Below are 217,248 nucleotides of genomic sequence, written 5' to 3'. Positions count from 1 at the left end.
AAAAGCAACAGTTTGTTTAGAAATAAATCATGCAGTTAATGTCATAAAATTCAAATAAACATCAAGCGAAAATTCTCAGTTTTAGACATTTCGATTTAAACGAAGTAAAGTAGCAGACGATAAAACGCCGGAGGTAAAAATTGACTCTTAAAATTTACTCTTATTTTTTTATAAAAGGAAGATAGAGAGAAATTTAAAAAAAAATAGTTAAAAATTTGAATAATATCATCTATAATTTAAAAAAGTTAGCTTTTCATATAGTATTAATAAAGATTTTTTACGCATCATTGAGGGAAGAAATTTCATATAATTAATTCTCCGTAAAATTTGGCTTGAAATTTAAGGTTAAAAATAGCTGTGGTAATTCACTGTAACAAGAATCCATAGACCACATTTGGCGTTATTATCGCTCAAAAAAAGATGCCAAATTTCAAAACGCGAAAATATGTAAATTCGTGTATATCTTAGAAAATTTTGAATAAAAAAGTATAATTTTTTGCAGATATGCTTAAGAATACACCTACTTTAAGATGATAGTAAAACTTTTATAGGTTATAATTCAAAATTTTTTTCGAAAAATTTATAAAAATTATTTAAAAATAGAAATTTAAAAAACAAAACACAAAAAATGGGTAAATTTTATTTGGAATGAACCTAAATTTCGAAATAAGAAAGGAAAAATAATAAAAGTTTAATAAAAAAAGAGATATTAATAAACATTTACAAAATTCAATTAACATTGAGGAGCTAAAATTTTGAGAGCTAATATTTTAAAAACTACTCGTACGATTTTTACAAAACTTGGTATTCTGGCATAATTTGAGTCGTAAAATCGAAATATGGAAAAATATTGATATGTTATTTCAGAAAAAGTCCAATTTTGTGTCAAAATACCTATGTTAGAATAGTGCTATATATAAATCTAATATATAACCTAAATCGCGCTTTCGAGACATGATAAACGCAGTTTGAATTTTGTCAATCGGCCCAGTAGAACGGGAGATATAGCACTGTCCCCCCCCTTTTTTTTTTTTTTTTTTTTTTGCTGCGCTGTGTACATCCAAAGTTATAAACATTCAAAGTCGCATAGGAACGTTACACACATCTTCCACTTTTTCTCGAGAATTTTAAGAAGCTCTCAGCGAATGTTTTTAAAACTTTTTATTTAATCTCAGTACTTTTCTTTTTTGCGTTGCTTACCACTCCAAGAGTTGTAAATATTCCAATGTGTATATATATTTATTATATATATATATATATATACTATATATGTATAGATAATATATATCTAAAATCTTTAACATATAATGAAATGGAGCTCCTAAAGAATCCGTACAGTTTTTGATTTCTTGGTAGATGATTCTGTCTTTATCCTAGTAGAAATCTACGGAAAGTTCCTCGCACCCCATAGAAAGCGGATATCCATTTCGTACAGTTTGCAAGGCGTTGAAAAAAGGTACAATATATAAATTATAAACATAGTTAAGTTTGCACTATTAACGGAACCACAAAGTTCTTTAAAACTTTTTTTTATTTTTATTTATTTTTTTTTTTTTTGTATTTGAATTTTTGACATTTACCCCTTCTCTGCATAGTATATCAAATCTGATAGAGAAATAATATTTGGTATTCTTATTTCGTTGCAAACTTTTCTTCCATTTGTACCTGTATCCACTTTAATGCATATATAAAAAGGTAATGGAAACTATATTTGCTGATGAATAACAGCATAAATCGTAGTACTATTAATTTTGTAGGAATCACTTCTTTAATTCGAATCAGTTCTCAGTGGTAAAGTGAATATCATCATTTAGTGACAGTCTTCTAGAACCCAGTGATCTTAACTGGCTGCCTCTATGGTGTTTTCCTCATCTGTAATGTGAATAAACACCAGGCCTTTTTTATGAAATCTGCTACGAGGGCATCACCTTTAAGGCAGATAGCCGTTGAGAATTTTCCACAATACAGTAAAACAGAGCTGGCTAAGACTTTACTCAATTTGTAGTATTTTCAAGCAGTTTTAAAGTTCTGATAGTTTTACATCTTTCTTCTACATCTATGTAAAAATTTGAATAAAAATTATAATGCGCAGTTTAGCTTTATTAAAACTTAAAATTCAATTTAAAACTGAAAATTTAACTTACAAAACTTCTACTAAATGTGATATATTTACTTTCAGTATTTTTCTGCCAGCATTTCTTTGATGTTTTAAATGAATTTATCATACTAAAAATGGTTTTGACATTTAGGAAACCACCAATAGAAGATTTATTTAATTCTTTAATACAGTTACTTGAAGTGCAGATAAAAGGAAAATGCATAATACATTAAGCATTAGATATGACCTCCATTAGTTCTGTCTGCAAAGGAAACTAGATTCAAATACTTTGAAATTAATTTCTTGAAAAGACACCTTTTTTAGCTTAAAGGAACATTTCCACATAATATTTTTTGTTTTATATGCAACTGGCAATAATTTCAAGACTCTGTTTCTGGTGAATTTACATTAATGTTTGAGTTATGCATCCAACTTTTCTAACGGGCATGCGAGAAACTTTTACAGTGATTCTAAAAAAAATCTATTTTTCTATGGAGATTTTTCCTCGCCTTTATGCAGTCCTGAGGTTCGACGACATATATTTCTGTCCAGCAGATTCTGCCTACTGATTACTTTTGTCCATTGTCGTGACGTCAAAAGTTCTGAACAGAAATGCTTGCAATCACAAAAAAATATTCCATAAAAGCGAGTAAAATATATCAGGTTCTGTTGAGTTCTTGAGGCTTGCTATTTGCTCGAGCAAACACCACGCGCAAAGCAGTTTTGTTTTAATGTTAATGAAGTTCTACAGCAGCTGCTATTGAACGTATTATGCCTTTTGTGCGCATGCGTGCTTTGTAGTAAGCCGCAAAAATATTGGTGACTTTAGTCCTAAATATCCGACAGGCATTTCTTCGTTTTTCTAAAGGACAGAGATGATGAGAATCTCTCAAAGTACCTGACGCAGAAAAAGTGCTTGTATTAGATAATCAAATCGTAGTTATTTCCGAATCACAGATTTTTATCCTAGTGTATTTGAAATCACGCACTTTTGCTAACTTTTGGAGGAATTTGGACTGGTGTATTACAATTTCCAGATATTTAAAATAATAATAATATTATAGTCTTTTTGCAAAGCAACTGTGGTATAAGGTAATAAGATTTTCGAGCATTTGTCTTAATCCTTTAAGAATACTGTGCCAGTTATTAAATTTTCGAACATTTAGATGAATGCCAATATTCTGTCTTTTTTGACTAAATCACATTAGTGAAATAAGATTTCGAAACATATTGTTGAAGTTAGTTTAAAGGAAACTATGCCGGTGTAATGAACTTCAGGCATCTGAAGAATTTTATACGCCTTAGTTATTTTGGAAAGACATTATATTGGTATAATAAGACTATCTAGCATTTTGTTTTTGCCATTTCCGGCGGAAAGTATGCCAGTGTACTATGATTTCGAGAGTTCTGAAAAAGAACTACGTTATTACAATATGACTTTTAATCATTCTGTCCAACTACTTTCAGGTAAAATCAGAAACAGAGTAAATCAGGAACAGCGTAACACTTTTAAGCATATAGTAGAGATTTTCTTATGTTTTAATGTTCTTTTTTCTGGTTCTGGTCTTTTTTTAAAGTTTTATTTTATGCTAGTATAAGTTTGTGTGTTTTGTTTTTAGTCCTATTCGGATATCCCCTCCCTCCTAAAAGAAGTCGTTATAATATCAAATAGAAATTTTTAAGGCGAAGTCTATGACAATTGCAAGAATATGCCAAGCAATTTGGAATAAATAAATAAACTAGTTTAACAGCAAAAATTTAAAAAGGAAATGAGTTTCCAATTGGTTAAATTTTTGAATCTATTCTTTCATTTTAATAAACTGTTTGGATGTGCTTGCTAATGTATAAGAAACGAATTTTAGATACAAATCTAAAGCAGAGCTAAGCAACAAGCTCGCGCGTGAATGCTCTTTCCTTAATATGTATCCTAGCATTTTAAAAGCGTTAGACCAAATATGCAGAATTGCAGCATTCCCTATTAACAATTGCTGCAAGTTTTGCATCACTCGAACAGCATGAAATCGCGTGACTAATTATTGGAGTTGGAGTTAAAGAGAATGGTTTTCGACTATAATTGTGTCTTCTAATAAACATGACAAATTGACTTTCATTTGGAAGTCTGATTCGGAATTTCAATTACTCGACGATATCCTTAAAATATTGGTGACTTTTCCGCTTTGCTATGAGAGATTTTGCTGGAATCATTTAACACATAGGGAGCGACAATGTTTTTTATGAGGTGGAAGCAAGTATTAGGAGAAGGAATGCTATGTGCCTTTTAAACTGGAATGTCAAAGGTTTCTTTTGGTTGGTTGCCTCGCGGACTGTAAGGTATCCTTCCACCTCTCATCCGGACTGCAGGGCTTGCAACGGGCGGTGGAATGGGTGGTGGCTCCCGCATCCGAACTGCAGGACTCGAAGCAGGGGGCGGTGGAGGCGGTGGAAGGTGCTGAATATCCGTGTCGATGTCCGGGGTTCGGATAGCCTCCAGTTCCATGGGCTGTCCTAGTCTCATGCGAGGGGCTGGTCTGTTGCGGTCGGGAGCCCCTTGGCTGCTCGGTTGAGCCATGAGTCCTAGCATTCCCTGCTCGATGGTGTAGGGTGCATCCATACCGTTGGCTCGAAGTCGCTTCTGGGCTTGCAGAGTGGCGCGTAAGGTTTTCTTCTTCTGGAAGAAAGTTCCAACATCAAGTTTATGATGAGCATATTTTTGCAAATTGCAGATAAGTATACATGTATAATAACTCATCACACGCGACTGCCAGTGAAAAAAAGACCTTCGCAAGTATCTTGAAAAGTTTCAATTTAAATAAGTAGTACTGGTTTAGAGATTTTTTACCCGTTCTCTTACTTCATTTCACTCTTTTTTAGAAGATGAAAAATTTTAAGGTGTTTACATAACGTAAAAATGAAGAAGGAATGTAAAAAAAAAAAAAAAAATAAAAAATAAAAAAATAAAAATAAAAATAAAAAAAAAAATAAGAATTAGGTCGAAGAGTGAGCTTGATGTTAACGGTGAGTGAATATAAATTTCTAATAACATGGGGAAGTCGATAAGGATACCAGAGAAAAGATAACCCTTGAACTTGGATCAGATTAGAAATTTGGAATATTTAGATTAAGATTCTTAAGTTTATTTAAATTGATAGCGAAGGATCAGTGATTAGTAGCTTCTGTTTAGGCTGTATCTTATGTATTGTAGATATGACTTAATATTTTAAATTTGAGCAACAGTAGTGGCTCTTTCTGGTGAAGGTGAAAATTGCTGAGTAAGTTTACATTTTTAGTGATCGCTAAAGATTAAGATTAAGTTATTAAAAGTTTGAGTGAGAAGATCTGCTAGAATGTGGGAGATATTGAAATGAAAAAAAAAATTGCTACATTTCTTTCAATCAAATTACCCAAATGTTTGCTTGAAAGTTTATTATAATTTTTTCAATTCAAGCCGACAGCCAGTTAACATACGTAACTAACAAAGCAGTAAAATATTGTGGAATTTTAAACGACTGGCAAATTTTTATCAATTTTTCTGTAACTGAATTCCAACTTAAAACAAACTTTTATTATGGTAAAAAGCGTTCCCTGCGTTTCGGTACTCTTAACACCTAACCAATTTATTTTTCTTTGGTAATAGTGCAAAATCGGCATCAACCTTAACTTTAGATCAAAGGAGATAAATGTGGTTCATGGAGCTTGTATGGTATCCAAAGAACATCAAGTATTTATAAAGATGTCAGGAGCTTTCAGAATGCCTTTCCTAGATTTCAGCAACTTTAAATTAATTAAATTTTTACTGTAATATTGTAAGGATTATATTAATTTATCTAACAGTTAAATTTTGAGTTAAGCTTCCTTTCCTATCATTTCTGAATTTCAGCTTACAACTTCCGGCTAGAGCGCAGTTTTAGAATGACTTTTGAATTCATATTGAGGAAGAGCAGTATTTAATGGCGAAGTTCGACTGTCTTAGTCAGAGATAACCAGAGATTCTGGCTAGCACACGTCCGCCTTTTTAAGCTACTCTCTCTTAAGCTATTATTACGCTTGGCCGTACTTTAGGCCCTTAATAGCTTCGCAGTTCAGCGTTAAGGGGGCAACTCTGTTATACTTTTGATAGCTTCGGCTATATCTTTTTAGTTAAGATTAGTTAAGTTTGTAGTTCTTAAGTTTAAGCCCGAGTGTCGGCTTTATTGTAAAACTCCAAGACGGAGTTCTGTTAAACCTTATTTGAATAATAAAAGGTCTTTAACTCTTTTCAAGTTTTGGTTACTGTCTCACGAACTCAAACGATTATTCGCTTACTAGCTTTTAAGATTCTTCACATTCAACTGTAATTTAAAGTGCTCAGTAAAGAATCTTACAATATTTTTTTAAAATTTTTCAATCTAATTTTTATTGTTTTATTGTATCAGACTTTTTAAAAATTTTCAATTAAATTTTTATTGTATTAGATTTTTTAAAATTTTTATACTTGTAAATACTATTTACTTGTATGTTTGTAAATCTTTTTTCAAATGGATGAAAGTTTAGCGATTCGCTGATATGAGTATATACAAATCTGTCAATAATTTCAAATTATTTAATATAAGAGCTACCATCTTTTATTGAAAAGTAAAGAAATAACTTCTAAAACTAAATTATGTATAAAATAAAAAGTAAGTTTAAAAATTGTGAATAATCTCAAAACATCTTACAATATCCAAACATCATATAATAAATAAAAGCAGCATAATATTATTTGTACAAGATTCTATACTCGGAACATAGCTAATCTAGAAACTGTGTATAACGTCAACAAAATACTATACCCTGTAAACATGCCATACAGCAAAGCTTCGATTAACTGAGTTTGCTTCACAAACTATTAATAGAGGAAGACAATGAAAAAAGGATCTTTGAAATTCATATTTGTTCAGTATTTTGCCTTTTTTTATTAACTCGCAGTTCGACCGTCACAGCATAGAGCTATAATGCTCTTATTTCCCTTCAATTATTTCATTTAGCGGTAATTATTTATACAAACCCTACGAAAAACATTTTTTTTTTCATAGTATGAATTTGAATTACAATATCTCTAGTGATAAATTCTCTCTTAAGAGTGGTCATGTAAAACAGAATTTTTCTTACTCATTTTTGATTGCTTACAAAATTTATTTAATATCTAAAGAATATATTTTTAATATTGTAAACTAAAATTGGAGCCTTATATTATCCGCGGAGTCTTCAAAGTGATGCACTCCGAAAGGCACCGATTGCAGGTACACCAGCGCGCGCGGAAACACTTTACCTTTCAGCAGAGCAGAAAAGCACATTATATGGACCTGCCATTACAGATTATGCTTCTATAGTGGTATGTCCACTTAATCATTACTCGAATACTAATTTTTCCTATCAAAAACATGAAGTGCGGTTTTCTCAAGATACATTTTTTTCGCGCGTGATCATAGATCAAAAATTAATTGAACGTTCGACTTCAGATTTCACGCAGATATTCTGTAACTTATTTACCATATCCTGAATCTAAAACAACATAAAATGTTTCTTAATTTATTTTCTCTAAAAATTTCTTAATTAATCAATTTTCTTAAGGTCCTTGAATTTTTAATTTTCGAGTTCTTTTTTCTTAAATTTAGGTTCAACATCTTCGCAAGATCGTATTTTAAAGAAACATTTTTGGATTTTTGACTTCAGATAATTAGAATGACCTGCACTACGACTGAAAAAAAGAGTCAACTTTGAACAACTGCAGCACAGGTATTTTGAATTTTTATGACAGACACAAAAAATTGTTTTCCTGTAGCATTTATTGTCAATATTACGATATTCTTTACCAAAACTTGATAAGCGTCTTCATTTTTCTATAAATGAATTCATGCACAAAAGGCCCGTTTACATGACCCTCCCTTCTTTAATAGTCATAAAAATTCTATTTCATTCCTTTTTTAAATCGAAGTAAAGTCAAACCAATCAAGAATCAGATTAGGGTTGAATAAAATTCCTTCATATCTGTAAAGTCTTTGCATAGCTCATTGAAGTTTATTTAAATGATTTTGCAAAAACTATGGATAAATATCCGCATTGACAAACAGAGAAAAAGAAAGATTATCTTTCAACTCCAAATCCGATCCATGTTGAGAGGAAATTTTACGCTGAAGTGAATAAAACCGTAACAGATATTTACATGTGGTACAAGGATTTTTAACATTAACTGCTGCAAAACAAATACACGGGGAGCATATAATCATTCCGTACCTCGCTACGCGCATATGGAAAAATCCGCCCTTGTGATTCGCCATACTTTCCGAAGATATCATTTTCTCTGTTCTTGGGAACGCCTTAACGCAGGGTTTCTTAAACTGTGGGTCGCGAAACTTGTAGCAGGATGTCGCCAAAAATTTCAGCAGTTTTGTATTTTATCTTATTATAATAATTTTACAATTACCAAATATTTTTACACAATGTATCTGAAAATAGATAAAGATAAGACAATACAGACAAAGGAAAAAACGAAAACGTTTCGACGCATTTTTTTTTTATAATATAAACTTTCGTTTCCCTTGCTTTGCATGTGACGCTGTCATTTCGTCTGTTACTTACTTAAAATTTTCACATTGTTCTGCGTCTTAAAATTAGAAATTAAAGTTAATGACCTAAAACTGCAGTAGTATATTACAATACAAGTGAAAAAATTAACAGTTTCATTGACGTGTGTGTCGGATCTGCGCAATATTTATGGGTGTCCCACAGATTTTTTTGGAAATATTATGTTGTCCTGGGGGTCGCGAATGAAAAAGTTTAAGAACCCTGCCTTAGCGTAATGATGTTTAGGCTGGAATCTTACGCATTGGTTTCGCTGAATGATGCGCATAAGTGACACTATCGCGTGAAAATTATGGTTTGTTTCCGTTGAATAATGATGCCAGGCGAAAAAATTTACATGTAGCTTTCTACAGATTGTCTTCCTGTTTCATGGAATAATAAAATTATAAAATCCTCCAAATATGCCGTTAATATTAGAAAAACTCTTAAATGCTTAGATTATATGCTGAGTTCATGAATTTCGTGCAAAAAACGAAACACGTAGGAATACACGACGATCTCGACCCAACTATAAAGAAACTCTCTGCCATGCCAGTCGTAAGGATATTATTATTGTATTGCATTCTGTTCCTTTCAGATTACAAAAAGTATTTCCTTTGCAACTGCATGTTATTTCCATGTCAATGCCCGTGTTTTTCACATTTCTGATACCTTAAATTAAAAGTAAAAAGTGCATTCAATGTTATCACTGAATTTAATACGCATGTATAAAAAAAAAAGAAACTTCTTTTTGTGATTAACACTAAGTACAAGACATGCTTCACGTTAAATAATGGGCAATATCCATAGTTAATTCAAACATACGTTTCTCTAGTTCTTTGTTTAAAATGTATAGTAGTCTAACTTCAGAAATAAATTTTGTTTTCAGACTGAAAATTAAATCAAAAATAAATTTTACTTTTTCGGATTTTTTAATCTTTTAAAATATCGTGAATTTACTGTATAGTATGTTAGCTCCCAACGTTTCTGCTATTTGTGAAAACTAATTTATTTCATACTTTCGGAAACTGCATCTGCACAGAATCCATACATAATAAACATGAAGTAATGAATTACTAATCACAACACCTTTAATATGAGCGGTTTTAAATTAAGAATATATTTATTAAAGACCTCTGCAACCAGTATTAATATACATTTACGGAGTTAGCACACTGAAAGAAATAGCACTTTTTCTTTCTTTTCACTTTTTTTTTCTAGGAGGGAAAGAATAAAATATTACATCTTTTAAATTAAATTCACCACACCATAGTGTCGTAATCTCATGGCAAGAAGACGACAACGCACTTCATTAGCAGTAATAGTCTTTTTGGTACTGCTATCGAAATGTAAAGAAACGCCATGAAGGTGTAGGCTCGAGGCCAAACAGAGTTACCGTCCTAAGCGTACAGGAAATGATGCCATCGAAAGCCATATCCAAACATTTTAAGGAAGGATTTTTCCCTATGCGCCGCAGCGCGGTACGGAATGCTTATATACACACGGGAAGAAAGAGCAAACGGTGAACCAAGTTCTGCCACTGTTCTCACGTTAGCTTTGTCCCGGGTATAGTAGCCTAATTGCTAATAAAATAAAACTTTAAAATGCTTTTATGCAATCCCTAGTAACTTTTAAAAGTAGTTCGAGAACTCTTGATATGTAACACAGATTTTTCTGCGAAATATTTGCACGCTAAGGAAATATTCATTTAGAGTCCAACAACTTGAGAAAACTTTCGACCTGCACAGGAAAGTAATTTTTAAAACATGAGTTCATATACAATTTTTTATTACTAATCATTTATAAAGTTTTTTTGTTGGTATTTGGAATTACTAAAGTTTATTGTGAGTGAATTTGCGACTGCTCATTTCGCGAAAATTCAGTGTCGTTAATGAATAAAGAACACATACTGTTCCACAAAGGTTAACACTGTTACCTAAGGTATTCAAGACATACTCTTCACCACAGTTCACTTCTTTCTGAAGTTTTGTGCAAGTCGAAGTTTTTCCTAAGTTATCGTACTACAAAACGTCTAGAATTTTAATAGAAGTTCATTTTAAATACTAGAAATTTGAGAGGAAAACAAGCATCATAGCTTTTATTATTTAATAAGGCATATCATTCAAATCAAATCAGTGCAGTGTCTTTTTACAATCAAGAAACATGCTTAAAGCATACACAAGTTATGCTTCTTTGAAATCCGTAAAAAGTATATATTTTATAGAAACAATGGAATTTTCCAAGGGGGTCTGCCTGGCGCCACCCTTACCATGCATTCTGCTCGAGCCCTTCTCAATGCCCCAGTAACCACGCTTTTTCGTTTTGGTGATGTAACTGTCCTGAAAATTTTGAAATATATCGTTTGAGGTTTCATTTAGATTACCTTGAGACTCTTTAACCGGCTTACTTTCTTAATTAACGATTAAAACTTCAAGCTTTTGTTTTAAAGAAGTTAAAGCTTCCTCTCTTCTTTTATTAAATAGCTTTATGTATCAAAGCTGATATTTTGAGCTATATGAACTCCATGCATGCGCCTTTCTTGCTCATCGACATCATTAGCTTAACATTAGAACTAAAGCTCAATTCTTGGACAAAGACACCTAATTTTGCCTAGCATAATAATTTTGAAAGTAATAGCTTTATTTTTATTAATTATACATACTAATAAGGTTCTGCATAAATTACGCAAATCTGTTACTTTTATAAGTGTCTGTTAATTCGTTCAAACAAGAATTCTGCTTTTTTCCTTCGCGCAAGCAAGGCGTACTTTGTCTTCGCAATCACTCACTTTCTTTTCGAATTTCATTTGGAAAACGTTGCGTTAGAGAATAAAAGCTAATATAAAAGTTATCTCAGTTCAGGGTAGTCACATCTCACAAATTCTCCTTCACCATAATGCAGCTCGTTATGAGAAATTATGTTATCTTGGACGCTTTTGTTGACCACATCGCAGTCAGGTAATGCTTTATTAGGTAGTTAAATAGCTCTGTGCAGGTTCACTTGCCAAATTGAAAAGGATGGTTCTTTATTCTAATTAGCATTCGAACCTTGCGTGGCTACTGGGGTCTGAGTGTTGGCAGACAGACACCATGCAAGAATAACGAATTTCCGGATCCTTCTAAAGATAAGAAAAGAACATGAGGTACCTTTTGTAACATGCTTGCTAGTACGGCCAATGTCGTCTTCCAATAATAGAATGCGATGACGGAGTTACCCAAAACCCCAGCGCAGCCACGGAAGGCTGAATGTCCCTATATCCTTTTGTGGTTTAAGGAGGATTGCTTTTTCTTTTACTAAAATGACAGTAACCTAAAGAGGACTTAGATAATGCAACGTAGTTAAGTTTGTAAAACATTGGAAAATGCCTTGTTAGAACGGTATTTAAAATATTTTGATCCGATTCTTGGGACGTGTGTTTTCATTTAATTTGTCAGCACGGATTTGTGGATTATTGATTACAAAGTAGCTTCAACTATGAATTTTCTGTCTTTCAATCTAACTGATTTAGATAAGCATATATATAGTCACTTCAGGAACATCCAGTACGAATGTTATATTGCCAAATTTTTTAAGATGAAAATGTTTTCGACACAACCACTTTCAATCTCCCATTCCGCAGTCACACACGGTTGAAGTTGCTCAAACAGCGTTCTTGAATACATGTACGTAATGCTTCTTATTGACCGTAGCATATTTATGAAGTGAACTCGTAATGAACATTTCTATTCCAATTAAAAGTGATTTCATCATTAACGTAAACTTATCATCATTAACAGTCAATTCGCCTCCGCGAGAAGGTAGAGACATCTATATGGTAGAGTGGACAAGATTGATGTTCAGTTTCGGTATTTTATCTTTCACGAATACTTAATGTAGGGTTTCCTGTTCTTTGCAAAAGCATCAAGTAACTGTGAAGAAAAGTGATGTCGTCATAAATAATCGTCTTCTCTGAGAATAGATGAATGCACGAATAATTTGAAGGAAGTCAAGGAACATGTCGCTAACAAAAGTTTCCAAAAATCTTTTGAACACTTTTATAAGCTTGTGTGACTGCAGAAGAGTAGTATTTTCAAGCATGGTTATGTTTGAAACGTTTTCATGCCAAAAATTTCAACAAATAGCACTAATCCTTGGAGTTACACTATCGTTACTACAGATATCTCATGGTGTGCTATCTTTATTTAGTTAATTATTTATTTATAAAATACTTAATAATTATATCATTGATCAAAAGTACAAAATCTACCTCAAAATCAATGTGAAACTTTTATTATGCATATTTAAATGCTTGGTAACCACTGTAAATACCCCCAGCCATCCATGGAGAAGGCCTGCATAACTAAATTGCTAGTGGGCTGAAGAAAATTTGAAGATTTTAAAGCCGGTTTCCAACGACATTGACCGCTTTCTTTGAAGTTCAGGCAATTTAATCTCCGTACGGGCACAGAGCAAGAGATAGAGAAAGAGAGAGGAAAGGACATGCACAGAGAGAGATAGAGATAATAAGAGTGCAAGCTGCAGCCACATGCTAAAGACTTTGGAAGGGCAGCTTACCTCCTCTTTGTTCACGCCTTTGGAAAAGAGGGATTTGGGAACAGTGCCCAACGGCGATTTCTGTGGAACGAGGTAGGGCTCAGTCCATACATCAGTAAAGATCACGATTAGGGCTTCCAAAACGATACTTAACTATTACTCAGTTAATTGGTTAATACCAGGTGAGTCAGCGAATCGGGCAGTGCCATGGACAGTAACTTCTTTAGCTTATTTACGAGCAAAAAATGCACATAAAACATTTCGGTTACAATTAGATTCAAATAAAATTATAGTGCAAATGGTTATACTACAGATAATCTTTGAAAGTGACTTTCGAGGGGCCATTTTCTGGTATGAAATTCGGCACAAGGGGCGGTGTATTGGTAACTAATGTAGTCACATGCCATTTGTTTCTTGCACAGTGCATGCGACTTGCATATTAGTGCACTTGACGTTTACGTTTTTAGTTGTCGGAGTTCTTAATTTCTTTTCTTCATATTGTATTGTTTTGATTAATACCTACCTTCAATGCAAAAGTCATATATTTTAAGGATTCATTCTAAAATTCTTTCCTCTGACAGTATTCGAGTGTAGTATATCACATATTTTGCCCATTACTTTTTGATGTATCCATGGTAATTTCGAAAACTCACTGCTAAAATCAGTGGTTTAAATAGTGATTTGTAGGCTGACCAGAGACTTCAAATTTCATAATTCTAGAGAAAGACTGGTGCACTTATGTAGGAATAACGAGATCATGATCTCGATAGCATGGGTTCGCGAAACGGGGAATTCCGATGAATTCCGAAATTTCTTCTGCTATAATCATGTAATTTAGATAGTTTTTATGAAGGTATATTACATAATGGTAATTAAAATTTTGAAATTAGCAGCAAGGCAGAATAATGTAAATGTTTTCTGCGCGAAGCAAACTATCTTATACAGCACTGCAAAATGCCCGATTTACTGAATCACCCCGTATTTAATTATTTTGATTCCACTAATCAAGATTTTTGCTAAAACAGTTGTTACGTTTGATTTCACTGTAAAAAAAAGAAAATTTTGCTGAAAATATGTAAGAGCAATGCAAGTTTAATGCAGATTTCTTTTATATCATCGTTAACACAGTCATGAGCCAAACATAAAGGAAATTTTATGGCAGCTTTTGATAATGTTTGTAACAAATAAAAATCATTCATCGACTTGCTTATTCTTATTAAGCTTTAAAGCTTTAAATTGATCTTAAACTAAAGCTGGAAAATGTTAGAGTGAATCTTATTTTGCTAAACATTTTAAAATGACTTTTGAAGAACTGATAGAATAATTTTAGCTTCTAAGAGGGAACATTATTACGGAGAAAGAACATTTACCTTATGGTTACTACACAGAACTTAGCCATCTTTATAGCTCAATATCTGTCAAAAGCAATTGCAAAATATATGTTGTTTTATTTCCCGATCAAGAAGGTTTATTATTTGAGGGGGTCGAAAAGGTAATCAGTAAAGAGTACCAAATTATGCCGGGTTGTAAATGCCTACATTACTGGACGAGATTAAGCGTAGTTGGCCAGCAGGAATTGAATGATGCACCTGATAATGGTGGGCTCTACGTATCTATCACAGCATTGGAAGAGCTGTTTCGAAGCAATATAACTCTGCTATTTATATTCCTTCTTAATATCCTGATGTGGACGTCTATGAGTCTTTCAGCTTTCCTACATTGAAGGTAAAATTTCAAAAAATAGGCAATTTAAACGCACGTTTGAAAAGATGAGAAATATATTATAAACTTTAAGGAAAGAAGAATTTCAGACTTCCCAACAACGGCTGAATTTACGACCATTGCAGCAGTTTCCAAAAGAGACTATTTTGAAGAGCAAGAGTTTCACTTTAGCCTGCCACGCATTTATGAATAAGTTCAGAGACCTTTTATGCTAGAGGGCTTTTATATTTATTCCGCTACATTTACAGAATACTAAGTGTTGTGTAATCTGACCAGTTTGAAAAGCCCCACCAATTATTTTCTTTTCTTACGAAATTATAAAGTTTATCACTTTCTGAAATACTAGATAGCACATATTTGCACGACCTTTGCTGCCAGTAACCATATTGTCAAAAATCAGCAACAGTTTCATAAAATGTATATAAACCATTTAACTCTGAGATGTATTCTTTTTTAAACTGAATAAATCATATAAGGCGTCCATTTAATTAAATTAACGCTGTTTAAATTCTTGTTGAACAAAATTTAGACATTTAAATTTCACGAAAATTGCAAGAAATGTTCAGCTGAGATTTATGTGTATAAAAAGGATGATTCATGGAGGAAATTTAGAGAACTTCCAGATACTGCTTTTTGTCCTCAGTCAGTTAAATGTTAGAGAGACAGTACACGATTTAGTAACTAGTTATAGTAGTTCAAGTAGAGACTGCGAAATAGGTAAGTTATGGAACTGGCACAGGAATACTTGACAGAGTAACATGCCATATAACTCGAGTTTCACTTTCAAGAGCACGGGAATTTAAAGACTGGCACAATTCCCAGGAGTCTGCAGCTACCGAGACAGCCGCGCTTGACCGACCCTTACCTTGGTTTGCAAATATCTTAAGCAAAATGATATTCCATGTGGTGTTGTAGAAAAAAGCAACCCAATTTGAATAATAAAAATTAATTTTTAATTACTTAAAATGGATTGCCTTTATCGGCAACAACACCGTGTGGAATTTAAGACATTTTTATTAAGACACATTTAAATTTTACAATCCAAATTGAAGAAGACAAATATAAATCTTAAGAAATTATTGCAAGTGTTCGAACTGATAACCATTCTTTTTCAGGTACTACTGATCACGTAGATCAGTGTCATTGCAAAGTTCATGTACAACTTCATTTGGTATTGAGCACTCTCTATGTAATGCCTACTTTCAGTTCGCTATTGTTGGTTTCATGCGATAAACCTAATTCTTGATATTTATAATGTTGAAGGTTAAGGCAAAAATGCTATAATGGCAGTCCGTGAATAATCCCATAGACAAATGTTTCGCAATTTTCTCACTTTTCGAAAAAATTTCAGTTACAATATGAAGAACAATACTTCACAATTTGTGCAAGGAATTAACTGTCATTATAGGAATGCTAATGGAATTTAAATATTTTTCGGCTACATACCTTTCATTATCGCCTGGTTAAAACTTTTCACAACAGTCAACACCCTATTCGTAATGAAGCAATGAAATTTGCAACTATGATGTCGATGACGCTGTTAAAAGCGTAACACACAAATATATTCGTGTGCAAAATTACGAGAATTTGCATACTATGTAGAAGTCCTAAAACGTAATGAACATATTTTGATGAAATTTGATATGACTATACAAAAATAACAAACAAACAAAAAAAACAAAAAAAAGAGAGAGAGAAGTACGATTCAGAAGCCATTTTATATACGCATGATTATCAGTAAAGCTCATAATGCAGGGATGTGCAAAATCCAAGTTGTGATATCGAACTGAAAATGAGTCTAAAATGGGGTATAGTCTCCTGGGGTTATAGCCAGACAAGTCACGCAGCGTGACGGCATACTGGACAGAAGTCAGTTGGGGAGTCCCTATGGCAGTCCTGCAGCAAAACAGTTTTCAACTCCAGAATGTTTATCAGAGGGGAATGGCGAGATGAAATTGCCCTTCCAATAACATTCTAAACATGTTCTGTATGGTTAAGGTCAGGAGATCTGGCTGTCAATCCATGCGGCGAATATTCTCACTTTCCAGGTAATCGTCGACCAGCTGAGCTCTATATGGACGAGCGTTGTCGTCCATTAACAGGAACCCAGGACCAATTGCGCCCTTGAAAAGTCGAACATGGGACTATAAAATCTCTCTGTACCTAACAGTACAAAAGAGTACCAATGAGTAACAAAGAGCCTCTGTCAAATATACACACGAGCGTGCGGTTATTCAATACACACGAGCGTGTCTGTCCAAACCATTACACCTCCAATCACTGTAAAGAAATTTTTTCCTGGAGAGGGAGGGACGGTATCATGTTCCAGGCTCTCTAAAAATACACGAACTCCGAGAATCAGTGTCTTGGCTGAATCTCTTGCCTCATCTGCAAAAACCAACTAAAGTCTGATCTCTACTGAAGTCTGACAAGGCGCATATTGTTTGTACCATGCAAAACAGGTTCATTTGTTTGCTGCAGTGAGTGGAACGCAAACAGCGAGTCTTTTGCCATACAGTTTTATCTCATGAATTCATGAATCATTCGGGAAACTACAAATCATGAATGCCAGCATATAACTCACGGGAGAGTTCTGAAATTGTAGCAATCCTGTATCGCCGAGCTGAAGGTGACAAATAACAATCCTCATTCTTCGTTGTGGATCTCAGTCGACCTTCTCCAAGCCTTTTCGATATGCATCTAGTGTCCTGAAACTGTTTCAACAAATTGCAGGCGACAGGACGTTAAATTGAGCTCTGTAGCCACCTGTGCTTGTGATTGTTCTGCCTTCAATCTACCGATAATTCTCCATCTCTTTCTGTCATCCATACATTTGCGGCTTCTCATCAATCCACTGACAATTTTCCATCTCATTCTGTCATCCATACATTCGTGGCCACTCATTTTACCTGGTATCTTATAAGATACACCCAGTTCTTGCGAGAAACATGCTGAATGTCATGAAGGAATACGATCACGAAATTTGCCGATATTGATTATGTGCTCAAAGTTGCTTATGTGGCCCCAGAAGGGACATTATTAAGCTAGGTAAGAAAAAAAACTAACCCAATGAGAGCACATTATTTGATGTGCTAGCAGGTGAAACTCGAGGAACGGTTCAGAAACTGAGGTAAAAGGGGGAAGGTCATTGTGTCCTTTACTGCATGTGTGTTATTCCAATGGAAACCGACGAGAGACAAATGTCATGCAGCGCAAGAAAACAAGTCAACATTGATAGTCAAAGCTAGATTACGAAGTTGTGATCTCTGAGAATGTGAGTAGCAAATGGTCTGATCAAATTATTTTCTGGAATGATTTGGTAACTAAGAACTTATGAAAAATTTTCAGCATCACAGCTAAGTCCAGTTTTGAAGAAACCCTGATTAAGTTCAGTAATGTAGTCCACTATAGAGTCGAATTTCAAGTCATTGTGGATCAGTTTGTTTCTAATGAGGTAATGTGTATTTACTATTCTTTTTAGAATCTTATTATGTCCTACCTGAAATTTATGGAAGTCTGCCTTTGCGTCTGACGCCTAGGATTCAGATACGTAGCATGGAATTGCGCAATTCATAACATCTTATAACGCATGCGTAAATCCTTCTCTTTTTGTTGATAGACAGTAAAGAGTAATTTCCAAGGAACACAAAAAATTGGTTGGTAATATTACAGGTTTTTCCTGTGACGCGCTTAATATGCCAAGTCCATGTGATCCTTTGGTTAACGATAATTCCTAGATAACTTACATTATTTACGCGGTTCACAACGTCCCCGAATAAAAGTAATCATAAGTAGACGTTGTTCAATGTTATATTTCGAACCTTGCGTATCCTTACCAATCGGAGCTTTGAGCCATTTGTACTGGTTTTCCATATTTTGCACCAATCATCAATATCTAAAAAAAATCTTGGAGTTTGGAGGTGGCATTATAGGATTCGATAGAACCCAATGCTACCGCCGTATCGTCGGCATAAAGAGCTAATATAATTATGATCCAGTTTATCTCTGAGGAAATCGATTACGTAAAAACGATAGAGGATGAGCCCAAGACAGGGACCCTGGGGAACTCCTACAATGATGCTTTAGAAGGCTAATAGACATTGCCTTGACTGACACTAAACGTTTGGTCGGTAAGGAAGGAATTGAGAAGAAGAAGAATTTCTCGACTAAAGTTCATCTTAATTAGTTTGTAGATCAACCCTTTCTGCAAGACGCAGTCCAATGCTTTCGCCATGTCTAACATAAGGAGTGACGTGCATTTCTTATGGTGCAGAGCTCCCGTGATAATTTCAACGAACCTGAATAATTGTTTTGAAGTATACAGTTGCTTCCTGAATCCGTACTAATCTGGGGAAGTAGCTAAGGTATGGATTCATCCTTTTTTACGTTCGTGAATTTTGCTGAGATTGGAAAGCAAACTTGCAGGGCAAAAATTTCCACTTTGGTACTTTCCTTCTCAGGATTGGCAAGAACAAAAACGTTGACACTCTTCCAAGGATTGGGAAAATAGCCTATAGTCAGGCAGGCATTGATAATTCCAGTGAATTTGGAGATAGGTGTCGAAAGCTATATTGTGTAACATATTGTTGGTGATTCTATTAAGGACCGATGCCTTTTTAATGTCCAACTTACGTATTATATTTTGAATTTCACAAGGATGTCAAAGTGATTTAAGAGACCTTTTAGATGGTTTTTCCTTGAGGATATTATGAAAAAGCAGCAATCTGTATGGGCTTTGACCTTGGGCGATTTGATTTTTGAGATACCCAAAGCAGCTGTGTTCGGGATGTGGTCCGAAGTGGATGCTACCCTATTAGCTATTACGATAGGGATACCAGAGTTACTAAGTATAAGTCAAGAATGTTAGGTTGTCTTCCTGGGTAAAATGGTCTGCACTCAGGCGCATAGAATGAGATGGGATTATCGAGCATGAACTTGTGTAAGGCCTTTTCTATGACCAAATTAGTGTGCTTTGCATTTAGATCTCCGCCAACAATGATAGGCATGTATACAAATAAATATATGTAGTAGAATAAATGTTGTCGGAAATTTATCCTCGGCTATAAGGCGAATAAAATAAAATTATGAAATACTTAAATTATAACTAAGGCTGAAAATATTTAAGTATGAATAATCTTATTAATTTTCTGCGCTACTGCCGCAATAATTCAAATGAAAGAAAATTAAGATAATATTCTTGCGGACCTTAATAATCTAATATTAAGAGAAATACAATTGACGTACCCATTACCTTACCCACTGAGATACACCAAAATACATTCAACACATATTTTACCTGTGAACCACGTTTATTTCGACCCCGGAACTGTAGCAGAAATATTGACATATATTTGGTACAAGGAACCTACCTAACACCAGTTACAATCACATTCGCGAGTTCTTCCTAGAACTTCACGAAAAGGATAAAAAAATGAAAATCTTGAAACATCCCAAAAATCCTTAGCACAATTTCGATGTCATGCTAAAAGGAGAATTTAGTACTCTATATGAATAAAAATGTCCTATTAATTTTGAAAAACTGCCATTCTCATACAGTGTATGAAGGATAGAAACAACATGAAGAAGCACGAGATGAACTTCAAACCGGTCTGTTTATAGTCTCTTTAGCGAACGTCTGTAGCCACTGTCGAAATGGAATTCGGAGTGGAAAAAGTGAGCATGCTGTCGAGGAAACTGGAGGACAGAAATTTTCAGTAACTCTGTTGTCCGGATGATTGTACACTGCAGCAAAGAAAACGTCTCCATAGCTTGGAAGAGAGATTGAGACAACCCCAATCTAAAAACCTTTGCTGCTGTCCTGGGGGACTAAACAAAAGGAAGTTTATTGTTTAAATAAATCAAGACTTCACCTCCTCTGTGCCAGAATCTGTCACAATGATAGAAATGGTGCCTCATGATTTTTTAATTTGTCACTACGCGTGGCGTGGTTTTCAGTAAATTTACAAATGCCATTGTCATTTTCCAGAATAAAATCGTGGAGTTCCACAAGCTTTTTTTCTTAAACTACATGCGTTCAAAACTGCCATTGAAACGGAGACGTACAATTTGGAGTATCATCCATAATGAAATGGTGGTTGCACAGCGAAATCTTTGACTTTGAAGCCAGGCTTATCTTGGATGCTTTTTGCGAAGTTTCAAATTCCAGAATTCTTGATATATTTCACACGGGTTATCAAATCTTCCAGAACTTTATTGGCGTCGCTGACCAGACTACTTGTAGGGGAGACAAGAGACTTGGCGTAGACTATAGGTTTCTTATATCTGATGCTCTAGATTATACTAGATAGTTCTCGCTTTGTGCCTATTGGGGAGAGCAACCAAGAATAAGGGCAGCTTTATGCGTTGTCAGTTTCTTCTTCAAATCAGTTGCTCAGTCTTTAACAGTGGTTTCCCAAGGAAATTATCTCCTGTTGGATGACTCTGATTGGGTGTTAAAAGCTCGGGTAATTACTTTAAGACACTGCGCAGACACTGTCCGTGATGGCGTCCTCGATCATTTTTATAAAGTCTTCCCACTTTCATGCAAAGTCCTTTACTACAATAGAAGGTACTCTGGCAGTCTGTTTTGGGTACTGAAATTCTGCATTATCTGCAATATTCCCGATTTGTATTCGTTGGAGGATATGAAGCATTCTCATTAACATTTGCATTATCATTGGAATTGTTTAGCGTGAGAGCTTCCTCCATTTGTTGTGATAGGAGCACAGGCTTGGATCTCAGCCAAGTGCCGATTTCCACTTTTAAGACTGCTAGAATAGTTATCATTTTTTTTTCGTATTTTGTTCTTTAAAGTCTTCTTAATCTATCGAGATGTCATAGTACGGATTTGATACAGAAACGCTGTAATCAGGCATCAAGCTTCTTGGACAATTATTGTTGGAGCACCTTGCATCATCTTCAATGAGCACAGATTCGACGCTTGCTTTTGATCATCAGATTAAAGAAGTGGTGAAGTAGCGCTGGGAATTCAGCAAGCATTGATTCGTTGTAGGAAGGAACAATTGACTGTTCAGTATACATTCTAGGAAATATAGCAGGCTGTCGGCTTAATTTAAGGTTGATTTTTTTTTCATTTTAATCAGTATGTACAGTCGGCAGATTCTTTTAAGCAGGGGTTCCATTTTCTTCCTATCCTTACTGGAGTCTGTAAACTTCCTCTACGTTAAAGTCCAAACTTCATTCCATAACAAAAATCCAGGTTCAAATCCCTGAGATTTCAATAGCAGATAGTAAAATGATACAAGTGCCGAAGCACTTCGTAAGAACGTTTTGCACCACGCTTGAACCAAAGTTTCCGTGCCAAAATTTTATGAGCAATCAATATAAATATGCAGTGCAGAAATGAACTCTAGAATCACGTTTAAGATTCTCAGGTACACGCTAACTCTCCGACAGCGAGGAAGGACGCCAAAAAAACTAAGCCCTCAAGGTTCCCCCACAATTCGCCGAAAACCCCTGTGCGCTCATATAACTTCCACAATCACAGCGCCGCAGAATTTTGCATAATTCTTTGGCGGCATATAGTACCTTAAATTCAATACTTTTCGTAAAAGTAAACATAATTTGCAAATTCTGATTGTTTTGCACACAAATTTGTATTTTAAGTGCTAATGTCTCCACCTAATTACTATATTACTAAAATAATTATATATATTCAAAGATTAAAAGTTCGGTTGAATATGGGATGGATTTTAAATAAATTATTTACTTTATTTTGCATTATATATATATATATATATATATGGAATTTTTAATCCATAGCTTAATATTTTTCCTCGCGCGCTGTTTAATTTTTAGCTGTTGACTGCACGAGGGAAATTGATAGAACTCTCGCCACTTTATTTTATGAGAGAAGATGCAAGATGATATAGATGTTGTATTAATAAATGTAAGACGTTATAGTTGTCATGTTAATAGATATAAGATGTTATAAATATCGCTGTAATAGATAAACGATGTTATAGATGTTGTATTAATAGATGAACTATATTATAGATGTATTAATGTTTTATTAAATGAGTTTTGTTTGAATATGAATTGTGATTTCGAAATTAAAGAACCCACAAAATTGGTGTCAGAATCGAGATCAAATTACAAGCAACAAATAGAGGAATATGAAGCAATATTGGATGAAAGAAGAAATACTTCTGTTAATAGTGAAATCGATGCATCAACTGCTCGAATTTTCAACGACTCTTCTTTTGCTGCTGTTGATGAAGATCATGAGCTAAAACAAAATATTAGTAAGTCATCAGTTCAATTTCCATTTTCACAGTTTTCAAATGCGTATATAAATTTTAGTGATAATGAAAGCTTGATTTCTAAATTTGATGGTAATCCGTATAATTCGGTTGACAAATGTATTGAAAACTTTGAGGATGTATCTAATTTGTTAAAACTAAATGAATTACAGAAATTGATATTTGCCAAAAGATCTTTAACTGGCAAAGCAAAATTATTTATTGAAAGCGAAACGAAAATTAATTCGTGGAATGCACTTAAAGCTTTATTAATAAATGAATATGGTGTTCAGTATAACTCTGCTCAGTTACATGAATTATTATCAAAACGTAAAATGCAGGAAAAAGAATCGCTATATGAATATTTTTTAGTAATTAAAAATCTATGTTCCAAAGGTAATATTGAAAACGCCGCTTTATTTGAATATGTTATTAATGGTATAAATGATTCTACATTTAATAAAGCTATTCTTTATGGTTGTAAAACTTTGACTGAATTTCAGGAAAAGCTTAAGATATATGAAAAAATTAAATTAGATAATGATGAAAATAAATCCGTTAAGCCTAATTCTAAAACCAGAAGCGACCATTTTGAAAGCAAAATAAAAACAAATTTTCGTTGCTATAACTGCGGAAATCTTGGTCACTCGGAGAATTTTTGCAAAAATAAGCTCAAGGGAAAAATGCTTTCGTTGTAATTTATTTGGACACGTAGCTGCAGAATGTATAAAAATTAAGAGAAAAATAAATGATCTTGCCAGAGTGAATCATATATTTGTAAACAAGCAGTTGAATGATATGCATAAAACTGTACGATAGATAATGTAGAAGTAAAAGCTCTCATTGATACAGGAAGTGATATAAATATAGTATCGGAAAATATTTATAAAGTAATTGGTTCACCTAGTATTAATTCTTCCGATTTGATTCTGGTAGGCTTTGGAAACAATAAAGTAAAACCTATTGGTTATTTTAAAGGTTCCATAGAAATTGATGACATAGAAATTAAATCAAATATTTATGTTGTGCCTGAAGGAACAATGAAAGAAAATGCTGTTATTGGAAATGAATTGCTTTCTCGAATGGAAATTATTATAAACAATAGCGGGATATCTATGAAAGTAGTAGAAGATGAAATTGAATCGAATTTATTGTTTGTAAATATAGATCAAGAAGATGCGTTAGATAATTGTTTGGATATTAATAAAGCGCATAGCTCTGAATTAAAACACTTAATTGAAAGTCATATTTCTAATAGAATTGATAACCCTATAGAGGAAACAGATGCTGTTGAATTAAAGAAAGAAGAGTCTCAGGAAGAAAAATGTGATGTTAAACGTAGAAAATGAAAACTGCAAAATGTAGAGGAAGGGAAGAATTACATTCCTAAAGGAAGAAGAAAAAAATCCACCTAAGAAAGTTCAGGAAATCAAAGAGAGTAATAGAAAAATTAATGATTCCAAAAAACCCACTTCAGGACCAAAATGTTCTAGAAAAAGAAAGAATGCAGAATCTGAGAAATTAGTTAAATATAATGCTGGTGAAATAGAAATATCAATATTAAGAAAGAGTAAACAGCAAGAAAAACTTCCACCTAAAGAACTGGATACTGATACATCTGAATATCTTAAAGGAGTCAAGCCAAAAGAAAATCTACTAATACTGAAATGCATATTGTTTTAAAAGATGACCTACCTATTTCTTTGAGACCCAGACGTTTACCAATTATAGGTAAAGAACAACTAAAACAGGAAAAAACTGTTTTACAAATGGATTTGGATGCTCCTGGACAACAAGTTAGATCTTTGAAAGAAAACTTACCGTATCAGAACCGACTGTAGAAATGTTACAGAAACAACTATCAGAAGCAAAGAAGGAAGTAGAAGCAAAATTTCAGATGAGAACCGAAGATAAAATCCTGTCTGAGAAAGAAAAAGAAGTTCAACATATTAAACTGAAAATGCAAGAAAAGCTACCTTTTGAAAAGGATCGCATGAGAAAAATTTTGGAGAAGAGATTATTTGCTAAACAAGCAGAATTGGAAAGAAAAATGTGCATCACTCATGAAGAATTTCGTCAGTTGCGAGAAATTCTTATTGCTGATGATTGGGAACATTATGGAGACCTGTGGGATGCTGCTGCTGTTCCAACACCATCTAGTGTGACTTCGATTTATAAATCAACTAAACCTAATAAAAGGTTATTAAAAGGCGTAAATCTTTCCTTGAAGAACCTTCTGTCCCAAAAGGAAGATTTCCTAAAGCAATATCAGCTTTTAATTTTATATCTGGAGTAAGCAAACAGAATGCTTCTAATTTTCAAGCAGATACTGATTATACTTCTGGAAAAGAAAGCATTAAAGAAATAATTGACGCAGAAATTCAAAATAGTTTTGAAACTTACCGAGAAGAACTTCGAAAAGATACAAAGAAACAAATATTTAAGGTAGAGGAACGAAATAAGCAAACACATAAAATATATAACCTTCGGAAACGTTCTCTAAAATTTTATAAAATTAATGACTTAGTAGCAATCAAAAGAACGCTATTTGGATCAAATGTTAAGTTAAAATCATTGTATTTAGGCTCATCTAAGATTGTCAAAATAAAGAATAATGACTCCTATGATGTTGTAAAAAAGATCATGAAGGACCCACAAAAACAACTACATGCGCTGAGTACATAAAACAATGGACCCAAGCAGAAGAAGATGTATAAAATAATACTGACTATGACGTTTTAACCTGGAGTGATACAACTAATAATCGAACTGTGATTTTTCACCTAATGATGACTTTTATTTCAGTTAATGTTATTTTTAAGATGAAATGAACTTTTCCAAAAATGTTAAAGATTGAAGATAATTTTCGATTTAGATGAAATTTCTGAAAAATAGAAGGGACTGTTGACGATGTTATTGTTGCAAAGATGAAGGACAATTAAGATGTTTCCTTTCAATATTGTCCTTAGCACACAATCTTCCCCTCTCCCTTCGTACTTCTTTTCAGGTTTCGGCTTATCTTGATGATGGTTTTCTTTTACCGAAGACAACGATCATGTAAGATGACCAATGATTTATGATGTCAAGAGTAGAATATTGTCTAGCAGGAAAGCCGAATGTGGGATTTTAAATCCATAGCTTAATATTTTTCCTCGCGCGCTGTTTAATTTTTAGCTGTTGACTGCACGAGTGAAATTGATAGAACTCTCGCCACTTTGTTTTATGAGAGGAGATGCAAGATGATATAGATGTTGTATTAATAAATGTAAGACGTTATATTTGTCATGTTAATAGATATAAGATGTTATAGATATCGCGGTAATAGATAAACGATGTTATAGGTGTTGTATTAATAGATGAACTATATTATAGATGTATTAATATTTTATTAAATGTGTTTTGTTTGAATATGAATTGTGATTTCAAAACTAAAGAACCCACACACACACATATATATATATATATATGTGTGTGTGTGTGTGTGTAATATTTTTTATGTGTAGTCGTGATAGTAAAACGGCAAGACGGAACGAAGATGTTTATAGCAAACCAAGTTCAGCTAATTACCATCTTTATTTCCAGGCACATTAGAATAAGTCTTCGTAGACAATATATTTTTTAATCATAAACAATTACAATAATTTCTTATATACACAGATTAACGGAGCGATATCATTTTAGCAAAGCAGCGTGGGTCTTGGCGTGGCGAAGGCTGGGAGAAGAAGATGACGGAGTTTATTTGCGAGCGGTATTTATAATAAGTCTGATGTAATTGTAGAGATAAGCTATGATTGATTAATTTTGAGGTTGTTTTATAATCATGGAAGGATTTCGAATTTGGGAGAGCAGATGAATTAAGGGGAAGAGCACCAAATCGTTAATTTTGAGGTCGCCATTTATTTTTAAAGCAGCTTTCGTATTTTGTTATATCTTACATATATACTATATGTATATATATATTTAGTTAAGTACCATATAATCACCTTTTCTATATAGTTATTTACCTTTTAAATATAGTGAAGAATTGCTTAAAGTTAGTTAGTTTAGTTAGTTTGCTGTAAACATTTCAAGAGAATATTTATTCGATAGAGGTAGCACTTGCTGCACTAGTACCCTGGTGCTATACTGTTCGACCTGGTTTTAATAATCCTTGATATTTTTCTGTGTTGTTGGATTTTTCTATTATTAGATTTACTATTAGAATTACAAGTAAAACTTGCATCATTTCTTGCAAAAGCCTGTGTGTCACAGGAAAATTTTAATAATGTAATTACAAACACGGATGGTGTGACATCGTACCTAGTTATCAAAGACAAGCAACAGATCATCAACATAACTCACTTTCAGAGCACTGAAGTAATGCAAGTTGAAGGCAAGATTCCGGAAGTTATGAACAATTTTCACGCTTTCAGTTCCGATCTACAGCACATATTTAAAGTTTTATGCTTGAGTAACCTCATTTTATAAATTAACAATTTTTTTGGTTTCTAAATCAAATGAGATTTTTATTAGCTGTCGTTTACCATATTATCCTGTAATCCAAAAATTAGTGCATAAAAATACGGTTGATTGGAAGCCCTAATCAAAACATAGCAAAACTAATAAATAAACTGAAATCTCTGACGCATGTTACATTCAGTGGCACTAAATATGAATTTCAAAATACATTTTCCTTTCTGGGTGTTATCGAAAGCTGATATTTCATCCGAAATATTCACCCCAAATAATTATCACAATACATCGAATAAGTTGGTGATTTCAGTTTTGAAAGGATTCAAGTTGTTGTTTTAATTTCCTTTTATATGAGAAGCTCACTTTTCTACAATAATCTATTTAATGATAAATGCAAGATTTAAAAAAAAAATTGCCTTCTAACCTTTGGGAGATTTTCGAAGTACGTAAAACTGTCGTTTTCCGTGGTTACAGAAAGACGCCCTCTGTGATGAACTACTCTTTATTAAAAGCGTATTATTTAATCAAGAAATTCTGTGTATGTGCGATATAATCTATGATAACGATGTCCCATTAAGTGATAATCTTGTTCTAAAACAAGCATTGTTGGATATGCTTCTAGAGTATGATTGGTTAATAAATGTAAATTTCAAAGTGTACAGTTTTTATTTAATTACGTACTAGTTTTTGTGTGATTGCTGCGTTTCTGATATACAGTCTCGCCTCCGCCAAAAAAGTTAATGTAAATCTTTCTTTGTAAAATTATTATTATTTATTATTATGTAAATCCCAAGCCACGAAATTTCCACGAGCTTCTACTACTTACTCCACGAACACCTCGCGAATTTTGCATTTCAGGGGTAAATTACTCAAAATGTGTTGACAGGAATGGCTTAAACTTGGCTATTTAGAAAGGTATTATGGACAATGAAGAGTTATAATATTGGTTAAAAAATACTTATTCAAAAATGTTGCATCAAAAATAATACGTGAAATTTTGGCTATATAAAAATATATCAGGCGAAATACAGTCTTATTTATCATGTGTATGCAACACGGATTCAAGCGCTGCTTGTTGAAAAATATTTCATATGCAATAAAGGCTTCGTTTTATAGTGGATAATAGTCAAACGTACCTCAACGGCTCCCCTCCACTTGTCTGCGGCATGTCGAGCCACTTCTAGTCTTCTCTGTTTTCTCGTTTGATGCTTCTTGTAAATGATCTCGATAATGATGAGGCCGACGCCACCCACGATGCCGGCCCCGACCAGAATGAAGACCCCTATGAGAGTACAAAAGTTTTAATTTTATGAAATAAAAAATAACTCATGAATGATGAGTCAGTTAACTAAATGTTAATTAACTTACGTAGTTTACACAAATGTTAAAGCTGACTAGTTTTCAAACACGAATTTCCCTGAAGCCATAGACTTAACAATAGCATTTGAATGTAAAGAACTACAGTATAAGAGCCATCGTATTCTATGAAGAAACACCGAATTTATGCCTCTTAAACATAAAGTACTACAATATGGAAACCAGTGCCCTGTATGAAGTGATATCTAATTAAACCCTGAATGTAAAAAGACGAAGGGACAAACATCAGGTTAAGGCACTTTGAACGCATGTAACTACTATATGAGATTCCTCGCACTGTACAGAAAAACATAAGTTTAAAACTTTAAATGTAAGGGACTTTTGCAAGTCATCGCACTGCACGAAGAGACATCGGTTTAATTACAGCACTAACGGATTGCGATCTTTAATTGTTATCTGTATTATTCTTTTTCAGCGGCAGGCACTTAGCCTACTTAGGCTTGGCTGCAAGTGGTGCCCACTTTATTGTGGAAGCACCTATTTGGTGGGCCACCGTTACCTTCTATGAAGGGAAGAACACTTCAGCCATGCCTTCTCCAAGATTCGAAGTCCCTTAGTCCGGGCCCTTCAGTACCTCAGTAGGCTCCCTTAACTACTATACCTGGGCGACAAATCTTTCAGTATGATCTGAAATAACTTTTGTTCTCACTTTAAAATTTTGTATATGTAGTAGTTCAATCACAGTTCACGTCCCGACGAACGGACTTGGTGAATGGGTGTTTTTCCGTTTATGTAGTACTTGTAACTTGAATCCAATCCAGTTCCCTTAAAAATTATTTTACTGAGACATCTGTCTCATTAGGCAAATAGCTCTTGCGTGCTTTCCTGCAATTAAAATAAATTAAGATATTCGTATAAGTAATTTTATTAAGCTTCTGTTTAGTGAACGCATGGTGTTTCACTATAAGTGGAATTTTGTCCCCGATTTTCAGGCTACTTCCTGATCAGCTATCGAATTCAAATTTTGTATACACACAGTTTCTCGAGGATAATGCAATGTGGCGAAGAAAAGTTTTCAAAATTCAGTTAATTTTTTTTTAACTTAGCGTTTAAACGATTTTAATGTTTCCGATGATACAGTCATATCATCGGCTGAATGACTAACTCCAGTTCCGTCCAAGAGTTTCCCGGGGAAAAAGGTTCAAGGGTCTACCATCTCTACCATCAACCTACTCGAGAGCCCTTTCGCTTGCTGAGGATTTGTGTCCCTGCTGCAATTATACTATACTTTTACGATATAAAGCCGTCACCGGAATTCAAAACCCGATCAGGTTCGAACTCCTAAGTCCATTATTAATAATGTTTATAAAAGAAAGCTAGTTAGCCGACTTGAAATAAATAAACAAGAATGCATTCTCATCGTGCATATCTTGCGAAATTAGTGCGATTTATTTTCACCAAGGCAATTAACTCCACACCTCTAAAAATAAGTTTGCTTTTATTTCGTATCTAAAGTTGTAGAGACATTAAGCATTTTTTAAAAGCAGGAGAAATGAAAAGTGTGCTATGCCCTCGTCGGGACTCGAACCACGGACCTATCGAATACACGCAGAGTGTGCTGACCACTAAACTACGAAGGCATGCTAAGAAAGCGGAAGAAATACTTTATAATTCATGAATTCCCTGCAGCATAACGATCGAAATGAAATATTTGACTCCATAAGGCACCAATAGCTTATGCAAAATAAAAAATGCAATAAACCGCATATATTATTTCTAAAACATTGTGAAATAGAATTGTAACAAGTACATGGAATTATTTATAATTTTAGACTTTCGCACAGCTCTGATATAAGTGTGAACTAATGTTGAGCTATTTAGATAAATTATTCAAACACCGAGCTGGTGAATTTACATTTAAAATCTCTTACATTAATTTAGATTACATTAAGAGGAACGACAAAGAGAAAAATGATACTAAATCGCTGAACACTAGTAGTCCGACCCGTGTTCTACTTCCGGCAAACGTACTGGCTTCATGCGAGTGTTTCATAATTTTTTCCATGTGTAACGTGAATAGGAGCCAGCTTGTCTTAAAATCCCTCTGGTAAGACAATTCTTCTCTTAATGGATACACTAGTGTGCGTTGCTCAAAAGAATATGGTTATATTAATTAATTAGTTTTTTATTTATGAAATTTTTAAGTTACTTAATTTTACTTTTTATTCGGAAATTTATGATAGAATTTCTTATGCAATTTATAGCTGCCTTCCGATTGTAAAATTAAACACCAAGCTAACCCTCATGTAGCCAGTCAGTTCTCGGAAACTGGAGCACAAGACGTTTAATTTGGTTTGTTTTCATTATGGCAAAGCATGCTAGGCTTGTATCCTGAGGGGAAGGATACCATTGTAAAGAAATTTCTAAGGAAAACTGATTCGTATCCTCGTTACACATAGGGAAAAGTACGAAAACGATCATGCACCCAGATCATTCCCGTGAATCCATCTCGAACTAATAGCATTTAGCAACTACACTACCCGCTTGCTGGCGATCCAAAACGACCGTGGGGTGAACTACCATATTCAACGACCTCTGCCATTTGCCTGCTGCTAAGCTACTTTGTTATTGAGAAACTCATCCCCTTTTTGTAAGCATAAAATTCATATTGTACACCGCCATACATACTCTCAAAAATTAAGAGATGAGGCTAGTTACTTAAAGCTTTTTTACCCATTTACGTTCGTTAATCAATTTCATAATTTTAATGCAGCTACATAAGTGGCAAATAAAAGCTGTGATACTGTAGCATAGGTTAATGACTGTATGACATTCTTACTGCATGACTTCAGTTATGCAGTAAGAATTTAATGACTGAATGTCATTTAATCATAACCTCTCTGTCATTTTAATGACTGAGTGAGAAAAATTTGAAAATTGTTTTGGCTTCATACATAAAACGTATATATACATTTACACTGCGTAAAATAACATTTTAAATTTCATAGCGATGTTTTCAATTTTCTTTTAGAAATTGCATTTTTTAAACAAACTTTCATTAATTTTTAATATTTTTATTTTATAACCCTCGTGAAATTAAGTATACTAAATGTAAACAAAATGTAACAAGTTAACTATAATATTAATAAACTTAAATCTCAATTTTAATACGAGAATTAACGCATGCAGGATTTAATTCTGTTACTATTCAAGGTATTCTTTAAATAAAAGATGCCTAAATTTTAATAGACAGCAATAAAAAAATATTTAAGTATATCACTTTATTACTATATTTATAATAAATAATTCTTAATTTAAATAAAGATGAAAAGGTAAAAATTTTAAATTTTAAGTTATATAAAGGACAAATATGATATTGAGGATAGAGAATTGCAAACATTTTAAAAAGTAATTTCATTTCTTCTATCTGAGTATTTTAGGTTAAATTTATTTTTTATATTTTTCATTGATTTTCCAAATTGCAACATTCTAGAAATGGTGTGCTTCCTGTGAAGCGTGAATAATAAATAAAAGTCTTTCGTCTTGTGCATTGTCGATATTTGCCATATTGTGTCAGTATTAAATGGTTTATTAGCTTAGTACAAGTATAATGTAACGGTCCACAGTAGTTGAAATGATGCCATTACAAAGGCTTGAACATAAAAGTCTATTAATGACTACAAATATGTTGACAGCATTTGCTACAATATATCAGATTCGACATTTAACTGTGCTAGTCTTCAAAGCAGAAGTTTTGCTAGATTTCGTACAGCGTTTGCTGTGCCCAGCAATAAATACAACTTGATTATGATCAGGTAAGTCAAAGTCTTGCATTCACAAAACAATCCTAACCTTTTATAACAACGCCTTGGAATTATCTGCATGCTAATGAAGGCATTGCTGCTATCTCCCAAGTACCTTTTTATAGAATACCCGGGGTAAAATTTGCAATCTCCTGATGAATTCCATTTTAAGGCTGTTAGACAGGTTGTGAGAGGAAACTTTTAATACTCCACATAAAAAGTATGCTACAGTAGAATTCGAGGGAAGGAATGAGAGCCACTTTATCTCACCAAACCGAAGAAGAAGTATCTCGGAGAAGACTATGCAATTTTTTTAATGAAAGCTCAAAATGTTTCTCACGTTTTACGACAGTTCATCAGGATATATTAAATGTTACATGAAACACTTAGTCTCGCATGTTGGCACATGACAAATGTACTTGGGAGATGGCAGCCAGGGCGTAGACATAAGTAACATATACCCAAAGTAGCCAGAGTCACCTTAAAAGTCGAGTTTCAGAGACTTTTATTTGTACCTGGTGTCTCTTGAATTATAAATATGCTTTCATTTACAAGGAGCGCCAAATGAACTAATCGACTAGGACGCCATAAACGCTATAGCCGGGTTTGATGGTAGCAATGTCTTAGTTGTCAATGAATACATATCCAAGACATCGTACAGAAAAAATGAGACCTATTTCATGAAACCCAAAGCACTTAGCTGACTATTTTCAGTTGTATTTATTACTATGTACAATAAAAGCGTTATCCTACTTTGAAAAAAGGTAATGTTAAATATCAAACTTTCTAATTCGCATTTGAAAAATACGTCCTGTAGGACGTATTTATGTATAAATGAATGCCAACTATTTACTGGTAGCTAATAGAATCAATCGTTCCTTACCTGCCATATTCTTCAAGCCCAGAGTAGCGGGAAATTTTTCGTTTTTTTCGCACGTCTCACTGCCTTGTAAAATCCAGCGATTATCCAGTTCTTCCATGTAACCACCTATGTGGGAAAAGTAAAAGAGGAATCTGAAAAAGGGCAGATTTTTTTGGTTAATTTAAAATATAATTTGGCTTTCATTATCTATGCTTGAAATGTCCGGAATTTAAGTTATTCGGATTACTATATTCATTCCCAGAGGGTACAAATAGAGCATTGGTCTTTCCTGGACTTAAACTGACTGTGGAAACAACAGACAAACAAAATCTAACTTTATTCCCCCCATTTGTTGGTTAACTTAGAATAATACAAACCCAAAATCTAAGTCTCCTTGACCTCCAACTGCTGGCTGAAACGTGCAACAAATTAACAGGCTATAGCACTATTGCTCCCATTCGGAGATACAAGATTTAACTGAGTTGGGCAACCTAACGTTAGTCACGGTTATACCAAATGCGACTTTACATTTGGCATAAACGTTCCTAATATCTAAAGCAAAAATGAGGTCATTTGCAACAACCAGAGTCTCTACCACAAGTCCTTTCAGTTTCCTTTCTATTTAAACTACACTGCTTGCCAGAAAATTTGCATAAACCTCTGGACTGAGAGAGCATGTCGGAATGCGAGGCAAAAAGGAAAGATGAGAAAATCTTAATTGTTAGTTAAACGTAAATGAAACGGCACAAAGTTGGTCGAGGGAAAAAATGGGAATCACTGAGCACATTCTCTGGAAAATCAGTATAAAGCATTATTTCTGATACTTACTCTCGTGCATTCCCAGCAGCGCCAGGGTGACCTGGTCTGCCCATAGGCTATGCTTCTGCAGCCCGATGCCATAGCCGGAGCGGCCGAACTGCTCGCCGGCAGTCACCAGGTTGCAGTCCTGGGCGGCCTCGTACTCCAGGCGGGACGAGTCCCAAATGAACGCGCTCAGAGCACTGTAAGGAAAATACACACACATAAAACACTAGGTAGGTTATTTTGATTCGAAATGTGAGTTATAAAATTTCAAAACAAAACTACTTAGATTTCGGATTCTCAGGTTTAAAGGTGATTTGCGGAAGAAATCGAAAACTGAGCAATCAAACATGACTTAATAATGATAGTGGCTGCGTTAAAAATATCTAAAGTAAGTAGCCAGGTAGTTAGTAAAAGATTCGAATCCAAAGACTGCCAAGAAAGCAATCACAATCATAGCGAAAAATATGAGCGCATGTTTTCGCTCCTAAAAGAAGCAGGTGAAGCATCACATGATCGGGAATAAAGATGATTTACCATCATGCAGTCAATCATTTTGGAACTGAGATATTGAAATTTCTGAAAAAGAACTATAATTTTAATTTCTTTTGTCGCCAAAAGCCCTTCTTTTTCTATACATGAATTTCAGTAACTGCGCTTCAGTAAACCTCCTAAAATTGATTCGTCCTTTTTACAGTTCTAGTATGCAATCCAAATACAAATTCATTCTTGGATGCATGTTTATTCTTGGATGAAGCAAAACTTTCCGTATTACTGAACTTGCAGAAACTTTCTGTATTCAGTTTATTATATCACAATGAATATCATAACAAAAGATTTCTGCAGGTGCTTCACAACCTCCCGCCCCCAATACTGTTTTCACGAAATTTTCTACTTTCTTTGAAAATTTTTGAAAATGGAATTACATATCTAGGATCATTAACTTATGAATAAAATTTTCAATCATTTTATTGATCGCAAAAAATACACTAATACTCACTCTGACTTGACAGCTGCTATGGCTTCTTCTGCACTGTCATAATTCTTTCCCTCCATCGTCCGGTACATGTTTGATAGTTCCACTTGCCGTCGAAAATACATATCCACCGAGCTTCCTTTTACCGTTGCATACTTAAAGTTGTCCATTGGGTTTCTCAGCTAGAAAAAAATAGCCAAACCATCAATAACTTGTAGGGGCAAATTTTGGTATCACCATGATTTTCGCAAATTTTTAATCCTTTGCGCTCGTGAGATTTATTTTAGATTGAGAAACCCTTAAATGTGAGATATTTTTATGCCTTGACTCTAGTCTTAATTTACTGAATATTCATTTAGACTCTAACCTTACGCAGATAGCCCTACGTGTCATTTGCAGTATTTAAGTCATTCAAAGCACAGCCTCGAAGGTTTTTTTAGCAAAGTCTTTAAAAAATGCGTCAATTCTAGAGTATGCAAAAAACATGTACATGCTGCTAATGGAATAATCTAATCCTCTCCTGAAAATAATCATCGATAAGTTCTTCGATAGGCGTGATGGATACTTTCTTCCAAACAGCAGCATACTATTGATGAATAAGTATGAATTATTCATTCTTCCAAATGGTATGAAAAAATTGACAAAAATTCTTCGAATGATAAAATCTATCTGATGACAGACGTAACGAGTCCTATCTTTCAAATGGTAAGATTAGCCTAATGTGAGGGATTATATCTTCTACGCAGTAGGATATATATAACAGGGAGAGACTCAGTACCTTTTCCAGGGTAGAATTCATCTGAAAAAAGACGTGACGAATATTTCTTTGAAATGTTAAAACCAGTCTGAGAGCACTTGGAAAAAATCTTTTTCAGATGTTGAAGATTAGTAATTGTGTTAACTTAGACTAAGATTTTCAAAAAATCCATAAATGTAAAAGTCCGATGGGGACTTCGTGATGACTACATAAGTACTCTTTAAAGTCGCCTAATAAAAAGTAAATAAGTAATGAGCTATAACACAACTATATGTGTGACAGTTTAACCGTAAATGGACTTTTGAACTATTATTTACTTTCCAATTGTTTATGTAACTGTTTCTCAGTGGGAAGTGTAGTTCCGCTTGATATCGCTTGCAGACTCGCGGTCCTTATAGCTTGTTTTTGTTAAATATAATAATCGTAATGTTTTGAAGATTATTAGTGATTAAATTTTATTAAACAAATTAATCTTTATAATCAGTTAGTTCTCTTCCAGTATAACGACTTCCATAAATGAAATACCGAACTCATCGTTCATCAAAAGCATACATGTGTATCCAGAGGATAAGTCGCCAATTTATTAATTTTTTTGGCAATGCTTAATTTTTACTGTCGTTTCATCCCAAAAGCTGCCAAAACCCAGACTCACATTAACTGCTGAAACACTCCAAGAAAAACAACAAATGTTTGGTTCCGTGTGACGATACTTTAACGCAAGTATTCGAAGCGTGTAAACAGAACCTTGTGAAATCGGCAAATCTAAATGTTCCAATAGCTATTCCTGACGGCCAATGTTTCTAACATTGAACTTGGCGTTGTATTAAATGTGTTAAATGATTGCAACTTCTAGCATTATTTTCTCATAAAGTGATAAAGTTATTTTACAATACACAGAGACCATAATTCCTTGACATTCGCTTTTTCAGAAGGATCTGATTCATATTTCCCTCGCCAATTTAGGCACCTTGACTACAAACTACAATTCAGTACGGATATCGGGCATGTTATTGGATCCTATAATATTGAGGCTGATATCTTATGTACTGTATATATGAGACCCATCTAGCTTTAAATGAGTTTTCTATTAAAGCTGAGGAGAAGGCTAAGGATACCCAGTTATCTGACCTAATTTCCAAGAGTGAAACATGACTTCCATTCCAGTTTTCGCAAATGTATCCTAATTTAAAACTTTATTGTTCCGTTAGCATTGGAAAAGGCCAATCACATGTTTCAGAGAAATCATTCTTAATCTTTAGACCTCCACTGTTTGTCCAAATATCCTCCCGATAACTTATTCAACAATGATTCGTGAGCCCAAGTATATTCAAAGACATATCGAATTGGAAACGGTCTTACATAGGTTTAGTGATCGAAATTCATCGGTAAACTCTCAATTGTTTACAGTAGTTTCTAATTGTTTCTCAGAGATTCGAGCACGTTCTTGGGACCTTTTCCTCCATCTGAGGGATATTACGTATGTACATTGTCGCCTTTATATATCGTTTTTATCTTTGGCTTGAGGCGATACTAATCCCTAGTGAAACAGTCGCTCGCATATCCATTACACACTGGACCGCAAGATTCGAAGTCCCAAAACTATAGACAAGGGAAACAATTTTCCTCTTTCAACAAGATTACAGGAATTCGCTGCACTTGAATCCCTCCATAAAGCAGTGGACTATTTGAAAGATTTCATAGACCCTTAAGCAAGCGTTCAAGTGTCGTAATAATACATACTGGACAGAATCTTTAACAATTATTCTTCTTGGCCTCCACTCCATTCAAACAGAACCTTGGTGATACTTATTATTAGTTACTTAGATGCTCTACGGAACAACATTGACCTCTTACAGTCCTCTAATCACTCGTTGCAAACGGATCCTCCAATTTTCCTACAGTATCTACGCAACACCGTATGGGAATAATCTCAAGTTTCTAGTTCTTCACACATTATATCCTTCTGTTTTGTGCTTCCCTTCTTAGACACTTGCTCTCATATTTTTACGCACAAGACACAGTAAAAACACCACTCGTACAGCAGGATAATAGTCCCTATCTCATTATAAAATTGACTGGTAAACACTTTACCATTCTTGATAAATGGAAAAGAAACCGCTACAGTGGTTCCTATCACATTATAAAATGGATTGGTAAAAACTTCACCATTCTGATAAATGGAAAAGAAACCGTTATAGGAATTCGTAGTTTGAAACCAGCCTGCATTACTCAGAACAACGTACCGCCAACGACTCTAGTTATTCCTCGTGACAGTTCCACATCGATTCTAGTTATCCCTAGTGATAAATCTCCAACAACAGTTATTCCTAGTGGTAGTTCAAAAACCACCACCACTAGCTCAGTGGATTCATCAAGAGAAGTAACATATCCCCTCAAAAAAACTACTCTTTCGCGTAGAGTAGTGAGGTTTAATCGTCGCTACATATGATGTGTCAATACCTACACTATTTACAAGGGGGCGGTATACTGTAGCAGAACTGGACGTTTAATCTACTATTTACTTTCTAACTGTTTATAAAACCATGTCTGTGTGAGTACTGTAGTTCCGCTAGGTATCGTGTGCAGACGCATACTCCATGTTCCTTTTTAGTCCAAACGAGCGTTAGTTCAGAAAGGCTGTTTAGTCAAAACAGCATTTGGTTCACTATAAATCACTTTTTAAACTGTTGACACCAAATATTAGATCCCTGTATTATATTTAAAGGAATTAAATAATGAAGAATCTGCGTTGATGTGTGTATGTTTCTCGCATTCTGAAAAAAAAAAAAAAAAGACTGTACCTAGAGCCATCAAATTTTGAATAACGTACTCCTCCACCCGAACATGGGAACCTGGGCGACCGAATTTTGAATTTCGAATTTATTTTATGATCTATATCATATTTTGTAAAAGTTCAACGAATTTTTGATTAACCAACACAACGGTTTCAAAGCGAGCAATGGCAACACTGTATGGAAAAAAAAAACAATTTTATCTCCAGCGAGTGAGACTGTGTATCGGAAATTCTAAAGATATGCTGTTATTAATATTTCGCGATATTGCTGATAAGTGTTCTGTGGTTTAAGTTCGAAGGACATTACATTTAATAAATAATGATAACACACAAAACGTTTAAAAATGTCCCTTTGGGCATAATATAAAATCTGAAAGCTTTCAGATTTTTATTTTTTATTTTTTTATTTATTTATTCATTTATTATTAAATAAATGTTGCTATGTTGAAAAGATGACGGGAGATTTTATTTTATGAAAGGAATTCCTCTTTATAACCAATTAATTCCCTTTCAGCATAAGCGATGGCGTGCCATTACAAAATGGCTGTCACAAAATACGATTATTACGCAACTAGCATGCAGTACGAATGACACTGCATATCTTTCTTGCTCATCTGCCTTTTACTCACTGATATGCTCTAATGTATTCATATTGATGTTGTAGAGATATTAGGTTTTTTTTTTTTTTTTTTTTTTTTTTTTTTTTTTTTTGAAGCTGGAGAGATGAAAAATTAACAACGCCTTCGCCGGCAATCGAACCACGGACCTCTGGAATATCGGCCCAGCGTGCATAACCACTACGCCACGAAAGCACGCTAGGAAGGCGGGAGAAATACCTTATATACTCCCCCTTTTAAAGGGAGACTGGGGTTTTTAGGGGACCCAATCGCCAAATCCTGGGTATGGAGAATCCTCTTCCAACACCCTTTTAGTTCGGGCTCCACTGTAGAGACATTAGGTATTTTTTGAAAGCAGGCAAGATGTAAAATTAGGAACGCCTTCGCCGGGAATCGAACCACTGACCTCTGGAATAACGGCCCAGCGTGCAAAACCACTAAACCACGAAAGCACGCTAGGAAGGCGGGAGAAGTACCTTATAATCTATGCTGTTACATCTTACACATTATGAAGCACTCATTGTTTCCCAGGTGAACTAACCATAGTCTTGCGAATTAGAGGTTAAAGCCTAAGAGGCTGGAATAATGCAATATTCTACTTTTATTTCTCAAATATCTGCATTTTTCTTAAGAATATCATCCGTAGTTTTAGCGAATTTAGAGTTAAAAATTTCATTTGAACCACAATATTACCATTTCAAACAACTGACGTAAATAATTATGTCAGTTGATAAGATATTCAGCCGGTTTTTCCCTGTTGCCTCCATTTCTCAATTAAACTTTCTAAAGAAAAGCACCCTACGATTTTAAACGATTTTTGGTCAACCTCGAAAGTGATCATCTTGCACAATATGACTTTTCATGATATTCAATGCCAGTAACCATTTATGTTCTGGAATTTACTTAGCAGATTCACTCGTGCGCGCTTTCCAAGGCAAGTTTAACACCAGTTTCTATCGAAATACACAATGCGTTCTAGGAAATGCAGTTCAATTATTGATGTTATAGACTTAACAGAAATGTGACTGCTCTAAAAATGGGGAAAATTTCCTTCCATTTCCATCAGCTTCAGTTTTATATTAAGGCAATCCTTTAATTCTTATAATTGTTACACATCTTTCCAAGAACAATACTCCACTGAAAAATTCTTTGTCTGAAAATTGTCAAATTTGTCATAATATTTTCTTTCTGAAGTTTTGCATTTTTTACGCATTCCACCTTCTCCTTTTTCCAATCTTTTCCAAATATGATCTATTTAAATTTTCTATAAATTGTAGAATTTTATTCTGCAGTTTTCCTAATATATAATGCAATTGGAATAGCAGTACCAGGTGCGGCAGGGAAACTTCCTCATTTGAAACGCGCGCCATCTAGCGACATTTATTCCGAGAAGGGTGGAGCGGCGCTCCATGAAAAGAGCGGTATCTAAAGTTTTATGTCATGTAGGTTTAGTAGCGATCATGCAGTGGACAAGAGAGGAGCGTACGTTCTCCGTGGAGTCGTGCCTTTCAACATACTGCATTTTCATCGATATAAATTGGCAGTGGTGCAAAAACTTAATCCACGCGATTTTCTCTCACGAAAAAATGCATGCAAAGCCATTTTTGACAATACGCCTCATGATGTCCGTGTGTTTTTTAGCGATGAGGCTCATTTTCATCTTTCCGGCTGCAACATGCATTAAGCAACACGTGCGATAATGGAGTGGCACGAATTCCCGAGAATTTCATGAGCAGCCCCTCCATACAGAAGTGTGACTGTTTGGTGTGCATTGTCCAGAATAGGCATCATTCGACCACGATTTTTTGCAGAACACTTCCCTGGGCGCCTTATCTCTTTAGGAGGCGATTGTCAGTGGCCAGCGCGCTCGCCTGATTTAGCCCCGTGTGATTCCTTTTTGTGGGGCTATCTGAAATCTCTAACGCCCAAAGACCCTGGCTCAACTGAAGAACAATATTCAAGCTGCTATCGACAACATAATATTTGCTGGTAACCCATTGATATGCTGTTAAAAGTGGAAAGAAACTTCAAAACTCGACTATCTCAATGCATTGACCAGAACGGAGACCACCTTAATGGTATTATTTTTAAACCGTAATATAAAAAAACTTTAATTGTCTCTTGGAAAAGAATTAAATTGATATCGCTTATACTATTTGTGTTATTCATTTTAAAAATAATGTAGTTTTCCTGCCGCACCCTGTATCTATATTATATTACAAGCTTACAAGCTATTCTTTTTAGGACATAGCAGATTCCCTATAATGTATATCTAGAGCGCACAATTATTTGATAATAAAACCTATTTCTGATCCAAAGAAAATTCTCTGTGACCATAAAGATAAATATTAACTAAATTCATTTCGACTATTTTCATAATTCGGTTGCAAACATTTACAGAGCCTGAAATACTTTTCAAAATATATCTCAAAACGGAACTCAGAACTTAAATACAGGACTATGCCTCACAGTCTGGTAGATCTGGTCGATTTAGAGTAACATCTCTACCTTTCTAGCTAACTTTGACTGAGTTAAAAATATTGGTCATTTAAGTTAGAGTGCTTAACATCTGTCTGTTGGTAGAGTGGTAAAATTTGCAAAGTTTTAATGTTTTAGAGAATAAAAGGGGCCATCTTACTTACCCTCGCGTCGTTGATGCCTGTGAGGGACGTTTCTGGTCGGTCCAAAACGAGGAAAGCTGCCAAATTGGCAGTGTAAGATGCTACAACTATCATGGCGAATCCTGCCCACACCATACCCAAGACGCGGGCGCTGAAACTGCGAGGTGTACCTGCAGATACAAAGTGAACATTTCAGGTCACATGATATGTTGCTTTAACACAATGGGTTAATTAACACAGCATTTACTCTATTTCTCCCCATGCTGAAAACATTATGGAGAAATAATACGCGAGGTGAAGAAATATGTCAGTAAATATGGTGCTTGATATCGGTAATATGTATTCATAGTTAGATTATTATAGAATTCAGATGAAACCAGATCATAGTTATGAATAATTATCGAATTCTTCCATACGTGCTCTCTGTAAGTGCACACCCGACTAGCAGTTGCAAGATCAGTGGTTCTAGTCCCGACGAAAACATACTGATTTTTCACGTTACCTAATCTAAAAAACTTAATGCATCTCCAGTGGTTCCCAGATAAAATGTGGTGGAAAATAAATTCATCATCACTTGGAATTGGTTGAGTGGGCCTCGCAGCTCTCCCCAGTCGCCGTTTAGTAGAGAAGACTATAAGAAATCATCGGATTTCCGTGTTTTTTTTCTGGCTTAAACTGTAATAATTCCACCTAATAACCCTGTAGAAGCATTAGGTTATTTCGAAACAGGAGACATGAAAAATGAGCAACGTGCTCGCTGGACTGAAAAATACCTTACATACTCCCCCTTTTAAAAGGATACTGGGGATTAGAGGACCTAATCGCCAAATCCTGGTGGTGAAGAATCATCATCCACCACCGTTTTTAGTTCGGGCGCCACTGGAGCACATTAGGTTATTTCGAAGCAGGAGACATGAAAAATGAGCAATGCCTTTGCCGGGATTCGAACCTCGGATCTCTTGAATACGCGTCGAGTGTGCTGACCATTACACCACGAAGGCGGGAGAAATACCTTATAACCTGGATATCCGTTTTCAAATCCCGGGGATTACATACTTGATTTTTCACGTTTCATGCTCCGAAAATTTAATAGTCCCTACAGGGAAAAGAAATAAAATTTAAATATAAGCTGGTCTACAAATCAACACATTTTATCGCCAAGTTATAGACATCGAGCGATTTCTCTCCAACTTAGACACATTCTGGAAGTTTCCGGTAATATTTTCCCTCTTTGGCAGTATAAATAGAATATGCTGAATATGCTGCACCGGAGCTCGAATCAGTTGCAGTTAATTCTTAGTCTACTGCAGATTCTTATGCTGCAGACCGAGTCATAATTCAATCAAAGATTTTATTCTTTGCTGTATGATCGATTTTGTAATTTGCGATATTCATTGTGTAATAAAAAGAATTCTAATTTATTTCTATTTTCTTCTTGGGCTGTTTCTAGGTTTTATTCCTTTATATGTAAAAGGTGTTACTGTTTCAAACTCAGATAAAATATAATTTTTTTTCCTTTGACTTTATTCTTGAAGAGCCTGTAGTATGAAATAGTATATGCATAAATAAATATTTTTTTAATAAATTGTAATTGCGACTTTTGTAGAAGTCTCTTATGCTGTTCCAAGTCATTATGCTATGCATTGCCATGTACATTGCTTATCTGATTGTAATATCGATATGGAAAAGCACCATCTATATGTCATGTAAGGATCTTAAGTTTTACTAACGTTTATTTTATTTTAAATCTTTACTATCACTTCTTATTTTCTACTTCCGGCCAGAATTATAAGCGTGAAGGAGTTTATGCAAAGTTGTCTGGCGAACGCCAAGTATTTAAGTGTGGCCTTTTTGCCAAGCAGAAGAGAGGAAGCCGTGAGTTCGAAGCAGGCCGCTTACCTTAGAAGTTACGCAGTTGCTACTTTGCCTTCCAGGCCAGAGGTTTTAATCCTCTTGATAAATTAAACGTATTGTAGTGTTCACAGTCTCTGTGCTACATACGCTTCCTGTTATTATAAGGCCAATCTTATTCTAAAGTTAAATTAGAGTTTAGTTTTATTTTGATATCTTTTAAGTTAGACCCCGAGTGGAGGGTCATTGTATTCCGAAGTACGGAAGTCATTGTATATAAAGAAAAAATAAAGGGTTTTGTATACCCTTCGTCTGTATCCTGTCTACTTACTACAATTAGTGAACATAGCTTTAGTAAGCTCTCTGTTCTAGTCAGGTCATTGTATGTTTCCGAAGAAGGTAAGAAGAAACATTGAACCTGATAGTGGCGCCCGACGAAGAATAACCATGGCCGAGTTTCAAGAAGAACCTGTGCTGCCTGCAGAAACAGCTCAGAATCCAGAAATGCCAGCTGCCGCCCTGGAAGGATTTGGGTATATTGTCCAGACCATGCGCGCTTCGATGAAACCAGAAGCAACGTTTAATGGACACTCACAGGTAACCAGTTTTTTGGAAAAATTGGATGACCACTTCATGCTCTACCCCGTGCACGAGTTTCAAAAAGTTACCTTAGCTACCAGCGCTTTGAGGGGCCAAGCGCTTAACTGGTTCAAATGTATCGGCAGAAGTCTCTTGGGTCAAGCAGGAAGTCCCACCTATACCTACGAAAATTTCAAGACTGCCCTACTAAAAGCCTTCCCTGTTGTAAGGGATCGTGCGAAATTAGAAACAGAACTTTTCAGTATATATCAACAAAGAATGGAAAACCTCTCCAGGTTTATTTTAAGAAAAATTCACGTTTTCAAGCTCTTGTATGGAAACCGTCCGGATCCTGAAATAATTCAAGTGATTTTGCCGAGGTTACTACCCCAAGTGCAAGACTTTATTGAATTGAGAAATCCAACTACACTGGAAAAATTATTTGAGCTAGCAATCCAGTTTGAAAGTAGAAGAACGGCGGACGTCGAAAGAAGACGCCAATATCAACAGCGAAACCAATTTGGTACGCCAAGACTACAGCAAACTCAAGCACATGGCTACGGAGAAAAAGCGAATCAGTGGGCAAGGAAACCCGAGCATTCAAAAACAGCCGGCGAACGTCGACAGTTCAATAGCAACCCAGGAAAAAAGTCTCAAGGCCAGTGGAGAAAGAAGGAAAGCACCGAAAGAAAAAATAATTTAAACTAAAACGGATTTCTGCTGACGAGAGGGTGCGGAAATCCGAAGGCCACGAAAACCCCTCTTCCTACAAGTTAAATACAGTAATGGTGAAAAATTTAACTCTTCCGAAGATTGAAGTCTTGGTAAATAATATCCCGGCCACCGCACTCCTGGATACCGGCGCGCAGTGTTCCTGTGTGGCAGAAGTCTTTTTTAGAAAGTATTTTCGCAAATACCGCATATATAATGCGGATAATACAACAGTATTAGCGGCGCAAGGAGAACAATGTAAGTGCGTAGGTAAAGTACCTTTGTACATCCGTATCAAGGACGAACAAGTAAAGGTGATGTTTTTTATAGTAAAGAATTTGCAAGCACACTTAATACTAGGAATAGACTTTCTTTCAGACGCACAAGCTACACTGGATTTTAATGAAGCGTCTCTTAAGCTGACGATGAAGCCAGTGCGTGTAGAAAAGGTTGAACCGCCAAGGGTAAATCTCGACCACCTGCCTAATGACGAGCAAGATAGAATCCGACAAGTGGTAAGTGAATTTGCTTCCTTATTTAGTGATATTCCAGGATTTACCCAGGTTACTAACCATAGTATTGACACCGGAGATGCATTGCCGGTTCGTCAAAAACCATACCGGTATGATAAGAATAAGGAAAAAATTATAGAATGGCATATTACCGATATGCTACGTAAAAAGATCGTAACGCCTATCTCAAGTAGTTATGCTAGTCCGGTGGTTTTATGTAAGAAAAATAATGATTATCCTTTGGAGCATCCAAAAAGGTGGAGATTCGCTATTGATTACCGTAAATTAAATTCCATAACGAAATATCCGGTATATCCGTTACCGATTATAGAAGAAATTTTAAGGAACATAAAATCAACCAAATTTATGACAACTTTAGACTTAACGAATGGTTATTTTCAAATAGGGATCAGGCCTGAGGACGTGCCTAAGACTGCTTTTATAACCAAGTCTGGCACTTATGCATTTTTGCGAATGCCGTTTGGCCTTTCAGGCGCCCCAGCAACATTTCAGCGATGCATGGACATTGTGTTAAGACCTGTTCTCGGAAAGTCCACATTTATCTATTTAGACGATATCATTATTACTAGTGATAATCTAGACCAACATGTACAGGATTTAAGACAGGTGTTTTCTTTATTAAATGAGGCCGGTCTAAAAGTTAATGTCGAAAAATGCAAATTTGCAGCCCCTGAATTAAAATATTTAGGTTACAAAATATCGCAAAAAGGGATCGAGACAGATGAATCAAAAATAATCGCGGTACAAAAGTATCCCACTCCAAACACGGCAAAGAAGCTCTCTTCTTTTCTAGGACTTTGTTCATATTATAGGTCCTTTATAAAAGATTTTGCGGCTATCGCTGAGCCATTGTTAAAATTAAAAAGGAAAAAGGCAAGATTCTCGTGGACGGCCGAAGCCAATAGTGCTTTCGAAAAATTAAAACAAGCATTAACGCAAGCCCCTGTGTTGAAATTTCCTGAAAAGGATGAAAATTTAGAAATTTCAGCGGATGCTTCGGATTATGCGGTAGGAGCGGTACTTTCGCAAAATCAGCAGCCAGTAGCATTTTTTAGCCGAACTTTAAATCAAACACAAAGAAACTATTCCGCGACCGAGAGAGAGGCACTTGCAGTTCTGTTAGCAGTGCAAAAGTTCCGAGTCTATTTTGGAAAGGCGCCGATAACAGTATATTCTGATCATGCGGCGGTAACTAGATTGTACTCTGGAAAAAATTTATCCCCAAGGTTAATAAGATGGGCACTCAAGCTGCAAGAATATAATCTGGTAATCAAGCATACCCCCGGAAAGGAAAATATCGTAGCAGATGCCCTGTCACGAATTAAATTAGACGAACAGGGTAATACCGTAAAAGTTGCAATGCTGACAGCGTGTACAATAAATTCCCGAGAAACTGTAATAACCGAACTGGGTAAGGATCCTGAGTTTGGAAGTATTTATGAGTATTTGAAGGATCCTGAAAATTTTAGCCACCAAGATATTGTGGCGATAAGAAATAGGGCGGCCCATTACGAACTAATAGATGGTCTATTATTTTATACAAAAACTACGAATTCCAACAACGAATTTCGACCTGTTATCCCAGCTAGTCTTAGATTAAATATCCTGCAAGAGCTCCATGACAGCCCTTTAGCTTCTCATGCTGGTATTCGAAAAACTACTCAACGCGTACGCGAGGCAGTCTACTTTCCTGAACTGCAAAAGTTAACAAGGGCGTATGTCCAGTCCTGCCCAACATGTCAAGCCGTTAATTATATTAATTTCCGCCCGGCCGGGTTTCTAAATAGTATTAAATCCGAATTTCCAAATGAAATAATCGGTATCGATTTATTGGGCCCTTTCCCAAAAAGTCAGTTAAACAAAAGTCGCTATCTCCTTGTTATAGTTGATCATTTTAGTAAATGGACCGAAATTGTTCCCTTAAAACGAGCCTCCGCGAAATTAGTTACCGATTCTATTTTAAATAAATATATTTTAAAATACGGGGCGCCCCTAAAAGTTATATCGGATAATGGTCCTCAATTTGTAAGTAATATATTTGAAGACATGTGCCAAAAACTGGGCATACGTCATTTAAAAATGGTCCCGTATCGGCCGCAATCAAATATAGCGGAACGGGTCAACAGAAATATAGTGAAAATTATCCGTAGTTATGTTAAAAATTTTCATAAAAGCTGGGATAACTATGTCAATGAATTTGCTTTCGCCCTTAGGACCGCAAAACATGATACAACGGGCAAAACTCCTGCTGAGTTATTTCTAGGCAGAAAGATTATAACACCGTTAGATAAATTATTTTATGTGCAACAAAGAGCCCCAGAATTTAAAATGGGTGATATAGAAAAACTAATTAAGGAAGCAAAGAAGAATACGGAAGTAGCACAAAGAAAACAGAAGCTCTATTATGATATGAAACGACGGGGAGTAACTTATAAAGTAGGGGATGAAGTACTAAAAATTAAGCATTCACTTTCTTCAGCACCAGAAGATAAAACTGCCAAATTTTTCCCACGCTTTGAAGGACCATATGTTATAGAAAAAATAACTCACGCTGTTGTAGTATTAAAGGCAAGAAATGGCGAAACCTGTTCCGCAAACATTGACCAGATAAAACCATTCTATGACCGTAATAAAATGCAAATCTTTTCAGATCTTTTGCAGGATCCGGTACGGCAGACACCGCAGGTACAAGTTCCAGAGGTGGGAAAACGACAAGTACAAGGGCAAGCCAATGAGAGACAGAAGCAAGTGAAAAGAAAATTGCCCCGCGGAAAAATTGAAGGTACAAAGAAAAAGAAGTCGTTCCACCGTCCAAAAAACAGAGTTCACGAACACCCCCAGAATGAAGAAGGGAGAAGGACGACGTATGTGGAAAAGACCGGGAGAAAGGACGGCAACTATAACCCGGCTGTGAAACGGAAGATTGACTCATCCGACAGAACTCTCCGCAGCAAAAGTCGCCGAACTGCGGAAGGGCCATCAGCGGCGGAGGAAAAAGTACAAGAAAAATTTGAACGGCCAACAACGAGGTCCAAGCAGGATCACGACAGAAGTTTCCCGGTTCCACCAAGACCAGCTGCCTTCAAACGGCCAAGACCACAAGCAGAGGACAGAAGGAAGATGTTCAAGGGTGGCCGTAGTGGTGAAAAACGGAAGCTTCCAGAGGAAAGCACTGAAGGGCGAGCCCGTACAAGAAGGAGGATCAACCAAGCAACGGTCTGCAGCACCTTTAAAGACTGGGCCCAGAAAAGGATGTCTGAATATTACAAAGATAAGTAAAATTTTGTGTTACTTTACAAACTTAAGTTAATCTTTCATTCTTACTGCAAGTGGCAGATTTGAAGAAGTTTTACCTCATGCGAGGTCTACCTTTATCGCCAAAAGGGCGAGAAATGAGTTGTGACCGATTTTCTTATTATGTTTTTCAATTACTCGCGCGTAAAACTAAAGTTGATGTATAATAGCGTTGTATAAAGACTTAAATATTGTAAAAAGTTATTATATAAATTTTATTTAAAACATTCTAACAAGAAAGAAGTTTTAGTCTGAAAGACTTTTTGAAATGTAGTATTATTTCAATGTAGAAAGAATTGACACTTGCTTTGAAAAGAATAGAAGTTAACAATGTACTACTAATGTATGTTTTCAAATGTGTAAAATTAACGGCATCTTGATATGTTCTTGTATACATGTGAACTGTTATTTTGAATGTTTAGAAATAACGTGATATGGTAAAAGTGAAAGTAATGTTAAAAAATTTGTTATTCGTGTGACTGTAAAGATTAAATCATGCTGAATATGTGTTAAAGGTTGAATGATGTAGTTAGGCTCTCTGACGCTACACTTTAGAGTTAGCCACTTTCAGAATAGTACCTCAGGGTCTAGAGTTGAAATTAGGGTGTGTTAAGAGGTCTCGTATGTTGAATTTTAACACGTTAGTGTTTTGATTGTAGGAGGAAGTGTTGAACACATAGACAGAAACACATTCGTGTTTGGTGTTTTTACAACACATGTCAGAGAGCACGGGGAGAGATAATTAAAATAGTCATGAATGAAATAAGAATGTTAAGAAAAGTATATTCTATATGTTATTTACAATGTCATTCTGTAACATTTCATTAAACTAGTTTTCCTTCCAGATCTCTGGAAGGAACCAGAATTGAATAAAGCTCCTGTTTTGATGCAGTACAGATGAAAAAGAAAAAAGATTGTTGTATATTCCGGGAGCTGCTATTGTAACAAATTTCTTTCTTTTAAAATTTTCTAGTTTCTAGCTAAGTTATGTTTGTAAAAGTTTGGCCTCGCGTTAGTTTCTAGAGCTAAAAGTTTTCAACAAGGTCGTTTTAGACCTCAGTTTCAAACTAATTAACTCTGGCGGGAAGTATGTAAGGATCTTAAGTTTTACTAACGTTTATTTTATTTTAAATCTTTACTATCACTTCTTATTTTCTACTTCCGGCCAGAATTATAAGCGTGAAGGAGTTTATGCAAAGTTGTCTGGCGAACGCCAAGTATTTAAGTGTGGCCTTTTTGCCAAGCAGAAGAGAGGAAGCCGTGAGTTCGAAGCAGGCCGCTTACCTTAGAAGTTACGCAGTTGCTACTTTGCCTTCCAGGCCAGAGGTTTTAATCCTCTTGATAAATTAAACGTATTGTAGTGTTCACAGTCTCTGTGCTACATACGCTTCCTGTTATTATAAGGCCAATCTTATTCTAAAGTTAAATTAGAGTTTAGTTTTATTTTGATATCTTTTAAGTTAGACCCCGAGTGGAGGGTCATTGTATTCCGAAGTACGGAAGTCATTGTATATAAAGAAAAAATAAAGGGTTTTGTATACCCTTCGTCTGTATCCTGTCTACTTACTACAATTAGTGAACATAGCTTTAGTAAGCTCTCTGTTCTAGTCAGGTCATTGTATGTTTCCGAAGAAGGTAAGAAGAAACATTGAACCTGATAGTCAGACTTTAAAGTTTGTAAAATCTTTCCATGGAGAAAGGGTTCCTACCTTTATGCAAAATAGCCCTTTACTCTAAATAACCTAGATAAAGTATTTTTAAGAAAGGAAGTTATAAATTTTAATTTGTTCAGTTAAAAAGATTTGGATAATTTTACGGAATTTTGTAAGTTTTTGATTCTGTCTCCGTAGTAAAAGTTACAGAATCATCCATGTTCCATATGGTGGTTGGCAGAGCCTGTTGTCAAGTCAAAGGACATTTAACGACATGTCGACGGCTAACTGATCTCGAATCTCCTAAAGACATATATTTGCAATGTATAATGTCCTTGTAGTAGGCAGGCTCTTAAAAATCAAGCTGAATGTTCCCTCGAGATGTCGATGCTAATAGAAGATGGGAACGAGACCCTTGGATTCCATATAAATCGTGAACTGATCTGGATTCTACTCAAATCAGGAAGATACGTAACCGCAGCAAAAGCTACAAGTCTAGGTCATGGGGATCATTATGTATCTGAATAAACACAGACAGTGGATAAGAATGGTTTAGTTTATTACTCGAAGAAATGAAATTAATATTTTTGTTTAACATATTTTTGACCAGAGATTTCAAACGCGAAGAAATAAAGAAGTGATATGATAAGCACAATGTCATGCTATCATATCCTTTCTTACAACTAAAAGTCAGGACTGTATGGAATAAATGGAGAGGACACCAGAACTTCAGTTTTGGATATACAGATATAGTACTACTGTAGTAGATAAAGTATTTTTTAGAAAGAAAGTTTCAAATTCTACATGAAAGTTTTACATTTAAATAATAAAAAAAATATTTACGAAATTATTATAATTTTCTGAAATGTAAATCAGATGACAAGATTCAAAATGTGCGAAATGAGCTGTTCTGTCTGCATAAGAGAACATTATATAAAAAAGTTTTATTCAACTTGTGGTTAGAAGTATATAATACAGAGCTAAGAACCTACAATGCATGTTTGATGTTAATGCGTATTTAAAGATACAATCATCGGAATCCTCCCTTTCACCCCATGCGCAGAGTCTGCTGAAAGCCAGTGCCGTTTTGTATATGTTTTATATATTGCTATATCGTTTTATGTATTGGAAACGAACAATGCCCAGTAATGAGAAGGTTTAAAGAAAGCAAAATTTCACTTACCCTCCCCGATTCCGCTGTTGAGTAATACTCCCCATGCGAACCAAATGGCGCTGGAGAGATTGAGGGCATCCTCTTCGGTGGCATCGCTACTGGGGAGCTTGTAGCGGCCGAAGGGACTGAACCGGTCTAAGAGGTAGAGTGCCAATGCCACCACGTGAACGGAAACCATAACCAATATCCACAGAGTCTTCTGAAAAGGTTGTAAGAAGGACGCTAGCGTTGAACTTTTCGGATGCTGTAGGGATGAGATAGAAAAACATCATGCCATTAAATGTGATATTGCATTAAGTAAAGCACAATGCACCATAACATTCTTACACACTTAGAGTTTTCTCAACAAATAATGCTTCAAAGCATAATTTCACAACAAAAGCGTTATCATCCACTGATGGGAGTAGAGGAGATCTGAAGGGATGTTGAGAAATAAAGGAGCAATAAGAATATACTTGAAAAATCTGGTTGCTTCGATATCTTTAAAATAAACTTTAAAATAATCTTAATTAATCATAGCTTGGGTGCTTCCTATACGTTATCCAAGCTGTGTAAAAGTATTATACGTTTTTTCCACTCCTCCGCCCAGAGAAAAGAAACGTACAAAATGCAAGTTAGAACTTCTGAATAAAACAGTATAAAACTACAGAATTTTACATAAACTTTTTTTTAAACTTCAACTTAACAAGCAGGACTTCACAGTTCTTAATGATCGGCTTTTAGCACGGCTTTACGTATATTTACCCAGGTTGATTACTATAAATTTGGGAGAAGTTTTTAAACGTTGCCGGTATATTTCCTGACAAGTTCCAATTAATAATTTGGTTCTGTGAAACTGATATAGATATTTGAAGGTTTCAATCTGTAATCTATAGTCACTGAATATTTCAATGTCCATCTAGCCTTATCATCGTTACAAGGATGGGAGAACATTGAAAAGGTCCGAAAGGAAAGAGATGCTGATCAAAGACACCTTTCAAACATGCTGGAAAACTATGCTTTGAAATAACAAAACGGAATAAAATTACTCCATATGGAAATGCAGGAAACGACTCCAAGCCAAAGCACGAGTTACTGAGTGAGAAATATTTCTAAAAAGAGTCTCTAATCCTGTTCGTGGCATTCCTTAGATACTGGTTTGCCCGCAGCTGCACTGCTTCATCCCTATGTCCTTTATAGAGATCTGATGTCCCGTTTCGGATATCACGTTGTGGGATGATGTTAAAAGTTAGGTTTCTAATTGTTGCTTCACTGTTAAAGGCTAACGAAGAGCATGCGCTACGTGGGCCACTGCTCTATTTCATCGAAAATGTTGCATTTGATTTGGAGGCGCATAATTTACGTATACAACAGAAACATGCAAGCAGACACGAGCCTCTTGGAAAATTATCCAGATGAATTGATTATCTTGAATTACTATTGTATAAATGAACAGAGTTTATGATGGAAGTTATGGGTACTTTCAGGATGCACTGTACCACAAAACAATAAGCATCATAATGATAAATCGCTAGTTTCAATGATGGACGCATCGTAAAGAGAATGTTAACTGTCTTCTACGTAACTCAAATCTGACATCGTTTGCTTGATATTTAGCAACATCTAGATATGACTTCTTGAAGTATGACGCAAGAGATGCATAATTTGTACCAATTTTGTATCTGAACACCCCTTTCGATGTAAAACTCTCATCTAGTCTCCTTTAGGTTTCTAAGAATTCTCTCCTTTAAACCCTGCAGTCTGTGATACAACATGAAATATTTTTTTGTCTCTTTAGAATCTGAAAGAGTATTCATAAGAAGTCCGTGTGTATGACCAGAATGGTAAAGGATATTCATCCTCCGAATAGAATTTTATTTATTTTTATGTCATTTTATGTATCTGAATTCTTAAACCAGTCATACAATTACAGCTATCATGTTTCGTAACAAGATTTTCAACAATTCTTCTCAGCAATTTAAAATTTGAGAAGCCTGTGTTATTTAAGTTCTTCATATCATTTAAAACAGCTATAATATGTACATGCTTAATTTATGGTATTTTAAACTATTTTTTTAGCCTTTTAATGTGACTATAACATGTCTAATTAGATAGATTAAATTTCTATGAAATTACACTAGCTGGACTCATTAAAATATTTTTTAATTTTTTATGACAACTCTTCTAGGCGGCTGGCCGCTTGAACTGCTAGTTTTCAAAGAAATAATGTAGCGAATATAAAATTATGAACAGCAAACTCTTAACACACTATTGAAAATTCTAAACATATGTTATTTTTTAAGTATTTTGTGATTTTGCTTTTTAATTTTACTTGGCATAAGTGCGAAGAAAGTGATGTTTAATAATAAAGTTACTAAAACAAAACAAAACTGCATTAGCAGGAGTGAATCTAAGAAAGGATTGATACCTGTATGTGCTTAGATAGAGCATAAAAAAAACCTTAACAAATCCTCTTGTGCTGAGATTTGAATTTCATATTTTCTTTTTTCTTTATTTTTTTCATTTTATTATGAACTTACCACTTGTGCCATCTGCCACCTAAAATAGCTGTTCTAAATAAGAAAAAAATACGAGTATATGATGATTTTAATGCATCCAGTCAGTGTAATTTCACGGGTACAGCTAGTAATTAATAATAATAGAGAGACGAAGAACTGCTTTTATTAATTTTAACTCGCTTGGTTCGTTAATCAATACGGCAAATTAAATTTCAAAAGGAAAATTAAATATCTTACGCTTTTTCAAATGGCAACACATTGGCGCATGGAAGGTAAAACATTTTATACCAAGCATTAGTAACACATTTCATTCGAATAGTTGTGTTCTTTTTATCAAATTTGAAAGATAAAATAACTAATAATAACGTTTTGTCAAGTGGTAATACATTTTTATTAACGCCGAATTTTCTGTATATATTTGAAATATCTTATACTTTGCCAAGAAGCAACATACTGCTCTTAAATCATCGAATTTAATTAAAGTGTCATTAAATTAAACCAAAATATGAAAATAAATAAAAATAATAATAATAAAAATTTGAAATTCAAAAGTCGGGCTTCTAGTTGGACAGACGCTGTTCCAGTTTGATTGGGGACGAAGGACTATATGTATTCAAAATCTGGTGATTGTAGGTGCCGTCTTTTCTTACATCGCTAGAATAGCCGTCCATTCATCTATCCATCCACCCATTCCATCCATCCATCCCATCCCATCCCAACACATTTCCATCAACGCACCATTTCTGAAAAGAAAAGAAGAAAAAAAAAAAAAAAAAGAAAAATTCATTACAAAATCTGCTTATATCGTTACCTTCTACTTCTCTTCGTTATCGAATACCATTGTAATTTAAACGTCTGCCTGGTAATCGAAAAATCAAGACTTCGAATCCCATCTAGAATACTACTGATTGTTGATGTTTTCCTGCTTTAAAAAATCCTAAATTGCTGAACAGTGACACCCAAGTGGTGGTATCCCTTCTCTTTCTCAGTCGCCCTTATTTTCTCCCTCCTTACCGCATGCATGTTGTCATGTATCTAACTGCGGTAAGCCAATCAGCTGTCTGGCAGAGCCCAGCAAGGGAGAGAGACAACAGTTGCATGTTAGCCTCAGAGGAGGCAGGTGGTAGATTAACTATGTTGTAGGAGCGAGGTAGTGCTCCGAGTTTACCATTATTCTGTGAACGTTAATTTTTTTACCATTATTCTTTGAACGTTAATTTTTAATAAATGTTTGTTTTGTTTTCCTTATGGTGCCTTATTCATCCGTGAGGTCATTACAACACGCTCTCTTCCGAGAACCAGAGCGAACGAAGCCGACTGAATTTTGAGAAAAGGTGAGAAATTTTTGTTGTAATTTTAAGGAAAATTTCTTCTAAATATGTTTAAGGGAGTAGTTAAAAGTGATTTGATTTCGGTGTTGAAAGAACTCGGTGAAGAAGCCGATTCTAGTTTAAAAGTTGTAGAATTAAAAGATAAGCTTTTAAGTTCTAAAGAATATTTGAAAGATAAAGATTTTGCTATTGAATTTCATACTACGGATGAAGAAAGGAAAAAGTCAGAAGAAATTCTGAAATTGCGTTTGATGCAAATCGAAAGTAGCAACGAATCTAGTAACAACGTAGAAAATACACTTTCATTAGATAAGCTTTTGAAAGCTGTACAGGCATTATCGATTTCTGTACCAAAAAAGGGTGAAGCATGGAACTTATTTTTTGATTTCATAGAAAGGGCTTTTAAAGCATAAGAACGTGCCAAATGAGTTTAAGTCTGAAATTTTACTTAAACTGATAGGTGATAAATCTTCTAATATTCTAGTATATATTAAAGATGATGATTTGAAAGATTATGAAAAAATTAAATCTTTAATCCTTAAGGAATATGAACCATCGCCAATTATATGTTTAGAAAATTTTCACCAAGCTCAAAGGTTGATGGAGGAAACTCATTTGCAGTTCGCCTCTCGTTTCAGATCATGTTGGATTCATTATTGTAAAAATAGAAACGTCAATGATTTTGAGTCTTTAATTAATAATTTCTGACAATTTTTTTCAAACGTTGGATAGTGATTTAGCGTGCCATGTTGCAGTTCGACAAGGTGAAAGTTGGCTACGTCCAGAAGAACTAGCGAAGGAATGCGACACTTATTTCATCGCAAAAGGTAAATCTTTTGATGACATAAGAGGTGAAAAACGCGCTAATTTTCGTGATTCATACAACAAAACTCTAACTATATTCCACCAGCGCTGTAGTAGCAGTTTACATTTGGCTAAGGATTGCCCGAACAGGCGAAATAAATTTGAGAGGTCCAATAAACAGAGCGATAATTTCCCGGTCAAACCGAAAGTTAACACTTTAAGTAAGCCGAAGGACAATGCGGTTGTTACAAATGTAAATTCTAAACATTTACAAAAACGCGAGTGTTCCGACGGAAAACTTAATTTTTATTCCTTGGAAAAGATTACTTTTTTTTACCAATATACCAATTTTGAACACTACCATTGGTATTTACATTGCAGGGAAGCAAGTAGAAGCTATAAAAGATTCAGGTACGGAAATACCAATTTTGAACACTACATTAATTCCTGACTTAAAAATAGAAAGTAAGGGTAAAATCATTTTAAGTTCTGCATTTGGGGACGTCATAGAAGCAACGTTAGCAACTATTCCCATTTATTACAAAAGACCGAACAGTTGTCTATATTCGCGCGTAGAAGCTCTTTTCGCGTTGACAGATAAGCTCAGTGTTCAATGTTTAATTACATCAGATGTTATGGGATCGCATATTTGAAGACGAGAATGAATCAATAGTCTACCCCGAGACGAAACGGGAAACTCATAAACAAAAACAACCTAAGGTTGGCGTCGTTGAACTGTCAAATGTAAATCTTTTTTTATAGCTCAGTTGCGAATCAGAATGATGAAAGACTAAACAGTTATTCGGAATCGAATAAATTTAAGGTCGATTAGAGAAACTGCCAAACATTAATAAATTCTTTTAAGGACGCAGAATTAGGGAAGAATGATTTCTTTTTACAAGATGAATTATTATTTCATAAAGAAAAAAATTGTGGGGAAAACGTACAACAGTCAGTTTTGCCCGAGAATTATCGAAATAAAGTCCTTCAATTAGCTCATGATTCCATATTCGGAAATCATTTAGGTATGAGGAAAACTAAAGAAAGAATTAAGCTTTCATTTTATTGGCTGAACATATCCAAAGATGTAGAAAATTATTGTAGAACATGCGAAAGATGTCAATTAAAAAGTCCGGAAAGACAATCGGATAAAATTCTGATTACTCCTATTGTTCGCGCGCCATATCCCTTTCATACAGTAAACATACTAGTTGTAGATATTATTGGTGAAATTTCACCGCCTTCAGGAAGGAAACATAAATATTGTTTGGGTTTGATAGATAATCATTCAAAATGGCCAGAAGTCATACCTTTAAAAAGTCTTTCTGCTAAAGCTACTTGTGATGCCCTTTTAGATATTTTTATGAGAACCGGTATTCCAGAAATAATTTGTAGTGATCAAGGCACTAATTTTACCTCACAGTTAACTGAAGAATTCGAAAAAAGTTAGGATCTCATCCTCGTTTTTCGACGCCTGGTTACCCATGGAATCGGGTATTTAAACAAATGTTACATCATGTAATTCGCACAGATCCTGTTAATTGGGACAAGCACATACCTTATTTACTTTTTGCGTATCGTGAAGTTCCAAATTGCACTACAGGTGTATCTCCATTTATGCTTATGTACGGTCGTGAAGCTAGAGGTGCTTTAGCTGTGTTAAAATCATCATGGTCCGGTGAAATACCATTACCTCTTAATCTCAGTAATTCAGCAGTTGATTATTTACAAGAATTAAAGATAAATTTACAGAAAGCATCTGAGCTCGCTTCTTTATCTGCCGCGGAAAAACAAGAAGCTTATGCATAGTATTTTAACCGTCGCAAAAGTTTGAAAGAATTTAAAAATGGTGATCTAGTATATTTACTTATACCAGACTCTAGCAACAAGCTATATGCTAGGTAGACAGGTCCAGGTGAAGTTGTTGAAAGAGTAAATCCTCATTCTTATAAAGTTAAATTACCCGATGGGAGTGTGAGGCATGTTCATGTGAACAAAATAAGAAAATTTTATGTTCGAGCACAAACTGTGGGAGTGATATTTGAAGATGATTCTGAGTTTGGGGAAATTCATGCAACTCGAAATAAAGGAGATTGCGCAGCAACTAGAAGAGACATCGAGGTGGATATTAGTCATTTAGAAGGAAGCAAACAAAAGAAATTACGCGAGCTCTTACTCAAGCACATCGCGTTATTTTCTGGTGAGATCCAAATAACCAGCGTTGCTGAACATAGAATTCGGTTGTTACCTGATGCTGAAAGAAAAAAGCTATATATCTATAAGATCCCAGAATTTTTGAAACTGAAGTAGACAAACAGATCGAGGAATTAGAGAGCTTGGGTCTTATTGAGCCAAGTGAAGCTGAAATAGCATACCCAGTCGTATGTGTTGCCAAGAAAGACGGAAGTATGCGTTTATGTATTGATTTCAGGTTGTTGAATCAAGTAACCAAGCCTGTTGATTTTCCAATGGAGAATGTGACTGATCTAATCAATAAAATTGGACACGCGAATATTATCACTTGTTTAGATGTCTTGAAGGGTTACTGGGAAATACCTTTAGAAGAAGAAAGTCGTGATTTAACATCATTCAAGACACATCGTGCCCAATATCGTTAGAAAGTGATGCCTTTTGGATTAAAAAATGCAGCTTCTACTTTTCAGCGAGTGATGAATGATGCCTTAAGAAAACATAGTGATTTTTGCAAAGCATATATTGATGATATTGCTATCTTTTCACCAGATTGGAATTCTCATCTCAAACATTTAGATGCTGTGCTAACTACATTAAGTGATCTCAGGTTTACGGTTAACGTAAAGAAATGTGTTTTTGCACGTTCGGAGATAAAGTATTTAGGACATATAATACGAGCTGGAAGACATCAAACCTGATCATGAATAATTACAAGCCATTGAAATTATAAAAAGTCCTAAAACAAAGACTGCTCCAAAGAGTGCATTAGGCTTATTCAACTATTATCGTGATTACATAAAGAATTATGCAGAAATAGCTCGCCCATTGACGGAGCTTACGAAAAAGAAAATTCCTGAGATAATTCCATGGTTGATAATTATTCCATGTTCCATTATTCCAATAATTCCATGTTGAGGAATTAGCATTTCAAGAACTGAAACGTCGACTGTGTGAAGCACCAAAATTATACACTCCAGAACCAGGAAAACCTTACACCATACAGTGTGATGCTAGTGCATATGGTGTTGGTGCTTGCTTGTCACAACGAGACAGCAAAGGCAGTTTGCATCCTATCAGCTTTGACAGTTAAAAACTTTCGAAAACTCAGCAGAATTGGTCAACTATTGAACGCGAGGCTTATGCCGTTGTGTGGTCGTTAAAAAAGTTCGAGTGTTGGGTGTTTGGATCGAATATCGAGCTGATCACAGACCATAATCCATTATTATATTTGTATAAGTCGGCACCGCATTCAGCCAAATTACAGAGATGGGCAATGGCACTTCAGCGTTATAATATTCATACTTCTCATTGCTCTGGTGCACAATTAAAAAATGCAGATAGTCTTTCAAGACTAGTTGGTGAATGAAATAGGTATGAACTAATATGTTTTAAAACTTTGCATTAGTTACTTTCTTTTGTTCCGGAATTGTACGAGAGCTACTTTCCATCTGTTTTGAAAAACAAATTACTGGTTTTCATTTAATGTTGCATTATAATATTGTGTTTTGAAATAGTATTGCATATATGTTTTATTACAGAACTCCGGTATTGTATCAAGTCGTCTGTTCATCTGTTGTGAGATGAATGTTTATTGCACTTATTTTAAAGTATGTTATTACGTCATGTATACATGTTTATATATTTTGAAGTAATTTGGTATGTGGAGTATACATTGTTTGAAGTAATTTGGTATGTGGAGTATACATTATAAGTTTGTATTTGCTGGTTCAGTTTTCAGATTCTGCTTCGCTTTGGCGTAGCACAATCTTACCGGGGGAGGATGGCATGTATCTGGCTACGGTAAGCCAATCAGCTGCCTGGCAGAGCCCAGCAAGGGAGAGAGATAACAGTTGCATGTTAGCCTCAGAGGAGGCAGGTGGTAGATTAACTATGTTGTAGGAGCGAGGTAGTGCTCCGAGTTTACTATTATTCTGTGAACGTTAATTTTTTTACCATTATTCTTTGAACGTTAATTTTTAATAAATGTTTGTTTTGTTTTCCTTATGGTGGCTTATTCATCCGTGAGGTCATTACATATTGCTATGAGGTAATTGGAAGTAAGTCTGGTTGGCATTCCGAAGTTCCAAGTCCGGAGTTCGAATCCGGGTGGGAGGATTGTTGACTTTTCATGATTCCTGCTCCAAAATAAAATTAATGGCTCTGCACTTTCACAGATTTCCCACGCTCTGTTATTTTTAATCACGCTGTGTGCATGCATATATACGTATATAGTATATATTAATATAGTTAAATTATATTAATATATTTTATATAATTGCCATATATTAATTTTGCGCTCTAAGAGAACTGTCTCTCCATACATTTGCCTTCGACCTGACTCTATTCAGACAATCTCCCCCTTATCGCATAAAGCTACTGCTAAAGAAAGACATTTACGATAAAGCATGTTTTTTTCCCCCCAAACCATTAATTGTTTTATCTGCTGAATCCTTTTAACGTAAGAACGTATGTGAATCCAATTTGCATGAAAGTTCGTTTTTTTAAAGAACATCTTTAAAAATGCAAGATCGTTTTTATAAGCGAATCTGTTTCTATTATGTCTAGGGCTATATATTAATTCATTTCTCTTTGACTGGTAAAATTATTTTAATATTCCCTGCCTTAGGTATGGCTTTTGGACTTTACCTACAGACTGTGAAAGACTTGCGAATAAACATTATTCCTCTTCGGCAAATGACACTTGGAATTAATAACTGCGAACTGATAAGGCATATATTGAAATGGATACCTTTTTCTCGAGAATGGTGATCCCTTGATACTTGAAGGGTTTCGAAAATTCGATGGCTTGTGACCTTTCGGGATTGATGGTGAGGGGAGCAACCACCATGTCTGCTCTCTCGTACACCAAGTCGCCGACCATTCCCGTCCACATCTTTTTTTCGGAGCCGTTTACCTGTTCGAAAGCACAAAATGGCACTAATTTAAAAATTACATTAATTTTGGTAAATTACATTCCCTCCAAAAAATAACAAAATCTCATAAACGTTTATATAAGCGCCAGTGTGCTACTAAGAATCTTAAAAATATGGCTGCCCGATACGTGAACTTACAAAAGTATCCCACTAAACTCTCAGAATTCCTATAAAAGAAATGAATAAATACCTTTTAATTGAAGTTCCTCAGAACTCTGATATTTTAGAAAAAACTGTTGCGAGTTCGGATAAATACTTAATTGGCATATGGGCTATCGTATGTAAACATACAGCTAAATTTGTAAAAGCATTCCGAAAGCTATTTATATTTTCCATGAAAACGCCAACCTCAACATGCCATAAATGAAAAAAAGTATCTCTATAAGTTCGAATAAATGGGGCTTTAAATTGCTTTGAAAAAAGAGCTATTGCTGTGTGAGGGCAGAAATATTCTCCGAATGTCGTATAAATTGCAAAAATAGACTGAACATGGTAAAAAGTGCCGTAAATGTTATTTAATTTAGTCGTCATATATGACATCATCCATTCTGATCTTCCAAAAAACAGATTTAAGTTACAAAGAGTATTAGATTATTCCTTCTTCTTTTTTTATCGTCTGCTTGTATTATCTCTCATCCACTCAGAGAGTCCGATGGGAAGAATAAATCTGCCACAAAGCAATAATCAAAATGAGTACTATGACGAAAATGAAACACATTTAAAAATAAATCAGATGATAAAAAAACTGTAATCTGAAAATCTCATTAATCTTTGAGGTCTTATATCCTAATACTTCAAAGATTTAACCTTAACGTTTAAAGAATTGAAACTTTTAAAAATAATAAAGTAATAAGATTAAAACCAAACTGCAGTCATAACATACTGATTTTAGTTTAACATCTAAAACAATTTTAAGCTAAATAATCAGGATTAGAATACCAAATTAAAATAAACTATTAAAGCATATATTTGAAAGAAGGTATTAAAAATAGGAATGTCAAAAGATAGGATAAAATATCCTTACGATATTTTTTTATAGCAAGACTATCCTAATCTATTTCCTCATTCTCTCTTTGACGTTGTATGCGTGTCATTAAATTGATAACTTGTTTATAAAATATTATTGTTAAATGATATATAGTTGAATAAGGCTTACGTGGTCAAAGCTACCGTATAATCCGTCTTCCACTTGGTAGAGTGTGTAAGTGAAGTTCAACTCGGTTGCTAGAGCGTTCAATAAATCCATACAATAACCTCTGCAGCAATACATGTCTTCTTCACCTTTAATAAAGACAAAAAATATTAAACTCCAGTAGCAGATTTTTCTATTCAATAATTGAACCTTAACCTTTCAAATTAAAGCCGATTTTATGCCTAATACTGTCCTGTAAAATTTGTTAATATTAGACATATGTTAAACGAGAATTTTTTTAAACCTTTTAGACCATATATTGCTTTACGCTGCCGAACCCTGTTCATTCACGTGCCCTTCACAAAATATAAGGACATTAATTTTTCTTCTACGCATTAACAAAAGCAATATAACGCGTATCTCAATTATCCAAACCTTTACTTCATCTATAAATAATAGTGTAATTCATATAAATTAATTTAAAAAAATTAATTTACCTATGTCCAATTGATAATTTTTATGAATATATTTTTAATAATATATGTAATAAATATAATTTAAAATTCATTTTAATTATATTATATCTGCGGCGCACACAAAAAAGAAATTCATGGGTGCGGTTCCTTCGCAAGTCTCAGCTGTTATGAGGTGTTACGAGGGGTGTGACATGCTCTGACATTTCAAAAGGAATAACTTACTCACTTTAGCTTCTTGATATTATAACAGTCATAATTTCACGGCAAGTGTCAAGGCATTTTAGAGATCTGCACCGTGTCTGTCATCAAGGCCTCTGAAAGCCAGGAGACCAAAGAATCAATGAAACTTTAGCTCCTCCGATATGGGCTTCACATATAACAAGTATAAGGTATTTCTCCCACCTTCTTGGCGTGCCTTCGTGGTGTGGTAATCTGCACACTGGGCAGGTGTTCCAGAGGTCCGCGGTTCGATTCCCGGCGAAAGCGTTGCTAATTTTTCATCTTGCCTGCTTTCAAAAAATACCTAATGTCTCTACAAAAGGATGTAAAATACAACCGAAAAATTTAAGCTTGACCAACACCAGCTACCGCATGGAGTCGCCCCACAACGCACTAGACTTCATACCAGTTGGTGACCGATGGCTGACAACTGCATTAACGAAGTCAAAACCTATCACCAACTATTCCGATAGCTAAACGACAATTCGTTCTGCAAAATTTCCAATAACTTCCGACTTACCTATATCTTTTGATAATTGCTGAATCACCTGCATCTTCAAATGCACTGCGAAGTTCTTGGAATAAAAACTTCTACAAGTCAAGGACGCCTTTTATGCAGCCTGAATTATCGCATTATAAAATAAAGGCAAATTAAAGCAGCTGTCAATCGCGAAACGGAAACAATCCATCTTCACCAGCTAACATTTCAGAAAGGTAGCCGAAAGTTCTTCATGCCAGATCAACGCAGCTTCATTCTTACCTGGATAATCCAAATCTAAACATCCATCTTCGCAAAGTGGTCTTCCAACACCAAAATATCCAATTCACTCCCGACTGGTGTCGTGATAGATGATAGCAGTGTTTTAGTGATTATGCAACAGCAACGCATTGTACTATAGCGATGCAGCGAATAAACCGTGTGTTTTATAATTCAATTGTGCGTCTTCACAAAATTTTGCGCAAGTGCCCGCTATTTCAGCGTAACATACAAGACGTAAACTGAGATCTACAACCAAGCCCCATGTTTATTTTTTAGCTTTCCACCTTTGTTTCTTGCTTCCTTTTTCGCTTTCTTTCTTTGCTTTTTTGTTATTTTGCTACGATTATAAATTAATGCCGTCAAACAGCTGATCAAATAAACGCCACTGACTTTTCCCTCAGATGGGCACGGCAAAATTCAACACTCTTCCAATTTTTCCCTCTTTTTTTTCTTTTGGAAGCAACGCTGTTTTTGAAAATGACGAAAACCGCACATCGACAGGAACCTGTTTTGAATCATACCAATAGAGTGGCTTTGAAAATACAACCGATCTGGAGTCCACCACCGATCGAGCGGTAAAGTCGCTGAATACTGGTAGTTCGGCCCTTGGTTCAAATTCCGGCGAACGGGATGCCTGCATGGGTGTAACGTATATATGAGTCACAAAGCCATCTCTTTCTTTAGGCAGACAGCTTTCGAGTGCTTTGCCATAATCAAATAAACCAGATCAAATCACTAATTTGGAAACGGGTGAATGCATGAGAATTTTGCAATTTGGTCCATGCATAACATGAATGCGAAGCAATTTCCTTTAAAATGTCCTTCACAAAGGAGCCCATTCTCTTAGGCATATACACTTTTGTAAAAAAATCGAAGCACCATGAACGAAGTGGTTGTTTTTGATGAAATTGAACATGTGTATAGCTCATACATCGATAATAAAATGATTATTTATTATTTATTTATTATTATTCCGCCTGCTTCACCCCTCAATGGGCTCTACAGGTCAGTCATGTTATTCTGATCTTAGCTACAGCAACCTATTTTAGTTGTTTATCTTTTCAACCTTATTATATATAAACAGATTTAACAATAGTTATTACTTTTGTTGGGTGCTCCAACTTACAATTTTTTGGGAATGTTAGTATAAAATTATCAAAAAGGCTTAGTTAGCTTAGAGATATTTACATATATACATGAGTTGAAGCTTGCTGCCTTTACATTTCGTCAGGTGCTTAGACCTGGTTATCTGATATGATTATGTTTCTCTTAGAATAGACATACTCTATGATAGTTCTGACGCCCCACTGTCCGTAGTGATCCTGAAGATCTTTGAGGCTATGTGATCCCTGAAGCTGAGGAAGGAAGGCTATGATGGGAGAAGTAAGTGGACAGTCGTGGATGTAATGTGAAACGTCTGCTGAAGAAGCTGAAGCACCGCAGGCGCATTTTACGTTTTGATGGCAGAACCTGCTGAGGTACGCGGGAGATCTTCCGTGATTTGTGAAAGCTTGTTGTAGATAGAAATCTGTTTTCAGCCTTTTGGTGGAAATCACGGGAAAGATGGAGTAATTGTGTCGACCGGTGTCTGAGTAGTCCCAGCGAGCTTGCCAGATGGACATGAAGGCGCAGAAGATCTTGTGTTTGGCAGTGACTATGGAAAGTGGTATCTCTGAGTCGATGAAGGGGTGTCTTGTGGCTTCTTTAGCTAAAGCGTCGGCCCTTTCGTTACCTTGGGTACCTTGATGACTACGTACCAGACACTTGCCTGGAAGAAGACAGGGTAATAAGCACTTCTTTTAATCAAGAGATGTGGAAGGCTTGTGTGCCGTTCTTGTTCAGTGCCTGTAGGACGCTCATACTGTCTGTGTAGAAGCTGATGATGGAAAAATGGTGTTACCTGCCCAAAGAGCTGCCTTCTTTAAAGCGAAGGACTCAGCCTGGAAAACCGAGACGTGGTCACTACGTCTGAACCGTGCTGAGTGAATTTCTGTATTGTTGTAGAAAGCGACATAGGCTGCATCTACTTGCTCTGAAACTTCAGAGGCATCAGAAAAGATTTCTAAGTCCTGTCCTTTTGGTAGATGTTTAAGCCATTTTATATCTTTCGTGAGAGATGGGTGGACGGGAGTATAGTGGGAATTTCCCCTTTTGGTAGTTTCTATGATCTTTCGAATTTCTGTGGTAGTGAAGGGGGATCATTTGCGATGTTTGAAGGGCTGCTTGCTGATCTCCTTATCTCCCTGTGATGTGGGGTGTCTTCGTCTTGAGTATCGTTGGGAAAATGATATTTGACAATTTCTCTAATAGTGTCTTCAACTGAAGTTGTGGTTGTCCCATCTGGTTTGAGCTTAGTTGTAGGGGTCCTAGGCATTTGCCCTTAACGGGGAAGAGATCTGAAGATTTTCCCAAGAGGCTCTTTTGGCCTCTAAGTTCTTTCGTCTATAAATAGCTTGTTCCTTTTTGTATATGACTCTGTTTTTGGTGCGCATGTCTCATGAGGTGCGATGGTACCGCCGCCGTAAGGCTCGTACCTTTTTTCTTATAATCGTGAGCTCCTGATTCCACCATGGGTTGCTTCTATAGTGTTTGTTGTTCTTATTTGAATTAGCGACTTAGTGTGCTCATAATTTTCATGGATGAGTATCGTGGTGATCTCTATATGTGCTTGTTTATTTCCATGATGGTATGTGGTAGTGAAACTGCAGAATATTGTTCTGAGAGTTTTTGCCTGAATGTCATCGTCTATATGACTTAGTTTCATCTTGTTGGTGTTCTTTTTCCTGTAAGTCTACATTATCGATGTCATATTGGACGTAGTTATGGTCACTAAGGTTTTCTTCCTCCTGGACTTTCCAATTTGAAATTTTGATTGGATTTTCTTTCCGAAATAAAGTGATATCAATCCACGAGGTACCCCTGGAACCAGAGAAGGTAGGAGGGCTATCAGGTTTATTAATGACGGCTAAACTCGTGGCTGCTAGTAGCTCACAGATCTTGAGACCTCTTGGGTCTGGCTGAGTGGGACTCTAAATTGGATATTTTCCGTTGAAGTCCCCGCTGATTATAACTGAGATAGAATCATTTGTTATGATTAAGTTCTCTAGCGAGACCAATATAGGCTCAATTTCCTGTGATGGAGGGCAGTAAACAAAAACAATCAGGAAAGAGTGGTTTTCATTCGATTCGCACTGCTGTGATGTTATCTGTGCTAATGACCTCCAAGGCAGGGAGTGCCTTGTAGTATGATTGCTGTTTTGACGTTTTGTGTTGCTCAGAATTTTCTGAATTTTGTGGGGAATCCTTGTAGATGATTGTTTCTTACGTAGGGTTCTTGTGTGCATACTATCTTTATATCTTTATTTTGTTCTAAATGTTCTCTTACCCCAAGAGTGCTGTAGGTTTATCTGGAGAACTTGGATTTTACTCATAATTTATTCTTTGTTTGTATTTCTGTAACTCTCTTAAGTAGCATGCACATTTTCTGTCGCGACTGTCGTGATGGGTGTTTAACCCTACATTAAATTTTACATTGATTTTGTGACCACTTACACAGATTGGGGATTCCTTTTTGCAATCTTTTTCTGATGGTCTTCAGATCCGCAACTTGTACACTTCATATTTTCTGTACAGTTTTTGTCGGAGTGGTTATAGCCTAGGCATTTGTAACATTGGTTTGGAGGAATTCTCTAACGTTATTTCTGGTCCATTGGACGTTTAGTTTCTTATTTCTCATTACTGTTTTGAAAGACTGTGAAAGAAAGTGTTTCCCAAATTTTCCGTTCATTGAAAAGAGAATCTGAATATTTACGTTTTCAAGATCTCTATTCTGGGTAACTAGGTTTTCCTGTACTTCTTCCTTATTTAGATCTTTATTGACGTTATATATAACTACCTTAGGGTTTGTTTTCTGTGGTCGTTTAGTCTCAACTATGGTTTTTAACTGTTTGTTTTCCCGAATGGCTTCTTCTAATAAGTCTAACTCCTCTTTTTCGTTGACCTGTATTAAAACCCCTCCTTTCCTAACTTTCCTAACTGCTCTGACGCCTACTTTGATTTTTGCAGGGTCTATGTATTTCACTATTTTGTCTCGCACTTCGTCGGATGTTAGGTCCTTATTGGGATAGACAATGGTATCGTATTCTTTTTCCCGTTTATTATTATTTTGAGTTATTGCTCTAGAAGTATAGCATCCTCTTTTTGCTATGCTACCGTATGTTGGTTTTTCCGTTGCTACTATCCCTTTACATAGTCCTCAATGTTTTTGGTCCTCAAGCTGACCTTCTAGTTTGGCTATTTTACAGTTTTTATCAGTAACGAGGTTAAGAACTTTCACAAAGTGGTCTTTTTACTTGCTCTTTTGCATATTTCGTATGTGGCTAATAAGCCGTCAAGTTCAGTGACATAATCAAGCACTTCTTGTACTCTATTAGCGTTATCTGTCGTCATCTGTTTTGGTGCACCAAAATATTTCGAGCTTTCTTTCTCGGCGGGCATAAATACTTCTGTGATCGGTGTACCCATTGACTCAAATCACTTTCGCTCTAAGTTGTTCTAATATCAAAAAACGTCCGCCTCGTTAGGCTTAACAGTACTCAGAAAAGAACAGCTCATAATTCAAAAACCATGAAAGCTGGCGTTATGCTTTTTGGTACAGATATAGAAACACACATATAGAATATAAATCGACAAACAGAATTGAGTTGCAGAGTATACGAAAATAGAAATCAAGAAAAAGCTTACGTTGAAATGCTAATTAGCTCCGCTGTCAACTTCGAACTTAAAGATATTGTGGAAATTATTTTGATTAATTGATAGATGGCGCTAGCGTTGCATGTTAACGCGACGCGACGTGCCTTCTGAATTTCCATAGACTCTCCACCGGCAGTTCGATAGATGGATGTTTGATGCTTCGCACACTAATTGATTAGGAACACTTCTGTTCCTATTTAAAGGATTTCGATTATGAAAGCACATAGATTTGTTTGTCAACTGAACCATCATGTTTGATTTATGATCTGTAAATATTCTACATATTAAAAGTTACATTATAAAGTGATTGATGTCCATTTATAGATCTTAGAATATTTTGAAACAGCTGGTGCTTAACGGTCGATAATTAGATTTAGCACATTGCAAGTGTGCGAAGTCAGCAACAAATTAAGACCAAATTTTCTAATTTGTAGAGTAACTATGGCGGAAGTGTCTGTTGCTAAATTAAAATCGAAAAGAAAAGTTATCAGGACCACCGTGTCCAAGATTCTAAAAAAATCGAATCGGAATTGAAGAAATTGATATAAATACATTAGAAGAAAGTTTAGACCAATCAATCATAAAATCGAAAACTCTGAGCGAATTAGATGCTCAGATAGAGCGTGACTTGAAATCAGAAGCGGAAGAGTACAAAACAGAAATTCTATCTTGTATCGAATGCGAAGAGAAAATTCAATTATGGCAATTCAGAGCAAATAAAAAATTGAAAGAATTAAATAAAGTTACAAATTCGGATAATAAAAACTCTCTTAACGAAACTAATTCTAAAATCTAAAGCAATAAATGTACGCGTCTGTAAAAATTAACCATTAATTATAAATACATTAGAAGAAAGTTTAGACCAATCAATCATAAAATCGAAAACTCTGAGCGAATTAGATGCTCAGATAGAGCGTGACTTGAAATCAGAAGCGGAAGAGTACAAAACAGAAATTCTATCTTGTATCGAATGCGAAGAGAAAATTCAGTTATGGCAATTCAGAGCAAATAAAAAATTGAAAGAATTAAATAAAGTTACAAATTCGGATAATAAAAACTCTCTTAACGAAACTAATTCTAAAATCTAAAGCAATAAATGTACGCGTCTGTAAAAATTAACCATTGCTAAATTCTATGGAGATTATACCCAGTGGACAAGTTTTTGGAACTCTTTCAAGGTAGCAATCCACGATAATGAATCTTTAACAAAGCTCGAAAAATTTAATTATTTAAAATCGTACTTATGCAGCAACGCTGCAAACACGATAGAAGATTTTTGTATTTCGGAATCAAATTACGATGAAGTTATTGAAATACTTAAAAACAGGTTTGGCAGGAAAGATATAATTATAAACTCACACATGCAAAAACTCCTGAATTTTACTCCGGTAACCAAATCCAGTGACACTGTAAAACTTCGCAAACTTTGTGACACTATAGAAACTCAAATACGCAGCTTGAAATCATTAGAAGTCACACCGGATAAATACAGTTATATGTTGATTCTAGCCATAATGAAAACTCTGCCGTCTGATATAACCTTAGAATTCAATCGTAAAACGGACTCGTCATCTTTATTTAATGTTGACGAATTACTGCAGTTTGTTCGTTCAGAACTGGAAAGTCGCGAGAGAAGCCATCTTTTGCTCTCCACTAATAAATCAGAAAGCACTTCCTGTGTTTATAAAGAGAAGGGCGGGAAAGGGAGTATCGTCCATTCCACTCAGCAGCTGCTGGCGCCGGTTAAAGAAAACAAAACTACTAATTGCTGTCTGTTTTGTAATACATCCAAAAATGTTACTGAAGACTGTGAATCACTGACAGTTGATGAGAAGAGAAATTTATTACGTAAACATGCCAAATGTTACCTTTGCCTAAAATCTAACCACCGCGTAAAGCAATGTCGAAGCGATCTCGTCTGCTCCAAGTGCAAAGGTCAACATAACCGTTCAATATGCTTTCGCGCTGAGAAAGAACGAAATGAAAAAAATAAAAGTATATAAGACTCGCATGTTCTTTCAGCATTCTCACGCAGTGAAATTAAAACTATTTCGCTTCAAACGTGTTGCGTAACACTTCGAACGAATACGCAGTCGGTTTTAATTAGAGCTCAACTGGATTCAGGTAGTATGCGTTCCTTCCTAAGAAAAGAAATCGCGGATAAATTGAAGCTTCCTGTTATTCAAACAGAGACTCTTTTGGTATTTATGTTTGGAAATAAAACACCCATTAGAAAAGCATTTGACGTTGTTAAGATAAAATTACAGAACAAAGAAACACGGAATTTGAAAATCGAAATTGAAGCTCTCGTGACTGAACAAATTTCAAGTTCTGATTTACTACCTCCTAATCTGGATAGACACATTTTAGGCAAACAGTTAGAAGGTTTACAACTCGCAGATTCTTGGGATTGCAAAGAAAAAATTACTCTTTTGATAGGAGCTGATCATTATTATGATGTAGTAACTGGGAAACTTAAGCGTTTAAATAAACATTTAGTAGCTGCTGAAACGTTATTCGTTTGGTCTCTGCTAGGTTACACTAAAGGTACAACATACACGTCCACAGCCTTTAATAGCATAGTTGAGGAAGATATAATATCTGATCAGATATAGAAATTTTGGGAGCTTGAAAGTTTAGGTATAAAACCTGAAAATGAATCTCGGACCCATTATAGACAATACCATAATAAAAAAATTCGAATCGGAAATTTTATACAAAAATTCTCGTTACAAGGTTAGGCTGCCATGGAAGTCTGATAGACAATATGAGTTACATGACAATAAAGCGATTGCACTGAAACGATTTGAGAACTTGTAAAGCGATTTCAGAATAACCCTGAACTCTTTTATTCGTACCGAATAGTTCTACAAGATTATTTAGAACAAAACATCATTTGGACCTGGTGAAATCTCGTTAAATGACTGCTTGCATATTGGTCCAAATTTGTATCCTGACATTCGTGAACTTCTGTTGGCCTTCAGGCTTCATCCTGTAGCATTTACAAGTGACATAAAGCAGGCATTTATTCAGATAGAAGTAAATGAGAAAGGCAGAGATGTAACGCGTTTTCTGTTTACTAAAAACCCATTCGATGATCTACAAAATTTTATAACTTATCGGTTCACACGTGTGTTATTTGGCTTAAATAGCAGTCCGTGTTTACTGGCTGAAACCATTAAACACCATTTGAAACAATATGAGAAAACCTACCCTGCCAATTGCGAATTTCTAAATGATCACATTTGTGTGGATGACATCATTGGAGGACACCAAAACGTTGAACTTGCTTTCAATACCAGTTTAGAATGCTTAACATTTTTAGAGATGCTAGTATGATTCTACATAAATAGCACACCAATTCTCAAGAACTGAGCGAATTATGGATTAAAGAAGGCATGGAATCCGAGGAATATCCTCATGTTTCGGAAGCTACATATCCTCCACTGAAAGTGTTAGGAGTCGCTTGGGACAACCAAAGTGACATAATTTACTTTGATGTAAAAAATTTGATAACATTTCTCTCAAAACAAGTTAATACTAAACGTTTTGTCCTACAAGCAATAGGACGAATTTTTGATCCTATAAGTCTATTATCACCGTTTGTACTTAGAGTCAAAATCTTATTGCAGCAAATTTGGACACTTGCTTTAGATTGGGATGATGAACTACCAGAAAATGTATGTTCTGTTTAGAAAACATGGTGCAAAGAAGTTTCCAATTGAGAAGAAATCGGTATTCCACGATATTATTTTTCTGCAATCGGTAATAGTGATGTGGAAAAGATTGAACTGCACTGTTTTTCTGACGCTAGCAAAAAGGCGCATGGTACAGTAGCGTATCTACGTATAATTTCTAACAATGAACAAATATTTACGGTTTTTGTTGCTTCAAAGACTAGAGTAGCGCCTTTAAAACCGCTCATCTTACCTAGGTTGGAACTAATGGGAGCCCTTTTATCAGCCAAACTGGGCACTAGCATTACTAAAGTTTTGAAGTTACAACTTTCTTGTTTTTTCTGGACTGATTCGAAAATCACACTTTTCTGGATAAAAGACTGCGCAAATAAATTTACGCTTTTCGTTAAAAATCGTATTCAGGAAATACAAAATTTAACATCCCCAGAAAATTGGCATTATTGCCTCGGTAAATGTAATCCCTCTGATTTGGCTTCGAGAGGAGCTAAACTTCATGATTTGAAAAACAATCCTATCTGGTTTCGAGGACCAGAATGGCTTAGAATGTCGTCTGAATTGTGGCCTCGACAGAATGAAGAGAAACCTGTCATTGAGGAAGAATTAGAATACCGCAAGAATATTAATGATATTTATGAATTTGTGTGCACAGCACTTGAAGAAAGAGTAATAGACATCTCAAAATATAGTAATTTAAGAAAATTGTTGAGAATAACTGGTTGGATGAAGCGATTCATTGGTAAAATTAGGAAAACAAACCATTTGACAGGTCCATTCACGACTGCAAAAATAGTAGATGCCGAAAATTATTGGATTCGATCTGAACAAGAACGTTTTTATTCCAAAGAAATCGAGTCTTTGAAGAAACCGGAGAAAGCCGAAAAGAAATCATCTTTATATCTTTTTAACCCATTTTTAGACCAGAACGGGATACTGAGACCAGGTGGAAGATTAGAACATTCTCGTTTGTCACATGATGAAAAACATCCGACAACTCTTTCAAGAGACTCCTGGCTAACGAATTTGATAGTAGAAAGTACACATATTAAAATGATGCATGGAGGAGTAGCAACGACCTTAGCTGAAATTCTAAGTCGCTTTTGGATCCCAAAAGGACGTCAATTTGTTAAGAAAATAATAAACAAATGTCTTATTTGTAAAAGATATTCATTGAAATCTGCTGACCAGACCACTTCTCAACTTCCAGAAGACAGAATCAATGAGACACCACCATTCTACGTGTCTGGCATCGATTTTGCTGGGCCGATTTACGTAAATAACATCGAGATTCATATCTAGGAGAGGCTATTGTCGGGTAATTTATTCGGACAACGCGAAAACCTTTAAAAAGGGAAAAAAGGAACTCGAACATTTCTCTAAACTATTGTCGAATGAGAAATTCCAAGATTTTCTGTCGAATGAAAGAATCAGTTGGAAGTTTATAATAGAAAGAGGGGCTTGGTGGGGAGGCTTCTACGAGAGATTAGTAAAATCAGTAAAAGAGTGCTTAAATTCTCGGTAAAGCTTTACTAACGTTTGAAGAATTGTCAACAGTTTTAGCACAAGTGGAAGCTGTTTTGAATTCTCGTCCTTTGACATATGTATACAATGAGCACAAGGAACCGTTGCCACTAAAGCCAGTCAAGTTTTTGATTTTTGGAAACAAGGATTTTACATTGTAAGGATCTTAAGTTTTACTAACGTTTATTTTTATTTTAAATCTTTACTATCACTTCTTATTTTCTACTTCCGGCCAGAATTAAAAGCTTTAACTTATTTATGCAAATTTGTCTGGCGAACGCCAAGTACTTAAGTTGTGGCTTTTTGCCAAGCGAGAGAGAGGAAGGAGTTAGTCGAAGCAGGCCGCTTGCCTTAGCAGTTTTACTCGGTTGCTGGTTGCCTTCCAGGCCAGAGGTTTAATCCTCTTGATAATTTTAAACGTATTGTAGTGTTAACAGTTCTCTGTACTATATACGGCTTCCTGTTAATATACGGCCAATCTTCCACGTAGGCCCTTGTTTATTATTCCGAAGTTAAGTTAAGAGTTTAGTTAATATTTTTATATTCTTACGTTCAGACCACAAGTAGTTGGTCTCTGTATTCCGAAGTTCGGAAATTATTGTAAAGAGTGAAAAAAAAAGGGTTTCGTATACCCTTCCTGTGTATCTTGTCTACTTCCCACATTTATTGAACATAGCTTTAGTAAGCTCCCTGTTCCGAGTCAGGTTCTTGAATGTTCACCAAGCAAGTAAGGCGGAACACTGAACCTGACAACATTACCTATCAACTTTAATTCCATTGTTAAAGATGGCTCCACCAAGTCCTCTCTGACTAAAAGAAAGATTTACCAAGATTTATTGGTTAAGCAATTGTGGAATAAATGGAAAAAACAATATTTCATGGATCTTCGGACAACTCATCAATTAAAAAATCCTAACTTTTATGATGATCTAAAAGTTGATGATCTTGTTTTAATTGAAGGCAACAATAAGTGCAAACTTTTGTGGAACTGTGGCAGAGTGATAAACGTTTTTCGTGGTCGTGACAACAAAGTTCGTTCTTGTGAACTAAAACCTACTGATGGAACAATAATAAAACGACCAGTTCAATTATTATATCCTTTGGAACTTTAAAAGCATTTTTTATCGTTTAATAATATGAATAAGATTGAATATGTTTTTTATGCAATTGTTCATTTTGATAATTTAGTTTCATATGATTAGATTAAGAATAGTTTAGATTTACTGAAGTAGTGTCAAATTGTATTTGATGATTAACATACCTTTTTTCAGAATTTAGTATAATGATTATAGTTTGAATATATTTTCTATTCATTTAATATACTTATCAATTGTTTTATAATTATAAGTTAAAATACTTATTGGTATAAATTTGATTGTTGTTAGATTGATGTGAACTCTTGACAGAGTTCAGGTGGGGAGTGTGTGTAAATTATTTTGATTAATTGATAGATGGCGCTAGCGTTGCATGTTAACGCGACGCGACGTGCCTTCTGAATTTCCATAGACTCTCCACCAGCAGTTCGATAGATGGATGTTTGATGCTTCGCACACTAACACTTCGGTTCCTATTTAAAAGATTTTGATTATGAAAGCATATAGATTTGTTTGTCAACTGAACCACCATGTTTGATTAATGATCTGTAAATATTGTACATATTAAAAGTTACATTATAAAGTGATTGATGTCGATTTATAGATCTTAGAATATTTTGAAACAGATATCCAAATCTTCAAAAATACGTCGTATCTTGAAATAATCCACACAAATATCACAACTAGAACATAGAATAACATGAAAACAAGTACTTTTTAAAACACATTTGGTATAATTACCGATTTATTACACTTTATTTACGGACCATGAGAACAGCTAACCAACATAGGGCCGGACATGCACAGTAATCCAATAAAATGATTTAAAAAATCCAGGTCACAATACCTGTTCACGGCTCACAATCACCCATTGAGTGTTCAAATTAGTGGTTGGTCGAACCACCCCTGGCGGCTATGCATGCTCTAATTCGTCGAGGCAGGAGTGGTAGAGTTTTCTAATGTTATCCTGCGAAATGTTATCCATTCTGCCAGAAATTCATCAGTTGTCGCTCCAGACCTGCGATATTTAATGGTGCCCGAATCTGTCGGCCTACCATGCCCCAGACATGCTCAATTGGTGAAAGGTCTGGTGACCTTGCTGGCCAAGGAAGAGTATCAACCGCACGGAGACATTCCACAGATATGCGAGCGGTATGTGGTCTGGCATAATCTTGTTGGAAAATGAGACGTGCCATGAAGATTAATGCAACCGGCCGCAGGATGGTATCAATATATCTTTGAGCTGTTAAAGATATACGAAGGATGACTAAATATGACCTGCTGTCATAAGAAATGGCGCGCCCCACATCATCACACCAGGGATTATGGCTGTATGCCTTTGAAAAGAAAAGGATCATTGGAACCGTTTGCCCCGTTCACGAACACGGTGGTCTTCTGCTTCAAGAGTGAAGCGAGATTCATCGCTGAACACTATACGATGCCAGTCTGATGGCAGCCATGGTGTTCGGCTGCGACACCACTCCAGACGATTCCGCCGATGTTGTGGGTTCAAAGGCAAGCGTCTTAAAGGCCTTTGTGACCGCCTCAGACAAGTGAAGTGGTGGACGAGTGGTATAGACGTGGTTGTAGTGCGTTAAATAGTTGATAATGATATCGTTGGTGCGGTTCGAGCCTGGAGAACAATCATCCTATCTTGTCACGCATTTCTGATCCTTGGCCTTCCAGAGTCTTCATTTCGTTGGCAATTTCCTTGTAAAAACCATTGCTGCCAACATCTTTGCACAGCAGTGTCTGTACACTGCAGGTGGCGACCTATTGCTCGGTATGACCACCCAGCTTCACGCAACCCTACAATGCGAGCACGTTCGAAGTCGTTTGGTTGTCTGTAAGGTCTTCGATATCGTCGTAATGGCATCTTTAGTTGCTTCTTTACGGAATACAATGGCAGCCAGAAAAAAAGATAAATTTTCCACCTCTGTTACTGGTCTTTGCGAATTGTGCACTAGAAATGCGCGCTATGATCGCAATTCATGTTTATTTACCTTGAAACTTTGATCTTTTGCATGTTCGATCAAGATGTGTTTAAATACCAAATTTCGTCACGATCGCAAAAGTCCTTCTTGGTGCTTCGATTTTTTTGCAAAAGAGTGCCCTCATGTGCTTTCCAATATTTAAACTGCCTAACCAAAACTTTGCACCATTGAACGCGATGGTATCTGCGATAGGAGGTCTAAGGAAGTTGCAGTAACGACCGCTGAACTAGTATAAGCTATCACTGTAGCAAGCATCCACTAGCACTACTGGCAAGCATCACGTGATGTATCTCTATTCTTAACTGTTGTGCTATTGTCATGAATGTTGCCAGCCCAGCACCTCTATATATGCATAAGATGCCTATATTCGATTTCTAATGTAGCTACTTTTTGTCAGGTCTCTCTCGTTAATGTGTCAAAATTTCTTCTTTCCAGGGTCTCTTAAGTATGCATAACTCTCACTGCTGGATTAAACGCTAAGCAATATGAGCACCTGCTTAGGGCATCATGGAAAGGAAGCATCACAAATAGGTCCTCAGGTCTTGGGGACAGGGGGTACCAAAAAAATTCGCATTGCCGGCTTTACCACACAATGTACGGTGCAGTTAAAACAAAATCGAGAGAGGGAGAAGGAATGAAGAAGAAACTGGTGTAAACATATGATGGGAAACCAAAATCTTTTTTAAGTGCTTAGGCCTAAACAAGTCTTAATCTGGTCCTGACAACTCTATTGGGGCTTCGCCCAACACGAACAGCAAATGCACGGTAAATTCTTGATTCAGAAAAGCTTATTACTTATGATCATTTTCTTTCAATCAGCATGATGAAAATGGTTATTTTTATTCAAAACATGAAGAAAGAAATAAAAGTACAGAGTGTTAGACATTGGTTTTTTAAATATGCAATGCTCCCTTGTAATAGCATTTCGTAAAAAAAAAAAAAAAAAAAGTTTGAATCGTGCATTTGTGTTTGTGCCACGACTATACTATAAGTGGCAAGAGAGATATGTATTAAAAATTAATTTATTTGTAGTCTAAACGTTTGATTAAACTTATTTTTAAATGCCTCGCAGAAAATATTATTGGTTTTGTTTCGCAAATTTCTCTTTCTAATAAAATACGTATTGCCGTCTTGTGAGAAATTTAGGATGCAAGATGTGTGCAATCGAATGAAAAGAAAGCGCAGTTCTGTTTTCAATAATTCAAGTTTTTTCCCCTTTTTCTTTTTTTAATATATGTGAAAGTCTAACGTTTCATGTTAAGTTATCATCAATGGAATATTACAGAAACTGCTTTCTGCTCGACCGTTTTATGTTGCTGTTTTGAACGACCCACTTAAAATGAATTAGTCTATAACTTGAAATTCGAAGGATTGTTCTTCACTCTTTTTGGTACTACACTAGAAATTGTAAACTAAGATCACATTGCAGTTTTATTAATTTTTTTAAAGTATTTTTACATATTTTATAATATTTTTTATTAATATTTTTCGACTTTTTTTCTTAAATATTTTTCTTACTTTTCTGACATTTTTTTTTTTTTGAATTTTTAATGGCAAACTTTTTTTTCCCCAAGATGTTAGATTGTAAGCCTATTCTCTTTCTTCCCCTCTTCCCCCCATATAGCCGAATGGTTGCTTCTTAACATTTGTTAGGAAATGCCAAATTTTCCGATTATCTAATCCTCTTCTCACTGAAAGTGTTACCTAGACTTACACAATATAACAGGGAAAACTCATAATGCATTCTCGAAAATAAGGAAAAGGGGGGGATAAAGAAGGAAAATCTGAAAAGATTGAGGTTTTAAATGCTTAAATTGTAACGCTGAAGGTGCTTGTTAAGTTTTTTTTTTTGTGCTTTCGCTGAGCATCGCAGGTTACAGTCTGCTTTGAGGTCCACTTCTGTTAATACATTTTTGGTGCCTTTTTAGCTTTATTATTAAGCATCACTTTCTTTGCACTAATGCCACATAAAACTCAACAGAAAAATCACAAAATATTTAAAAACAGAATATCTTTAGAATTCCCGACAGACTGTTAGAGGCTGCCGTACCTTTTCTGATATTGTTGGTGTTGGCTCATGCTCACTTACCTGATCTATAGTCAGCCCAAGCCCAAGAAATTCCTCGTGGCAAGGAGCGCAGGATGACGCCTGTCGTTGGCAACACCCTTGAGTATCTTGAGTCTCAAGTTCCACTCCCCAGTTTTGATGGAGAGCACCCCGGGGGGGACAGTTCCGAGGGTCTCCCACCACTCTTCCCCAACCACCAACCTCTCGAGAGGACTTTCGGGTCACCGCATATTTAGAGTGCCCCCATGCCGCACGAAAACTATACATTTACAAACATCCATGTCTTCTCCGGGATTCGAACCCGGGCCATTCGGTACGGCAATCAGCGTCACTAACCACTATACCGGTAGGGCGGCCCTTTTCTGATATTCTCTATATTATTTTTTAAAACCTAGCAGCGCGCACGGCCAGCTGCCTAAAATATTTATCATAAAAATGAAAAAAGTATATAATGATTTTAATGATTCCAGCTAATGTAGTTTTATGAAAATATTTAATATTTGAGTAGATATCTCATTTTAATGAATTTTTATTTAGAGCAATCACATTAAAAATCTAGAAAAAATATTGTTAAGAACTGTGTTTATTCTATTAAATCACTTAGTTTGTTATTCAGTAAATTTCCATATTGAATTTAAAAGTTAAATATATAATGCTATACTGAATGCCAGCATGACGGTGCATGGAGATAGTAAGTATTCTATTTGAGGCACTTGAAACATATTTCTTCCAAATAACTAAATTTCTGGATTAAAATTCAAAGATAAATAAATATCTTACATTTTGCGAATAGCGACATACTGCCGCTCTCGAGATAAAAATGTCTAATTTGAATACTGTTGCCACTTCTCGCTTTCAGATCACTTTCAATCAAACATTCATTACATTTGCTAAAATATGAAATAAATAAAAATCATATTCGAAATTCAAAATTTGGACTTTGAGAGGCCCATGTTCAGGTGGAGGACTACGTGTATTAAAACTATAAGGGCTCCAGGTGTCTTCGGCGTTTATCCGCTATAGAAGGAGTATACATACAGATTCTTCCTTATTTAACAATTGTTTTAAATAATGCACGACAATAATATTGGGAGGGGGGCAAAAATTTGAAACGTTAAATCGTACAGAAAAGTGATACGGACAATACGTGAGTTTCAAGACTAATACAGAGGGTATTTACACATTTTTAGAATGATTTCTATAAAGAATTAGTAGCAGCGATATATCAGTCTTTCTTGGAATGAACCATTGCAAAAAAGGAAACAAGAATCGCTATCAGTAAAAATTAAATTTGGACAACGAAAAAGTGCCAATAATGCTTCTCAGAACTAAAATATAGCAATTAGAAACTTAAAATATTGCAACTAAATGGCATAATCTGGTGTGAAAATTTTAGAATTAAAACAGTTTTGTCGTTCATAAAAAATTAATTATTTAGCAAGTAATCTTTTTTTTTTTTTTTTTTGTTGGCATTTATAAATGAAATGAGAACGTGGCTAACACGCAAAATTAAGAGTAGACAAGATTTGATTATAAAAAATTTTAATAATTTATATATAGTAAATATATAGAAGGATTGTAATTAGCTAGCACGGCACGGAACAAAAGGTTCTTAACACAGGCATTTGTAATGTGTTACAAAACGCTTGAATAATCAAAGTTGAAACTGATGCATGAAGAATAAATACAGAGAGTGTTTACATATTTTTAGAAGGATTTCAATAAAGAATTTAAAAAATAAAATGTTTTGGAATAAAAATTTCTGTGAATAACTTATTATATAAAATGAGAAATTATCATGTGCTATTTTTTAATTTACTCTTCTTTCTAGACGTCGCATGTAAACAAGCCATGGATTGAACGCTATTTTTTGCCCTTTCCGAAAAGAATATTCCTATTCCATAATTCAAAAACATTGTGAAATGCATGGTATTAAAATTTCGAAATGCAAACTAGGCAACATTATTAATAGGAAACGAAGAAATCGCCAGTCATTACTTCTACATAGAAAGAAGACTTCAAACAAACATCCGAAAAATGGTATATACTGCTTCTTATGTTTCAATAGTTAAATCATTGGTAACGTAAGAAAATACGAGGAAGTAGAAATCGACTGAAAATTTTTTAAATGCATCTGCAGCAACCAGAAATGAAATCATAAACTAAACTTTACAACTTTAAAAAGCTAAAAAACATAATGTTCACCAGCTAACGCTGTAGAGACATTCGTATTTTTTGGAAAAGCCGGAGAGATGAAAAATGAGCAATCGCTTTTTGCCGGGAATCGAACCACGGACCTCTGAAATACCGGCTCAGTGTGCTGACTACTACACCACGAAGGCATGCTAGAAAGGCGGGAGAAATACCTTATAACACATGTGGCTCAACGCAGATCTATTTCTGGACACATGCGTAGAAGCTGTTTAGCAGGAAATAAATAGTTATTTAGTAGGATGGGACGCTTGATGAAGTATGGATTTATTTAAATGACTGCAACGTTAAAACGTATATTTATTATTAAAAATGAAGAGGAAAGGATGTATTGTAAATCTGGTTTCGTGAATGCAAGGAACGTTTCATCAAGGTATTGATGAATGTCGCAGAATTCTCATACAGAAGAGTGTTAAAAATAAGAAAAATGAAAAAAAATATTAAAACCAAATCAATGTACTATCAAGAGAAATCTTTATGTCCAATATTCACAGAAGAAATTCCATTATCCTTATGACTTTCAAATAGCAAAACTTCATAAAGATAATGCAGCAAGCTATATTTCGAAAAGTACTACTGCATTCCTTGAAAAAATGAAGACTGATGTAGGTGTTGCATATATACCTTTTTAACGCAGTCTTGAGAAGTCTTCTGGCATTTTGTGTACGGACTATTGTGCCTTTGGTCTCTTGAAAAGAGTTGCTTCTAAACCGAAACCCACCGTGATAGACGGCCTCTAAAATCGAACATTTAAAAAAATTACCCTTTACATTTACATATTAATTAAACGGTACTGTCCCAGGCTGCTACAATCTGAAATTTTCATATTGCTTATAATTCATTTCTCTTAAGTATTTATTTATTAATTTATTGTTATTACTAACACTACTAACTACAACTACCACTTAATGCATTTAGAATAGTAATTTTATCGACGCCGATATTTCTACGAATTTTAAAGAATGTTCCACAGAATGTTCCGCATATTTAAACAATCTGATAAATTCAGATTGCTTACTCTTTTTCAATTTCTGTGATTATTAGTGGGCTATTTTTAATTATTATTTTTATTTAGTGGATTATTGAGCTTTTATTTAGTTCACTCATAGTGTTTCACTATGAGTGGAATTTAGTCATCGGCTTTTAATCTACTTCCCGATAAGCTATCGAGTTCAAATTTTGTACACATACCGTGTGTCGATGGCAATGTAGTGAAGTGATTGTTTTTTTCAAAATTCGATTTAGATTTTTTTTAATTTAATTTTTAAACGATTTATTGCAATATCTTCTTTTAACGAACAAACTAAGCAATCATACTTTTTACTGTTTGCATCATCAAATAAAACAAAAATTAATACTTTCAGTGAAACTTGTATAAATTGGGAATTCATTATCACTTATGCCAGTATTAAATAGAAGTAAGCGTTAACCGCTTAATGACCGAATTTATATTATAAATTATGCCAAAAATTCTTGAATTTTTATAATACTTTTATTATATACAGATATAGCTTACTAGATGTAGCTTTGGAAAGAGCAAAAAAATAATAAACATGGTGTAATACATAGCGGCAGATCACAGTCTGCAACAGCGTGATAATCTGGTAATCTGCATTGACTAACAAAACTAATTTGCACGACAGAAAATTTGGTGTATCACCAGAGTGCCTGGGTCTAAGATCCTACCTCTAATCGAAAAACTGAATTTATAATTCATTTATAATGCGACTACGTCGCCGACTGCAGCTCAGGGTCATGGTCATGGAGGAAGCAATCACAAAAGCCGCTTGGACCACTTCCACAGCTAAGAAAACATGTGCATGGCAGAGTGTCGATTGGCACGCGATATTATCGGGATGCCATTAAATATCCGAAAAATTTTCAGCGCCCGAGTTGACTTGTTGATAGGAAAATCGAAACGTCATGTACTCCCGGGATATCTCGGGCGCGGCCGTTAAGCGGTAAATGACCTAATGTTTACTTAATTATCACTCTGAGAAAAACCCACCAAATAAAAAAATCATCAGTTCTAGGTAATATATTAGTAATTCTAGTAGATGTGTTTAATTGAAAAAGCTTATTCCTTTTATAATTTTAAACAGATATATACAATAGATAAATGAAATTATTAAACTAAATAAGCTTAATAGGATATGACAAGATCTAATATCAGCATTTAAAGAAAAAGATGCCTTGACAACGAATCGGTCCGACGGCGTAGCTCGACGGCGAAACGGCGGCAGCGAATAGTCTCATTCCGCGATAAGGGCCCCATTGCAGTGGATGTTGTTGTGGAATAATATTAGGTCTGTATCCATATGTGTATTTTGATAATAAAATATTTTGTTCAACTGAGTTCTTTATCATCAACCAAATTTGTTGAATAAATTTTTTGTTATCTGTTACTTGACTAATTTTCAACTAACTTTCCTATTACCGACTTGATACCATTTTCTAAAAGTAGGAATAAAATTATTATGCTGCTTAGCATCCAGAGGAAATTAAATACCTTACCACTGGTTTTATTTTTCCTTGGGCAAGGAATTTCGTCCTCCAAACACAAGGATTTATCCTCCGCTTCTCGTATCCAAGTGAATGGTTTCTCGGCCACCGTCACCACCTGAAAAAAAGTAATTTTTTAAGAAGTCTGTTGTCATGAGAAATGGTAGAAGGTTTGACTTAGTTTATTTGATCACGGGAAAGCTTGCGAGGACTATCTGCCTAAGGGGAGGGATTGATGGAGGACTTTCAAAGAGAAACTGGTTCGTATATACATTACACAGAGAGAAGACTAAGAAAACGCCCATGCAGCCAGCCCGTTGGGACTGGAATCGAACCCACGTTGAATTACCAGTGTTATAATCCTACCGTACGGCTGTTGGTACGCTTTTACAGCAATTTTATTGTTGAGTAGATAGGATTTGATTACTTGCCTTAATGGCACAGCATAAAGAGGCTATCTGACTAAAGAGGAGGATGCCTTCGTGAAAGAATATTTTAAGACAAAATGACTAGTATTCATGTTACACATGGGGAAATCAGAAAACTCCCATGTAGTCAGTCCGTTCGCCAAGATTTCATTAGTTCATTCTTATACACTACACTGACTTGTGAAGTTAATAGAAAAATTTAAATAGACACCGCTTCGAAAAAAATTGTTGAGATGAGAATAGTCTATATATTAATAGCTTTATTTGATGCACCAAACAAGGAAATGATAACTAGGTAATAATAAAGTTGGAAATGGTTATAATTTTAGCCACAATTTTTATAGTATTATTAGGTGCTATTAGCACTAAGCAATTAGCTCTCATCACAGAATTCGCTGGCGAAGCTCTGCATTCTAAGTTAAATACTGCTCTCCTCATGTTGGCCGTGGAGAAAGCCTTGGATTGCGTTTAGCATGAGGTGCTCATCTGCAAATTAATTGACTTCAACCTGGACATAGCACTTATTGAATTCATACTTTCAATTCTTAGAAAAGGAAGTTCAAGGTTTCAGTAAGAAATGCCCTTTCCTCTGAAAGGATTATCCAAGCGGAAGTGGCCCAGGGCAGTATTTTATTGTACCTATATTGTATCCTTTCTATGCGATCGAAAACTCTGCACTCACAGTGCATGTTGACTTGTTATACACAGGATACTGCACTAGCAGTGAAGAGAAGTCACGCGATTCACAAATTCCAAGAGCATATCCTTCCAATGCAGATCGGTGCAGAAAATGGAAAGCCTCTGCAAAGGCCCAGAAGTTGCAGTTTCTTATTATTAAATTCTGATTATTATTCCAGTTTCTTACTGTCTTTGGCTTTTTCTCTTACTACCTTGGATTCGCGTCAGACAGAAATCTGTTCTTCTGCACGATCTGCGTCATTTACCTATAAGAACCGGAACACATCGAGCAATTCGCTTGATAATCGCGACATATAGAGGAAGTTGTACTTTTCAAAATCCTTCAAAAGAAAATGAAAGTTTCAAAGTACTTCATTCCGAGTCTTGAGCCTCAGTTTAGTTCTAATACCTACATTCTCCAGTTTGTAATTATCCCTAAGGTAACTCACACAAGGTTTACCAATTAGGGATTCATTAAGGTGCCAGTAATAGCACATTTCTGTTTTGCGTTGAAACTGGCAATTTAAAAGTATACTAGTAAAAGTGTAATTTAAAAGTATATTCTGGTATTTATTTTGTATGGGGAAAAGTGCTGCATTTCTTCCTTTTCTCCTTTATATGCATCTCATTCGCAGAGCTTAACTATTTGGACCTTTTTATGTGTCAGGTGCTTTATGGGACTCCATCAAGCTCTAGCAAAAGCAGGAGACTTTCTCCTGCTGAGTACCGTAAAACCACAAAGTACTTGTCACCCTACTATGAGTTCACCGTTACACATTTATTCACGCCATATAAACACTACCTGATATGGGCCAGGCACGTTGCGTTTCAGCAATATTCATGGCAATATTCATGGCAAGTTTTGCTTTATTGTCGATGAACTAGTCGATGGATGGCTACAGTTGACAAGATCTTTGATCTGAAGAAAGAGCGTGTTGACAGTGCTTATAAATTTAATTACTTTTTTAAATGTTTACAGCATCTAGAAGCTTAAAGGCATAAATCTGGAGGCTTAGAGGTATGAAGCTTAAAGTGGCATAAGAACTCAGAGCAGTTATTTGTTGTAGCAGAAAGAATTTCCAAGTACCAAAGTATTGTTCCAATGTATGCTTTTTTTTCCTTTAATTTTCGGTGATCTTCTGTAGGATATAAATTCAGAGCGATATCAGAGGGGGTTAAGATGGTGCGCAGCACGTGGACGGTCAAATTTAAAGGGACGCGGAATGATTATCAAACATAATATATTTTGTAAAAAAGGGCGGTCAATTTTGATTTGCATGTGGGCTGCCGATAGTCTGGGATCGGCATTGTATAAACAATACACGTAATGATAACGTGCTTATATCTTTTTACTTCATTTCGTTTTTCTCTCTAACGATCCCAAATTAAGAATTACCACTTTAGTTCCGCAAAAAGAGGACTCCATATAGAATTATCTGAATGATTACATGCAAGATCGTTTCGCCGTGTGCATGAAATTTGTTCCATGCACATTGAAGTAAATGTATAGAAAAAATCCGTTTTAATTATTTTTACTCTGTTATTTCCCTCCACGAACCGACATGTCGTTCAAGGCTATGTATTAAGTGGTCTGCATTAAGTATAACGAAAGTAGTCCAAATGTATTCCGTCCGCCTGGATTTCCTCTTCCTGTGGGCAGACCTGCAGACCGGAGGAATCAGACATTGGGTCTGGGTGCAAGGCGTGAGGCTCTCATGTGGTCCCTTGGGGTTATTCTCTAGATGGTTGCAGGGCCAGGGTAACACCCGAGTAGTCATAGAAAGCCGTCCGGGTGTCCTGTCCTGCAGTCACCTGTCACCTGTAAGCTTTCGCTCAACAATGAATCGAAATGGAAATTTACAAAGTGGATCAACTGATTTTGCTTGTCTTTCCACAAAATTTGACAACCATGTGAAAAGATTATGAACTCCAGGTTCGAAACAAAACAGAAAAATTTTTATTTCGAAATTATTACCTTATTACTATTATTATCAGGTAAAGAGCATCATTTTGATTAACTTAATGATTGCGAAGATTGGTCGAATGAAACGTTCTGGTATTGAATTTGTGGCATTAAAAAGTGCATTTTACTCATCGCAGAACATATGCTGTTTCTATACCTTTTCATAAAAAGTTTTTTTAACATATTTTGTATTTATTAGCAAAGTACGTATAATATATTTAGTACGTATAATATTAACTATACGTACAAAATACGTTAACAAAACTTTCATGAGTTAAGTTAAAACTCATGAAATAGAATCATTCATGAGTTGTAAGTTATAAGAAAGGCTAGTGCTGTCATGTATTAGAATTCGAGACAGACCTACTCGTAAGAGTAGCATTCACCGTATCTTCTTTCGTTATTTCCAATTCATAACAGAGTGAATATCGCATTTATTATTTCCCCCTTTTTTCATAAAATAGATTCAGATTTCAAGTTCAGCCACACTTCAGATTCTCTTCACTCACACTTTATGCAATGAAAGATCTCAAAATAACTCACCTTCAAGTGGGTCGGCACGATATATCCTCTAGGTTTCCTCGTCTCCTCTCCGGGCCAGACGATTTCTTGCACATTCAAGGACAACGTCATTTCGCATTTGAACTGGAAAAAAAAAAACAAAAAAAAAACAAAACAAAAAAAAAAAAAAACAAAGAGAGTGCAAAATAATTACATACCCAACTTTAATATTCTGCAGCAAAAGAATATAATAAAAAATGTAAGCATGTTTCCGAAATGCAACAAATGCGTTTCTACGCGGGGTGCATTAGATTATTCTGCTCGAAAGTACATATTAGATTGTGATGGAAAAATCCGTTGTGAATTTTAGATGCAAATATTTATAAATACTGTCAATTATAAATCACACGAGTAATATAAATCTTAAAATAGCCCTTTAAAGATATTTCCAATAGAAATGAAATAAAGGTATAACTTATTAAGAAGTACGGATATTTTACAAAATGTGCCAAAAAGCAAAGTTAGATTGATATAGAATTTGAACAAAACTTAATGAATTTCGAGAGCTATCTGACAGATAGCTCTTCTTCAGATAAAATATATTTTCATCACCCAAGACCTTAACTTATAAAAACGGCTATTTTCTGATGGCATGTAAAAAAAAATAAATAAGAAAGAAAAAAAAAGAGTAGCAAGCACTAAAGGCACGAAATATGTGGAAGAGAGGGGAGAGATTAAAATAACAAAACTTTAAAAACGACAGAAACTGAAAAGAACCTACAATAACAGCAAAATTCCTTTAAGGCATCAGCCACAATTATTAAATACTAAGAATTTTTACTTGCAAAATATAATAATATTGGGTAGGAATTAAATCATATCGGGGGGAGGAATGGAAAACTAACTTTCGAGAGTCAAAGTGTCCATAATCAAAGTAAAATGGCGATCCAGATGATAAAATAACACCAAAGAGGCAAACTAGCGAACGATAAGAAATTTCTTTTAAATGCTAGTTGACAGCAAAACTTCTAACTGAAAGAACAAGCCAAAATAAAATTTTAAATTAGCAAAAAATAAACCTTAGATTAGCTTAGATTTTGCAAATTTGGAGAAAAATATTTTGTTACTGAAAGCGAAAGACTAATGTCTGATTCTCTTTGAAATCGTTAACGTTATATTCAAAATTTGCGCCAATCTAAGACTTCATTTTTATAAAATTAAAATTTTAGACATTAACCTGTATAAGGTATTTATCCCAACTTCCTAGTTCGCCTTCGTGGTGTAATAGTTCTGCACGCTGGGCCGGTATTCGAGAGGTCCGTGGTTCGATTCCCGGCGAAGGCGATTGCTGATTTTTCATCTTGCCTGCTTCTAGAAAAATACCTGGTGTCTCTACAGTGGCGCCCGAACTAAAAGGGGGTGGATTATGACTCTCGTCACCCAGGATTTGGCGATTGGGTCCCCTGAAAAACCGAGTCCCCCTTTAAAATGGGAGAATATAAGGTATTTCTTCCACTTTCCTAGTGTGCCTTCGTGGTGTAGTGGTCAGCATACTGAGCCGGTATTCCAGAGGTCCGTGGTTCGATTCCCGGCGAAGGCGTTTGCTCATTTTTCATCTTGCCTGCTTCCAGAATAAAAAAAAAAAAAAAAAAAAAATCCAATTGTCTCTACACCTGTTTCTCTTGAAGTCACTGCATATACTGCTTTTCAAATCGCTCATTTAGTGAAACAAAGTACTGTTTTAACCAAATTATACGTCTTATGGAACGTTGAATAATAACACTTTTGAAAACCAGCAATTTGCTAAGCAGATAAAATGTTATGGCTTGTAGAATGGCAATACTAGCTAGGCCATGTGAATGGTAAATGCCATATATGGCAGTGACGGTGGTACGGCTGAAAACTAAACTTTCTGAGGGCGATAACATTGAGAACGAAAGAAGAAAATACTGCTGTTATTAAACAGCAATTAAGTTTAAATTAAAATTATTAAACAGACTCCAGTTTTCAGATCTAAGCATTTTCAGGTAACTTATGCATAATTCTAATTTAATATCTTAATCGGAATGTACAAATGTAATGTAAAAACACGCAATTTGATAATATAGCAAAACCTAAAATCTCAGTAGGGAAACCAAGCTTATTCACATTCGCTCAGCCAAAATAAGCCCAAAGAAGTGGAAAAAGAGCATATAAAATCTAACGTTTAGCAAGGAGATGTCCGGATTAACGGCTACGTCTGTCACCTGCTCATATTTGAATCTGCAGCTATAGACTGTTGATTCGTGAAAATCAAATTCCTTACTATTGGCTAATAATGTTACCTCTTTTTAGTATGTGACCGATTTATATTTAATGCTTCATTTTTAAATTTTGTGCTTTTCTATACTCCAGGTTTTGAACCCTCACAAATGACTCCAGCAAAAAAAAAAAAAAAAAAAAAAAAAAAAATTAAACATTGATAGTGGAAGATCATTTCAAAAAGACCTAGACAGAATCATTTGGAGTTATTGAACACAATAGGAATGCATTAAGCATTCCGTGAGAGGAAAGTGTTGTGTCGCACTTCTAAGTGTCAGACGGCACTTTACAACCATCTAACAAGGTTGTTGCCGAACTTGATGAAGCTGAACGTAAGGTGTTTATTGAAGGGAAATTAAGGAATTATAATTACCAGAAAGGTGGTTTTTGCAATTATCTTTCTAAAACAAACCATCTAACAACAGCCTGCTTTCAAATTTCAGTATGCCTGGCAAACCATGGTAAAGCGCTCTCCGATGGGGATATAATCAAAGAGGTCATGTTGTCTGGGAGTAATTCCCTTTTTCATGACTTTCCAAATAAGGACAAAATTAAACAACGCATCGCTGAGATGCCATTTAGCAGAAATACTGTTAAATAGAGTCCTGCGGATGGCAAGTGATATCGGTCAGAAGCTCACCACTGACTTGCAAAAGGCAGGTGTTACCCAATGTGCTTGGATGAAAGCACAGATATAAATAACTATTCAAGGCTAACAATAGTTTTGCGTTATGCTGTTGGTGATACGATGAGAAGAGCTGGTTAAATTGGCATCTTTGCCCGAAGGAACACAAAGAATAGTTATTTACAATGCTGTGGTGAAAGCTTTTTTACAACAAGACATAAAACCGGAAAAGGTAGTTTCAATTACTAGTCATGGTGCGCCTTACATGTTGGGAACAACATCTAGTTTCATAGAGTTCTTTGTTAAAGAAGCAAAACATCCAGTTATTCAGTTTCATTGTCTCATTCTCCAAGAAGCTCTTTGTGACAGAGACAGCTGCAAAATATTAGATGTTGTTCTCAAAGATGTCACCAAAATGGAAATTACATCAATGGCTCGAGCTCTTAATTGTCGACAGTTTCAAGCACAATATAATACTTTGCTTGTGTACAATAATGTCTGATGGTTGAGCAGAGGACGGGTTTTAGAGAGATTTGTAAGCTGCTTGGATGAAATTAGGCTATTTTTGAATGAAAAAAGGCAGGTTTATCCGCAGCTCGCTGATATGATCTGGCTTAACAAAGTTATGTTTTTACAGATTTTACACAACACTTCAATGTACTGAACAAGCAAATGCAAGGCTTAGGAAAAATGACAGAAAGGATGCTTTGAGGTATAAAAACATTTGAGAGAAAACTACATGTTTTTGAAAGAGATCTTGCAAGTGCGCAGCTGAAATATTTTCCAAATCTAAAGATGCATCTAGAAAATTCTACACAATCTGCATACAATCCTTCAAGTCAGGAAGAAATCTTCGAGCATCGAAGCAGCTGCAAAGGAGAATTTTAATGACAGATTTCTACAGTTCCGAAAGATGGAAACACCCATGTGTTTTCTTACTTCTCCAGATAAATCTAAGTTTGAAGAACTTGATTTTTCTTGCTTATAGTGGTTAGATCTTGAAAATCCGGAAATGGAGCTAATGAAACTTCAAGAAAGCTCTACGTGGAAAGGAAAATTATCCGATCTGCGGGCAACACTTGGGAAGATGGAGTGTTAAGAGATCACACAGAATAACACAATTGATAGTTATGAAGACGAATTTCTGAAAGCGTGGAATTTTCTGCCAAATATGTTTAAATCAATGAAAACACTTGTAGGTGCTATTCTTACTTTGGTTGGATCATCTTATGAGCGGGAACAGTTGTTTTCAGCTTTGAATTATATCAAATGTGACACAAGAACAGACTGACAGATAACCTGAGGGCTTCATGTGTTGCGCTTAAATTAATGAAGTATGAGCCAAGGTTTGACCAATTATCAGTATGTATACAAATTCAAAAACGCCATTAATTACGCAAAACCAATCTATTTCCTGAAATAAAAAGTTTTTTGTATCGTTGAAAACTCTCTTCTTGTTTTTTCTCTTTAAGTCTTAAGACAAGTGTGTGTTATTTTGCTAAACCTTGTGTGTTGTTTTGCAAGACTTTCAGGTTTAATTGGAGTGTTGGCACTTTGCTGTAAACAAGTGGGTTTTGGTTAAATTTTGGGCACGCGACCCCAAAAAGGTTCGCCACCACTGATCTAGAGTGTTTCAAAAAAGACGGAGCAAAATTTAAGAAGTAACAGATCAAACATACCAAAAAAAAGTCATTTTTTGTCATGGAAAGCACAATCCAAAATTAAATGTAAAAGCTTAGAGAAAACTTGATGCTGAAACTGAAAAGGTAGGTATAAATACAAGAAATGAAACAGAAGGGAGGAAAACCGGACGACATCGGATTCAAGGCAGTTCCACTAGACGAAAATAATCCTCAGCCGTCAATGTTCGCACTTTTTGAAAATGGCATAATTACAACCGTTCATTGCGCAACACTCATCATATCGTCGAATGCGGCATATCAGTTCTCCATAGATCTCGTACTTTTACATGGCCGAACATTTACTATTCCTAGAAAGTTCTCTTCCATACTTATCACTTGTTGGACGACTTGCATCAGATCTGGTATTGGTAAGTAATTCCAAAGCAAAACAGTTGGCGATTCAAGTGGTGAAAGAGAACTTGGCAACCATCAATAGACCTTTCTTTATTCTTGTTAGCAGCTTCGTACATAAAATGTATCAGCTTGCAATTCATGTATTGCTGGTTAACTTAAGAAACTCAAATTGTGAATGCAGATATGTGGGGATAAAAGCACTTTAATGCTTATAGAGGTGAAACTAGCTAAAGAGCATACCTATACGTTTCATTTTTAACCATGCCTTCTATAACAAAATAAAAAAATCTGATGTGTACACCACATAACTTCCTTGTACGGAATATTAAATTATACGCATTTTTTCTTGCATTTCATTTAAACTTATTGGATTGAATTAAATCTACTTTGTCGATAGCGCATAAACCACAATAGAATAAATGCACTCTTTAAAATTCACTATATTTGTTTAGCATAGCGACACTCTAGTGCTAGGTTCACTGAATATTTCGTTCATATTATAACTCAGAATGCACAAAATTTATATCATTTGAAGAATTATCTAATTGTTGCCACATGTTTTGTTCAAATACTATAATATATCTAGAACGATGTATAAAAGAAATTAAGCAAGCAATACAAAAAAGAAACAGTTTTTCACAGACGATTGAGTATTTCTCATTCAATTAATTCAGTTCTCACTTCGCGACAAGGCAAAAATACATAAAATCTCAAAATATCTTATATTTTGAGATTTTATTATATAATTACGTAATTACTTATATAATTACGAAGTAAATCTTAAACACTTATTTCCTCGAAAATATTCCAGAAACGATTAAGCATAATTTAATTCGCTATAGTAAATGAAGGCGTTATCTTTGTTGTTGCGAAGCTTAATCTCTCTAGATTGACAACAAATCTACTATTCTGCTGTTTCAAATGTAAACAAATATGTCCGACATGTTATTTAAAACGTAAGGCTTAACCGTACTTAATGCACAGTTTACAAACATGTAAGAGTAAAGAAACTGAGATTATTGAGCCGGGTAACAGAGGGATATATATATAAATATATTTATATACGTTTGGGGCGGCCAATTACAACCAAAATACGAGGTGCAAATTTACATGTTATAGCAGTCCTATATACAAAATTTCAACGTATTGAGGCAGCGAGATACGTACGTACGTTCATACAGACGCCACGAAAAATTCTCTCCAGAATTCATTTTAAAGCAGTTTTATAATTTTTTTGGAAGAAAAGAGTCTTTTATTCTGTCTTTACCTAGAGATGTTACGGAAAATCATCGTTAAATTGCATTCGATAGCGGTCAAAATGGATATTTTCGTTGAATATGCTGCCTGAAACTTTTCGCGATTACAATACTTCCTTTTTACTTCGTACAAGGAAGTAAAAAATTGTTTTAATGTGTTTTACTCCTTCTTAAAGTTTATTCCATCTACTCTGAAACGCCTTGTATACGTTATTTATGATTTCACTTTCTTATCTAACAGCATTTACGTACAGATCAAAAATTTAAAATTAAGGTAGAAAATAAATATATTGCATGGAATGTACGTAAAATTCATCTGACAGACACGTTTCCAGTATCAGAATCTTTCCTGGTCTGTTGTTTGCTGTGACCAGGTCTTCGATGAAGGTAGTTCAGACAAGCATCTGTCTTCGACAACGTCCTTAATTAAATGAAAAGGTTTCCGAGCATTAAATAATTATTTAGCTAACAAGATAAAAAATACCTACTCAAATCGGATATTTCGAATATCAAATAGGCCGTGGTTTGTCATAGTCTGCATAGTTGTAGTTTTAGTGTACTAACATGTAAAAACGAGTCTTTTCAATGGTATTAAAATATTTTATAAAATAGTGCTTTAATATTCGACAAACCTGTGAATAAACATAGTCTCCAACGGTGGATGGTCTTCCGTTCACGATATTGATGATTTCATAATCGCTATCGATCCGGTCCCCTTTATCATCAAAGGCCACACGACCCGTTTTCCCATTTTGCAAAGTAACTTCTTTCAGGAATCTGAAAAAGAGCAATTTCGCTGTTTTATTAAGCGTTTGCTACCTAAAGAAATAAAAATGTTATCAAACAGACCATTTAATGTGCTTTGATTCATTTTTAGGGGCAGAAACCACCAGCGGCCAGTGAATAAAACCACTAAATATTCAAACCCAGGTTCAAATTCTGACGAACGGACTGGTTTCATGGGACTTTCGTGTTCATATGTAACATGGCAGGAGCTACAGTCATTTTTACGGATTTTAGAGTCATTTTTCTTTGTTCCAAACAAAGCTCACGCGTGATTTACTTCAATGATGGATAGCTCACGCGTGATTTACTTCAATGATGGATAGCTCACGTGTGATTTACTTCAATGACTTAATCAACTAACATCTAAGGAGGCAATATATTGATGGGTTTTCTATATAAAACTCTAACTTCTCAAACTAAATTTTTAACATTAAAGAAAACAAAAAAGTATTTACTATTTAACTTAGCATATATAATACAAATTTTCTTAATGACAAGCTGCAAATGTCCATAAAATTATCATTTGGTGCATTGCAAATTAAATGTATTTCAATTTAATATCCATCAGATAAATCCATCATAAAAATGTAACAAAAATTCATATTAGTAAATTCTGTTATATGGGATAGGTCTTAGGGTTGCGAGTAATAACATTGAGGATTTTAACGTAAATTTAGGTACAAAACTAATCTTCGATAGCTTTCAATTTTAAGTAAAATTACATCGATTTCAAAGATTATCTGATATAGTTTTCTACTCTGTTTACTTTTCTTCAGAAGCAAAATACTTTTGCCAAAAGAGACAGCAAGAAAGCACAGTTTGCGCACACATTAAGACGAAAACGAATGGATAGTCATGATTTAAAAGTAACTGTAAATACATACACACATTGAGGGGAGCTTCCATATTTTGTTCAAAGACAAACTGCTGGTGTTAATGGTATATATTAATATTACTTCTGAAATGAGATTTTATGGATTTTAACTTTTTTCAGATCAAACGAAAGTACCCAAATTCGACTTAAGAAGAGAGCACTGTAATAAAATAATTGTATTATAATCGATTTTCACCAATCCTGAAAGTTTCTGTTTTCTAAGTTAAGCTTGAAATGAGTTCATTTTCATATCTAAAGATTTGGTGACAAACAGATAATCCCATGAAGCTGTTAAAAAGCGAAAAGGAGTTGTTAACGAACCCTATGAACTTCTGTCCAGTTTCCCAGTCTTTTTTGTGGTCGTTGCAATTCTTCGGAGCATTCTCGATGTGGGTCAAGTTGAACAATAACTGCCGAAAAGCTCGAGCAATAACGGTGACACTGTCTTTTATATGCGCCTCTTCGTCGGTCGCATTCACGAGCTTTAAGCCGAGGACACCTGCAAGAATAAACAATGCTTAGAAAAGGCAGAAAGCTCCTTTTAAATTCTAGGAAACTTCGGAATTACGAATCACATATTTGATTATATACATTCATTAGTTAATCGTAATGAGGATCTCTGAGGATGAAAATAATGATGGTTCATGCGTGATAATGATAATGGTCGTGGATAAAGTGACAAGGTATAATCCAGACAACAAACACTATAAAACAAAAAGAACATTTATTAAATATAACTTAATATAACGTAATCAAACAGAAAAGAAAAGAGATTCTTAGCATCTTGGTGCCACTCACAGTAAAACCAGCACTGGGTTTTCGAATACAATACAGTAGGGGTCTTCAACGTTTCACGCCTGAGGGCCACATCGATAAATTCATAAAGATCCGCGGGCTATATGTTTGTCAAAACAATAGTGTAATCTGGAAATTTATTAAAAAAAAGGTTTGTTTTGTAAGACTATAATTGATTCTAAGCGAAGAGATAGTGTTACAGATTTGTATATATATACATACACTGGTTCCGAAAAGTCAAATGGAAATCGAATTAAAATGTTTTGCAACTTTTTTTTTAACTATGAAAAAAAAAAAAGCGTAAAGATGATTGTACGGAACGATGTTACAAAATGCATTTACAATAAAAAAAGAAAAAAATCTTACATAACTGGCGGGATATGGTGGTTACTTTAGTTTTAATGTGAAATTTTATTGTTTTTGCTTGATTAAAGCTTCAATATCCGGTTTAATCTGTGTTGCCGCAATTTGTAAAGTTTCCTCCAAATGTCTGTCTGTCAGCCGTGTTCTTGTTTTTGATTGTACGATTTTTATTTTACTAAAAAGCTGTAAACATATGTAGGTACTGCCAAAGAAAGAAGGCATGAAGGGTGTATGTTTACGAATTCCTGGATACTTGTCTTCGGTCACATGCCTCGAATAAAAATTAACTAATGTAGGATTTTCAAGAAACTTGCGTTTTACTGCAGTCACACTGTAAATCTATAAATTCTAATTGAAGTTCAGATGAAACACTTACAACGTCTACTGAAAATGGTGAGGAGAACACTCTAATAAGAATTTCATTTTCATGAAAATCGGAAAATCGGCTTTTGAATTCCTCTTTGAAATTTGAAATGTACATAATTATTTGAATTTTATGTTGTAGAGTTCCTCGCACACTCCATTAATTTTAGAAGAGTGGAATTCTTATTTACCTGCTGACTTTCCCACAGGATTAATTTTGTCTCAAAAGCTTTCACAAAGTAATAAAGATTATGAACAAGTAGATCTTCTCCATGTAAGCGGTAGTTCAAATCATTGAGATGACCCGTAATATCTGCAAGAAATGCAAAGTCTCTCAACCACTTCTCATCACTGAATTCGTGAATAAATTTTCCTTTAGATTTCATGAATTGTTGAATTTCGCTCTTCAAACAAAACAGACGCTGAAGCATCTTTCCTCGTCTCAACCAACGTACTTCCACGTAATACACAACATCACCATATTCAGCTTCCAAATCACTCAATAACTGTTGAAATTTCCTGTGATTAAGTCCTTTACACCGAATGAAATTAACCACTTTTACAACAACATTCATTACATGTTCAAAGTTTGAGAATGACTTCTTGCACAAATTTTCTTGGTGGATGATGCAGTGGAAAGTCATCATAATATTATTTCCACTTGCCTTCACATCAGATATGAGTAATGTTCTTACTCCTATTTTCTCTCGAGTCATAGATTTAGCACCATCCGTGGTTATAGCAGATATATTACTGAAGTCAACATTACATTTATCCAAAGTTTGTGTCAGACTCGAATACAAATCCATTCCTGGTATTGTACTTTTAAGTGCAACGACACTGGCTAATTCCTCTATACTATTGTGAAGTCTCTATCAACGCCACGAATAAAAATGGCTACTTGTGCAGTATCTATTGCATCTGTTGATTCATCCATCGCTACAGAATAAAACTCAAATTTTTTGCATTTGGATTTTAATTTACTGAATGTATCTGGTGCGAGATCCTCTATGCGTCTCTCTACTGTCACGCTAGACAACCTAATATTCGATATGACTTGATCCTGTGATAGGCAAAGGACATCAACTGCACTCTGAAGACATTCTTTTGAAAATTCTCCATAAATAAATGGCTTTCCACCCTTAGCAATTTTTTCTGCTATCACGTAACTAACACGAACACTATTTTCAGATTCTTTATTCGGTGGTGAAGAAAGACAATTCAAAATTTAGTTTTGATTTTAATTCACTCACCTTATCACTTCGAAAATGACCTTCCAATGCAGAATATTTCTCACTGTGCTTAGTATCATAATATATATTAATGTTGTGCTTCCATCACAGCTACCCTGTCGTTGCAAATAAGGCAAACTGCCTAAAATTCGTCATTTTCAGAAAATTTTATCTCAAATAATATCAGGCATGTCAATAAAATGTTTTAAATATCAAGAATTGGAGAACTTTTTAAACGATAAAAAGCTGATAAGGCAAGTTTTCTTGAAATCAAAATTTCTTAAAATTCTTCAATTTTTCATCAAATTCAAATGTAGGGTCACTAAAATGCCTTCAGCGGGCCACGGGTTGAATACCCCTAGTTTAATATTATCGATTTAATAATAATCGACTAAACTTTCGATGTTTAGTCGCTAAACGTTATGGATTCGAAACTTACCGATGTTAATGTTGTAAGGTTTATTTTAAGTGTTTAACAGTTAGTATCTATAGTTAAAGCTACTTTCCTATCTCTCCTAGTTTCAGATTACAATTTCCTACCAGAATGTGTTTTTAGAATTTCGGTTAGTGCAAATGAGGAAGAGCGGCAGTTAAATCGAAGTTCCACTGACTTCATCGGAGAGCCAGAGATTCTGACTAACGCGCGTTTGCCATTTGGCTACACACTCCCTAGGCTATTACTACGCTCGGCGGTATTTCATGCCCTTGATAGTTTCACCAGTTTAGTTGATATGTAAGGGCCAACTACTTAGAATTTTGATAGCTTCGGCTATATCTATTTCGTTAAGCATTAGTTAAGTTTTATTTCTTAGTACTTTTGAGTTCAAGCCCAAGTGGAGGTTTTTCTGTACGCTCTGAGAAAGGAGCCGACTGTGAGACTCTTATTTTGAGAAAAAAATTGGTAGTTAACTCTTCTTGAGATTACGTTTCTGTTCCTGAATTAAAGCGATTATTCGCTTACCAGTTCACAAGGTTCCTACACACTTAGCTAGTACAGAAAAGCTTGGAACCAAACAATGTCAAACATTGCTACATAAATTTACTTGGGGGCTTTACTTCGTTCCGTAATAAAAAATCTAGAAGAGTTACGAGATCAGTGTAGAAGCCTTAATGATGCATGGGGAAAAACTATACCAAATGCAGTAAACAGTTCCCACGAAGTACGAGATAGTTGGTCATCCTATAGCTGTTAACGAAAACAACTAAAAGTTAAAAAATGCAGTTAAGTGCATTAAAATACACTGCTCATTAAAATGTGCGAAACTTATTTACCGTCTGGTTTATTGGGTGCGAGTAGAGCTTGTTCAGACACGATCCAGACATACCCCGGTGAAGTCATGTTCAGCGCTTCCACCTCCTTGAAGATGCTCTCCGCGTCTTCGGAGCTGCAACAAGAACGATATTTATTTTCTAAAACTGTCAACTTCGCTTAAATATTTTTGTTTACAACTACTATTGTCGCCAACAAAAGTTTATTTTAATACCATTATTTACAATCGATCCTTGTCGTGTTAATTCCACTTAGAAAATTTCTCAAATATATAAGGTAGCGAAGTTTTTCAAATACAGATGATGGGCCCGAGTAAACATATAAAATGCTGGAAAAGAATGGCACGCCAAGTTAAACTGAATGTAAATCAAGAACATTATTTGGCATCAGTTTGATTTTATCAGATATGCTTTCAGCGATTTTACACTACCTTCTTCTTTAGTCGCAGCTAATTATCCATTAACAAACACTGTTGATCTGTAAATCATAAATTGAATTTTTCTTTCTTTAGGCTTTCCATATTCAATATCATGCAGATTTGAGGCTTTCTTTTCGTATCCCTAAAACTTTCTCTACCTTAGTTCATGACTTTAATTGTAGCTCATATTTCTCACCAATCTATAAGCAGATCACCTCTTAATTTCATTTCGTTTTAACCCTAGGTCGCTTCACTTGCTTTGATTCTTTTCTATATTTTTCTCTTGTCGTCATTACAGATGACATCATTCTTTAGCTATTTGTAATTTGTAAGTTCTTGAAAATCCATTAGTCTCTCTTTCTGTTTCTGGTACTCGTCTTTCATTTCACAGAAAAAGATTATGGTTTCACGTTATGAATAAATAGTGTTGTTTTATTCAATACGGAACCATTTTTCGCCAAAATAAGCAATTTTTGTTTCATAATAACTTCTTAAATGTCTTGGAATTTTTTTTAAAATTTTGCACGGTGATGGATACTTTAAAATGATTTCCGCCGAGTTTTCCCGTTTAAAAACACAATGAATTTTTTGTGACTGTAATTTTCGCTGTAAGAGAGCCATATAAAAACGTATACGTAGATTTTTCTTTAATTACCGAGGCATCCTACCTAAAATATTTAAGCAGTTTCTGTAAAATTTTCTACCTTATTCTGAGAAATTTGGTTTTGGAATTACATGTCTATTATCACATTTAAGGAAATGTAAAAGTACTAAATAAAGAAACTTTGTTAAAGAAATACTGCAACAAAATCTATTTTCATTAATCGTTACCTCTAAGTTCTTATATTGTGAGCAAGAACGAAGCATCATATAGCGAACTTAAAAACAGTTGCAAAGTAGGGTCTCATCAGACTCTTATAACCATTTGTCTTTGGGCCTAAATGCCAAAGGAACCCGTTAGTTATAGAAAAATCTAAAGGGTTTCAAATGACGAAAACAATTGGCTACTCACATATAAATGACACCAGCAAAATATGATTTTTTTAAGACAGTAACGATGATGGTTAAAATTTATTTTTTTGCACGCAACAAAACAAAATAACACTTCATTTTCTAATTTTTAATAATTTTACTTTCCCTTTTGCAATACTGGATGTGTCCAAAGGCTTTGCATTTCCTTAGTGGAAGAATTACGTTATGTCAGGTGTTCCCAAACGTTTTCAGTTGGCGGCGCACTTACAGGTTTAGTATTTTGTCACAATGCCCTAGTCGTGTTCAACGAAGTGTTGTACAAGGTTTTCGCTTTACAACCTGCTTACTACATACTGTCATAGCAAATCACAACACTTCATTAAATGCGACTCTATATTGATATTCGTGACCAGGCCCAGAAATGAAAAATACCACAATCTGAGGCTTTATAAGCTATATATTGAACTGATACACAAGAATATTTTATTATCATTATTAAAGAAAAATAGAAAAAATCAATTGGACGGGTGAGCTTGCTAATCTCCACAAAAATTTTTAAAGCAAGGGATAAGACTTGACGCTACTCCATCCATTTCTTGCTCCCTGTTGATCATTGAACGATATTTGTTCTTTATAAGAGCTACTGAAAATCCCGTTTCAGACAAATATAATATTGCAAAAGGAATGAGAATCCTTAAAGCTTTTGAACTTAGAGTTGGATATTCATTTTTGATGATTATCCAAAACTCCACCACATCGGAACAAGCGAATTTTGTTTTAAGGCTGTTGTGGCAGGAGATTTCAATGAGACTTCTTCTTGTGAAGTGAATTCTGCTGAGCTCGAGCATGGAAAGGATTTTGTATCCACGAATGTTTCTCGATATTTTCTTCCGCGAAGTGTTTTGCGAAGCATTCAGGGAACTTCGAAAGGTGTTCCGTGGAAAAAACAGCAATTTTTTTAGAGACAAAGAGCTCATTGAAGAACGTGTATTCATACAATCCGGAGGAAAACGATCTTGCCCGCCATCCTCATTAATTTTTCTTATCCACAACTGCAGCTTTCTTCTAAACCCCACAAGCATATTATTGCCTTGTACAGACACATTTAAGGCACTCAGCTTGTCAAATATATCGCACAAATATGTCAGTTTTAGTAAAAAGATCTGATTTGGAAAATATCTGGAATTTGTTTGTCCACGCTCTTGCAGAAAAGTGCGAAATTCTTGATGTAGCTCAAATGCACGAGATTATGACATTTCCATTTGAAAGCCATTGTGAACTACAGTAATATAGCAGTGTTCAGCTCCCATGCCCATGCAAAGTTTTTTAGTTTGTGGGGTCAAATGCAAACATCTTAAAACCTCTGTGAGCGTAACCCCGCCTCAGACAAGCGCCGCGAGATGGTGGACGGTACCACGGGAGGTATAGACGTGGCTGTAGTGCGTTGAATAGTCGACAATGATACCGTTGGGGCGGTTTGGGCCTGGCGAACGATCATCCTATCTTGCCTCGCATTTGTGATCCTTGGACTTTTAGAGCCTTCATTTCGTCTGCAGTCTCCTTGTAGCAACCATTTCTTGCAACATCTTTGCACAGCAGTGTCTGCACGCTGCAGATGGCGATCTATTGCTCGGTATGACCACCCAGCTTCACGCAACCCTACAATGCGAGCACGTTCGAAGTCGTTTAGTTGTCTGTAAGGTCTTCGATATCGTCGTAATGGCATCTTTAGTTGCTTCTTTACGGAAATACAATGGCAGCAGAAAAAAAAAGATAAATTTTTCGCCTCTGTTACTGGTTTTATACTTTGCGAATTGCGCACTAGAAATGCGGCGCGCTATAATCGCAATTCCTGTTCATTTGCTTTGAACCTTTGATCATTTGCATGTTCAATCAAGATGTTTTTGCATACCAAATTTCGTCACGGTCGCAAAAGTACTTCTTGGTGCTTCGATTTTTTTGCAAAAGTGTGTATATAACATTAGAATCCTCTGTTATTACTTCAACAAAGCTTTATACCTAATGCATTTTAATTTATACCAATTAAATTCTTTACTAAAACGTAAACGTTTAAATTATTAAGAGAAGCAGTTACTGCCTTTAGTCCTCTCATATTTAAAGGCAATAAGTGCATCTGTTACTAAATATTTAGCTGAAACAGCATTTTGAGAACCAAGTGCATTTGAGAGCGGGTGAAAAATAAAGATTTTTCATTTCGCGCGATAGTACCATTTTATTTTCGAATCGCTCAATTTATCAGTAAAAAAACAATTAAGCCTGAAGAAAGCTCTTATGTTTTACCAAATGGCAACACTTCAAATTTTCTATGCTCTCTCGCATTTGGAAGACCTTTAAATTAAAGGTATTCTTGCTTTCATGCATTTCAAGCATTTATCGTGTTTCTAGATTCTTAGTTTTTCTGTTCTCGTTTCCTAGGACTGATCTGGTCTTTGGATTTTATTCTGTCACATCAAGATTTTATATGTTAGTCGTCTTCTAGCAATGGTGAAAGGGTAGCATGGAGCAAAACAGGTATCATGGTTACATTGTAATTGCATTTCAGTATCAATACCTTATTTTAAACAAACTGAACGTTTCACACATCTCTAAAAACAAATATTTCTAATTAAAATAGTAGAAAGGTAAAAAAATATTTTAAATCAAAATTTTAACTATGATTTGCAATATTCTCTTATCTCTCGTTTTAATTTTACTCAACAACAATTAGTATGCTTTTCCAATATCTAAATCAAAGGATTTAAATTTTTATCTGAAACGAAAGCATTATGTAAAGCTTAAATTCCATTGTAAACTGCGGGAAATAATTGGACAGTTCTATATCTGATCCGATTGATGAAATTCGAATTGCGTTTTTCATGTCTCGAAAGCGCGACTTAGGATATATATTAGATTTATATATAGCATTGTCCTAACATAGCTATTTTGACACAAAACGGGACTTTTTCTGAAATAACATACCCATTTTTTTCATATTTCGATTCTACGACTCAAATTATGCCTAGATATTAAATTTTGTAATTTTTGGCGAGAAATTTATGGAGAAATTTAAAAATGTATCTTGGCGGAATTTTTTTCAGTTTGCGGCAAGAATAATTGACTTGGCGAACTTCTAAATTTGTAGCAACCTGTTTTCCTTTCTTTTTTTTAATTGTCCACGAACGGAAAAAAGGTTGATCTTTACAATATGGTAACTGGTAGTTTGGCGACATTTTGGAGGCGATAAAGGTTACTACCTGGGACTTTGGTAATAATGTGAGCAGTACTCAGTTCCGATTACGCATTATTTTGTGTGAGGGAAATGAGAGATCATGGGATATGTCATGTGATATTAATGGACGAATTACGGTTCTTTAATCGGAAAAGGGGGGAAATCGGGAAAAAATCTGGAAATTTTGTATTTGGTTTATTCTGTGTTGTGTGAAACAGTGTTCGTGAATTTTTGGATCCCATGGCCGTAACTAAAGAAAAGTTTATCGGACACGTAATAAAGATTCTGAAGAAGATTAGGTAAGTTAGTATTTTTAATTATTTGAGGATATTATTTTTATGCATTGTTCTAAATGTAAGGTGGAAGTAAAGGAATTTGGTATTATTGGGAAAATTGTTATTAGCAATGATTTAGTTTAAAGTAATTAGGATTGTAAGGTAATTTTTATTAATTTAATGTATGTGCTCATTTATATTTTAAGTAGTGTTTTTGAATTTAATTATATTTTAATTAAATGATAGTTATTTTGTGAATTTTATGTTTGTAGGAATTTGGTATACGTTTCAGTTGAAGTAAACGCGCATGGAAATAATTTAAATATCTGACACTAAGTATTTGTATGGTGACGTTTATAATATAATAGATGATTTAGAGGTAAAAGTTTTTGGATATTTTATTTATTTTATATGTGGAAATGTTCATATTTGGAAAGGGTAAATACTTTTTCGCGATCAGGTAATTTCATATATGTTCTTTTTACCGGGTTTAAAGATTGAGAAAATTGTCATGTATTTTCGTGAAATTTTTCTAATTTATGAGAAAAAAGCAGTGTACATGGATATAGTGAAGAGTGTGCGCAATGCCATTTTTGTGCAATTCTGGGATGTTTTTTTAAGTAAAAATAAGTCGGCGTGTACATGGTTTATGTGTATGTGTTATTTCGAAAAACGCGTAAGGAGTATGGTATTGTGCACTTTTTCCCAATTTTGCAGTGAATATTTGTCATGATTAAGCAGTTTTGTTAGATAAAATTTCTAGCATAAGTGTAATTCGGCTAGTAGATTGTTGGAAGAAGTGTTCAGTAGATAAAAAGAAAAGAAACATGTCTTTACTTCGTGAAGACAAAATGGCGGCGGGAAAAAAAAAATAGAGGGTTGCTGTAGGAGAGTTGGTCGCCAAATTTTCGCCAAAAAAACGCCAAGTTACCATAATGTAAAGATCAACCGGAAAAAATCATCGTTCATACTTTCAAATAATTTTAGCAAAGTGTCTAAACCACGTTTGATGTTTTATCGCTCTCAATAAATATGCCAAATCAAAAAACGCGCCACTATATAAATTCAAGTATATATCTTCGGAAATTTTGAATAAAAAAGTCTATTTTTTTTCAGATAGGCTTAGAAATACATATATTTTAAGATGGTGGTAATAATTTTATATATTATAATTCAAAATTGTTTCCAAAAAATTATAAAAAGTATTTAAAAATACAAATTTTAAAAATAAATCATAAAGAATGGGCGAATTTTATTTGGAATGAACCTAAATTTCTAAATGTAAAAGAAAGAATCAAATAAGTTTAATAAAAAAAAGGGAGATTAATAAATATAGACCAAATTCAGTTAACATTGAGGAGCAAAAATTTTGAGAACCAATTTTTTAAAAACTATTCGTGCGATTTTTACAAAACTTGGCAGTTTGGCATACTTTGAGTCGCAGAATCGAAATATGGAAAAAAATTGGCATGTCATTTCATTTTTTTAAAAAGTCCGATTTTGTGTGAAAATACCTATATCAGAACAATGCTATATATAAATCTAATACATATCCTAAGTCGCGCTTTCGAGACATAATAAACGCACGTTGAATTTCGTCAATCGGCCCAGTAGAACGGGAGATATAGAACTATCCCATTTTTTTTTTTCGCAATGTACTTATCAATTACGTTTTGTTAAAAAGAAAGGCAATTAATCCAACTGATCACGTCTCTGATCTGTAAATCAAAATTTGGAAATCTGACTTGGATGAGAGACATCTGACTAGAAACTAGCGATCACTTTATTATAAATGTTACCACTAAATTGCGGAAACCAGTTATTCTGCAGATTAATTAAGGCGATCCGTTAAAGTGCAAAAAATTGTTTCATTTCTCAAATTACCAAAATAATCTGCAGATTATCTACTAGGCACTCGTTAAAATGAAAATAAGACCTTTGCTGGAAAAACAGCAATGCCTTTGTGCGCTTATACTTTTAAATAACAGCCGCCACTTACACTTTTAAATTTTTGATCGGGCAAGGTTTAAGGAAATGTTACTGCAAATCTAGACGTACCTCAAATATATGTGCTTGTCGCAAAATCCAATCATGTATTATCCTAAGTTTTAACATTTTATTCTAAATTCTAAATTTTATTATACAATATATTATGCATCATTCTATACTATATGTATAATTCTATATTTTATTTTCTATATTTTAAGTATTATTTTTAATTTATTATGATATATTCTATGTTTTAGCATTTTATTCCAAATCTGGAAAATTCAAAATTTTATTATATGGCACAATGATACATCATTATGTATACTTTATGTATTATTCTATATTTTATTTTCTGTTTTTTTTTAATATTAAGTATTATTCTAAATTTGTCATATGATATATTCTATGCTAGCTTAATGTAAAACTTGATTCGACTTGATTCATTAGATTTCCCTCCTTTCCCACAGGTACAAAGTGTTCGAGATCTGGTCTCATTCGGTGGGCTAATAATTGATTCACCCACTAAACAGTAACTTTTCTAATGACCCCTTCTTTTAGTTTTCTTCCTTTTCTTTTTCTTCTGATAACCTTTCTCCCTTTTTAGCCCTCCTCTCTTAATAATAAATTTCTAAACCTCCCTCTGAAGAACTATCATCAGCCTTATTCTTATGCTTATACTCGGTTAGTGATTAAAAGTTATACCCGTTCGATTTTAATTAAGTTTCTTGTGCTCCTAACATTTACTTGCACCTGTAGCAAAATCCATTTGCTATGTAATTCAAAGTGTTACTAATCCTTAATCCTTACACTAATGGGTAATTATAATTTTATCATATGTTTTGCAAATTCACTTCCTTAATTGTGATAATATTTTAAACCGTTTTATTCTTCGTATTATAGTTTTTTATGGATTGATTCTATCAACTAATTTATTGATTGTTTTATAAGGTATTTCTCCCGCCTTCTTACCATGCCTTCGTGGTGTATTGGTCAGCTCGCTCGGCGCGTATTCGAGAGGTACGAGGTTCGAATCCCGGCGAGGACACTGCTCATTGTTCACGTCCTCCCGTATCAAAGATACATAATGTCTCTACAGTTTAATTGTATAAATTTCAATTTTTGGATAAATAAATAAATAACATTATGTTAATTTAAGCGTACAGAAACATTGCTGTTGTTCCAGTAAAGATGTTATTTTCAGTTTCACGAGCGCCTAGAAAGCAATGTGCAGATTAGCGAATTCCTAGTAGGTAATATGCAAAGCGGAGGGAAAGAGAAACGAAAGAGCAGCAAGCTTTTGAACTTTAACGATACGGAACCGTTAATGTGCACACTACCTAGGTAAAATGCGGATAACTCTTGATTCGGCACTTGAACGCAGCAAATCAATTAATCTGCAGATTAGCTAGGTAATGTTCTCTTTAACGACTTTCGCCCTGTAGCGATAACATAAACACTCTGATTGAATTTTGAAGCACTTAGAATGCCACATATTTGAAAGCATCTGTTCATTAAATAATTTGTTTCCCCATAATTAACAGAGCAGAAAAGCGGTAATAAATTACGATGGAAATTGTACTGAAAACTACTGCTTTACTTTTATACGACGGTTACTTAACGAACCCTGTAGACCTTTCACCGTATTCATTCCTTAAAATTTTATTTCATCAAATATTTTAATCACTATTCTCTTTTATTATGATTTTTATTATATTTAAACCAATTAAAACCCGAAAACATGCAAACAAATTTACAACAAGCAGCTCAATTTTTACTTTGCCTAGAAGCGGTCCGGATAAAATTAAGAGCCCTATGTAATTGGAGGTTTACAGTATTCAAAACACTTCACAAGATTCAAACTTAAGGAATTATTGTCTGAAAGTGAACAAAACAGCTCAAATTAAGATTGACATACATTTTTTTTTTCTGTGTCACTTACTTGGCGTAAAGTATGAAGACTCTGCAGTACCGACCCTGTGCTTCTTCGAGTCTTTGGCTGATTTCTGTGATGCCAGTCTCGTATTCGATGATATCCTCCACCTGATTAAAAAGTGATTTTGTTAATTTTTTAATTCGTGAATAAGGATGCAAATCTGATGTATACACCACCTGACTTCCTTGTATATAATATTAAATTATACGCAATTTTCCCACATTTCATTTAAACATATTGAATTAACAATTAACGAATTTTGATTTAAACCTACTTCGTCGATAGCGCTTAGACCACAATAGAATAAATGCACTCTTTTAAAGTTCACTATATTTATTTACCATAACGACACTTCGGTGCTACGTTCACTTAACAGCATTAACATTCATTTTAAAACTCAGAGTGTATAAAAATTATATCATCTGAAGAATTACCATAAGTTCTATTCAAATACTATAATAAATCTAAAACGATATACAAAAGAAATTAGACAAATTAAAAAAGCTTTTTCGCAGACGATTCAGCGTCGCTTACCTAATGCGCATGCGCTACTAATTAATTCAGTTCTCACTTCGTGACAAGGCAAAAATACACAAAATTCAAAATATTTCCATTAAAATTTCACAGCAATAGAAAAACATAAAACACCAAATACAGTTAAAACAATTAAAAAAAACAATTTTTACAATTAAAGTTACAGTTTCTATATAAAAATAAGCTAATAACTTAAATGTTAATTCCATAATGAATTAAGCATAATTTAATTCGCAATAATAAAAGAAGACGTTACTTTGTTCTTGGGAAGCTTAGTTTCTCTAGATTGGCAACAAATCCACTATTCTATTCTGGTAAGTTTTAAATGTAAACAAACATGGACGGCATACTAATCAGAAATTAATACTTAGCCGCACTTAAAAAACTTTTAAACTGTTGATAATTCCACAATTATTGCATGTAGGTTAACTAAAGGTATAAAAAAACTTAACCGGAAGATAAGAACAACATAATTTAATCATTTTTAAAGCAAAAAATGCACAATTTACAAATATATAAGAATAATTTAATTGACACTGTAAGTAAATATCATATGTATTATCAAACTGTGGGGTGTTCACACTATGGAATAATTGTCACAACTGGCATAAATCCGTGGCTTTATTACATCATCAGATGTCGTATAAAGCTGGCATACTAGATACCCACCCAAATCTACAACATGCTGCAAATTCTACTTCTAGTAGTTCATATTAAGTGGATGTCAGCAGTAAGCAAAATACACTGCTATACTCATTACGCAATACAGTAATGTTCAAAGATTTTCTGTCTCCGCAGAAAGTCTTTGAACATTACTGTATTGCGTAATGAGGAAAACGCTAAGCATCAAAACGTTTTACACTTTTCTGTCCATTAAAAGCAGTCCATGTGGCTTCCAAGTACACTGCGACATTCAGAAGTCAAACAACAAAAATCAGCGTTATATTTTCAAAATTTTCGCAGGACTAGTTGCGATGGTTTTTACCGAACCACCATCCTCAGCTGCAACATTTGCGGTTTTGCAGCTGAGGATGGTGGTTCGTTAAAAACCATCGAAACTAGTCCTGCGAAAAATTTGAAAATATAACGCTGATTTGTGTTGTTTGACTTCTTAATTAGTATTTATTCGGCGTGTTATTGTGTCTTAATTACACTGCGACAGTTCTATATCTCCCGTTCTACTGGGCCGATTGACAAAATTCAACTTGCGTTTTTGATGTCTCGAAAGCGCGACTTAGGATATGTATCAGATTTATATATAACATTGTTCTAATATAGGTATTTTGACACAAAATCGGACTTTTTCTGAAATGACATGCCAATTCTTTTCCATATTTCGATTCTACGACCCAAATTATGCCAAAATGCCAACTTTTGTTAAAATCGCACGAGTAGTTTTTAAAAAATTAGCTCTCAAAATTTTAGCTGCTCAATGTTAATTGAATTTGATATATATTTATTAATCTTTCTTTTTAAATTAAACTAATTTGATTTTTCCTTTCATATTTCGAAATTTAAACTCATTCGAAATAAAATTCGCCCATTTTTATGATCTTTTTTTAAAATTTGTATTTTAAAATAATTTTTATAAATTTTTCGAAAAACATTTTGAATTAATTCTATAAAATTTTTACCATCATCTTAAAGAAGATGTATTTTTAAGTGTACCTGCAAAAAATTAGTTTTTTATTGAACATTTCCTAAGATATATGTAAATTTATATGTTGGCACGTTTTGAAATTTGACATATTTGCTAAAAGCGATATGGTTTAGGCACTTCGTTAAAATTATTTGAAAGTAGGAACGAAGTAACTTTTTCCCTCTCGTGCACAATGTAAAAAGGGAAAGGAAAATAGGTTGACATAAATTAAGAATTATTCTTGGCCCAAACTTCAAAAAGGACAAGATAAATTTCGGAATTTCTCCGTAAATTTCGCGCCAAATTTAACAAATTTAATATTTAGGCATAATTTGAGTCGTAGAACCGAAAAATGGAAAAAAAACAGGCATATCATTTCAGAAAAAGTCCGATTTTTGTCAAAATCCCTGTGTTAGAACAATGCTATATAGAAATCTAATATATATCCTAAGTCGCAATTTCGAGACTTAAAAAACGTAATTTAAATTTCGTCAATCGTCCCAGTAGAACGGTAGATATAGAACTGTCCCCGCTTTTTATTCCGCTGTGTGCATTTGGGCCATGATCATAAATAAAGTTCTACTTCTATCTTATTAGGAGGTTCAGGCTGAAGTGATTATGTTTCAAATATAAATTAAAATATATTTAACTTCTATGCCATATATTTAGCACCTGAAGAAAGATAACTCCACCTTGCTTTTAACAAATGATATTCAGCTTATATTTGCAAATCGTTAATGCCACAGTGTGCATGAACCTAAACATCAAGATGTTAAATTACAATTCCGATTGCGAACTTTGAATAAATATTCAAAATATTAGCTTTGTAGGCAAATAAGGCGCGTAACATAAAATGATATTTGACAGCAGGATCCGGACACCCGGGCGGCTTACACAGACCAGTCGGGCACTGTCCTAATCCCCCAACTGTACAGAACAACGCCTTAAAACTGAAAGGTTGAATATTGCCATACAAGGCATACAAGGGCTGGTTACATCGTACATATGCACTTTTGTTGATACTTGCTTACATACATGAGACGAAGAATAATTAATACACATATTAGATAAATATACTGATTCATAGTAGATAAGCATACATGATATAAACATGCATGATTGATAATCATACATCTGAACTGCTCTGTACCATACATGCGATTATTGATACTGATTAAAAATGTACAAAATCATACATGACACATAATCATACTACTGAACTGTTCCGTGCCATAGATACAGTTACTGTCTTACACAATATCTGAGTTACATGCAAATACTGAATTCTACAAATCAAGCTTAGTGCGTTGTGTGTGTGATCTGATCACTTTGTGTGTAATTTGGACATAGTGCGTGTTACTTCACACTGTATGAAGAGATCATACTTTATACATATGATATATATGATAATTGAAAAACATACTTATTCATAAAAAATATTATGTTCATAACATTCATAATAGATAAACATACATAATACATAAACCTACTGATACATAATGAATTTACATAATACATAATAGATTAACATACTGATTCATAATAAACATGCATAATACATAATAGATAAACATACTGATTAGTAGTTATAATAAGGTGATTTAGGGCCATGTGGCGCTCACAGACGACGGAATGCGTGGCGCACAGGGGGGGGGGGAGAAAATTTACGGAGGAGCCCGTGTGGGTTGATACGTCACCAACTACGGACGCGTCGCATCCTGTTCGTGGCGTCATCACGCATTATCAGCTCGGATTACCTTGCTATTGCTACGTCAGCCACATGTTTCATCCTGTTTGTGTTGTAATCCGGTTTCATGTCCGCGCTTATCCATTGATGTAGAACTCCCCGCTGCTCTGATGTCATGCTTAATCCGCAACTTGATTGCAGCATACAGATACATGTGAGAATTTCTAGAACATTCTATTTAGTTCAGCAATCACCGCTAGAGAGCAGTAGTCTTACCCATAGTGTATTCTGATTAGTACTCGTGGATCCTGACGAAGTTATTAACCATTATTTTTAATTGATTATACTATTTCACTTAATATAGTAGTATTTAATGAAAAACGTACATGTAAATTTCATGTATTTGGCCATCTATGCCAGGCGAAACGTGGACGATAACAAAAAGCCGTGCTTTTATCTCCTGAATCCTATTATTTGATTATTATTTCATCGTATCTATTCTCTTAATGTTAATCTGACTTAGCGGAAACCAGCATGAGGCTGATGGATTGCACATAGGCAATTCTGTTCCAACTTGCTAAGACCTTTCTACACCCTCGATAATGAATGAATTCATAACTTTAAATTTATTTTGTTTCTATTTTAGGTTAAGATATTTTAAATTTCTCATTTCTTTATCTTACAAACATAATTTACGTAATTTTCTTTTCTTCTCGCCGTTAAATTAAATGTACTAATTTTCACACCATATTTTTTATATATAAACATAAGATTTTCTTTTTTTTCCACATTTTTAAGTTTTACATTCTTTTCCCCTACGTTTAACTTGCAAAAGTAATAGATTTTATAAAAGTAATACGTTTTCACAATTTTAATTTTTTTCCCTTTTTATTTTACAAAAGGCTTTTTTCCCTTAAATTTAATCTTTCCTTTCCATGTTTTACATTTTTCACTTTATTTGTTTTACAAAAGCTGTACTTATTTTCATACGATATTTTATTTATTTTTTACGAACTCTGTCTTTTTTCCTATATTTTACTTCAAAAAGTAATTTTTAATTTTTCTTTTATATAAAAGTATTTTTTTTAAAATTTTTTCAAGAATTTTCTTCTCTCATTTCTTTTTCTTTCTTTTATATTCCTCTTAAGGTTTTTCTTAATGTTTTAAATACTTATTGATATTACACCTCCATTTCTCGAAGCGCAAAGTTACATATATATTTCTCTGTCTATGAAATTTAAGCTGGAACTTACACGCATATAATTTCCCTCTAGACGCTTTCATTTATAAAATTTTCTGTAAATTTAAACCAATAATTACGATCTTCCTTCCATATAGCTTTCTTAGCATATTATATTGCTTATTATTTTTTTACGCTACTAATACTTAAGATATAGAAAACTTTCTCTTCTAAAGTATTACACCATACTACTAACACTTAACGGGTGATACTCCGAACTTTCTCTTCTAACGTATTATACTAACTTTTTGAAACACTATACAAAAACATCCCGGATTCTCTTTTACACATCTCATTTTTGTTCAAAGGATTCACGAAATGTGTCAAAAAAAAATCTAAATTTTTAACTTTCTATTTTCCATTTAGGCATTTTGCCTCACATTTAACCTTTATCGTGTTTTTAAAACATATCCCTGTTAACATTTCTGATTCTTTTTTTCTAAAAATATATACAGACTTATACGGATTTTTTAAAGATCTACTGACTTTGAATTAAACCTTCTAATTCCGAAAAAATAAATTTTCACAACATAAAAGCTGCTTGAACTAATATATGGACATCTCTAGCCAGTTTAGTTCAAATACATACGAAACAGTATAAAATTTCTTATTATTGTCTACCCCAGTTTGATACGCACCAACAGCATTTCATTTCCTATTATTTTACATTACAGACATTTACATGAATATATTCAGAACACTCCTTTTAATTGAGCAGGAGGTTTCAGATATATTACTAACACAGATTGACTCTTTGAAATATTTTACAAAAATATCTTGGATTTTGTTGTACACATTGTATTTAAATCACCGAACATACGTTAAATTTTGATTTCTATCATGGGAAAACTTCACCCGGATTCTTAATGTGATCCCACCATTTACCGAAGATCTTCATAAACACTGCTATATTTGAACTTAACACAGATATTATTTTTTAACAAGCTACAGAATTTTTAACTACAGAGAAGAATATCCACATTGTAATGTAATATTTTAACTTCACTATAGAGCCATATTTGTGTAAAACATCTAAAAAGAAAGGATGTCTGGACATGGAATTAATGTTAAGTCACGGAAGTGAAACTTTGTCATCTTTTTCCCAACTTAGAACATAAAAATTTCTCAACTAGGAATATATATATATACATATGTTTTTGATCATTATTTTTACAAGTCTCAAAGCTTTTTAATATAGTACTTCTAACTTCAGATATGCATTTCAAATTGACAAACACACTGAACTCTAACATCTTTTTGAGAATGATTTAAGTTATGATACATAGCAAATAAAATCTTACATAACAAGGAATATTGACATGAATTTCCAAATAATAATAAAATGTAACTTCAAAATATTCAATTTAACTGAAGATACGAATTTCAAACTGACATTATTTTGAGTTCTTACCGCTCTTTGAATACATCTGATATTTAAGTTTTCACAGATATGAGAAACATTTTTGCATAAAAACCATACAAAATATATAATCTTGACATGAACTCCATATCATGGTCCAACGTTGGTAACTTAAATGAACCTTTAATAAATTTTAGTGTGAATTAATCTTAAAAAGAAAAATTCAAATGCAAGTATTCAAACAGAAATGCTTCATAAATTTACATCTTAGCAAATATTCAAGAGAATACTATATATCTAGAGATATTATTTACACTAGTTGGTAATGTAATTTATTAGAGCAGTTGCAGACGTATAGGATAGGTATGCAATATCCATGAAAAACCTTCCTACCAAGCCAAAGAGCAATAGTGAAATATAACATATAAGAAGGGGAAAAAATGTCTGAGTATGGAAAACATGAACAAGAAATGAATATTTTTTCTGAAAATGTGCCGAATGGGATAAGTCAGGAGTAAGAACCTTAACCAGTTTCAGGAATAGAGCCTGAAATATAATGAAGTATTTTTAATCTTATTTTTTGTCTATAATGCATTTATTTATACTAAAATATTCTGTTTGAAGACTATATTCTACACTTAGAAGGAATTTAATAAATCAAAATGATTTCGTTTTCTGAAGATTCAAGTTCAGAAATATTACAACTCAAAAGAAAAAAAAGGTTAGAGCGAGAATGAAGTATACCGTAACCAATTAAAAACTTTTTCTTCCTAAAAAAATTAAAGTGAAACTTTTTCCACAAAAAAAAAAAAAAAAAAAAAAAAAAAAAAAAAATCTAAATGAATTTTTTCGACTTTTTAAAATCACAGTGGAGATCTTTCTCCCTAAAAAAAATTAAAGTGAAACTTTTTCAACCTAAAAAAATCTAAATGAATTTTTTTCGACTTTTCGAAATCAAAGTGTAAATTTTCCCCTTACATTTTGATTTTAACATGGGTTTTCCCATAGAAAAATAAAAATGGAGATTTTTTTCCCGGAGATTTTTCTTCCTGCAAAATTTAAAGTGAGACGTTTTCGACTTAAAAAATCTAAACGAATTTTTGTTTCACGTTCTTAAACTCAAAGTGTAATTTTTCTAACTACATTTTGAAATTAACATGGGTTTTCCGATAGAGGAAATAACAGTGGAGATTTTTCGTCTTAAAATATTAAAGCGAAAAATTTTCCAATATATTTTTATGCTTTTGATGCTATTACATTTCTAATGAAATTTGATTCATTGCGAGATAGTTAAATGTTTGTTATATTTTTTCACATCCGAATGCATTTCGTGTCTTACATATGCTCATTACAACCAAGTTAGAAGTTAAGTGAATTCTTCCTGAAATAGTGTACATTTCATTCCGAAAATTATCTTCATTTTGAATTCTGTAATGTATCTTTTTTCCTGCATTCCAAATAAATTTTGTGCGTAAAGTTTTCAGTTTCGATGGAAGTTATTTGCGGATCACAATGATGTTATCGTGTTTCCATAAACCTTTTGAAAACTTTGAGTATTACCAATTTTTAATGTTACGGCCACTGCAAATCATTGAATATTCAAATATTTTCTTATTTATCTTTTACATTACCATGTAAAGATTTGGGAATAAATTTTTATTAAATAGAGATATTGTTTGATTTAATAACGTTTTGAACGTTTGGAAGATTTGACTTCAATAACACTACCACGCTGAATCAGAAAATTAAGAAAAGGAATGGAATTTTTTTACGTTAGTATACTATGGGAATAGAGACTGTTAACCCAGCTCATAAATAATATTTTCTCGAAGTTAGCAAGAATCACTGACTTGCACTATCATAGATTTTTCTCAAGTCTGTTTCTGTCTTAAAGGAAGTTTGTATACTAATTTCCTTAGAAACATGTCTAAGAAAATATCTGACATTCATGAGAAACATCAGCACCTTGATTTAAATTACTAGGAAACTAAGAATCATTTCTTTATAAATATGTTTCTCTTTGACTCAAAAGTTTCTTCTTTATCATATTCTAAATGAACAACTAACCGTACATAAGTAATATATTGTATTGATGAACCAGTGTTACATTTTAACGTATTGTATTACATATTAAATGACTATGAGAAGAAAGTCATGTTTTCCCCTAAATGCTCATTTTTCAAGTAAAATTTTACTATCACACACATGTGTTTATTGCACTTTTTGATAAAATCTCACAGGCTGAAATGAGTGTTTCATTACCAAATTTGTACTTTCCGACTTCATTCTACTGAAACGGAAACATTCATAAGTTATTGCGAAGAAAAATTTGTACATGTTGTATTTTTTGATTAATTTTCATACGACTTGATTATTTTTGAAAATTTTTTTCCTAGTCCAGTGCTAATATATTGCTAATTTTTGCTTTTTCAGTGCCTTTCGTATGTGACATAAACTCAGTTTACAATCTTTTCTTATTTATCACCTTGCATTTCATTGCTGAACCGAGGCTATGCTTTCATTTTTATTACATATCATGCGAATATTATAAAAAAGGCACATTTTTTCCTTCTGTTAGCACAATTTGAACGAGCATTTTACTATTACAGAGACTTCTTTAGTAAAATCTCAACGTTAAACTGAACGTTTCATTACTAAATTTGAAGAATCTGGATTTATCCTACTTAAACGTTCATAACTGGTTAGCAAAATAGTTTATACATGTACTCCGCTCTACTCTTGGTTAATTTTAAATTGTTTTTCATCTATAACACTTGATTTCTAATGAAGTATCGAAATAATTATAAACTATCTGGTTTTTGCAAAGATTTTCGTAGACACATACAGAAAAATTTTCAAAATTATGAGTATTATTACCAAAATAGAATGCTAAATTTCCCTAAAAATATATACATTTATTTCTTTAAAACCACGTACAGAATACCCACATTTAATATTTAATGAGTAATTTTCTATATCAGAACGAAAATTTTTAAATAATATCATGTTCCATAAAATTTATAAATTTGTGATGTCGTTGACTTTTGCAAACGCTTTGAGAGAGTGTGCTCTCGGTACTCTTTTAAACACTTCGAAACTGTTTTCTCTTTGCTATTGGACTATTGGAAACTATTTTATATTTACTATTGATACATGCCAATGAATTCGCGATACTTTTCCTCTTAAGCTGAAGACAAACCAAGAGGAAAGTATCGAGAATTCATAGGCATGTATCAATAGTGAAGATAAAATAGTTTCCAATAGCAAAGAGTAAACAGTTTCGAAGTGTTTAAAAGAGTACCGAGAGCACACTCTCTCAAAGCGTTTGCAAAAAGTCAACGACATCACAAATTTATAAATTTTATGTAAAATGATATTATTTAAAATTTTTCGTTCTGATATAGAAAATTACTCATTAAATATTAAATGTGGGTATTCTGTACGTGTTTTTAAAGAAATATATGTATACATTTTTACGGAAATTTAGCATTCTATTTTGGTAATAATAGTGATAAGTTAGAAAATTTTTCTGTATTCAACACATGTGTCTACGAAATTCTTTGCAAAAAGCAGATAGTTTATAATCATTTCGATACTTCATTAGAAATCAAGTGCTATAGCTGAAAAGCAATTTAAAATTAACCAAGAGTAGAGCGGAGTACATGTATAAACTATTTTGGTAACCGGTTATGAACGTTTAAGTAGGATAAATCCAGAATCTTCAAATTTAGTAATGAAACGTTCAGTTTAACGTTGAGATTTTACTAAAGAAGTCTCTGTAATAATAAAATGCTCGTTCAAATTGTGCTAACAGAAGGAAAAATTGTGCCTTTTTTATAATATTCGCATGATATGTAATAAAAATGAAAGCATAGCCTCGGTTCAGCAATGCAATGCAAGGTGATAAATAAGAAAAGATTGTAAACTGAGTTTATATCACATACGAAAGGCACTGAAAAAGCAAAAATTAGCAATATATTAGCACTGGACTAGGAAAAAAATTTTCAAAAATAATCAAGTCGTATGAAAATTAATCAAAAAATACAACATGTACAAATTTTTCTTCGCAATAACTTATGAATGTTTCCGTTTCAGTAGAATGAAGTCGGAAAGTACAAATTTGGTAATGAAACACTCATTTCAGCCTGTGAGATTTTATCAAAAAGTGCAATAAACACATGTGTGTGATAGTAAAATTCTACTTGAAAAATGAGCATTTAGGGGAAAACATGACTTTTTTTCTCATAGTCATTTAATATGTAATACAATACGTTAAAATGTAACACTGGTTCATCAATACAATATATAACTTATGTACGGTTAGTTGTTCATTTAGAATATGATAAAGAAGAAACTTTTGAGTCAAAGAGAAACATATTTATAAAGAAATGATTCTTAGTTTCCTAGTAATTTAAATCAAGGTGCTGATGTTTCTCATGAATGTCAGATATTTTCTTAGACATGTTTCTAATGAAATTAGTATACAAACTTCCTTTAAGAAAGAAATAGACTTGAGAAAAATCTATGATAGTGCAAGTCAGTGATTCTTGCTAACTTCGAGAAAATATTATTTATGAGCTGGGTTAACAGTCTCTATTCCCATAGTATACTAACATGAAAAAATTCCATTCCTTTTCTTAATTTTCTGATTCAGCGTGGTAGTGTTATTGAAGTCAAATCTTCCAAACGTTCAAAACGTTATTAAATCAAACAATATATCTATTTAATAAAAATTTATTCCCAAATCTTTACATGGCAATGTAAAAGATAAATAAGAAAATATTTGAAAATTCAATGATTTGCAGTGGCCGTAACATTAAAAATTGGTGATACTCAAAGTTTTCAAAAGGTTTATGGAAACACGATAACATCATTGTGATCCGCAAATAACTTCCATCGAAACTGAAAACTTTACGCACAAAATTTATTTGGAATGCAGGAAAAAAGATACATTACAGAATTCAAAATGAAGATACTTTCCGGAATGAAATGTACACTATTTCAGGAAGAATTCACTTAACTTCTAACTTGGTTGTAATGAGCATATGTGAGACACGAAATGCATTCGGATGTGAAAAAATATAACAAACATTTAACTATCTCGCAATGAATCAAATTTCATTGGAAATGTAATAGCAGAAAAATATACTGGAAAATTTTTCGCTTTAATATTTTAAGACGAAAAATCTCCACTGTTATTTCCTCTATCGGAAAACCCATGTTAATTTCAAAATGCAGTTAGAAAAATTACACTTTGAGTTTAAGAACGTAATAAAAATATTCGTTTAGATTTTTAAGTCGAAAAAGTTTCACTTTAAATTTTGTAGGAAGAAATATCTCCACTTTTATTTTGTCTATTGGAAAACCCATGTTAAATTCAAAATGTAAGGGGAAAAATTTACACTTTCATTTTGAAAAGTCAAAAAAAATTCATTTAGAATTTTTTTAGGTCGAAAAAGTTTCACTTTAATTTTTTTTAGGGAGAAAGATCAACACTGTGATTTTAAAAAGTCGAAAAAATTTATTTAGATTTTTTTTTTTTTTTTTTTTTGTAGACAAGGTTTAACTTTAATTTTTTTAGGAAGAAAAAGATTTTAATTGGTTACGGTATACTTCATTCCCGCTCTAACCTTTTTTTCTTTTGAGTTGTAATATTTCTGAACTTGAATCTTCAGAAAACGAAATCATTTTGATTTATTAAATTCCTTCTAAGTGTAGAATATATTCTTCAAACAGAATATTTTAGTATAAATAAATGCATTATAGACAAAAAATAAGATTAAAAATACTTCATTATTTTTCAGGCCCTATTCCTGAAACTGGTTAAGGTTCTTACTCCTCACTTATCCCATTCGGCACATTTTCAGAAAAAATATTCATTTCTTGTTCATGTTTTCCATACTCAGACATTTTTTCCCCTTCTTATATGTTATATTTCACTATTGCTCTTTGGCTTGGTAGGAAGTTTTTTCATGGATATTGCATACCTCTCCTATACGTCTGCAACTGTTCTAATAAATTACATTACCAACTAGTGTAAATAATATCTCTAGATATATAGTATTCTCTTGAATATTTGCTAAGATGTAAATTTGTGAAGCATTTCTGTTTGAATACTTGCATTTGAATTTTTCTTTTTAAGATTAATTCACACTAAAATGTATTAAAGGTTCATTTAAGTTACCAACGTTGGGCCATGATATGGAGTTCATATCAATATTATATGTTTTGTATGGTACTTACTCAAAAATGTTTCTCATATCTGTGAAAACTTAAATATCAGATGTACTCAAAGAGCGGTAAGAACTCTAAGTAAAGGAATGTCAGTATGAAATGGACATCTTCAGTTAAATTGAATATATTAAAGTTACGTTGTATTATTATTTGGAAATTCATGTCAATATTCCCTGTTATGTAGGATTTTATTTGCTATGTATCATAAGTTAAATCATTCTCAAAACGATGTTAGAGTTCAGTGTGTTTGTCAATTTGAAATGCATATCTTAATTTAGAAGTACTATATTAAAAATCTTTGAGACTTGTAAAAATAATGATCGAATATATATATATATATTCCTAGTTGAGAAATTTTTATGTTCTAAGTTGGGAAAAAGATGACAAAGTTTCACTTCCGTGACTTAACATTAATTCCATGTCCAGACATCCTTTCTTTTTAGATGTTTTACACAAATATGGTTCTATAGTGAAGTTAAAATATTACATTACAATGTGGATATTCTTCTCTGTAGTTAAAAATTCTGTAGCTTGTTAAAAAATAATATCTGTGTTAAGTTCAAATATAGCAGTGTTTATGAAGATCTTCGGTAAATGGTGGGATCACATTAAGAATCCGGGTGAAGTTTTCCCATGATAGAAATCAAAATTTAACGTATGTTCGGTGATTTAAATACAATGTGTACAACAAAATCCAAGATATTTTTGTAAAATATTTCAAAGAGTCAATCTGTGTTAGTAATATATCTGAAACCTCCTGCTCAATTAAAAGGAGTGTTCTGAATATATTCATGTAAATGTCTGTAATGTAAAATAATAGGAAATGAAATGCTGTTGGTGCGTATCAAACTCGGGTAGACAATAATAAGAAATTTTATACTGTTTCGTATGTATTTGAACTAAACTGGCTAGAGATGTCCATATATTAGTTCAAGCAGCTTTTATGTTGTGAAAATTTATTTTTTCGGAATTAGAAGGTTTAATTCAAAGTCAGTAGATCTTTAAAAAATCCGTATAAGTCTGTATATATTTTTAGAAAAAAAGAATCAGAAATGTTAACAGGGATATGTTTTAAAAACACGATAAAGGTTAAATGTGAGGCAAAATGTCTAAATGGAAAATAGAAAGTTAAAAATTTAGATTTTTTTTGACACATTTCGTGAATCCTTTGAATAAAAATGAGATGTGTAAAAGAGAATCCGCGATGTTTTTGTATAGTGTTTCAAAAAGTTAGTATAATACGTTAGAAGAGAAAGTTCGGAGTATCACCCGTTAAGTGTTAGTAGTATGGTGTAATACATTAGAAGAGAAAGTTTTCTATATCTTAAGTATTAGTAGCGTAAAAAAATAATAAGCAATATAATATGCTAAGAAAGCTATATGGAAGGAAGATCGTAATTATTGGTTTAAATTTACAGAAAATTTTATAAATGAAAGCGTCTAGAGGGAAATTATATGCGTGTAAGTTCCAGCTTAAATTTCATAGACAGAGAAATATATATGTAACTTTGCGCTTCGAGAAATGGAGGTGTAATATCAATAAGTATTTGAAACATTAAGAAAAACCTTAAGAGGAATATAAAAGAAAGAAAAAAGAAATGAGAGAAGAAAATTCTTGAAAAAATTTTAAAAAAAAAAACTTTTATATAAAAGAAAAATTAAAAATTACTTTTTGAAGTAAAATATAGGAAAAAAGACAGAGTTCGTAAAAAATAAATAAAATATCGTATGAAAATAAGTACAGCTTTTGTAAAACAAATAAAGTGAAAAATGTAAAACATGGAAAGGAAAGATTAAATTTAAGGGAAAAAAGCCTTTTGTAAAATAAAAAGGGAAAAAAATTAAAATTGTGAAAACGTATTACTTTTATAAAATCTATTACTTTTGCAAGTTAAACGTAAGGGAAAAGAATGCAAAACTTAAAAATGTGGAAAAAAAAAAGAAAATCTTATGTTTATATATAAAAAATATGGTGTGAAAATTACTACATTTAATTTATCGGCGAGAAGAAAGAAAATTACCTAAATTATGTTTGTGAGATAAAGAAATGAGAAATCTAAAATATCTTAACTTAAAGTAGAAACAAAATACATTTAAAGTTATGATTTCATTCATTATCGAGGATGTACAAAGGTCTGAGCAAGTTGGAACAGAATTGCCTATGGGCAATCCGTCAGCCTCATGCTGGTTTCTGCTGCACAGTCATATGAACAAAGAGGATGGATACGATCAAATAATAATCAAATAATGGGATTCAGGAGATAAAAGCACGGCTTTTTGTTATCGTCCACGTTTCGCCTGGCATAGATGGCCAAATACATGAAATTTACATGTACGTTTTTCATTAAATACTACTATATTAAGTCAAATAGTATAATCAATTAAAAATAATTTTTAATAACTTCGTGAGGATCCACGAGTACTAATCAGAATGCACTATGGATAAGACTACTGCTCTCTAGCGGTGATTGCTGAACTAAATAGAATGTTCTAGAAATTCTCACATGTATCTGCATACTGCAATCAGGTTGCGGATTACGTATGACATCAGAGCAGCGGGGAGTTCTACATCAATGGATAAGCGCGGACATGAAACTGGATTACAACACAAACAGGATGAAACATGCAGCTGGCGTAGCAATAGCAAGATAATCCTAGCTGATAATGCGTGATGACGCCACGAACAGGATGCGACGCGTCCGTAGTTGGTGACGTATCAACCCACACGGACTCCTCCGTAAATTTCCTTCCCCCTGTGCGCCACGCAGCCCATCGTCTGTGAGCGCCTCAGGAGGTTTCATCTCCCGAGCGCCTCAGCGCCTAATGGCCCCAAATCACCTTATTGTACCTATTCCGATTCATAATAAACATGCATAATACATAATAGATATACATACTGATTCATAATAAACATACATAATAGATAAACATACTGATTCATAATAAACATACATAATAGATAAACATACCGATTCATAATAAACATACATAATACATAATAGATAAACATACTGATTCATAATAAACAGGAAATCTTTTAATCATGAATAAGAAAATACAATGTTAACATTTCTTTCAACGTCCGTATTACACCTAACAAAGTTACGAATGTGGCAAGGAATTCAGCAGATTTTTAATTTAGAAACTTCAAGATATCTGAATTTTATTTTGAGGATTTATTTTCCGATGCTTTGTTTTCAAGAGATCTAATTTTTTTGTTGCATGACTTTATTGCGACGCTCATGAAAACGCCCTAGTTGCATAGCCGTTTTCATGTTTTTCCTAGATGCCTAGTTGCATGGACCATGTGTAATGTGGATACAAGCGAGTTTCCCTTAAAAAGTCCTCCATGTAGGTATCTGTCCCCTCAGGAAGATATCTTTCGTATGCTCTGCCATAATCAAACAAACCAAACTGGCCTAATTCCTAATGAGCTACAAGAGAAGCAAGACACTTAAGCTCACCAATATTCAAATCCACTCGATTTTACTAAGTGTCTGACTCAGCGATTCCAGAGTTCTATTAGCCGCGAAAAAAAAATATTCAGTACGTTTTACCAGTGTTGGCTAACTGATCTCTAATTTTCAATCATCTCCAGCGACTTTCTTGTTGATAAAGGACAGAAAAAACACTAAATGCAAATACTGACAAGCATATCTACCATTGACTTGCACTGCATAATCTTACCAAAAATTACTAAATATTTTTACTGTCTTCTAACATTTTATGTAATCCACTTACAATGAAGTTTCTTATTCGGGATTTAACCGTCTTTTAAGAAGCTGTCTTTTGTTTCCCGAGAAGCAACCACAACAATCCATTATTCTGGTGACAGTTTCCAAGCATGAACCATGCTTGGAAACTTTCGCTTTCGCTTTCTACATAAACTTTCATATATTTTTACACTTTTATTTCCTTCATCTATCTTACTATTTTCTTTCTTCATCCAATAGAATTTAAAAACTTTTAACATACATAATTACACGAATCTCGGTAATGTACTGACGTCTCTTTCTTGTGTTTGATAGATGTCTTTTCAAAACACCAAATATAAATGAACATCACCTAGTTATGAAAAAAGTATTATTCTATTACCCTCAAACCAATTCTTCACACGAAGATCAGATTTTTCTGTAGGTAGCCCTTTATCCTGCACTACCACATTTTCCTTTTTTTCCGACACTTAACATCATCGTGTGGCCATTTCAGCAAATTTTTATTTAAGGAAAAGATATCAAATCTCTGGTGTAGTTTCTTGATCCGTTCGTTGGCAGGTTCTTTAAATTATAGTTTTTGCTCCTTTGTTGTTATTTTTAAAATCCTCATTCAGAAACTGCGAAAATGTTTTTTTGTATGATCAGAAGTAAAAACAAGTGAAGTTACGAGAAAAAGTGCGGAAAAAAAAGTAATGCAAATGGCAACGGAATGTTTCTTTTGTCATGAAAAAACTACTAAGAAAGTGCGACCAGAGCTAACCGAAAAATAACATATCTTCATGAACCTAATTTACGTTCTTGTGTTATTTACATTCAATCTAATACAAAAAGTAGAAAACAAATTGAAGAAGTTAACATAAAAAACTATATTCTTTAAAATAAAACTTTACACGTTTTATTGTACAAAACAGAAACGACCAAATTATGAACTTATACAGGCCCGTTTACATGTGTCTTAAGGTTTTGATTTACGAGTATTTAGGAATATGATTTGATACTATAACAAATTATTTTAATACGTATTTCAAGTAGGGATATTTCATGTTGTCTTTGTTAATAGAATTACAGATCGAATGTGAGAGGCTTAAGTGAGTTTGCTGCTTTGCATGCATATTCACAATGTTGTCATTAACTTGCATTATGTTCTCAAAGTATAAATATTTTGCTGTAAATTAAATTCAAAATAGCATATGTAATTTCTTGCGTGTGTAATCTCTTGCTTTAGCTGCAGAAATAGTTTAAATAGCTTCAGTTAATGGATTTAAATAACCCCTGTTTATTATTGCAAGCCATGTTTCTTTTGGCTGAAACAAAATGTAATGACCGGCATTACATTTCGTTTCAGCATCCATTTTGTTTTCACCTACGCGTCATCAACAAACATCTTCAACTAATCATTCTAATAATTAATCATTCTCATAATGATTCAAATAAACAGCTGAATTTTCAGATTTAAGCAGAAACTATGATAATCTATTCTTGTAGAATCAGAAACTAGGTGCATTCATGATCAACATTAGCTTAAAACCCTAAATATCCTAAATACCCTAAATGGTTTTCATAGTGCTTCAGATTTGGGTCTGTAAGAATTGAAATGGTTGAATCATAGTGAGAATGCCCTGTTATTGTAAAGAAAAGAATTACAGGCGTGAATTTCTTACCTTAATGTTGGGCGTGTCGGCCAAATTTTGGAACCTCCCGAGAGTAGAGCGTCCATCGTTGTCAGAACTGTGGATGAATGTTACACACTTGTAATTAAGAAATTTGAGAATCTCGATCCACACATCTGCCTGATTGGAGTAAGGAGGTATGGTTCGCATGAAGGACGTATGCAGATTCTGAAAAGAGAAGGGAAAAGGATAAGCCTGTTAATCATATGTTTGGTGGTCTAGCTTTAGAATAGAGCCTGAAATGACATCTCATGACCAATATTCAAAAGAAGCTCCTGGCAAGAGCAAGGTCCAAAAGAAGCTCCTGACTCCAATCAGGCAGATCCACACGTCTGTCTAATTGGAGTAAGGAGGTATGGTTTGGAGTAAAGAAGTGTGGTTCGCATGAAGGACATATGCAGATTCTGAAAAGAGGAGGGAAAAGGATAAGCCTGTTAATCATATGTTTGGTGGTCTAGCTTTAGAATGGAGCCTGAAATGACATCTCATGAGCAATATTCAAAAGAAGCTCCTGGCAAGAGCAAGGTCCAAAAGAAGCTCCTGACTCCAATTAGGCAGATCCACACATCTGTCTAATTGGAATAAGGATGTATGGTTCGGAGTAAGGAAGTATGGTTCGTATGAAGGACGCATGCAGATTCTGAAAAGAGAAGGGAAAAGGAAGAGCCTGTTAATCATAAGTTTGGTGGCCTGGCTTTAGAATGGAGCCTGAAGTGACGTCTCATGAGCAAGCTCCAAAAGAAGCTCCTGATAAAGCTTCAAGGGGAAAGAATTAGTTAATCTCATACCAGTTATAGGAAAAACATACATTAAGCACATGACAGAAATTCAAGATACAAAAATATGTTCTGTTCATTAACAGTTCACAGGCAATACACAAATTATTCTATATATAATAGCAGTTCCATTCAAGAACATAAAATGTGCATTTGCGATTGATGGGCAGTACGCAGGTTGAGCGATAAGCAGCGGTAATTCATGGCAAGACGCGCATTATTCCCATAAAAAGTGTGTATTCACAAGAGGTTGATTATAAAATGAGCAGTATTGCAGACAATGCCTACAGTTTTAGTTTATGGTCCAAACGCCGGTTATAACCATGCTCAGATTCCTCTCATCGACAAGGGCAGATTATGTTTATGACAGTGGACGGCTGATAAAGTTTACATTATACTACGAAATTACGCATTACATTATACTACAAAATTACGAAATACATAATATTACGAAAATAGCAAATCCATGAATAAGATACAGGTGTGATTTATAGAAAATAAAATGTCTCTTTCAAAATTTAGAAGACAGTAACGAATTTAGAAATGTGAATAATCATTATAATTTATTTTCAGGTTATACTTCTTTAATAAATATATGTTGTAGGTATATATTTTTATGGTAAATCAAGCCTAATGAATTAAGTGCGAAGAAAGCATTCCGAGTGGTTTAAACCGCTGAATACCGGCAAATAGACGTCTATGAGCATTTTTGTTGTTTTCCTTATATATAAGTAAATCTGAGTAAGTTTTCCTACGAAATTCTTCTGCCGAAGTCACGGCTTTAAGGCAAATAATCACAGTTTGCTTTCTCATAATCCTTGCTTTGTTCTTTTTTTTTTCCTTTTAAGTTTCCTATCTTTTTTTTTTTATTTCAAACTTTACCACTCTATTTAAATCGACGTCGCAAAACTTGTTCTTTTTTCTTTCATTGTTATTGTTGTTGTTGTTGTCTTGTCCATATTACATGGAACAATAGTTTCCGGAGCCGCCGCGCAGACGGTATGGTGGTTCGGGGAGCCTGACTGCGATAGCGAAGGACCCCGGTTCGAATCCCGGAGAAGGCATGGATGTAAAAATTGTCTGTCCCTTCATGGGACGCAAAGGTGGCCCACCAATTCGGTGCCTCCATAATAAAGAGACTACCACATTTGGCCTTAGGAGTGGCCGATGCCGGCATAGCAAGTGCCCGCCATTGCAAAGAAAAAATAATGGTTACCTACTCCGAAGAGAGGTTGGACTTCTATTTTTCACCCCCGATTTTGACTGAGAGCACCCTGGGAATCACCAATCCACACGAGAGGACTTTCAGCTCGCAGCCCACTTAGAGTGCCGCCATGCCGCACCGACGCTATACATTTACAAGCATCCATATCTTACCCTGGATTCGAACCCGGTCCCTTCGGTACCGTAGTAGGCTCCCCCTAACCATTCCACTTTGCGAGAAGTCCCGACCCTTAGGCCAGTCTCGGACCTAAAGAGTCGGACATTCCATCAGCTCCTAAGAATATGGCAAGGACGTTGGGTTCAAGCCTCCACAGGGAGACGTGTTTACAATCTCATTCCCAAGGTTAAGACAACAATCCAAACTAATAGCAATTACATGACGTATTTCCTCAGTGGTCATGGGCCCTTTCCTTCATACCTCTGCCGCTTTGGCTTGAGAGAGAATGGTAACTGCGAATGTGGGGAGGAGGGTCATCCAGATCATTTTGTGTTCTCCTGCCCACAGCCTTGAACAGCCTCAAGCAACCAGGAGCCAGATTCTGGCCAAATTGGTTCCAGAATCTACAAAGTAACAGAGTTGCCCAGCAGAAACTGAAAACAATAATTGACTACTGTACTAGCAATTACTCTTCTAACACTGGAAGATAGTAGTCATAAAAGTCTATATAAGCTAGTTCAATATGTCAGCAACAGAATATGTGATATTTATGTTCATTATGTAATTTTGTATTTATGCTGTGCCAGGTTCTCATACATAAAGTTGTACTGTATCTGAATGTTGTAATGTATCTGTACATGTTTATATCTTTTATTTATGGTACCTAATTTATACTAAGGATCACGCGTACCTCAATGGCATGCTTCTTGTAAACTTTAACTATCATGATAACGTATATGTATGGGTGTATATATCAATATGAGTGAGAGTATGTATACTTCTATTTGTTTCGGAATATCTATGTATGTAAGTGTGTATATATCTGTATATGAGTTTGTATTTATATGAATATACATATATTTTGATTGTACTCTCCTTCAAGTGCCTTGTATTCACATGTATATATTTCTTTGTACATTGTTGTACTCTTCTTCAAGTGCCTTGTAGGCACATGTATATATTTCTTTGTACATTATTGTACTCTTCTTCAAGTGCCTTGTATGCATATGTATATCTCTTTTTTTGCATTTTATAAATGTCGTCTGCTCAGCCGGGGCTGCCCAGGGTTGCGGCCTGGTAACTAGTGGTTGACTTCCGCCGAGTTGGTAACTAATTCTGCATGAATATATCTATACCTGGGTCGGAAGCCAACTCAGCGGTTTACCTCCCCTAACCACTATACCGTCTGAAAGACTTTCTTCCTCTTTTATTGCTTATTAAATATTACAGTCCTATACCCACCAGAAAGTTTCTTATGATCATGATTATAATTTTGCTTCCTTCCTTTGTATGCAAACACTTACAGAATATTAAAAAACTATACATTTTAATTTTAAGAAAAGTTTTGACAACGTCTAGTTCCTATTCTAAAAAGACCTCGACATCAATCCATCTTCAGTCGCAAGCGATTACAAGATTAGATACCTCAAATTTTCATTGCAGTAAAAAAATACTATTTTATGTTTTTCTTTTGCGACATGTGTGAATTTCTGATGTTATGTATAGTGCCTGAGTGCCGCTGAATTTCTACAATTCAATTAAATAAAGAATATTTTACAAATGCGAAAAGTTGCAATTTTCATTCGCTTTATGAAATACTACCATGAAAGAACAAACAAACTGTAATACTGATATTATACACCAGCTTCTAACAGTTAAGTATGCGATAGGAAAATAAACAAAAAAGGAAAAGTAAAGCTTTGATCAACACCAGCTAATGATTCTACAGTGGCGCCCGAACTAAAAAGTGGTGGACGATAATTCGTCACCACCAAGATTTGGCGATTGGGTCTCCTAATTCCCAAGCGCCATTGAAAAGGGAGGATAGGGTATTTTCTCCCCCTTTGCCCGTGCTTTCGTGGTGTAATTGGAAGCATACTGGACGCGTATTCGAGAGATCGGGTGTTCGAATCCCGGCGAGAACACTGCATATTTTTCATTTCTCCTGCATTAAAAAAAAAAAAAAAAAAAAAAAAAAAAAAAAAAACACCTAATCATTTTACACCTTATTCACCTAATATGAAACAGTGTGACAATTTCTCATTTTCATGGTTAAGTTGTTGTTTCTTTGTCACCATTTTGAATCTATTGATCCAATAAAAGAAAATCTGCTGTGAGCCCTGGAGAAATTTCATGAAAACAGCTTTTCTAAACTATTTTCGATTATTGGAAGAAACATAAGTGTGTATGTGAATTGTAGTCAGAGGGGATTACTTTGAAAGGGATATAATAAAAATTGACTGATAAATTGAAATATTATGTTTCATAGAAATATTCCGAATTCGTTTTATTACAGTAGTATAATAGAACGAACTGATAATTATGAGCATTTGTATAGTTAATGTAATTAGAAAAGATATTTTACTAATTACACTGACATCGTATATTGAATGCATAAGTGCAGAATCATTCGGTTTATTTTATAATTATTTGAACTGATAGTTTTTCACAAGCTGTAACTTACTGTAAAAGCCATCTTCCGATTACTTAGGTTTAAAAAATGCTAAATTCGGCCTTTATTGTTTCTGAAATTATCACAATAATTTTGCGATAAATGTCAATTTGGAAGGTGACTGCAAATAAAGGAACAATGAAAACTGCCTATTTTGCTTTTTTATGAAAACAAAATGGAGTTTGAAACTGCTTTGCACTGAGTTCTAGTTCAGGCTAAGCTGTCTTAGGCGGCAAGGCCGTACATATACGGCCTAGAATATTTATTGTGATAGCTGTAAGAACGTATATATACGTGCATATTAAAATATGTCAACGAAATTAAGGCAATATATCAAAAGAAAACAAATCCAGTATGAAATACCAGGAGAGTTTTTGCATCAAAATCAAAAAATAATTTGTTCTCATAGTAGTTTTGGGGAATTTGTGCTTTCTTAGCGAAAAGCCTGGCCGCCCAGAGGGTTTATAGATAAACGTGTAAAGCTCTGTTTAATCAGGTTGTTCACTTGGAGTCATCTTCCCTTTAACTCCCTCCGGAGAAATAACAGTGAGAATTCATTACTTCCTCCTGGAAACCGGAAGACCGTGCGGCCAATGCACCGGTCCTTCCTGTTGCAGAATGAGATTGGATGCGTTTTGCTCTTCATCCGCTTAAGATGCTGAAAGAGAGCTAAGAGGGATGGGAAAATCTGAGGTTGTGTGCGCGTGCAAAGAGGCAATTGTGAATAGGGAGAAAATGAAACCCTCGTTTCCTAGGGCAACGAGAAACTTGCCGGAATCGATATAGCGTCCGGCACTCTGGCAGCGTGCCAGATATCCGGCCTGTTGAGGGTAGGCAGGGACGAGATCAACCTTCTATTTTTAGACGGAGCGGGTAGTGCTGGAGAATTAATTTGAAGAAAAGTTTACCTTTGTGGAGATCAGTTCTTTTTGAGGTTCGGAATGGAATATTTCCTCCATGGAAGGTTCTAATAAAGCGCTGTCGAACTAAATTAAATACACTAGAACTTCAGTTATCCGAGCATCGGAATGTTTGCTTTTTCCATATAAGGCTTAAGGTTTCCAAAGAAGCCGTAAAATTAATTTCAATGAATACGGACGATGTACAATATCTGGCCAATAATTTTATTTATCCGGCAAACATCAGTGTCAAAGTTATTAGCATACTGGCCTGCTGGGCTTTCTTTACTCTGCAAGCCTGTTTGACCGTAAAAGTAATGTCTCTATTTACTAATTCAGAAGTCAAACAACAAAAATCAGCGTTATATTTTCAAAATTTTCACTGGACGCTCGAATTTTGAAAATATAACACTGATTTTTGTTGTTTGACTTCTGAATTAATATTTGTTCGGTGTGTTATTGTGTCTTAATGTCTCCATTTGTTTGCTGTTAGTTATAGCCGTTAGTTAGTTTGCTTTGGTGTTGTTATTTTTGCCTTCTACTAACCAGAAAACTTTTTTTTAAAATTTTCATACACATTTTATTGCAAAGGCAATATAGGGATTTCACTAAATTTCTTCCAAATTCAACATACAATCGTTTTTATTTATTATTATGATAAAAAATCGAAAATTAATTTAAAATAACGATACACAAGACTTTTCTTTAAAAGAGTTTTATCAGAAGTTGTTACAACTTTCATCAATTTCTGGAAACAATTCGCACTTCGCTTTCTGTTATCGTTTCTGAATAAATACACTTTTTAATTAATAAAGAATTTTTACTTTGCCGACTTCCCAAAAATGACAAATGCAACTGTGCAAAGAATGTGCATTACATTTTGTTTTTCTTTTGCAGCAGAGAAATTTCTGTTGCAAATTCCTTTGCAACTTATCAGACCTTTTGCAGAGAAATTTCTGCTGCAAAAGATCTGATAAGTTGCAAAGGAATTTGACAAAAATACTTAAACAAGAGCGACATATTTTGTTTGGTATTAAATGTTTAAGGAGAGGAAAGAATGCGTCAAATACACTCTGGTAGAGCATCCACTTCAACTTATGAACAACATGTCGATCAAGTAAGAGATGTATTGTTAAGCGATTATTGTTTAAAATTTGAGGATATAATTGAACAATTTCTTGTATCATTCGATGCTGTCGCACAATTTTGAAAGTTCATTTGGCCTTATGATGCATCGCTTCTCAAGCGGTTTCAAAATAATCGCATTTTAGAATGGTGTTCAAGGAGCCCAAGAGAAGCTTTTCATTCTGAAGTGAATCATTCTTTAAACGCATTATGGTCGGTGATGAGACATAGGCCTAGGTTTTTGATATAGAAACAGACTAAAATGAAGACGCTCAAAAGATTATACAATATCCCCCCCCCGCGAAAATAAAAGTCCATTTCAGAGTCATTTTGAAATCATAAAGATCGAAAAGAGAATTTTAACTGCTTCCTCGGTTTGCCATGGCGTTGGTGCAATATGAATTTCTACTAATCTGCCAAACTATTAACAAAAGTTATTATTAGAAAGTTTTACCATTTTTGCATGAAGCGACACATAAAAATCAACTTCGAATGTGGCGAGACTATTCATGGATTTTGTACCCCGCCGACCACTTGCTCACAGTGCTTTTATTATTCAGGATTCTTTCAATATTTACGAAGTTATCTCAATTCAAATATTGTGATGGAAGATGCTATAAATAAAAATCAAAGTTTTTTTTTACATTATTATTATTATTTAAGTCATAAAGATTTATACATGTTGGCCTCATTTCGTACCCATTTCGTATGGTGCTTGAATGGTGTTTAGTATTTTTTGTTACCAAACGAATTACTATGTATCTTTACAACAACAGATAGCTCTACTGCCTGATGAATCAATTGTGGTTGCTATGGTAACGAACTTTCAAATTATGTGATTTATATGTTTTTTTTTTTTTTAATTGCTACAGTATTTTGAGTGATGTGTGCTGTGTCGTCACGTGGACGGCATTTCTTCTATTTCAAAGTATTATGTAAAATAAATAAGTGATAATACAGTCCGCTTACCTTTGTTTTTGTGAACTTATTCTTACTTAATCAAATAGTGTAGCTCTACTGCAAACCAATCCTCGCTCCAAATGCGACCGAGTGGTTAAGACCATTGAATACTGATAGTTCAGCCAAGTTTAAAGCCAGGCAGAGACGCGTGTGCTTTTTAGTAGATGCAACGTGAATATGAGACTTTTTCTTTAGAAATTTCTCTAACACGGCTTTTCTTCCCTCAAGCTTCGTTCAGACGGGGGCGTAAAGGGCATAAGTGGTTAAAGCCGAGCTCCGTTGCTAAGGCAACCAGTCTGTGCTACGTAACAAAATCTGGTTTAGGGCTCGTGGCATAGGGTTCAAAGTTTTCAACTTTACGCCGAGTTTGTGATAAGCGTCGACCAATCAGAGCGAAGCTAAAACGAAGCGGCGATCTACAGAAGATTTCGCTGTCACAAAACAAGCAGAGCGAACGCGGGAAGTCAATCCAGCAGGAGAACAGCGCGGGAAAGTTGTAGACACATCCACGCATGCGCAAATTTAGCTTCTCCCATTGGCCACGGCTTACAGCCCGTTCTCGCAAGTGTGAACGGAATTCCCGTATTTTATGTCCTTATGACTACGCCTCTATGCCCTTTACGCTGCCGTCTGAACGCAGCCTTAGGCATATAACCGTAATGTGCTATTCCATATTCGGATAATCTAGCCTAACAACCAGCGCATATGAAACATTTACGTGCAATCGGTCACTCGGCGAGATACGATGTTCCAGCCCGGGTAAAATTCCGTTTTTGCCTGAGGGAAAGTCAAAATTCAGAAGTTAATACTACATATTTCTTGCAGCTTATCTGTTTCGCTACGAATTGCACCACACAGACTCATGCATAAGCGGTTCAACAGGTACCATTTGATCACTATATGTTCGAGTGTGAAATCACTAAAGACCTACATTTCCGGCCGTACACAGCTGAAAATACTCCAAAAGAGTAAGCTACAACGAATTTTTAAGATGAACCACGGTAAGTTTAAGTTGGCACTAACCTTGTCCGAGAGTGAAGAGTCCCTGGAGCTGATGCCGATGACTGGGATATTGTAAAACCCGCAGGTGTACGAAACGGCGGCGGGAGATAGTTCACCGGCTGTCGGATGGCTGATGATCACCGCATAGACCTGAAAGGAACAAAAAATATAACATTTTCAGGGGGGCATCCTTAAAAAGGTATTTCATCATAAATATACTTGCAATCTTATGTCGGTCGGCCGTTGTTCGAAAAGACGGAAATGGCATTTGGCCTTATGAAAATCGGTTTCTGTCTCGGAAACCTTATGAAAGTCAGTTTCTAACTCGGAAAAAGCAATCTTCATTATGCCAAGAAAAATGTTGCACGTCCGGTGTTTATTTGCATTATTGATTTATAAATCAAGCAAGGCATGAAGTAAAATCTTCGGCATTTTAAACTGAAATTTGTATAAAGCTATGCGTTTCTTTATGGTAAACGTAGAGTTTGCATACGGATGCCCTCACCTTTAAAAAAAATCGAACGACATAAAGGTACCGATGTTTTTTTTAAATTTAATTAATTTATTTATTATTCCAAAGGGGCTTTGTCCCTGAAGGACTATTGCTTTCTTTTTGCAACTTTGCGTCGATTCACTACAAACGCCGAATCAAACTGTTGCCACAAACGGACTGTGCAACAGTTTATTATCGCCCTGTGTTATAGTTAAAGAAATTAAATAATGAAAAATCTGCATAAATGCGTGTATATTTCTAGCATTGTGATAAAACAACGGTACACAGAGTCATCGAATTTTGAATGACGTAATCCTCCTACGGATATGGGCATGTGGAAGAACAAATTTGAAATTTGGAATTTGTTTTATTATCCATTTGCTATTTTGTAAAACTTTAACGAATTTTTGATTAATAAACTCAAGGATTTCAAAGCGAGCCATGGCAACCTTGTGCAGAAAAATTAATTTTTTTATCTCCAGCGCGTGAGTCTCGGTATCGGAATTTCTAAAGATAGGCTCATTTTAAAACTATTTTGCATGTTGCTGTTGAACTGGATTATAAGGTTTCGTAATTTAAAATCTGAAACTTTTTTTTTTACCAGAATAATTTTTCAGCTTGAGCTTTTCAGAGATGAACTTATGTATTTCAATAATTACATTACTGTTTGGTGTCAAAATACAGGTGTTTATAATGTCCCGGACCCATTTTGATGTTTAATAACTCATAAAATAATAAAGATAGATTAAAATTAATAATTTAAAGGGTTAGATAAACTCAAAAAGTTTCATCACCCTTGTCAATGAACTTCCACGTGTGCCCTCTTCGTCGCAGGAGAATATCAAGTCGATATTCAATTTCACGCCAGGTACCAGCAAGCATGTCGGCATCCACAGAGGCTATTGCGGTTGTAATTCTGGCTTTTAGGTCATCAATGTTCGACACTCTCCTCCTGTAAACGTTGTCCTTTACAAAATGGTCATCAAAAAAAAAAAAAAAAAAAAAAAAAAAAAAAAAAAAAAAAGAACTACGAAGGATGGTACCCCAATGTCGTGGTGCACCATCTTGTTCCAAAAAGACACGTGGCTGAAGCTCTTCTAGTTGCGGAAATACGAAGTTTTCCAACATGTCTAAGTAAACAACTGATTAGACCGTCTTTTCTGTAAAAAAGAAAGGTCCAATGACTCGGTCATGCATTAGTCCACACCACACATTAACCTTTGGGCAGAGCTTAAATTGCGCCGGAGCCCACCGGAGCCTGGCTCCGGTACTTCTTTGTTTTGGGGCTAAATCAGAATTCTGGACGGAGTGCACCACAGCCCTAAATAAGAAGGCTCCAGCACTTCTATATAACTGAACAACAATTTCAGTAGAAATCTGATCTCAAAAATTTTATTCTTAGCAATAAAATTATATTATAAATCGCTTATTAAACTTAAATTTATTTCTGTACATTTAATTTAATTTTAATCATTTACTTACTTTAATCTTTAATTATTTAATTAATAATTAATTGAACAATAATTATTAATTAAATAACAATACAAATATTAATTATAAACATTAAATTAATAATTAAATTATTAATTATTTTAATGGCCATTTTATTTATTTATTTAGACTTGTTCCTCTTTCCTGACGATCCTGCATAGGGCTCCGGCACTTCTAATTTTAAAAATTAAGCCCACCCTTTGGGGAATCCCTTTGTGCCTCACCGTATTCATGGGGGTTTTCAGATCTTCAGATGCGCACATTATGGCGATTAACAATGCCAGAAAGATTCCAAAAACAAAAGAGAGAAAAATGCAATTAATAAGCAGACGATATTTAGAAAAGTACAGATATTTAGACTGGAAAATGAAATTATCTGAAATTAACCACACGCGCAGACGATATTTACAAAAGTAAAGATATTCAAACATGAAAAGGAAAATATATAAGTTATTCCATCAATAAATACCATAAGCTTGTTTATATCTTCATTATTTTATGAGTTATTAAACACCAAAATGGGTCCGGGACTTTATTATTAGTGTATTATTAGTGTTATTTATCAGAGTCGCGTTTATTTCAAGTGATAGAAACAAGTAATAAAGATATTATCAAACTATATCTATATAGATTATCAATCTATATCTCTATGGATATAGAGATATAGATATATATTTTTAAATTTTGGTTTAAAAAATGGGTTAAATTGCAGGATTACCAGATATGTTACGACAAAACTAGGTACTATTTCGGTTTTGAGGGCCGTAAAAAATCGCCAAACTATTGTTGATGCTTGTGCTGCCAAAAACAATTGCGGCAACCCTAACGCAAGAAAGGAAGTATAATAGTAACTAACTATTTAAAGATTGATGTTTTAATTTAGATGAAAGGTTAATTTCATATAATACTTTTTTATTATTATAATTTATATAAAAAAGGCTAAACATGACTGAATGGAAGCATAAGAGTAAATAATTATTTCAGATCATTATTATAATTTATATAAAAATTGCTAAACATAACTGAATGGATGCCTGCATCGCTATTTCGCTACCGAGTTATCGCTAAATCATAATTTCATCTCGTTGGTTGTTCAAACATAACGTTCTGCAATGAATGATGCCTTTTCTTCTTTGAAAAAATTCTCTCTGTAAAGTGCAGAATCATCCACTTATTTGTTTGCCACAATAACAATTGGATTTTTCTCAATTTTCTTTTACTTTTTAAGTGAAAATAGGTCGATGTGTACATGGATACCGAGTGTGTGCAATTCTTAAAAACGCGTCAAGCAGTGCGTGGTTCTGAACTTTACCCAAAATTCTATTGCAGACTTTTCGTCATGGGCAATTCCCGAATTGTTAAATCCATAGGATATCAAAAAAGGATTTAAAATCAAAAAAAGAATTTTAAAAATTAAACTAGTATTTCAATGGCGTCTTAAGAAATATAGAACTATATAAACTTACGCAATCTGAAATCAGCGCGTACGCTATATTTGACACGCTGTTAAATGGGCGCGTGTTAACTTCCTTTTATAGTTAAATTAATCACTCATAAAATGGTTGTAAAAGACAAACAAACATTTATTTAAAGATAAATCTTAATAACTTACACGTAACGTATTCGTAAACGTACACAACATAACAAACGTACTTACTGCATCGTACCATTAAACATTTCAAGCGTATATCATCTCAGTGTATATTTTTTAAAATTATAAAATAGAGCGACATCCAGAAATTAGCTGTTGCCATTTTCTCAATAGATATTTTGTCTAATAACATTTAAATAATTTACAATCATTCTTACACGCGTTTGCTAAATTTGGCGCTTTTGCGCATACATTTTTGCTGCAATTTTTTTACGATCCTCAAAACAGAATAGTACCCAAAAGTATTTGTCAATATTTTAATTTTATTTTTGTACCTTATATTTGTTACGTTATAAGTAATTAAATCACTAAAATCGAAGTGATAAAATAAAATGTCCATTAAATGTACCTGTTTCAGTACAGGCACTAGCTATTGCTCGAGAAATTTCTCTCTTTTCATTTACAAAATTGTCTGAAAAGATTTTAGATATGTATAGAGACGTAGAACTTAAGTCCATTTAATTCACAATATTTCATGGAAATTTTTGTGGATTTTCGTAAAATTACTATAGTAGTATTTTTTATTAAAGTTTTTATCGTAACAGAAAAGTTTCAAAATTAAAGTTTTAAAAAAATATGCTTAAAGTAAAGCAAACAGAAGGAAAAGAAAGTTATGTTGTCAAGTTTGAAAATTAAATCTTGTCAAATTAAAGTAAATAAAATGTTGTCAAGTTTGAAAATTATATTGCAAAACTAATCTCGTTCCCGAATACTTAATAACAAACAGAGAGGTTCAAAATCATGTTCTGAACGTTATCAAACGTATTCAAATGAAAAAAATGTTCTTCGAAAGTTATTTACAGGACATATTATTTATTTCATGTCTAAAGGACAGTGTATCTTTAGACATGAAAATCCGGGTTCTTAAACAGGAACTTCGGGATCAAGGTATAGCACAGGAACAGCCACAATTCTCCTTCTAAACTTCTAACAACCGGAGAGACGAAACTAATTTTGGAAAGCATTGCGTGTAAACTCTAAAATAAAGCAATAAAAATCTTTTGAAAATTTTCATCGAAATTGGCGATTAGAATCTAGTTGGATACCTTTTAATGAAACTCATTTGAAGATCGTAGGTAATCTTTAATCTTTACTTACTCATTAATTGGTAACTGGACAACTGCGAGGAAAATTTACAGAAGTGTTATAAAATCACTTGATTGATTTTACAATAAACTGCGGAATTGTACGAGGGTTGGAACTTTAATTGTGGCAACTATTTATTTACAAGGAATACAAAACTGATTCATGTCACCATGTTTTACAGTCCTTCAGTGTAGTCGCCAGCATTGTGTACAACCCGTTTCCAACGATGTGGAAGTCGCAGAATACCTGTAGCAGCGCCAGTTTTGTTGATAGTTTGAATGGACCGGTCTACTGCCGCAAGAATCTCAGGAACAGTTTGGAAGTGAGTGCCACGAAGTGGTTCCTTCATCTTAGGAATTTAGTCACAAGGGCTTAGATCTGGGGAGTATGGTGGATGGTAAAGCATTTCCCAGCCCCATCGCTTGAACAAATCAATCACAGCTTGCGCTGCATGCGGCCGAGCATTGTCATGCAAATTGAGAGGAGCGTGATGCAGAAAGTGTCGCCGTTTTTTTCTCAAAGCCGGTCGGAGATTGTGCTCCAAAAATGAGCAGTAATACTACGCAGTGACGGTCTGCTGTGGGGGAACGGTATACGTTAGGATGACACCATCACAGTCGTACACGAGAATCACCATAACTTTCACATTGCTGGGGTTCTGACGAAATTTCGAACGTCGTGGTGACCCGTGATGACGCCATTCGTTTGATTGGCGTTTGAAGTCTGGCTGGTACGATCGGGCCCAAGTCTCATCCAGCATAATGATACGGCGTAAAAAAGCATCTCCTTCGCGCTCATAGCGCTCCAGGTGGGTTCGGGCAGCATCGTATCGTAGCCATTTCTGCATTTCCGTCAATTGATGTGGAACCCATCGTGAAGCAATTTTTCTCATGGACAGGCGTTCCTTCAGAATGTGCAGCACAGTCGTATGCGCTAATCCTGTTTGTCCGGCCAGCTGACGAATCGTTTGGCGGCGATCACTGTCCATTAGTGTGGCAACAGCTTGCACGTCTGCATCGCTGACACTCGGACGACCTGGCCGCAGCATGTCTGCCACGTTTGGGCGTCCTTCGTTGAATGCTTTCACCCATCTTGCTACGGTTCTGTAAGGCAATGCAGATTCCCCGCAAGCCTCTTGAAGCCCTTGATGACACTGTCGTGATGTACGACCTCTGGCACATTCGATTTTTATCCAACATCGTTGTTCTTGTTTTGAAAACATCCTGACAACACTTACTTTAGACCGCGAGCTAATACAAGGATTCGTTCTTCGTGTCACTCCGCATGCGCGTGACATAGGCAGGACGAGTCTTTTTGCTGAGAGGTAAGGTAGGTATGTAGTTTAGGTGTGGTATACGCGATATTGTTTGGTTTTGTTGCGTAGCGTTTTCTCAGCTGTGTTGCCACTATTAAAGTTCCAACACTCGTATTTTAAAACTGTATTGACTGACTGTATTTTACAATAGACCGATCTTGTATTTTCCAATAAAAAAGGGCGGAAGTTTCCTCAACATATTTCTTCTCCCTTAGCAGTAATGTGGCAAATAGTCGGCGTGAGATAACCGTTATCTGCGGTTAACACAGCATAGCTGGCAGAGGAGAAGAGGCGCAGACGACCACCAGACTTGCTAAGGCAGCGATCGTCACCCTTAGAACTTCATGGACCACTACATATATAATTTTATATTTGGCGAACCACTAATATGAATTTTAAAAAAAGAAATTGTATATACATTTATACAATAATAATCAACAAACTTTTATTTTATTATTGTGAAACGCACCCATTAAAGGCAACAACGTTATAAGCAATTATTTTTAAAAAATGAAAAATTTATGTATTACATATTTTTAGTGTGATATTTGTTCATGCTTGTTTGAAATCAGTTTGTAGACTTTGGGTTCCAACGACGTCACTGAAAGACGGAGAGCCAGGTTTATTTCAAGCCGAGATCGAGACTGAGTTTTGAAAAATTCTACGAAAAGTACAAAAATCTTACCTTCTTGTACAGAAAGCTTCACATTTTCGTACCACTGAAAAGGAACTTCACGAAAAGCAAGAACAAACCGGCAAACGTAATATATATAAAGGCATGGGCACCTTTAAGCAAAATTCCCTTTTTCCTTAAACATGACGCAGATTTATTTTATCTCCTGCTTAATTAATTAATCAGTAACTCGAACGGAAATTATACTTGCATAACATTAAACGAATAGCGTTATGTTAGAAACTAGAACGATAGGAACAGCTGTTCGAAGATTTAGTACGATGAGCAACCATGACTGTGGAGGTCCATTACTTTGTCCTAAAGCGAGGAGAGATAGTAGGCTTTCAAAGCTAGAGCAGCTTCTTTTGTCAGATGCAAGAGTCCAAAATGTTCAGTTATATTAAATGAAAGAACGTATAAGATGAAGGGACAAGAAAAGAGGAGCATGATATTTCCGGCTCGCGCTTTCTGAATGTAACTGCAGTGTAGCGCTATCGGAGATTTTGCACAGGTAAATTTGAATTAGGAGTTTTTAGAGAGATCGACGATAGATAACGGCTATAAGACACGAGCAATAAATTACAAGGCGTTAGGCATCGTCTATACATTTCTGCACTGCCGGAAACGCATGGACTGGAGAAATAAGCAATGGGTTTGACTTTTTTCTTTACGGATTAGAGCCAGTTCATTTTTATAATCATTCCAACCATCTGGCTATCTAAAACAAGCACGGAACAAACACTCACACTTGTAGCATCGTCCAAGGGCATGGAAGCGTTCTTATGCGCGAATACATAATGCTTGTGAGTTTTGTCTTCCCAGGAGTTACGGTTATAAGGTATTTCTCCCGCCTTCCTAGCGTGCCTTCGTGGTGTAGTAGTCAGCACACTGAGCCGGTATTTCAGAGGTCCGTGGTTTGATCCCGTGGCGAAGGTGATTGCTCATTTTTTTCATCTTGCCTGCTTCTAAAAATCCTAATGTCTCTACACAGTCAGTGATCGCTATCGCACCAAGCTTCTCTCGTTTCAAGTATTTCTTTTCCTGGGTTGCGGCCTTGAGTTCTTCATAAATGACAACACTATACTTCATCTTACAGCAACTGTTGCTAAACTAATGAAGTGTGAAGATGTTTGCCGTATAAACTTGTAGAGACATTAGGTTTATTGGAAAAGCCGAAGAGATGAAAAATTAGCAATCGGCTTCGCCGAGAATCGAACCACGGACCTCTGGAATACCGGCCCAGCGTGCAGAACCGCTGCGCCACGAAGGCAAACCAAGAATGTGGGAGAAATATCTTATAAACTGACCCATATGTTTCCTACCTTAGTCCAATCAAACACGTACAGAATGTTCCTGGAAGAACACAGCAGCACGACGTCAGCTGTCAGTTGGTTCCGCAGATGCGACTGCCATTAAAAATGAAATGGACCGTGATGCCTAAAGACCTTGTAGAGACTTCATATAGAACCTGAATAAACGATAAACATTCTGCATCACAGTCAGAGGTGATAATATTACTTTTCAAAGACTGCAATTTTTTCCTTTCCAGCTGCCCATCACATGGATGTTTGTATGTTTTGCCTTGCTGTGCTCGAAACTAACTTTTGAATAAAGGCCTCCCATTGCATTATACGGATTCCTTTCTTGTTCACTATTGTTCATCTTTTCTATAATCCGTCATATCATTGATGTTATGGTATGCTTTGTATGGATTTAAAGTATTCCTATACAATGGTACATGTGAGATCCTGTCCCATTCTTCATTTTTATATGTCACTATCTTACGACTATTATTATAGTTTTGTTAGGAGAGATAAATTGTCTTTATACCTGAGATGATATGAGGTGTTCGCACACGTTCTGCGCGGTCCTGATGGGATTCCTATTCATCGGCAGTGGTACTCCATGCAGGCTGACTTTCGATGGCATGTTCATCTCCCCGTTCACATCCTCAATGGCTTGCAAGAAGTTGGCGATCCTGTCACCGCCTAGGACGGCGCCTATGTTGAAGATACGGGGGGGATCGTCGGTACGGGCCGAACATGCCTGAACCAGCAACAGCAGCAAAAGATTCCATAACGTGATCATTGTTGGCTGTTGAAGTTTCTGTCACCGGTTGTCCTCCTGCAAGAAATAGAATGGTCTTAAGCTTCATGCCGAATGCATATTAATAAAATGAAGAGTTTTACTTTCTGTGTGTATGCATATCGGATAAGTCAGAAGCAGAAAAGCCTACATCCTGCAAAACCCGATTAACCGATTCTCAAGGGGAGTCCGTAAGTGTCTCAGTGTGATATTAGATTACTTTTACTTTATTAGAGCGGCGGAATATGACGAGGAATGAAGGAATGATCAAAAAGATGGAAAATTTACATACTTAAAATCATTTTATTATTCAAAGTAACTCTCTACGTTGTAATGCCTTCTTCCGATTATTCTGAAAGGTGTTTTATCCTTCTTCAAAGAGTTGTATCCTTTCCGGACTCACAGTGGTGATTTTGAACAACGAGGAGAAATCTAGACTATAATGGGTAGGCAGCAGTTTATCTCATGCACGTAATAGACATTATTACACATTATTATCTATGAAGCTTAGACTAAATTTGCAAATTTAAAATCCATTATCCTAATAAAAACACAACCGTAACCCTTTCTTGTAGGCGCCGTTATTTTCAGCTTATTCGTGTAGTCGGCACATGTGTTATGTCGAGAATTTCAATTATTAATATGTGTTTCAAGTTATTATTATTCTAATAGGAATATGTTATGTCGCGAATTTCAATTATTAATATGTGTTTTAAGTTATTATTATTCTAATATTTTTATTTGTATTCATGTGTATTTTAATCTGGAAAAAAGTATTCTTAAGCTCTTAAGGTTTTATTTAACTCATTATTCTTGAGTTGGAATTGTGACAAAGGCGAGAGACGGTTGCGAAGACACACATCTGGTTTATGGCCTTTTCCAACAATGGTGGCAGTTGGGAGTCGTGTGTCGCCCTTTTAACTCTTTGCGTGGGAAACGGAAATCGCTTTGTTAAAGTTTGCAGTCTTCTTACTTCAAGACAGTGGGAGGTGTACTAAGTTAGATAATTGGATACTCGTAAAAGCTAGTTTCGCTTGTTAGTTGGGGGGTCTATTTTTTTTTCTCACGTTATGAGTGCAGATGTTTTTCGGATTTCATTGTCAGATTTTCTGGTGTTTGATTCGTCATGGGTGTGTCATTTTCTCAATTTAGATAACATAAAATTCCGGGATTGGTAAGGTTTAATTTTATGATTTTTTTGAAAGCCTATGAACTCACAGAGGCGGAGAAACCGAGATTTCCTGGGTGCTTGCACCAGGCTAGAGATCATTCTGATTCAGATTTTTGAACGAAAAGGAAAAGGAGAAGCAGAAAGTTTTGCGGGGCTCCCCCCTTGCGGGGCGAGCGACTTGTATAAGCGGGCTGCGGTGATGGTTGTAGCCGAGTTTGATTTGAGTGAATTTTGAGCAGCCGCGATGTGAAAGAGAAAGAAAGATCGTGGGGCGCTTTGCTCTGCTGCAGGCTTCCTGTGCAAGAGGGACTGGGTACTGTTTTCTTTTCTGCGGGATATTTAAAAGTTTTGTGCGAGATGCAAGGAACATTTTCCTGCGTGATGTATGGAGAACTATGTGCGAGCTGCAAAGAGCATTTTTACTGAGAGCTGATTGAGATGTATAGAGAAAAATCTACCAAGAAAATTTAGCACAGGTTTTCTCTCTTCACCTGAATCGCCGGTTAATCTCCAAGAGCCTTTTTCCGAAGCATTCAGCATAAATGTTGCCTCGACGCTTCGATGATGCACGTGATTGTGCTAAAACTGGTGTATATTCAGCTACCTTTTATTGAATTGAAAAAAGATCCTTCTGAATTGGACTATTGGTTCCCACCTAATGGACAGTTAAAGCGATTCCTGGCTGTTTGAAGAATTATTAGACTGTAATGGGCTTGGCTCATTTTCCATGTGGATTGGACACTAAGGAGCCTGCTAATCAGGAAAAACTGTTTTCCATCTGTGAGTGAAATTTTAAGTATATTTTCTCTGTCTCTCTCTCTTAGTTTTCCCGAATGCAGAACAGTTAATAATGATTTATCTACCCGTATATTGTTATTGATTATATAAATTAAATATTACAGTTAAAAAATTGAGAAGTTATTTATAATTTCAAGTGAAGGCCAGTTTAAGAGGATTAAAATTTGTTTCACCAACTGAATTTTGTGAGCTAGAAAAACGTTACTTTCTAATTAATAAGAACCTGTTATTTGGAGGATTAAATTTTGTTACACCTACTTAATTTGAAAAAAAAATAATGTTAATCTTAATTAATGTAAGCTGTAATTTGGTGTAGTATTATGTGTTATCTTGCTTAGAAAAATATGTATTACTGATCAGTTATCCATTATTTAATTATATAAAATAGTCAAGAATTTAATAAATGTGTGTTTAAAATTTAATTGCATTTGTGTATTTATGTTGTGTATATTTTACGGTGGTCTATCATGTCCCTCCATTTGTTTGAGCCGGGAGACTTTTAAGAAACATGGAGTTTAATTGAATTTGGAGTTATTGATATTTCCTTTTACATAGGTTACTCACAACGCAAACCTAAAAAGTAAATTGTAGTGTACTACCACTATACGATTGATTGATAGATATGATATACTATTGTTTATTTGATTCATCTTTTGATATTTGATGAATAAGAATTGTTTTGAATTATATAATATTTTTTTTAATTTTAATTTTAGTAATTTTATCCGGCACCACAGTCAGCAAAGTTATCAGTTAAGTTAAAGTTATAAAGGAATAAGGTATTAAAAACACACACCCAAAAATTTTTAGATTTAACAATGGTGCCGTGACCAGGATAAATTTTTTCGATTTAATAGTTATAAAAACTAAAATTTTCAGATATAACACATGTCACAGATAAGATGGAGCTTTCACTGCATTTTTAATAACACTTGACGGTCGGAATACTTAAGGTCAACATCACATTATCACAGGAATCATGAATCTAAATTCGAAGTACTAATGTTTTAAGGATTTTACTCTCATAATTATTTTCTTAATTATCGAATGTTGTCTTAGCATTATCGAATGTTGTCTTAACATTATCGAATTGAACGAAACATAAATCTTTCGAAAAAATTATCTTCGAATCCCCAGGTTAATTTGCAGAATTTTTGGCGTTTTCCTGAAAATCATTCAGTTTTCCGATCATTAAAATATCCAATACTTTCAATTATATATCCAGTACTTTTGAAATCTGACATCAGAAAATTTATAGTTTATAATATATAAGGGCGAGTCAAATGAAAGTGAGCCAACCCCTCCTCAGCAAGAATGGTTCGGTCCATCATCTGCGGCGCATGCGCGTAGCACAGAGACAGCCTTCATTTACGAAAGTGGCGCGAAAGTGTGAGGTTAAAGTTCTTTAAGGCGCTCTTATACTGGGTTGAAGACGGTAGCGTGACATAATGGACGCTCCAAAAGAGGAACAGCGTGGTGTGGTCAGGTTTTTGACAGCTGACGGTGTTTCCCAACATGAAATTAGTCGCTGTATGACTGCTGTGTACGGTGAACATTGCATCGCATTGGCCACTGTGAAGCGTTGGAGCAAACGGTTCAGAGAAGGACGTGAAAGTTGCAAAGACGATCCAAGACCGGGCCAAAGCCACCTTGCAATCACCCCCGACACAATTGCACAGGTTGATGAGCTGATTAGACAAGAACGGAGGATAAACATCGATGAACTGGCAGAGCGTGTGAACATCAGTCACGGTTCGGTTCACACCATAATTCATGATCATCTCGGTTATCGGCTTTTGTGTGCTCAATGGATACCCAAGATTTTGAACGACCGCCAGAAGACGGAGAGGTTCGGCGCTGCTTTGACTCATCTCATCCGGTATCACAATGAGGGTGACGACTTCTTGTCTGCAATTGTGACCGGAGACGAATCATGGTGCCACCACTACGAACCTGAAACACGCCGGCAAAGCTTACAGTGGAAACATTTGAATTCACCACCCCCGAAGAAAGCAAAGGCGTCATTTCCTCGGGAAAGGTGCTATTGACTTTTTTTTTCGATCGTCAGGGACCATTACTGATTGAATTTGCTAAACGTGGAGAGACTATCAATAGTTCGCGATATTGTGCAACGCTGGATCGGCTGCGTGTCGCAATCAAGAACAAACGACCTGGAAGATTGACGAATGGTGTGATCTTGCTACACGACAATGCTCGTCCCCACGTCGCTGATGTGGTTAAGACACAACTGGCAAAGTTCAAGTGGGACACGCTGCAACATTCTCCATAGAGCCCAGATTTGTCGCCATGCGACTTTCACATTTTCGGGAAACTGAAAAAACATCTCAAGGGTACCAGATTCGTGTCGGAAGACGTCGTGAAGGAGTCGGTTACAGACTTTTTGAATCGACAGCCCAAGGAGTTTTATGAGACGGGGATCACGCGGCTCATTTGTCAATGGGATAAATGTCTCAATGTTCATGGAGACCACCTTTAAATAAAGTACTCTGTTTGTCATATATTCGCATTGGCTCACTTTCATTTGACTCGCCCTTATATTAATGATTTCACAGAACATAAAACCAACCATCCCTAAGCCCTTCTTTGAAACAAGTATGATAGAAAAATATTTGTTAAATGATTTTTCTACAATTTGTTTTAAATATATGACATTTGAAAAGTTGTAAATAGGAAGTTTTGGTATTTTATCGATCATATGATTTTAATCATTTTTCATCTGATTCGTTCCTGTGCTGCTATATAGAATTTCCTTCCTTTTTAGTTTGAAAGGGCTATAAATCTCGAACATCAGTTTTTCGTCGAATCACTTTTGACGCCCGTATTATTTTGCAAATAAAGAAATGTCACGACGTCAGCAAACCGAAGAGGAAAAGGTTTTATCTCGTGAAAAACGACTGAGAAAGTTAGGCAATAACAATAGATGAAATTGAACAACGAAGAGTATCTACATAGAAACCAATCGTCCAAACAGTTCTAACGTCCGTTGTCAAAAATAGAAGAGTTGATACCGCAGGTAAAAACGTGATCTTTCGGACGATGTGAAAATCTGAACCATTTCAGATTTTTTTATCTATATCTCTTTGATTTTTTTCATTATTTTTATTATTATTTTATTCTTCGCACAGTTACTGTGGCCTTCTGTATGCTGTATCATCAGGGCTTTGCAAACAATCTTAGCGAGTGGAAAGGTTACATTGTAAGGATCTTAAGTTTTACTAACGTTTATTTTATTTTTAATCTTTACTATCACTTCTTATTTTCTACTTCCGGCCAGAATTATAAGCGTTAATGTTTTTATGCAAAATTTGTCTGGCGAACGCCAAGTATTTAAGTTGTGGCTTTTTGCCAAGCGAGAGAGAGGAAGCAGTGAGTCGAAGCAGGCCGCTTACCTTAGAAGTTTTACGCAGTTGCTGGTTGCCTTCCAGGCCAGAGGTTTTAATCCACTTGATAAATTTTAAACGTATTGTAGTGTTCACAGTTCTCTGTACTACATACGGCTTCCTGTTAATATAAGGCCAATCTTCCACGTTTATTATTTTAAAGTTAAATTAGAGTTTAGTTCTATTTTTATATTTTTACGTTAGACCCCAAGTAGCGGGTCTTTGTATTCCGAAGTACGGAAGTTATTGTAATTAGAGAAAAATAAAGGGTTTTGTATACCCTTCTTGTGTATCCTGTCTACTTCCCACAGTTTTGAACATAGCTTTAGTAAGCTCTCTGTTCCGAGTCAGGTCCTTGCATGTTCCCGAAGAAGGTAAAACGGAACATTGATCCTGATAACATTGCTAGCATATTATTAGATGTTTGCGTGAATTATTAGTTTAGGTTTCTATCCATACAACAAATTCCTTTAGCTCATGGGCCTTGAATTATCATACGATTCTTCACAGGTGTAATGTCATGTTAAACTATGTAATGTAAAGCCTCATAATGACGTTAGAATCATCCATAGACTTGTTTCCATTCTTTGAGTCATATTAAATTTCTTTTTAAATTAATTCCTGGCATTTTTATCATTCAAGCCGTCATTCTTCAAATGTATTGCCATTAACGGGGCATTAATAATTTTAATTTACCAGTCAAACTAAAATTGTATTTAACCAAGTGAGAGATTTTAAACCATTATATTTACTTTTTAATAGTTTGTATCGTTATTTTATTTTTAATATCATTAATGATTATAATAAACCGACTAATTCATATGGTTTATAACTGGGCAACAACTTTATCGTGGTGCGAATTTCCGCGATTAATTTCATGAATTTTAGAATTTTCTAATTTTGCGAGTATGAGGTTTTTAAGTTTGTTAAGCAATTACACATTATTTTTTAATATGTATTAAAATCTTAAGTTTTCTGACTGGCAGTACTCCGAGCACTAGTTATTTGCGAGGCTATGTGGAAGATTTAAATTAGAGATTTAATGTTTTGCGTTATGACTACATTTGTCCTATCGCATGCATAATAAATACATGGTAGCGTAACACAGAGACCCAGAGTTTTTTTTTTTTTTTTTTTGAAGACTTCACTAAGTATTTAAAAACAATATATCTTTAGATACGCTGCCTTTAAATATTAGATAGTGAATACAAGATAGAGTGTTAAGTGTTTCCATATATTTTTTTTTATATTCGCTGTGTAATTTCTTTAAAAAACACTACATGGAGATAACATTTGTGGGAACATTCTTTTAATTATGTTGCCACACCTTTTTTTTTCATTTGCTGTATTATTTCTTAAAAAATAATGCATGACGGTAACACTTTGTGGCAACATTCTTTTATTTGTTTTATCTATTTTCTTTAAAATAATCTATGGAGATAACATCCCTTTATCTGAAAACTGATAAGGACACGCAATTGATATGGGTACAAAAAAGTGAGAATCGAGAATAATGCGAATGGTGCGAATGAGCGCTAAGGCATCGTTTGGCTCTTTTCAATAATATCCTTTAAAAAAAATATTAACGGAACTCAAGCGGTTAAAGGTTGGAAAATGAGCCTCTTAAGCTCAACCTTTCGAAATGAGAAAAGTAATAAAACCAGGGTAAGGCCCAACAGCACGTCGCGCAGCAGCAGCACAGGTCCGGGTTCGATCCCCTGGCTCGGCAAGTTTGACTCAGCCTTTCATCTCTTCAGTGGGTTGATAAAATGAGTACCAAGTTGGCTTGCGGTCTGTACACCTGGGATCCTACAACAAGCTGACCACCAAGGATGTATACGCTCATGCACCCCCGGACCCACGGTCAAGGAGTCAGATATCAGAGCACTGAAGGCCATGGCTCACTAAGGGCTTTTGCGCCACTGATTTTAGTTTAATCAAGCAGGACACTCGTTTGACAAAGGGAATGAAGATATTCTCTGATGGCCAGTGAAACTATAATAGCTGTCCTCACTTTACTGATACACAACTTTCCCCAGACCATCTCTTCGACTGTCCTGCTATTTTGGCCAAGCTCTTCAGTATAGATTTAACTCCCTCGCACCAAATCCTCTATTCTTCGAAGATTATTGATGTTGCCGCGGCTGTTCTGGATACTTTCGGTCCTATTTGACTCCTCTGCACTGACTCCTTGGACAACAATTCGTTTGACACCCAGAAGAGTCTAGGTTGTCTCTAATAATATGTTGATTATCGAAGATTATTGATGTTGCCGCGGCTGTTCTGTCTGCCGCGGCTCTTCTGTCTGGATGTTGCCGCGGCTGTTAAGCGGGATACTTTCCGTCCTATTTGACTCCTCTGCACTGACTTCTTGGACAACTCGTTTGACACCCAGAAGAATCTAGGTTGTCTCTAATAATATGTAATTGCGCTTCTCCTTGAAAAAAAAAAAAAAAAAAAAAAAAGATACAAACTTTATCATTTTTATAAAAAGACAATAGGTGGACTATAAAGAAAGAGATAAAGAATATATAAAAACTTTCTAAGTTTCAGATTTCAAATAAATGCACTAGCCAGTAAAAAACAATTTTTTAGCTTTGACAATATTCCATATCGCCTAAAGACTAAAAACGGCGAATTTTAAATCAAAATTGGCAAATAAAACTGAATGCAATAGTTCTTATTTATTTCATAGTATATCTTATATACTTTATTTCTATACTATGTATTATTTTGTTGTTGTTGTTGTTGCTTGAAATTTTATTAAAGTCCTAATACAACCGCACTATTTGTATTCAACAAATAACGGGACCCAATTTTCAATGCCCCGCTGTTTTACTTTCAGTCGGATATGAACAAGAATATCGTGATAACAAATATGTTTTGATAAGGCACTCGGGACCAACAGCCCTAGTGGACATGGCTTTGCTTCGATTAATTTAAATTTAAATATCTAACTAAATGTACCACATTATTCCATAGACATGACGACAGATTTGACGGCAAGAATCTGAAGTCACTGATAATGCTTGAAAAGTGTAGCACACTGACTTCCTGTTTAAACCCACTGGCTGCAAATGTCCTTTAACTGTTATTAAAATTCCTCATAGCTATTACATTACAGAAAATTTTTTGGTCAGAATATCTTTTCTCTATTCAAATATTAAGATGATCAAACAAGGCGGGGATCCACAAAGCAGTAGAGCAATTACAATACTAAAGAATGTCATTCTCTGTTACTGACTGCCACGAAAAAAATATGAATAAATGCTGCAAAATTACTCTGCTAAGTTTTCCATAGTAGTCAAAAAAAAAAAAAAAAAAAACATCGGATCCGCTAAATGACATTTGCACATAGCTTAAATATTTTAACTCCTAAATAATTAATATTATAGCAGTAATTTATGATTTCAAGTTAAATATTTAGGAGTCATTCTGGATGAAAAGCTCACTTTCGAAAGGCATATTATTAATACCGTGGACAAAGGTCGTAAAGCACTTATGCGTGTTTTATTCATTAAAAAAGCGCAGGCCGAATCTGAATATCAATTCTAAAAGAGAACTTTATTTAACGGTGACCAAACCTATCTCATTTTCCCCTGGAGGCAACTAAAGTAAGAAGTTATACAAATTTTCAGAATAAGGAGATAGAATTTTTACTAACGCTCCACAGTTCCTCAGGAATTCCATAATTCACGAATATTTGAAAAATTGTTTACAGCAGCAATGACATTTTAATTTAGATTGAAGATTAATTTGTGTTCGAATAAATTACGGTACGTAATTTGTTTAAATTATTATAAGAAAAACCAGAAGCAGTATGCCACAAAACCAACACCGGAACATCAGTGGCTCACTATTAGGATGGTCAAGATTTGGTATTATACATTTAATTGCAAAACAATGGATAAAAGGAAAGGAAATTAAAAAAAAAGCTTTTATGGAAATTGGAAAAGATAATTCTGTCCGTTCAGCAGCTAAGCAATAAAATATCACTAAAATAATTTTGCAAAATAACTTGCATACAGATCCATGTGTTTTGTTTTCAACAGATTAAGAAGTAGCGTAATTCTGTGGATCAAGTGCTAAGTTTCCTGCACTGTATATAAGTGTTTCAAAAGAAACACTTATATACAGTGCAGTAAAACTGATGGCCGTTACCAGTAGTAATTTTATAGTTAAGCAGGATTAAAATTGTGGTGATTTAATTAGAAACTTAGGTTATTAAATGCACTTCTTCTCCTATATTTCTGCCGAAAACAGCCGGCGCGATAGAACAGTGAAAATGTTGAATCCATTTAAGTGGAAAAAGAAGCACCAGTCAAGAATGCAGTTTCAATGGATACTGTCATTGCTGGATCATTAAAAAGAAGAGCTATCTCCTTTCAATACTGCTAGCTCTTTTCAGGCTAAAAGTGGAAATTTACAAATTAAAGGACAACACAAAGCGTGAAATTTCTTACTTTCGTTATTTCTGCTCAAATATTTCCATATTATTTTAAAAAATCTGATGTGTACACCACATGACTTCCTTGTACGGAATATTAAATTATATGCATTTTTCTTGCATTTCATATAAATTTATTGGATTGAATTCAATCTATTTCGTCGATAGCACATAAACCACAATAGAATAAATGCATTCTTTAAAATTCACTATATTTGTTTACCATACCGGCACTCTGGCACTAGGTTCACTTAACAGCGTTACATCTCATTCATTTTATAACTCAGAATGCACAAAAATTATATCATCTGAAAAATTATCTAATCTTTGTCACATGTTCTAATCCGATACTATAATAAATCTAAAACGATGTATAAAAGAAATTAAACAAACAAAACGAAAAAAAAAAAAAAAAAAAAAAAAAAGCAGTTTTTCGAAGACGATTCAGTATTTCTCATTCAATTAATTCAGTTCTCACTTCGCGACAAGGCAAAAATACATAAAAACTCAAAATATCTATATTAAAAATTACGAAGTAAGTCCTTAACACATATTTCCTTAAATAAATTCCGGAAGGGTTTAAGTACGGCTTAATTCGCATTAATAAAAGAAGCCGTTACCTTTGTTATTACGGAGTTTAGGTTCTCTAAATTGGCTACAAATCCACTATTCTGCTAAGTTTCAAATGTAAACAAATATGGCTGCTATGTAAAAATAATTAGGCTTAGCCTCACTTAAACAACTTTTAAATTGTTGATAATTTCACAAATATTGCATACAGATTTACTAAAGGCATAAAAACCTTAACCGGAAGATAAGAACAACATAATTCAATCGTTTTTAAAGCAAAAAATGCGCAATTTACCAACATATAAAAATAAAAAAATCTGAGCTCACTAAGCAGAGTAACAGACTGGGTATACATATACATATTTTTATATATTTTTGGTGCGGCCGATTGCAACCAAAAAGGGAGGTGCACATCTACATGTTATAGTAGTCCTATATACAAAATTTCAACTTTCTGATGCTACTCGTTTTTGAGTTATGCGAGATACATATGTATGTACAGACACTGCGAAAAAAATCTCGAATCCATTTTAAATCAGTTTTATAATTCGTTTGGTGAACGAGTCCTTTATTCTGTCCTTATGTACAGATGTCACGCAAGAAACATCGTTAAATTGCATTCGATAGAGGTCAAAATTGATATTTTCGTTGAAATATAGTACCCGGAATTTTTCTTAATTACGATACTTCGTACAAGGAAGTAAAAAGGGTATATCCAAAATATTAAAGCTGCAGAAAAAAGGGAAGGAGGAAGAAAAAATGGAGAAGACAGAGAATTAGAAAAGTTTGGTCTGGTCTTCCTCCTCTCTCATTAGAATCTTTTCTAAAAATGGGCCGATTTGATTCATTTATCGATAAAATTGATGAAATTGGGGAAGCTATCCTGGAAATGAACAATTATTTGTGTGACTCTGAAAAAAAGGAAAAAGGCACGCGCAAAAATATAGTGTAGGATTCAAAAAATAAAAACACTATAATAGACTGCATATATAATGGTGTTTTTCACATAATTGTTTCAGAACCCGTTGCAATGATATCACGATTCGGAATAAAAGATCAGCAACTAATATACAAGTTTTTCAAAAAATTAACAAGAAAACTAGTCATAAAGTAAGACTACAAATGACTCATTTTTAATACAATGTTCTCTGTGTACTCAGTTGAGCATTTCATTGTTTTGCGAACTTTCCAACAATTATATTAATGATCACACATATGACAAAATGCAACTTTTACCATTCCAAATCTTATACATGAGTGGCCCACATCAGGTACACCACAAATTTAGTATTCACACATTGAATTGCAACATATGGATGGAGAATTTTTTTAATTTTTTTATATATTTAAGTATTTCATTTACGATTTTATGCAATAACTATAAAGTAAGGGTTAAGACAATAAATGAAACGAATGTGTTATGCTATGCTCAGTATTCGACGGGATTTTTTGATATCAAAATAGTAACAGGAACTCAATAGAAACCCACAGAAGAAGTAAAGATGGAACTGAAATAAAGAACTAACAATAATGACCGTAGCTAAGCACTGCAATTTGTTTATGAGTTCTTAGACTTCACGGATGAATAAACGGAGCTTGAGTTTAATGCCAACATAGCTTTGCACAGAGCTGTTTGATAAATTAAACAACACGATTCTAAAGAAAGTCATATAATAGACGTTCTTAAAGAAATGTTGAAAATAGACATAGGCCAGGCGCGACACTGTTCAAGGCTTATACATCGTTCTTGCCTTTGCCGCCCGGAGCAGTCGCAAGGGCTCTGGTGCCTGGACTAGATATATGTACATTTTATTACTTAATTTCATTCTATTTCACTTATATATTTGTATTATGCGTAACTTCTATCATTATATACTTTTTTATTTTGATTCTTTTTCGAATATTTGATTGTAAATGCGTAATTATTAATAAAAATTCATGTGGTTGACTAAAATCAGAGAAACGTGTAGTGGCGCCTCTTTTTGGATGTCGCAAGGCTAGCTTCTGCTTGCTTGCGGTTGAAGTAGAATGGTTTCCAATATACCTTTTCAAGTCATCAGTTTATCTTTTCAATATATCGGTTTCAAATTATCTTGTAACTGTCAGACGAATCGTCATCTCATATAAATGAAACAGCCGAAAGATAGGAAAGGAATTTTTCATCAACGATAGAGCACCAAACTTACGCCTTATTTTGTGAATTTTACAGTAAGTAAAGATTTATATTACCGGAATAATGTGATATTTGAAATTTATTAAAAATATAAAACTTTTAAGTCCGATGGAAAAAGTACTGCATGACCAAACACCACTGAATCCGAAGAGCCTGTTCGCTTATCAGGATTTCTATTCCTTCTAATCCTTTGGAAAACATCTGCAAATCCCGAATGGGAGGAGGGAACTTACTGAAACTATGCTCATGCGTGTAGATGATACGACAAGGATGAGAAGGGCTAAATTACCCTTTATTTCTCACAGTTTACAGCAGTTACCGCACTTCGGGATACAAAGACCAGAACTTATAGTCTAAAATGTAGACAATAAGAAGTAAAACTAAACTCAATAAGAAGTAAAACTAACTTAACTAAATAAGAAGTAAAACTAAACTTAGATACTTTACAAAGACTAGTAACGTGAAGGTTGCCCTTTTAACCTGTGTAGTGAACAGAATGCAGGAAACTACAGTACGTCTTTTACGTATCAGCGTACGTTACGTATTAGCAAAAATTAAGTTCTGGCCTTAAAGGCAGACAGAAATTGACTGAAAACACGCGTGTGGTAAGGCAGCGAGAAGTCTTCCTCTAACCCTTCCTTTTGGCTAAAAGCCATATCTTAAATACTTAACAGTTTGAAAACTCATTTGCATAAACAAAACTAATCGCGCTTATTCTGACCGGAAATTGAAAATAAGAGAGGATAGCAAAGTTTTAAAATAAAATAAACGTTAGTAAAACTTATCCTTACAAGCTATTCTTAAACAACAGTCTATTGTTATTTATTGTTAAACAACAAAAGGTGCAGGTAAAATATCTTGAAAAATATTTCGCAGATATTTTCTTTTTGAAATTAATTTTTACAGAAATTAATTTTAAAAATTTTTTATAGAAAGTCTAATGATCAGTACAAATACGTCAAATTTCTGAAGGAAAACCCGGGCACATTTGAGCAAAAACTTGAAATGCAAATAACATTTAAATTACAGCAGGATATTCATCTTAACACATACAACTCTAAATGTTTAGTTAAGGTATTGTGAAAATTTCAAAATTGCCCTTTGTTCTTCTGAATTACACCCCACTGAATATGTGTAGAGCAGGGATTTTCAACCCTATGCTTTCAAGCACCATATCGCCCGCCGATCGTTTAACGTGTGCCAATAAAAATGTTTTAGTTTTCAATAAAATTCTATGTGAAAGTGTTCTCATGTTAATGAAATACAAAATTGAGTCCAACATAGATACCAGCACAGAACGAAATACGACCGATCACTTTTTTTTATGTGCATGTGTTATTAACTCTATCTAACTATAAATTGACTTTGAAAAAGTAAATAGTGCCCGCCGTCCAACAGATATTCTAGAATGGGCTCTTGAGGACGAAAAGGTTGGGAACCCTGATGTAGAGCGTGAACTGGAGAAGAGAATAAGGAAGTGAAATATTTCTTCAAAAATTCACTTAAAAGTAAATTTGACTGAGAAGTGAGGGGGAAAATAAAAATTAATTTAATCTAATCAAAACACACAAAAATTTCGTTTTTAGCTAAAGAACCCAGCCAGATATCAAGTGTCCTGTTATCTGTTAAATATGTATCTTAAGTGTTCGAATAACTATGTGGATTCGTTCTAGATATTTTAAAATAACTGATTTAATTTTAAGAAACATTCTCAACGTTTTTGTTTACGAAAAAACACTTGTTAAAGCAGCTAAGCGAGAATTAATGTAAAAGAAAAAATCAAAGTCATTTGTTTACTATAAATTATATGATTTTTGCAAATAAACTTCAGAAACACAAGTGTCCGAAAACAAATGTGAACCATTGTATAACATTCGCATATGTACTATTTTAACAGTTCATCAACGTCTATGCATTTTTTAATAATGACAACAAATGCCGCACATTCCACACATTAAGTGTGGATCAAGCCAACATAAACAAACAACCGAAATAGCATTTAAGTAATACCATCATTTGCACATCAAATTATGAAATATGCATTTTAAATTACTCTGTGATTTCATTCTTAGAAGCGTTGAAAGTAAATCTGGAACTGTCAAAATAAAGAAGGAATATGTAAGAAATTGTTCAGATTTACGTAATTGATGAAATGGCAGTTGCAAGAATTACAAAGAATATTAAGTATATTTTTATTTCTATATTGTAATTTCGCTTCCGCTGGTGCTACCCGGGTACACCTCTAATAATTAAGAAATATAATAAAGTAATTCTAAATATTATTTGCAATAATAATATAATACACTCAATTAATAACTTTTGTAAATATTTATACCACTATTGTCATTAATAAAGCACATTATCTAACGCCTTTACTAATGCACCACGGCTACAAAATAATCATTTACAATGCATGTAATTCTTTTTATAGGTATATTTACTTTTACCTCACAATTATCTTGAATGCAGTAACATATTTTGCACTTATCATGAGATCTTTCTCTTCAAATTAATTCATACCAAGATACTTTGTTAAGAATATTCAAATGGTAACCATCACATTCCCCTTTATAGGTCTAACCAAGACTCATTTGGAACGTTCCACAAACTATTGCGTCTCTCTCGCAGAGCATTTGCTATCGTTCCTTTTCAAAAACAAACCCCTCAAAAACAATTATTGACAAAAATAAGCAAAGAAAAGGGAGATGTTGTCTGCACCAATCATTTGCGCACACACTTTCATCATCCCCATGGCACTTACTTCCTTCATCTTGCTGGTCTGCACTCTAGTTCGATAATCTTCTCTTATCTCTGCTCTCATCAATGTCCATCAGCGGTGAGCGGATCGGTCGACCATTCTTCCTTTTCTCTCGAGCATCTTCTTCGGAGGATGCGGGATGACAACTACAGCGTCCCCTGTCGGATGATATTGGCATAACACCGCTGTGGGTTTAGTGGCAGAGATAAACCAATGACCGGACCATATTTAAATATATTTAACGTAACTTTTTCTAGCTTTTGTGTTCTTTTAGTCCAAAAGGGCAATTTGCCCAGAAGGACTATTAATTTCGTTTTGGCATTTTGCTTCGATTCACGATAAGCGTTGTTTCACTATTCAAATTGTTGCCACCAAATGTTAGAGCCCTGTGTTATATTTAAAGAAATTAAATAGTAAAGAATCCGCATGAATGTTTCTCGCATTGTCATAAAAACAATTGTACCTAGAACCATCAAAATTTGTATAACGTAATCTTCCATAGAATATGGGCATGTGGAAGCCCTAATTTGAATTTAAAATTTGTTTTATTATCGATTTCATATTTTGTAACACTTCAGAGAATTTTTAATTAACAAACTAAGCAATTTCAAAGCGAGCAATGACAACACAGTACGGGGGGAAAATGTGTATCTCCAGACCCCGAGACTCTGCATTGGAAACTCTTAAGATATGCTCATTTTAAAATTATTTTGCGATATTGCTGTTGAATTGAATTTTATGGTTTAAGTGCGAAGAACATGATACTTAATAAATAAAGGTAAAACACAAAATGTAAAAAAAACGACCCTTTGGGCGTAATTTAAAATTTGAAACCTTTCAGTTCATTTTTTTTAATTAGCCCAAAGGAGCAATTTGCCTAGAAGGGCTATTAATTTCGTTTTGGCATTTTGCGTTGATTCACTATAAATGTCGATTCACTTTTCAGATTGTTGCCACCCAATATTAGAGCCCTGCGTTATACATAAATGAGTTAATAATGAAGTTAAATAATGAAGAATCTGCATGAATGTATGTATGTTTCTCGCATTGTGATATAAAACAACGGTATCTAGAGACATCAAATTTTGAATAACGTAGTCTTCCATTCGAATATGGGCATCAGGAAGCCCAAATTTAGAATTTGTTTTATTATATGTTTCATAGTTTGTCAAAAATTAAATAAAATTTGATTAATGAACTCAATGATTTCATAGCGAGCAAAGGCGACACTGTGCGGAGGGAGAAAAACATTTTTATCTCCAGCGCCCTGCGAGACTGTGTATCGGAAATTCTAAAGATGTGCTCTTTTAAATATTTTATGATTTTGCTGTAGAATTGAATTTCATGGTTTAAGTGCGAAGAACATGATATTTAATAACACACAAAACGTTAAACTCATCCCTTTGGGTATAATATAAAATCTGGATGCTTTCAGATTTTCTTTTTAAATTTTTTAGTTTATTTTTTTTATCGGATAGGGTTTTAAATTTTGCCAATCGCCTATTTTTTAGATTTTGGCGATCTATTAAAATTTAATATGGTTCATCAGTAGAGATTATCAATATAAATAGCCCAGGTGGAATAACGAAAATTTCATAGGATACTAGATGAATATGCATTTAGACTAATATGGAAACATTATGTACTTTCTATACATCTGGAAAATGAAAAAGCATATAATGTAATTCTATAAAAATATTTAATGTTTTTAATTAGATATACCATGAATTAAAATAATTTATATTTCAATGAATCGGATTAAAAAGTTTAAAAAATATTCTCAAAAACTGCATCTATTACTTTTAAATCGTTTAGTTTGTTAACCAATAACGAACAGATTAAATAGGGAAGATAATCTTATATTTTGCCGAATAACAGCATACTCGAATGAAAAGTTAAAGTTTTGTTTGGAAGGATATAACCTTGTTTTCCAATTTATTAAACTTTCATGGCAATGTAGTGCATTTTTCAAATAATACACAACAATCTGGAAAAGAGAAGTTAAAAAAACTCTAGTACAGCTTTTCTTAAACTGTGGAACACGACATCAAATAGAGTCGCAAAACGATATGTTGACGTCTCAAAACGTTAATATAAATGCAAGAATTTAGGGAAAAAAAGACTCCTAATTCCTTCATTATCTTATTGATTTAAAATGGAATTTAATATATTACATTTTCTGTGCAATGAAAACATAAAATCGTAATATTGGCCGAGCTTTAAACTATGATAACATGTTGAAAAATATCACCATGCGCATCATAATAACAGTGTCGCATATCAGTTTCAGCATACAAGTTATTTCAGAATTAATATATGCCTCAAACGTACAGCACGTAACGTCTTGTGCCACTCAAACTTTCCGACAGTAAGGTCGGCGTCACGGCAGCCAGTATGGCAAGAATGCTTTTCTAGTGTAGTCTGCTGTTGTTGTTTCATCGCAACATGTGTGTACGTCGCAAGAACAATACATTATTGTATTTTACTGTTTCCCGCCAATGAAGTTGGTATTTATTCGAATATTTGTTATGAGAAATTTTATTACTTCCTTGTACGAAGTAAAGGAAGTATTGTAATTACGAAAAATTCCGGGTACCATATTTCAACGAGAATATGCATTTTGACCACTATCGAATTGAACGATGTTTTTGCGTGACATCTCTACGTAAGAACAAAATAAAGGACACTTTTCCCCCAAACGAATTAGAAAACTGATTTAAAATGGATTCAGAAGAGAATTTTTACTGGCGTCTGTAAGTATGTATGTATGTATCTCGCATAACTCAGAAATGAGTAGCCTCAGAACGATGAAATTTTGTATATAGGACTAGTATAAGATGCAGTTGTCTACCTCCCTTTTTGGTTGCAATCGGCATCACCAAAAGTATATAAATATATATATATGTTACCGTGAAAGACCGAAATATGAGAATGTCTACTTTCACCAAATACGTCGGTTAAAGATCGAATATTGCATTACATTCTTGTACATTCGGACCCTCACCAGTGTATGTCGACAATCATGGATATGCTCTGGCGTAGGTCGAAAAGAGAGGAGTATAGGTACACGCTGTCATTGCAAAAGGAAGTGTTCCACAAATAAATGCAGTTGTAAAAGCAAGGGCCTCTTGTGCAATTCAAAGTGTCATAATAGTTTAAGTTGTTGCAATAAATAAGATTTGAATCACATAATTTAGGAAGTTTTTAACTTCTATTATTTTCCTTTCTCATTTTCAATGTACTGTGCGTTTTAAATTCTTATGTTCTTAAGTTCTTATTTTAAGTCTCAAGTGCGTTTTTTCGCGACTGAATTACGGAGAAGAAAATATAATATTCTTATATGTTCATTAGTACATGGTGAATGTCGACATTTACCAGTGTAAGTCAGAAATAAGAGTATTTGGAAAATATTTCGGACATACACCAAGCGACTATGTGAATGTTGATATTCACCAATGAAAGTCGACATTCTCCAGATTTCGGTGTATCACAGTAACATATATACTCAGCTCAATGAGCTCAGATTTTTATTCTTATATGTTGGTAAATTATGCATTTTTTGCTTTAAAAATGATTAAATTATGTTGTTAATGATTGAAGTATGTTGTTAATATATTCTTAAAAACTGCATCTATTACTTTTAAATCACTTAGTTTGTTAACCAATAACATATAGATTAAATGCGGAAGATAATCTTACATTTTGCCGAATGGCAACATACTCGATTGAAAAGTGAAGCAATGCAAATTCTTGTTTCGAGACTAATATCGCTTCTGGTTAAAAATTGATTTACATTTTTTTAATATTAATTTTTTTTTAAATTGAAAAATGGTCTTCCGGTTAAGGATTTTGTGCCTTTAGTTAATGAGCATGATAGTTGTAGAATTATCAAAAATTTAAAAGTTGTTTAAGTGTGGCTAAGCCTAATTATTTTTCACTATAGCAGCTATATTTGTTTACATTTGAAACTTAGCAGAATAGTGAATTAAGTCTTTCTGCACCTTCAAGTCCCTTTTTGCCGAGTGGGACCAAAAGAAATCTTTTATTTTTGTGCACCGAAAATTCTGCCTTTTTGCCTGCTGGCCGAATTGCTTGTTTTTACGTAGGAACTATAATTTCAATTCTAAAATTTGTTTTTTAATTTTTAACTGTATTTGATGATTTATGTTTTTCTATGCCTTTCAAATTTTAATGAAGATATTTTGAATTTTTACGTATTTTTGCCTTGCCGCGAAATGAGAACTGAATTAATTGAATGAGAAATATATCTCTAATGAAATTCGAAGAAATATGTTTAAAAAAATGCAGGGGAAAATGCGCATAGTTTAATATTCCGTACAAGAAAGTCATGTGGTGTACACATCAGCTTTTTTCATTTATGTTTTAGGATAAAATATTTTTACCCAAGGATAAGTAACTGAACTTCGTAACAATGACATAACGCAGATGGCAATTCTACAAAGTCTGTTCAAGCAGGATTTAGTAGCCAGAAAGATGTAGCAAATATGCGAAAAAGAAAATTTCATGAGACATTTCTCCAATCTGACTTTACTTTCAACAGCTCTGATAAAAATAAACAAATTCTTTGCTTAATTTTCAATAACGTTTTGGCAATGGAGAATATAAAACCATTAAAATTAGAAAGGCATCCCAAATCCTAAGATACTTTGACACATGAATAGATGAAAAGTATATTTCGAACGATTGTAAAAATCTTCAAACCCAAAAACCAATATTTTGAGGAATTTATGAATTGGCGAAAATATTCACTCTCGTCATTCGAAAGTTAATATCTGATTGCTAAAACTAAAAAGCCATACATTATTGGAGATTTTGTATTACTTGCTGCTATTTAAATAGTGAATATGACGATGAAAGTTGAAAAGTTCGTTTGTCAATATAAACCGTCGCCAAGTGGAATATCTGAAATTAGCAAAGATCAGTTAGATCAACTTGTTACTAAACTTAAAGAAAGCTCAAATTTACAATTCACTTGGATGAAACATCTGATATATGAGAAACAGCTCAGTTTTGTATATCTCAGATACATTTATAAAGAAAACAATGATGAAGAACTGTTATTTTGTCTTCCTTTAGGCAAAATAACAGTTCATATAAGGCATATAAGACAGAAAGACATATACAGTGGAAGTTGACGATTTTTAAACCTTGTAGCGTTGCGCGCCTCCAACTTTCACGCAACCAAGAGGTGACTGTGAAAACTGGATAAAAGACAGAGTCTTATTAAGGGTTTAAGTCCCTTTTTATTCAACGTAATAAATTACAAGTGCCTGCTCTTGACGCTCACAAACTGCGCCAACTCGGCGGTCAAATAAAAATAATAACCTGAAAAGAAACTAAAGACAAGATTCTAACTACGAGGCTCTCTAAAAGTAACTAACTCACCGCGTTTTACAATACCGCTGCTAATTCAGCAAACTTGAAGATCACTTGAACGATTAACACTACTTCCAGGCAAGCACACAGGCCGAAACGTGGGGTTCTTCAATTTCTGGCCAACTACCTCCGCGCACGTGAAGTAAGAATATCACACACTCGAACTCGTTTCCTTTCTATTTAAATCAGAATACTTCCGCTGATAATTTGAATCCTTGCGCGTTCTACTAAAATTTACATACTCTGGCATTGGCAGTTCCAGGGGAAAGTAAGGCTTGACAGGAAAGATAGTTTAAACTTAAAATAAATGTTAGTTAAAATAAATATAAACCCTACATTTGCCGCTGCCAGAATTTGGAAAACTTGGAAGCAGGTCCTACAAACGACCTGTTGTAAGTTTCTCTAATTCTGAACTAACTGTCGAGAACCTCGTTTACACACATACACACACACACACACACACACACACAAAAAAAAAAAAAAAAAAAAATCTTATGTAACAAATTGTATACTAAAATTCTGTTGATAGTTATAACTCTCTCTTCTTACAGCAACTTTTCCTGGACTTCATCAATCAATCTTGGTTTTTCCTTCCAGCATCTGGAAGGAATAAGTATCAGTATCTTTCTAAATACATTATAATTTACACTTCTTGACACAATAAATTTTTGTTTTTACACGATTCGTTTTTCTTAGTTATTGCTTACTTCACATTCATTCAATTTTTCAAGCATTAATTTAACTTTACCCTGGCTCTCCACCATGTGTGGTGTCAAACGGGAATATTCGTGTTTTAGTCTTACAACACTTCCCCTAACCACCATGATTTGTTTGAATTCAACGACCAAATAGACACACCTTACTCGACATTCTACAACTCAATGAGCTACTTTAATAGTCTTAAAAATTCAAATGTAGGTGGAGAACCCTACAAAACACATTCATTCTAACTTCCCCCTCATTCATCTTTAAACATGAAGGCTTTCGCTCTAAAGCATGACTTTACAGTTTAATACTTAAATTTTGACTTCATTGCTTTTAAGCATTCACTTTTAGCATCTACAATTTTATGCTTCTAGACTAAATTCTACTTTTACATAACCTTCAAGTATTTACATACATTTACAAATTTTTAATACATATGCTTTTTACAATTTACCATAAAATGAATAAGAGAAAATAAATTTTTACTTTACTCATTCTTCGCCAAGCTGGCGGCACTGAAAGTAAAATTCTTATTAGTACAAGAATACGAAGTTATTTTTATCTTCGGCCAAATTTTGGCTTTAACATAACAGAATTAGTCTTTCGACCAACAGAAAATGCTTGTTTTTAGCTTTTACACTTAAAGAAAATAATACTTTTGCCTTAGCTAAATAAAGTAAAACAAAACTAAGTCTCAACCGAGACATATTGACTTTCGTCAAAACATAGAACTTCGTACTTATGCATAACATTTCGGAACAAAAGAGAAAAAAAATTATAGAAGGTTTTAACTTATCTTTGAGTTTTCGATGCTTGAAACTCCGTCATCCGTTTTTGGCAAAATTGATCCCAAGTTAGAGGTTTCATGGATGTCAATCTTCTCCTTATTGATCTCCGAGTGTCGTCCACGTTGCTCTTTCTTTTGCGTCCTCTACATGCTGGCCTCTTGACGGAGTAATCGTCTGGTTGTTGGCCTTTACGTTTCTCCCTGGGACGGCTGGTCTTGACGTCCTCCGGTCTAGAGTCCTTCTTGAATTTCTTCTGTTCCTCGTATTTTTGTGCCTCCTGTTGGCGTTTCAGTTTCCGGAACGGCGGCCTTGCTGGCACCTGACTCTGTGGCCGTGTGCGCGTTCTCCTTGATGTGTAATTTCTCCTGCTATCCTTTGTAGGTGGTGTTTTTCTCTTTACCACGGTTTCTTTACCCGGTTCATCAATATTTTTGTTTTTCTTAAACGCCGGAGTTTGAATAGTCTCTGAACCTTCGTTTAGACTTGAGTCCTGCAAGAAACTTTTAAGGATTTCAAAATCATTTGGATTATAGTATTTTTTCACCTGGTCGGGACTTGCTTTACAGATTTCCCCTCTCTCGTTTTTAAGATATAAGACTACTCCTTTGATTTCCTGAATTACATAGGGGCCTTCAAACTTTGGAGCTAGCTTTGCCATAAAATTGTCTGGGGCACTTGATAAAGAAAATTTCCGCTTCAATACTTTATCCCCAACTTTAAAATCTGCTTCACGGCGTTTTCTATCATAATATAACTTTTGTCTATTTCTTGCCGTATCCGAGGTTTTAAGCGCCTGATCAATCAACTTTTGCACCTCTTTCTGTTTAAACTCTTGCTCTCTTTGTTGCACAAAGAATAATTTATCTAAAGGCGTAATTAACTTTCTGCCTAAAAATAATTCTGCTGGGGTTTTTCCCGTAGTGTCGTGATTTGCCGTTCTTAAAGCATAAGCTAATTCATTTATGTAGCCATCCCAGCGCTTGTGATGTGTGCTCACGTAGCTGCGAATTATTTTTACTATGTTTTTATTCACTCTTTCTGCTATGTTTGCCTGTGGTCTATACGGAACCATTTTGATATGGCGTATGCCAAGTCCATTGCATATGTTTTCAAATATTTGACTAATGAATTGTTTTCCGTTATCGCTAATGACTTTTATCGGTGCACCGTATTTTAAAATATATCTGTGTAAGAATGCATCTGCGACTGTTTTGGCTGACGCGCGTTTAAGTGGATGCTTGAAACTCGATGCTTGAAACTCCGTCATCCGTTTTTGGCAAAATTGATCCCAAGTTAGAGGTTTCATGGATGTCAATCTTCTCCTTATTGATCTCCGAGTGTCGTCCACGTTGCTCTTTCTTTTGCGTCCTCTACATGCTGGCCTCTTGACGGAGTAATCGTCTGGTTGTTGGCCTTTACGTTTCTCCCTGGGACGGCTGGTCTTGACGTCCTCCGGTCTAGAGTCCTTCTTGAATTTCTTCTGTTCCTCGTATTTTTGTGCCTCCTGTTGGCGTTTCAGTTTCCGGAACGGCGGCCTTGCTGGCACCTGACTCTGTGGCCGTGTGCGCGTTCTCCTTGATGTATAATTTCTTCTGCGATCCGTTGTAGGTGGTGTTTTGCTCTTTACCACGGTTTCTTTACGCGGTGCATCTGTATTCTTGTTTTTCTTAAACGCTGGAGTTTGAAAGTTATTTTTTCTTTTTGATACCGACGTCCGTGTTGTAGAAGGGCTAGGTCTCTCTTCAGTTCTCTGCTTCTTGGGTGGTGGAATAGTTGTTGTTATTTCTGGACCTTCTACTTCGTTTAGACTTGAGTCCTGCAAGAAACTTTTAAGGATTTCAAAATCATTTGGATTATAGTATTTTTTCACCTGGTCGGGACTTGCTTTACAGATCTCCCCTCTCTCGTTCTTAAGATATAATACTACTACTCCTTTGATTTTCTGAATTACATAGGGACCTTCAAATTTTGGAGCTGGCTTTGCCGTAAAATTGTCTGGGGCACTTGATAAAGAAAATTTCCGCTTCAATACTTTATCCCCAACTTTAAAATCTGCTTCACGGGGTTTTCTATCATAATATACTTTCTGCCTATTTCTTGCCGTATCCGAGCGTTTAAGCGCCTGATCAATCAGTTTTTGCACCTCTTTCTGTTTAAACTCTTGCTCTCTTTGTTGCACAAAGAATAATTTATCTAAAGGCGTAATTAACTTTCTGCCTAAAAATAATTCTGCTGGGGTTTTTCCCGTAGTGTCGTGATTTGCCGTTCTTAAAGCATAAGCTAATTCATTTATGTAGCCATCCCAGCGCTTGTGATGTGTGCTCACGTAGCTGCGAATTATTTTTACTATGTTTTTATTCACTCTTTCTGCTATGTTTGCCTGTGGTCTATACGGAACCATTTTGATATGGCGTATGCCAAGTCCATTGCATATGTTTTCAAATATTTGACTAATGAATTGTTTTCCGTTATCGCTAATGACTTTTATCGGTGCACCGTATTTTAAAATATATCTGTGTAAGAATGCATCTGCGACTGTTTTGGCTGACGCGCGTTTAAGTGGAACAATTTCTGTCCATTTTGAAAAATGATCTACTATTACTAAAAGAAAACGATTTTTATTTAACTCGCTCTGGGGGAAGGGACGAAGAAGATCTATGCCTAAAATTTCATTCGGAAATGTAGCGCGAATGCTATTTAAGTACCCGGCCGGGCTGTAATTAATATCATTTATTAACTGACATTGATTGCAGGACCTGACATACGCCGTTACTATTTTGTATAATTGCGGGAAATATACCGCCTCGCGTACCCTTTTTAAAGTCTTTCTGACCCCTAAATGACCCGCTGTTTTCGCGTCGTGTAATTCCTTCAAAATGCTTAATCGAAGCGAGGCTGGGATGACTGGTTTATACTCAAGATTTTCGTTTGTTGTTTTCGTATAAAATAATAAATTATCTATTATTTCATAGTTCTCTGCTCTATTTCTTATCGCATCGATATCTGTGTGCTCAAAGCTTTCGGGGTCTTTCAAATATGCATAGATATTTCCAAATTCAGGATCAGCTTTCAGTTCAGTAATAATCGTACCTCTAGAATCTAAAATTTTTGAAGTCAACACAGCGCATTTAAATTCATTTCCTTCATCGTCCAGTTTTATACGAGAAAGTGCGTCAGCTACATTGTTTTCCTTACCCGGTTTATATTTTATTCTGATATTATATTCTTGGAGTTTTAAAGCCCATCTTATTAACCTGGGCGATAGGTTTTTTCCCGAGTAAAGTCTACCAACAGCCGCATGATTCGAAAAGACTGTTACTGGCGCTTTGCCGAAATAAACTCGAAATTTGTGTACAGCCATTAATACGGCTAATGTTTCTCTCTCTGTAGCTGTATAATTCCTTTGTGTCTGATTCAATGTTTTACTAAAAAATGCCAGAGGATGGTTATTTTGCATAAGAACTGCACCCACCGCATAGTCTGACGCATCTGCTGCAATTTCCAGGTTTTCGTCCCCCTCCGGGAATTTTAAAACAGGGGCATTATTGAGCGCTTCTTTTGATCTTTCAAAAGCTGTGTTTGCTTCCGCTGTCCACGTAAATTTACCCCTTTTTCTTTTGATTACTAAGAGTGGTTCAACAATATTAGCGAAATCTTTTATGAAAGATCGATAGTAAGAACATAACCCAAGGAAAGAAGAAAGTTTCTTGGCGGTGTTGGGCGATGGGAAATTCTTGATTGCTTTTATTTTTGAGTCTTGCGTTTCTATACCCTTTTGCGAAATTTTATAACCGAGATATTTAAGTTCTTTAGTTGCGAATTTGCATTTTGAGGCGTTAATATTAAGACCGGCCTCTTTTAATAATTTAAAAACTTGTTCTAGATCATTAATGTGTTGTTCCAACGTACTACTCGTTATAATTATATCATCTAGATAAATTAAAGTTGATTTTCCTAGGACAGGCTTTAGAACAATGTCCATAGCTCTCTGGAATGTTGATGGGGCCCCACACAACCCAAAGGGCGTGCGTAAAAATGCATAAGTGCCCGATTTTGTTATAAACGCGGTTTTATGTATGTCTTCGGGTCTCATAGCTATTTGATAGTAGCCAGACGTTAAGTCCAAAGTAGACATGTATCTTGTCGATTTGATCTGTCTAATGATCTCGTCTATAACCGGCAAAGGGTAAACTGGAAATTTAGTAATACTATTTAGTTTTCTGTAATCAATAGCAAACCTCCAAGCCCTTTTATCCGAAGGAGGAAACTCGTTCTTTTCCCTATATAGTACGACTGGACTCGCGTACTCACTATTTATGGGCGTTATTATTTTATTCTTTAACATCTCCTGAATATGTTCTTCGATGATTACGTCTTTTTGTTTGTCGTACCGATAAGGTTTAGTCCTACAAAGTTTTTCGGCATTTAATTGAATCTTGTGCGTGACTATTTGACAATTTCCTGGTTTTTCTGAAAACAAATTAGAAAAATTACTCACCACTTGCTGTATTGCTTGCCTTTCATGGTCATTCAGATGGCTAAGGTCCACTTGCGGTGTCTCCACAGGTTCCACCACCCTCTGGTCCATCTCCAACACCACGGAACCGTCTTGAAAATTCAATTTGGCCCTCGCGGCCCTTAAAAACTCCATACCTAAAATAAGAGGATTTTGCAGATTTTTCACTATAAAAAATACTTTGAGGCTTTCCTCTTTTACCTGTAAGTTTAATGATAATTTCCCGATGCAGTGACATGTTTTTCCTTGCGCCGCTATAATTTCCGTATTTTTGGTTTTAAATAATCGTACCCCATAAAAATTCTTTTTGAAGAAATTTTCACTCATAAAATTTCCTTCTGCTCCTGTATCGATGAGGGCTTCTACTGGTACATCGCCAACCAGGACTTGTATAATTGGTAGCTGTGAGTTTTTTACGATGACCGTATTTAAATGTCTATTTGAGGGTTTTTTTAAAACTTCCGTGGTCTGGACCCTCCCTTTCACAGGCCCCTCTAGTCGTTTAAAGCTTTCCTTTCAATCTGTGTCTTCTGGGTACGCGGATGTTTATTTTCAAATTTTCTTTTTGGGCCTTGACCTTCGAGTTTCGATGCGTTAGCTTGATAGCTTTTTTCCCCATAAGAGCGATTTCCATTTCTGGTTTCCTCCTTTGAAGATTTCCTTCGGGTACTTTGAGAATATGTTTCCCCTCTCGCTTTTTCCGCTATTCTGCGATTTTGAAACTTCACCGCCAATTCGAAGAGTTCCTGCAATGTTCTTGGGTTTCTAATTTCAAAGTAGTCTTGAACAGCGGGTAACAATCTTGGTAAGATTATTTCAATAATCTCCGCATCGGGTTTCTTCCCATACAGCATATCCGTCAGCTTAATTTTTCGTAGAATAAAGTCCGTCAATTCTTCTATATCCCGTTGAAAGAAACTATATAGTTCGGCTTCCAGCCGTGCGCGATCTTTCACTATGGGGAAGGCCTTTACTAACGATTTTTTGAAATTTTCAAATGTATATGTCGGGCTTCAAAATTCCCCTAATAAAAATTTGCCTATATTTTTCCACCATAGCGCGGCCTGTCCTCTTAGTCCGGATGTGGCGATGGCAACTTTTTGTCTTGCCGGCACAGGGTAGAGCTGAAAGTGATTTTCCAGGCCTTCTAGAAATATCGCCACCGAATTTTTTCCGTCGAAATTGACGTTGGGCTTGATTGACGCTCTCAAAGTCTGGACCAGGTATCCAAATCCTTCCAATTGGCTTGTCATTTCTTGGTGTTGTCCAGCGGTTTCCATCCAATTTTCGGCCATTTCAGTTCGATAAGTGTTCGGGCGCCAATGTAGCGTTGCGCGCCTCCAACTTTCACGCAACCAAGAGGTGACTGTGAAAACTGGATAAAAGACAGAGTCTTGTTAAGGGTTTAAGTCCCTTTTTATTCAACGTATTAAATTACAAGTGCGTGCTCTTGACGCTCACAAACTGCGCCAACTCGGCGGTCAAATAAAAATAATAACCTGAAAAGAAACTAAAGACTAGACTCTAACTACGAGGCTCTCTAAAAGTAACTAACTCACCGCGTTTTACAATACCGCTGCTAATTCAGCAAACTTGAAGATCACTTGAACGATTAACACTACTTCTAGGCAAGCACACAGGCCGAAACGCGGGGTTCTTCAATTTCTGGCCAACTACATCCGCGTTCGTGAAGTAAGAATATCACACACTCGAACTCGTTTCCTTTCTATTTAAATCAGAATACTTCCGCTGATAATTTAATCCTTGCGCGTTCTACTAAAATTTACATACTCTGGCATTGGCAGTTCCAGGGGAAAGTAAGGCTTGACAGGAAAGATAGTTTAAACTTAAAATAAATGTTAGTTAAAATAAATATAAACCCTACAACCTGAAGGTTTAGAATAAAAAACACTGCTCTGAAGCGTGCACAAATTGATGGTGGTGGGTGCGCAAATGTGCACAAATGGTGCAAAATTGATGGCGGACAAAAATATTGGCTTCAAATATTTTTTAAGCTGCTGGTAATGAACACGTGACTTTATACACTACTTGATCCATCAGGAAGCACTTGCAGCAAAACCATTAGCAAAAGAATTGAATGATATGCTTCAGGATGCTGACAAAATTACAAACTTTATTAAAATCCACGCTCTTAACAGTTGTTTATTTTCAAATCTCTGTAAAGGCATGGAGTCCTAAAAAGAAAATTATGATTATACGAAGAAGTAAGATAAATGTTAAGAGGGTGAAGTTTAAGATTATTATTAATAAAATACAAAATTATTACATTTTAAATGAATAAAAATTTACCTGTTGCTCTTTTTTACAATGACTCATGGCTATCAAAGCTATGTTATACGCGCTGTAAGACAACGGGTATGCTATTGATGCCTAGCGTAGTTCAACAAAGATATGTGTCATGAGCTCCTGTAGTGTCTCCATAAACGTTTCATAAGCGAGTGATTTATGGTGTTCCAAGTCCAAGGCGTTGATGTCCGGCCAACGTGGTGGCTAAGCAATGGCTCCGCCGTGTCTAATTCACAGCATAATGGTGATTCCGCACCGAGCTGGAAAAATGTACTGAGACACTAACATGCATGAACTCTCCTTATTGTGGACACTGCAACATATAGCAAATTTGCGAGGACGTGCTTAAGGAAACCATACTACGTAGGTTTTTTTTCCCAAGGTCCGATTGGTCGCTAATTGAAAATCACAGTGAGAATCAAGAAAATTTTATATGGAACAATGTGATACAACATTAAGCTATACTAAGCTAATTGTTACTTTGGCTAGAGAATCACTTAAGATTGTGGAAAAGATTAAAAGCCAAAAGAAAATTGCCAGTACATTGCCGGATAAGTTAATCGAGGGATTAGATAAAATTCTTCAGCTTGCTCTAAAACAGAGTGTCCTTATGATAGAAGCTGATATTATACGCGGTAATAGAAATGATGTCAATGACATTAAACACGAAATTTCTGATCTTAAGGTCTCCCTATTGGAACGAATGGATTGTCTAAGTGAAAATAAGATGTCCAACTCGAAAAGAATGGCTTCTTCGGTTCTTGGAAAAGGTCATGATGAGATAGTGATAAAGCCTACCTCTGATGGCGTTGATGCATTCGTTGAAAGCAGCATGATCAAGCCAGATGATATCAAGGTTAGGATTAAAAGGTTCATTAGAAGAGAAAAGGGAGACTTTTTGTTGAAATTAGATAGTAAAGATGAAGTAGTTAGGCTTGAAAGTGCCATTAAAGAAAAAGAAAATTTGAGGAAGTATATTAAACCCAGGAGGCGCAGATTTATTAAACCAAAAATTATTGTTTATGGTGTGGGGGAGACCTTTAAGAATGAAGAGCTTGTAGATGTCTTAAAATGTTAACTGTGTATGTAATGCCGAATGTGCTAGACATTTGTTTGATATTCCTACGAAAGGACTGGGTAGAACACACTTCATCGTGTTTTTTCTGTGGATTCTGTTTGTAAAAGGGAAATACTGGAAGAGCAATGTCTGGCAATTGGATGGCGTGCTTCCTCTGCGAGATTATTTTTGAGACCAAGACAGTGTACACAATGCTTGGCATACGGTCACTCTAAGAGATTTTGTAAAGATCAAGTCCACCGTGCTGAATGTGCTGGAAATCATCTTGCGACTGTTTGTAAAAATAAAGACAAAGGTAAAAAATGTGTAAACTGTGTGGTTTCTAATCAGAAGTGTGGTATAGAGCTGAAACATGATCACAGTGCATTTGATAAGAACTGCCTCTCTTTAGAGAGAGAAACTGAATTTATTAGAAGTCACATGGACTTTAATTTCAAAGAATGACCAGTATGATTTAATTTTTATGAACTTTAGCATGTATGTACTCATTGGTTCTAGTATTTTATATAATTAGATTTTAGCAGCTATGTTTTCATTTATGTGTATTTGTTCTATTTTCATTTGATTTTACTGTATAAATTTATATGATTATTTTAAGTATACCCTTAACCACCGCGCCTTAGCTGCTGCACAGCTCTCTGTTCTCCAAAATGTTATTGGTGTTAGTCCTGATCTGATATTAGTGAAGGAGCCCTATTGGGTTAATGGAAAATTGGCATTTATTGAAAATGATTGGAGAGTTGCAGCTGAAGTTGGAGGGCGAACTGCAATTCTTGTTTTAAAAGAGGAAATTTATTTTATAGTGGATTGTGAAATGGATGAAATAACAGCTATTACTGTATTAATGGGAGACCAGGAATTGAATTTCATATCAACATAATTTTCTCCTGCAAAGGACATTGCTGTGAATTTTCATAAATTGGAAGAGGTTTTATCTATATATAAAAGGTTTTTAATTATGGGGGATTTTAATTCAAAGCATTTTAGTTGGGGGTGTCAAACTGATCGATGCATGAGGAACGTTGGTGTTTGATTTTATTGTATCTAATAATTTAATTTTGTTTAATGACTTTAATTCTATTGCAACCTTTAATTCTCCTGTCGGACAAGGCTGGACAGATTTGTCTATGGGATCCAGCAACCTGGATAGTAACAAATGCAAACTTGAAATCAATACTGATGATTCACTGAGCGATCATCTCTCTTCGAAATGACAGATTCTTGTCTTCAATATGGAAGAGGGGCTTTGGTATCGAGAAATATTCTAAGAGTCAACAGGCTGTGTAAGAAAATTAAAGTCGATATAATGAGGCTTGGTGAGAGAATTAGTGTTGTAAATGACAGTAAACAATTGATTGGTGACGTAAACGATTTGGGAATGTTGCTTCAGGCAAGAAAAGATTGCGATCTGCTGATGAGAGACTCGAAAGACAGAGAAAGACTCGAAAAGTAATCTCATGCTGGACGCCCAAATTAGAAAAGTTTAAAAGACGTATCCGTGCATATAGGAGAAGCTCACAGGTGACTGGATTAGATAATAATACTAGAATTTTACGTAAGATTATCAGGACTTGTATTTCTCTTGATTTGCTTTGGAAACATGAATGGTCCTGAATAGGAATTACTCAAGCTATGTTCAGGAAGGTGTGAAATAGACAACACAAGCAGGAAGGGTATACGAAACCCTTTATTTTCAATACTTTACAGGCATTTCCGAAACTTCGGAATACAGAGACCAACCACTTGTGGTCTGAACGTAAGAATATAAAAACCACTAACTAAAACTCTAACTAAAACTAACTTTGAATTAGTATACAAATGCCTAGCACTAAGATTGGCCTTTATTTAAAAAAAGGTACGTATGTAGTACGCCGAGCTGCTAAAACTACGATACGTCTGCAATCATCAAGAGGGCTAAACCTCTGGCCTTAAAGGCAACCAGCAACCGAGTGAAAACTCGTAAAACTACAGTGGCAAGCGGCTTGCTTCCTAAAACTCCTTCTCTCTCTCGCTTGGCAAAAAGCCACAACTTAAGTACTTGGGCTTTAGCAAGGTAATCTGCATAAACAAGTTAAAGCATTTAATTCTGGCCGGAAGTAGAAAAAAAAAGTGATAGTACAGTTTTAAAATAAAATAAACGTTAGTAAAATTTAGGATCCTTACATACTTCCCGCCAGAGTTAATTAGTTTGATACTGAGGTGTTCTTAAACTTAATATGTTTCACAAATTATAATCAATCAACAAATGGACTGTATTCCTACACTTTTATTAAATTACACTTGTCAGCGATGCGAAATAATTGATACAAAATAAGCGAACCATTCTACATGGCTGTCACAAACACAATTCTATCAAACAATTATCTTGTTGCCACACATAAAGTTCAAAACTAAAGGAAGAAAATCAAAAGGAATTTACGCTGTTTGCAACAATAAAATGAAGCAAACGATACTCACATAAACATCCTGGCCCTCGTTGAAATCCCAGGGGATTTCAACAGTTGGAGCATTTTGAAACTTCTTAGTCTGTAATAAAAGATAAACATAAGAAAAATAATACAAAGTATTATATGCGAAGCAGTTCATAGTTTTTTAGTCTGAATAGGAAGAGGACACAATTTCACGACTGGTCGTTTAATGACACCATGACCAGTTTTAATACTAGCAACTCTGACTCTTTGATCTGAGCCCAGATGAACAGCAATTATTCTCTCTAACCTCCATTTAAGAGGCCGAAGGTTGTCTTCTTTGATGAGTACTGTCATTGACTTCTAAATTGTTTTGACTTTTTTGCCATTTAGGTCTTTGTTGAAGCTGAGACAGGTATTCTCGACTCCATCTTTTCCAGAAGTGCTGAAAAATAAACTGTCTCACATGCCATCTGTCAATGTGATTGAAGGACTATAATTTAGGTCTGGTTCAGGTATGGCAGTTAAAGACGTTCCTATTAGGAAATGACCAGGTGTTAATGCAGTTAAATCATTTGGATCAGCCGAAGTTGGACACAATGGCCTAGAGTTGAGACAAGCCTCAACCTGCGCTATCAAGGTCTGAAATTCCGGATAGGTCAGCACAGTATCACCAACAGTCCTTTTTAGATGTAATTTCATTGACTTTTCTGCCGATTCCCATAGTCCACCAAAATGGGGAGATGATGGCGGGTTGAATATCCATTTTATTTCCTCTAAAGACAAAAATTTGTGAATTTCTTGATTTTGCTTACATTTCAAAAAACATTTTCTGATTTCTTTGTCTGCACCTTTAAAGTTAGTACCGCAGTCACTATAAATCTCAAATGGTTTCCCTCTTCTTGCCATAAATCGTTTCAATGCACTTAAAAATGCCTTTGTTGACAAATCTTCTACCACTTCAAGATGTACTGCCTTGATTACAAAACACACAAATAAGCATACGTAATATTTAAATGATTTTTGTCCACGTCCTGCACGATGTTTAATCATGAACGGTCCAGAAAAATCTATTCCAGTTCGATGAAATGGTCGCGATTGTGTTACTCTAGATTCCGGTAGATCAGCCATTATTTGACTTGCAGTTTTAGCTCTAAGTTTGCAACACGTGATACAAGATCTTACTACTTTTCGGATAGCAGATCTAGCAGCTATGATCCAAAATTGCTGTCTAATTAAAGATAGAAGAAGTTCCGGTGCTGCATGCAGATATTTGACATGAAAGTGTCTAATTATGATTTCTGCCAGATTGTGTTTTGAAGGTAATAAGATTGGATGTTTTTCATTTTCTGATAGTTGCGCATTTTTCAGTCTTCCTCCTACACGTAACACTTTATTGTCATCTAAAATTGGACACAAGCTAAGGAGGTTGCTGTTTGTAGTAAGTCCTTTCCCAACTCCAAACATTGAATTTCTTTAAAAAAGTGAAATCGCTGTATTATTCGGACAATACAGAAAGTTGCAGCTCGAATTTCATTACTAGATAAAAAATACATATTTCTTTCTAGATATGCTACTTTAGAATTCGATATGAATCTTAATATCCAAGCAAATATGCGTTGTAACTTTGGAAATGAAGATATATTTGATATAATAGCAAGTTCTTGTACAGGTTCAGAAACTACAAATGAGACTGTTTTACGTGCATCTGGTAATGCCTCTTCATCTATAAGAATATTTTTAGACAAGGCAATCTCACTGCACTTTAACCAAGAAGGACCATTAAACCACAATTGATGAGATAATAGTTCTGCAGGAAATAATCCACGTGAAGCACAATCAGCTGGATTTTCCTTTCCATCAACATGGCTCCAGTTCTCAGGTGGTAAGATGGATTGTATTTCAGAAACTCTATTGGATACGAATACTTGCAATTTTTTAGGATCTGACCTTACCCATGACAACACGATTTATGAATCACTCCAAGCTTGCACTAAATAAAAATTTATAACTAATGCAGCTTTTACAGACTGAATCAAGCGTGCCAATAACACTGCTGCACATAATTCCAGTCTTGGAATCGTAATAGATTTTAATGGTGCTACACGAGTTTTAGCTGTTACGAGTTTAACATTAATGTCAGAGTTATTGCAAGTTTTGATATAAATAACTGCTGCATAACCTCTTTCAGACGCATCACAAAATCCGTGAAGTTCACATCGAAAATAATCAGGTAGCAGAATTTTCCTAGGTATATTTATAGAATTCAAAAGTTTAACTTCTCTACATAGATTTCTCCAATTTCGATCAATCTCTTCTGTTACAGGATCATCCCATGATAACTGTAATTTCCACAATTGCTGAAGGATCATTTTAGCGAGAATTACAAACGGAGCTATCCACCCCAATGGATCGAATAATTTTGCTACGAATGACAAAATAATTCTTTTAGTCGGAACACTTTGATACTCTATTACACCGACATTACATTTGAATTCATCATTGTCCGGATGCCATTCCAATCCCAGAACTTTCAATGGTTTGTCTTCTTTTACACGATGAATATTGTCACTATCTGTGTTTGTTAAGCCAGAGGTTTTTAACAACGACGGTTCACTTGTCGACCATTTGTGAAGCTCAAAACCACCACTTTTTAGCAGATGTTGCAATTCGTCTATCAATGCAATACCTTCCGAACTATCTTTTACACCAGTTAACATATCATCAACATAAAAATCTCTTAAAACTATATTCTTTGCCTTTGGAAAGTTCAATCCTTCATCAATCGCTAACTGACTCAAAACTTTGGTTGCAAGATATGGAGCAGCTGCAGTTCCATATGTAACTGTTTTCAAACGACAAACTTGTATTTGTTTATACGGGCTATCTCTCCATAATATTCTCTGAAAATCTCTATCTTTTTCATGAACCTTTATCTGTCTGTACATCATTTTAATATCAGCGGTTATTGCAATGTTATGAAGTCTAAATCTTAGTAAAATACAAATTAAGTCATCTTGTATTTTTGGGCCTATCATTAGTGTATCATTTAAAGAAACACCTGTGGTTGCTTTAGCGCTCGCATCGAAAACAACTCTCAATTTTGTTGTTAAGCTAGAGTCCTTCAACACGAAGTGATGTGGGATATAATAATGTTTATTCTCTAATTCATAATCTGTGTCTGGCACTAATTCTACGTGTTCTAGTGAAAAGTACTGTTGCGTGCGTACGGGTTCGTTATGAAATGAATGCACAAGTCCAATGAAAAATGAACAAAAATTTATTATTATCACAACAGAAATGCTTAAATTTTCTCAAATTATCATGCAGTATCACAATATCTCACAGTAGTTATCTTTTAACTACTTAAATGTACAATAGAACGTAATTCAAAACAGCTAAAGAACGCTAATCCGCGAATTCGCTATAATCAACAACGGCAGTTTTCTAAACAACAACAAACTAAACAACTACTACAAACTGAGATGTTTTCCTCCTTTTATAAGATTTTAAAATCACGCGCTAGAATTTTCCAGCACTTTCTCGAAATCAAAAAGAGATATTTATTTATTTAATGCACGCGCTCTTGTATTTTTAATTTTTCCGGCTTAGCTTTCTTTTAATATTCGTCACGCGCTGCACTGCGCGAGAAATAAAACCATTTAATTTATAATTGAACTAACATTAGCTTTTTAAATACCAAATTCGTAACACTGCCCCCTTCCCAAGGACCGCACGTCCCGGGCAGTACAATCCCTGGACAGGAAGCTAAACTTACAACTGTGGCATGAACATTACATTACAATATCAAACAACATGAACAATAAATGCAATAACTAACTTAAACAAATCAAATGCTATCAAATACTAAATACAAAACAAATACTAAATACAAATCAAATACTAAATACAAATCAAATACTAAATGCAAATCAAATACTAAATACAAATCAAATCAAATACACATTTATAAACAAAAAGGACCATGGTCTGATACTATTTACAATTATTTACATTACGTACTATGGCCATAGTAATGAGCTAACCTGTCGTAATGACCGACTTCAGGTTTAGAGTTCGAAGACTTACGGATCCGAACCACGACGTCATTCAGCCTTTTTAGGACTGTATACGGGCCATCCCAAGGTGACTGTAATTTCGGACAAAGTCCTTTCCGTCGAGTCGGATTCCACAACCACACCTTGTCTCCTTCGTGGAACTGATGTTCAGTAGCTCTCGTGTTGTATCTGGTCTTCACTTTCTCCGTCGCCAAGTTCACTCGCTTTCGTGCGAAACGGGGCATCACTTCAAAACGGGCCTGGACATCTTGGATGTGTTCCTCAGGCGATGAAGGCGCATCCGTATGGCGATCAAACAGGCGGTCACAGGGCAGACGAAGTTCTCGACCGGAGAGCATCTGTGATGGTGAATACCCGGTAGTCTGATGTTTCTCTCCGACCATAGTAGGATTTCGGCAGCTTTTTGAATAGGGTCTTTCACATGAGACGTCGGCGTTTCCAGGCAATGATTCCTTTTGAAGATGGATCGTCATGTCTTCAGATGCTGAGAACAGCTTATTGTTTTTGAAGTCTAAGGAAAAATTGTATTTCCTTAAAAAGTCCAATCCGAGTATGCATGGATCTGTGATATCCGCCACATATGCCGTGTGATGGTAGGCGGCACTTCCAAACGTGATGCTTACGTTTAACTTCCGAGTTATGTCGATCTTATCACCAGACGCAGTCTGAAGTGTAACACAGGATGGCGTCCAAATAAGTTTATCTTTAAACTGTTCAGCTAAATCTTTCCTAATGATGGTAACATTAGCTCCTGTGTCAATGATCATATTGCAAGGAACTCCATCGATATTCCCATTAATGGACAGTCCGTTACTGTTGCCACTCACTGTATAAATTTTAAGCGCTATAAAACAAGGTTTTTCATTATCTGGCAACCTCCGTTCCTCGATATGGTCACTAATTTGATTACTGCGTCGTTGCTGGGAAATGGTCTTATTTTCCGTACCTCGGGGTGTTTTGCAGTTTCTTCGTATGTGGCCTTCAACTCCGCAGTTCCAGCACTTTAGAACTAGTTTCTTTTCACTTCTGTTCCGCCTCAAGCCACTGACTTGTCTGGTAAAATCATCTGCTTTATATTCCGTACCCTGGGGCGTTCTGCAATTCCGTCTTAGGTGACCTTCACTACCACATCTCCAACACCTTGGAGCCACTTTCTTCTCGCTCCTACTTCGTATCAAAGCTTCGACTTGTCTGGCTAAATCATCTAAACGAGCCATCAGTTGATCCACTGGCTCATGGACTCGCACAGCTCTAACTGGGTAGCGATCTCTACTACTTGCTTGCTGGGCTGCCTCGAACTTCATGGCGTACAACAAAGCGCTTTTTATGTCCTTTACATCTGCCATTCGAAGAGCTTTCTGTATTTCAGGATCTCGGATGCCGTCGATGAAATATTGCAGCGACAGGATTTCTCTTGTTTCTGTCGGGCACTCCGAAAAGGCGTGATGTGACAGCCTTTCAACATCCGTGGCGAGCTCCTGAAGTGTTTCGGTGGGCTTCTGCTGACGGGATTTTAGTTGAAGCCTGCTGTAGTCTTTTAAACATTTCTCGCCGAAGCGCAGCTCCAAAGCGCCGGATAGAGCTTCGAAATTTAGCCTTTGATTTTCGGGAAGCGTCTGCAGGATATCCGCTGCGTCTGCTCTCAGAGAAGCGGCGAGATGACAGGCCTTAGCTTGGGAATCCCATCCATTCGCATCCGCAACGATAGAAAATTGTGTCCTATACACCTGCCAGGAGGTCTTCCCATCATATGTAGATAGTTTCAGAACGGAACGAGCAGGCATCGATAAAAATTTGAAACCTTCAGAATTGTTTCCTACCGTCGCTATGCACTTCTTTAGGCTGTCAACTTCTTTGGCGACGGCAGCAGAAACCCTATCATCAATTTGTTATTCGACGGCAGAAACTCTCTCTTCTATATGTTCTTTTACAGAAGAAATTCTTTCTTCTACTTGTTCTTTTACCGAAGAAACTCTTTCTTCTATTTGTCCAACTTTAGTTTCAACCGCGTCTATTCTGCCTTCCATAGCCTCAAATTTACTTTCTATTACGCAGGTAATTTCTCTTTTCATTTCGTCCTGACCTGCTTTCATCTCATTTTTAAGAGATTTCATCTCTTCCTTAACGGATTCCTGGCCCAACTTCATTTGTTCCTGTGCCGTTTTCATTTCTTCCTTGAGGGATTCCTGGCCCAATTTCATTTCTTCTTTAAAAGATCTTTGGCCAGCTTCCATCTTTTCTTGGAAAGCAGCAAAAGCAGTAATGAGCTGTCTCAATTGTTCTTCCATCCCTCTTGTTATTGGCATTCAAATCCTACTTCTGACACCAAAAATTGTTGCGTGCGTACGGGTTCGTTATGAAATGAATGCACAAGTCCGATGAAAAATGAACAAAAATTTATTATTATCACAACAGAAATGCTTAAATTTTCTCAAATTATCATGCAGTATCACAATATCTCACAGTAGTTATCTTTTAACTACTTAAATGTACAATAGAACGTAATTGAAAACAGCTAAAGAACGCTAATCCGCGAATTCGCTATAATCAACAACGGCAGTTTTCTAAACAACAACAAACTAAGCAACTACTACAAACTGAGATGTTTTCCTCCTTTTATAAGATTTTAAAATCACGCGCTAGAATTTTCCAGCACTTTCTCGAAATCAAAAAGAGATATTTATTTATTTAATGCACGCGCTCTTGTATTTTTAATTTTTCCGGCTTAGCTTTCTTTTAATATTCGTCACGCGCTGCACTGCGCGAGAAATAAAACCATTTAATTTATAATTGAACTAACATTAGCTTTTTAAATACCAAATTCGTAACAGTACTCTTTCATAAACTGAATATACTGGTTGTAAATTTCTTTCATAGATAACAGCCTCTTCTCCAAGTATTGAAATCTTCTGTACGCCACTTCACGGGAGTCACCTAGAATATCTCTATTATGTTTGAATGGTAATGCAACTGAATAACGACCTGATGTGTCTCTAAAATGCGAGTTTTTAAAATGTTCCTCACAAAGTTTTTCTTCATTTGTTAAAGGTTGTACATTTGGAAACTTTTCTAATTCTCAGAAAGAATTTACTAACTCATCTGTGTTTGTATTCAAATGATTTACATATACTGGCTCAAAATTTGTAGATTAAAAATTTGTAGTACCCGAAATTATCCATCCCAACCTCGAATTTAGAGCAAATGGTAGATCAGGACCACGTTTGACAATTTCTCCCGTCATTAAATGCAGAAATACATTTACTCCAAATAAAATGTCAACTGGTTGTGACTTGTAAAATAACGGATCAGCTAATTGTAAATCACTGAAGTTATCGAAGATGATTGATGGCAAAGATACATAGGGAATGTTATCTGTCACCTTGTCCAGTACAAACGCTGATGTTGATACACGAATATCACTTTTAAAATGAGAAGTGAATACTAAATCGACTTCCCATTACTTATAGTATTAAATTCTCCTAGACATGATACAGAAATGGAATTATCTTTCACTCGTAATCCTAATTTTTTCACACAATCCCTTGAAATAAATTATCTCTGAGATCCAGTGTCACATAAACATCTACACTTCACAAATTGTTGCTTAGAATTTTGAACTTTTATTAAAGCAGTACACAATAAAATGTGACTGGTTTGATTACCTTTTGCATTCGAATCATAATGAGAGGCACAAACTGTGGCTGAAACGTATTTAGGACTCGTTAATTCATCTCTTTTAATGATAGATTGCGTAGGCGGAGATATACTGTTTAACTGAGTTTTATTCTTTGAATTATTTACAATGTGCAAAATACTGTGATGCTTCTTAAAGCAATGTTGACATGTATTTAAACTCTTGCATTTTTTGAGCAAGTGCATATTAGATAAACAATTAAAACAGTAACGATTAGGTTTTACAAAATCTATCCTTTGCTGAACCGATAAATTTAGAAATTTCGAACATTTGGCTAAACTATGATCTTCTTTACAATAACCACAACCCAAAGTAGCAACCAGAACATTATTCTTATTTTGAAACACAGATTTAGGTACCTTATTACTTGTTGATTTGCTATTTTGAAGTGTTCTTGCATAGTTTTTTAGGAATTCAATTAAAGTCGTAAGTTTTGGAATTTCATAGATTTTAACTGACGTTCCCACCATAATTTTGTAGAAGGGTCTAATTTTTGCAAAATTAAATAAGTCATTAAAGTGTCACCAAAATTATCAATGGTTTGATTCAATACTTCTAAAGAACGAATTACTTCATTAATATTGTCAACTAAATTTAAAATAGCAAATGCTGATTCATTTTGAATAGTTGGTAAACTTAAAAAACGTTTAATATATGCAAAAATTTGTTCTCTCTTATTTGAATATCTTTCATCTAACAGATTCCATGCTATTTCAAAATTACAATCCGAAATTTGAATGGTTTGAATAATACGATATGCTTCACCTTTCAACGAAGCCTTCAAATACTGCAATTTTTGAGCATTAGATAAATTTGTATTATTTCTTACACAAGCACTGAAAAGATCTTTAAAAGCTATCCATTCTGTAATATTACCACCAAAAGTCGGTAATGTTAACTTGGGTAATTTAATATTGTCAAGAACCTGTTCTGAAATTACACCATTAGAATTATTTTTACTATTTTTATTTTTTAATATTTTTTCACCTTTAAATTTCCACAAATAAATTTTATCTGTGTACACCTGAACATTATCTATTTCGTTTTCTAATTCTTTAGTATTTGTAATTAAACTTTCGATTTCAGAATCAAGCTTCCTTAACTCAGTTTCTTTTTGTGTCAAGAATTCAACACATTCCTCTAGTTCTATTAAATTAATTTCATCTGCAGTTAAAATAGTTTCAATTTTCTTTACATAATTGTAACACTCCTGCGTAAGACCGCTCTTTTTGTTTTAAAAGTTATAAGTTCACTCATAATTGATCAATTCAAAAACATAAATTGTTCTTAAATCACTTAACACTATTATTAAAATGAAATCGAATTCTATGTTGTATTACAACATTGTTCTTAAAATTTAACAACAAATTAAACGAATTTTTGTCCAAAATCCACTTACCTCACAAAGTGGATAATTTTCACCAACCATATGCATATTTGCTTTGTTAGAATACACTTAGAACAGTCACTATCTTCACTAGCTCTCCGGCTAGACTTTTGACCAACAATAAATGTTCTTAAACTTAATATGTTTCACAAACTATAATCAATCAACAAATGGACTGTATTCCTACGCTTTTATTAAATTACACTTGTCAGCGATGCGAAATAATTGATACAAAATAAGCGAGCCATTCTACATGGCTGTCACAAACACAATTCTATCAAACAATTATCTTGTTGCCACACATAAAGTTCAAAACTAAAGGAAGAAAAACAAAAGGAATTTACGCTGTTTGCAACAATAAAATGAAGCAAACGATACTCACATAAACATGAGGTCTAAAACGACCTTGTTGAAAACTTTTAGCTCTAGATTCTAAATCTAACGCGAGGCCAATCTTTTACAAACATTCCTCACTAGAAACTATCTAATCTAGAAATTAAAAAGTCGTTTTTACATGATCAATTCCATGAACAATTACTTTTCATTTGTACTGCATCTATAAACAAGAGTTTTTCTTAGTTGAATCTGGTTCCTTGCAGAGATCTGGAAGGAAAACTAGTTTAATGAAATGTTAAACAATCAAATGGCAAGTAACATGAATACGTACATTTTTTTTAGAACTATTCTTATTTCATTCATTGTATTATTTAATTATATCCCCGTGCTCTCTGACATGCGTTGTAAAGAGAAACACCAAACACGTGCGTGTCTATGTACAAGTGTTCAACACTACCACCTGCAATCAAAACACTAACGTGTTAAAATTTAATATAACCAGACCTCAGAACACACCTTATATTCATCTCTGAACCCTGAGGTACTATTCTCAAAAGTGGCTAACTCTGAAGTGTAGCGTCAGAGAGCCTAACTACATTCATTCAACCTTTAGCACATATTCACAATAATTTGCTCTTTTTACAGTCATACGCATAAGTTAAAATTTTGGCATTACTCTAACATTTTCACTTTTAACATATCACAGTATTTCTTAACTTTTAAGATAACAGTTCACATTGTACATAAGGACATATTAACATGCTGTTAATTTTACGCATTTTAAAATATACATTAGTAGTACAATGTTTGTTAACTTCTATTTCTTTCCAAGCAAGTGCTAATTCTTCTACATTTAAATACTACATTTCAAAAGTCATTCAGACTAAAACTTCTTTTCTTGACAGAATATTTTAAATAAAATTTTATACAATAATTTTGACAATTTTCTTAAGGTACCTTTCTCAAAGATTATCAATGCTTTTACAATATTCAAGTATTTAAACATTCCTATTATACAATAATTTTAGTTTTACTCGTAAATTGAAAAACATAATTGAGAGTAATTGAGTAATTGAAAAACATAGCAAAAAATAGGTAAAACTCATTTCTCGCCTTTTTGGCGATAAAGGTAGGCCTCACGTGAGGTAAAACTTCTTAAATTCTGCCACTTGCAGTAAGAACGAAAAATTAACTTAAAAGTTTCAAAGTAACATAAAGTTTTACTTATCTTTATGATATTCCGACATCTTTTTTGCCGCCCAGTCCTGGAAAGTGGCAAAGACTACCGTCTGGTTAATTCCTCCGTCTTGTGCGCGTTCGCCCTTCGGTTCCTTCCTCCGTGAGCTTTCTTTTATTTTTCCAGTTCGGTCACCCTTTAAGAACTTCTTTTTAACATTTTCTTGTACTCCCGGCCATTTCATGGCAGCTGTTTTTGGCGGAATCGGGACAACTCTCTCCCGTTGTTGCCTGGATCTCTTTGCTGGCTGTTCAACCGTTTGTTGCTTTCTGGCATCTGCAGCTGATTTTCCTTCGTCAATTCGTCGACATTTGCTGCGTAGACTCCTATCCGATTGGTACATTTTTCGTTTTGGAGCCGTGTTATGGTTGCTGCCATTTCTCCTGGCTCTCTTTGCATTAGTAGAACTTTTCCCTTCTTCATTCTGGGGTGATCGTACCCTCTCTTTTGTGGTCGGTGGAACAGCTTCTTTTTCTTGTTACCTTCAGTTTTCCAACGGGGAAACTTTCTTTTCATATGCACCCGTCTACTCATGGCTTGCCCTTGTGATTGTCGTTGTGCCACCTCTGGAGATTGTGCCTGCCGTGCCACCTCTGGAGATTGTGCCTGCCGTGCCACCTCTGGAGATTGTGCCTGCCGTGCCGAATCCTGCAAAAGATCTTAAAATATTTGCGTTTTATTACGATTATTGAATGGTTTTATCTGGTCAATGCTTACGGTGCAGGTTTCACCATTCTTGGCTTTTAACACCACTACAGCCTGAGTTACTTTCTCTATTACATATGGTCCTTCAAATCGTGGATAGAACTTTGCAATTTTATTTTCTGGTGCTGAAGAAAGTGAATGTTTAATTTTTAACAGTTCATCCCCTATTTTATAAGTTACTCCCCGTCGTTTCATGTCATAATACAGCTTCTGTTTTCTTTGTGCTACTTCAGTCTTCTGCTTTGCTTCTTTAATTAATTTTTTTATATCGCCCATTTGAAATTCCGGGGCTCTTTGTCGAACATAAAATAATCTATCTAACGACGCTATAATCTTTTTGCCTAAAAATAACTCAGCAGGAGTTTTGCCCGTCGTGTCATGTTTGGCGGTCCTAAGGGCGAAAGCTAATTCATTGACATAGTTATCCCAGCTTTTATGTAAATTTTTAACATAACTACGAATAATCTTCACTATATTTCTATTGACCCGTTCGGCTATATTTGATTGCGGCCGATACGGGACCATTTTTAAAGGACGTATGCCCAGTTTTTGGCACGTCTTCAAATATATTACTTACAAATTGAGGACCATTATCCGATATAACTTTTAGGGGTGCCCCGTATTTTAAAATATATTTATTTAACATAGAATCAGTAACTAATTTCGCGAAGGCTCGTTTTAAGGGAACAATTTCGGTCCACTTACTAAAATGATCAACCATAACAAGGAGATACCGACTTTTATTTAACTGACTTTTTGGGAAAGGGCCCAATAAATCGATGCCAATTATTTCATTTGGAAATTCGGATTTAATGCTATTTAGAAACCCGGCCGGGCGGAAATTAATATAATTAACTGCTTGACATGTTGGGCAGGACTGGACATACGCCCTTGTTAACTTTTGCAGCTCAGGAAAATAAACTGCTTCCGTACGCGTTGGATGGTTTTTCGAATACCACCATGAGAGGCCAAAGGCGAGTCGTGCAACTCCTGCAGTATATTTAATCTAAGACTAGCTGGGATAACAGGTCGAAATTCATTCTTGGAATTTGTAGTTTTTGTATAAAATAATAGACCATCTATTAGTTCGTAATGGGCCGCCCTATTTCTTATCGCCACAATATCTTGGTGGCTAAAATTTTCAGGATCTTTTAAATAATCATAAATATTTTTAAATTCCGGATCCTTACCCAGTTCGGTTATTACAGTTTCTCGAGAATGTATCGTGTATACTGTGAGCATTGCAACCTTTACAGTATTACCTTGTTCATCTATTTTTATTTTGGATAGGGCATCTGCTACGATAATTTCCTTTCCGGGGGTGTGTTTGATTACCAAATTATACTCCTGTAACTTGAGTGCCCATCTTATTAACCTTGGGGATAGATTTTTTCTTGAGTATAATCTAGTTAACGCCGCATGATCAGAATACACTGTTACTGGCGCACTTCCAAAATAGACTCGGAACTTTTGCACTGCTGACTGAACTGCAAGTGCCTCTCTCTCAGTCGCGGAATAATTTCTTTGAGTTTCATTTAAAGTTCTACTAAAAAATGCCACGGGCTGCTGATTTTGGGAAAGTACTGCTCCTACCGCATCCGCTGAAATTTCTAAATTCTCATCGTTCTCAGGAAATTTCAAAACAAGGGCTTGCGTTATTGCTTGTTTTAATTTTTCAAACGTACTATTGGCTTCGGCCTTCCACGAGAATCTTGCCTTTTTCCTTTTTAATTTTAACAATGGTTCAGCAATAGCTGCAAAGTCTTTTATAAAGGACCTATAATATGAAAAAGTCCTAGAAAAGAAGACAGCTTCTTCGCCGTATTTGGCGGCGGATACTTTTAAATAGCGATTATTTTTGATTCGTCCGTCTGGATTCCTTTCTGAGATATTTTGTATCCTAAGTATTTTTATTCAGGGGCTGCAAATTTACACTTTTCAGCATTAACTTTAAAACCGGCCTCATTTAATAATGAAAACACCTCTCTCAAATCGTTTATATGTTGATCCAAATTATCACTAGTAATAATGGTATCGTCTAAATGTATAAATGTGGTCTTCCCTAGAACAGGCCTTAGCACAGTGTCCATACATCGCTGAAATGTTACCGGTGCCCCTGAAAGTCCAAACGGCATACGCAAGAATGCGTAAGTGCCAGACTTGGTTATAAAAGCAGTCTTAGGCATATCTTCTGGTTTTACACCTATTTGAAAATAACCAGTCGTTAGGTCTAACGTAGTCATGTATTTCGTAGAAGTCATGTTCCTTAAAATTTCTTCAATAATAGGTAACGGATATACCGGATATTTAGTAATGGAGTTTAATTTACGATAGTCAATTGCAAAACGCCACCTTTTCGGATGTGTTACTGGATAATCGTTATTTTTCTTACATAACACAACCGGGCTGGCATTACTACTTGAGATGGGCGTTATGATCTTTTTACGTAACATATTTCGATTGCGCCACTCTTTAATTTTTTTCTTTATTCTTATCGTACCGATATGGCTTGTGGCGAACTGGCAGTGAATCTCCTGTATCGATTTAATGTTTCGTCACTTGAGTAAATCCGGGAATATCGCTAAATAACGAAGCAAATTCACTTACCTCTTGGCGAATTTTTTGTTGCTCTCCCGTAGGGCAGGTGGTTGAGATTTAAACTTGGTATTTCTCTTTTTTCTTCGGGTACTGGTTTCATGGTCAGCTTAAGGGACGCTTGGTTAAAATACAGCGTTGCTTCTGCCTCTGAAAGAAAATCTATCCCTGAAATTACATGTGCTTGTAGATTTTTTACGATAAAAAACATTATCTTTACCTGCTCGCCCTTAATACGAATATAGAGTGGTATTTTACCTATGCATTTGCATCTTTCCCCCTGGACAGCTAACACTGTCGTATTATCCGAATTATATGTTCTATACTTACGGAAGTATTTCCGAAAAAATCTTCTGCCACACAGGAACACTGCGCGCCTGTATCCAGGAGTGCGGTGGGTGGAATATTGTTGACCAAAACTTCAATCTTTGGAAGAATCAAATTTTTCACAATCACTGTATTTAGCTTGAAGGAAGAGAGATTTTCTTGGCCTTCGGATTTCCGCACCCTCCCGTCAGCAGTAATCCGTTTTAGTTTAAATCTTCTTTCTTCTTTTCCATGCCTTCCTTCTTTTTCCGCTGGCATCCAGACTTTTTTTCTGGCTTATTAACTGGATTTCGAGCTCAAATAACTTTTCCAGTGTCGTTGGGTTCCTTAATTCAATAACGTTTTGTACTTGGGGAAGTAACCTAGGCAAAATTACTTGGATTATTCCAGGATCCGGCTGACTTCTATACAAGAGTTTAAAGACGTGATTTTTTTTTAAATAAAGCTTGAAAGATTTCGATTCGTTGCTGGTATATACTGAAGAGTTCCGCTTCCAATTTTGCACGATTTCTTACGACAGGGAAGGCTTTTACTAAGGCAGTCTTGAAATTTTCGTAAGTATAGGTGGTAGTTCCCGCTTTACTCAAGAGGTTTCTTCCTATACATTTAAACCAACTAAGCTCTTGGCCTCTCAAAGCGCTGGTAGCTAAGGTGACTTTCTGGAACTCATGGACTGGATATAGCATGAAGTGGTCATCCAATTTTTCCAAAAATCTGGTCACCGGTGAGTTTCTATCAAAGGTTGCTGCTGGTTTCATCGATGCGCGCATGGTCTGGACGATGTAACCAAATCCTTCCAAGGCGGCATCTTGAATTTCTGGATTCTGAGCCGCTGCTGCAGGCACTTTAGGTTCTTCTTGAAACTCGGCCGTGGTTATTCTTCTTCTTCGGTCGCCACTATCAGGACTTTTATTTCTCTTGATTTGCTTTGGAAACATGAATGGTCCTGAATAGGAACAGGGGCTTACTCAAGCTAGTCTGGTCTTCCTTGTTGCATGGTTTAATTGATTTAAAAATACCTAGAAATTTATTTTATTTATTTAAAAGTTATTTTAGTAATAGAAAAATTGTTTTTAATTGTTTTAAGAATAAGAGTAAAGACTTAGTAATGAATATTTATAAGGGATTACCTCAGGGCTCCTGCAGTGCTCCCCTGCTCTGGAACATTATTGTGGATAACTTGCTGAAGCAGAAGTTTCCTCAAAATGTGGAATTAATTGCATATGCTGATGATATTATGATTCTTATAAAACACGATTCTCTTGAAAAAATGGAAAAATTATTTGATGAAACTGCTCTAATACTAAGTTATTGGCAAAAGAAAGAAAAATTACAATTTAATATTGAAAAAACATGTGCATTGTTTTTTCTCAGGGGAAGTAAAAAGACTAGACCATCAAATTTGAAATATCAAGGCAAAAGAATCCAATTTGTAGATAATATGAAATATCTTGGCGTTATGATTGATAACAAATTAAATTTTATAGAACATTTTAAGTTGGTACAAGACGAACTGATCTGATTTTATTAAATTATAAAAGAACTTTTTCAGCTGAGATTTTAGCCTTGAAATCCTCCATTCTGAAGAAGATTTACTTAAATGTAGTGCTTCCAATCATCATGTATGGAATTGGAGCCTGGGGATCCAGGGCAGGGGAACTAGTTAGATTACGGATGAAGTTAGACAGTATTCAGAGAGCTTGGGGTTTATGTTTTAGAACGGTGCCTACCGAGGCCGTCTTTGTGTTGGCTGTGCTGCCTCCTCTCTCAATTTTATAGGAATTTTATTATGATAAATTTTTATTTAGAAATGGACGAATGGACTTGAAAATGTATGAAGATTATTTAATTACAAAGAATGTTTTTGAAAAATTTAATATTCATTTAATACATCCTTCCAATAGATTTGGTTTTGTTTTTGATAAAATTAATCCAACTGTTGATGTGTTTCATATTTATACAGATGGTTCTGGGGTCGGAGGGAGCGTACTAGCTGCCTTTGTTGTTTTTTACTATGGAACTGAGATGGATTATAGAATGTTTAAGTTGAACAAATATAATTCAGTTTTCCAGGCAGAAAGTGAAGAGTTCAAACAAGCCTTATTATGGATTAAAAATACCTTGTTTATACCCACGTCTGTAAATATTTACACTGACTGCCTGTCACTTCTCCATGCGCTCTCCCGCTCAGACAATTTCAATCCATTTATTGTCGAAATTAAGAGTCATTTATAAACGTTGAGTTCATATTTAAATATTAAGCTACATTGGGTTAAAGCCCATATAGGCTTTATTGGTAATAAGAGGGCCGACAGACTGGCCAAGCAGGCGATCTCAAATGTCAGTGCAATGGATATTGAAGTAACAGGTTCGAAGAGAACTGCTATTCGAAAAATGAAAAAATTGTATGTTAACAAATGGAAAATACAGTGGTTCTCTTCACCTAAAAACAAAGGATTTATGGAAGTAATTAAAATCATGAATAAAATGAAATGTATGAACAATGTTGATGTTAATGAGGTTTTAACTGGACATGGTAGGTTTCCATTCTATTTCAACTGATTTAATCTGCAGAAAAATAAATTATGTAATAGTTGTCAGAATGATGGTGATGCTAGGCATTTCGTGGTTGATTTAGTTTAACAGCCTCTATTAGACAGATTTTTAACATTACTGTTTTTAATGTAAATGTCATTAATTTTAAAGTTTTCAAATAATATTCCATTGCTCTAATGAAGTTTATCAATGAAAATATTGCGCTGGTAGGAATCTTCTGTTAAAATTTAATTTTGTATTTATGTGAACTTAATATATCTGTGGTGTTCTATGTTGTGAATTTGTGTTTATGGATTTTTGGTTTGTTTGTTGGTCTGTAATTTTGTGTTAGAAGTGCTTACTCATTTTTGATTTAGTATTTTTGTTTGTTGTTTGGGGATGGCTGGGTTACTGGCTGCCGTCGTTTGTGGAGATACAGGGCCCCATAGGTCAAAGGTATCTCTCGTTTGTGGAGATACTTTTGAGCTATGTGGACACTCGTGTCCAGGTGGGCTGAAGGGAGCCTCCAATTCTTACAATATTAAGCTAATTTTCGACGTAATCGCCGTTCCGATTCATACATTTGTCATAGCATGGTACCAATTTTTCAATACCTTCGTCGTAGGAAGCACCGCCTATACTTTCAGCCAATTCTGTACACTGGTGTCTTCAGCTCGTTGTGTGTGGCAAAATGCAAAATCTTCTAGCCAGTGATTCATGTGGGCGAAGAGATGAAAATCTGAGGAAGCCAAGTCGGGACTGTATGGTGGGTGATAAAAAATTCCTCATCCAAAACGCTGCAGGAGGATCCTTGTTTCACCTGCAGTGTGCGGCCGCGCATTCTCATGAATAAGGACAATACTTGACGACAACATTTCTCTTCTCTTGTTCTGAATTGCCCTTCGAAGACGTTCAAGAATCATGCAGTAATGGTTGTGCCAAGGGGCATGAATTCCACCAAGAGAACACTTTATCGGTCCCAACCACTTTTTGATGGAAAACGTGGGCTTGAACTTCACTGGCTTACGACTTGGGAAGGGTGAATACATCCACGGTTTCGATCCCTCTTTTGTTTCTTCAGTTGCATAATGCACCCATGTCTCATCTCCTGTGACAGTTTTTTTCAAAACCTCATCTCCGTCCTGATGGTAGCTCTGGAGAAAGGTTAATGCGACACTCATTCGCTGAGTTTTGTGATGGTCGGAAAGCATCTTGGGAACCCATCTCGGGCAGAGTTTGCGGTACTACAGTCTTTCACTCACAATGCTATAGAGAGCTGACCGAAGAGAGCTATAGAGAAACAAATCACTCAACCCAGAAATTGAGAACCTATGATTTCCGTGAATCGCCTGATCAACGCGCTGAACAAGATCATCGGCTGACAATGGCTTCCTTCCCTGGCCGCCTGCATCATGAACATCTGTGCGTCCAGCTTCAAAGTTCCTGCACCATTTCCGCACTTTGCTGTCACTCATGAACGTTTCTCGTTACACTTTACTCATTCATCTATGAATTCCAGCTTGCTTCCTTCAGCATGCAGAAATCGAATGACTGAACGCAATTCACATTTGGGAGACTATTTTTCGAAGCATGTTTATGTGCACCCTACGTACTCAAAAATGACAACTGCGAATCGACAAGTCTCTCGGTCGCATATTTCACAAGTGCACATCAGCCACTGAGGGAGGGGTTTCGAAAATGGACCAATGAGCTGCTATTGCTCCTGTGACGCAAAATCTCTCTGCATGTGAGCGTATGTTGTTACGTTTTAATTTACATTTGTTTCGAAGTTATAAATACATGGCGTAATAGTAGAAATCTTGTAGTGCTTTCGTTTTCTGAGTTTAATTAATCGCTGACATTTCACTTTCGAGATTTTTATCACGCATTAATATTAGGATTGATGTTCACTGCATATTATGTGGATTAAGAGAATTCAAGTGTACATTTTTTTTAATTGAGATGAGAATGACTGAAAGTGTTATAATGAATCTAATGTTTTCTTATTTCAGTGCATTCTTTTGATTTTTAAAGTGTAAGATTCAGAACACATATGATCTATTGTTAAAATTAAAAGTTATATGTGAATAAATTGAATATACTCGTTTTGAATAAGATAAATTCACTCTGCTTGATTATTATTTCTTGTGTACAAGAACTTCACTTAAGAGTGAGCAGTTATTAAATGTGAAATTTAACACACTAAATGTATAATGCAAATTAGTAAATTTCACTTTGACTAAAATTCTGCATTGGTTATTATTATAGAACATCTTTTTCATATAGACTGCAATAAAAAGTGCTGACTTCTATTTACATATATAACTGGTGAAAATATTTTTCTCATACGCATAGTTTTATGTAAAGATTGCATTTGGGCTCAGATGTTTATCACATATTTCTTTCTTCATCTTATTTACCACTTATTAAGCAATATTTCAGATCGATATTTTTGCGAAGTATCCAACATGTGTTTGTGTTTATTTCAACCAGGTAGTGAAACCTTCATAATTGCCTATATTTGATCTAACTTCGCAATGAAAAAAAAGTTTCAGAAGCAATCGGCGTTCCTTTAATTATTTTTTACAGAAAATTGCGTGGCAGAATATTTTCAACCATCTTGCTTAAATCTCAAAGCACGCGAAAGGTCATGTGACACGACAGAAATTTTCCTGGATGCTCATTGGTCCATCTTAGAAGCCACTCCCTCGGTGGCTACACAGATGTGCACTTGTGAAATATGCCTCCCGGTCCAACTAGACACTGCGCAAGACGCCTGGGCACAGACCTAGCGGATTTTCCCCGAAGCTTTCCTTTAGCGACCAATCGGACCTTTAAAATAAAATAGCCCTCGTACGTTACGAGATTGAGATGTTCAATAGAAGGTGCGGGCTCAGCATTTTACAAATGATTCCTACCTAGATATTGACATTGAACCCGTGCTGAGCTTTCCAAGGAACAGTGCTGTGGAGATTTTCTCTTGATCATGTGTGTGCATTGTGCGTGCTGGCAACACTTTCTCGCATTAAACTAGATTCATCAGAGAATGAAACAGTGGGGAGAAATTGTGAACTTTTTTCTAGTGGCGTCAAGCAACCCAATGCTCGAACTGTGTATATTCACATATAAATTTATGTTCGCATAATGATGTGTGAGCGCAAGAAGGAATGAAATGAATGAATTATTAATCAGTTGTAAAATATAAACCATAGAGGTAAAATGAAAGATATTTTTACCTCTATGGTTTATATTTTATAACTGATTAATAATTTTATGCTAAAAGCGAGAAGAAAACTTAAGCAGTAAAAAACTGAAAATGAATAGAAAATTAAAGCTATGTTTAGCAGCTAATTTTTAATTAGATAACTAGAATTTTAAATTTATGTACTTAACTATTAAAAGTCATTATTTAATTACTCACTTTTAAATAAATAAAGTTATATTGGCAGTTTTCATGAAAGATTAGAAAAGCGCAGATAAGTAACACCGGGAGGTTACTTATATTACAATAGTTTAATTAATTATCTAATTGTAAAATGCTCTTTTTTCTACTTTGTCAATCTCATATTCCTTTAGTGAAAATTACGTAAATCTCGTTTTTTATTTTAGTCTAAAGGGGCTTTGTCCCTGAAAGACTATTGTTTTCGGTTTGCGATTTTGCGTCGATTCACTACTAACGGCGAATCACTTTTCAAACTGTTGCCACAAAGTATTATCGCCCTGTGTTATATTTAAAGAAATTAAATAATGAAAAATCTGCAAAAATGTATGTATATTTCTCGCATTGTGATAAAACAACGGTACGCGTAGAGCCATCGAATTTTAAATAACGTAATCCTCCTACAAATATGGGGATGTGTGTAATAATAAATTGGAATTTGTTTTATTATCGATTTCCTATTTTGTAAAACTTTAATGAATTTTTGATTAACAAACTCGACGGTTTGAAAGCAAGCAATGGGAACGTTGTACAGAAAAAACATTTTTATCTCCAACTCGTGAGTCTCTGTATCGGAAATTCTAAAGATATGCTCATTTTAAAACTATCTTGTGATATTGCTGTTGAACTGAATTTTATGGTTTCAGTGCGAAGAACGTGATATTTAATAAATAAATGTATAATAAAACGCCCCTTTGGACGTAATTTAAAATCTAAAACATTTCAGTTTTGTTTGTTTGTTTGTTTGTTCTTTACAATTCACAAGGTTTACAGTGGATGAGAAATGAGACAACTAATGGAAAATTTTGGTTACATTCAACAGGAAGCTAACATTATATTTTAGCATCAAACATTCACCTGTATAAATCTTTTAAAAATATCTGCAATGTGGACACTACATGATTTCCTTGTACGCCCTATTAAATTATACACATTTTTTGCTGCACTTTATTTAAATTTATTTATCGACAGAGTAGTACATTTTCTGGAACTAATATAGAAAATATAAATTTATTGCCAACAATTACTACCAATAAACTTATTAAAAGTCGTTTTACTTAGCGGCCTCTTTAAATACAGCGATGAAAATGGCATTTAAAATATTGAAAATAATCATAATATTATGTCTAAACGATGAATAAAGCAACATTATCAATTTACTGCATAAAGCATAAGCTATATCCAAAGACAGCTTCACCTCATATCTGAAGCACTACAGCAATTAATGTGCTACGTTTTCAATTCTTAAACAAATATCTATTTTTAAATGAAATAGAGAATTTATATACTTAGAGATTTTAATGCATGAAGGAATGAAAGTGTAAACTGTATTTCTACTATGTGTTACAAGATCACAAGGAAATTTTAAACTTTTACCCCAAATCGGTCTTTTTACCGCTATCTTGTTGTTCTGATCTGCAGAATTCGTTTATAAAAGAGTATATAATCAGAGCTTAATGGAAACTCCTTTCTTAGGAACTAGAAATGATATCATTTGAAACCTTCAAACGTTTTGATTCGTTAATATAATGGGCAAGGAATTTGCCAAGAATTTAAAATGGAATTTCGGGCGTTTTAGTATTTTAAGCATACAATTTAGTGAAGCCCGTGCCCTTCTAACCTTTAAAAAGATTAAAGGAAAGTGTATTCAAGGAAGATTTGTATATTTATTTGCTCATTCATCAGATTTTACTCTCGTTACCTGAAACAACAATTACGTTATTAGTTATATAGTTTAAAATTTAAATGCCTCATATATTTTTAATGAATTAAAATTTCTTTTATAAATGTCTAAAACTCAGAAAGCAGTAAATGAAAGAAAAATTCTTATGAATGAGTTAATAGATTTGTGCAAATTCCTTTGTATTGCTCTTCTTGAGGCCTTTCCATGAATTTTCACTGTAGAGGCACAAACTTAATGAGTCATTGTAAATTGTTACGTTATTAATAAAAATAGCACTCCTTCTTATCTTGACGCCTTTGTTTAGTGTACAACTTGGCTGATCTTACACTTGAATAACCTCTTCTAAGAAATATCATTAAGAAAAAATATAACGCTATACATGTGAACGCTTATCGAAAACAGTTATTTCTCTGTAGATAATGAAAATCAGTTGAAAATTTTGCCCCTCTAATCAAGCTGCACCCTTGACGAATGCGCTTTCGCCACGCTTTAGGCCTGAATATCACAGACAGGTGCTAAAATCAGGACTGCATACATACGCATTAAAAACTTTAATTTTTGCTAAAATACACATGAAAGGTATTTACAATAAGTTATCAAGCGTTTTTACAAAAATATCCAATTCTCTCTTCTACACCTAGCTCCCACGGCGGAACCAGTTTCGAGGAGAGCAGTTCTCTCAAGAAGCGAAAACAAATCCCCATTTTTTTTTAATACGCTCGCCCCTTTACGTTCCCATCACACTATGTGCCCACGCGAGGTTAGGTGCCGGGCTGTTGCAATACCACCTACGCACTGTTGGTTCGTCAGTTTTCTTAACATCACACTAGAGATATGGATTTGTCTCTGAGTTACCGAAGGGAGCCTGTTTAGTTGGGGAAAAATTCCGGACTGTCCACCATCTTTTATCAAGGTCACTTAGGCCTCTGCTGAAACACACGGAAAGTCTAACGACCCACATGCGTGTAAAACATATTAAAATTCGCTATTTTTACAGTTTACCGGCCGGTACAAGAACTCACTACACTGCCTTCAACATAGAAAGGGCACGTTGAGGCGCTGGTGAGGGGTGAGGCGCTGGTGAGGGGTAGATAGAAGCTATGCTGCCGTAAATCGTCATTCCCGTCTAATATCAACCATGAGAAATAGTTTAACGAATAAACAATACAATTTAATAAATGTTTCTAAACCATTAATAAAAAATTGCCAAGAGACTGATGTTTCTGTATCCTATCTCCGAGTTTTACCGGGAAACAAAACGATATTATAATTCCTCGTCATCTCGTTTTCTCCTCGTGAAAACAGTGAAATTAGCTATGGGGTAACACTCGCTAGAACGTTGTACCTAGGAACCTAAATTGTTTTAAATCGGGCCGTGTAAGCAAGTCTGATGTTCCGCAGGCTATTATTTATATGAAACGGTAATTACACATATTGAAAAAACATGACATTCTCTTTCATTATATGAGCAGTTAAGGATAAGACACGGAGCAAACATGAATGTGGAAAAAATGGGCAATGAAAAGAGAGAAAGGAGTTTTTGCTAAATTAAGGCACAGTTTTTTGCTAAATTAAGGCACAGTTACTGTTCATTTATACTTTAAATTTAGTAATTAAATAATGCAATAAAAGTCACTAGAAGTAGCATCATTCTTTCTTTTACTAAAGTTTTGGGCAATACTTTTAAAGAAAAAAGCATTGGATACTCCACAGAAAAGTAAAATTGAAGTAGATTTAGCATAAGATATCAGTTATGAGAAATTTATGGCTCACTGCATTAAATTATGGATTATGATAATTTTAATCAAGAAGTACAGCAGAATGAACAAATTTTTAATTAAAATTTTATATTTGTGTTTCATTTGATAATTTGTCCTTGGAGATTTTATTCACAGAATCTTAACATAGTTCGTGCTATCTACTAGAAGAGAGTGACAGGCTTCACTATTGACGCGTAGACAACTCGAACTATTATTTGCATAAATGAAAAATGATAGAATAATAATTAAGTTAATGAATCTTTTGTATGACTGTTAGCTTGTAAGAATTGTGTTAGTTTTATTAACAGTTAAATTTTAAGTTAAAGTTCCTTTCCTGTCAAATTCTTAACTTCAACTTACTACTTCCGGCCAGAACGTAGTTTTGGAATTTTGCTGAATATTTAATGAGGAGGAGCGGTATTTAAACCACGAAGTTACTTACTGAGTCAGAGAGAATCAGAGTTTCTGATTTACGCGTGTCTGCCTTTTTGGCCACTCTGTCTCTCAAAGCTGTTATTACGCTCGGCCGTAGTCAGGCCCTTGCTAAACTTCGTAGTCAAATAAGTTGAGGGGTCAACTCGATTTGAACCTTGATAGCTTCGGCTATACTTCTTTAGTTAATCTTACTTTTAATTTAATTTTTAGTCTTTTAAGTTCAAGTCCAAGTGCGGGCTTTGCTTGTACACTCCCAGGCGGAGTTTTGTTAAATCTTATTGGAATAATAAAGGGTTAGTTACCCTTCTATCTTGTAGTTTCTTGTCACCGAACTCAAGCGATTATTCGCTTATCAGTTCTTAGATTCTTCACTTCCAACATTAACTTAGAATTACGAAGTGAAGAACTCTACAAGCTTATGAATATTAATGACGTATTTTAGCACACGAAACTCATAAATTACTTATATGAAAATTCTTTCGGCATACGGTATATTAAAATTTGTATGAGTATCGGTTATTTTTGTACCAGAGGAATCAAACATTCTACGTTTTATTTTTATTTAAAAAACCTTCTACTAAATATAACAACAGGGACCGGAGGTCAGTATAAAAATTCAGATTTCGTGATTTTTACAAAACTGATTTTATAATTTTAAAAATACAAAGGCATGAATATTTGCGTCATTTAAAATATTTATGAAACTGGAAGTATATATCTAAGACTAATGATTGCAAACATAAATGCAGCATATGGATTTTTATTAACACATCATATTAATAACATTAGAAAGACTGTTGATGACTTTAGACACTGCAAAATAGGAAGCGTATAAGAGCTGGATAATGAAATACACCTGCTTCTAAGGTGAACAACACTTTACCTAAAAGATACATATTTTCATTTAAAGACAAGTATTGCACCGATTCTTCTTAGAAATAAAAGCCTTCTTCAGTTATTACAATTACTCCTAGCCCTTCTTCTTGCAAAGCAATAACTTGTAGGATTCCTGACAGTGTAATGCTGAGTTACTGTTGAACGTGAAGAATCTTAAGAACTGATAAGCGAATAATCGCTTGAGTTCGTGTGACAGGAAATAACAAGATGGAAGGTAAAATAACCCTTTATTATTCAAAATAAGATTTAACAAAACTCCACCTTGGAGTGTACAATAAAGCCGACACTTGAGCTTTGAACTTTAAAGACTAAGAATAATACTTAACTAATCTTAATTAAAAAGATATAGCCGAAGCTATCAAGATTCTAACCGAGTTGGCCTCTTAACGTTAATAGACTGCGAAGCTATCAAGGGCCTAAAGTACGGCAGAGCGTGATAATAGCTTACGAGAGAGTAGCCTAAAAACGGCGGACGCGTACAGACAGAATACCTGGTATCTCTCTCTCTAAAACCGAAGAACTTCGCGGTTAAATACCGCTCTTCCTCATTATGTATTCAGACGTGATTCTAAAGCTACGTTCTGGAGGGAAGTGGTAAGTTGAAGTTAAGAATCGACAGGAAAGGAACTTTAACTAAAAATTTAACTGTTAATAAAATTAACATAATCCATAAAAACTATTTCATTTCATGGCATGGAAAAAAAACGGTTTCCAACTCTGTCGATCATACAGTTGCGTGTGCACGAGTTCGTAATAGACTGAATGCACACAGGTTCAATGATAGGTTGATAAAATTTATTTTATCAAAAGAAACATTTCAGAGTTCTGCAACTTTCCATAAAAATCCTGCAATAAATCTTCACAGTATCACAGAGTACAACCAGTAGTGTTACTTCAAAGTGCTACGAACGTTAAACGCAACGCAATGCAAAAGCGCAGCTAAACAGCAAAGCTAAACCAGAGATAGTACTCGCAACTCAAGCTGACCTCGCAGCTCATAATAACAGCGGAGAGCAGATGCTCTCTCCAACCTTATATAGTTTTCACCCGGGAGCTGAGATATTTCTACTTCTTTCTGCTTCTCGAAATTACTGGAAAGCAATACGAGGGTCGAATTACGGTTACAGCTAATACAATGATCAATTACATTTATTCAATTACAATACCCACTACAGTGATATAGAGACTTAACCAAAATGTCCCTAAATGAATGCCGTTTAGCGACTTATTGCCAAATTGGCAATTTATTCTGTCGCCAATTGGCGACAGAATAAATTGCCATACCGGCTGTCAGCTTGGCAATATCTCTCCAAATTACCGAGATAACCATCTAATCAATGTTAAATGTACTTGCCCCTATATTCTTACTTTTCCGGCATAGTTTGTCTCTTTTAGATTTTTTTTCTTATGTTACATTACACAGAAAAATGCAACAATTTCACATATAATTGCTCTAAAATCATTTATCTAAGTACAAAATGATACCGATATCCAAAGCGTACGGAAATCAGCTGAAGACATTTACAATTTTGATAAAACCATTCTTCTATTTGATCTTCTGTCTTCAAATGCGTAGCCCCCTAGCCTCTGAAGATGTTTAGTGTCACAGTCAAAATCGCTTCACTATTTCATGCTGACCAAGTACTGATAAAAGAGAAGGCAATACCTCTACTCATAAGACTGTTACAAAAAACGAACATATTTCAAAACCGTTTATGACATATAGCAGAGATATATAGGTGCAGCAGAGATATATATTTATGATATATAGGTCGCTAAACTTCATAACAGTATGAGCCGCGTAATGTAATTCTTTTCCCTCACACAATTAATACCATTACCATCATATCGAGATCAAATCTAACCTTAAATAATTACATAATCTAACCTTAAATAATGGAATTTATTCATTAGACGTGAAATGAATTATCAGTTTCATTTTTCTACGGAGAGAACATTTGAATCTTGAGATTATTTTAAGACAAACGATTCGAGGGCTATGTATCTATGCGTAAGGATGCCTTCATGGAGGACTTTTTAAAGAATAACTGGCTCGTATCCACGTTATACATGGGGAAAACCACGATAACTTCCACGTAGCTAACCGTTCGCCCGGATACGAAAACCGGATCGAACTGCACTGTCAAGCAACCACCGCTGGTGGGAGTTAGAATCTTTCAAAAAAATTGAAATTCAAAAATTGGAATTTTAGGCTTTCTTCATCATTTGAATCTGAAGTGATCGTTTCATCTTTTAACTAGAATCCTTGAAAGGTTTAACTTTATTGATGCCCAATAGCCCAATTTAATGATGCCCAATTTAAAGAAAGAACGCTGTTGTTTTCCAGCGTGGCATTCAGTGAAGTCTGCTAGAATTTCCAAGCATTCGGCGAGATGCGCTTTCCTGAAAGTTCTCAAAAAACATACTACTAGATGTTTCAAACAACTCATGCCATGATATATCAACATTGAATCGCGCACGATTTTAGTTATCTACTACTTGAACTAACTAGTTGTTAACTGAAATAATTTGTGCTGTTAATTGAAATCTGAACTCTTACTCAGATATGTTTGTCAAATTACACTGGTGTGCAAAAATTAAGGACGAGACAGTTTTTTCAATATAACTTTGTACAAAAGCTTTCCAAATCAACACATTTAATACCGTAAGATCCCCAATACGCAAGGACATGAGTAATGTAAGCAACACTTACTAAAAGAGAAATCAGAGGGATAAAAAGAAGCTTTGTTGAAAAAGTAGCATGGAGCGCAATGCGACTGTGATGGGTGTCCAGTAAGAAACATCAGGTCTTTAATAGGGGATATGATCTCCCCTGACTGCTAGGCAAGTTTCACAGCGTCTGCCCTTGCTGAGAATGAGGGTGTCAATGAGTTGTTGAGGCATTGCTGCCCATTCGTCTTGCAGCGCCAATCGAAGCTCCGGAATCGTTACTGGTGGTAAGGTACGAGCTGCCAAGCGTCTGCCTAGAAAATGCCATACATGCTCGATGGGATTGAGATCCGGAGATCGTGCCGGCCAATCCATACGTTCAATATCCTCACTCTCTAAGAGCTGTTCGGCAGCTACTGTGCGATGACATGGTGCATTGTCGTCCATGAAAAGGAACTGCGGACCCATAGCGCTTCTATAAAGACGCACATATGGAAGAAGAATCTCGTTACAATAACGGGTCCCGTTGACTGAACCTGCGTCGAAAATGTGAAGGTCTCTACGACTACCAAGCATGATGCCTCCCCAAACGAGAACACCGCCACCTCCATACCTGTCCCTTTCAATGATGTTCGAGGGATGATTGCGGCTTCCCCGCTCTCTCCAGATGAGTATGCGATGAGAATCGCTACTCAGACTGAATTTGCTCTCATCTGTAAAGAGTATTCGTCCCCCATTCATTGTCTCTCCAATTCCGGTGTTGCCGGCACCACAGAGAACGCCTTCTCCGATGGGCAGGCGTTAGAGATACACACTGTACAGGGCGTCGTGCAAACAGACCACCACCGTGCAGTCTTCTGGCCACGGTAAAACGCGATATCGGTCGTCCAGTCGCCTGTGTCGTGTGTCTAGCAATTTCTCCCGCTGTCTGCCGCCTGTTTCTTCTGGCCTGTAAGGCAATATACCGGTCATCTGCGGGTGTGGTTCCTTGTGGACGACCGCTACTAAACCCCCGGATAGCTGTTCCTGTAGTTTGAAATTGTCTCCAAAGTCGTGAAACGATGCTGTGAGCAATTCCGAACTCTGCAGCCACGCTTGTGACACTGCGGCCTTCCTCCAACTTCCCAATGATTCGACCTCGGGTAAAAGCATCCAGATGTCGTCTAACAGATTGATTATTCGCCATTTCTCGCTGAGGCAGCAACTCGGTGTGATTTTAACTGCTATACGGCGTGCAATCTCTTTGCCAGAAATACTGATCTTACACCGAAAACATGCTTTATACTACTCAGACACTACGTCTACCTGCATATCTGCGCATGTGCTACCGTACATCACCTTACTTAATCTCCTGATTGGTCTTTCTGTCCGCTCTGCCTCTTCGTTCAGCTGATATGCTAATTTTTCGACTTCGTCCTTAATTTTTGCACACCAGTGTATGTTGAGAAAATTAACCTCAAGTTTCAAGAGTTTAATTATGTACTTCATTTTCTAAATTTAATTCGTATATATTTAATAAATACAGATGTATTTTGTATACTGTATTCTTAAGTTTATTTTCTCCTCAAATTTTACATTTTAACTTAAAAACTTCTAAAGTCATATAATTTACTTTTTTCCTTTCTTCATTATGTTATTCTTCTTGTATAAAAGACTCGATAAACATTCAAGATTCGGATTCGATAAAATTAAAAACCTATTTTTACCCACTGAAAGTTAAAAAAGTACACATATTCGTACAGCAGTATTTAATTATCAGTATATCGTAATGCACATGGATGTAGGGAATCAAAGCGTATGAATTTCAAAAGGGATAATGCGCAAGCTAGCGCAAAGTGAGTGATGCAACAGGAATGAAATTTATGCCCCTAATTTCGACTTTCTCATGCAAAGCCCAGTTTGAACAATAAAAACGAAGTTTCGTCAGTTAAGTGTATAAGGTATTTCTCCCACCTTCTTAGCATGCCTTCGTGGTGTAGCGGTCAGCACGCTCGGCGTTTATTCGAGAGGTCCGTGGTTCGAGTCCCGGCGAGGACATTGTTTATTTTTCATCTCTCCTGCTTCGAAATAACCTAATATCTTAACTTGAAATAACCTAAGGGCCCTAAATAAAAAAGATGGTGGATGATCATTCTCCACCATCAGGATTTGGCGAATGAGTCTCCTAATCCCCAATACTAAATACTGAATGCACATAGAACCGATGATAACTTGATAAAATTTATTTTTACCGAAAGAAGCACTTTATAGTTCTGGAACTTTCCACAAAAGCACTCATAGAGCTCTTCTCAGCATCACAGTACACAATCAATAGTTACATTCCAAACACAACACAATGCACAGGACATTTAAATGGCGAAAATCTCACGGGTATCTCGATATACCAAAGTCGCTCCGAACTAACAACTGAAAAAATATGCTCTATCCGGGCTTTCGCCCCCCCGGCCGCCTAGAAATCTTTAGTACGTTCCACTTCTCGTAATTACTGGAAGACATATGAGGGCCGAATACGGTTATAGTTACAAAATGGGATCAAATACATTTAGTCAGTCGTAATACTACTTGCAGTTATACGAGGACCGCACCAAAATATCGCCAAATGGTCGCCGAGTTTGGTGACTTTTGGCAATTTCTCGCCAAATTCGGAAATAAAAATTAGTTGCCGAAACTATTGCTAGATTGGCAGTAACGCATGCAACAATTTTTGGTGTCAAGAGTGTGGTTGAATGCTAGTTACAAGAGCGATGGAAGAGAAACAAGACAGTTGGTGACAGCTTTTGCTGCATTCCAATAAAAGATGGAAGGGATCGTCAACTCCGTTAATGAAAAGTTAAAAATGTTCAAGAAAAGACGGAAGAGTAATAAGAAGAAATGAAAGCGGATCAAGAAAAGTTGGAAGGAGTCGTCAAATCAGCTCAAGAAAAAGTGGAGGCGTGCCAAGAAAAGATGCAAGGGGCCGTCAAATCCGTTCAATAAAAGTTGAAGCAGGGCAAGAAGAAATAAAAAGAGAAATTACTGCCGTAATAGAAAAGAAATTTGAGGCTAAGAAAGGCATAGAATGGTTGTAGAAATTCAAGACATGACATGGTTGGAGAAATAGACATGGATGGAGAATAGACATGGTTGGAGAATAGACATGGTTGGAGAAATTCAAGAAAGAGTTTATGCTGTCGAATAACAAATCGAAAAAACAGTTTCTGCTGTCCCACAACAAATCGAAGAAAGAGCTTCTACTGTCAAGCAATAAAATGACGACAAAGTTTTTGCTGCTGTAGCCAAGGAATTTAAAAGTTTAATTTAAAAGGAATTCAAAGAAATCCACAACGATAGCTTCTAAGAATTATAATGTATTTAAATTCGAACATTTGTCATCCAGACCTTCTCTAACGCTATCCATATATGACGGAAAGATCTCCTGGAAAATGTATAAGACACAGTTCTCTATAGTGGCAAACGCAAATGGATGGGATTCCGAAGTTAAAGGCATGCCATCGTGCCGTTTTCCTTAGAGCAAACGCAGTAGATATCCTTCAAACTCTTCCCGAAAACCAGAAACTAGACTTCGAAGCTCTAACCGACACATTGCAGCTGCACTTTGGGGACAAGTGTTAAGAGACTACATGTTTCTTAACACTTGTCCCCAAAGTGCTTGTCCCCAAAGACATGTTTCAGTTAAAATTTCCAATCTTGCCAACAGGAAGCCTACGGAAACCACCAGGAGCTCGCCATGGTTGTTAAAAGGCTGTTTCATTTCGCGTTTTCGTACTGCCGAATATAAACAAGGTAAATACTCTCCCTGCAGTACTTCATCGATAGCATCCGGGATCCTGGGGTACAGAAAGCCCTGCGAATGGCAAAGCTTTAAAAAGCATTTTAGTGTACGCCACGATATTCGAGGCACCCCAGCAAGCAATCCGTAGAGACCGTTAACCAGAAAACAGGGGCACCATTACCTAGCTGACATGATATCTGCCTTACAGGGATTAAAGCCCCTGCTTCCAGAAGCTATTTATTACCACTAAGCAAAATAAGTTTACAGTGGCATACAAGGCCTTCAAGATCACAAGGACATAAGTAACATAGTCATTAATAAACCCTAAAGAAAGCATGTTACAAGTAGTACCTATAGCATTCAAACAATAAACCGAGTATACTTTCATAATTTGTACTGAAAATACGAAATACTTTCAAATTTGAGTCCAACTAATTTAAATAAAAAGTATGGTACAAACAAACAAAATATAATACATCCATTACTGTATTATACACAATTAATTTCAATTAGATTCACAATATCAAGAAGAACCATTCAATTTAGACAAATCATAAAGATAAACTAAGACAATAATAAACTGCCAAATAAAATTTCTTCATATGAATTCAGAATTAAGAACCAATAACTTTGATAACTGAACAATATTATCATAAAATACACTGAACCTAAGATATTACTACAATACAAAACATAAATTTGGTTTAAAAACAAAACCACTCCAAGTAATATAAAAACTCTACATCAGGTTTGCTGGCAACGCGATAGAAATACAATACAAGAATAATGCCAACATAAAGACATGAAAAATTTCAAATTCAAAAACCAAATGCATTCAAAAATAATTCAAGACCCAGAACACACGGTACGTGCAACTGGCTTGTTGAGGTGTCTAGAGAACAGGCACAATTATTGAAGGACCTGAAGAGAGTCTATATTGGTTTCGCATCGTGCTTCTTTCGAGAATTTCATAAAGTGACGCGTTGTTATCACTGTCAGGCCTTTGGTCATTTAAGTCGAATTTGCAAATATCCATCAGCCTGTGCAAAGTGCGGGAAGGGCCACCTTACTCAGGAGTGCTCCGAAAGCATTGCAAATTGCGTCAATTGTACTCACTCCAACGCCTTTCCCAAGCCCTTTAAGACAGGGCAAGTTATTCTTTTCCAAAAGAAAGAAAAGGACCCGAACGATCCAGCCTCATTCCGGCCCATCTGTCTCCTGACCGCCATAGGGAAAATTTATGAGAAACTTTTAGTTCAGAGAATAAAGCACTACTTGGAGATTAAGGGTGAGATCACGGACTCTCAGTATGGTTTTCGAGAGCAGCGCTCAACTATCCAAGCTCTTAGTGCCATACAAAAGTGAATTTATGACGCGTATGACTCTAACAACCATGTAGCCGTACTCAGTCTGGATCTGAAAAGTGCGTTCGATTCCCTGTGGTGGCCAGCAATCCTGGAAGCACTTCACGACGCTCAGATCCCTGATAATCTACTGCAGGTGTGCAAAAGTTATCTCTCTGATCGCACTCTTGTAGCAGTGCATGACGGAGGAGTTGTTGAGAGAAAGCAGACCAGGGGTTGCCCTCAGGGTTCATGTGCAGGTCCTGACCTATGGAATGCAACTTTTAATTCCATTCTCAAAGCACTGTGGCCAACCCACACAAAGGTGATTGCTTTTGCTGATGATGCGACATTTATCATCAGAGGCAAATCGAGAGACCAGCTGGAAAGTAACAGTAATGAGACCATAGCAAAATTTGTATGGCTCTGTGAAGGCAAGAAACTTACCATCTCGGAGCAAAAGTCAAAGTAATTGATCGTACACAAACCAGGTCAAACTCTTGCAAGAAATCCAGTTTTGAAACTAAAGGGCCGTACAATCAAACGAACTCGGGAACTAAAACTGCTGGGGCTTATAATCGATGAAAAGTCTCCTGGCTGCCTCATCTCAGAGCAGTCCGCGCGAGGACACACGCAATTGCAAATACCTTAAAGAGGCTTCAAGGCTCAGACTGGGGTCTTAGACCACATATCCTAAAAATCCTCTATCAGTCCGTCGTGGAAAAAATGGCCCTCTATGGAGCGGCAATCTGGGCAACTCCAATGAACGAAAGGAAAAGGAAATTGCTCAGTAGTATACAACGCCCCTTGGCTCTGGCTATTACAAAAGGATACCGTACAACATCGACAGCGGCAGCCACAATACTGGCGGGACTTTTGCCATTACATATTAGAGCAGCACAAGAAGCAGCAGTAACGACTGTTCTCCAATTACATCTCTGCACTACTTTTGGACCGCTATGCTATGACCCAGAGGAGTATGAAACAAAACGTCTCATAAATGCAACCCATCCTTCACACCCTGGAAAAGGGGTTGTAGCACACACCACCTCTCAGCACAGCCTCCATGAAAAAATAAGGCCAGTAAATGTCATCCATTCGTCTAACTACGGAAAAGGAGTCTTGGCCCACACATCATGGAAAGATGACTCTGACATAAAGGATCATTATTACGTTTATACGGATGGTTCAAAAGTTGACGGACAAGTAGGCTGTGGCCTTATAGTAACTAAGAACAAGGAAACGCTGATAACATGGAAAGGTCATATGGGACAGAATAATTCAGTTTTCCAGGCTGAAGCAATTGCGATTCGTAAAGCTATCGAGTTAACAAGCCCCCCAGTAGGATCCACTGTTAATATTCTTACAGACAGCCTCTCGGTCATATATGCCTTACGAAATCCCAGACATCCTTCTCCTATCATAGCGGAGATTCAGGACACGCTGAAGGAGCGTTCGTCGACAATGAATATCCTCATATCTTGGATAAAGGCACATGCCGACATTCAAGGTAATGAGGAAGCCGACAGGCTAGCAAAAGAAGCAGCTCACAATATAGATGCACAATGCGTAATTACCAAACTCCCGTGGTCTCACCTTAAAAAAGTGACAAGGACAGCAGCTCAGCACCAGTGGCAATGGGAATGGGACTCTACCGAACAAAACAGGAAGACCTATGAATATTTCCATAAAGTTTCGCTTTCCATAAAGTCAATACCCTAAAGCGGAATAGGAGAGACAACAAACCGACTCTAAAGCGCTGGAAATACGGAAGTTAAGGCCACGTACGAAAGAATTGAAGAACACCACAGGGTAGGTAACAGGTAACAACAGGGCTGGACACCCGGACGGCTTTCTAAGACTACTCGGGTGTTGTCAGAACCCTGCAACTATCCTTTACTATTATGTTGCAATACACATTTCACATTGTATGGAGTAGCTACACTAATTATGCACGGTGACTTGTATAGGGGTTACTATCTGCATTGTTACAAATGGAAGTAGTGCTATGCTTTAAAGTGAGAAAGAGCTTTCATGTATACAAGGCTGTGGCTAGAACACTTTGTGGGTATCACTAGTGCACAAGAATGTCAGCAGATTCCAAGGCAAACATACTACTATTATTCTGGACGGCAAAGGTCCTGCCCCAGTGCCTCTAGTTTCGTCATGATACTATTCAATTTTTTAAGCAATGAGGGCTGCTTAATCAGGAAGCGTTTGAAAGCGGCTACCTCCGTTGTAGGCAACTTAATGTGCCAGTCCTTAGTCAAGGGGCACTTGGTGGGGTAGTGGTCTGGATGTCCTCTGTCGCCACATATGCAGATATCTGTTCTGCTTAGACCTCTTTCCGCAAAGTAAAAAGGGAAAGGGCCATGTCTGGTAATGAATCTCGTAAGAAAAGGGCCTGAAATAAGCCGATCTGTGCTTACTTTATGAACAAATTCGTAGGTCCTTCGGCTTTTCTGTGTCGTTGCCCAGTCCTCTTGCCACACCTTTAATACTGTTGCTGTCGTTATTTTTTTTTCAGATGGGATTTAGGAAGCGGGATTGCAATTTGGATTGCGTTGATACTTTGTGCCACCTCCTTAGCCAAGGCATCCGCGCAGTCATTGCCCTGGGTACTAGCATGAGCTTTTACCCAGGAAATGCGTATTCTTGTTGTATTTGCACTCCTTAATAAATTCCGCACATCCGTAATTAGTGGTGCTGGATATGTTGGAATTTTTATGGCTTGAATTGCCGATAAGCTGTTGGAGAAAATGGTAACCTGTCTGTTTCTTTTCTGAATTGACCATGCGATTGCTTGCTGTATTGACATAGCTTCGGCCTGGAAAACAAAATTTCTAGGGCTAAGATGGCCTTTCCATGTGTCTATGACTGCACCTTTTCCGTAGGCTACAAAGGCGATCCCAACTTCCTCTTCTATCTTCGAACCATCTGTAAAGATTGTGGGAAAATTACCTTCAACACTTGGGGTGAGAACCGGATTATAGAAGACTTCTACTCCCAGGCCATACTGGGATGGGTGAATGGCTAGTCTTGAGCTTTTGGTTTAATAGTTTAGAGGGTCATAGTCTACATCTTCACGTGTGATGCTTGCCCTAAGCTGTGGAACTGTTGAGACAACTGCTTCCTGGACTGCCCTTAGTGGAAGTGGAGCGAGTCCTGCCAGCACCAAGGCAGACACAGTCGAAGTTGTGCGATAGGCTCTTGTTATTGCTAGTGCAAAAGGCATCTGCGCGCTGTAGAGGATCCGCTCCTTCCCGATGATCATTGGAACGGCCCAGATTGCCATCCCATATGTTAATATTTTTTCCACAACTGTCTGGTATAATATCTTTAAAATGTGAGGGCATAAGCCCCAGTTTGCACCTTGCATTTTCCGCAGGCCGTTAGCTATGTGATGGGCTTTTCGTCGCTGCTGTTTGAGGTGTGGAATCCAGGAAAAGTCTTCATCCAAAACCATTCCGAGAAGTTTCAACTACTTTACCCTCTTGATCGTTCTGCCTTCCATTGCAATGCACAAGTTTTTAACTAAAGTTATGGTACACAATGTATTTCGGCTTTGCTTCTGAGATTTTTAGTTTTTTCTCTGCACAGAGATTGGCGAAAAGGGAGATTGTCTCGTTACAGTTGTTTTGAAGCATCTTCCTAGACTTAACACAAACTACGAAAATGGCATCGTCAGCGAAACACCACAAGGCACGAAGCTAAGACCGCTCACAACAAAAAGGAGGGAAATTAATTAGTAACCATCTCGCAGGGCGGGGATGAGAGATATTGAGAAGCCCCATTTTAAAGCACTTCAGATTTCTCCAGACAGCGGCGGCAGTAATAGACTTGCTTGAGGGACATATCAATGGAATTCCTTGCAATATGACCACTGATACTGGAGCCAACGTTACCATCATCTGAAAAGATTTGGCTCAACAACCGAAAGGTAAACTCATATGGACGTCGCCCTTGTTTAACCCCCGGGCTGTGTCCGTTGATAATATCGAAAATGATGGAAAGTTAAACGTTATCATCACGTTTGGGAGTGCCGCCTACTATCACACGGCATATGTAGCAAATATTACTGATCTTTGCATATTTGGATTACACTTTCTAAGAAAACACAATTTTTCTTTAGAATTTAAAGCCGTTAAATCGGTTCACCAAATAATACTTGAAGACCCTATCACAGTACCAGGAAGAATAGAAATTTTACTTCCATAGCTGAAAAACTGAAATTTCCGGTACGGTATCATGGAATATCACAAGAACCATCACAGCCCGAAAGGAATACTAGTAGCCTCGACACTCGCCAACCTACCTGATGACCGTCATCTCGGTTAGAGTTGCCAATGTAAATGATACGACGAAACATTAGGAAAGCTGAATTGGTTGCAGCGTGTATTCCAGTGACCTGCGTTAAATGAAATAGTAATCCTCCAAAATCTGTCTCTCCGAAGAGCCTAAAATCGGAGTTCTTGCAGAATGCGCAACTAGACGATAAAGAAAGAAATGCTGCAGAGTATGTCACTCAAGAATTTGAAGATGCTTTCTCCCGCTCATCTTCTTACGTAGGTCGAGCTAATTTGGCTTAGCATAGAATTGATACGGGAGATCATCCACCAAACAAGCAATACCCAAGACGTCGACTAATTGTTAAAAAGGAGGGGAAAGAAAAACTTCTAAAAGTTCTTGGGTCCTTCTGGCCCTTGGAAAAACTTCTAAAACTCCTTCGGCAAGACCTTGGGTCTCTCCCATCGGCTTGGTCACAAAGAAAGACAGCTCAACTATAGATGTTATGTTAACTAGCGGCGGCTGAACGAGGTTACGAACAGACAGCTACCCTCTTCCTAGAATTGAGGATACTCTGGACTAAATGGTTTTCAACTTTTTATTTAAAGCTTGGATATTGGTAGGTAGAGTTACACCCTGATGACCGAGAAAAGACGGCATTTACTACCGGACACGGAATTTGGCCGTTTGGATTATGTGCCGGCAACATTCGAACGTCTCATGGAGACTAAGGCCCCGTTCAGACGAGGGCGTAAAGGGCATAAGTGGTTAAAGCCGAGCTCCGTTGCCAAGGCAACCAGTCACTGCTACGTCACAGAATCTGGTTTAGGGCTCGGGGCATAGGGTTCCAAGTTTTCAACTTTACGCCGAGTTTGGGATAAGCGTCGACCAATCAGAGCGAAGCTAAAATGAAGCGGCTTTCTTTAGACGATTTCGCTGTCACATCGAAGGCGACGTTTTTTTAATATGGAACACATCGTATCCGAACGGAATAATGAGTTGTAATCGTATCCGAACGAAATAATGAGTTGTAATCGTATCCGAACGAAATAAAGAGTTGATCTCGCAAGAAATCTTCGATGATGACATGCATTTTTAATGAGTTTTTCAATTTATATTGAAAAATATGGATAAAACTCGTAAAGCGAAAGTTAAGCTCAGGATTATGCACGCTGTGTATGATCCTGTAGATGATTGATCCCATCCAATATTTTTCATTTTATTATGAAAATTCTTTAAAAAAATGCATGCTTGCAAAAATTTTATTTTTTCTGTGTAAATTATTAATATTACTTTCTTTCTGTCTATAATTTTTTTAAAAAATTATTACTATAAATTTTTTCCTGTTTAATTATTTTTGTATTTAACAATAAATTTATTAAAAAGCTGGAAATATTGTTTTGCTATTTGCTTCAAATGCTGATTTTCTTTCCAAACAAACTTCATGAATTAATTTTACTAAAACATCAAATCAATATCAAGAATCTGCTGTTTTTTTAACAGTAAAAATATTACTTTAAGAAAAAAGAAAAAATTATTTTCACTTATTTAAGAATAGTCACAATAGTCAATTCAATGGTGTAAGCTTTGTATAAGTAATAAAAGATTAATCTTTTGAGAAAATGTTCTTATGAATTCCAAGAAAGAAAAAACGTAGTGAAATATCCTTAAAACAACAGTCAACAGTCTAGACAGTTTTGTGTTCTGTTGAAGTTCTGTTGTTTTTTAATTACGTTCTCCATGAAAGGAATTTACTTTTAATGATTCATGCTATTTCTTTGGTAGAAATTCCTGGATAAGGTATGAATGTTTATAATTTTGATGTATTTGAAGACTTGGGTACCTAAATTTGTCAATGTGAAATTACTTTTGAGATTTGGCCATAAATAGAAATGACAGCATATGTTGAAATTAAATTCAGGGGTTCGGCTTATACATGCAAATTATTAAAAATAGATGTATACAAACAGTTGGCGAGACAGGAAAATGTATTTAATGATTGAGCATAAAATACATTGTTGAGTGAACGTTTCCTAGTATTGTACTAGTTGTGGTTGCTGGTCATTGTGACCAGTTGTGGGATACTAGTACTAGTGATAATTGGTCCTGGTAGTGCAGCAAACTACTATAGTGTTCGACAGGGACAGTGAATAAGGAGTGCTAAGCACACATGTTTCACTGTCACAGAAACATGTTCGTTTTGATTAAAAATTAAAATAATAATAATAATAATAATGTATGGTAAGTATTGTTTTTAGCTTAACTGCTTTTACACCTGCAAAACAGAAAAAAATTATATACAGGCTATCTGTTAGTTATCCTCAAGACTTTTTTTAATTAGGCATATTTAGAATATCGTATTTCTCCTAAGATAAATTATATATAAAAATTGAAGAAGGTTCTATATAGTATATAAATAGGCATGTGCATGTTTATAGTATAGAGAGTACTACAGTACAATGCAGAAATATTCCATACTGCACAGAAAGATATGTGCCAACCAAGTATTGGTCTTTCAAAAAAATATCTCTAGACCATTTCGTTATTTTTCTTTTTTTTACCTTCTTCCGTTGCCTCTTGGCTTATAAGAAGGGCAGATAAAGAACCAGTAAAACTTTGTGTTGAGCTAAAAAAGCCATGACACAAAATAACGAAAACGAGCAGAGCGAGCGCGAGAAATGAATTGAGCTAGAAAACAGCGCGCGAAAGGTGTAGACACATTCACGTATGCGCAAATTTAGCTTCTCTCATTGGCCACAGCTTAGACACCCGTCTCGCAGGTGTGAACGGATGTCCCGTATTTTATGTCCTTATGACTATGCCTCTATGCGCTTTACGCCCACGTCTGAACGCAGCTTAAGAAGCCTATATTATACCTGGATGACATCATCACCGTTGGGAAGAGTTTGAAGTGCATTTAGAAAATATTAGAGAAAAATATTTTGTTGTTTGACTTCTGAATTAATATTAGGAGGGTGCTTCAAAAATTGAAGGAAGCTTATCTAAAATTAAGTCCCACCAAATGTAAATTGTTCCCACATGGAATTGATCTACCTTGGACATTCATCTCTATCTCTGCCGAAGTTACGTATACGGATACAAAAAAAAAAAAAAAAAAAAAAAAAAGAGAGAGAGAGAGAGAGCAATCAAAGACTCGAGATGTCCCGAAAATGTCCATTAGCTGAGAAGTTTCCTGGGGTTTTGCACTTAACTATAGGAGATTTCTGAAGGACTTTTCTTCCATCGCAAGGCCCCTTTACAAGCTGACAGAGAGCAAGCTAAAGTTCTTGTGGACAAAAGAATGTGAGAATGTATTTAACAAAAAAGGGAGGTTTAACATACCGAAACCGAAAGAAGCTTTAACATCTGCGACAATCATGACGTTCCCTTAGCTCGACAAACTATTTATTCTTGACACAGATTCGAGGATTGAGAATATCGGTACTTTTTTGTCCCAAGAAACAAAGGGTCATGAACATGTCGTAACATGTGTGTCTATCTAAACCGGGGAGGAATTACTGTGTTACCTGGAAAGTGTTTGCTCGCCATAAAACATTTCCATCATTACCTCTACCGCAGGAAATTCCTGCTCCGTGCAGGTCATGCATTGTTGATCTGGCTTT

At 35.2% G+C, this 217,248-nt stretch overlaps 1 protein-coding gene and 1 non-coding gene across 5 annotated transcripts; one reads left to right on the top strand and one right to left on the bottom strand.

The window, feature by feature from the left end:
- Positions 1–1,146: 1,146 nt before the first annotated feature.
- On the bottom strand, positions 1,147–159,383 carry Nmdar1 (glutamate ionotropic receptor NMDA type subunit 1). Of its 4 annotated transcripts, none has more exons than XM_085824072.1 (20): positions 159,248–159,383; positions 143,672–143,965; positions 135,154–135,282; positions 126,529–126,705; positions 108,464–108,564; positions 99,644–99,756; positions 95,940–96,117; positions 94,591–94,735; positions 87,783–87,884; positions 84,183–84,288; positions 62,903–63,027; positions 61,563–61,727; positions 51,997–52,231; positions 42,215–42,363; positions 35,429–35,586; positions 34,456–34,628; positions 33,649–33,753; positions 28,782–28,927; positions 13,232–13,291; positions 1,147–4,766 (listed from the first exon to the last, which is right to left on the bottom strand). In XM_085824072.1, exons 2-20 carry the CDS (start codon positions 143,927–143,929, stop codon positions 4,377–4,379), a joined length of 3,015 nt encoding a protein of 1,004 aa, XP_085680198.1. In that variant the 5' UTR covers positions 143,930–143,965; positions 159,248–159,383; the 3' UTR covers positions 1,147–4,376. The 4 variants fall into 4 exon arrangements, with proteins under 4 accessions (XP_085680198.1, XP_085680203.1, XP_085680209.1 ...); XM_085824077.1 differs by having other exon boundaries at positions 1,147–4,763; XM_085824083.1 differs by lacking the exon at positions 13,232–13,291.
- Positions 159,384–206,187: 46,804 nt separating this feature from the next.
- TRNAK-UUU (transfer RNA lysine (anticodon UUU)) lies at positions 206,188–206,260 on the top strand. Its single transcript has one exon. It is a non-coding gene; the product is annotated as a tRNA-Lys (tRNA).
- Positions 206,261–217,248: the final 10,988 nt, after the last annotated feature.

This window comes from Stegodyphus dumicola, chromosome 1, assembly GCF_044657685.1.
Source record: "Stegodyphus dumicola isolate Sdum_Otavi_A_Nest chromosome 1, ASM4465768v1".
Lineage (NCBI taxonomy): Eukaryota > Metazoa > Arthropoda > Arachnida > Araneae > Eresidae > Stegodyphus > Stegodyphus dumicola.
Note: the sequence above shows the minus strand (reverse complement) of the source record. Positions and strands in the feature narration are given on the sequence as shown.

Excerpts from the sequence above, each read along its gene's own strand:
- Nmdar1 (XM_085824072.1), bottom strand. The coding sequence starts at position 143,929 with ATGATCACGTTATGGAATCTTTTGCTGCTGTTGCTGGTTCAGGCATGT. Across the intron at positions 126,706-135,153 it reads ACTCTTCACTCTCGGACAAG|AATCTGCATACGTCCTTCAT; the intron begins GTTAGTGCCAAC and ends TTCTCTTTTCAG. Across the intron at positions 13,292-28,781 it reads AGTGGAGGGGAGCCGTTGAG|AAATCGCCGTTGGGCACTGT; the intron begins GTACGTTTGACT and ends CTCGTTCCACAG.